Raw genomic sequence first — 288,358 nt, forward strand, 5'->3', positions numbered from 1 at the left:
CCTCGCCGGTCTCAAATGAAAAAAGGCAGATTTAGCAGCGGCTGCTATCTGGGCCTCCATTGACAAGGAAGGCTCCAGTAGCACCCCCAGGCTCTTGACCCTGCGCACTGTTCTCAGTGGCGCACCATCAAAGACCGGTAGGGGAATTTCCCCTCCTAGGCTGCCACGGCTCAGGCACAGGACCTCTGTCTTTGCTGGATTCAACTTCAACCTACTTTGCCTGAGCCTGCCACGACTTGCAGCGCCTGGTCCAGATTTTCTGGGATGTCACCAGGCCAGCCGTCCATCAGCAGATAGAGCTGGGTGTCATCAGCATTCTGGTGGCAACCCAGCCCATACCTCCGGGCAATCTGGGCAAGGGGGCGCATATAGATGTTAAACAACATCGAGGAGAGCACTGCCCCCCGAGGCACCCCGCAATTAAGTGGGTATCTCTGGGACAGCTCTCCCCCAATCACCACCCTTTGTCCCCGACCATCCAGGAAAGCCTTTCCCGGAAGGAAAGCCTTCTCCTGAGCTGCTGTCACTTCCCATCACCCCAGCAGCCTTCACAGACTGGTGAGAACATAAGAGAAGCCATGTTGGATCAGGCCAATGGCCCATCCAATCCAACACTCTGTGTCACGCAGACTTAGTTTTATTTAAAGAAACTAGATGTTTATGTACTACCCCTATGCTGATCCTAGGTTGGAACTTCATACCCTCCTTATATGTTCTGTTTTTGCCACATTGAGCACTATTTCCCTCAGAAAAGACTGAGGAAAAGTAGGAATTGAGCAGTTCCACCCTCTCTTCATTACCTGTTACAATTTCACTTTCTTGCCCTCTCAATTGGCCTACCATGTCCTTGCTCTTTTCTTACTCTGAACATAAAAAAGAACCCTTTTTTGTTGTTTTTGAGCATCTTTGGCCAGCCTAAGCTCATACTGAGCTTTAGCTTTCCTAACTTTTTCTCTACAAGCACTGGTGATTTGTTTATATTCGTCCTTGGTTATAAGGCCCTCATTCCAATTCCTAAAGAAGTCTTTTTTATTTCTCAAGTCTTTAGAGAGCTGTCCATGAAGTTCCCAGGGAAACCGGGGGGTGGGGTTATTATTAACTGTCTTGAGCCCTGTGAACTCGGAAGGGTGGTAGTTAAATTGAAAGAAGGAAGGAAGGAAGGAAGACTCACAAGGCTGACCCCTCAAAAGCCAAAATAGGCCTGGGAAGAACTCCCCCCCCCCCTGCAGCTTTTTACTGAGACAACTAAGCTTGGTGGTAGGGTTGCCAAGTCCAACTCAAAAAACACCTGAGAACTTTGGGGGGTGGAGCTGGGGGACTTTGAGAGTGAAAACAGGAGACTGTTCCATCCTCCCCATAAATAAATAAAAAGCAGCAATGCAGTTCCCCTGAACACAGTCTTCAGTATCTCATTCCCCAGCAGCTGACTGCACTTCTACTAAATGAAAATGAACTGTGTATACTCTTCCACAAAGCTGCCAAAATAAACATAGTTTGCAAGCACACACTTTTATGATTTCACTGGAGTAATTTACTTACCGGAGCTGATGAATGTATAAACATCTGCTGTATTTCAACCAACTTCTTCAGACTAACAGGAAAACAAAAGCAGAGGATGGAGTTTTCCTCCAAACAAACAGAGGGATGGTACTCACTTCTTTTCCTTTTACATCTCACCAGAAAGACTCAGGTAGCTCTGCCTACTCACCCCACCCATTCACATTTCTTCTTGGTCTCCCATCCAAATATAATTTCCACCTGCCCTGCTGTGTCACAATAAGTGGCCCAATCTTAAAAACAGTACTCCTTATTCCCTCTCTCCATTTTCTCTCTCTCTCTCTCTCTGTACTAGAATAAAACGTTGTTCTGCTCTCAAGGAATATGTTGGGGGGTTTTTTTGTCTATGTCTCTCTGGTTGCTTAGATCCCCGGGGAGAGGGGGGCAAAGAGTCCTCAGCCAGGTGAGGGAAGGCTTTCTTAATCTCCTCTGTGAAGCAGTGCCTCAGTCCTCAGCCAATGTAATGCAACAGACCTTGAGTAGCTGTTGATGGGCTAGTGGTTGATGGAGTGCACACCACAACCAATAGGAGAGCTGGAAAGTGCCACTACCATATGGCTTATATATAGGATGATGATCCAAGGAGCTCAGGGTGTCTTGCTTCTCAGGTTGTCCCCTGTCCAGGTAGCTTGCATGGCTAGAATATCTTCATGTTCCTTTAGATCATTTTTGTTGTTGTTGAAAATGGGAGTTTGTAGTAGATAATCGTCTTTGTAGTAGATAATTTCCATCGTAGATAATAGTAGTAGATAATTGTTATTAACTGTCTTGAGCCCTGTGAACTCGGAAGGGTGGTAGTTAAATTGAAGGAAGGAAGGAAGGAAGGAAGGAAGGAAGGAAGGAAGGAAGGAAGGAAGGAAGGAAGGAAGGAAGGAAGGAAGGAAGGGTGGGTTGGAGCCAGCCAATTTTTTCCACTCAATATCACTCAGTCTCCTTCCTATTGCAGTCTCCATCCCATATGTCTTTTGTCTATTCAGGTTCCATGAACAGCAGCATAGCCCTAAAGTGGACTCTCTCCTTCCTCATTCACTAGCTGAAAAGCTGGTTGGATCCACCTTAGTGAACTTCATTAAACTGTATTAAATTTCATTAAACTAAGAATACAATCTAGCCAGTGATAAATACTATTGATTTCAGCTACAGAATTAAACAAAGACCTGTTCTCTTTCTAATGAAATGGCCAGAACCCAGAACAGAGTTTAGGTTTAATTAACCCCGCTGAAATCAGTGATTTTAATTTCACTTCTGCATTGCATGATGGGCTTGGATCTAGAACAGCGCTTTTGTGTACAGAACAATTCCTGAACCTGGAACATGACTTTCTGACACCCCACTGTAGTCTGAAGTGCCCCAAGAATTCTGTTCCTGGAGGTGGGGTCCCTTGGGCTCTTCTTCAGGAGCAGCATTTCAAGGGGCATTTTGAGCTGCAGTGGGTGGGGTGAACTGGAGCACGGGTGGAAATCAATTCCATCTATGGAAGCTCTGTGTTGGACCCAACCCCTGGCCAACTAGGCTTAAAAGACCTTAACTGTGATTAGATTGCTTCCTGTGTAAACCATTTTTGATATATAGGTATCTGTACTTTAAAATCTGTGATAGAAGAAAGTCACTATTTCAGGACTGTTGACTGGTAATATCATCCACATATCAAGGAAACAACAAAGAAATCTATTTTCAGTCAACTTTTTAGATGTATTGACCTTTCAGGTAAAGCTTTGCCATCAGCTCAGTCAATACTTAACTCTGGCCAATAAATCCTGATTGAATCCCAACAAAGTCAAATGCTTCCCATTATATCATGTAATAGAGATATTTTGGTAAACTTAAAAAAAAAATCATAAAGACATTTGTCACAGGTTCCTTGAAAGGATTTTTGTCTAGCTCTCCAAATATAATATTTAGTATCGTCTAAGGTGTCTAAAAAAGCAATAGAGGAAGCTGTTCACATTGCATGGGATTCTGAATCCAACAGTAAAAATAGTGAATAGCCTAGAACAGGGGTGTCAAACGTGCAGCCCAGGGGCCAAATCAGACCCACAGAGGGCTCCTATCAGGCACCCGGGCAACTACCTCTTGTCTGTCAAAAATGTCTCATTGAAGTTATTAGTGTCTTATATTTACTAACCCGATGCCTGAATAAAATATTGTGCCACTAACACTTGTGCCCTGCAAGAGAAGGAGGAGGGGTGGGAACGGAGGTGCCAGGGCCCTAGAGGCCAGCAGAGCCTTTGAAGTGCGCCTCCCAAGCAAAGCAAGGACATCACCAGGGGGGAGAGACCGGCAGTCCCCGGCAACAGATAAGCTGGCGTGTGAAGGAGTTACTTGCAGGGCCAAATGTATTTTATTATGGGAATTAGTTTAAAGCCCAGTCCTTTGAACTGTATGCATAAATGCCAAGATGTGAAGCTGCCTGTTATCAGTTTCAATGCTTCTTAGTAGAGAGTAACATTGCTGTAATCAATAAATGAAACTTAGTTTTGAAACAAAGAAAAGTCTGATTATTTTGAAACTTCAATGAACCCTTTGCTGACATTTTGAAACTGATCCCTATGGGAGCTTATCGGCGCAAGTTACTTTGTAGCGGATGGCTGCAAAAGCACGTGACGACCAAGAGCCCTCCCAACCAACTGAGCTACCGGGGACTCCGGCATGGCACATCCTCGAGCCCCGGAGAGTCAAGAAGGTGAGCAGCCAAGTGCTCTTCATCACCCCGAAATCTTGGAAACCACGCACCTCGACCACCCTGATGGACGAGGCTGCGCTATGACACGCAAACATCCTCCGAACCCCAGGGGAGCCGGGAAACCCAGGCGATCTGGAGGACCCAGAAAGCCGCCCCAACAAGGAAGGGGATGAGCGGGAGTGCCCGGACAACCCAGCGTCAGGGTCGGACTGTGACGATGAGGGCGACTCGAAAGCCTCGCCGAGACGAGACCTGACAGAGGACCTCCGGCAGGAGATGGAGGCCCTGGGCCACGACCTGAGGCACGAGATGAAAGGTAACTTCTCGCTAATAGTGCAAGAGGTGGAAAATAATCCAGGAGAACTTGGAGGAGGCGAAGAGGAATTACAAAGCCCACTTTGACAAAAAGCACAGCCCGGGGTGGGACTTCAAGGAGGGAGAGACTGTGTTCCTATCCACCAAGAACCTCCCGCTGCCCCAGACCTCCCGGAAATTGGCATACCGGTTCTTGGGTCCTTTCAAAATAAAAAGAGTGAGCAACAAAGTGACTGTAGAATTAGAACTGCCCAAACTGATTAGTAAAATACACCCTGTTTTCCATTGCAGCCTTATTCGTCAGGACCCCAGGTGGTTCGAGGTGGCACCCTCGGGGCCCCGAACCGGAACCTATTCTGGTGAAGGGCCAGAAACATCACGAGGTGAAGAAGATCCTAGATGCCAAAATCCAAAGGGGGGTTCTTCACTATCTAGTCCGCTGGCGCTACTTCCCTCCCAGCTGTGACGAGTGGGTAAAGTCCTCGGATCTCAAAGCTCCGCAACTGCTTAAGCAATTTTACCTGCTGCACCCAGACAAACCCCGAGCAAGAGCTTAGGGGGGGCAGTATGTCAGAAATGTCTCATTGAAGTTATTAATGTCTTCTATTTACTAACCCGATGCCTGAATAAAATATTGTGCCACTAACACCTGTGCCCTGCAAGAGAAGGAGGAGGTGTGGGAACGGAGGTGCCAGGGTCCTAGAGGCCAGCACGGCCTTTGAAGTGCAAAAGCGCCAAGCGCGCCTCTCTGGCGCCTTCCGAGCAAAGCAAGGACATCACCAGGGGGGAGAGACCGGCAGCCCCCGGCAACAGATAAGCTGGCGTGTGAAGGAGTTACTTGCAGGGCCAAATGTATTGTATTATTGGAATTAGTTTAAAGCCCAGTCCTTTGAACTGTATGCATAAATGCCGAGATGTGAAGCTGCCCATTATCAGTTTCAATGCTTCTTAGTAGAGAGTAACATTGCTGTAATCAATAAATGAAACGTAGTTTTGAAACAAAGACAAGTCTGATTATTTTGAAACTTCAATGAACCCTTTGCTCCCTTCTCCTTCTCTCTTGCTTCCTTCTGCATCTCAGCATGCTCAGTAACACAGGAGCTACAGAGCAAAACCTTGATTTTCTCCATTGGTTGAGGCTCCTCCCCTTGCTGGTCCCCTCGGGAGGGGGGGGGAAGAGCCAGAGCTTCCTTTGCCCAGTTCCCTGGACCCCTATGGCAGACATGCAAAGAAAGCACCTTTATGACCAACAAGTGCTAGCGTTTTAAGCATGTTTTAAGTTTTTTTAAAAAATCTTTAGTCCTGTCTGTTTGTGTCCTTTACAAAGTTTATATCTCTGCTACCTAACCTGGCACCAACCCTAAATCAGACTTTTCCCTGCAGCCACTGTGGCCGGACCTGCCTGTCCCGCATTGGTCTTGTCAGCCACCAGCGAGCCTGCAGCAGACGTGGACTATTGCACCCTTCTTAAATCTTCGTTCGCGAAGCCAAGCCGAGAGAGAGACCTAACCTTAAATAGGTACACACATGGCCCAGCTCAACACGGCCCAGTTTGTCCCAACAAGGCCTCATCCTTCATAACAAATGAGTTGAACACCCCTGGCCTAGAATAATTTCACGTTAGTTATTAGCACTATTGTCCATTTGTCAAGCATGCAGGAGGTAAGTCACCAAGTGTGGTAGTAAAGTTGTTCACTTACACAGTTTTTAGAAGTGTTATGCTATATATGCTGAAATGTTTAATCAATGCTTGGGCTATTGATAACTCTCTCACAAAAAATTCACACTGAAAAATAACAAAACATTTCATAGGAAATGAGTTTCATGGCCTTCCAGTTCCTCTAGTTTCAAAGAGAGGAAGAGCCATCTGTGGAAGTTCAGGAGAGTTACTTTGTTAATGTTTAGTCTTTTATTCTCTACCATAAGATTTAGCATCTGCGTTACTTTATTTTGTTATCATTTTGTCCGGAATCTATCATAAGACTACTTGAGTAAATGCAGAAGCAGCTTTAATGAAGAAACATATAGCAAACACTTGTAGCATGCCTTGCCAGACTAATATAAAACAAAACAATCAAAATATAGGCTACAAGTTAACCGCCCATCACCCCTCCCACCTAATTCTCCTGCTCAAAAGTCTTTGAATTATTTCTCAGGCTGCAGCGTTACTTTCTCCAAGGTCACATTCCAACTTACAGACACCTTTTGTTGGTACCTATCTTCCATTATTAGGGAGAGGAGATTAGGCCCTGTTTTTAACCCACAAGCTTGGAACAAATCCTTGTACCTGACCGTAGAATCAGGCAGAAGCCCCCTACAAGATGCTCTTTGTTCTAAGTCCTTTCTGCATTCAGGTCTGCCTGGGAATCAAACCCAGTTCTTCAGGTTAGAGTTTGCCCCCCTCAATCACTACACCACGCTGGCTCAAAATAATCAGACAACATATGCGTTATATGTGAAACAGAATTGTATGTCAGCTTTTCTGTATGAACAGCCCCGTGGCGCAGAGTGTTAAAGCTGCAGTACTGCAGTCCTAAGGTCTGCTCATGACCTGAGTTCGATCCCCGGTGGAAGCTGGGTTTTCAAGTAGCCAGCTTGAGGTTGACTCAGCCTTCCATCCTTCCGAGGTGGGTCAAATGAGGACTCAGCTTGCTGGGGGGAAAGTGTAGATGACTGGGGAAGGCAATGGCAAACCACCCCATAAAAAGTCTGCCATGAAAACATTGTGAAATCAACGTCACCCCCAGAGTTGGAAATGACTGGTGCTTGCACAAGGGACCTTTCCTTTCCTGTATAGTCTAAAATGTGTGAGTAGTTTGGAGTGTTGCCATCATCTCCCCCCCCCCCCCCAAAAATGTGGTCTGAAGAATAAAGCAGTCCCATAATCACGACTTTTTTTGTAGCGGGAACTCCTTTGCATATTATGCCACACCCCCTGATGTAGCCAGTCCTCCAAGAGTTTACAGAAGGCCCTGCAATGAGAGCCCTGTAAGATTTTGAAGGATTGGCTACATAAGAGGGATGTGGCCTAATATGCCCATAATTTTAGAAGTCAGGGACCTCTGTAACATTTCATCACCATCAACTTGCCTTGTATGCTAGTTTCTCTCAGGCCCTTAGTGACAAAAGGGCCCCTGCTTAATGTAGAACATCCAGAACGAGGTCATTCCATATAGATGGTTGTGTAGGTTCTTCTTGAACACATTCAGTGAGGGAGGCTCTCCCTGGCCCCAGTGATAGTCTGCTGTCACCATTAGACAGTTGTTTGGAGGTTATATCAAGAAGTTCTTTTACTACCCTGGGATTTAGCAACTGGACCAGAAGGATTCTGTGTGGCGTAGTGGTTAAGCGTGGTGGAATCTAATCTGGATTCCCCATGAAGCCTGCTGGGGGGACCCTGGGCCAGTCACAGTTTTCTCAGAACGCTCATAGCCTCACCTACCTCACAAAGTGTCTGTTGTGGAGAGAGCCAATATGATGTAGTGGTTAAGAGTGGCAGACTCTCCTCCTTCATGTGAAGTGTGATGGGTGACCTTGAGTTGGTCCTGGTTCTCTCAGAACTCTCTCAGCACCACCTGCCCTTAAGACCAACATGGCTACCCCTCTAAATCTGTTTTCAGGTAGATAGTCAGACTGGATACATCTTGAGTGCACGTCCATAGATACTCTGTTAAACGGAGAATTCAGGTTATAGTTAAAGATGTTACTGAGTTCTGTAATAACCTGTTCTGGAATTCCCCCCCACACACACAAACGCAGAGCTTTTAATGTTTGTTTACAAGCATCATTTCCCCACAGTTATGCTTCTCTAGCTCAAAATATGACAGACCACCCACTGACAAAGCAGAAGATTCTACGCACGTGAAGGGAACCTGCCTCCTCTCTTCCCAAAACAGTCCACAGTAATGCTTTTGATTAGATTTTTATTTTAATTTTGCCCTTCATTGGATGTTATGATGTCAGTGTTAATTCTCTTCATTCTGTGTTTAGTGATCCAGTGTTAGATATGAATTAGGGAGACCGCTTTGAGCATATTTGGAAAAGTGAAATGAAAATATAGCAAACCAATAAACTTTCCAGGTATGCTGGAAAATATTGCTTGTAAATTAATAAGAGAAACCTCAAACAATGGTCTACTGGGGACAGAATTGCAAATTCTTTCATTAATTGACCCTTCTTTATTTTTCCAAGTTAAAAAATATTGGGATGAATTAATGTGCAATACTCTGTAATATCAAAAATCTAGAAAGAGATTAATTGTAAAAGTGTGGTTTTATTGCATACATATTTAATGGGTAGTGATTCAGGAAATTACTAAAATGTTCAATGTCAATGGAGTGTAATCAGATTGGAGAGTATGTGCCCAGTGGGGTGCTGCAGGGCTTGGTTTTGGGCCTGGTTCTTTTCAACATTTTTATCAATGATTTGGATGAAGGGGTGGAAGGGCTGCTCATAAAATTTGCTGATGATACCGAGTTGGGAGGAGTAGCAAACACCCAGGAGGATGGAGTTAAAAGTTCAACAAGATCTGAATAATCTGGAGAAGTGGGCAGTTGCAAACAGGATGCAACTCAGCGAAGAAGTGCAAAGTACAAAGTCTTACAGCTGGGCTGCAAAAATGTGAAGCACAAATAACTGGATGGGGGATGCACTTTTGGGAAGTATTGTATGCGAAAGAGATCTTAGGGATTGTAAACTAAATATGAGCAGTCAGTGTGATGCCATGGCAAAAAAGGCAAATTCAATCCTTAGTTGTATCAAAAAAGTTAGAACATCAAAATCACAGGAGATCATAGCTCTGCTGTATACTTCCTTGGTCAGGCCATATCTGGAATACTGTGTGCAGTTCTGGATGTCTCACTTCAAAAAAGATGTGGACGAAATTGAGCAAGTGCAAAAGAGAGCAACGAGGATGATCAAGGGCCTGGAGGAAGAACCCTCTGAGGAAAGGCTGGGAATGTTCAGTCTGGAGAAGAGGAGATTGAGGGGGGACATGGTTGCTCTCTTTAAATACTTGAAAGGCTGTCATTTAGAGGAGGGCTCTTAGAGCTGTTCCACTTGGCAGCTGAGGAGAGAACCCGAAGCAGTGGGCTCAAATTACAAGCAGAAAGGTGCCATCTGGATATCTGGGAGAAAATTTTTACAGTCAGAGTAGTTCAGAGGTGGAACCAGCTGCCTAGGGAGGTGATGAGTTCCCCTTAATTGGCAGTCTTCAAAACGTGGCTGGATGATTATTTGTCCGGGATTCTTTAGGCTGATCCTGCATGGAGCAGGGGGATGGACTAGATGGTTCCTTCCAACTCTATTATTCTGTATGTTGAATACCTTGAAGTTAAAAAAAATTGCCCTAGTTAGCAGTGAAAAACAATGGAAATTCTAAGCTTTGAAGGCATTTATGCTCCCAACCGTTTGATAGAGTTTCATAGATTCCTCAAAAGGTAGCATTGGATATGTCAGAAACTGTGATAGAACATTTAGGGCTGAAATTATTTCTGCGAGTGGTATGGATCTAGACAGGGGTCATTTTGTGGAAAAATAGGTGGTGGAGCTCATCCAGGGATTGTGATGCAGCTGCACATACTATTCAATGGACAAGGAGGTGGAACTCTCAGAAGGAGGAGGTGGAACTCTCAGAAAGGTTCTGGAGCTGCACTCCTGTGAGCTCCCACTGAATCTGAGGCCTGGATCTAGAACAAGGTTACACAACCTTTTGCCCCAAGTACCTCAAAAACACGTGAAGATGTTAATATACCAATTTAAAAAAAAAGTTAAGGCAAATACATGGACAAATATTAAGAAACCAAACCTGAACTGGAGCCATACTGCTAGTGCCTTTAGGGCAAATCTCACTTACTTGGACAGAAAACTTTCTGCCTGTACCAAACAAAATAATCTGGTGTGCAATTTGTTCTGCATGTGTGTTGGGAATTGTCTATCCCTGATATAGAATACATGGTGAAGTATCTTAATACCTGAAGAGATAATTTGGGGGTAGGTATTTGTGGATTGTGAATTTGGGGTAGGTGTTTGTGGGTTTCCTGCATTGTGCAGGGGGTTGGACTAGATGACCCTGGAGGTCCCTTCCAATTTTATGTTTCTATGATAAAGCTGTTTAGGACATCTGAGGTCTCCTTGAAAACCCCTTCAACAGACCTGCAGTAAAACTATTTATAAACAATTACTTGCTAAAAGAAGGGAACTAGAGTTATTAGATAGTGAAAATATTCAAAAAGACTTATTAACCCTGAAACAAGAACATTGGCGTAATTCCCCAAAATTATTAAAGAATTTGGCAAAAAGAGCAAAACAGTTTCATTTAAATAGGCGTATAAATATGATCCAAAACAAATCTGGTAAAATATTAACTAAAACTGAACTTATTTGTCAAATTTTTCATGATTATTACAAAGAATTATATACTACTACTAAACCATCTCAAGCCGCTATGGATAAATATTTTCAGGAACATACAACCATTAGTTATTTCACAAGATCATAGGGACCAATTGGATAGACTATTTACTAAACAAGAAATTTTTGAAACAATTCATGCTCTTAAACTCAACAAAGCTCCAGGACCGAATGGATTTTCAGCAGGTTTCTATAAATCATTTACAACAGAGTTAATTGATCCATTAGTGAAAGCATGTAATTATATTTTGTTAGAAGGCGCCATCCTGGAAACAAGCAATAGTAACAGTAATTCCAAAACCAGAAAAAGATGTAACACTTCCATCGTCTTATAGACCTATTTCATTATTAAACATGGACCTTAAAATCTGTACAGCAACATTAGCAAGAAGATTAGGTAAGATTATTCAGAATTGCATACTTCCTGATCAAGTTGGATTTATCAAGGGATGAGATCTTATAGATAATACACATAAAGTATTTAATCTCATTAATGCGTCTAAACAAAAAAAATCATCAACAGTTTTAATTTCATTAGATAATATAATAATAATAATAATAATTTTTTATTTCTATCCCGCCCTCCCCGCCGGAGCGGGCTCAGGGCGGCTCACAACATAAAATAAACATTACATCGGTTTTACATTATAAAACATGGTTAAAACAGTTATAAATTATTAAAATTAACATAACAATATGGCTGTCAGAACTCAAGAACTTCAAACGGATCCCATACTTAGTTACAAAGCTAGGATTTTATTGAAGAGAACTAGGTGCTGGAAAAGGCAAGATAACAGTAATGGCGAGAGCCAGCATCAGCTTGATTTTATACACGTAAAGCAAACATCTCACAAAGCCACAATTCACATTGTAGGGCGCAGCTGTCTTCTCACCATCACTATCAGTAGAGAGGATGCCTCCCTACTCTGAAGGCCATGCTGTTCGGCTTCAAAGGGTCCCAGTGTGAGAATGTGCAGAGACAAGACATAATTCATTCTACAGCCCCAAATATTTTGGATACCAGTGGGGCAAGGTTAATTACTATTCAGGCACTCTGGGTTAAGCAAAGGTTACAACATGGAGTCAGTTTGGTTCAGTAACAATACAGCTCTAAGCCACAATAAAACTACCATACAGCATTGGTCACACTATAGAGGACCAGCAGCAAAGATACAAGTTCTGACATACTGCCCCCCCTAAGCGCCCCCTCCCGCGGGGCCGGCCTTGGGCTTGTGTGGGTACAGTAGGTGAAACTTTTTCAGCAGTTGCGGAGCCACTACGTTCTGAGACTCGACCCACTCGTCACAGCTCGGGGGGAAGTGTTTCCACCTGATCAAATAATACAGTTTCCCCCGTTTGACTCTGGAGTCCAGGATCTCCTGGACTTCATGGTGACTCTGACTCCTCACTGTCGTCGGAGGGGGCGGTGGGGCCCTGGGATGGAAGGACGTAGCACCAGGGTCTTTCCGAAGCAAGCTGCAATGAAAAACAGGATGGATCTTACTTAGAGATTTGGGTAGTTCGAGTTCCACCGTTACTTTATTTATCACCCTTTTGATTTTGAAAGGTCCGAGGAACTTCAGTGCAAGTTTGCGGCAGGACTGGGGAAGGGGGAGATTTTTTGTCGACAGGAAAACTGTATCCCCCACCTTTAGATCCCACTCTGGAGAGTGTTTTTTGTCAAACTGTTTTTTGTAGGCTTTTTTCGCTTCCTCCAGGTTTTCCTGAATTCCCTTCCAGCCTTCACGAAGTCCCTCCCACCATTGTTGGCATGACGTTGGTTGGGATGGGCTGGCTGGGAGGGCGAGCGTGGGGAATGGCTTGCCCTCGTAGCCGTTGATGATTTGAAAAGGGGAGGTTTTGGTTGAGCTATGGAGGCTATTGTTGTAGCCGTATTCTGCAAAAGGGAGGAGATCCACCCAGTTGGACTGCTGGAAATTAATGAAACAGCGGAGGTATTGTTCTAGAAGGCCATTAACCCTCTCCGTCTGTCCGTCCGACTGGGGGTGGTAGGCAGAACTCAGTCCTTGCTCAATGCCAGCCAGTTTGCAGAACTCCCGCCAGAAGTTGGCAACGAACTGCGTTCCGCGGTCACTAATGACCTTGTCTGGGAATGAGTGTAGGCGTACAATGTGAGTGAAAAAGAGCTGGGCAAGTTTTTTGGCTGTAGGTAACTGTTTGCAAGGAATGAAGTGAGCCTGCTTTGAAAAGGTGTCGACTACGACCAAGATGACTGTTTTGCCTTGTGAAGGCGGGAGCTCGACAATGAAGTCCATGGACACTACCGACCAAGGTCGGGTGGCTGTAGGGAGGGGAACTAGGTGGCCCGGAGGTTTGCCCCCCCTTCGTTTTGCCATGAGGCAAGTGGGACATGACAGTACAAATTCTGAAACATCTTTTTTCATTTTCGGCCACCAAAATTGGCGGGTGAGCAAGTTGAGTGTTTTGACATAGCCAAAGTGGCCGGCTAAGCGACTTGAGTGGCAGCGGTCTAAAACCTCCTTCCTGAGGGGATCGGGCACATAGATTTTTTCATTGTGCAACCAGAGCCCGTTCTCGGCTTTGACCAAGTTGGGGGGGCGGTCAGTTTCCTGTTTGTACTCTGAGAGGAACCGAGAAAGTAATTCTAAGTCTGGAGGGTTGGTTTGTTTACCGGAGCGGGTGGTGACCCCCCCCGCGATGGCTGAGGGGGAAATTAGTGAGTCCACCACCTCCTCCTTGAGACTGTCGTGTTGGGGCATGCGGGAAAGGGCGTCCGCTAAAAAGTTCTTTGAGCCTGGGATGTGTTTCAACACAAAGTCAAACTTAGCAAAGAAGCCTGCCCACCGGATCTGTTTTGCAGTCATTTTGCGACGCCCAGTGAGGGCTTCCAGGTTTTTGTGATCGGTCCAAATTTCGAAGGGGACTCTCGCTCCTTCAAGCCAGGAGCGCCAGGTTTTTAAGGCAAACATGACTGCAAATGCCTCTTTGTCCCAGACCGACCAGTTTCTTTGTTCATTGGAAAATTTCCTGGAAATATAGGCACAGGGTCGGAGCACCCCATTTTCTCCCCTCTGCATTAATATGGCTCCTACAGCGGCGTCGGAGGCGTCGCATTGGACCACGAAGGGCTTTAGTTCGTCAGGGTGAGCCAGCACGGGTTCGGAGGTGAAGAGGCGTTTTAGCTCAGTGAAAGCTTTTTGACAGTCAGGCGTCCACGTTAGGCGTGCGCCGGGTTTTTTAGCCTCGTCACCCTTCCCTTTAGTTTTGAGGAGTTCTGTAAGAGGGAGCATGACCGTGGCGAACCCCTTTATGAAGTCGCGGTAAAAGTTAGCGAACCCGATAAAACTTTGTAACTGCTTGCGGGTTCGAGGGGGTTCCCAGTCTAACACCGCTTGGACCTTTGCGGGGTCCATGGACAATCCCTCCCCCGACACCCGGAAGCCCAAGTAATCCAGTTCGGTCTTGTGGAATTCACATTTCGACAATTTGGCATACAGTTTGTGTTTACAAAGGGTGCTTAACACTTTTCTGACCAAAGGCACATGAGACTTTAGATCTTGTGAATAGATAATGATGTCATCAAGGTACACCACCACCCCCTTGAACAGGAAGTCCCGCAGCACTTCATTAATAAAGTTCATAAAAACACCCGGGGCTCCCTGTAGCCCAAACGGCATGACAAGGTACTCAAATTGTCCCAGTGGGGTGTTGAAGGCTGTCTTCCACTCGTCCCCCTCTTTGATGCGGACGCGGAAGTATGCGTCTCGGAGGTCGAGTTTGGTAAATATTTTCCCCTTTGCTACGGTGTTTAATAAGTCCTTTATCAACAGGATCGGGTAGGCGTTGGACATGGAAATCCCGTTTATCGCACGAAAATCTGTGCAAAGCCTAAGAGACCCGTCCTTTTTCTTTCGGAATAGGACGGGGGCGGCATGGGGAGCTGTGGCGGGTCGAATAAAGCCACGCTTTAGATTTTTGTCCAAAAACTTTCGGAGTTCAGCCTTCTCCGCCCAACCCATGGAGTACAGTTTCGCTTTGGGAAGCTGCTGCCCTGGGATTAGCTCAATGGCACAGTCTGTAGGGCGGTGGGGCGGTAGCTCATCTGCTTCCTTCTCGCTAAATGCCAGTTTTAAGTCTCGGTACTCCTTGGGGATGGAGGCGACTTCCTCGAGTGTGAGGCACGCCCGCATGTTTTGGGGGGGAGCGTGCGGCCCCCACTCGGGGCGCCAGTGGTGATGCTCGCACCTCCAATCCGGGAACCGGACGATCTGTTCCTCCCACCTTATGTCGGGTTGGTGGCGGGCGAGCCAAGCTGAGCCTACTACCACGTCGAAAGAGCAGGAGGGGGCGATTACGAAAGTCTCAATTCCCCAATGCTCCTCGGTCCCTACCGGGACCGCCTGAGTTTCTAAAGTACATGGTTCCCCTCTCATGGGCCCCCCGTCCATTTGCTGGAACTGCATCGGTTGTGGCAGGGGCGAAGTGGCTAATCCCAGCGCCTCAACTAGGCGGGGGGTGATCAAGTCCCTGTTACACCCTGAGTCGATTAGCGCTCGGGCGTGCATGAATCTCTTTAGGTTCGGGTTAAGGAGGGTGACGGCCATGAAAAGTAAACCCCCAGTTGCTCTCACCGTGAGGAGTGCCGGCTGTTGTTGGACCTGCTTTGCGGCACCCATTAAAGCAGGTCGCTGTCGTTTCCCGCCGACTCGGTATCGTCCGACTCCTCGGTCGATTCTTCGACTGCTGCCAGGCTGGTGGTAAAATCCTCGTCAGTCGCCAAGGAAGTGGCGACGGAGCCCCGACTGGGCTCCTTCGATCGGCTGCTCTTCTTCTTCTTCGGACCCGGGGTGGTTGGCCGCACCGTGGGTGGTGTGGAACCCGCTTTCCCAGGGCAGTTAGCAGCAAGATGATTTGGGTCCCCGCATTGGAAGCACTTGCGGGCGGGAGACGGGGTGGAGGTCGTCGGAGCCTTCTTCCCTTCGGATTTAGTTGGGGTGTGTTTGGCCCCCTTCCTCGCTAGTTGCTGTCTCCTCATCCCCACGTGTTGGAGGTTGGTCTCCACCTCCCCGGCCAGTTGGATCCAGCCGACCAACGTGTCGGGCCTTCCCTGACTGTAGCAGCGGTCGAGGATGCTCGGATTCAACCCATTGATGAACGCGGTGTATTTCATGACCTCGTTCCATCCCCTCGCTGCCGCACAGTACCCTAGGAATTCGGTGGCGTACTCGCGGGTGGAGCGGTTGCCCTGTTCGATGCGTTGAAGGGCAGCGACCGCCTTCTCCTCCCGTAAGGGATCTCCATACTGGCGGAGCATCGCGTGCAGGAACCCTGCCACGGTAGCTAATTCGGGCTTTCTCCCCATGAAAAGCCCCACATACCACTTGCGGGCCGCCCCCCTCAGTCGAGATGCGATGTGGTACACTCGGCTGGCCTCGGTAGGGTAGTCGGCGCCCCAGTGGGTGAAAAACGTGTCGCACTGAATAGTAAAGTATTCCACGTCCTCCGGATTCCCATCGAACGTAATCTTCAACTCCCTTCCCCGTCCCTCGGCCCCTCCTGGCGCTCGCGGCACCCCAGCCGGCGGTGCTGGGCCCGGTAGGGCCGGCTGGATCGGAACGGGTAGTGCAGGCGGCGCCGGGGCGGCCGGGGCCCCTGGTGCGGGTGGCGCCGGCGGTGCCGGGGCGGCCGGAGCCGGCGGAGCCGGAGGTGCCGGGGCCGCTGGGGCCGGCGGGGCGACAGGCGGTTGCCCCAGTGGCAACACTCCATACGGTATCCCCAGGACCGCTGTTTGCAAAGTGCGGAGCTGGTCGTGGATAGCGCCCAGGTTCTGCTGCATTTCCTCGGCCATCGTCACGCGGGAACGGTGCACATCGCCGTGGATCTCCCGCACCCAATCGAATAATTCGTTGCGGAGGGTCCGGATCGGGTCTTCCCCCCCTCGGGGCTCCGTGCCCTCCGCCTGGCTCTCGTCGTCGTCTCCTGCCCCTCCTTCGCCCAACATGCTTCGGTACCGCTGCTCCGCGGCGTCGATTGCTGCCGTGGACTTCCGCGGGCTCCAGGTTCGCGGGGCCGGGAAGGCGGCGTCGACCGAGAAGGGCGCTGGAACCTTAATTTTGCGTCGGACCCCCGTCACGTTTGGGTCGAGCGGCGGGTCCTCCGATGGGGTGGTGGGCTCTCCGTCCTCTGGTACTTTAGCCGCCATCGAGCCAAGCCTCCAGTACAGATAAGCCACGAACAATGGGATTACTGTTATAATGTCAGAACTCAAGAACTTCAAACGGATCCCATACTTAGTTACAAAGCTAGGATTTTATTGAAGAGAACTAGGTGCTGGAAAAGGCAAGATAACAGTAATGGCGAGAGCCAGCATCAGCTTGATTTTATACACGTAAAGCAAACATCTCACAAAGCCACAATTCACATTGTAGGGCGCAGCTGTCTTCTCACCATCACTATCAGTAGAGAGGATGCCTCCCTACTCTGAAGGCCATGCTGTTCGGCTTCAAAGGGTCCCAGTGTGAGAATGTGCAGAGACAAGACATAATTCATTCTACAGCCCCAAATATTTTGGATACCAGTGGGGCAAGGTTAATTACTATTCAGGCACTCTGGGTTAAGCAAAGGTTACAACATGGAGTCAGTTTGGTTCAGTAACAATACAGCTCTAAGCCACAATAAAACTACCATACAGCATTGGTCACACTATAGAGGACCAGCAGCAAAGATACAAGTTCTGACAATGGCGTTATAAACATTAAATTTGGTAGACTTCTAAGAATAAGACATTAAAACATTTCCAGCAGCATGCCTAGCTTTATCATTGATTCTGTCACTAGTTGAAGGCCATCTTGAAAAGGTGGGTCTTACAGGCCCTACGAAATTGATCTAAACATCTTAGGGCCCTCACTTCCTCAGGGAGTTGGTTCCATAGTAGTGGAGCGGTGACAGAGAAGGCCCGATCCCGGGTGGCCTTCAGTCTGACCTCCCTTGGCCCAGGGATATTCAACTGTTTTTTCCCAGATGACCTCAGTGCCCTCTGGGGCTCGTATGGGGAGAGACGGTCCCTCAGGTAGGTAGGTCCTCGGCCATATAGGGCTTTAAAGGTAATAACCAGCACTTTGTAGCGAACTCGGTATACCACTGGCAGCCAGTGCAGCCCGCGCAGCCCCGGCTGTATGTGCTCCCATCTTGGGAGCCCCAGCAACAGCCTAGCCGCCGCGTTCTGCACCAGCTGCAGCCGCCGAGTTCGGCACAAGGGCAGCCCCATGTAGAGGGCGTTGCAGTAGTCCAGTCTCGAGGTGACCGTAGCATGGATCACCATTGCTAGGTCACGGCGCTCCAGGAAGGGGGCCAACTGCTTCGCCCGTCGAAGATGAAAGAACGCGGACTTGGCAGCGGCCGCTATCTGTGCCTCCATTGATAATGAAGGCTCCAGAAGAACCCCCAGGCTCCTGACCTTATGTGCCGCTTTAAGCTGCACACCGTCAAGAACCGGCAAGGGGATTTCCCTTCCCAGGGCACCGCGACCCAAGCAAAGGACCTCTGTCTTCGTTGGATTCAACTTCAGCCCGCTTAGTCTGAGCCAACCTGCCACGGCTTGCAATGCTAAGTCCAGGCTTTCTGGGACGGAGCCAGGCCGGCCATCCATTAGTAGATAGAGCTGGGTGTCATCAGCGTATTGATGGCACCCAAGCCCAAACCTCCGGGCAATCTGGGAAAGGGGGCGCATATAGATGTTAAACAACATCGGGGAGAGAACTGCCCCTTGTGGCACCCCGCATACTAGTGGGTGCCTCCGGGACCGTTCCCCAGAGATATAGCTAAATATATAGCTATAATATAGCTAAATATATAGATATAGCTAAAGCATTTGATTCGCTAGAAATAGATTACCTTAAGACACTTTTAACTAAAATGGAATTTGGAAAAAATTATGATTCTCCATCTGCGATAATAAAAATTAATTTGTAACTTTCCAATAATTTAATATTGGAAAGAGGCACTAGACAGGGGTTCCCGTCATCCCCCGTATTATTTGCAATATCTATCGAGCCGTTAGCTTCACAAATTAGAAATTCCAACTTAACTAAAGGCATATTAGTAAGTAAAAGAATATAAACTTATCTTATTTGCAGATGATATGCCATTGCTACTTACATCTCCTATAAAATCAATACAGGCACTTCATTCAGTCCTATAACAATTTGGAGAAATTTCAGAGACCAATGGTAATTTGGTCTCTGAAATTTGGAAATTTCAGGCCTGTGGGTAAATCAATCAAAATAAAAAATAATGCCAGTAAATTTATCTCAAAACCAGCAAGCAGAAATAAAAAGTTTTTCAAATTACCATTGGTCTCTAAATCAAATAACATATTTAGGAATTAAGATTTCAGTGGATATTAATAATTTATTTAATTTAAATTATTTAACTTGGCAGAAGGAGTTAAAACTCCAGTTACAGAAATGGGATAAATCTTTATTTTCTTGGTATGAAAGATATCATTTAATAAAATCATTCATCCTGCCAAAATTTATATTTTTATTCAGAACGTTACCACTCTCAGTTCCTAGAAAATATTTTCAATGTTGGCAAACTACTTTAAATATTTTTGTGGGTCAATAAAAGACATAGAATACGATTTAATGTATTATGTAGAAGAATTATAAAAGGGGGTATGCAATACCCATCTCTGTTTAATTATTATAAGGCTACCAAACTTAAAAAAATAGTTATAATGTTAAGAAGAGAAAACTTACTTGATTGGGTACATATGTATTCAGTCTTGTCAACCCTTTCCATATTCGAGATGTGTTATAGCAAAAAGCTTCTGAAAGACCAGTTCAAATAAGACAGGATCCTTTTTTTAAAATTTATCCTTGATGTCTGGGATAATATGAGACACAAATTACTTCCCAACCCATCAAGATTCACTTCTTTTATTGGACAAACATGGTACCAGCCTTCAAAACTTCAGCAACAATATAAAAAATGGCATCAGTGTGGGGTTGACACCCTTAATGACTTAGTTAAGAACAGAAAATTTATAGACAAAACATCATTAGAAAAAAAGTTATCTTTCCAAATCAATTGGTTATAATATTATCAACTCAAACATCTCCAGGAGTCTATTAAGTTAATAGAAATGGTAAAAAAACCATTAACATTGTTTGAAAAAATGTTACAGCTAGAATCAGGTGTTTCTAAAGGAATACTCTCCAGAATATACCAAGCCATTTTATTTAATACAGAAACTAAAAGTTTACCATACCAACAAAATGGCAAACATTATGTAGTTCTAATCTTACAATTGAGACTTGGGACAAAATCTAGAATAATTATGCTTCAACCACAACTATACTAGAATTTAGGCAGCAGACTCTAAAAATTATAATGTTTTGGTACACCACTCCCCAGCAGTTATCGTATATAACAAAAACGCTTTCACCACAATGTTGGAGGAAATGCAATGAGATTGGCAGATATATTCATTGCTAGATGGAATGCTCAGTAATAAAACAATTTTGGAAAATAATTCTCCAAAAAATAAAAGAAATTACTGGATTTTTATTGGAATTAAAGCCAGAAATATTGTTTTTGAATATATGGCCTCATTATATAGTATCTAGGTCTACTTATGAAAGGATAACTATGTTGCTATATGTAGCAAAATCATGTATTGCTCTCCTTTGGAAAAGTGAACAGCAACCATCTTTAAATTTATGGCATAAAAATTATGGAATCTTTACTTAATTAGCTAAATAATATCTAACATAAAATCAATACAAAATCCCCTTCAAACTAATACTTTTGAAATAGTTTGGTTTCCTATTTTAGAATATTTAATGACTCAAGGTGAGATTCCTAATATAATAGAAAAATATTATTTGTATTAGCTAATTTTGTTTAACACTTTGTATAAGCAACGAGATAAGTAAATTTTTATTTAATGTAGTATAATGGACATATGGCTAATTTATTAACAATTTGGTACGGAATACTACCTACTTTTTATGTATCATTTATTGTTTGATTAAAATAAAAATTGTTATTGAAAAAAGAAAAAGAAAAAAAAAAGAAAACCCTTTCAATACAACTTAAACTTTAGATTTAGAATCCTCATAGATCTAGTTAAAGGGCTTGGAAGCTGTTCCTATGCATACAAAGTGATGTTTACTCACTTCCTAGTGCAGTGATTTCTGTCATATATGCTGAAATTTTGCCTTGAAAACATACCTGTCAAGTTCTAGACAGCTGTCATCAACTCAGCCTCTTTGATTTGCATCAAATGGGCACATATATTTCAAATGCTTTGCCACAGCTTTTTCACACCTTGGATTGCTTATGTCATTAACCGTCATGCATATAAGTATCTTGCCCGACCCTATGAGGTCAGTTCTAACAAGAAAAAGCTCTTTGATACATGTTCACATCAAGACTTTTCTTGTTAGAACTGACCTCATAGGGTAGGGCCAGATTCTTATACACAGGACTTTTTTTGCAGAAAAAGCCTAGCAGGAACTCATTTGCATGGTAGGCTATATACCCCTCACACCAAGCCAACTGGAACTACATTCCTGTGCGTCCCTGTTCAGAAAAAACCATGGAAACAAGGATTTTTATAATTTCCCCCCTCCCCCCTGAGTTGAAGTGTTTGAATTTTTTAATCATCAAAGCATAGTGTTTGATGGCCCTTTGGGACAGACACTGTGCCATGCCATTGCCCTCAAGCCAAGCAGGAATGCAAATGTGACAACTAGCATGAGTAGACCACACCCTTTGAACCCTGGCTAAGCCAGCCGGAGCCCTAGCCAAGCCAGCCGGAACTGTGTTCCTGTGCGTTCTTGCTAAAAAAATAAGCCCTGTTAATGACATAAGCAATCCAAGGCATGAAAAAGCTGTGGCAAAGCATTTGAAATATATGTGCCCAATCTCCCCACACACACAGCGGTTAAGTGTCTTTTAAAAAAAAAATGAGACTCCAAACTTTTCTTCTAAAGTTTTGATAAGCACCTGTTCTCCAAGGTCAAAGAAGAGGGAGGCTGCGGCTCTCTTGTGAATCTACTTTGCACTGTCTTCCATTGTAAGATTACATGTGTTAAACAATGAGCAGAGCAAAGCAAAATCGTAACTAGTCAGCAAGATGCATTATAAAAGGCAAAATCATATTACATATATCCAGAATGAAAGTTCATCATTGGAGATCAGCTGACATAAGATCATTGGCAAGAAACACTTTACTGACAGGTACTTTCAAAAGAGTGCCTCTAACAATAAAATGTTGAGATTTAGATTGGAGTTCCATCTCATGGAGCCCTTCATTAAACAAATAAAATGGATTATTTCCTGGAGTACCCAGAAGTGTGTTGCCAGCCATTGGAGTTTTTGAAGTTGTTGGAAGATTTCTTACACTGCTGATTAAAAACAGAACTTGGTTCTTTTTTTCTTTGTTTGAGAGGATCACTAGAAATCAAAACACTAAAAGCTTGAAAAAATTGCTGTGTTTTCAGATTCAAAAGTGGTGAAAATTGAATAATACATATTCTTGTTCCACCTGGACACAATGTGAAAAAATGTAACTATGTTGCACTTTTTGTTGTTTTGTAAATTCCATTTGTCAGTGAAGGATGGTAGCAAGAGATATGTTTCAGTATATGAAATTAACAAATGATAAAAAAAAAGGTCGTTTTTGCAAATACAGTTGCCCTTAATAGCAACTCAGACCATCAGGAGTTTAGGTGTGGATCTGGATGTCTCCTTATCAATGGAGGTCCAGATCGTGAATGTTGTTAACTTGGCATTTTCCCAGCTATGCCAGGTGAAGCAACTGGTCCCCTTCCTGTCTCGCTCCAGCCCTAGCCACAGTTTTCAAGCAACGGTCTCCTCCAGATTGGACCTCTGTAACTTGCTTTATGCTGGTCTACCCTTGAGACTGACCCAGAAATTCCAACTGGTCTAGTGTTAAACATGGTAAAACTCAAATGGTGATGAATAGTTTTAAGGCCCTCCATAAAGCTGGTCTGCAAAACATCATGGAGGGCCAAGATAACATGGCTCTGTTATTCTCCCCCCCCCCCTCCTCTTTTGCTTTATGGCTTTGTGTAGTAGAGTAGGAAATGAAACTAGTTGGGGATGAGAAGAAATGACACCTTCCCATACATTCCTGCAGGGGAGTATAGGCCATCTGGGAAAGCAAGGACGAGATACTGATAACACAGTGATTAGAATAGTTTCCCCTCCTCTCCAGCCTGTCTTCATGCACTATAACAAGCTACTCTGGGTGGTAACCAAAGATGGCTATGAACCGGGGAAATAGAGGTTTGTTTTCGTTCATGGGGCCGCATGAACTACAAACCTCCACAAGCCTCCTAGTTTAATAATAATAAATGATAATAATAAATTTTATTTATACCCCGCCCTCCCCGCCAAGGCAGGGGAGGGTTTAACAAACCCATTCTTTTTGTGGGGGTTTGTGAACAGGTGGCTTAGATTTCACTCACATCCAGCACACCTTTAAATGGCTTTTGTAAGGCGTGTTGCCACAGCCTTGGCTAGCGCTTTGCTGCTCAGCCTGGTTCAAATCAGACTGCCCAAGAGAGCCCACAAAGGAGCTGACTCTGCAAGGAGAACTCTCCCTGCAGCCTTGGTGGGGGCTCTGCTGGGCAACCTGGTTCAAACTGGGCTTCAGAGTTTTTGGCTCACGCAGGAGCCCAATCAAATAATGATGTATCAAATATTTCCATCAAATTGTTGTCAAGAAGATTTGGAGCTTGGGACTCCTGTGAATATTACTCCTCTGCCAGAACTTGGACCTCTGCACTGTAATTTTGGATGATTTCACCTTTTTGTAATTGGGGTGCGGGTGTGACGTCTATATAGTGATTGATTTCACGTCATATTGCTATAAATATTTATTCTTTTTCTATAGTTTTTCTGTTCTGAGGCTGGTTACTCGCGGAGGTATTTACCTTTTCTCCTGTCCCACCTGGGGATTGGCAACCCCAGTACAACCTACTCCCAGGGTGAAGGCAAACCAGTGTTTGAGGAGGGCAGACTGGTAGCATTTCATTCAAAAATGAACCTTTCTATCTCTGTAGTTGAGCTCTGAAGAAACATTCTCCATGTCTACAGCAGAAACTTGTGCACAGTACCGATTGGCCGGCACACACACCTCCTAATTTCGTCAAGCATTTTTAACGGTGCTATTGTTTAAGAAAGTGAAAGATTAAGAAAAAGTCACAGAAGGCTCCTTAAAATATAGCAAAACAATGAGTAGCCCAGTTAAGGTGGAGTTAAGATGCTCTGGGAATAGGATTGCCAATCCCCAAGTGGGGGCAGGGGATCCTCTGGTTTGGAGACCCTCTCCCCACTTCAGGGTCATCAGAAAGCGGAAGTGGGGAGGAAAATGTCTGCTGGGCACTCCATTATTCCCTATGGAGAACAATACCCATAGGGTATAACGAAGAATTGATCTGCGGTTAGCTGGGGCTCTGGGGAGGGCAGTTTTTTGAAGTAGAAGCACCAAAATTTCACCATAGCATCCGGTGCCTCTTCTCAAAACACCTCCCAAGTTTCAAAAAGATTGGACTAGGGGGTCCAATTCTGTGAGCCCCCAAAGAAAGTGCCCCTAGCCCTTCAAATGTGATGGCCAGAACTCCTTTTGGAGTTCAATTGTGCTTGTTACACCCTCAAAGTCTCCTGGCTCCACCCCCAAAGTCCCCAGATATTTCTTGAATTGGACTTGGCAACCGTATCTGGGAAACCTGAATTCTGTTAGCTTTGTGTGAATATATGTTTTGTAATCTGTTAAATCAGGTGGAAGCCTAATTCACACTGCAATACAGAGCCCATTAACTTTTATATGACATTTGGCCATTAAGTACTTATAGAAGAACAGCTTTGTGGTTGAGCTGTTTTTTTAAGAAAATGTGACAGTTCCTCTTTATTTTCGTATACTTACATTTATAAAAAAAAGTATCTTACTAAAGGTTAAAGCAGAGTTCCTTTATGACTGTCACTCTTTTATATTGTCTCAAACAGAAAATCCTGTCATTTTACAAGAACCAAAAGTATTATAGGTTGTGTATCTGTCATGCCACCACCAAAGTGTCTGCGGGGGCAGAAGACAGGACAGGTTTGATTATGTGAGAGAGCAGGGAGGTGAAGGAATACCAATAATGTCCCTGCTGATTCCTTCCCATAATTCCTTACAGACTCTCACACGCAACAATCTAATTATTGTCGTGTTCATTAGTTCCCAGAGTTTTATTGCTTTTGTTACACTTGTAATTGTCACCAGGAACCAGTTTGTAGAAGGAAGTAAATAATCCCCAGTGTCCAGGATGGTACAGCATTGACTTTTATGGGAGGAAGTAAATATAGTCCCTTATGCTGATAGTCAGATTCACAGTAAACTAGATAAAGCACCGAAACCTGTCTAAGACATTGACAACCCTACAAATTTCCCTTGCTTTAAAAATAGTAGGCTTCAGTGTATGCGTGTGTGTGTGTGGGGGGGGGGGTATTTTATTTTTTAAAAAATAAAATAAGCATTCTGCTAGAGTTGCCAATCCCCAGGTGGGGGCAGGGGATCCCCCGGTTTGGAGGCCCTCCCCCCACTTCAGGGTCGTCAGAAAGCAGGGGGAGGGGAGGGAAATGTCTGCTGGGAACTCTATTATTCCCTATGGAGATTTATTCCCATAGAAAATCATGGAGAATTGATCCATGGGTATCTGGGGCTCTGGGGGAGGGCTGTTTTTTTTAAGGTAGAGGCACCAAATTTTCAGTATAGCATCTAGTGTCTCTCCCCAAAATACCCACCAAGTTTCAAAAAGATTGTACCAGGGGGTCCAATTCTATGGGCCCCAAAAGAAGGTGTCCTTATCCTTCATTATTTCCTATGGAAGGAAGGCATTGAAAAGGTGTGCTGTCCCTTTAAATGTGATGGCCACAACTCCCTTTGAAGTTCAATTATGCTTGTCACATCCTTGATCTTGGCTCCACCCCCAATGTCTCCTGGCTCCACCCCCAAAGTCCCCAGATATTTCGTGAATTGGACTTGGCAACCCTACATTCTGCTGAGGAACTGGTGGGTTAGTTCAATTTGGGCGTGCCATTCAACTGCACACACCTTTGCTTCAGGGCCTTCAATGCCCCCTTAGGGGTGTCTGGGCAAAATTTGGAATGAAAAAAAACAGCTATTTAAAAAAAAACAAATTGCTTGCTTGCATGATTGGGAAGAACATTTTTGGCCCACCTAACACTTTGACAAGTTCCATTTTGTTAATACCGCTTAGATAGATCCAGCTGTGTTGGTCTGAACCAACAGAACAAAGTTGGAGTCCAGTAGCACCTTTAAGACCAATAAAGTTTTAATCACAATGTAAGCTTTTGTATGCTAAAAGCACACGTCATCATGCCTTTGTGATCCAGTCTTTTTCAGTAGGAAAGTAATGTGAACGATTTAGATGATGAATAACTACAAACCAGTGAAGTGGGTTAGGCTGACAGTGTGTGTCCAGATCAAGTTCACCCAGCACATTTCCTTTGTAGACTGTTTTTTTTTAAATTTATTTTAGGCTTTCCATATAAGTAGGCTGATAGTGACTACATAAATTACTGGAGTTTTTTTGTATTCTCTCATAAGAGCTGTAGTTATTTATCTAGGGAAGGCTATAGTTATGTAGACAAAAACATAGCCCTCAATCTGTGTCATGGTGCCTTCACTTGTTCTTGACTAGCACATGAAGCAACTTGTGTACCAAAGCTCACAATGCCCAGCTATTTCATGTTTTCCTCTGGGTCTTTGGCTCAAAGCATTGATCATGAGATTTCCGTAATGAATGTCAATAAAACAAAAGCAGGCTTGCAGCTTATAGACAGAAACCTGAACAGCATACTCAGGATTGCTGTAACACAGACATTGTCTCCAGATTTTGATGCAGTTTTTCAGAGTAAGAGGTGTCAGATATCAGAGGCTGTTAAAGAAACAAAATATTCCAAGAGTGCTAATATTTAAGTGTGTTTCATTTAAAGTTTTTTTAAAAAAAATCTTTGCATTTGTCTGTATCCTTTATAAAATTTATGTTTCAGCTACCTGGCATGACATTTTATGACACACATGGCCTGGCCTGACAAGGTCTCATTTATGTCAGATCCATACCCCATAACAAATGAGTTTGACACTCCTGATCATATGTGATAAAACTATTTCTTTTCGGGGGGGGAGTATCTGGAGGTCCTTCTATTTTGCATGGATTGGATTAATCATTTATCAATATGTTATAATGGTTTCTTGTAACAGGGGCGTTTGTAACCTGTGTGTAACCTCCAGTCTAGCTGACCCTCCTTTGCCTTCGAAATGGAAGAGATGTAAAAATACCTGACGTTTCATCGTGATGTTCCTTGAATGAGCCTTTTAATTCATTTATTTATTGAACAGATTTACTACAGGAGAGACTGAACAATCTGTTGCATATAAATCAGAATTTCAATTATGTATGGTTTATGGGGCTGTTAATTGTTTTTATGGTATCACATTCTTCCGCGTCATGTTCTGTTGACAACAGCGATTGTGCGGGTGGCCTCCTCGTTTCTGACCTTTTGATAAAGCAAAGCATTCCCCCCCTTTTTTTTTAATCTCCTCTAACAGGAGTCATCAGGACAGCCCTGCATAACATGGACAGGGAAGCCAGAGAGCATTACTCGGTTGTCATTCAAGCCAAAGATATGGCTGGACAAGTCGGAGGATTGTCAGGATCGACCACCGTCAATATAACGCTCACCGATGTCAACGACAACCCCCCCAGGTTCCCTCAGAGTATGTAAAGGTTTGATATGATTTAATTTCCAAGCTTTTGCTATTGTAATAAAACTTGGTTGGTTTTTTTTTAGGAGGGAGGAATTGATTAAAAATAAAATGAGCTTTGAATAAGTGCACAAGGTTTGGAAATCCCATAAATCCTGGAGGCGCTTTCTGGTCCTACCATGGAATTTTTACATTCATCCATAGCTTTACATTATTTCTGTTTATTTATTTAGTATGTACATCCTGCCTTCTCCTAAAGTGGCTCTTATTAGTGTCCTTTCCTCCATTTTGTCTTCACAACCACCCTGTGAGGTAGGTAAGCTGAGTGACTACGTGGGTGGCTCAGGGTCATCTAGTGAGTTTGCCTGACAAGTGGGTGACCCAGGTCCTAGTCAAGCACTTTAGCCAGTACACCATACTGGATCTTCTTTTAATTGCTGCTTTTTCTTTTAGTTATCATTTTCAGTAGGACATAAGAGCTGCTTCTGCTTTACCTGTAGACATATTTGAAGGAGTGGTGGGAACATAAGAAGAGCCCTGCTGGATCAGACTAGTGAGGGTCCCTCTGGACTGCCAGCAACTAGGGATAGAGGCTGAGGTCTTCCTGTGATCCTGTCTTCTGGCTGTGGAATTCAGAGGATTAGTTCTTCTGAATGTGGAGGTTATCCTCAGTCACCGTGGCCATTGATTGATTTATCCTCTATCGATCTATCTATTCAAGCCATTCTGTCCTGTGGCCATCGCTTCATCCTCTGGCAGGGAATCCCACATTTTAATCACTCTCTATGTATCCATAGGATCTTGCCTACATGGTAGGGTTGCCAATCCCCAGGTGGGGGCAAGGGATCCCCCGGTTTAGAGGCCCTCCCCCCGCTTCAGGGTCGTCAGAAAGCGGGGGGGGGGGGGGGAGGGGAGGGAAATGTCTGCTGGGAACTCTATTATTCCCTATGGAGATTTATTCCCATAGAAAATCATGGAGAATTGGTATCTGGGGCCCGGGGGGGCTGTTTTTTAGGATAGAGGCACCAAATTTTCAGTATAGTATCTAGTGCCTCTCCCCAAAATACCCCCCAAGTTTCAAAAAGGTTGGACCAGGGGGTCCAATTCTATGAGTCCCAAAAGAGGGTGCCCCTATCCTTCATGATTTCCTATGGAAGGAAGGCATTGAAAAGGTGTGCCATCCCTTTAAATGCGATGGCCAGAACTCCCTTTGGAGTTCAATTATGCTTGTCACAGCCTTGATCTTGGCTCCACCCCAATGTCTCCTGGCTCCACCCCCAAAGTCTCCTGGCTCCACCCCCAAAGTCCCCAGATATTTCTTGAATTGGACTTGGCAACCCTACTACATGGCATGTCTTTTTTTCATTTAAAGTGGGCGTGTTGTTTGTTCGTTTACTTGAGATGCTGGACATTGAGCAAACAGGCTGCTTTTATCACCTCAGATGATGTGATCTGGTATTCTAAAAGGGAAGCTGGCAAAACCTGGGATACTTAAGTCTCTCCCCAAACCTCCCCCTCCCAAGACTCTACCCCCAAATCTCCAGGAATTTCCCAACCTGTAGCAGGCAACCCTAATGGGAACTGATGGCTAGAGGCGATAGATCTGCTGCGATTCCTGGAGATCCGCTGCCACCACTGCTGCTGCTGTAGGAGGGAGAAGTGGGCGGGAGGCTGGGAGAGTGAAGGGGCAGAAAGAGAGATGAAGCGGTGTCATAATCTGTGCTGTGCTGTGAGACAGAGGCCTCGTGGGCCTAGGGCGTCTGTGAGGCACTGGTTTCAGCCAACTGGCACCCAAGTAGGCCCTGAGGGGAACTCTGTTCTTTCCTCCTGGGAGGTCAAGCAGGCAGGACGGCTGCTGTTTAGGAGGAAGCCCCTCCCTCTGAGGAGAGAGCGAGCAGGCCGAGGCCCGGGGCCTCACAGAGGAGGGACAGTTCAGCCTAGTCACGTTAGGGACTTTATGTTTGTTTTCCTTCACCCACGTTACTATATAGTTTTAAAGCCTCTTATCTGTTCACTTGCCCTTAAGTGATTTTCCTGTCTAAAATAAATCTTTTTATTGTTCTTTGTTCGTCTGGTCTACGCGCCTATTTTCTTGGCCAAAGCAAGGGAAATCTGAAGGGCTAGGGAGGGTCGTCTGGCCTTCTCAAGGGCCCCCAGTTCCAGAGCGGTGGCAGCACCAGGTGGCACCCCCATCTGGGTCATGACAGGTGGGGAGGCTGAAAAAGAGTGATGGGGTAAGGAGTAGAAAGAGAGAGGAAGTGACAGACATGGAGGCGAGAGAGTAAGAAGATGAGTAGCAGGAGGGAGAAAGAGTGAGAGACAGAGAAGTAGGAGGAGAAGAGAGGAAACAAATGCGAGAGGAAAAAAGATAGCCATTCCTACAAGTTTATTGCAGGTCCACACTTGTTACCCTAAGTTAGGGTTGCCAAGTTCCCAGCAGTCTCTGGCGGGAGAATTTTTTGTGCGCCATGTAATGACGTCACCCAGAAGTGACATCATCGTACCAATGACGCTGTGTGCTAGCTGCTCTAGGCATTTCCAGGAAAACTCTATGGTTTTCTTGGATGCTCTAGCAATTTGGGAGGGAAAAACTCTATTATAGCATGGAGTTTTCCCTCCCAAATTGCTAGAGCGTCCAGGAAAACCATAGAGTTTTCCCAGCAACACCTAGAGCGGCCAGCGCAAAGTGTCACCTGCGCGATGACATCACTTCCGGGTGACATCATTGCGCCGGCAACATTGGGGGAGATTTCCCTTGGGAACCTCCAGGGCGGGAGAACTCCCACCCGGCCCAGGGGCTTGGCAGCCCTGTCCTAAGTAGTGATCTCCTCAAGGAGTCCATAAATAGAGACCCCAATGAACCTGTGCTTAGAACACGTCTGCCAAGCCCCGGTTGGGGTGGGGGATTTAAAAGGGGTTAAAAGGGGAGGGGGGAATGGCTGCAGCATCAAGTCACTTCCAATTAAAAAACAACAGTTTAATATTAAAAGAAAACCCCAATAACGCTGTGTTTCCCAGAGCAGCCCATATCATTTCTGTTTGCCAGACACAACTTGGCAAAACAAGCTTAGAAGTACATGCTTTGGCAAGTTGGCCTTGAAATATAAAGATGAAGTTTACAGCCATAAATTTGTCCCCAGCTCAGATTACGAATCTGAAAGTATGATCGGATTAGCAGTTTGGCTCATCATAGCCACACCCCGCTGGATTAAATGGGCATGATCACACACGCACATCTGGCCCCCATGCCCCACTCATTCTTACCTCACACTAAAGCAGCTCCCACAGGGATTAAACAGCCACCAGCAAATTCAGGTGGCTTCCCCCAATGAATCACTTCCATGGTGGGTTTCTGACCATGTAATCACCCCAGTGCACCATGGAAATGCATGAGCTGTGTGATCACTCCATTTCTGGTGTATCCCTTCCCCCAACCCTACTCCGACATGCGCTTCGACACACACACCCCTCCATAAAACTGGCCAGGAGCGCTTGTGTGCTTGTCTGCTTCTGTGCACACACAGCAGGAATTTGGGGGGGGGGGGGCAGAACCCAACCCAACCCAGCTGCAAGTCTATGGTTGCTGCACATTAGCAGTGAATGACCAACCACAGGCCCATGGTGCTATGATTAGGGTTGCCAATCCCCAGGTGGGGGCAGGGGATCCCCCGGTTTGGAGACCCTCCCCCCGCTTCAGGGTCGTCAGAAAGCGGGGGGAGGGGAGGGAAATGTCTGCTGGGAACTCTATTATTTCCTATGGAGATTTATTCCCATAGAAAATCATGGAGAATTGATCCGCGGGTATCTGGGGCTCTGGGGTGGCTGTTTTTTGGGGTAGAGGCACCAAATTTTCAGTATAGTATCTAGTGCCTCTCCCCAAAATACCCACCAAGTTTCAAAAAGATTGGACCAGGGGGGCCAATTCTATGAGCCCCCAAAAGAAGGTGCCCCTATCCATTATTTCCTATGGAAGGAAGGAATTGAAAAGGTGTGCCGTCCCTTTAAATGTGATGGCCAGAACTCCCTTTGGAGTTCAGTTATGCGTGTCACAGCCTTGCTATTGGCTCCAGCCCCAAAGTCTCCTGGCTCCACCCCCAAAGTCCCCAGATATTTCTTGAATTGGACTTGGCAACCCTAGCTATGATGTCAGTTTAGCGGCCACCATCTGATCAAAGCAAAGGCAAAATCGAGCAGCTTCTTAAAAACTGAGATCCTGCTGCAGCAACCTGCCCTTCTGATCGCAACCTATGTTAGAGGACACCTTTCCAACACACTTCCCTCCAAGACACTGGCTGTATTGCTGCTGTGGCTGATGTTTAGGTAGGATAGGAAAAGGGCAAGGAAGAAAAACTTCCCAAAGTTTGGAATATCTGAAAGGGAAAAAAATATCTTCTACCACTACTGAATGGTATTGATGCATTTAAATGGACATTCTAACCTAATTTGGATTCTAATGTACTCCATGTCTTTCAAATTGTGAAAACTACATGTCTTGGTTAAGCATTAAAGATGTGGCCACTGTTATGATAACATAAAGTTTTGTTTTGGCCTTTTTAGAATATGGTGAATGATTGACTGGACTTGTTGCCAGTTTGGTGTAGTGGTTAAGTGTGTGAATTCTTATCTGGGAGAACCGGGTTTTATTCCCCACTCTTTCACATGCGCTTGCTGATGTGACCTTGGGTCAGCCACAAACTCTCTCAAAGCTGTTCTGCTCAAGAGCAGTTCTGGGAGAGCTCCCTCAGCCCCACCTACTCCACAGGGCGTGGGGAGGCAAAGGGAAAGGAGATTTGTAAGCCGCTCTGAGACTCCTTTGGCTAACGAAGGGCGGAGTATAAATCCAATCTCCTCTTCTTCATTTAAATGTTTAGTGTTCCATACATTGATTTTTTCTACACGTCCATTAACAAATGAATATCCCACGCAGCCAATCTCTAATGTAATTGACTCTGATTGCTCTTTTAAAATAGCAAATGCACCTTTTATTAAGGGCAAAGCCAGCTACAAGAAGGAGCGATTAGGCTAAGTTTTGTAGAGCGTTCCAAGCATGCAGAGCCCAGACCAATTTTCTCAGCTGGAACCTAGACTGGAGGGGGAGGGAGGGAGTCACATGATTAGATTTTTTGCTAGTTTGTACAACTGGCTGAAGTGACACAAGGATAAAATCTGCCATGAAACTTGCCTCCCTCACAGTGATAATTATTTGTGATCCTGGGAGCGAGAATGTTGACGGCAAAGGCACTGCATCATTTAGGAATAATGCAAGCAGTTGTTTGGTGGAGAAATGCAATGTTAAACTGTACAACATGTCAGAACTGGAAGAACTTCAAGCGAGGCCCAAGACTTTGTTGCAAAAGTATAGGCGTTTATTGAGAACTATAGTGCTGAAGGTACAGGATAACACTGATAACGAAGCTAGCATTGGTTACATTTTATGCGGTTGTAGCAGCAACAATAAAACGATCTTTCACACGGTCAGAGACGCTTGTCTGTTTCTCAGGGTCTGTTATCAGCTAGGGAGGATGGAGCCCTGCTGAGCTGTCCTAAGCGGCTGGCTTCAAAGGCCACCTGCAGATGTTGACCAGAGGCTATCTGCCACCCTCCAGTGATCACAGGCTGCTTGGAATGTATACTATTTTGGTTAGTGGCCTGGCATGAAGCACGCTGGGTTAGTATTTGTTTCCAACATGGAGTCAGTTAGGCTAACAGCATACAGGAAAGTTACAAGTTCTGACACAACAGGAGTTTCCAAAAGGTAGCTTGCTGGCTGCTGGAGAATACCTTGTGCATCTAGTAGAAGACCTGGGAGAAGGCTGCAAAAACATCTGCTCTAGGCTTTTTAAAACTTGTATTTTAATGGATCCTCCCCCCCCCACTGTATGGCTGATGGCTTCTTTGCTGGGGTTGCCAGACCCCTGGGGAGGGGGACCCTAACACCCTCTTGCCGATTAGCTGGCCAGTGGGGGGAACTTACCCTGAAGAGGGAGACTTAGCCAACATATAGCAATGTGTCTCCGTCACTGCCCATGTGACCCAGAAGGGACGCTGTTACATCAGGGCAACATTCTGGTATTTGGGCAAAAACTCTGTAGTAGAAGCCAAACTTGCATAGTGTCAGACCTGGAACTTCAAAGTAAACGGACCATAGTTTGTAGCAGCTTAATCCATTTTATTTGAGAACTAGTTGTCTGTAGCAGGGACGAATTGGAATTGATACATTTCAAAGCGTTACATGCCATTTTAACTTCTAACATCAAAAGTCAACAATAAAGTCATTCTCACACGTTTGGGAGGCAATAGATGGTTCTCACGCTCCCTTATCTCTTTCCCAAGGAAGGGCCCCTGCTGGTTACCTTGAGGCGCATAGCTATCTTCAAAGCCCGTCTGCGTTTGTTAGGGCTATGTGAAGAGTTTCCCATGGGAGTTGTTTATTGTTGCAACATTGTTTGAAATGCAAGCTTCTAAGCAAAAGGGTTAGTAGAGCCATTCAAGATGGAGTTAGTTAGGGCAAGGGAACGTGAACAGTTCAGAGCATTTTAAACTAGTAAGTTACAAGGTCTGACACATATAATTTTTGTCCAAATATCAGAGCGGTGCTCGGCACAGCTGCATGATGATGTCACTTCAGGGTCATGTGGACAGCGATTGAAGCACATTGCTGCATGCTAGCTGTTCCTCCTCCCCCCCCCCCATCTGCCACTGGAAGGATCTGCCAGTCCTATGTCTTCCTAGTCCATGTCCTGTTTCTTGTACAGAAAAAAAATGTTGGTAATGGGGTGGGAGAGTGGTTCAGAATACCTTCATTGCTCAGAAAAGTTCGTGACCCCTGCTATAGAAGCCTTCCAGGATTAGCTGGGGATGTTGTATTTCAGAACAGCTCAGATAGTTAAGATTATTCAACATGGTGGTTTGAAGGAGGAGGCATTGAGATGGGGGAATTCCCTCACTTTGTTTTGTTGCTCATTTTAAGGATTTGAGTCTTTTCTGAAGAAAACCTGGGAGTTTTAGTCAGTATACCTCTGATTTCAGCACCGGTCCTTTCATCTGTTGCTATTGCTGGGTTCCATTGTATCACCCCTTTTAGCCTTTCTCTGAAGGCAGAGCCTTGAGGAACACTCCTTGGGATGGCAGAGAGAGAGCTCTGCTGAGCAAAGTAGTAGGATCCAACATAAACATATGAACATACACATGAACATATGAAGCTGCCTTATACTGAATCAGACCCTCGGTCCATCAAAGTCAGTATTGTCTTCTCAGACTGGCAGCGGCTCTCCAGGGTCTCAAGCTGAGGTTTTTCACACCTATTTGCCTGGACCCTTTTTTGGAGATGCCAGGGATTGAACCTGGGACCTTCTGCTTTCCGAGCAGATGCTCTACCACTGAGCCACCGTCCCTCCCAATGAACATCTGAAGCTGCCTTCTACTGAATCAGACCCTCTGTCCATCAAAGTCAGTATTGTCTTCTCAGACTGGCAGTGGCTCTCCAGGGTCTCAAGCTGAGGTTTTTCACACCTATTTGCCTGGACCCTTTTTTAGTGGAGATGCCAGGGATTGAACCTGGGACCTTCTGTTTCTCGAGCAGATGCTCTACCACTGAGCCACCGTCCCTCCCCAAACATACAGTTTATACAAAATATTTACCTAACAGCGTTCCAGAAAATGTGTATCCGACAGTGTATAACAATACTGTAAAGCAATATGAAAGAATAAACAAACAATACAGGCTCATTAAACACTAGTAACAATATAAAATCAAACAAAATGAGAAGAATGGCAGCTTGTTGTTTAAGATATGTATTTGTACAGAAAAGGTGATAGTTCAGTGGCAGAGCATTTGCTTGGCATGCCAAAAGTCTCCTGGTCAGTCCCTAGCATCTCCTGTTGAACAGGCAGTGGGGGTAGGGGTGGTAGAAAGTGCCATCAAGTCACAGCTGATTTATGGCGACCCCTGGTGGGGTTTTCACAGCAAGAGATGTTTCAGAGGTGGTTTGCCATTGCCTGCCTCAGTACCGTGACCCTGGGATTCCCTTCCAAGTGCTAGCCAGGGCTGGATGCTGCTTAGCTTCCATGATCTGAGATGTGAAAGACCTTTGCCTGAGGCTATGGTTGGTCGCTGCCCATCTGAGTAAGACCATTTTGACTTGGATGGACCAAAGGCCTGATTCAATAGAAGGCAGTTTCATATCCTGCTTCATCTCCTCAAACTCAACGCAGAGCAAAGACCCCCAAACTGCATAACAATCCATCTGCAAGGTAAAACAAAGCAGTTTGCCCTGCGCTAGATGTCCTCTGAAATAAAATTTGCCTTACGTGCTCTCTTGAATGCAGTTGAAGGCAGCCTCTGCATCCACTTTGGTGAGCCATTTGAGAGCACTGAACGTACCACAGAGAAAGCCCTTGAGCTCACTGTTGTCATATGGGCTGTCCTAAGAGACAGCACACCTCAAAATACAGAGCACACACATGTGGGAAGACATTCTGGGAAAACACCAGGTGTAGAGAGAAGGGGAGGGCATTCTCAAGCCAAGGGGGTCATTGTAAAAAAAGACCTTCAGATTCAGGGAGCACAGAAAGTGGTGCTACTTTTGGCTGTGTGTCACATGAAACGGTTAAAAAGCATATCTTTTAATCAATGTGGCATGCATTCATTAATGAGAATATTTGCAAATTCTAGAGGAATGCAGCCAGCATTCCAAAGCCTGATTTACTTTTTTCCCTCAAGTCAACATAATTCTCAGGCATGGGCATGCTTTTAATAAGCATGGTCTTAAGTGATAGCTGTTCAGTTAAATGCTTGGCTGAACTGAAGCTCAAAAGAATAAGTGGTGTACTTTTTATGAAGATGTGCTGTATTCTTTATGCATGGCAAGGAAGTCTATTTCCTGCTTTAAGTGCCCAGCTAACCACAAACTTAACTGTGTAGTCATAACTGGAGCCTCTATAATTATTTTTTTTATGGGAGCAGTTGCTGAATGAATGTTATGTGATCGCAAATGAGAAGACAGGCAGTCTGTGAAATTGCGAAGGAGAGAAACGCCATTAGGGGAGAGTCTCGTTGTCTAAAGATGCAATCTACACTCTGGAAATGCAAAACATGCCGGTAGAACTCATAAGCAGTCCCGGCGCTGGCGCAAGGCTGGTGCCCCAGGCCAGACACCCCCCCCCCACTACCTCTCGCTTCTTTGGTGAGGGTGAGCTTGGTGGCAGCTGCTGCAGGGCTTCTGGCATCAGCGTGCACCCACACACGCGTGCTTTCACTCTGCCCCTCGCATCTTTGCTTGGAAGCACAGATGTGAGGGACAGAGCAACAGTGAGCGGCGCCTGCACATGGAGACTAGAAGCCCCACGGTAGCTGCTGAGCTCGCTGTTTCCCTTGCAGAGGAACCAAGGGTGGGTGGGAGCACCTAAACCACCCCCTCCCCCCAGAGCCATGCTCCAGGCAGCCACCTCATGCTGCCTAATGGACGTCCCGGCTCTGCTCATAAGGTTGGATCCAACCAGCTTTACCACTGTTGAAAAACAAAAGAAAGCACCAGGTCCTGTTAGACCACCAAAAAGTCTATGCGAGTGACCATGAGACCTGCCAGGACAAAAGCAGTAGGGAGGTCAGCATCTGTACTAAGGAGGGAAGTAGACGAGATTGACTGAAAAGGTGGGCTAGATCCAGTGGGGGGTCAGCATCTGTACTAAGGAGGGAAGTAGACGAGATTGACTGAAAAGGTGGACTAGATCCAGTGAGGGGTCAGCATCTGTACTAAGGAGGGAAGTAGACGAGATTGACTGAAAAGGTGGGCTAGATCCAGTGGGGGGTCAGCATCTGTACTAAGGAGCGAAGTAGACGAGATTGACTGAAAAGGTGGGCTAGATCGAGTGGGGGGTCAGCATCTGTACTAAGGAGCGAAGTAGACGAGATTGACTGAAAAGGTGGGCTAGATCCAGTGGGGGGGGGGGGTCAGCATCTGTACTAAGGAGGGAAGTAGACGAGATTGACTGAAAAGGTGGGCTAGATCCAGTGGGGGGTCAGCATCTGTACTAAGGAGGGAAGTAGACGAGATTGACTGAAAAGGTGGGCTAGATCCAGTGGGGGGTCAGCATCTGTACTAAGGAGGGAAGTAGACGAGATTGACTGAAAAGGTGGACTAGATCCAGTGGGGGGTCAGCATCTGTACTAAGGAGGGAAGTAGACGAGATTGACTGAAAAGGTGGACTAGATCCAGTGGGGGGTCAGCATCTGTACTAAGGAGGGAAGTAGACGAGATTGACTGAAAAGGTGGACTAGATCCAGTGGGGGGTCAGCATCTGTACTAAGGAGGGAAGTAGACGAGATTGACTGAAAAGGTGGGCTAGATCCAGCTCATATATCTTCTTTTTTGCCATCAAGTCACAGCTGACTTGTGGCCACCTCGTAGGGTTTTCAAGGCACGAGACATTCAGAGGTGGTTGGATTGCACGTGCCTGCCTCTGCATCACACTCCTGGGATTCCTTGGGGGTCTCTGGCCAGAGCTGACACGGCTTGGCTTCTGAGATCGGACAAGATCCGGCTCTCCAGCTCAGAGCGCTGTATATACTAGGATGGCAAAAAGAGCAGTCATTGGGTCAGAGCGCCCACTCACTGCCTTTCTGTAACCTCAGAAGAGCCTGGACCAGGGGTGGCCAGACTGCAACTCAGGAGCCAAATGTAGCTCTTTCACATGTATTGCTGAGGAGAAACTTAATGCAGTCTTACTCTCAAGCAAATGTGCGTAACACCAAGACCTCAGTCAGCCTCTGAGTGCTGACCCATAGGTGGGTGACTATTCCTGCTGTGTGTGAAGTGGGGAAGGAGGGGGAAATAGGCAGACTTGCAAGCTCTTCTCCACCACCACAGAGGTCCCTGAAGGCCTAGGGAGGGGAAAGACAGCAAAAGAGCCAAGGCAGAAAAGTGAATGTGTAGGGGAAGGAAGCAGTCAGCCATGCTGGACATGCACTTGGGATTCCTGCCCTTTCCTGCGAGATGAATAGAGCGACCCAAACGCAGCCACCACCAAAAAGGTTAATGAGGTCAAGAGTGGTGAGTGAGGGAAGATGCATGGAAGGGTAAGCACCAGTGGTACCCCTTGGCTCGGTGAGCAACTATGGTGGAGGGAGGGTGATGGCTGCCCTCACCTTCCTCTGCATGGTGCAGCCGAAGAGCCAACGGCAGGCCCTGCAGCTGAGTCGAGCAAGCTGTGGTGCTGAGAGCTTGCCTCCCTCCCTTGGCTGGTCAGTGCAGGCCTGGTAGCCGGGGGTGTGGCCAACTGAGCCCAGAGGCTGCTGCATCCCCCCCCCCCCTTCTGCGTTGGGATTTGGAAGCAAGTGGATTAACTAGTCTCCCACAAGGTTCTGAGCAGCTGCAGAAGTGGCAATGAAGTTGTGTCCTTTGGTTCTCCTGTGATAACACCTTGCCTCCTCTCCTGCCCCCGCCCCGCCCCGGTTAGGCTGTCCTACTGGAAAAGGGGACAGAATGAAAGAGGGTGGTGCAGGTAGGCTGCCAATCCCCAGGTCCCAGTGGGGGTTCTCCAGGTTTCCCAAGCTCCTTCCCGCCCCCAGTCAGCTGGGCGACGAGGGGGAGCCCCACCCCCATAGCCACCATGTGACTTTCCACTTCTGGAGGCTTCAGTCTCCGATTGGAAAGGCTTCCTCTTGGGATGGTGTGTCTGTGTTACTTTGAAAAAGCTGGCAGCAACTCGTGAGTAGAGAGGCCAATCCCTCGCTTCAGAGTTGCCAGAAACAGGGTGGGGGGAGGGAAATGTCTGCTGGGCACTTCATTATCAATTCCCATAGGGACATGATGGCGAACCTATGACACGCGTGTCACTGGTGACACGCGAGGCAATTTGGCTGACACACCGGAAACCAAGGAGCGTGGCGAGCTGCGAGTCCTTCGGAGGCTGCTGAGCCCGTCTCGGAGGAGCAGCAGCTGCTAAGGTGAAGGCGAGAAGAGGCAGCAGCAGCGCAGCGGGCCACCGCCGCCGCCTCTTTCCCTGGCTCCAGGCCGGGGGTGGGGGTGGGAGGGAAGGTTGGCCGACGCTGCCAGTGCCTCGCCTTGACCTTGGGGTGGGAGGAGACAGCCTTCTGGCGCAACCCGTCCCCCACCCAAAGCAGAGGCAGCCAAATGCGCCTCCTCCTCCTCGCAACAGGGCTGAGCTTTGCAAACCCCTTTTCCCGCCCTCCCCGGGGCCTGAGGAAATAGGTGGGTACAGCAAGAAAGAAAAAAAGAGCATTGTAAAAAAAGAGGCAGGGGGGGGAAGAAGTGCCCTCCTCGGCAGGTCACGCCTTTGCAATGCCGGGGCTTTGCAAATGCAGGAGCAAGGCAGGCGTGGTTTTTTCCGTTTGTTTGCACGGAGCGGCTGGGGGGGAGGAGGCAGAGATGGCATTGCAGCAGTGTGTGTGGGGTGCAATGCCCGAGGGGGTGTCGCTCTTGGGCCTGTTGTGGGGCTGCCCCCCCTCCTCCTCCTCCACCCAGTCCTGTTTTTTTTTTTTTTTTGCAACCAACATGATCTTTCTCACTTCGCTCTCTCGCTCTTTCTCATGGCCGCCTGCCGGAGGCGGGGTTTCAGATTTAAAGGACAAGCTGCCCTTTTCAGCTTGGAAGAGGAGGAAGGGGGTGGGCGATGGGGGCTGTGTGTGGGTTGCAAAAGAGCAAGGGGAGGGGAGCATTGGGTTGCCCCCCTTGGCTTCCCTTGGCAAGCGCTGGAGGAGAAAAGGCGGGAAGAAAAAAAGATACACCCTTTCCCGCAGGGTTACCAATCCCCAGGTGGGGGCAGGGGATCCCCCTCTCCCCAAAATACCCCCCCAAGTTTCAAAACGATTGGACCAGGGGGTCCAATTTATGAGCCCCAAAAGATGGTGCCCCTATCCTTCATTATTTCCTATGGAAGAAAGGCATTTTAAAAGGTGTGCTGTCCCTTTAAATGTGATGGCCAGAACTCCCTTGGAGTTCAATTATGCTTGTCACACCCTTGTTCCTGGCTCCACCCCAATGTCTCCTGGCTCCACCCCCAAAGTCTCCTGGCTCCGCCCCCAAAGCCCCCAGATATTTCTTGAAGTGACACGCGACCCAAGGAAGACTACACTTTTTCCCGATTTTCGACACACCAAGCTGAAAAGGTTAGCCATCACTGTCATAGAGTATAATGAGGAATTGATCTGGAGGTATCGGGGCCTCTGGGGGGGGGGCTGTTTTTTTGAGGTAGAGGCACCAAATTTTCAGTATAGTGCCTCTCTCCAAAATACCCTCCAAGTTTCAAAACGATTGGACCAGGGGTGCAATTCTATCAGCCCCAAAAGAAAGTGCCCCTATCCTTCATTATTTCCTATGGAAGGAAGGCATTTAAAAAGGTCCCTTTAAATGTGATGGCCAGAACTCCCTTGGAGTTCAATTATGCTTGTCACACCCTTGCTCCTGTCTCCGCCCCCAAAGTCCCCAGATATTTCTTGAATTGGACTTGGCAACCCTAGGTGCAGGTGCCTAGAATGTTATGCTTATTCCAGACAATACCTGTTCTGATGTTCCATTCAAAGAGTGGTGGAAGGATATAGCAAGATCTCTGTGGCAAGGGATAAAAACATGTGCTAAATACAAATATTAGAAGACTCAAAGGAAAGAGGTAGATACATTTGAAGAATTAAATCAACCAGAAAGTCAGAGGCCTTTCTCTTTGCATATTACCCAGTAGTATCCTCCTCATTCTCAAACAATAGGAACCCTTTATGGTAAGTCCAGTCTTTTATTCTTAATCTTGATGCTGGGGGGGCTATTATTAAATAAGAGATGTGGAATGGTATAGTATAGCTGTAGCTAAGCGGGATCAGTACACGGCTGGGAGACCACCAAGGAAGACTTTGCGGAGGCAGGCAGTGACAAATCACCTCTGCTTTATCACTTGCCTTGTGGGGTCACCATAAGTCAGCTATGACGTGACAGCCCTTTCCACACACATGGTTAAGCAGCAACAGGGACCACAGGCAAGAAAAACCAAACCCTTCCCACTCCTTGCCTCGTTGCTTTCGCCCAGCCTGACCCACTTCCAGTATCAGAAGGATGTGTGCGAGCAAAGGCATGGGGGAAGAGGCAAGATTTAGCTCCCTTTCCCCCATACACACTGGTGTTCTTTACGTTCAACCCATGTGGGGATTATTGTACAAATGAATCAGGGGCTCTACTCAGCATACCTGTGAGGGCTCTTTGTTAATTAAACTATGAAAAAAGTGCCTGTCTTTCCCACCCCCCACCCCCCATCAGGCCATTGGAATCATCACTTTTTTGAGGGAAGTAACTCCACCCCAGTGCCTTGGTCCTGATGTGAAGCACCAAACACACACACACACACCACTGTTTTTAAGATAAATAATCCCCCCTCCCGCACCTGAATGTCAGTCATCTGCTGCCATGTCTTAAATACTGAGTGTGCAGGGCAGTGAGTAAAATGAGAGCTACAGATTAGGCAAGGGCAGGCCTGTAACTCTTGTGAGGCCCATATTGCCCAGGCCCCTCTTGGAAAGCCCCCGACCCCACCTCCTACAGCGGCCACCGTGTCATGCTTGCCACTGTCCCAGCCTGCTCTTGGAAGCTCCCAGTTGCCTTTGCAGTCCTGGTGGCAGCAGTGGGGTGTGCCTGCAGGCTGGCCAGGGGAGCCACCAGGCAGGGGCAACTTCAGGTGGACTCTGCTGCTGCTGTGGGCGGTGAGGCAGGCAGGTGGGCGGTTGCGCTGGCACAGTCCCGGGGAGTGGCAGCAGCACCTGGCCTTAGGGTGGGCGATTGCATCACTGGTTAGCTGACAGGGGTGTCCCGAGGCACCACCAGGAGCAAAGCAGCCCAGCACTGTCCACTTGCTGGAGGGGGGAGGGGGGAGAGGAACAAGGCAAGGAGCATGTGCAGAGCCGGGGTAGGCACAGCAGCAGCACAAAACGCCCCCCTCTTCGGCACAGGAGTTCAGAGCTGGCAGCCAAAGCACCATCTGGTTCTCCCGGGGGTGGGGGAAGGAGGGATTACCCGAGGTATTTTTATTTTATTTTCTATTTTTGGAAAGTCATTTTGGGCCCCACAGTCCCCAACGCTTTCCCCAGTGCCCCTCCACTTAAAATTTCCTGGCTATGGGCCTGGGCAAGGGGGCCACGGCTGGGTGGTAGAGCATCTGGTTGGCATGCAGAAGGTCCTAGGTTAAGTGGGTGATGGCCTCAGAGCCTGGAGACACTCAGACACTGCCAGTCTGAGTAGGCAATACTGACCTTGATGGATCAAGGCTGTGAATCAGTTTTGTATCTTCCTTTGGACAGCCTAGCAGAGTTGGGTCAAATAAAATGTGAGAGATCCTTGAGGAAGGTCATTTTCAAATGTCAGAGTGCACCTCCCTGACAAGCTGTGTTCAGTCATCTCCTCTTTATTGTTTACTGTTATTTGTGCAGTGTTTCCTTTTGAAAACAAAATTTTAAGATCATCTTATGATCAATTGGTCTGTGAGCATCAATAAATAATGATGAAGATAATCTTAGAATTGCCTCTCAATTTCTCCAGGCTGCCGAAGTGACCTGGGGAGCGTTCTCTTGGCTGAAGAGTGAAAGTCACTGCAGCCTTCATTGGGGTCTTCCACAGTTGTGGCGAAGCTTTTATTTCCTTTCTACACTGTGCACAAAGGTTCATTTGAGTAATAATCTGATTGTGATGTAAAGCTTTAAGTAGGGAAGCTTCTCACAGTTGCAAGGCGCATAAATGTGGGAGGAGGAAAACCCATTTTAAGCTTTTAAAACTGTTTCGCTTTAGCTCGGGGAAATTTACAGCCCACATTTCCCTGGCTGTTCGGGAGCAGAGAAAGAAAAGAGAGCACAAAAGGGTTATATTTTTCTCCTGGGGCAGTGAGAGATACATGTCTGTTATCGCTCTGACTGTCAAGCTGTGATGTGCTTCGTGGCAATTTAGAGCCTCCATTGCCAGACTTTAATCAATTGGCCCAATGACTATTATGACAGTGGGACTTCTGATTCCCCACCCCCACCCTGTCTGATTGGCACTGGATGTGCCAGGCTCCAACCTGAACTATGGCCATGTATAAATGTCATTCCGAATCTGAAGAATTATTTGGGAGGGATTGGAAACTCCTCAGCCAGCCCATTTATTCTGGTGTCTTGCTGTCTGGTCTCATTTCCTCAGTAGGAAAGAGACTTGCTTGACAGAAGTGTTCTGATGGGCGTTTCTGGGCACAGAAATTTTTGTCTACTTTAAGATCAGTGCCAGATCTGGACTTTGGCTTTGGGAGGGCTTTCTGATTGTATATAAGCACAAGTAAGTGTAAGCTATTTTGCTCTGGGATGCTGTAACCATCGCCTTATTGACTACAAAAAAGCTTTTTTCATAGAATCATAGAGTTGGAAGGGACCTCCGGGGTCATCTAGACAATGCAGGAAACTCACAAACACTTCCCCCCTAAATTCACAGGATCTTCATTGCTGTCAGATGGCCATCTAGCCTCTGTTTAAAAACCTCCAAGGAAGCAGAGCCCACCACCTCCCGAGGAAGCCTGTTCCACTGAGGAATCACTCTAACGGTCAGGAAGTTCTTCCTAATGTTGAGCCGGAAACTCTTTGGATTTAATTTCAACCCATTGGTTCTGGTCCTGCCTTCTGGGGCCACAGAAAACAATTCCACACCATCCTCTATATGACAGCCCTTCAAGTACTTGGAGAGGGTGATCATATCACCTCTCAGCCACCTCCTCCCCAGGCTAAACATCCCCAGCTCCTTCAACCTTTCTTCATAGGACTTGGTCTCCAGAACCCTCACCATCTTCGTTGCCCTCCTTTGGACCTGTTCATCTTGTCTATATCCTTCTTAAATTGTGGTGCCCAAAACTGAACACAATATTCCGGGTGAGGTCTTACCAGAGCAGAGTAAAGCGATACCATCACATCACGTGATCTGGACACTATACTTCTGTTGAAACAGCTCAAAATTGCATTTGCCTTTTTAGCCACTGCATCACACTGTTGACTCATGTTTAGCGTATGATCCACTAAGACCCCTAGATCCTTTTTGCACATACTACTGCTAAGGCAAGTCTCCCCCATCCTATAACAATGCATTGTATTTTTCCTACCTAAATGCAGAACTTTACATTTATCCCTGTTAAAATTTATTTTATTGATTTTAGCCCAGTTATCTTGCCTGTCAAGGTCATCCTGTTTCTGTCTTCATCTGTGTTTGCAACCCCTCCCAATTCAGTATCATCTGCAAATTTAATAAGCATTCCCTCTATTCCTTCATCCAAATCATTGATAAAGATGTTGAACGAAACAGTTCCCAGGACAGATCCTTGAGGCACTCCACTTGTCACTCCTCTCCAAGAGGATGAGGAACCATTCACAAGCCCTCTTTGGGTGCCATCTGTCAACCAGTTACAGATCCACCTAACGATAACAGGATCCAATCCACATTTTACCAACTTGTCAACAAGGATAGCATGTGGAACCTTCTCAGAAGCCTTCCTGAAATCAAGGTAAACAATGTCTACAGCATCCCCCCGATCTAGATGCTCAAAGCAGGGCATGGGGGGAACAAACACAGACAGTCAGCCACCAGCTGCATTTGCCTCGTCTCCACAAGAGGAAGCCCAAATATTATAAGAGGCCCTCAGGACTCCAACATTTGAACACATGGCATACAGATGGCAGTTTCATGTAGGCTAATTCATTTATTTATTGTATTTCTGTTCTGCCCTCCCCTGTGAGTGGTTCACAACAAGGATTCAACAAGGTAAAAATGTTCTAAAAACAGTTAACAATCACTTAATTTAAAACCCCAAGAACCCAAAAGATGGCAAAAACAATTTACAGAGCTCCCCAAGGATACCATATGTATGGCTAGTTGAATGGGCAGGACCACCATTAATCAGATGAAATGAAAGGGATGGGATGAGCTGGACAGCCACCACCTCAACCAAAGGCCTGACAGAGCAGCTCTGTTTTACAGGCCCTGCAGAACTGTAATATGTCCCACAGGGCCCTGATTTCGTTTGGTAGGGTGTTCTACCAGGCTGGGGCCAGGGATGAAAAAGCCCTGGGCTCTGGTTGAGGCTAAGTGGATGTCTTTGGGGCTGGGGACCACCAGAAGATACTGTTCAGAAGAGCATGTGGGGGGAATCAGTCCTGCAGCTATGATGGCCCCAGACTACAAAGGGCTTTGAAAGTTAGGACCATAACCTTGAAACTTATCCAGCACTCAACTGGTAACTAATGCAGCTGGCAAAACACTGGCTGCATGTATGTCCGCACAGACAACCTAGTCAGCAGGCTGTCAAGTCTGTGTAAAACTCTGGTCAAGTCTGTATCTAACTTTGGCTCAGGCAAAGAGCATCCTGGGTAGAAAGCCAAACTGTATTCAGTTGCTGCTAGCTTAAACTCTCCCTACCCCCCTCCTTCCCTTTGTTATGTAGTATTGCTTTGAAATGGGAATATGTGAAAGCTTTATCTGTGCCTTCTCAGGCTTGGCTCAGGGGGAGTCTGGAGCCCGCGACGCTCAAGGCCAAAGCAGGCCTGAGAACGAATTGGTAACATCGATGTGTGAATGTGCCCTGCATAGTCCCCCCTCCCTGAAGAATCCCTTTAAAGTGTACCTATATGATGGCATTCTATTGTATGATCTTTAGTCTTTCAATCTTAGCCTTGTCGAAGACAACAGTATCAATAAACTAGTTATTTTGTTTCAACAACGACTCGTTATTGAATCTGCCGACTTGACACAGGCACACCACTGCATTTTAAAATAATTTCTAGAAATGTATATTTGCCACCACTGTGGTTATAATTTTGTATTGTATGTTCTCTCTTTTCTCAATTTTACTTCGTTGTTGGATTTTAAGGTTTTTTTTTCCTTTTCTTTCTGTGCGTGTTTGCAAGAAAAAAAAATAAAATGGGGAGAAAATTTATGGAAATGGCTATCAGATTGTTTTCTTTAAACCGCTAATGTTAACTCCATTACTACATAATCTAAGCAAAGTTTTTTTTTAACATGGCAAGCAATATGAATCTGATTTCTGTTTTTCAAACATGCATAATTCAGGACAGCCAGAAACCTTTATGTGACTTCTAATTCACTTATGAAGTTTTCAGCCAGAAGCTATTGTAAACACCAGTAGTTTAGATGGCTTTCAGAAAGACGGGAAGGCCCATCAGGTGGCACTTAGCCATGATAATAAAACAGAATCTTAATGATTAAATAATAATAATAAAAGGCATTAAACATTAGCTGTTGAAGACAAAAAAGCAGCTGGGGGGTAGGTGTCTGTAAATCTTGTTGTGGGACTTCCCAGATGTATCTGGCCAGATAGCCAGCGACTAGACTAGATAGCCTGATGTAGAATTCTTGTTTGTTTGTTTGTTTATGTTCAATTTCTGTTCCATCCTCCCCACAAGCAAGCTCAGGGCAGATCACAAGAAGGTTCTAAAACATTAATAAATAGTTAAAACAGTTTAAAACCACATTTTTTTAAAAAGGCACAGGTTGCACTATTGACTTCTGTGCCTAGTTTCCAAGCTGGTGCCACTGAGTCTCTGAGGTTTCTTAAATCTGGGCCATGCAGAGATGGCAAGCTTCTGCAGGGGAGGCTGGGTTTTTATTGGTAATAAGTCCCGCAGGGCCCTGCTCTCAGATGGGAGCATGTTCCGCCAGCATGGAAAACGGAGAGGGGTTACATTCCCTGAATGTTTCCTGCATGGATGCAGGAATGCATCTCTGTCTAACCACTGGGAGGGGGAAAGGGTGGGTGGGTGGTTGACAGGGCAGGGTGGCTAGAGCAGCAGGCAGGGGAGTGGCGGGGGGAGGATAAAGCACTGCCAATCCCCACCATATGAGCCAGACAGACAAGGAGCTGCTGCCCCCGCAGCTTGAGGGGGGGGGACTGACATGACCAGCAGGTACCAACAGCACTTCAGCTGGGCAGGTTGCTAGTAAGCGGCTGCCCTGCCAGCCAAGGGGGACAGAAGAGGTTTGTGTGGCTAGTAGGAGGATGAGGTGGCAGAGGGGTCAGTTTGAAGGGGGAAAGGAGCAGCAGGAAGGCCAAGGGAAAGATGGCAACCAGTATTGGGTTATGGGGAGGAAAAGAAATAGAGTGTGGGAGGGGAAAAGGTAGCACTGGGAGCAGATAAAGCTGACTGAAGGTGGGTGTCAGAAGCCAAAGGACAAAGAAGGGGCTAATGCAGGAATTTTCCTGACAGTTTCTCATGGGCCCCCACTTCTTTGGTAAGTTATACTGAACTCATGACTCATGTTTGACTCTGAAATTCTCCCACAGTAGAAGAATGAGAAACATTTCTTTGATTATATTTTCCAGAACATTATCAGTTGTATGTTCCTGAGTCGGCACAAGTTGGCTCGGCAGTGGGCAAAATCAAGGCCAACGACGCAGACGCTGGGTCGAATGCAGATATGAAATACACAATTATAAATGGGGATGGCTCTGGAGTCTTTGCCATATCAACTGACAAGGAAACACGAGAAGGCATTATCTCCCTGAAGAAGGTAAGCGCAAAAGAGCAAGGAATAAGGAATGCTGAGCCTTCCACACCACTTTACCTCCCAGTGGTTTCTTTTCCCAAACCCTTCCCCCCCCTTCAACTGACTTCTGGTACCAGAAGTGCCTCAACTAGGAGAAAAGCACTCGGAAAAAGAAACTGCTGGGAAGTAAGCCTTGGGTTCTTTGCTCCGCACCTGCAGGGCTTTTTTGTTTTTAAGACAAGACAGCGCTTTTAAGCCCTTCATTCTACATGACTGGAGCAGTTTCATGCGCTATCACACATTTCAGTTTCAATCTTACATTTTTTTTCAAGTGCCGCTAAATTTGGTGAACATTTTTTAATCAGCAGGCACAGAACATGCTTTCAAATCACCACCATAAAGTACCATATTTGAATAATGTACCATAATGACACAGTAGCTGCAGAAACAAGGAATTGCACCGGCACCCTACTTTTCAGGGAACTTTGGGCTTTTCCATGTTCACGTGTGTTCCTGTTGCTCCGGGGCAGGGGTCTGTTCTGCAAAAGTTTTGCTCCCTCTAGTGGTCAATTTGATATTGCATTGCTTTCCATCCAGCATAAAAACCTGTGGGTTAAATCTGCAGGGCAATATGCCAGACATAAAGTGATGTAATATTGAATCAACCACTAGAGGAATCAAAGCATGTGTGGAATAGAATGTGAAATAACCCTGCCAGTTGAAATGATTCTCATACACAGTTTGGGCTCATTTAAAAAAAAAAATCCACTGAACCTCCCCTATGAGAGAAAGAAGAGGTTTTCTGGCATGATTGACTTCTGCCTGGACAGTTAGATAGATGCTACATGCAAAAGTGCTTCACATAGAGAAAGATACCCAAACGGTTCTCTGCTTCAATGAATTAAATACTATCTGAACCTAATATGTCAAAAACGGGTAGAGACCCACTCCCCAAAACGTATATTCTGTTCCCTGTTCTGACTCATACAGAAACTTTAGTTCTTTGTGGGATAAAATTTGAGAGCCCCGCCTTCCTGAAAGCAACAGTTCTATTACTTTTCTCTGTTGCTAAATAATTATAGTTCCTCATGCATTGATGTAAATGTGCTAAATTGCACTGTCCATTTGTACTGTTGCTGATGTTTGGTAGATGTAGCAACAACTTCGGAATCGTTATGTTTCCAAACCATGTGAATCTTCGTGTCAGAAATCTCTCCTGTAGTAAGGAGAACTTGGAGTAATTCTGCACATTGATTGAAGACTGGAACTTCTTATGTATCCAGGGTCAGAACATCAAAAATCTCACTTGGGTCACTAGATCAGCTGAAATAGTGCTATTTTCTTTCTTTTTTTAAGCCTGAGGAGAAAATGGAAGTCTAGTATTGAGGAAAATGTAGCCCACTCTACAAACAGTTGTGCTAATGCTACCAATTGTTCCTGCGCTATAAAGTGGGGAATGAATGATCATTTTCCCACCTTCTTTTATCCTCACAACCAAGCACACACAACTTGTTCTTCTATCACCACACAAAATACCAGGTGAGGTAAATCACTTAAACACTTTAACACAAAAGTGTGGATGGTTGTGTTGGGCTGATATTACTGTTTGGTTAAGCAAAAAATAAGCACTTCAGCAAGGTTTCAACTGGCATCTTGAGTATATAGAACTGACTTGAAAGGGAAGTGTCAAAGTTCTCCAAGAGAAGGGATACAGTGATCATGGGAGATTTCAATTAGCCAGACATCTGTTGGAAGTCCAACTCTGCTAAAAATGAAGAATCAAATAGATTCCTGATTTGTCTTGCTGACAACTTCCTTTTCCAGAAAGTGAAGAAGGAAACAAGGGGATCTGCTATCTTAGATTTGATTCTCACCAACAAGGAAGAATTGATTGAAGAAGTGGAAATAGTGGGCACCCTGGGCAGTAGTGACCATGTGATTTTGGAATTTACAGTCTTAGGGAAGGGAAAAGCTATATGTAGGGGTTATTGTCTTATTGTATGCTGCATGGTCCAGAATTGATCAAGATAGGTGTAAGGTCACACCTACTCTGCACACTTAACTCTTGGCACATAGGCTCTGGCCTTACACCTATCTTGATCAATTCTGGACCATGCGGCATACAATAAGACACTGGATGCAATATGTATGCCTTTGATTAAGACATAAGGCTGCAGAATAAGAGGCCTCAAGAATATCTCTAAGTCTTTGTCACTTCATTAAATTTCCTTGTGGTCCAGCATTGGTCTATTGTTTTATTCTATTCTGTATTATGAGCCAATATGTGTACTTCCCTTTCTGACCTCTGAAGAAGATCGGTCTAGGTCGAAAGGCGTCAGGTCTAGTTGAGCGGGTTCCCATTGTGGTTTTATGGTTGTACATAGGATAGAGGCTTGTGATGGGCCCTTAAATGGTTTTAGCTTTCTACAATAAATACATGTATGTTGGTTTATGATTTATTTTACACTTTGTTTTTAATGTTTGGCCCTTTAATTGCATGTTATTTTCAGTGTCACTTCCACAGACTGGCTAGAAAGTTTCATTTTTAATTAAAGGAATATATAAGTACAATGAACTTGTATCCTTTTTCTAAAAAAAATAACATCAAAAAGATAAAATATACCAATACTGGTTATCCAGATCTGCTGTCCAGACTGGTGAAAATGACTGAAAGGGTGAAAGGACTCTGTTCTGGATAGGCTGATTCAGAATTTGTTATTCAGTTCCTTTCCTTGCCTGTGAATCTTAGGAAACTACCAGTATTGTTCTTTGAGTGATTCCCAACAAAGCAGGCCCCAAATAGCAAGAATGACTTGTTCTTAACATTGAACAAATCATAACTTTCCTTCTTTCTGAAGAACTGAAGCAGGAGACACTTTTTTGTTGGTTGTTTTTTTAACTGTCAACGAATTTCCTTCTCGGGGCCTTTTTCCTGCCGAGCCGATCTGAGGCAGAGGTGAGGGCTCCCAGAGACTGCATTTGCTGAGGACTCTTCCCAATTAACCCAGGCTCTGTGATAAGTTTCTATTGATTTTACATCACTATTAATGCTCTTGAATAGTTCGGGGACATTTGTGGTCATCAGGCAAATTTGTCCAAAGCTTCTGTTCCACTTGACCTGGGTTGCTTCTTAGATACTCCCTCTTCTTCATAAGTACTCCTCCTCTTAGGTACTCTTCTCAGGTGCTCCCTCTTCTTTTCTCTCCATTCCTCAGTTTTGTTCCATATTTAGAGTTCCAGATTCCAGCTTGTGGGATGGGGCTGCCCAGTGATGGGGAAGACAATAGGCCACTATTATTATTCATGTACAGATGGGAAATTGAGGCACAGAGATTTGTCAAAGCCACTTGGTTGTAATTTAGGCTTCCCAGGTGCAAGGACAAAAGTTGGCTACTCAGCACCACTTATTGTTTATTAAAAACATATGTATACGTAAACATGTGTAGATTGCCAGCAAATTTAAGATGGCTATAAACAAATAAAGAGGGATGTGTGTTTTGGATATAGCTGGTTCTAGTATTGACTCAAAATACCTTACTGGTATTTTCTGAAAATATTTGGCGTTTTCTGGGATACTAGGAAATGGGTCCAGAAAAGTCCTGGAAATATTTGGGAGTTACTGAGAATATCAGAAGCCAGTGTTTTAACAACCAGGATTGTTTTTTGTTTTTGTTTTTTTTTTGGGGGGGGGAGGTGGGGGTTCTGATCTCTCTTGTCCCCATCTTTTTTCCTTACCTTGGTTTCATTTTGCTAGGTTGATTTGGCTTAGATTCTCAGCTTTGAAATTCATTCTTTGGGGTTACAACATTGTGTCCTTAGAGTGAGTTGGTTTGTATTGGGTTTGTGTTTTCTTTATTTTGACATTGCCATGGATTCTCAAGTTATACATTGACTCTGAATCTCTAATGTTACATTTGTCAGGATGGGAGCAATGTTGCTACTTGGTTTTGCTTGGACGATGTTCTGGTTTGACATTGCTGTGGATTCTCAGGGTGTACATTTGTTGCACTGGTTTATCACATACCCATGCTTTTGCTGGGATTCCTTGTTTCTGGATTGGTCCTTTGGGCTTGTTGGTTCTATCTGCTTTGAGAGGCTTTTTTGCCAGGGGTTGCTTCAGTGTTTGGTTTAGGGTTGTCAGGTCCAACTCAGGAAATACCTGGGGACTTTGCGAGTGGAACCAGGAGATTTTCCCATTCAATAAATAAATAAAACACAGTTCCCCTGAATACAGTTCAGTTCCCCTGAATCTTCATTTCCTCATCCCCCCTCTCCTTTTGCCTACCCTGGAAGCTGCACTTCTACTAAATGAAAGTGAAATTTGTCATACCCCCACAAGTTCCCTTGTCAGGCTTTGGAAGCATTTCCAAATATGGCTTTATTAAGGCACACACACACTCACAATGCAGCCAAAGGAAACACATTTTGCAAGCCCGCACTTTTGTGATCTCACTGGGGCAATGTTATTAATCACTTTGCTCACAGAGTTGCTGAATGCAACAACCTGCTATATTTTAACCAGCTTCTTCAGACTAGCAAGTGAATTCAAAACAGAGGGGCTGTGCTCTCTGCTTTTTCACACACTCACCGGGAAGAGTCATGTGTCTCCTGCTTGCCCCACTCCATGCAGCTTTCCTCCTGCTGAGATTTAAAGGCACACACATCTTCTAAAAAACAAGCAGTTGCAAGCTGTTTCTAAACTTGCCCAGATTTTAAAGGAACATCATGGCTGTTGGGGCAGGGCTTTCCCCTGCTGACCAGCTGGCTGGTGGCAGGGAGGAGCCTGCAAAACTGGGGGATCCCCCCACTGGGACCAGAGGACTGGCAAGCCTAGTTTGGTTACTCTTTGCCTAGGCAAAGCTTGGCATTCCTACTCATGCAGGAAACAGTGGAGGATGGCTGGGGGCACCTTGTTTAGGGGCCCATATTAAGACAGGCACCGGCAGCTCTGCTGCAATTTTGACACAGTTTGCTTAAGGAACAGACCTTCCTGCCTTCTGTAAAGATTCACCACAGAGAATAATGGGGCCAAAGAAGAAGAGAAGGAAATTGGATTTAGCCCCTTTCCAGTGCCTTGCTGTCTTTGGATTTTTCCAGACGCTGCAGGGTTTTTTTTTTTTTTTTGGTTTTTTTTTTTGGGGGGGGGGGGGTTCTGACATAAGGAATGTTTTTTTTTTTTTCCCCTGACATAAGGAATAGGGAAGGGATTGTTATTAATTGTTATTTATTGTTGATCCGGTTTATTGTTTTATCTTGCTGGTTTTATGATGTAAGTCACCCTGAATCCATTTTAGGGGTAGGGCAGGGTATAAATTGAATAAATAAAATGAATTAAATTTATACCCCGCCCCTCACTTGGAGTCTCAGAGCAAATTACAGTCTCCTTTCCCTTCCCCTCCCCACAACAGACGCCCTGTGAGGTAGGCAGTGCTGAAAGAGCTCTGAGACAACTGCCTTTGAGAGAACAGCTCTGAGAGAACTGGAACTGACCCAAGGTCACATCAGCAGCTTCATGTGGAGGAGGAGTGGGGAATCAAACCTGGTTCTTCAGGTTAGAGCCAGTTTGGTGTAGTGGTTAAGTGTGCGGACTCTTATCTGGGAGAACCGGGTTTGATTCCCCACTCCTCCACTTGCACCTGCTGGCATGGCCTTGGGTCAGCCATAGCTTTGACAGAGGTTGTCCTTGAAAGGGCAGCTGCTGTGAGAGCCCTCTCCAGCCCCACCCACCTCACAGGGTGTCTGTTGTGGGGGAGGAAGGTAAAGGAGATTGTGAGCCGCTCTGAGACTCTTCGGAGTGGAGGGCGGGATATAAATCCAATATCTTCTTCTTCTTCATCTCTTAACCACTACATCAAACGTCAGAATCCTGAAATTGGTATTTGGAACCCTGATAACTGGAATTATTTTTTGACTCCCTGATGTCCAGATCCAAAGATACCATTTTTTTCAAGCTGCACATTTTTCAAAATCCCACACTATAAATCCCATGTTGTAAGACTATCATGATAATACGAAAATCCTTCTACCTTCTGACATCTTCACACTTCCATGACACCAAATTTCAGTTGCATTGTCTGCACAAACTGCTCTTTTCAAGCAAGGCAGTATGTCCTGCTCTCTTCTCTTTGCCCTGAGTCTTGTTCTGTAACTGCCCAAACTGCAGGAGAGATGGGTTTGTTGGTCCCTGCTTCTATTTCCCTATCTCTTTAGGTCTACCTCAACCAGCATATTCAGAATCTTTCACAAGCTGCAGGCAGGCTTCCATCATGGAGAGGGGCAAATATAGCCTAAGGTCGAATTTCTGCTTGTATTCTCCCATCTCTGCCTTTGGTCCAATCAGGGATTCTCACTGGTCTGATCCAACAAGGCTGTTATGTTCTTATGAAGGCCTCAGCCTCTATGCCCTGTTGTTGGCCCTCCAGAGGAAATGATTGGCTAATGTGTGAGACAGGATGCTGGACTAAATGGAGTAATCCTGCAGGATTTATGAAGGCCTTGGCCTCTTTGCCATGTTGTTGGCCATCCGGAGGGACTGATTGGCTTCTGTGTGAGACTGGATGCTCTACTAGGTAGACTATTCATCTGATCCAGCTCTTCTGATGTTCTTATGAACATCTATATGCCCTGTTGTTGGTTGTCCAGAAGAACTGGCTGGCCACTGTGTGAGGCAGGATGCTAGACTAGATGGATAGGTCTTTCCTATCAAGCAGGACTCTTTGTCTAGTCGGCTGACTCAATAACGAGGCCTTGTTGATACAAAGTTTCTAGTTTATTGATATCATTGTTCTCGACTACAAGGAAATTGAAAGACTGAGGATCATACAGTAAAGTGTAATCATATAAGGTATACTTCAAAGGGATTCTTTAGGGAGGGGGTGCTATGCAGGGCACATTCACACATTGATGTTACAAATTCGTTCTCAGGCCTGTTGTGGCCTTGGGCATATCGTCCCCCCCCCCCCGGTGCCCAGCCTGAGAAGGCACCATAATCTCTTTCACATATTCCCATTTCAAAGCAAAACTACATAACAAAGGGAGGGAGGGGGGAAAGGAGAGTTCGAGCTAGCAGCATTGGTATACAGTGTGGCTTTTACCCAGAATGCTCCCCCCCTGAACCAAAGATGACATACAGGCTTGACCAGAGTTGAAGCAGACTTGACACTCTTCTTATATTCTTATGAATAGAACTCTCATGAAGTGGTTCAGAAACACCGTAAATAGATCAAGGATCCTGCTTGATAGGAAAGTGGATAAGCTCTTCTGGCTGGCTGTCTCTAACAGGCACACTCATCTTGATTCCCCTCACTGCCAATCCCATCTCCCTTTGCAAGGGAAAATTAAACATAACCAAGAGGTAGCACAGTAATTTCTAACCATTCCTGAGTGACAGGAATAATTCTTTCCCAGATGCACAAAATGCTTATCGTACTTATAAATACTGGATGTTTTGGGGAGTCCAATTTCACTTACTACATTTCTGGCTGCACATCACTAAAAATAGTTATTTTTGTCTTCCCAGCTGTAGACCTAAGAGATTTGACAGTTCAAGAGTAATTTGCTTTTAAATATATTGAAATGAAGTAGTATTGCTGGTTGAGCCAGTGTTAAATAGAAGCTCCAGGAGTCTTTTCCATTTTTCAGATAAGGGCTTTTTAAACTGTCTCATTTTGTCTCAGAATAAATATGTTCATTTATTGGATCCAGTCCATTGGCAGACACAATAAGAGTAATAATTGAGAACAGACACACAAATACACACACCAGTTACATTGATTAAATCTTCCATATCACACTATAACCCTAAGCATATGAGCCCCAGCATAACCCCATATGAGCCCCAGAGAGCGCTGAGGTCAGCTGGAAAAAACCAGTTGAATATCCCTGGGCCAAGGGAGGCCAGATTGAAGGCCACCCGGGATCGGGCCTTCTCTATTGCTGCTCCACTGCTGTGGAATCAACTCCCGGAGGAGGTACGGGCCCTACGATGCATAGATCAATTCCGTAGGGCCTGTAAGACCCACCTCTTCAAAATAGCCTTCAACTAACGACAAGCCAGGAAGTGCCGTTGAAAATGCTTTTACTTACTGAATTCTATTGAAGATCTAATGTTATAGCACTTTATTGTTAATGTTAATTTTAATAATCTGTAATCTGTTTTAACTATGATTTTATAAGTATAATTGTTGTGTAATATATTTTATGTTGTGAGCCGCCCTGAGCCTGCCTTGGCGGGGAGGGCGGGATAGAAATAAAAAGTTATTATTATTATTATTATTAAGCAACCAAATTTCCAGGAAATCCCTATGCTTAGATTTCAGGTATGAATGCAATTCTAGAACTGAGGGGCATCCACCAAGAACAATGCTATATACCCTTCTAATCTTAATTTGCTGTACAGATAGTAATCAAAGAGTACATAAAGTTGAACACATGAAGTTGCCTTATACTGAATCAGACCCTTGCTCCATCAAGGTCAGTGTTGTCTACTCATACTGGCATGGGCTCTCCAGGGTCTTTCACATCACCTCCTGCCTGGTCCTTTTATAACTGGATCGCCAGGGATTAAACCTGGAGCCTTCTTCATGATGAGCAGATGCTCTCCCAGTGAGCCTTAAATTGTGAAGATGCATATGGTGGCCTTCTTGAACCATCAGGTTCTTTGTAAGACATTAACCATGCCTTGGTCAAAACCAAGAACTCAAGAATATGCATATGTACAGTTTTATTCAAAAGTGACCATTCCACTACAAACTACTATAACCAATAACCTCTACTGTTCCTTAATTTCAGTTTACATTCAGTTGCTTTATCTGTGAGCCAGGGCCTAACGTCTTGGCATTTTCCAGCTCTCCCATTGGCTGTAGTGCTTACCACATCAGCCATTGGTCATTGAACTTCTAGCCCCAGGACATTGGGTTACTGGGGAAACTGCTAGGCAGTAGCTGTTGCTAGGCAACCAGGTTTTCTTCTGTCAGTAAAATACAACCAACCTTGGTTCTCTCACTAAAAGGTGGGGGGAGGCCCTTCCTAGGCCTCTTTTGCCCTTTAAGGGAGAACTCATTGGGGCAGTCATCACTAAGTTTGCCAGTTCCAGGTTGGTGGGAAATTCCTGGAGATTTTGTGGTGGAGTTTGAGGAGGGCGCAGGGTTTGGGAAGGGGAGAGGTCTCAGCTGAATAGAATGCCACAGTGTGTACCCTCCAAAGCAGTTATTTTTTCTGGGGGGAAAGGTCTAGTGTCTGGAGTTCAGTTGTGATACCAGGAGATCTTCAGGCTCCACCTGGAGGTTGGCTACCCTAGGCCTGGCTGCTTGCTTCTGTTCAGCAGCAGCCCCCCCCCCCCCATAACAGCCAGTGTGGCATAGGAGTTAGCTGTTCAAAGCAGGGTCTGCCAGCCCCAGGTTCTTGCTGACTGGGTGATTTCAGACCAGCCAGACTTTCAGCCTAATGTACCTGTTGTGCAGATAAAAAGGAGGGCAAGAAAATGATGTAATCTGCTTTGGTCCCACCCCGCTGTGGAGAAAGGCTGTCCTTTTCCTAGGTAGAGGCTGTAGGGTGGGGAGTGGCAATTGAATGCTGAAGTCAGAGGGGCAGATAAAGAGAAGGAGATAGGGTTGCCAACTCCAGAGTGGAAAATCCCTAGGGATTTGAGGGGTGGAGCCTAGAGAGAGTGGGGTTTGAGGAGGGGTGGGATGAGACAAGTACAATGCCATAGACTCCACCCTCCAGACCAGACATTTTCTCCTGGGGAACCATTGTTACCAATCTCCAGGTGTGAGCTGGAGAACACTCAGAATTATAGCTGCTCTCCAGATGGCAGAGATGACTTCCCTTGGAGTAAATGTCTGCTTTGAAGGTGCACTCTGTCATTATACCCTGGTGAGGTTGCTTCCCTCCTGCTTTGGTCCATACTGTGATTTTGGACCGCTCACAGACTTACAGTCTAACCTACCCCACAGGGTTATTGTGCAGATCAAAAGGGGGAGAGGAGAATGATGTGAGCTGCTTTGGTTCACACTGTGGAGAAAGACTGTACTTTTCCTAGATAAAGGCTGAAGGGAGGGAAGAGAGGATGGAAAGCTAAAGTCAGATCAATTCCCCTACAGATAACAGCCACCTTGGGTGGGTAGGAAGACGCCAAGGTTGGGGGGAGTGAATGCTTTCAGTTGGGTAGGTGGGCAGGAAGTCAGCAAGAATGGGGGGGGGGCACCACTCACAGCCTCTTTATAGAGCCCATTGTATTTTCCATCACAATGGGCCTTATTCATAGTTTTACCATAAATGCAGCCAGTTCATTGATTCTAAGAGTCATATACAGTTTCAAACAAAGGAGGCAGGAAAGTAGTGGGGAGTCTTGCTATAACCCAACTTAGAGGGTTGCTGTGAGAATAAAGGGGGAGGCACATTCATCATCTCGACTCCTTGCAGCCGCGTCCTTCATGGGGTGGGACCTTCATATGGATCACAGGTGTTGGATTATGAGCCCAAGAAGAGCTGCTGTTGTTGCTATTATGTTGAAAAGACAGGGTTTAGAGTGACCGTCATGTAAATCCTACATAACAATCTCCAAGGGACAATTTCTGCGGGTTTATTTTTGGGTTGTTTTTTTTTTTTTAGGGGGGGGGGGGTTAAGACTGTAATATTGAAATATGGCCCCGGGTGCTATCTGCTGGCTTCATTGGGAAAGAAAGATGCTTTTCTATCAGATACAGACAGTTATTCCTGACTATAACATTGAGGCTAAAACACTTTAATGCAATTCACATCAGACTGCTCTCAGTAATGATCTAGAAGGGCCAACTAGTACAAAGCACTACAGGCTGCCTTCCAAATGGGGTGGGGGATTGAGAGCATGCTGCATCATGGTCTCCTGGCTGCTTTGTCTCCCTGTTTTCTCCTGAGCTCAGTTCAAGTCACCAGGGACAACCTACAGGACTCTAAATGGCCTTTACCCAGCATGTCTGAAAAACGTACTCCATTCTTACATGCCATTATGGGTTTTAACCTTGAGCAGGAATTGCCTTAAACGACATCTGTGAATCAAGGACGGAATGCAAGGGTGCCAGACGGGTATTCTTGATGCTTCTCTCAGCTCTGGAATTCCTTTTCCCTAGAGATTTGCCCAAACTTGAGTCCATAGGGGGTGGGAGTCTCCTGAAAGACTCTTTCTCCCTTGACTTTAAGCGGCTTTTGGTGGCCAGGGATAGGATGGGTTAGGTCCACAGCGCTATCAAGAATGGCCTGTGGGAGAGCCTGACACACAGGCTCTGCAGACTGTATAATGAGAACAACACTGCCAGTAGCAAGCCCACCTCATATAAGGTGGAGAAATAATGCAAATAAGGTGGGGAAATAATGCATTTTTAGATCACTAAGCCCAGACGCACAATAGTAATACTAAATTTCTTTTCTTCCCACAGCCACTCAACTATGAAAAAAAGAAATCCTATACTCTTAATATAGAAGGAGCAAATACCCACCTCGATTTCCGCTTCTCACACTTAGGACCTTTTAAAGATGTAACTATGTTGAAGATTAGTGTTGGCGATGTGGATGAGCCACCAGTGTTCACTTTGCCTTCCTATGTCATGGACGTTTATGAGAATGCCAAGATTGGGACCATTGTGGGCACCGTAACAGCACAAGATCCAGACAGTACTAACAACATAGTAAGGTATGGGTGCACTGAGAAATCTTCATTTTACCTCCTCAGATACCTAACAGCCCCTCACCTTATGAGGCCATTTGTTTCAGCTCGCCTTCATGCCATCCCCTCCAAAGTATTACAGGGCAGATTTAATCATATTCCATATTCAGATCATCTCTGCTCTTGCAGTCAGAGTAAAATTGACACTCTGTCTCACAAATTATTGGAATGTTGTCTTTTGTACTGTTTATAGGAACCATTGGATCTCACTGCTTTTAATACACTCCTTGTTTAATAAACTTCATGGGGATAGCGTTTCCTCTCTAATGCTTGACAGAGACCCGAACACAGCCTACTCGGTTGCTAAATTTCTGTCTAGCATACTTTGCTTTAATAAAGAACATATTATTCTTTTAGTCCTTGCTCAAGATTATCTGATCATAGGAGCTAAGGAAAGGAAAGGAAAATCATCACTGGGCTGGAAGAACAAGGGAAGTGGGAGCAAAAAAGGAAAGGACCAGATTTGTGTTCTGTAAATATTTGTGTTTTAAAATATGAGAAAATTTGGTGCGAATGCCAATTATTGCTGTTGAAGCTTTTGTTAGAGTTGGGCTATAAGAGTCAGCTTTTCATTTTCATTCACGTTCACAAGAAGGTACGGTTCAAAAACATAAGGTCAAAAGTCTTTTTTTTAAAAATAATCCATAGAATGAATGGGCCTTTGCCACCCCAGTAAATATTAGCGATAAATGTCAAATAGGAAAAGCATTCACTATTTCATATCACCAATTAAAAGGATAGTAGGTAGTGAGATGTTTGCTTGAACCTCTAGAGACCTTCTACATCAGAGCAGGTGTTTTCGGATTATAGTGGTCTGTCTCAGCATGGTGTGGTCTGTCTCAGCGTGGTGTGGCTTCATATAGTTTGTTATGGAGGAGGGAGAATAAGAATACACCCACCCTGCAGCACACAGCTTTTTAACATTTTTTTTAATTAGGTATTATTACCATCAATACCTATTTCTTAATAATGTCCAGAGAGAGCTAAAATTGTAAAGCTGTTTTCTTGGTGTGTTTTTCTCTTAACATTCTCTGGAACACCATTGACATGGTGAGCAAACAGCTGGAATAAACAGGAGCCATTCAGTCCTGTGGAAGGATACAGCTGTGTATCCCATGTGACCTTTGGAGTGGGGGCTCAAACTTCTCCTTGTCCCAGGAGTGGAACAGGTTTTGCTCCTCTCTGAAATTGTGTTTCCAGTTGTACCCAGTTTCCTTTGCCCATTACTCTCATTTCAGTAGAGGAGCCAAGCATATCTATATGGGGAGGGATGGTAGGTCAGTGGTAGAGCATCTGCTTGGTAAGCAGAAGGTCCCAGGTTCAATCCCTGGCATCTCCAAAAAAGGGTCCAGACAAGTAGGCGTGAAAAACCTCAGCTTGAGACCATGGAGAGCCGCTGCTAATCTGAGTAGACAATACTGACTTCGATGGACCCAGGGTCTGATTCAGTAGAAGGCAGCTTCATATGTTCAAATGATGAGTATCAGTGGAGAGGGTAGGGTCAACATTGGGTGACTCGTGCCCAACAATTTGCGCTGAAGTGTACGATAGATAAAATGTGCCATATCCAAATACGGACACTGACAGTTTAGACCAAAACACTAAGGATAAGGTGGCAGCCAGATGCCACAAAGCACTGAAATAACATCAGTGTTACAAAAGTCTGACTGGTGGAGTTACTTAACATATCAAACATTTAAAATATTAAGCTTCCACCTCTGTGTCTTTGCCTTTGCACACAGGGAAATATAGTCCTTCCCCTGTTTAGATCAAGCCCAGCTTTGTGTCGTTTGTGGAGTAGGAGTTGTTGGTTGTTTTTCAAGTTGAAAATTGTGTTTGTTTATTACTGAGAATGAAGTAGAAAGCGGGAAGGGAAGATCTTTCTTTGAAAATGTGTTGCTGTTTTTAAAAGTGAGAGGTAAACAATCTCTTAGATAGGGTTAGAGAAAACATTTTTAGCAAAAAGACACTAAATCCTATATGGGTGTGTGTTGCAAGAGACTAATCATTTTTATTACGTAATATGTTCCTTTTATTTATTTCCGTATTGATTTATTCATACCGTGCTTTTCACCCCAGTGGGGACCCAAAGCAACCCACATTGTCCTTCTCTCCTCCAACTGGTCCTCAAAACAACCCAGCAAGGTAAGTTAGGCTGAGAACATGGGCCTGCCCCAAGGTCACCCAGCGAACTTCCACGTCAGAGTGGAGAATTCAGACCTTGGCTTTTGTGCTGGAATTCACCAGATTTGTTGTCTAACCAAAGAGAGATAACCGGGTAACAAGTTTAATGATTTATTTGCCAGGAATATGTTTAAAACAAGTTTTAAAAATTATTTGCCAGAAACAACTCTGCAAAGTGGAATCACAAATTACAGGAGTGTTCCCTTCAGTTATACTCTTAGTTACATAGCATTAGGCATGTACAAAAGCTGTAGCCTGATCTGAAATGTAAGACTTCAGAGTACATTTCAACTGCAGGCCCTACACATTCCAATAGGCGTTTGCACAAACTAACATCTTTGGTGCCTGCTACAGTCTCCTGGAATTTCTTAGCTAACTCCCCTACAAGCTTCTCTCAGCACTCATCAGAAGCTCTTGTGGCCTCTACTTTTGCCAGCAGAGGCCCACTTAGAATCATAGAGTTGGAAGGGACCTCCAGGGTCATCTAGTCCAACCCCCTGCACAATGCAGGAAACTCACAAACACCACCCCCTAAACTCACAGGATCGTCATTGCTGTCAGATGGCCATCTAGCCTCTGTTTAAAAACCTCCAAGGAAGGAGAGTCCACTGTCAAGCGCCAATATTTCTCAATAACCAGTCCCCTGGTTTAAATCAAAAGTAAGTTTATTGTTAGAAACTCAGGAGCTGTACCAAGGACACAAGCCTTGGGAGTAATGATCTACAAACAGTTACACAGTTGCTATATAGGATATCATCAAAGGTTACCATATAGATGAATACTTGAGTAACGGGTTCAAAAGTTACTAAACACCTATTTTATTACTAAGGAATTTTAGACTATTGGAAACATCAAACATTCTCACACTACTCTGGGAAGAGATAAGGGTTGTCTGAGTGAACCTGTGGGAGAGGCGACTTGAAGGTAACATCAGTCAGGCTGTAGCATAAACATCCTAGGGCCAGATGGATTTATTACTTGTGCACTGGCCATAAATAAGGGGAGAGAAAAATGGAGAGCTGGTGACCTGCTCTCTGTCTAGAAAAATGCTGTACAGAAATGAGTGCGTTTGACATCCACTACCTCCCGAGGAAGCCTGTTCCATCGAGGAATCGTTCTTCCTAATGTTGAGCTGGAAACTCTTCTGATTTAGTTTCAGCCCATTGGTTCTGGTCCTATCTTCTGGGGCTACAGAAAACAATTCCACACCATCTTCTATATGACAGCCCTTCAAGTACTTGAAGATGGTGATCATTTCACCTCTCAGTCACCTCCTCTCCAGGCTAAACATCCCCAGCTCCTTCAACCTTTCCTCATAGGACATGGTCTCCAGACCCCTCACCATCTTTGTCACCCTTCTCTGGACCCATTCCAGCTTGTCTAGATCCTTCTTAAAATGTGGTGCCCAAAACTGAACACAATGCTCAGGTGAAGCCTTACCAGAGCAGAATAAAGCAATACCATCAAGTCATGTGATCTTGATACTTGCAAAACAATTAAATATGGCTACATTAGGCTGCATTTTTATACTTCACTTTTCAGATCCTAGTCTAACACTAACCACTACATCACATGGGCAGAAACGAACTAGAAGAGACATTTCTTAATTATTTAAAAAAAACTCCAGCAGTCTCACTTTGGGGGAATCTGAAGCAATTGCTGTCAAGCACAATCCACAGCAATCTGTCGCCAGGTTACCCCTAAAGCAGGGCTGGTTGTAATTCTGTTAACTAATCTAAGAATGAAGAACAATGCCAGTGTGGCATAGTGATTAAAGTGCCTAGAAGAAGATATTGGATTTATATTCCGCCCTCCACTCCAAAGAGTCTCAGAGCGGCTCACAATCTCCTTTACGTTCCTCCCCCACAACAGACACCCTGTGAGGTGGGTGGGGCTGGAGAGGGCTCTCACAGCAGCTGCCCTTTCAAGGACAGTCTCAGAATGGCCTACAATCTCCTTTACCCTCCTCCCCCACAACAGACACCCTGTGAGGTGGGTGGGGCTGGAGAGGGCTCTCACAGCAGCTGCCCTTTCAAGGACAACCTCTGCCAGAGCTATGGCTGACCCAAGGCCATTCCAGCAGGTGCAAGTGGAGGAGTGGGGAATCAAACCCAGTTCTCCCAGATAAGAGTCCACGCACTTAACCACTACACCAAACTGGCTACTTGCAGCTGAGCCCTGTTATACAGGGGAGGGTGGGCTATAAATAAAATGAATAAATTGAAAAGTGAAATGAATGATGCAGCAGCAGGCTCTTTAGTCCCAGACCTCTTGAAGGACAGGAGATGTGCCATAAGACTGGAGGAGGGCAAATGTCACCCCAATCTTCAAAAAAGGGAGGAGGGATGACCCAGGAAACAGCAGGCCAATCAGTCTGACCTCTGTCCCGGGAAAGATACTGGAGCAGATTTTAAAGGGATCCATCTGCAAGCAGCTAAAGGACAACTCGGTGACCCAGGGGAGTCAGCATGGATTTGTTCCTGACAGGTCCTGACAGACAAACCTCATTTCCTTCTTTGATCAAGTGACAAGCTTACTGGATCAAGGGAATGCTGTTGATGTTGTTTACCTAGATTTCAGTAAAGCTTTTGACAGGATTCCGCATGATTTTCCGATGAGGAGGATGGTGGACTGGGCTCTAGGATAGTTAGGTAGATAGGGACCTGGTTGGAGAACCACACTCAAAAAGTAGTTGTCAGTGGCATTTCATTGAATGGAGGGAGGGAGGTGTCCAGTGGGGTGCCAAAGGGCTCAGTTTTGGGCCCTGTACTTTTCAATATTTTTATGATGAGGGAGGGGAGGGTTAGGGTTATAGCATCTGGTAGAGATTTAGCATCTGGTAGAGATGCTAAATATACTTTTTCAAAACTGAAAACTTTTTCAAAACTGAAACCAGGCAGGCATGGATGATGTGCTAAAAAAGATGGGCTGTGCATTCAGCATATTTTTAGGAGCTATTATTAAGTATTTTAAAAACTATATCCTGTATCTGCCGCCCAGTGGACTTCCTGATGGCAGCTGGGTTTTGGCTACTGTGTGACACAGAGTGTTGGACTGGATGGGCCACTGGCCTGATCCAACATGGCTTCTTTTGTGTTCTTTGGGAAGTTAAAAATTCTAGCGCACCTTGGTCTTCTGTTTTATTATTGCAGCTATTTGAACCAACTTTTGTTAGTTGGATATATCTCAAGATGGCTTACAATGTGAAAATACTATCAATGATTAAACAATTCTTAGAATTAATTAATGAATAATCTACTATGACGATAGGAGCAGTAATAAAATAGAAAAAGCATGGCAGCAAATAAACTATAAAAACTCTAAGAGTAGTAAAAATGTAAGCTACATAAAAGCTATGACAATATAAAACACTATTAGGCAGTGTAGCAGTATAAAACACATGCCAGAACATTCAGGAGGATGTTATAAAGGGTGGTTAAACAGAACTCAACAAAAAGGCTGTATATGTAAAACAGTCTTAAACTGGTACTCAAAATTCAACCAGCTTATTCCAGACCAGCAGCTATCCTACAAGTCGAGTTGCACAATCCTGGTGCAATTGGGGTGAACTGAGCCCAGATGACACCAGGGAGCCAATGCAGAGAGGAAACCATGAGGCCGGCTGCTCTCAATTTCTTATCCCATTAGGAAGGCAGCTTGTAGTGCTTTGTACTAGTCAGGGCTTCCAGATCATCACTGAAGGCAGCCTTATGTAAAATGCATGACAGAAGTTTAGCTGCCACATTATAAAGGCATGAATAACTGTCTGCATTTCAGAGAAAAGACTGCAGCTTTATTTCCCAGTGACACTAGTACAGAGCACTCAAGGTCACACTTCAGTATTACTTCCCGAGTCGCAAAAACATGCAGTTGCCCTTTGGGGATTGTTACCGCATGGCTGACATGGCCTATCTGTGGGGAACCAATCAGACATCATGCTTCAATGCAAAAATAAGTATACAACATGTTTCTCAAATCCCACCAGTATCTGCTATTTCTTTTTGCAGGAATGTCCTACGAGTTCATAGGTTTTGCATCATCCTTCAGTAGATCTCTCCTAGCAAACCAAACAGTTTGTGACCAGGACTGCATTCAGATACAGAACACAGCTTGATGCTGATCGAATGCAAGCTCATGGAATCGCATTTCATAGCTAATGAGTACCATTAGGATAGCTAGAATATTATATCAAATGAGCTACTTCTTTAGTCGTACTTCTTAGCCTTGAACATATCAAAGCTGCATATGGAATGAGACCACAGGTTTCTTGAACTCAACAAAGTCTCAGGCGGAGTTCTTTCCCAGAATTACTGCCTGGCATCCTTTTGAGTGAAACATCAGGAATACAGAAATCACATATCGCATCACTGAGTTATGGGTCTCTACCCCCAAATGTAGTGCTGCCTTACACTGAGCCGGATCAGTGGTCTTTCTAGCCCACTACAGACCCTTCCCACTGACCTAATTTTCATCTCTCTCTCTCTCGGCTTGGCTTCGCGAACGAAGATTTAAGAAGGGTGCAGTAGTCCACGTCTGCTGCAGGTTCGCTGGTGGCTGACAAGACCAATGCGGGACAGGCAGATCCGGCCACAGTGGCTGCAGGGAAAAGTCTGATTTGGGGTTGGTGCTGTAGCAGTGCGATTCTTCCTCAATCTCCTTTTGTCCTCAAGACCAGCTATGCATGCGTTCTCAAAAGAAGAGACAGCCTGGTGGATGGTGTGCCTCCATGCTTTGCGATCTGAGGCTAGGTCAGACCACTGGTGATGGTTGATGCGACAGGTGCCAAGGGATTTCTTCAAGGAGTCCTTGTACCTCTTCTTTGGTGCCCCTCTATTTCGATGGCCGGTGGAGAGTTCGCCATACAGGGCAATCTTGGGAAGGCGGTGGTTTTCCATCCTAGAAATATGCCCTGCCCAGTGCAGCTGCGTCTTCAACAGCAGTGCATTAAATGCCATCATGTCACTTCCAGCTTATGGTGACCCTATCAATTAATGACCTTCAAAACATCCTATTGTTAATTGCCTTCCTCAGGTCTTGCAGACTGAGGATCTATCCATCTCCTGTTGGGTCTTCCTCTTTTCCTGTTGCCTTCCACTTTTCCGAGCATGACTGTCTTTTCCGGGGACTCTTGTCTTCTCTTGATGGAGGATTCCCTGCTAGGACCTAAACCCAGATTATTTCAGAATTTGACTTGGGGCCGTTTACCTTCCATTTATCCCTTATTACTTTTCTACACCACCATTTCAATTACCCAGACAAATGTTGGAAGTCCAACTCTGCTAAAAATGAAAGTCAAATAGATTCCTGGCTTGTCTTGCTGACAACTTCCTTTTCCAGAAAGTAAAGAAGGAAACAAGGGGATCTGCTGTCTTGGATTTGATTCTCACCAACAAGGAAGAATTGATTGAAGAAGTGGAAATAGTGGGCACCCTGGGCAGTAGTGACCATGTGATTTTGGAATTTACAGTCTTGGGGAAGGGAAAAGCTATACGTAGTCAGACTTATGGGTTGGACTTCAGAAAGGCAAACGTTGAAAAACTTAGAACTATGCTGGGTAAAACCTCATGGTCAGAAATACTTAGGAGGAAGGGGGTTCAGGAGGGGTGGGAGTTTCTTAAAAACGAAATACTGAAAACGCAATAACAGACGATTCCTATGAGAAGAAAAAACAGGAAAAGCCTAAAGAAGCCGAAGTGGCTCCATAAACAGTGAATGTTGTCCTCATCTTCAAGATGGGGAAAAAAGACGATCCAGGTAATTACTGACCCGTTAGCTTGACATCTATACCTGGGAAAGTTTGAGAACATATCATCAAACAGTCAGTCCTGGGACATTTAGAAAGAATGGATGTGATTACTAAGAGCCAGCATGCTTTTCTCAAGAACAAGTCATGTCAGACTAACCTGAACTCTTTTTTTGAGAAAGTGACTACCTTGCTGGATCAGGGGAATGCTGTAGACATCGTTTATCTTGATTTCAGTAAGGCTTTTGATAAAGTTCCACATACTACCTTGCTGACAAGTTGGTAAAATGTGCTTTGGATCTTGTTACTGTTCGGTGGATCTGTCATTGGTTGACAGACCACACCCAAAGAGTGCTTGTGAATGGTTCCTCATCCTCTTGGAGAGGAGTGACAAGTGGAGTGCCTCAGGGATCTGTCTTGGGACCTGTTTTGTTCAACATCTGTATCAATGATTTGGATGCAGGAATACAGGGAATGCTTATTAAATTTGCAGATGATACTAAATTGGGAGGGGTTGCAAACACAGAAGAAGACAGAAACAGGATGACCTTGACATGCTGGAAAACTGGGCTAAAACCAATACAATGAATTTAAACAGGGATAAATGTAAAGTTCTGCATTTAGGTAGGAAAAAATCCAATGTATGGTTATAGGATGGGGGAGACTTGTCTTAGCAGTAGTATGTGAGAAAAGGATCTAGGGGTCTTAGTGGATCATACACTGAACTTGAGTCAACAGTGTGATGCGGTGGCTAAAAAGGCAAATGCAATTTTGGGCTGTATCAGCAAAGTATAGTGTCTAGATCATGTGATGTGATGGTATTGCTTTACTCTGCTCTGGTAAGACCTCACCTGGAGTATTGTGTTCAGTTTTGGGCACCAAATTATAAGAAGGATATAGACAAGCTGGAACGGGTCCAGAGGAGGGCGACAAAGATGGTGAGGGGTCTGGAGACCAAGTCCTATGAGGAAGGTTTGTGTTTATAGTTATATAGTTTTGAAATCAACTTATCATTATCTCCAAGCAGAACATTTTCTAATTCAGTTTGCTCCTTCCTTATTCCTTAATCTTAATATTGTTTTCCACCAAGTTCTTTATTTGTTGCATCTGGAACCAGTCATACTTATTATTCAATTCTTCAGCTGTTTTCAACTCTATCTTGCCACCTTGTATTTTTAATAATTGATTATATGACAACTGTCTTGCTTCACCAGTCTCAGCTGATATTTTAATTACTTCTGCTGGCACTATCCACAATGGCTTCCTGTCATCTCCATATTTTCTATATTTCATCCACATATTTAACAGATTACTTCTTATATAGTGATGAGAGAAAAATCCATCCATCTTTTTCTTCCCATAGTACATATAAGCTTGCCAACCAAATATATTCCCATGGCCTTCCAATGCTAAAAGCTTTCTGTTCAACAATGTCACCCACTCTTTTATCCATACTAGACATACTGCTTCGTGGTATAAGTCTGGTAATTGAAATCCTCCTCTTTCTTTTGCGTCTGTTAAAATTTTCATTTTGATTCTTGGTTTCTTCCCCCCCCCCCCATACAAACTCTGAAATTTTTCTTTGCCATTTATTAAATTGTTTACTGTATTTCACTATTGGAATTGTTTGAAACAAATACATAATTCTTGGTAAAATATTCATTTTTATTGCAGCTATTCTTCCGAGCAATGACAAATTAAGTTTATTCCATTTTACCATATCTTCATTCATTTTATGCCATAGCTTTTCATAATTGTTTTTTATATAAGTCGATATTTCTCATTGTGATCTCCACACCCAGATATTTCACTTTAGAGGTAACTTCACAACCTGTTAGCTTCTGCAATTCTTTTTGTTTACTCGTTTGCATATTTTTGCATAAAAAATTTGACTTCTCTTTATTAACATAAAATCCTGCAGAATACCCTCTCTCTGTATGAAACACAAGAACACACCCTCTCTCTGTGTCAGATCTGGTGGTACCTGGGAGAGCCAGATCTATATTCCCTCACATTTGGGCCGTTAGTAGCCTGCCCAAATTCAGAGCAAAAAGCCTATGCAAAGAAACAGATACATTTTCTCACCCAGCCCCACACTGTTCCAGCAGGTGCTAAGACAGTCTCTGATGAGAGATAACATGTCCTTGAACACAGGCCTCCCTTGCAGGGCCAAATGGATACTTCATGAGTTACAGACAGAAGCGAAAGCGAGCTGGCAAAAGCGACCACAGCATCCTCCCCCCCACATTCCCATCACTGTTACAGACAACCTCCGAAAACTAGGCCCCAGCAGATAGATAACATGGCAAGCGCCTTGACACTGTGACTGATGACCTTAAGTGGTCTTAGAAAAGAGCAAGAGTCATTTGCACCTTAAAGAGTTCCAACATCTGTAACAGGGCAGGCGCTTTCCTGAGTCACTGCTCACTACTTCTTAAGTGGTCTTACTATTTTTTGCAGACCGCATTACGAATCACACTTTGTTGCACGCCTACCTGGTAAAGCTGGTAAAGAGAGGGAATATTTCTGTATGAAACACACCCGCTTCTGGTTCCCTTTCCTGTAGTACATCTGCTTTATTTCCAGGCCTTGCAAAGTGCGCCTCCCAGATTAAAGAAACCTGGCACAATTTTAAAAGCTTTTTTCCCCTTGTGCACTTCAAAGTGTTCATTTTATGAGGAGCTAGTGGAGCATGCAGGAGAGTCTTATTGCTGCCTGTGGTTTTCCACTTTGTCTAATTGTTGTGCAGTGGTACCTAGTAAGAAGTGATATATTGCAGCACTTAAGTTGCCTGCTCCTCTTGGCGATTTAGAAAAGCCATTTTTCTGTCTGGCTATGTTTTATCTGGAAGCTGTGATGGACAAATCCAGTTCACCTAAGTTAGAATCAAACTAATGAATGTCTTCGCACCATGGTCAATTTATGTGTTTTATGTCTTATTCTGAACAGAGCCCCCAGCATGTGGATAAAAAAAATCTTCATGATGGGACCAGATAAGGATTAGAGCAATGTTTATACAGCAGCCCAACAAAATACAACATAAAATAGTAGGTGTTGAGATCTTGTGAAACTTTCCATAACATCTAAGCCGCCATCTTAGATTGCCACACTAGGTAGCAGTATGTGTGAAGAAGATCTTGGCGTATGGGTGGACCGTAAGTTAAATATAAGCGAGCCAGTGTGATACAGCAACAAAAAAGGCAAATGCTCTCTTGGGGGTATCAAACAGAGGCATAACTTCCAGATCTCAAAATGTCATAGTTCCATGATCATGCCACGCCTGGAGCATTGTGTGGAGGCCTCACTTCAAAGAAGATGTGGGCAGAATGGAGCGGGTACAGAGGAGAGCGACAAGGATGATCAGGGTCCTGGAGACCAAGCCCTAGGAGGAAAAGCTGAGGGACTTGGTCTGGAAAAGAGGAGGCTGAGGGGGAACATGATTGCTCTCTATAAGTATTTGAAGGGCTGTCGCTTAGAGGAGGGCAGGGAGCTGTTCCTGTTGGCAGCAGAGGAGAGGACTTGTAATTATGGGTTTACATTATGGGTGGGAAGGTATCGACTGGGTATTAGGAAGACTTTTTTACAGCAAGAGTTGTTCAGCAGTGGAATCAGCTACCAAGGGAGGTGGTGAGCACCCCCTCACTGGCGATCTTTAAGCAGGGGCTGGACAAACACTAGCGAGGGATGCTCTAGGCTGTATGTTCCCTTCCAACTCTATGATTCTATGATTGCCTAAGTCAATTAGACAACATGGTTTGACTTGACAACCTACAGTGGTTGCTAGGATTTTGTCTTATGAGATTTCAATTTTCATCTACTGCACTATGAAAGAATGTCAGTGTAGGAGAGAGATGTAGGCAAGCATAAAGATTGTGGAAAAGAATGGAGATTAATCATAGCCATCAAGGAAGGAAATATAACAAAAGGGTGGGCAGTGGGGACATATATAATTCAATTCCCAACATTCCTTCTGACTCTCTCAGGCATCTGTCATGAGCATTGTACAGATTTAATGTTATGCCATGGTTTGGTGCCATATGAATAAGTACAGGAGAATCTTGGGTTCTTCTGCATTCCTTGACACATTGCCAGCTTATTGCTTTCCTGGTGTTTTTAGTGAATGGTGGTTACAATCGAAGTCTATGTCTGTGATATCCTAAAATACAAGTCTGCAAACCAGAAACAAACTGTGGCTTGCAGTCTTATGCAGAGCAAGCATAAGCTACAGTTTCTGGATTCAGTAAAGGCACACAGTACAGTTTGCTGAACACCTGGAAGTATGTAATTAGCTTGTATCACACAGGAGAAGATGAAGGCCTAAAGATCATCCAAGATGAATTTGTGTGGTCCCATGCCATTCAGTGCTGTGATTCCTGACCAAAGTCACATTCTTCCATGACCAGGAAACAGAACCTAGGGTGGCAGTAGGAAGATGTATCGGGGCAGAACTATGAAGTTAGGAGGAAGCTTGAAACTTATTAACTAGAGTTATCAGGATTAGAGAGCAGGTTTAGCCTATACTTAAGTGGCGCTTCACTGGGTAGCCTCGCCCTCATTGATAGTAGAAGAGTCTAGTAGCAACGTAAAGACTAACAGTATTTGTGGCAGAATATGAGCTTTCATAGTCACTGCTTCCTTCTTCTAATACAGCTAGAATGTGAGTCCATCTGTCCTTATATCTTGGAGAGTGGAGTGATTTTAGATGCTAAATTATAATAGCAGGTGAATGACAATAGCAGGCATTACTGGATTGGGTGTGATATGCAGAGGAGGTGTGAAGAAATCAGCATTGGTAATGAGACAGGAAACCTAGGTCTAGATTCAATCCAGGAGGATGCATCATCTTTAGCTTGATTAGCAACTGCAATTCAGTGGTTTCTCTAATCTTCCTTTACAAGTCCTTTGTAAGAGAATTGCTACCCTTAAGTCAGCAACTGAATGTCCTGGAAGGTTAAAATGTCCTCCCACTGGTTTTGGAATGTTGTGGTTTCTAGTGTCAAGCTTATGTCCATTTAATATTTCATAATGGTGTTTGTATTGTTTTACTGCCTATCATTTGTTGCAGTCATCAAATGGTGATATATATGAATGTTGCAGCCATCAAATGATGGGCACATGTAAGTGTTTGTTCTAATACAGTCATAACATTTGTTTATATTTCCTACCTAGCCGAAACCAGATGCTCTAGAACAGGAAGCAATACTATAAAAATACATCTGGACTGCAAAACAGATCTATAGCAAATCCCTCCCCATAACTGACTTGTTTGAATCCTACCCAATTCAGCCCCTGTGGCTTCCTAGGAGATATTAAGGCCTTAGGGAAGAAGATTCCACATTTCATCATTAGAAGTTCAGTTCTCTAGGCCTTTTCTATAAGTCTGGCTTGAGCTTACCCTCTGTCCATTTCAGTCTGCAATCCTAAACAGATTTACACCCATCTCGGCTTGCTGCCTTCAATGGGCATGGAAGGGTGTAGCTCTGCCTCAGATTGCATTGTAAACATTCAGAGTCTCCAAAAAAGGTTCAGATTTGGATCCTGTGGAGCACATGAAACTATTATGCTTTTTTGGTGAACACCCCCTCCCCCATGTAGTCTTCTATGACCCCTGAAACTGGGCCTCCCGTGGCTTTATGGGTCTCCAGAAACATCATAGTGTCAAAGTTGGCAGCTGCAATGAGAGGGTGGTATTGACATAAAGGGTGTCTTCTTTGAGAAGAAATACCTACCCTGGGTGGAAAGGGAGACTACAAGCCAAACCTCAGTTTTGTAATGGTGTGGAGCACAATCAGCTTAGCCACAGAGTTTAACTAAACAGAATTGGGACACAGTTTGCCTCATCTAGAGAAATGTTTAGGAGGCAGAGATTCCAGTTGATCTTTCTAATGCTGTGCTGAGGCAAGGGAGGGTGCCAATCCATTATTGAGTATTTTTGGAGACTTGGAAGAAATTGATTACCTGTATCTGTTCAGGAAGACTGCCACGCCAGACCTAGTTACTGAAATCATTCCAACTTATCCAAGCTGCCAAAGAAGAGTGAAAGACTAAACTTGTTCCATGAATGAACACCTTTGTGTTTTCTTTGGTGTACAAATAAAGCTTTCAGACAGCAGGCTGTAAGAAATTAGTAATGAGATAGAATCACAGAGTTGGATGGGACCTCCAGGGTCATCTAGTTCAACCTCCTGCACAATGCAGGAAGTTCACAAATACCTCCCCCCACACCCTCTTCCTGACCTTCTCATGTTCTGCCTAGTTTACAGAATCAGCATTTCTATCAGACACCATCTAGCCTCTGCTTAAAAACCTCCAAGGCAGGAGAGCCCACCACCTCCCGAGGAAGCATATTCCACTGAGGAACCACTCCGTCAGAAAGTTCTTTCTGATGTTTAGCTGAACACTCTTCTGATGTCATTTCAATCCGTTGGTTCTGGTCCAACCTTCTGGGGCAACAGAAAACAATTCTGTGCCATCCTCTATATGATAACCCTTCAAGCACTTGAAGATGGTGATCATATCACCTCTCAGTTGTCTCCTTTCCAGGCTAAACATACCCAGCTCCTTCAACCTTTCCTCATAGGACTTTGGCAGGGCCTTTTTTGTAGAAAAAGCCCAGCAGGAACTCATTTCCATTTTAGGCCATACCCCTGACATCACCATGGTTTCACACAAGGCTTTTTTGTGGAAAAAGCCCAACAGGAATTCATTTGCATATTAGGCCACACCCCCTGATGCCAAGCCAGTTGGAACTGCGTTCCTGTGAGTTCCTGCTCAAAAAATGCCCTGGGGCTTGGTCTCCAGACCCCTCAACATCTTTGTTGCTCTCCTCTGGAAATGCAAGTAAGGCAAGATCTTCCCTTACAGAACCCATGCTGAGTCTTCCTCAATGAACACGAGTTATTGAGGAAGACTCAGCATGGGTTCTGTAAGGGAAGATCTTGCCTCACTAACCTGTTACATTTCTTTGAGGGGGTAAACAAACATGTCGACAAAGGGGACCCAATAGATGTTGTTTATTTTGACTTCCAAAAAGTTTTGATAAATTTCCTTATCATAGGCTCCTTAGTAAGCTCGAGAGTCATGGAGTAAAACCTTGCAGCTGTGCGCCCTATGACCTGTAGGTTAGATCCGTGCCCGTCTTGGCTTATAAAGGCTAGCCAAACGTGGCTGCGTGAACCACTACAGGGCATTATCAACAGGTCCCTGACTGAAGGGATCTTTCCCACACCTCTTAAAGAGGCAGTGGTCCGTCCCCTCTTAAAAAAAACATCGGCAGACCCAGCCATATTGGCAAACTATCGGCCGGTGTCAAACCTTCCCTTTTTGGGTAAGGTCATAGAGCGGGCGGTAGCAATTCAGCTGCAGGGATTCCTGGAGGACACTTCCGCACTGGATCCATTCCAGTCCGGCTTTCGGCCAGGTCACAGGAAAGAGACAGTTCTGGTCGCTCTCATAGATGACCTCATGTGACAGCTGGATCAGGGCAGCTCTGCGGTGCTGTTGTTATTAGATCTGTCAGCCGCTTTTGACACGGTTGACCATCAGCTACTGACTAGCCGCCTTGTCGATGTGGGGATTCAGGGATCTGCCTTACAGTGGCTGACCTCCTTTCTCCAAGATCGGGGACAAAGGGTGGTGATAGGGGAGGAAGCATCCCAGAGGCACTCTCTTAGTTGTGGGGTGCCGCAGGGAGCGGTCCTATCCCCGATGCTATTTAATATCTATATGCGCCCCCTTGCCCAGATTGTCAGGAGGGATGGACTGGGTTGCCATCAATATGCAGATGACACCCAGCTCTATCTATTGATGGGTGGCCAGTCTGACTGTACCCTGGAAAATCTAGACCTGGCACTACAAGCCGTGGCTTCTTGGCTCAGACTGAGTCGGCTGAAACTGAACCCGATGAAGACGGAGGTTCTCTACCTGGGTCGAGGCGGTCCGGGGGAGAGATCCAGCTGTCGGCCCTTGACGGGGGTACCGTTAATACCGGTCCCTAAGGCCAAGAGCTTAGGCGTGCTTCTTGAGTCCTCCCTTACAATGGAGGCCCAGGTAGCAGCCATGGTTAGATCTGCCTTTTTTCATCTTCGGCAAGCGCGGCAGCTGGCTCCTTACCTGGAGCGCAACGACTTAGCGACGGTAATCCATGCTACGGTCACCTCAAGAATAGATCACTGTAATGCTCTCTACATGGGGCTACCCTTGACGCTAACCCGGAGACTACAACTAGTGCAGAATGCTGCGGCACGACTGTTAATGGGGCTGCTGCGATGGGAGCACATTCAGCCAGTGCTGAGGGAGCTGCACTGGTTGTCTGTTGTGTTCCGAGTTCGCTTCAAGGTGTTGGTATTAACCTTCAAAGCCCTTTATGGTCAGGGACCTGCCTATCTACGGGACCGCCTTTTCCCATATATCCCCCAGAGAGCACTGCGATCAGGGACAAAAAATCTATTGTCTGCCCCTGGCCCAAAAGAAGCCAGGCGGTGTGTGACGAGATCCAGGACTTTTTCGGTGGCAGCACCAGAACTTTGGAACACCCTCCCAGAAGCCATAAGGGCCCTGCGGGATTTGTCTGCGTTCTGCAGGGCCTGTAAGACCGAATTATTTAAACAGGCTTTTGCGGTTTGAAAAAGGGCTGCCACCGAGCATCTTACAGAATGCTGGCAATCACAGTCGAGAATTCGATACCTCCTATATTGTACTGAAATAGCGCCATAGAATGGTTCTAAAGTTGATATATGTAAATTATGGTTTTATATGTTTTATGGATTGATTGTATTTTATGATGTTGTGAGCCGCCCTGAGTCGGCTTCCGGAGAGGGCGGGATATAAATGGAAAGTAATAAATAAATAAATAAATAAATAGTAAAAGGACAGGTCCTCTTGTGGATCAAAAACTGGCTAATTAATAGGAAGCAGAGAGTGAGTATAAATGGGCAGTCTTCGCAGTGGAGGATGGTAAGCAGTGGAGTGCTGCAGGGCTCAGTACTGGGTCGCATGCTCTTTAACTTGTTCATAAATGATTTGGAGTTGAGAGTAAGCAGTGAAGTGACCAAGTTTGCGGATGACACTAAATTGTTCAGGGTGGAAAGAACCAGAGAGGATTGTGAGGAACTCCAAAGGGATCTGTTGAGGCTGGGTGAGTGGGCGTCAACGTAGCAGATGAGGTTCAGTATGGCCAAGTGTAAAGTAAAGCACATTGGGGCCAAGAATCCCAGCTGCAAATACAAGTTGATGGAGTGTGAACTGGCAGAGACTGACCAAGAGAGAGATCTTGGGGTCATGGTAGATAACTCACTGAAGATGTCAAGACAGTGTGCGATTGCAATAAAAAAGGCCAACGCCATGCTGGGAATTATTAGGAAGGGAATTGAAAACAAATCAGCCAGTATCATAATGCCCCTGTATAAATCGATGGTGCGGTCTCATTTGGAAAACTATGTGCAATTCTGGTCACCGCACCTCAAAAATTATATTATAGCTCTGGAAAAAGTGCAGAAAAGGGCAACTAGAGTGATTACAGGTTTGGAACACTTTCCCTATGAAGAAAGGTTAAAATGCTTGGGGCTCTTTAGCTTGGGGAAACATTGACTGTGAGGTGACATGATACAGGTTTACAAGATTATGCATGGGATGGAGAAGGTAGAGAAAGAAGTACTTTTCTCCCTTTCTCACAATGCAAAAACTCATGGGCATTCAATGAAATTGCTGAGCAGTCGGGTTAAAACGGATAAAAGGAGGTACTTCTTCACCCAAAGGGTGATTAACATGTGGTGGTGGTGGCAGCTACAAGCATAGCCAGCTTCAAGAGAGGGTTAGATAAAAATATGGAGCAGAGATCCATTAGTGGCTATTAGCCACAGTGTGTGTGTGTGTGTGTGTGTGTGTGTATAAATAAATTTTTGGCCACTGTATGATACAGAGTGTTGGACTGGATGGGCCATTGGCATTCTCTTATGTTCTTATGCTCCAGCTTGTCTATATTCTTCTTAAATTATGGTGCCCAAAACTGAACACAATACTCCAGTTGAGGTCTAACCATAGCAGAGTAAAGTGATACCATCACTTCACATGATCTAGATACTATGCTTCTGCTGATTCAGCCCAAAATCTTATTTTCCTTTTTAGCCACTTCATCACACTGCTGACTCATGTTCAATGTATGGTCCACTAAGACCCCAAACTACTGCCAAGACAAGTCTCTCCATCCTATAATGATGCATTTGATTTTCCTTACTTAATGCAGAACTTTACATTTATCCCGGTTAAAATTCATTTTATTTATGTTAACCCAGTCTTCCAGATATTGTAACTCTGCATGCAAGATGATCTGGGAGGGAAAGGTTTAAGAGAATTCTCTCACTGTTTAAAATTGAAGTCCTTGCTGTTTAAAATCGATGGCCTCTGGCAATATTTTCATGGCTCATACGCCATATCTTGCTTAAAGGAGCACTTGGCAGCCGGCCCCACCCTCTCTTCCTGGCAGCTGGCCCCACCCATTCATTCGTTAGTTAGATGCTGAGCTTCTTCAGCCATTGTTTGTCTTCTGTTTCACCTTTTATAGAACCCCTCTTCTTCTTCTTCCTCTTACCAGGGCCTGGAGCTGTAGCAAGTTAACCCTTTTGAAGTTAGTCTGTTCACAGTAACTTGAATTTACTTTCATTAATACATTGTGTAAGATGTGCTATTTTTGAAAGTAAAAATTTGTTTCTCTTGTTATCATATCATCTTTGAGTAGTTCCAGATTAGGCAGCAGTGTTGTCGGTTATGTTATTGCTTCTCCCAATCTGAGAAAATTTATTGTGGACTTTTTAGTGGGTGAGAGCTTGGACAGTGACCATTTCCCATTGATTACCTTACTAAAATTTGAGGCTGTTAGCCATTCGTCTCTGGGTCCTGTCGATATGCCTGCCCCTCCAAGAGTCGGATGGACAGAGACAGGTGGAGAAAGCATTAACCTTTTGCTCCAAACAAATAAATTAATGGAATAAAATCAGCAACTGGCCGAAGCTTCCGACCGTTCTGAGGCCCTTCAAATTTGTAGCAATATAACTTCTGCTATAATTCCTGCCGAGGTCTGGATAGACTATTTCCATCATTTATTGTATCTGATCAGCAAGAACAAATCCCCCCCTGATCTACCTGAATGGCCCCTTGTTAGTCCTAATGAGATTAATAATCTAATCAATCATTTGAAGGCGGGGAAGGCCCCAGGCCCAGATGGACTTCCACCAGAATTATTTACAAACAATTCTGACTGGTGGGCTTCCCCTCTGGCGACTCTCTTCACGGTGATCGATAAAACAGGGACCATGCCTGAATCATGGACAAATTCCATAGTTGTCCCAATTTATGAGAAGGGTGACCCACAAGCACCAGAGAACTATCGCCCAATTAGTCTGCTTGACATAGCAGGCAAGTTATATGCGAGACACCTCTTGGGAAAGCTCACTTCATGGATGAAAGAGCAAAATCTCCCAAGTAGGGAACAGATCGGATTTTGTCCCGGCAAGACTACAATTGGCCACTGTATAATTCTTAACTGTCTGATAGAGAAATACAGTGGTAAAGGGGGAAGAAGGCTGTTTGCGGCCTTCCTTGATTTAAAAGGGGCATTTGACTCTATTCGCAGGGATCTTCTCTGGAACAAATTGGACATCATGGGTCTGAATGCCTACTTTTTCTTATTCGTAAAATGTATTCCCTTAATAGCTGTCAAGTGCGATATAACGACCTAGGTGCATTAACTTCAAAGATCATTTCCAATTCGGGGAGTCAAACAGGGCTGTAGTCTAGCCCCCTATTTGTTTAATTTATTCCTGAATGATCTGGCCCCCTCTCTAAATGCTATTGATGGTCACTCCCCCAAACTTGGGCCATCCGTTATCCCCATATTGCTCTACGCGACGATGCAGTTGTACTGTCACGTTCGTAGAAGGGCCTCAAGTGCCTGTTACTCACTTTTATGTTGTGCTGCGAGACAAATTTCCTGCCTATATGTAAAATCCAAACTTTTAGTATTTTCAAAGTCCTGGAAACCACAAGGGAAATAATATTGAACAGGTGAAATCTTTCAAATAGTTGGGGGTCTTTTCCCAAAATAATCATAACTGGACAATACAACGCAAGCAAGCAGTCATCTCAGCAAGGTGTAGTTCGTTTGCAGTGGTTAGCTTTTTTTACAAGAACGGCAACCAATTTGTCCCAGCTGCCATTCGTGTTTTTAATGCTAAAACAGTTTCTCAGTTGTTATATGGGATCCCCATTTGGGTTTGCGCCCTCAATTTCCAACTTGAGCATTTTTATGCCATATTTTAGGGGTCCCCAACTGTGTCAGCTATGCTGCAATGTACCTAGAGACTGAAACCCATTTGATTGAGACCATGGCATGGCTACCACTATAAAGTTTTGGCTATGCCTACACTTTAGGGCAGACCCTGCTAGTTATATCCATATGATGCTAGCGGATTCCTTCCACTTGATATAGTCAGATCCAGAAGAAAATACATTCCATAAGTGTACCCTTGGACAACCTCTATATGCTAAGTGAAACGCAGGCATTCAGAATCCTGAAACAGAGGATCTTAGATATTGAGAAACAGTCTCTTTGTTTTTCTGGACATAAAACCTGTTCCCCTTTAGCATTTGGTATCTTCCCAGATCATGGGCTGCCTGGCTGCCTACCTTTCCCAGATTACTTCACCCCAGTTATACCACTCTTTTATGTTAGCAAGACTTGATGTTTTACCCTCTGCGGAGGTTTGCCAACATCCCTTATCAGGATAGAGTCTGCCCATGTAATGGAAGGCACCTTGAAACAGTTGCCCATGTCTTACTTTATTGTGATTTTTATGGGGAAGTGCGGGACTGTATAATCAAACCTGTCTAATTTTTGTGGATTACCTGAAACGAAGTCAGTTTTTTTTCTACTATCTGACCAATGTTCCCATATCACAAGCCTAGTTGCAAAGTACCTTTTGGCTGCCATAACAACCAGGGAGCAAAAGACTAGCTCCCCTTCTTGATGTTTGACTGGTTTTTATAGCTGAAACTCCATGTAAATTTACTATGCTGTACTTTTTATTTCTATGCCAATAAAGGTATTTGGACTGGATTGGATCTTTGTAATTTCTTTGAAGAATGTTTTCTCCTTAATTGGGAAATGTAGATGATCAGCTATACTGCAGGGGAAAAGCTTCTGTGCTTTCAAGTCAAATGTTTGGGGCTTTTTACATTTAGCCCAATAGAGACAACATTGGGTATTTTTCCAATTTCATTTTCTTATGGTATATCTATGCTGATGTACTCTTCACATATTACTGTGAGTCTATGTGGAATAATTAGTTTCAAGGCTTTTTTTGAGAAGGAATGCACAGAAACGCATTTACGGCTGGCTTAGCATCAGGGGGTGTGGCCTAATATGCAAATGAGTTCTTGCTGGGGTTTTTCTACGGTCCTGATTAGTTTTATTCCTTAAGGTAAAGCTTTCTAGCCCCACAGATGTGAGAGTCACTGCCATGCACTTGCCTGTATAGGACTCCACAGAAATAACTGGGCAGCATAGTTTAAAAATAAGACATGCCTCAGTCAAGGTTCAAGCTTGTGGGGAGATCAGCAAAGCCTCATTTGTGGTATATGATGAAGATATTTAGCACTAACCTCAGTGTTCAGTCAAGATCCTTAAACCAGCCTGAATGCCACTGGAAGTCCATAATTGTTTCAATTGTTAACGATAACCTTCAGTGAAGTACGATTTTTGACGTTCCTTGCCCATCTTCTCTTCATTATTGCCTTGTTCTGTTTGTCTCTTTCTGTTCTGTTCAAGTTGCTCAGCATTAGGCAGAATGCCAGTAGTAGAAGGAAATTTCAAAAAGCGCCTTGGTTCTTTGAGGCTATTGTGGTACTGTATCCGAGTAATACTAGTTCTTGGGGTTGGGAGGAGAGGACGAGATGTTTTGGCTTTCATAATTCATGTTAAGAGTTCTTATCACACAAGGTGAGGCATCAAGAGAACTAGCAACACACTCGCCTTTCTACCACAACGTCCCGTGTTTAGTCAAAGAACCCAACGTGTAACATCTCATGCTTAATTAGAGCATCTTGCTGTTTAAAATTGATGGCCTCTGGCAATATTTTCATGGATCATAAGGCACATCCACACTCTTGCTTAAAGGAATATGCTTCACAAACAGAATAAATCAATGGCACATTCCTTGGTAATGTAGCTATGCAGTGTAGCCCCACACCCACTCCCTTAGAGAGCCAGTTTGATGCAGTGGTTAAGTGTGCAGACTCTTATCTGGGAGAACCGGATTTGATTCCCCACTCCTCCACTTGCAGCTGCTGGAATGGCCTTGGGCCAGCCATAGCTTTTGTAGGTATTGTCCTTGAAAGGGCAACTGCTGTGAGAGCCCTCTCAGCCCCACCCACCTCACAGGGTATCTATTGTGGGGGGGAAAGATATAGGAGATTGTAAGCTGCTCTGAGTTTCTGATTCAGAGAGAAGGATGGGGATATACATCTGCAGTGTTCTTCTTCTTATCCAGTTTCAGGTTGACTGCAGGAGTGGAGGACAAGATTTTAGATATGTGCTCTTAAAATCACAATCCTAAGGGGGGGCGGAAAGTGTTTTGGGAACAGACAATCCACTACGTTGGCACTAGTAGAATTTGCGCCCGCAAATTCTACTAGTACCAGTAGTGCCATGATGGAGGGGACTTACATGGTTATGGGGCCACCGGAGCACCGCCCCACCTGAGAGCAATGGTGTCTGAGAGCTGCGCCCGAGCATTGGTGGAAGTGTGGCAGAGTGAGCAGCGCAGGAGGAGGTGGAGTTGGGAGTGCGGCCAGGCTTAGGCAGCTCCCTAAGGACATTGGGCCATGACACGCCCCCCCCAAGAGGCATAAAGTTACATCCATGGAAATGGTAGCGTAACCCATAGGCACTAATTGAGACCGAAAACAAAGGTTGCCCCCGCCACCATGGGAGCTCGCCAACCCCTTAGGGAGTGGTGTAATTGCCTCACCAATCCCCCCATGGCCCAGCCTGGGCAAGCCCCCTCCGCAATCACCATTCCCCCCCTCCTAGAAATACTTCCACTCTGGCCTCGCACAACTCAGGTAGGGATAGCCACGTGTGGCGAGGGGCTCTGTCGAGGAGCTCCCTGCCATGCAGGCTTAGAATGAGGGACAGGCATGTTGGTGACGGGGCACTGCACTGCGTGTTTGCTTAGACGGTATCTTTGACTTGTGAGGGGGAGAGCGACATCTCTCCCCTGGAGCTAACTACTCTTGTTTCCAGGTCTCCACAGGTTCCCGGCTCCTGGAGGCTCAGCATGCGAGGACTGTCAGCCATGGCCGGGTAAGTGCAACTGCGCACACCCACTGTCCTCTCCCTTCTCTCACACAAGACCAATTGGTGTGCAAGCATCTCCAGTACTTGAACCAGGCAGTGGGCTCCAGCAGGAAGCATTTGCTGGCCCTGCTCCCCTGTACTGCTGCTGGCTCCCTTCCCTTGATCTGTCCTCTGTCGCATTCCCACAGGGGCACGGGGGGGGGGGGGGGCATGTCTGGCATTTGCCCCAATGCGAGGAGGTGGGTGGGTCAGAGACTGTCCCTTTAAGAGAGCGCCTGGCTGAAACAGAGCCTGCTCCTCCAGCTGCCACCCCTGCAGGTGCTCTTGATCTCTTTCTGTGTTTTGCAGGTGGTAATCCAACGCAGAGGCTTCTGTGTGTGGCACTTCACCCCCCCACTCCCTCAGCTGTTCCTGCCTGCCATTTGGAATGGAGCCCCGCCCCTGGCAAGACTGCCCAACATGCACCAGGGAAACCGCTACACTCTGTTCCAGAAAAATAAAGTCTGAGCTGTGCCCTCCTTTTTTCTTTCCTGCTTGGCATCTGCCGCACGTTCCCTGGGTGCGCCCCCCCCCCGCCACTCTGTCAGTGGCCTCTCCAAGGGAATGCCTGGGAGGGTGTGCACACTTGTTTCTTGGGAGTGGGTGAGGAGAGGACTATGAGCTGCCATGCTGCCCTGGGTGGTTGGACAAGGGAGGTGGGGGTTGCTGCCCCTCAGCCTGGCCAGGCTGACAGCCTACCCGGCCCCACAGGGCTGTTGTGCGCAGGGTGATGAAGTGGATGCATGCCCAGCAGCTCGGACTCTGAGTTCTGCACCGCCCTGGGGAGGGGTTCCATGCACATAGCAAGGGGCATCAGGGCAACACAGGGGATCTCTGGGGGGGGGGTGTCTGTTGGACTTGGAGGTCTGTTCACTCCCAGACACACATAACAGCCTCCGTCTATGGCAGTGAACTCCTGCACTTCATGCTTCCTGCCATTGGCAGAGTCTCTGACAGCGGGAGGGTGTGAGGGGATTGACAGCCTGTCAGGCACAGGCTTCCCACCCTGTCTCCTGGCCACATGCAGTGGGCTGGCCAATCCCATGGTCTGGCACACAGCGAGCCAATGGCATGGGCATCGGTGGAATCACCATGGCGACAGCTTCTCTCTCACTCATCTGCCCGCGCTCCCGCTCCCCACCTGGCATTACGTCTCCCCTTTGGGGACTGCAGCTGTCTATGCTAGTTCTATACTCGAGTGTAGCTACACAGCGGTTCTCAGGATTGGGCTGCCCATGTATTCATGGTATACAGCTTGGCCTACAGCAGGGGTGACCAAACTTCAGCTCAGGAGCTACGTGCAGCTCCTTCACACATATTGTGTGGCTCCTGGAGGTCAAGGAGGATCTTAATGCAAGCTTGCTCTTGAGTAAACATGCTTAGCACCAGGACCTCAGTCAGCCTCTGAGTGCTGACCCATAGATAGGTGACTTTCTGCATGTGTGAAGTGGAGAAGGAGGGGAAAATAGGCTTTCAAGTTCTTCTCCTCTAGCACAGAGGTTGCCTAGAGACCTAGAGCAGGTAAAGAGAGTACAAGAGCTGAGGGAGCCACTGGAAGAAGGGGTGGAATTAAAGAGAGTAGCACAGACTTCTCCTTTAGTTTTGTAGCTCTTGTAGGAACAGTATTTATTAACCTTGGTTTCAAGGCAATGAGAGATGCATAATGATGCAAACAGTGGTCAGTGATTTGTATGGTACATGTGTGTTTCCTTCTCCCACTGATCCCAAAAAATAATTCTCAAACCTTTCCCTATGCTGGTCTTATGGGGACTGTTATTTCCAGCATTTGTATTTTTTTAAAAAAGTCTCCTTCTAGCATGGTCATGTTGTGAAGTGCATACCTACTTTTTATCTTTCTGCGCAAAGTTTTAATAAGAGTTTTAATAAAGATGTCTGTGTAATACTTGTTCATGTCTTGCATCTTTCAAACATCTGAAATTTATTCTGTGTGGCTCTTACATTAAGCAACTTTTGCTGCCCCAGCCTACAGTATTGAACTGGGATGTAGGCTATCTGAGTTTTTGAGTCCCTACTGGAGTCTGGGTTTGAGTCCCAACTTCAGCCAGCCACTCTCTCTTTCACTCAGGAAACTCCAGTGCCCAAAGTAATGTCAAGAAGAGCAGGGCACAAGAACAAGGGAGGCTAGAATATTGAACATCTGCTGCCTCAGCCACAGGCTTGATGGAGCTCACTGTTCAACATAAAGCATGCATAAAGATTTAACTTTTTTGCTTTCCTTTTTAGATATTTGATTGATCACCATACAGAAGAAGATACGTATTTCACCATTGAAGCCAACACTGGAACCCTTAAGACCGCCAAGGTTTTTGACAGGGAAGAAATCTCTTGGTACAATATCACAGTCACCGCTTCTGAAATTGGTAGGCAGTCACAAGATTAAGAGTCCATATGTTCTCACCAGCACCAGCAAAGGAAATGATCTCTTGGGGAGGGATCAACCATTTTATTCATCTGTTTTGATCCAGAGCCATTTCATAAGTACTGATTTTTTAATTATTTTGTTTAAGTTCAAGAAGAGTTTGGAGCATGTCTGTTGCTGGGGTCAGGTGATGTCTAAAAGAACAAGCAGGTGTACAGCTGCTGCCAGAAGAAGCAATTTCTTCCTCCTCCTCTTCCCCAGTATCTCACTGCATTGTGACCCTGGATGTCCTTGGTGGTCTCCCATCCAGATACTAATGTGCCATCCCTGACTTAGCTTCCGTTCTCTCCCAAGATCAGGCTAGCCTTGTCTATCCTGGTCTATCCAGGTGTATTATATTACTACACATGAAAGTAGAAGGTGACTGTTTTCAGCCACCACCATGCATCATATAAACCATTTAGGCCCGATCTTTGGAAAAACCTAGCAGAAATACTTTTGAAGACCAAACAAAAGTTAGCCACATTGGTCCAAGACAAAAGCCATATAATACCTATAGTAAGACCAGCCAAAATGGCACAAAACAGTGCAAGCTTTTGGATTCTCCGGAATTATTCATCAAGTTGGATGCTAAAATTACAAAAAGACTCTCCTTTTATTGTTTTTCTTTTTTAACATCCAGCTGGATAAAGAATTCTGGACAAGTCTCTGCACAGTGGACTTACTTCTACTTGGAAGTAAGTCTCATTGGATCATTGTCACTTTAGTTCCAGAAGGTTTTCTTAGGATCACAGTCTGCGTTATTTTGGATGGTCTTAAAAGAGATTTCATGGCTTGCCTTCCATTCAGCTTTGAAGAGTTATAATTGGGGAGTAGAAGATTCTGGCAGCCACAGTTACCTGTGACATTTTCTCAGGGAAGGAATTGCTAAGGGGAAATGGGTGGCCTATGATGGAGAGTACAAGGAGTTGCAGTGTGTTATTGTGTATACATGCAAGAAAATATCTTTTAAGTAATATGTTCATTTTAAAAGGCATTCTGTTAAGCAAAGCTTCTACCTGAAATGTTGAAGAGCTATGACTGAGTTATGCTTGGCCTCCCTCCCTGACATTTAGTAGTTGGCTCTGCCTGTTGCAACAGCCATTTTGTAGTTGGGTCCACCTGCAGCAGCAGCCATTTTGTAACTGCCCCTGCTGCCTCGTGTCAAAATCCCAAAGGTGCCCACAGGCTCAAACCTGACTTAACAATTTTACACTTTTCACAAAGCTCCTCACATCCTAGAAATCCATAGAACAACCTGGTGAGGTAAGTCTGTATTATTAGCCCTTTATTACAGATGGGGCCCAGAAAGAGTGCCTTGCAAGTTCATGGCTAAGGTGAAATTTGAACCATGAACTTTTTCTCTTCTTCCACCCTTAACCCTCACATTGCAGCAGCTCAGAGAATTTGCCTTTATTACAAGGAAGATGACATTTGAAAACACATTTGCTAAACTAAAGATTAAAATCCATATACTATTTTTGGAGGCTTCTGCTAATAACCTGTGAAATTAAATGTCAAAAGCTTCTTAAAAATTTTATAAGGCCACTTAGCAATCAGATAAGTAAGGTGGGGACATGGGGAATAAATTGTCTGAGATCTACTTTGTCCCATCAGTAATTCAGAATCAGTGTGTGTTTCTCCCTCTCCTCTACATTTTCTCTCTCATAAATATTACCTTCACTCGGTTGGCTGTTCTGTGAAATTGACTGAGAAAGGAGTGAAGCAATGATCACGGGGTGCAATTTATTTAACTTGTAAATAGCAAAATAGGGGCATGTCATTAATTTGAAGGTTCTTCAGTCTATGCGCACTTAGAAACAACAAAATGTATTTTAATCCTGGGATGAAAGTGTTTGTTGTCTGTTCTGTTCAGCGAGGGTAGGAGCCAGTATATGGTGGTAGGAAGCTGGGCTCCAGTGTGAGAAACCAGAAGAGAAGATCAATATGCTGTTTGAGCCTTTTTCACTTGTTATGTTATACTGCGTGTATTGGAAAAATGTGCTACACATGAACCTGCCAATAGGCGTAACTGCCATTGTGTCTGAAAGGGGCAATGGGTGTGTTTTCCACCTCACATTCTAGTATACCAGTACCAAAACTGAAAATGTACACTTTGCCCCTTTAAGACAAAGTGGTTATTCATTTTATTTAAAATGGCAGGAGAATTAATGTATCACATTCTTCTCATAAGCATGGTAAAACCTAATGACTGAAAAGGGGGTTTCTAAACTAGTTTGGAAACACCCTCACCACTTTACAGATAGCAGAAGTGACAAATACAGTCACAACATTTATTTTTGCTTATCAATTAATTTTGGATCCCACTGTGTTGTGTGAACTAAGGATAGCTTACAGAATATTTTGTTCCCAACAGGCTCACAGTCTTTAAAAATGGATTTTGGGGTAAAAACAGGCAAGACTGATATGATGAACTTGCCCTCTTAACTCCTTCACTCACAGAATTCCCCCCCCCCCAATCTTTTTTTCTTGCTGAGTAGCCCCTATATCTATTTCCTTCTTATCAGTTGGTCTTTGGCTGTCCCACTCTGTCACATTATTATATATTTTGAGGTTGGCCCAGCCCAGAGACTTGAAGGAAGAGGCAAAACCACCTTCTTATATTATCTGAACTCTGTCAGATAATGGCACCCAAGAGACTTTTGAAAGTTCAAAATAAAATATTTAACTTGGGGGAAAGGTCAGGTGGAATCACGGGTAGGATATATGAGGTAAAAACTGATGGAACTTTGTAAACACTCTAAATCCAGATAGTATGTTGCCAGCAATTAAGTGGGTTTTTTTTTATTTTCAACAAGGTCTTTGAAACTTTGAGGAGTCTTTTTTTCAGTTTCTGCTGTACTCAGAGAGTGAAATTCTATGTGTGGCTGCTCAGTTTGCACATACACAGTTAGAATCAACTGAAAAATGAAGTTTTTTATTGCAAAGAAAAGGGGAGAAGCCCCTGTGGGTAAATCAACTGCACCAATAAAATGGCAGAGTACAGAACAAGTTTTATACAAAATGTAACAAATTCTATTACTTACAACATATAAGGTGATGGCACATTTTGGTTGGTTTGAAAGTTGCGGTGCAGTTAGAAATTTGGAGCACCTGTGCTAGTTAATAGGTGTTAATCTGTGGCTGTGTGAAGCTGAGGTTTATGTAACTGTCTCTACATGGTGTTCCTGTCTCATGACTCTTCTGGCTCATTAACAGCTCTTGGAATGCTGCACTTCTGTCATGTTTTCTAGTTGCACTGGAATTCAGCACTTGCCCATTTCAGTGCTCCCATCAGGCTACCCTTTTGGTCCAAGGCTACCCTTCTTTGGGAAATAACCTTCTAAAATCTGATTGCAGAGACTTCTGCTTAGCCACTTCAGCCCTTCTGGTGTCTGTGTAATGATCCCTTATGTAACACGCCTGTGAGCCGTGCAATTAATTTTCCTAGAAGCAGTCAGGGATTCATTGCCCTCTTGCAGTTGTGTGCATTTGTCCCAAGAATAGCCAGTGTCGCGTGTTACTTGTGAACCATTAGCCCGCAACCATCCCTGACCGCTTTCAGGATTTAAATATGCGGTGTATTGACTACTACCTAGACTGATTAAAAATGAAACTCCAATATCTCCTTCATGTGGTTCAGTCCAATTAGCCAGATGTGAAAACTTTGTACTATTCTTCCAGGTCTGGGGATAATGTGGGTAGAACATGTATGCCTCCGCTACTACATTTGTCATATTTTCAGCTTTGAGGGAGATGGGAGCGAGGGGGAGATACCTGCTCAGAACCATGTACACCTTCTACAATACCATATTCTATATATTTAACTCACAAGCATAGGTTTTTTAATTTTACTGACACTTCAAGAATGTATAAGCAAATTCCCCAAATCCTTCCATATATACATGCCAGGGTTCACCTCTCTTTTAAGAGTTATCTCCATTTTCACTGGGCAGGAATTAATTCTCTTGACTAGAAGCTCTGTCTCTTTTAGACTTGAATGAGGATCTTCCACTCACTCCTTCAGTCTACTTTCCAGTCTACAATTGATAATCCATGTGCTTCTATTGAGCCAAGTATTGTAACTGATACAGAGTAGCAGTGGAATGCATACTTAAACATGGCACATCAAAGGTTCTATAAACAAAGCTACACTTACTAAACAGTCCTGTATTCACGAGTGAAAATTCACACAGCCCTTTCTTTATCTTCCTGCGGTTATTCTTCCTGGGCCCAGGCTTGGCCTGGGAACATGTCCCTGGAGGCTTTATCTTCAAAGAACAAATTCCTTCATTTGTTAGTAAAACCGAAAGGGGCGCGAAGAAGCGCCGGCTAGTGTTCTACTTTGATGTGCCTTAGCTTAGTTCGGGGTTAGTAACACTTTAAAGCATAGCAGTTATATTCAGATAAACATGGACAGTTACAGAAAGATAAAACATTGCTTGACATACTGCCCCCCTAAGCTCTTGCTCGGGGTTTGTCTGGGTGCAGTAGGTAAAATCTTTTGAGAAGAAGGGGGGCCCTAAGATCGGAGGACTTTACCCATTCGTCACAGCTGATCTCTGCCATCTAGAGAGAAGTTGTAAATCTGAGTGATCTCCAGTGGTTCCCTAGGAGGAAATGGCATTGTACCTGTTTGAGGTCCCACCTCTCTTGAAACCCCACTCTCTCCAGGCCCCACCCCTTAAATATCCAGGATTTTCCTAACCTGGAGTTGGCAACCCTATCTCCTTTCCTTTATCTGCCTCTCTGTTTCAGCTCTGTAGCTATCTTCAATTAAAGACACTCTTCAAGTTGTCTGGATAAGTTCCTTTATTGATAGACAGAAACAGAGACTTCACAAGAAAGTGTCAGAACTCAGAATCTCAGTAGGTATCACAGGTTATATACCTATAAGAGAGCCTGTTTGGTGTAGTGGTTAAGTGCATGGACTCTTATCTGGGAGAACCAGGTTTTATTTATAACATCTTTATAAATAATTTGGATGAAGGAATAGAGGGAATGCTTATTACATTTGCAGAAGACAGAAACAGGATACAGAATGAACTTGACAGGCTGGAAAACTGAGCTAAAACCAATAAAATGAATTTTAACAGGATAAATATAAAGTTCTGCATTTAGGTAGGAAAAATCCAATTCATGGTTATAGGAATTAGCAGTAGTATGTGTGAAAAGGATCTAGGTGTCTTAGTGGATCATACGCTGAACATGAGTCAACAGTGTGATGTGGTAGCTAAAAAGACGAATGCAATTTTGAGCTATATCAACAGAAGCATAGTGTCCAGATCACGTGGAGTGATGGTATCACTTTACTCTGCTCTGGTAAGACCTCACCTGGAGAATTGTGTTCAGTTTTGGGCACCACATTTTAAGAAGGATATAGACAAGCTGGAACGGGTCCAGACGAGGGTGATGAAGATGGTGAGGGGTCTGGAGACCAAGTCCTATGAAGAAAGGTTGAAGGAGCTGGGCATGTTTAGCCTGGAGAGGAGGCAGCTGAGAGGTGATAGGACCGGAACCAATGGGTTTAAATTAAATCAAAAGCGTTTCCAACTCAACATTAGGAATAACTTCCTGGCTATTAGAGCGGTTCCTCAGTGGAACAGGCTTCCTTGGGAGGTGGTGGGCTTTCCTTTCCTTCCTTGGAGGTTTTTAAACAGAGGCTAGATGGCCCTCTGACAGCAATGAAGATCCTGTGAATTTAGGGGGAGGTATTTGTGAGTTTCCTGCATTGTGCAGGGGGTTGGACTAGATGACCCTGGAGGTCATATGATTGTATGATTCTATGTCCTGGACAATGAATTTTTTTATTTTTATCTGAGTGACGTAATACTGGCTCCAAAGTGAACAGTTTCTTAAGGTTTTCAAAGGCTTATTGACATTCGCCAGTCTAATTTAATTTGGGTCCTGGCTTCATCCCCTGAAGCTTCTTCCCCTTAGTTTTCAAAAGGTCTGTCAGGGGCAGCACAGTTTGAACAACGTTTTTTTATGACGGGCTGATAGAAATTGAGAAAGACTGGAGCTGGCAGTGGGTTTGGGGTAGCTCCAATCCCAACACATATTGGGCTTTAGCTGGGTCCATCCCCAGCCCGTGGCAAGTTACTCTGGAGCCAAGGAAGTCTAACTCCTCTTTATAGAACTCACACTTTGACAACTTTAAAGGTAATCCCCTGTGCAAGCACCAGTCATTTCCGACTTTGGGGTGACGTTGCTTTCATAATGGGCGTTTTCGCACTCACCTTAATCAGCAGCGACGCCCCTCTTCACCGCACAGGATCTGCGCGGATTTCGCACTAATTGCCGCGGAGCACCCGGAAGAGCCGGAAAGTCCCAGCGCTTTTGCGGCGCAAACGGAAACTGGTTTTTTGCGGTTTCCGTTTGCGCCGCAAAAGCGCCGGGACTTTCCGGCTCTTCCGGGTGCTCCGCAGCAATTATTGCGAAATCCGCGCAGATCCTGCGCGGTGAAGAGGGGGTCGCTGCTGATTAAGGTGAGTGCGAAAACGCCCTATGTTTTCATGGCAGATTTTTTATGGGGTGCTTTGCCATTGCCTTCCCCGGTTATCTACACTTTACTCTCAGCAAGCTGGGGACTCATTTTACCGACCTCGGAAGGATGAAAGGCTGAGTCAACCATGAACCCAATTTCCACTGGGATCAAACTCAGGTTGTGAGTTGGATGGCAGTACTGCAGCTTGCCACTCTGTGCCAAGGGGCTCTTTTCAACAACTTTGCATACAGTTTATTCTTTCTTTTTCCTAAATAAAACCGAGGTGGTTTGCAGGGAGATGGCTGACTGTATAAAACCTTGGTGTGATTTTTGTCTTCGAACTTTAGTAGCTCAACCTGCTCAGCAAGGTTCATGGAGTACACTTTCCCCCAGGGAAGGGTTTCCCCTGGAATTAATTCAGTTGCACAGTCTGCAGCTCAGTGAGAGGGGGGGGGGGGTAACTCATCTGCCTCTGTACTGACTTAGGTATCTATACTCTTGGGGAATTTCCTCCTCCCAAGTTAAGCAAGCTGTCTCTGGGATAGGAGGAGGGGTAGGGCTACCCCACATTGGGTCCCAATTGTGCTCTCCACACCTCCCATCTTTAAAAGCTAAGTGGCCCAAACTCCACTACACATAAGGGTCATGATTGGTAAGCCAGTGACCCATCCCCCCAATACCACCGGAAACCTGGTCATGGGAGTGACTACCTAAGCCCTTTTTCCCCAGTGATTCCCCGCCCCCACCGGTATTAGCTCAGTCTCAAAGGAGCATGGGTCCCCTCTTATGAGTGGTTTGTCCATTTCTTCAAACCTTATAGCTTCTTGGAGCAGGACTATCTCCAGCATAGCCTTGTGACCAGGACTGGACTAATTAAGTCTCTACTGCATCCCAGGTCTGACAGAGCTCAGACCCGAATGTGAGTCTCTTCTCGGGGGTTCATTAAAGTGACAGGAATGTAAAACAAAGTTCCTTTTGCTCTCACCCGAGGTGGTGCACTGATCCTGTGGATCTGCCAGCCAGCACCCTTCACAACAGGTCTTGCCTGTTTCCTGACAGCTTCTAACCTCATTGGCCAATGACACTCCTGACTCTGGGTCACTCTGAATGTCCGCCAGGGAGGCTTCTTCACTCACCTTCACCGTTGCCTTGTGGAGATTTTGTGGGGTCTTTTGCTTTGGTCTCCAGAAGGGTCTTCTGCACCTTGGGCAATCCGCCACAAAATGGTTATCCACCCTGCACTTTGGGTACAACCCCTTGCTTCATTTGCCACTCTCTTTCTGCTGCGGAAGGATCTTGGTTTGGTTGTGGCTTCTCCCTGCTCCGGTAGTCCAGACCTCTCTTCTCCTGGCCTGCCTGGTGTTGCAGCTTCACCACTTGTTCCTGATTTTCACTCTCACAGCCAATTGGAACAGAGAAGGATCTATGGATCATCTTGGACCTTTGATTTGGCTATGAGGTCTGGATCGAAGCCAGCCCAGAAGAACTTGATTTTCACAGACTCCATCCAGTCTTGCACCTTGACTGCGTAAGCTCAGAATTCTACAGAAAACTCATGCACCAGCTTGCTTCCTTGCCACATACGCTTTAGTATGGTCCACATTCTCTTCTAAGGGGTCTTCAGAATGGGCTTGGACAGACCTCAGGTTCAGCAGGAGCTCACAGGAGCACAGCTCCTGAACCTTTCCGATGGCTCCCTCTCTTCCTCCCCACCTACCTTGTTCATTGAACAGTAGGTGCAGCTGCATAAAAATCCCTGGAATAGGAGAGCAGGCAGCCAGCCAGCCACCAGGGGCTTTGCCACATTTGCAGAAGCCCTCATTAACCTCTGTGCCCGTGCCACCCTTTCTCCACTTCTTACATGATTTGGGTGGCTTGCTGACCTTTTGATTGATCTCTAGCCAGCCCAAGCAGGCCTCGCTCACCCAGGGCTCTCCTTTTTTACATCGGGTTGCTTTTGGCTGGGGGAGACGTGGCATATGCTAATGTGTTATGCTAATCTGCTCCTCCACTTATTTTTCTACAAAACAACCCCTGAGCTTGGAGCACTCACATAAATCGCCCTATGCTCCTCAGTATGAAGCCCTTTATTCATACAGGGTGACATGCCATTTAGCTGTGGCTCCTTTGAGCCTAATGCTCAGATAAATCACCAAGCTGGCCCCATCCAGGAAAGTTGGCCCCCAAACTCAGAAAAATTGACTATTTGCACAATAAAGAACCCCATCTGCTCTGAGTCTCCATCAAATTTTGCCTCCAACATTCATTGACCAACCAGCGTTCCATGTGCCAGAGAGGCAGCAGGCTGCCATGGTGGGGCCAGTCTCACACGTTGGTCTGGTTGCTGTTGCCTATTTCGCAGTGGGGGCTTGGGAGGTGGTGGTGAAGGAGCCTGCTGTTGAGCAACCTGGATAGTTGTGTGCATCATGTCGTGGATGAACATCATGAATTCCAGCATTTCTCCTCGTATCTGTGATATCGCTATCTAGAGGATGTCCTCTCACTCAGTGGAGCCATATGGGGGTTTCACCAGCTCGGCAGCCAATCTCACAACCCCTTCATCACCATAGTCATCCTCCTCATTGAGGCTGTGGGATCTTGGGAACAGGCTGCCTCTGACTTTGCTGTCTATCCCTATCCCAGGCTACAGCTTCTCATCTGGCTGATGTTACTCGAGGCTCCCATAGCCGCTGTGTCTTCTTAAACCAGTGTAATGGGTTGAGGTTCCATTGGAAGTCCTGGGGTCCGGCCCCAACTCCACTCACCGTGGTCACCAGGCTCCCAGAGTTTCTCAGGGACTTGGACTGTGTCCTCTTTCATTTTGGAGTCCCCGGTCTTGTCTTGCTTCACCAGGGCCCATTTAGTGTCCTTGTCTACATCCGATTCTCTGCTTCCCAAGCCATTACTTGCCATGATACAGGTCCTGGGAGTTCAAGAGCTGCAGGGAACAAGGAAATGATTCCTAGCAAAGTGAGGTTCACCAAGTAACACTCAGACTTATGCTACATGAACATAGGTGAAGCTTTATTACCGATATGGTACTAGGACAGAACACTTCTCACTGTAGAACCATTGCTAGGAATAACAATAATTTATACAGTCCCACCCCAAGACCCCCCCTTCTAGCCCCTTCTAACATAAGCATTCCAAAAGCAGTTGTTCCCTAGGATAAACAAGACAGGATATAATTCAGAGAGATCACAAGATGTTATCATGAAGGCCATTTGTCTCTTTCCTCCCAGATGGTCTGTGGGGGAGCAATTCACAATAGAATGTTCTCAGGGCCCCAAGGCAACTCACAAGGGAATGCTTTCATGTTACTTCCCAATCATCCCCAAGGACATTACATGTGTTGTGATGCAGAACAAAGGCATCAGAACAAAGAGAAGGGAAGAGAAATATGGCAGAAGACATACTAGACATGGCATGGATTCTGACAGAATCTTATCCCTGAGAATAGCATTCTACTTCAAAGAAAGGAAAGGATGCTCTGTGTGTCCTGCCTTATCTATGTGACTGAATCTATGGTAACCTCCTGGAGTCTGAGGCAGGAGACAACACAGTCCTTCACTTTTCTGACAACATTCTCCACAGAATTCCATTTTGAACAGCCTGTCACTCAAAGGTTCTCAGTGTAGCATTAAATGACAGTCTGTCACAATGGAGTAAAGGTGACAAAGTCAAATAGAAAAAAAAATAAAATTCTGGAAAACAAACACCACACATTGCCAATCAAAAAGCACAGTGTATAAACAGTTGCCTGTTAAATTATTATTTCCTCCACACAAAAAAACAGTACTATGTAGAGCAGAAGTCACTTTCTAATTGCCCAGGAGATAGGCAATCCAGTGCAGGTTCTGGAGCATTTCCCATTTTGTTAGCCATATTTAACTGTCATTAGTATAGTGGAGGGAAACCACATTCCAATGTGTTTTCCTTCTTTTCAGTGCAATTCTAAGTGGAGTCTACACACTTCCAAGCTTGTTGACTTTGACTGCTTAGGACTGCACTGCAGATGTCTCTTGATCACCACAAGATGGTGCCAAGCAAACTGTATCAATGAATGAAAAGAGATGGTGAAAACTGGTAGGTCTCTTCTGATCCACCCATCATATTTCCATTTGTTGTTAACTACTGTTGGATAATGGAGTCTGGTTTGCACTTTAATTTATAGGAGATGCCACTGGCAAAGGCTTCATTAGTGCTTCGCATGGCTATTTTATGAAGACAGCAAACTGATTTTTATAGTTCTTCCTACTCTTGGGATTGAGTTAATACTTTGAACTAAGTAAATTTCCTTAGTAAACTACAGTTTTATGGTTCACCATTAAGAGCACAACCTCTGAGACCCGGCTATATAAGCACCGTCTTTTTAAGCTGTGTTGTTTCTTCCTCCGAATGCAGCGCACTCTGGGCTACAATTTAGTCCTAAGCATAAACTGGTGCACACTAAGAGACAGCTTTAATTAAGATTTAAAAGCCTCCATGGGGCTTATCTAAGAAGTTGTGTGCTTGTTAAGGCTGAAAGAGGGGGAGGGGCTTTTGCATGTAGCTTTTTTGCCAAAATAAAACTCAGTATCAGCAAACTTAAACATCAACCTATGCAGTCTCTATTTGCCATATGATGCAGTGCAAGGCAGAGTTACACTCTTCTAAGTCTACTGAAGTTGAGAGGCTGAGGAAAGTGTAACCTTGTTTAGGATTGCACTTATGGTACACATACAATAAGAGGTAAGTGTGTGTGAAGAGGAAGAGCTGGTTTTTATACCCTGCTTCTCTCTACCCTAAGGAGTCTCAAAGCAGTTTACAATCATCTTCTCTTCCTCTCTTCGCAGCAGGCACCTTGTGAAGTAGGTGGGGCTGAGAGAGTTCTGCAATAGGTAGGTTGATTGATTGACTGATTGCTGGGGGCGGTGGGATGTTCCAGCCAAAGTTAAGCACTTTTCAATTCTCAGTCAGAGAGAGGTTTAAGGGTTTGCTTATCCCCCCCCCCCAAAAAAAAACAGCTCTTTAGATTTAGCTGAATCTTGGCCTCCATTGTAACAGGGATTAGGGATGGGCACAAACTGGGAAAATGGTGGCTCATTTCATGTTTTCTATGGTTGCCTGAACTGGTTCATGGTTCATTGGTTTGAGAGGTGAAAAACTCACTGGGACTCTTCAGCAGGCTCTCCTCCACCTGCCAAGTTTCAAATGTCGAAGTTATAGCCCCCCCAAAGAGGTGCCCCCAGGAAAACTCAGCTTCAACTAACTCTTCTCTTCATCCTGGAGCCCTGTGATTGGCTCCTGGAGCTGTCAGTCAAGCTGTGGACAGCTGCTATGGGTGTTTCTTGGGCTCACAGATGTCATTGCATAGAATTGACTGAATCAGCACCAGGCTGTCTGGACGAACGAACTGAGAAATGAACCAAACGAAGCACCAAGGTCTGAACCAGTTTGGAATGAACCACAAAATCAGCCCGATCTGTGCACGAATCACGATTCATTGATCTGATTTAGAGAACTATATAGTAACTAATATATAGTTAATTCCTTGATTGTGCCATGCACAGACCAGAAACAGGAAAGCCGATTTGCTGTTGGCCAAGGCACCAGTGCAGCAGTCAGAACCTGGACTGGTGTGTTTTTGTCACCTTTTATTTCTCTAAAGAACATGCCATGTGTTGCACCATCTGTAGCTCTCTGCTTGGAAATAATTTCCAGTCATGATGCAAGTCAGGGATGGCGGCTCTGAAGACTGACAGGTGGCTCAACACAAGCCCATCTGCTGATTGTCCTGGTTGGCTATTTCTCAAGCTGTGGGTTTTTTAAAAAAAGGAGGCACTTCCTTTCAAGTTACAAGCCACATAATGGAATGATGCAGCACAAATGGAAGAGGCTCATAAGGCTTGAGGAGGAAGAGGTTTTCTGTCCATGGGTGCTTTTGCTGACGACAGAGTCCTCCCTGAATTTTCTCAATTCTCTGAGCTGTAGTCGCTGAAGCTAAGTGGGTCTAACCCTGGAAGCTTTCTGGACAGGAAACACTGTGAGAATCAAGTTACAAGCCATCCTGTGATGTCTGGCAAAAGTGCAGGCTAGAAGTAGAACAGATGAATAATGTTTAATAGGAAAGAGATTTGTATGTAGGTACTAGCTGTGTTTTGACTGGCAGTTGCTCCCTTGCAAATTCTGTTAGCTTAACTGTTCCTTTCTCTGTGAATGACAGTAATCACTGTTAATTTTTATCATGCAACTAGCAGTGCTATGTAAAGAAGAACTGGCTGCTGGTTTAGATTACATGCCCAGTTTCATGGCCCAGAGGCTGGGAACATGAAGGGGACTCAGAAGTTTCCTTTGCCACCCTCATCTTTTTTGTCTTGTAAATTGATTCTTCTCCCCTACATGGTTTGAGCAGCAATATAGCATTACATGGACACTCACATTAACTATGAATGCTAACCAGGATTACTGTCACAACAGGCACTGGGAAGCAGCGTTTGGAGTATGCAAATCCTGATAACAGGGTGAGCCTTGATACCGGTAGCTGTTATTAATTAGCAGTTATGCTCATGTTAATGATAAAAGCAAACCATAATAGGGAGGATGAAATCATGCAGGATAGGGTGCAGCAGGAAGCTGCAGCAACCCCTGAACCATGGATTAAAAGCATCAGGGAAAAAATGGACAGGCCATCTTGTAGGTAATTGTGATCTCAGAAATATATAGGGAAAGTGAATTCTTCGCTTCCCAGAGGAAGTGTTGGTGGCATTACATAAGAACATAAGAGAAGCCATGTTGGATTAGGCCAGTGGCCCATCCAGTCCAACACTCTGTGTCACATAAGAATATAAGAGAGGCCATGTGGGATCAGGCCAATGGCCCATCCAGTCCAACACTCTGTGTCACATAAGAATATAAGAGAAACCATGTTGGATCAGGCCAATGGCCCCTCCAGTCCAACACTCTATGTCACATAAGAACATAAGAGAAGCCATGTTGGATTAGGCCAATGGCCCCTCCAGTCCAACACTCCGTGTCACATAAGAACATAAGAGAAGCCCTGTTGGATCAGACCAATGGCCCATCCAGTCCAACACTCTGTGTCACATAAGAATATAAGAGAGGCCATGTGGGAACAGGCCAATGGCTCACCCAGTCCAACACACAGTGTCCAAAGCCCGTGTCGTCCACCAGCAGTGCCAGAACTCCAGAAGCCCTCCCACTGTTGCTCCTCAAGCACTTAGAATACATAACATCACTGCCCTAGACAGAGTGTTCCATCTATACCTTGTGGCTAATAGCCACTGATGGACCTCTGTGCCACATGTTTATTGAATTACATCATATTGTTAAAATGAAAACTGGCAGCTCTTCCTTGAATGTTCATGGTGATAATTTATAAGTTCATCTCCATTTCCCTCCTGATTTTTCTATGCACGACAGTAAACACAGTAGTAAGAATCTGCATGAAAAGATTCAGAATTGTTGCTAAAATGTGGGGGGCGGGGGGGGATTGTCAAGTGAATATAACAACACTAGCTGCTACCTTGCTTTATTATAATAAAATTGAAGGGGTTTTTTTTTCTGTTTGTAGTGTCCCACCAAAACTGCCCTGAATAACTGAAATGTTTATATTGTCAAATATATACAATTCGCCTATACTTTGCCTGCAAACCCGCTGTCATAGAGGGGCTGCTCGGGCAGCCTGACATTGCCTAAACAGCATCAGAGCTTTCCTACCAGCTCAGCCTGGAGGGACTGGAGGGGACAGTGCAGTGTCAGCAGGAGGGAAGTATTTCTTCTGGCTGGTCACACAGATTAAAGCAACCAGAACATGGTGGCAGGAAAAGGGATGCAGGAGAGAGCCATGGGGAAACAGAGCAGCAGCTCTCAGCTCAGGGAAGATGAGGCCAGCAGGGCTCCAGAGAAAAGCCATTGGGCCAAGAGTGGCCTGGGAAGGTGGCCAGCATGGCACGAGCATCATCTCAAGGGCCAATGGGGCCAGGAGGGGGGTGGAGAAGGCTGCTGGGGAGAAATGCCTACACCCTGAAGTACCAGGCCAGACAAGCCAGCAAGAATACCTGGGGTCCCGAGACAATCCTGCAGAGGACAACCCATGAGAACAGCTTGCAAGTCCTTCCAATGGACTGAAAGGCACAGCAGTGTGTGCATTCACACTGCACTAAATAATGCATTCTACAACTGGATTTCTGCTTTTCTTACACAGTAAAAATCCAGTTGCAAAACACATTATTTAGTGTAGTGTGAATGCACCCAGTGTGAAGCAAAACAGAGTGGGACACACAGCAGGGAAGCTTGCTGGTGGCATGAGTATTGGCATCTTGCAGCAAAGACGATCCTCCACAGATCAAAGGTCTGGCACCTGGTCTGAGGCCAATAGCATCCATTACAAAGGAAGAAATGTTTACATAATGCATAATTGACAAAGAGGCTCAACAGCAATGAAAGGATGTTCTCCTTCTGAGACGGAGGACGTCTTGTGGGTGATTTCCATCCTACGTTTATGGAGGCAGGAACAAATTTCCTTACTTCCTGTTCCTGGTGGGAGTCACCCTCAGCTTTGGTTCTTTTCCTGCCTCAGTAGGAAGAGCAGCTAGGCAAAGCTTTGCCTATACCTACACTGTCTTCTCTCTGAGTGAGAGAAAGAGAGGATTTCTTTATAACTTATGTTTACCCTTGTCTATTCTTTTCATTGTCAGCCATTTTCTTCGTGTTTCTACATTACAACTTTCCTCATTCTAATCTTTCTTAGGGCCTGCTGGGGGAGGGCTGTTCCCCCCAGCCCTGTGGCAGACATTTTCTTTTTGCCTCAGGGAGAGTAAAAAAGCACAGCAATGCTAGAGATCAATGGGGCTTGCTGCTCCAAAAGCCCTTTGGGGTTGACTTAGTGGTGCAGAAGGTGGCAACGGTTTTCTATCAGCTGGGGAGCAGGAGGCTCCATACATCAACCAGCATTGTGGAGCCAACAAGACCCTGTAGTGGCTTGTTTTGGACTCCCTGATCAGCCATTAGGCAGCAAAAAACTAAAAGGCACCAAAAGCCAGTGCAGCACCTCAGAAGTCATACTAACTGTCAGAGAAGAGGCGGTACTGTCAGATAAGAGGTGGTCCACTCCAAAAATGGTGACAGGAAAGCAGGCTAAGCCAGCAGCGCGTGCACAGCTCCAGCTAGTCTTATTACAGTGAGAGGTCAGCAACAAGAAATATCCCTACTGGAGGGAACCTCCATGGCTTTGGGTTACCTGGAAGCAGCACCACTGTTGACTCTGGGAGGTAACCAGTGCGGATGCACATCACAGTCTCTTCTGTCCTATTTTTTCTCTTTCTGGAGAATACCATAAGGGAACAGATTTTAAAGATTAACAGGGAGAGTAAAAAGTAGCATATTGGGCCCACTCCTCCTCCTCTTCCCCTCCCCCCACAGGTCTACATTATGTAGGAAGGCTAACTGGCCAACTAAAGCTGCCTGGCAGCAAACAGTGCCACAAAAAAGAAGGGGAGAGAGAAAGCCATCACAGGATACCTTTCTGATAAGCACAATGACAAGGAAGAGGGAGACTTTATATCAGAGGAGGAGGGATTGATAATTGAAGTATCTGAAATGCCTCTGAGTTTCTTGAAGAGTGAAGTCCTTCAGCTGACCAAAACACTGCCCCTTGGATTTCCAGTAGGATTCTGACATACAGGGAGATTGTGAAGACAACCCCAAGAGTTTAAAAAGAAAGAAAAAGGGGAACAGAGTTTTTTCCAACAGAGTCCTCTTCTGAGAAAGTGTATTCTTTCCAGAGTGTTTTGAGAGAGTTGTGAGCAGAGTGAACAAAGTCCTTGACAAACAAACAAACAGTACCTGGCTGTTATTTTTTAAAGAAGCTTTCTCATATTTTACTATCTAATTCCTCCAGTTTCCTTGTGTTGATGTTACATTGATAGTAATACAAACCTGTGGGTTACTTTCAGAGGATGTTCATGATAATGTCAATGACAGTCTGGACAGAATAAGCTGAATTCGCCTTTAGAAGTAAAATTGTTAGTCTTCTGCTGGATGATAACCAGCATTTTATTGGCAGGAGTTAACAGAGTTCTGGAAGCAGTGTCTTTCTTACCAGTTCTTCTGGACACTATGGTATTTTCATCTAGGGCTATTTCATCTGTGGCAGCCACTAGATGCACACCGTGGTTGAGGGTCTGGTTTGCTGACTACCACTCAAAACAATGTTGTCTCAGTATATCCCATCCATGAGGAGAGACCTTTTGGGTAGTCGATAGATAAGATCCTGGTAGAAACAAGAAGGCACTACCTAAGTTGATATGTTAGCCTGACATGAAGTCATTTTCTTCTCCCTCCTTTTTTACGCACAACACACTTTTTCTAGAAGAAGAAGAAGATATTGGATTTATATCCCGCCCTCCACTCCGAAGAGTCTCAGAGCGGCTCACAATCTCCTTTACCTTCCTCCCCCACAACAGACACCCTATGAGGTGGGTGGGGCTGGAGAGGGCTCTCACAGCAGCTGCCCTTTCAAGGACAACCTCTTCCAGAGCTATGGCTGACCCAAGGCCATTCCAGCAGGTGCAAGTGGAGGAGTGGGGAATCAAACCCGGTTCTCCCAGATCAGAGTCCGCACACTTAACCACTACACCAAACTTTCTAGATTTCATCAAGACAACAAACACTCTTCCTGGGGGCCCATCAAGCAGCCATTTCAGATGGATGATTTCAACAACTGGTTCAACAAGTCTACAGGTAGTAATCCACATTGCTCTGACAGAGATTCCAAGAACACCAAGGTATGACAGTATGGGCTTTCCAGTCAGAGTCCATCTGCTCCTTTTTCAACAGCGGTGGGAAAGTTTCCAACCAGACACTTGGGCAAAGAAAATAGCTGCCAATGGCTGCAGACTAGAAATTTTAAATGTTTCCTCCACCACATTTCATCAGGTCTCCATCTCACAAGGGCCCTCAGCAAAGTACCTGAACCTGGGTAGCCAGACAGCATCTACTGGACATCAGCACCATAGAGGTGGTGGCAAATGCGGAACAATCCTCTTGAGTTTATTCCATATTTTTTTCATTGTACTAAAGAGGTCCAGAGATTGGAGAGCCATTCTGGATTTTTAAATTCTTAAATAATGTGTCATGCCAAAACACTTCAGAATGGAGACTCCTTGATGGATTGCAGATCTCCTTCAACCTCAGGAACCTCTTAACTTCCACCAGCTCAGTGGAGGCTTACCTTCAGGTTCCAGTTTTCTCAAGAGTCACAGGAAGTTTGTTCTTTTCTGCATTGAAGAAAAACATTTCTAATTAGGGCACTTCTCTCTCAGGTGTTCATGAAAGTGCTAGTGAATAGCATTATCATCTTGTGAGAAATTGTGTTCATCTCAGTTTCTACAGGTCTCTGTTTTTCCTGGTAAATCTACAGGAGAATTATCTAACACTATCTCATTGTCTAGAACACTTGGAGGTGGGTTGTTGTTGTTTTGTCATTTCAAAAAATAAAATAAAAATAAAACAAAGCATGAAAGATTAAGGACCTGACTTCACAAATCATCAAGATTAAGCTGTTTTCCATAATGCTGCTGGCCAAACTGCAGAGCCTTTTGATATCCACCATCGACAGCATACAATGGGGAAGATTCCATTCCAGACAACTCTAGATGTTTCTTCGTCCCTATCGGGCTATTTCACAGAAATCAGGTATATCACTTTGTGCCAGCCTCAGCAGCTGGGGACCCATGGCATGAGATCAACCAGTTCAAGACTGTTGGTCAGAAAAGGCGTCAAGGCTTCCAACCATTGTCCTGGAGCTGAGGGCAATCAGACTGGGCCACCTGCAGTTCACCACCCAGATTGCAGGCTCTCAACATTCTTGTCTGGACAGACAATACATCCACCAAAGTCTACAGCAACAAGCAGATGGTTCCAAATCTTCTGCTCAAGCATGCAGTCTGTTCCTATGGTCTGAGATTCACATGGCATCCATCAAGGTGGAACCTGTGATAGGGACAATAAACATTCAGATGGTCTGGTTCAGTTGTCAGGTCATCTGACAGGTGAAGTGGTTCCTCAACAAGATTTTCCAACAAATCATCAAGCACTTCAGAGAACCAATGATCAACCTCTCCACCTTTCCAGCAAACACCAACTGGACCACTTCTACTTCAGATTATTCCATTGTAAGGTGGGGGGAGGGGCTTGGATGCTCTTACAGTCCCCAGCAGACAGAACACTGTTTCCTTACTGCCCATCAACCTTCTTCCTAAGATGTTCAATCAGATTTGGGATCTCAAGGCAGCTATTCTAGTAGTGGCTCCTTACTGGTCAAGAAACCCTTGGTTTGTGTCTTTTCAGGAGTTGTCCATTAACTTTTCCAGGTTCACAGGACATGTTACACCAGAGGCTGATTTATCATCCTCAGCCAAGATGACACCATTTGACCTCATGGAAGTGGAATGGGGAAAGTTTCTTCTCATAGGATATTAGTCGCAGGTGACCTATAGCATCCTGATTTTGCAAAAGCAATCTTCTACCAGGATCTACAATACCATCTGGAAGGTCTTAGTTTGCTGATGCTGCAGAAAACTTACCGACCCTATGTTGCCCAAGGTGAAGTCCATCCTTTCATTTCCACAGGATGGCTATTCATCCAGTTTAAAAACAGATACATTGAGAAGACAGTTGGTAGTATTGACATCAGTCTTACCTCAAGTGTAGGGAGTGAGCCTCTCAAAACATTATCCTGCATGGAGCAGGAAGTTGGACTAGGTGATCTGTATGGCCCCTTCCAACTCTATGATTCTGTGGCTTTCTTCGCTCCCACCGAGGTACCTCTGCCTCAACACCACAAACTCAGTTTCTGACCTGGAGGTTTAACACCATTCTATCCACTTTAACTAGTGTCTCCTTCAAAACCATTGCCAAGGTTCCTCTGGTTTATCTCAGAATAAAAAACATATTCCTAGTTGTCATCTCATCAGACAGGAATTGGATGATCTTTCAGTAAAGTCTGTGCTCTTTATTCTTCAGAAAGAAAAGGTGGTTCTGCACACAAATCCAGCCTTCAAACCAAAGGTTAATTCCACATTCCATAGATCACAGAAAATATTCTTACCATCATTCTGTTCACATCTTTCTCATATGAAGGAATGGATATGGCATTCTCTTGATGTTATTGCTATATTAAGAGGACCAAACACTTTCACTGGACAGTCGCACTTTTTATTGATATTTTTCCACCAAAACACAGAAAAAAGTACCAAGTGAGGCCATTAGCAGATCTATCAGACATTGCATAGCAGAAACCTACAGAAGACAAAACTACCTGTTCCAGTTGGTATTGCAGCTCATTATGTGCATAGTGCTGCGATGAACACAGTTTTTGCTAGACAGACCTCAGTTGATGAGTTGTGCAAGGCAGCCATCTGGTCTTCCAATGTCTCATTAGACATTACAAAATCAATATCTAGGAGTTGGCAGAGGTGGTGTTTTGGTCAGGGAATCCTGCTACACATTCTGGAGAATGGAGATGGCAATCACCCTCCCAGTGCCTAGGGACACTGCTTTAAGATGTCCCACAAGATGTCCTCCACCTTACCACTGAGCCACTCGTGGGAAGGGCGGGATATAAATTCTAAATAAATAAATAAATAAATAAAATAGTTACTTACCATGAAGGGTCCTTCTCCTCTGAGGACAGGAGTACATCTTGGGCTTCCCAGGTTGCCATCACCTTCCTCCTGTGTTTTGCAAACTGTAAGTCATATACTATACATACATACACACATACATACATATATACTGTAATACTTAGAGCTTACTGCTGTTACCAAAGAGTTACCAAATTGAAGTTGAGGGTGACTTCCACCAGGAACAGGAAGTGAGGAAATTTGTTCCTGCCTCCCTAAACATTGATGGGAATCACCCACAAGATGTCCTTCTGTCCTCAGAGAAGAAGGACCCTTCACAGTAAGTATTCAGTGGTCGTTCTCAGTAGAAATCCTAAATGAATTGGTGGCAAAGTCTGATCCAGGATGGTTCTTATGTCTGTTTCCTTAGAGGGTGCTAGACCGCAGAGCAGAAGATACGCTGATCAGGTGCAAAGAAAAGGATCAGGGAACAGTAGAAATACCTGAAGTTGGAAAATATCAGATTATTGCTGGCTTCCTTTAGCACTGGCTGCTTGAAATGCCAAAGTGTACTGAAAAATAACTACAGGAAAGGCTGCTGCATTCAGTGAAGTTTTGATCTAATTCTAGCATATCCTGGGGAGGGGAAAGATTCAGAGCAAATGTGTAGCTTTACAAGACACTCACAATCCTCAAATTCAGAGGCAGTGTAAGCAACAGTAAAACAAAGACACACATACACCCTTCAGTTTTGCTGGCTCTTGCTTTAAACCTCTAATATTTCTTCTTCTACCTTCTAAAGGGAAAACACAAGTGTAAAAGTAACAGCTGGCAGCTATGTGAATAAACCTTTCACACTGTACACCAGAGGAACTGAAAACAATTCCAAGGAAACTCATTCAGTGCAATAGCCAGCAAGCTGGCAGGCACTCAGAGGCAGCAGCAATGAATTTTAATCAAAACAGAGATAGTGGAAACATGCAAAACAGCCAGCAATAGTTCACAACTGTTCTGCTGAGACAAAAACAGACCTTTTGGTTGTTCACACACTTCTTAGTCTAAAGGTAAAATTCAGCTGACAGCATCTACCACATTATCAGGGTTTTTTTTGTTTTTAAGTGGCCTAATATTTATGTCATCATTCAAAATTTGGTAATGACAAAAAGAGTTCCCATTTCCCCCAGAAAAGTATACTTTTTAATAATAGATTTTAAAATTCAGTTAGGGAAGGAAATGGAGAGCAACCTGATTTTTGTGTTATTTTGTGTTCATTCTTTTGATACTCTCCAGCCAGCAAATTATCAGATGATTTTAATGAGTGTTATAAGATAATTAATGCAAATGAGCTCAGCCTTTGATTGTTCAAGTGTCATTACAGGGCTGCACCTTGAACAGATAATGTAGAATTCATTTTCACTGGTAATCGTTACAGCTTGTTAATCACCCAGTCTTGATCTGTAGTTGGCCGCAAGTTCTGGATGATTGCCTGTACAGCTACAATGCTGATGTTAGTGTTATCTCCTATGTCCTGGTGGCTAATTTATGTGAGATTTTTGTCTGGTAAATTACTTCAAGGTTAATTTCATTCAAGTGCAGGAATCTCTCCTGGACGTCCCTGATTTTTGCTACTACAATAGAACAGCACAGTACTGGCACCTGCCTTTCAGTTACGAAGGACCAGATAAATCTTCTAAGGTGCCATGCTCCCCGCCCACACTGCCTATGATGCTTGTCTGACCAAAGAAGCAGAATGCAATGACAGAATCTTGTTGAAATAGAATGGACTGTACACTTCAGGCTACAGGTAGGGCTTCTCACTTCTGAACATTTATCTCTGTCCCCCAAAAAATCTCCTTCCAAGGAAACTTCAAGGACATCAGAGAGAAAGTTCATAGCCCAGATTTACTGATCTCATCATTCTGCTTACAGAAAGATTTTTACAGATGGTAAGGGGGCTTTCAAAAGCTTCCTTTGGCATTACATTCTACTGGAGAGTCTTTCTTGCTGGTCTCCCATTCAAGTACCAACCCGGACTAGTTTCTCAGGTCTGACAAGATTGGGTTCATCCCTGAATCCTTATTTGAGGGCCTCATTGCAGCCCTCTGAATAAGACTTTCTGCAGCCTTGGAGTGGGGATGATGATGATGATGATGATGATGATGATGATGATGATGATGATGATGATGATGATGATGATGATTCACTACATATAGCCTCCAAATCACCACCAGCAAGGAAAGACTAGTGCAGCTGAGGTAACCCAACAGATGTGGCAAAATGTTCTGTCCATTTAACAAATAAGTGGAAGTGGGTCAATGAAATTAGTTATTACGGGGACAGTTAGAGGGACCAATTTAAAAGCTGGCAACCCCTAGTAGTGTTGGAAGTGAAGACACTGTCTTCAGCCTCTAGATGTCATGGCAACAGGGTAGAAAGCTAAATAGTCACACTTACCCTATGTGTCTACTTTTCTGCCACTATCCCCTTGAAGTGTAAATTATTTTCTCAGGGAACTCTCAGTTTCTGCTCACCCTCTCTCACACAATGCTAGCCCTTCTCCCTGCACACACCAGGAGGGACAACATGCCGTCCACTCTTAGCACTATGAGACAGATGACCCTCTTGCCATGTGGCCAAGTGCAAAGTAATGCACATTGGGGCCAAGAATTCCAGCTACAAATACAAGTTGATGGATTGTGAACTGGCAGAGACTGACCAAGAGAGAGATCTTGGGGTCATGGTAGATAACTCACTGAAAATGTCAAGACAGTGTGTGATTGCAATAAAAAAGGCCAACGCCGTGCTGGGAATTATTAGGAAGGGAATTGAAAACAAATCAGCCAGTATCATAATGCCCCTGTGTAAATCGATGGTGCGGTCTCATTTGGAGTACTGTGTGCAATTCTGGTCACCGCACCTCAAAAAGGGTATTATCGCTTTGGAAAAGTCCAGAAAAGGGCAACTAGAATGATTAAAGGTTTGGAACACTTTCCCTATGAAGAAAGGTTAGAACACTTGGGGCTCTTTAGCTTGGAGAAACGTCAACTGTGGGGTGACATGATAGAGGTTTACGAGATTATGCATGGGATAGAGAAAGTAGAGAAAGAAGTCCTTTTCTCCCTTTCTCACAATACAAGAACTCGTGGGCATTCAATGAAATTGCTGAGCAGTCAGGTTAAAACAGATAAAAGGAAGTACTTCTTCACCCAAAGGGTGATTAACATGTGGAATTCACTGCCACAGGAGGTGGTGGCGGCCACAAGCATAACCAGCTTCAAGAGGGGATTGGATAAAAATATGGAGCAGTGGCTATTAGTCACAGTGTGTGTGTGTATTGGTCACTGTGTGATACAGAGTGTTGGACTGGATGGGCCTTTGGCCTGATCCAACATGGCTTCTCTTATGGTCTTATGCCATCTGCTTCCATCCTCAGCTGTTGTTGTTGTTGTTGTTCAGTCGCACAGTCAAGTCCAACACTGCGACCCCATGGACAAAGTCACGCCAGGCCCTTCTGTCTTCTGCCATCCTCTGAAGTCTGCTCAAATTTGTGTTAGTTACATCAGTAACACTGTCCAACCATCTCATCTTTTGCCGTCCCCTTCTTCTTTTGCCGTCCGTCTTTCCCAGCATCAGGGTCTTCTCCAGTGAGTGCTCCCTTCTCATTTGGTGGCTAAAGTATTTGACCTTCAGCTTCACCATCTGATCTTCCAGGAAACAGTCAGGGTTGTTCTCCCTTAGGACTGACTAATTTGATCTTCTTGCAGTCCAAGGGACTATCAAGATTCTTCTCCAGCATCACATCTCAAAAGCATCTATTCTTCTGTGCTCAGCCTTCCTTATGGTCTAACTCTCACAGCCATACATCACTACTGGGAATGCCATTACTTTGACTATACGGACTTTTGTTGGCAGGGTGATGTCTCTACTTTTTATTATACTGCCTAGGTTTGCCATAGCTGTCCTCCCAAGGAGCAAACGTCTTTTAATTTCATGGCCACAGTCACCATCTGCAGTGATCGTGGATCCCAGAAATGTGAAGTCTGTCACTACTTCCATGTCTTCCCCTTCTATTTGCCAAGGAGTGATAGGGCCAGATGCCATTATCTTAGTTTTTTTTAATGTTGAGTTTCAAGCCTACTTTTGTGCTCTCCTCTTTCACCCTCAGCAAAAGGTTCTTTAGGTCCCCCTCACTTTCTGCCATTAGAGTGGAGTCATCTGTATATCTGAGGTTGTTGATCTTTTCCCCAGCAATTTTAATTCTGGCTGGTGCTTCCTCCAGGCCAGCATTCCGCATGATGTACTGTGCATATAAATTAAATAAGCAAGGGTGACAATATACATCCTTGTCGAACTCCTTTTCCTATTCTAAACCAATCAGTTGCTTCATACCCCATTCTGACAGTTGCTTCTTGATTTCTCAGGAGACATGTGAGGTGGGCTGGTACTCCCATCTCTTTAAGAACTTGCACAGTTCGTTCTTGCACAGTCTTCCCCTTCTATTTGCCAAGGAGTGATAGTAAGTTGGAATTCTGTCTCTATTCTTTCCTATCAGATAAAGAAAGGAGAAATTTCTCCTTTTAAACTTGTAACATGGCTCTGAAAACTGAGTAACCTGATTGAGTGATGCTCCTGTATTTGTAGCTTTAATTGAGCACTCTGCTAACTAGTGGGAACTGGCCTAACTATACCAGTTAAGCCCAACAAGTAGCATGGGAATCCCACCTCCTCCCTACCTATGGAGTGTCGACATGGAGTGTCTAGTGTGTGATTGTACGGAATGTGGTTATCTCATTTCATGGGCAACAGACTGACCTGGTGCAAGGCAGATGCTCTCACCAGCCAAAAGTAACCTTGATTTAAACAATATAACTCTTGGGAACTCTTTCAAATGTTTGAAGAGCACAAAGGGTGCCAAACCTGAAGCCATCACCTCTGTCTAGAAATATATACTCAGCATTGATTACACGAGCTCTGGCAAGACTACGCCTTGCTGAGTGATTGTCTCTGATCTATTCAATACAGCTTTTTCTGCCTTCACATGAGAATCCTAAGTGATCAATACTGAGCAAACCTCACAATAAGCAACCCTTAATTTCTTATGTAGCATAACGCTGGTATTTTAACACAAAATGTGTCAAGAGTTACCTTGTATTGCCATATATTATTGCCATATATTATTGCATTGCTACTGTCTTTGAATATGCCTGCATTCCTGCTTTGCTCTTTGCACATCTTTCACATCGCTTATCTGAAGAGCTTGTTAGTTAGCTGGGTAGCTGACTGGTTTCCTATGCAACCAAGGTCAAGAGCTGGAGGAGCAAAGATTAGACTAGACACCTGGGCTTCTAACAGGAAGGGAGGGGTCCTGCGTAAATCTTCCCGCATTTGCTTGGCACGCTTGGGAGCTTGAATTGTAACGGTTGGTACGAGGGGTTATAAGGAGAGCTGTGATTGGGTGCTGGAGAAGGGGCTCGTCCCTTTCAGGGTGTGCAGGCATTGGTGTGCCATTTAGTCAGCTTCCTAAGGGGTTTTGAGGGTGTGCTGGGATTGGCAGCAAACTTTGTTTTCCAGATACATGGGTCTGTATGGGATACGCCAGCATTTTCCTTGTCATAACTTTACGCCTCTCATGGGGGGCATTCCCAGGCTGAAAGGTCTTAGGGAGTCAACTAACACTGACCATGCCCCTAGGGCCGCCCCCTCGTATGTGACATAATTCCCTATGTCCCAGTTGCACCGCAGGCTGGGTGTGGCACTGCTCCACTGGCAGCCATGGGGGGCCATATGCTGAGGCACCCCTAGATGGGTGCAACTCCCATTTGCGCTTGCGTGGAGGGAGTTAGAATGGTGCAAATTGCGCTTCCACCGACATGGCAGTTAGTTTGCTTCCAAAGCACTTTCACACACACACCCTTTAGGATTGTGCTGTTAGTCTTCTGCAGGAAAACTTGCAAGTACACTCAATGCTAGAGAAAGATAGAATTGTAAGTGCCACAGGAGAGATAGGAAAATAGACAATACAAATTTTGTAGCATGGAAAAACAAGTGTGTCTTTGGACTGTCAGCATATTTGGATATCTAATTACACTTTTATCTCTGGAAGCACTGAAGTGTATTTTAATCTGCATTATAACATATAACATAGTAATTATGGACCATGTTTGTCCTGTTTATAAAATAAATATATACTTAAAATATATTGTATGTTTTTGTAATATGCATAAGAATTATCATTAATTTTGTCAGCTCCCCACCCCCTCTCACTCCGGATCTTTATATTTCTGTCATATTGGGAGGTTATGTCAAGTAACACTTAGACTTAAACTATGGTTACATAGGTGTCAGAACTGGCAGAATGTCAAACAAGACCCAAAACTTGTTGCAAAGTGTAGGCATTTATTCGAGAACTACAGTGCTGAAGCTTCAAGATAACACTGATGCCTGGGCCTGGCATCTAGTTACATTTTATGCGGTCAAGACAGCAATAATAAAACGATCTTTCACACGGTTTACAGACAAGTGTCTCGTTCTCAGGATTCGTTATCAGAAGGGAGGATGCAGTCCCGCTGAGAGGGCCTGCTCGGCCTGGCTTCAAAGGGCCACCTGCAGATGTTGACCAGGGGTTATCTGTCACCCTCCAGTGATCACAGGGTGTTTGAAATGCAGAGCAGTTTGTGTTAGTTACAGAGGCAAAGCATCATGTGTTAGTATTGGATTACAATATGGAGTCAGTGTGGCTAACATCATATATAAAAGTTACACGTTCTGACAATAGGTAAAGTTTTATTGATATGTTACAAGAGCAGACCCTTTCCTTGTAGAGGCCTTGCCAGAAGTGCAAGTAAGAATCACAGACATCATTAAGTAGTTCAGGAAAGTGTGGGCCTTTTCTCCCCCACAGATATAGCATTTCAAAGGGAACATACCACAGGCCTCAGATTCAGCGGAAGCTCGCGGGACCGCAGTTTCTGAACCTCTCTGAGAGTTCCACCTCCTCCGTCCCACCTTGTCCATTGAATAGTAGGTGGAAGACAGCTGGGTGGAAGTGTAAAGTGAATGACTCAGTGAATGACTCAGATTTTTTTGGACTTTTTGAAATTCTTTGATTGTGTCATCCTTCAGGAAACATGGCCAGAAGACAGTTTTAGACTGATGGATTTTAAAGTTTTTAATCTCCCTGTTTATAGAACTCATCCTAAAGGTCGCAGTAAAGCAGGCCTGGCTGCTTTGGTGAAATCCAACTTACCATTTAAGGTGGTCCTCTTGGATCCTTGCCCGCCATTTGCCCAGGCTTTATTGCTGTCCTCTTCTAATGGAGAGCTGGAGTTTGATGCTGTCTGGGAGAAATTTTCTGATTATATGATGTCTTTGTCTAGGAAATTCCATACTGCTCAGCTCATGATTTTTGGTGATTTTAATACTCGGATAGGCAGTAATAATCAGAAATGGATCTCTCATTTTGGCTTTGAAGCGACTGAATCTCGTCCACTACCATTATGTTTGCCCCATTGTTCTAAAGATACTTTAACCAATAAGGTGGGTCTTAGATTAATTGAATTTTGCATAGCACACAATGCTATAATATTTAATGGTCTCTCCAAATTTCTGGCGGCCACTGATTTTACTTTTTTCCCACACGGGGTTGCAGTGTGATAGATTTTTGTTTGGGTTCACCCAACCTTCTGTCATCTATTGATAACTTTTACATTGATTCGTGCACAAAAAGTGACCACTTGCCCCTAATTCTATCTTTAAGATTGGATCTGGAGGTTAATATGGTATCATCTTCCCAATCTGTGAAGGCCTGCAAAGCTATTTGAATGCCTCCTGTGACTACTGTAATTGTAATTCACTCTCTATCAATTATGGCTCCTGAAAACAAAACGGAAGGCTGCTGTAGTGGTATCAAAATGGAGCTGCTGTTGAAACCCAAGATGGTTGGAGAAGAGAGTTTCTTATGGGAAGGGGGGCTTGTCTCGCAGGGGGGGGGAATAAATTATAAAAACTTATATTGTCTTCTTCAGTCAATACACTTGAACAATCCTGGGTACCTTGTGCTGACTGTAGGTATTTCCTTTGTGTTCTTTCTGTGAAACAGACAACTAATTTGTGATCACAACCTTTCAGTGACAGAAAGGGTCTGACTTTCCCACTGAAGCTTCCATTGACGTCTAAGTGCACAAATGAAAGAATGAGGTTGTTTTGAGAGCATCAAAAATAAATCTCTACAATGTTGTCCCACGCATGTACAGAACTGAAACTAGATCAATACATAATGAATTGTTTTGTGTGTTCCGACACAAAGGACTTCATTGGTGAGCTGAGGCATGATTAAGTTAACAGACAGTTCAGGCATGAAGCTTCACAGGAGGCTGTTTCTTTGAAGGTACACCTACACCAGAACTTTACTGCCTCCTGACATAGAACCTTTTGTATGCAAGGATGACATTGGTGTGTTCTCTCTGCCTATCAGACTCTGCTTTTAGGTTTGTAGAATATCGCGGAAGAGGACAAAACATTTGTGATTTCTATATGTACAAACCCTGCTGCCCTTCCAAAGAGGATGGTTCGCTCTCCACCCCCAGCCACCACTGGCAGATTAAACCCTGTGGAGGCCCCTCGGCAGTCGAAATCTCAGGGGCGGGGCTCATAAATTATTTCCTAATATGTTTTTAATTTTACCAACCAGCAACCAAGCCTTCTTTTTGCAAGAAGTCCTCCACCTCCTCCCCACTTTAGGTGACCCCCCCTCCCCATTATCTCTTCACATTTGAAGGGATTCCAGCTACTGTCTGCTCATCTACCAGATTACTAAGAACCACAAAAGAAGCCGAAAGGTGTTGTGGGTAATGCACTCTGATGCAAGCCCGCAGTATCTGGATTTGCCAAAGGGTAGTACATCCCCCTGAGGCTGCCCCTGTCTTAAAGGAATAACTGTGTTCCAAGTGATTCATAGGAACCCCAGGAGCCATGGGTTTTTCAAGGCAAGAAATGAGCAGAAGAGGATTGTTATCACCCACAAGTTTTCCTTGATACCCTTCCCATCCAAGTACTTCTCATTACCCATAACAGCTCCCCTGAGAGCCAAAAGATAGAGTTATTATGACTGCTAGGAAAGGCTGACTCCCCACTCCACCCCACTCTGGGCACCATATGAGGTGTGGCAGCTGTGCCAGTCTCTGAGCCCCTCTCTAAGTGGGTGAACCAAACAGAGTTAGTGACTAATACCATGCCTGCAAAGTACTTCCAGTAATGAGGCACAGAAATAATGGGCTAATACAACTGCTAGGTAAGGCTGATACATACCCCCAGTCTCCAGTTTTTCCCTCTCCTCCTGCTACAGAGGCCTGGGCACATCTTCCTACCTCTCCATCTGTACAGGTGATAATATTCTTCAGGTGAAGCTGCAAAGAGGTGGGAGAGGGCCCTGGGCAGGACAGAGAGCAGAGACCCTCTCTAAGCTGGGAGGGTAGAGCTCCCAATGGAACAGATGACGGGCAGCAAAGGGGCTGCCACCCTTGGTCTGCTGGGGTTGCAAAGTAAGCCTAGGTCTTGTGGAAGCCCTTCCCTCCATTCCCCACACCCATCAGACCAAAGCAACCAACGAGCACAGAAAATGGTCCTTTCTTACCTGGGTTTTGCAATGCTGCAAGCCAGGAAAGAGGCACTGCAGGCTGCCTCCACTGCCAAGGGACCTCAGCAAGCCTATGAATGGGCAGCCACATTGGGACTTGCTCCTCCAGTCAAAACAAGACCCACATCTGGCCACCGGCTCCCTCCTCCCCCTGCCCAAACTGCACACTGCTGCCCAGACACCACAGCCTGGCACCTGCTCCTTGGGCTTCATCCCCTCCAGCCTGCTCTGCTATGCCCAAGTGGGAACCGGCCCTTGATTCAGCTCCAGGCTGTCAAATTCCGCCCCCCCCCCCTTGGTTCTTTTGAATAGAATATCTTTTGTTCTTTATAAAGTTCCTTTTATTGTAAGACCGAGAATTATAGGTATAGACATCTTGTCCAAGTCAGATCTGGGGCATCCCAGATCATCTTTCAGTAAATAGGGTAACATTCTAAACCATAACCCCCCTTCCTCCCTTGAAATGAAAGATACAAGAGCATTTTTCCCAGGCATCTTTGAGCGGAGGGTAACACAACTCAAGGCTAGCATGATAAGTGAAACACCAGATGGGTAACCATAGTATCAAGCGGATGGGAACTAAGGGAGTAGGGAGAATACATGGGAAGAGGAAAGATAAGAAGAAGAAGAATTGCAGATTTATACCCTGCCCTTCTCTCTGAATCAGAGACTCAGAGTGGCTTACAATCTCCTATATCTTCCCCCTCCACAACAGGCACCCTGTGAGGTGGGTGGGGCTGAGAGGACTCTCACAGCAGCTGCCCTTTCAAGGACAACCTCTGCTAGAGCTCTGGCTGACCCAAGGCCATCCCAGCAGGTGCAAGTGGAGGAGTGGGGAATCAAACCCGGTTCTCCCAGATAAGAGAGCTATGGCTGACCCAAGGCCATCCCAGCAGGTGCAAGTGGAGGAGTGGGGAATCAAACCTGGTTCTCCCAGATAAGAGAGCTATGGTTGACCCAAGGCCATCCCAGCAGGTGCAAGTGGAGGAGTGGGGAATCAAACCTGGTTCTCCCAGATAAGAGAGCTATGGTTGACCCAAGGCCATTCCAGCAGGTGCAAGTGGAGGAGTGGGGAATCAAACCCGGTTCTCCCAGATAAGAGTCCACACACTTAACCACTACACCAAACTAACCAAAACTTTCCGCGTAAGCAACACTTTCAGTATTCAGCCAAGCAATGATTTAACGCTTCATGGCACAGGCTCCCTCCCACAGCCTGAATTGCATGCTGTCACTGCTGCCACCTGCTCAAACAAGGCCACCGCGGCTGGGAAGCTGCTCCCTGAGCCTCAGCCCTTAAAGACGGCTCTGCCACCCTGCTCTCAGCTCCAGGCTGTCTCCCACAGCCCAAACTGATTGCAGCCACTGTCCAGAGACCTCTGCAAGGCAGGAAGCAGGAGCTGAGCAGCTTGAGAGGTGGAGGCCCACCCTAAACAACATTATTTTAAAAAAGAAAAAAGAAAATATTCACTCACTCTCCAGGTGGGACCAGTTCCCGTGTAGAAACAATGCAGCTCAGCCAGAAGGATGCAGCAGAGAAGAGGCACCAATAGCTACAGAGGAAAGACGAGGAGCAGGGTCATGTGGTGCTACTGAGACAGCCTCCATTTTGGGCAGAAGGATGGCACAGGGGAAGCTACTGATTGGAGCCCTGGAAAGAGCTGCTGATCGCACACTCAACTGAGGGGAGGAGCAGGGGTAGGCTGTGTTCTACCCAAGGGCCAATTTGATGTTCCTGGTCTAGTCAGTGCCTCTGCTGCAGGCCTAAGGATGCTTCCCTTCCCTGAGGCAAGGGCCTGGGGCCCCTAAAGGTTTGGGGGCCCATAGGCCAGTGCCTAGTTGGCCTAATTGTTAATCTAGCCACTCATCAAGAAAGAAGATGACACTTAATTCTACATGTTGTACAAGTAAGCCAACTATACAGGTCTATAACAGACTAGAAGTAAGGCCCGTTGTGAAGAAAAATACAATGGACTCTAGAAGGAGGCTCTGGCAAGTGCCCCACCCACCCTTGATGTCTTCCCACCCAACCAAGTGAAGGCATTCACCACCACCACCACCACCACCACCCCCACACACACACCTCAAGAAGAATGGATCTCTGCCATCTGGAGTGCAGCTGTAATTCTAAGTGGTCTCCAGTCATCACCTGGAGATTGGCAAAAGTGGTTCCCCAGGAAGAAATGGCATTGTATCTGTCTGAGGTCCTATCCCTCCTCAAACCTAATCCTCTCCAGGCCCCAACCCTTAAATCTCCACAAATTTTCTAGCCTGGAGTTGGCAGCCCTATCTATTTTCCTTTATCTGTTTTTCTGACTTCAGCTTTCCATCATCTTCCCCCGCCCTGAAGCTTTTATATAGGAAAAGGACAGCCTTTCTCCACAGTGGGGGGTGGGTGGGACCAAGGCAGCTTACATCATTCTTCTCTCCTCCCCCTTTGTTCTGAACAACAACCCTGTGAGGCAGGTTAGGCTGGAATTCTGTGACTGGTGCAAAATCACCCAGTCAGCTTCCACAGCAAGAGCCTGAGTCTGGCAGACCACAACCTGAAGCTCTAACTTGTCTGCTTTCCTCAAAGTCCACCACAAAATCTCCAAGAATTTCCCACCAACCTGGAAAGGGTGCCCCCCCAGTCTTGCTGTCTTCCCACTCACCCAAGTGAAGGCTCCCCCAGCTCAAGGCAATCAGCACAAGCAATATATATTCACTCCCTCCCTCCAGCTCAGGGGGAGCTGATCTCTGCCATTCTGAGTGATCTCCAGCTTTCACCTGGAGATTAGCAACAATTGAGGAAATGGCTAGTTTGGAGGGTGGCCTTGCCTGAGGCCCCACCCTTCCTCACACCCCGTCCTCTCCAGGCTCCACCCTTCAGATCTCCAGGAATTTCCCAAGTTGGAGTTGGCAACCCTATCTCCTCAGCCAACCATCCTGGGATGAGGCTGAGGGGAGGAGGAAGACAGGGAGTGAGGAAAGAGGCAGGAAAGGCAGGAAATAAGCTCCCTGGCTTATTTTAGTGGCCTTCAGAAGCTGCCTGTATTGGCAGGTCGTCTGTGTGGCCCTTGATAGGGTGGAAGAGGTTTGTTGCTGGTGGCAGCCATGACACCTTTCTGAGGCCAGCTGACAGGACGCAGAAGAGTGGGAGATGTGTCTCTCTCTGAGGTAAGACTGCTTTTGGCAGCTTGTTCAACATTGTTGGACCTGAGTAGGCGGGAGCAGGTGAGTCAGCCAGTGGGAGGCAAAAGACTGACTGAGCTGTGATCAGACATTGATTTCTGGAGTGCCTTGTTGTCTTCCCACTCACGTAAGTGAAGGCATTAATTCCCCCCACGCATATACCTCAAGGGGAGATGTCCTGGAGTTGGCAACCCAGCAGCCTCTACATGGGAAAGGGACAGTCTTTCTTCACCGGGGGGAAGGGGCGGGGAGCCAAGCACCTGGAGGTTGGCAACAGTAGTTTCCTGGGAGGAAATGGCTGGTAGCGTCAAGCACTGTGAAGAAAGCCACTGCAAGCCTCCCTTTCACTCCCTCTGAAGTGGCCCCTCCCCGTTGTAAACAAACATTCCTTGTCATTTGAAGGTTAACTGCTGTCAGACGATGGGATCTCAAATTAACCAGACCTTGAATTGTTGCAAAGTTAGGCTTTATTTGATAATCCATAAGCATCGGAACAAAGGAAAATTGAGACTGATACATTGTAGCATTAGGTGGCAGGCTATATTGGGGTACATCAAAGGGAACTATACAAAGCCACAATTCTAAACATTGCTGAGGTGAGGTGCAAAGATTCAGATGGTCTCTCCCTCTTATCTTATTGTTACTGTTAGTCTTCCGGGGAAGGCTAGGCAGCTGTCCCTGGAGGCGCTTTATCTTCAAAGGGGGGAATTTCTGCCTTTGTTAGTATCAAGGGAAAGAAAAGTTCACATCAAGCATTGGCAACATCTGCATTTTCTACTTTGATATGCAAGGTCCTTTCTCATGGTTAGTAACAGCGTTTAAAGATGGCGACAGTTCAGCTAAGCATTTTATTCAGTAAAGTTACATCAGCTGACAACTGCTACTGCTTGTGTGGATTAAAGGGAGGAAGGCAGACAGACAAAATGAAAGACTGAAAGACAGAGATACAGAGAAAGAATGAAAGAAAGAGGGGAGGTAGAAAAAAGAGGGGGAGAAAAGAGTGAAAGAAAAATGAGAAGAAGGAAGATAGAGAGGGCCCTGAGGAGAGAAATAGTGATCAGTAAGCCCCCTGCAGAGACCTGTCTCCCTCAGACGTCAGTGGCCATCTGACAGTGTTCTTGCCTGACAGGGCCAGCGGGGGAGGGCATAGGGCTGGGGTCAGGACAGTGAGCCAATGTGAGACCAGAGGGGTTGATGGACACGTGATGGGCCAGTGGCTCATGGCGTGCAGACTTAGCCAATGAGGAGCCTGGATTCAGCTTCACCAGAGGACTTTTAGGCTTTTATTATAAAGGATAAAAAACGTCAAAAGTTTCAACAAAGGTAAATACAGCAGGGAGCTCCAGAGGAAAAAACAAAGTAAGATATACCCTGGCCCTAATAAAAGGGGAAAGGATAAAATAAAACAGAAATTCCAAAAGCAGAACACAACTTTGACTATCTGTTAATTTCACACCTGCCTGTTTATAACAAGTATTCAAATCTACCCACAAGTTCATGCGCCTTCGCATTTATAGTACACTTTGATATTGAACTTGACCAAAGGGTTTGGTTGGTGATCCAGAAGGCTGGGCCAGAACCAATGGGTTGAAACATACCCAGGCTAAACATACGTATGGGACACTTCTCCGCAACAGGGAATGTTCTAGGACAGCCTTGTTAGTATAAATAAAAGAGGATTATAATGTACAACCTCTGACATAAATCCTCATGAAATTACACCATTTATTGATATAACAATTTATATCCCACTTTTTGATTTGCAGTGTGCTAGCACAAACTGGGACCCGGACTCACCTGTTTGCGGTGCTGTGGGGAGAGGAAAGAGCAGGGGCAGCCATGGCAACTCAATGCTGGGTGGAGAGGGCGGGCCAGGGTCAAGCGTGGGAATCTGGAGCCCTCCTGACCTGATGCTGGCCCAGGGGGGTTAGAGGGTGGGGGCACCCAACAGCAACTTGGAGCACCAGGCTACCCCCGCTCACCATCTTTGGTCATCAGGCAGCTTGGCTCACCCTCCCAGCCCTCCCATCATGGGTGTTTTGGCAGGGGTTTGAATGAAGGTCAGTCTACTTGATTTCTTTTTGTCACAACTTGGTGGTATCAGCATGGGGCTGGATCCATTCTCAGGAAGCTGACCTGAGTGTGGGGAACCCCCACATTTCCCCCCTAAGGGATTTTGGCATGAGGGGCGACTGATATGCCCAACCCGGGGGCATGTCCAGGGATTTCTCTCACACTCAGGTTGCAGGGGAGGCCACCTTTGGGCATCTGCCCTAGTGGGATCCAAAAACCTGCCATCCCAAGGTGACCAGCAGATTATCGACTGGCAGGCGGGTCAGTCGATGAGCTGGATCCTTACCTCATGCTGTGCCAAGGTTTACTACAGCAGTAACCAGTAAAGTTGTGGCCAGTTTTATTCCACTCTTTCTGAAAAATGGCATGTCTCTTATTTCAACTGAAACCATAATTTGACTATTGTTTGTGGTTGTTCGGAGAAACTTGTGTCTGGGGTGCCCACCTCAGCACTGGGGCTGCAAAATAATATCTCCAGTACCTGAGATGTGCATGGAAGAGAATTTGTTTGAAAAATCTGCCCTGGGTGTACTGTCAGAAGACCATTATATGGAGACAGTGAATCTTCACATAATCCAAAGAATGCCCTGTATTTGCCTTGTCCTAGATTCTAATCTGCCAGTACCAACTATGATGTACATAACTTCTTTGTGGAATAAATGTTCTGAACATGAAATAGCTGGTGTCCAATGTCTAATAACAGTCTAATGTTACTTATTTATTTATCGTTTATTGATAATAACGTGGCAATGTTATTGCCTCCCCTTAAATCATGATTGAATCAATGTGATTTTAAACTCCTCCTTTGCCCTTTGCACTGTTTAAATATGTTCTTATCCATCGTACTAAGGCATCAAATTAAAATTGACTCTTATCTCCAAGGAGAAAGCATAGAATCATAGAGTTTGAAGGGACCTCCAGGGTCATCTAATCAAACCCTCTGCACAATGCAGGAACTTCACAAATACGCCCCCCCCCCCCAGTACACCCTACTTGCCCTCCTCATCATCTGCCTAATTCACAGAATCAGCATCAATGTCAGATGGCCATCTAGCCTCTGCTTAAAAACCTCCAAGGAAGGAGAACCCACCACTTCCCAAGGAAGCCTATTCCACTGAGGAACTGCTCTGTCCTAATGTTTAGCCGAAAACTCTTTGGATTCAATTTCAACCCATTGGTTCTGGCCCAACCTTCTGGAGCAACAGAAAATAATTCTGCACCATTCTCTATATAACAGCCCTTCAAGTACTTGAAGATGGTGATCATATCACCTCTCAATCATCCCCCCTCCAGGCTAAACATACCCAGCTCCTTCAGCTTTTCTTCATGGGACTTGGTCTCCAGACCCCCTCACCATCTTTGCTGCCCTCCTCTGGGCACATTCCAGCTTGTCTATATCCTTCTTAAATTGTGATGCCCTAAACTGAACACAGTACTCTAGATGAGGTCTAACTAGAGCAGAATAAAGTAATATCATCACTTCGCAAGAACTGGAAACTATACTTCTGCTGATACAGCCCAAAATCTCATTTGCCTTTTTAGCTACTGCATCATACTGCTGACTCATGTTCAGCGTATGGTCCACTAAGACCCCTTGATCCTTTTCACACATGCTACTGCCAAGACAAGTCTCCCAAATCCTATAACTATTCATTTGATTTTTCCAAACTCAATGCAGAACTTTACATCTGTAGACTCAGAACTCTTCTTCCACCGCTATCCCAGAATACCATATCTTGGGCCTTTCATTTAACAGGCTTTGACTTTGGCTTCATTTTTCATCACGCTAGCAGTGCTCAGCAAACCACATCTTTAGAAGGTTGTCATCCCTGCAGTGGTTCTGACGTAATATGTGAAACCTTCCAACAAGCCAATTTGAAATAGCGCACCAGTCTGCTCTTCAAGGTCTGGGCCAGCAAAGGCAAAACTGTAATGTTGTTAAGTGTCTTGAAACTACTGAATTGTTTCATGCTTTTGTGTTTTACAGACAGTCCCGGACTACTGAGCCATGTCCCTGTTGGAATTAAAATCCTCGACGTCAATGACAACCCTCCAGAACTTGCTGGAAACTATGATGTGGTTGTATGTGAGACTGCAAAGCCTGGGCAGGTGATGCATTATGCTTGAAAGCGGTTGTTTCAAAGAGCAGATTTTCAAAAAGTGTTCCATAAATGTCTGGTTTCGGGAAACCCCACTCTCTGTGGGACAAAAACACCTGGTGCCGCTAGAACTCTCCTTGGGAAAACTTTTAACACAGGGATATTCACCTTAAAAAAAGAGGTGTTTTTCAGATCCAGGTACCAGGGAGCTGGAAAATATCAGTGTTCTTGGGTATACAGGTCCCAAATATCAGTTTGGTATTCAGATCCAAGTTGGGGACAGGGGGAGGATTCCAATATTATTCAGCTCCATTATTCCCAAAGGAGGATCTTTCCAGAGGGCTGAGGGCAGCTGTTTTGGAGGGGGAAACACCAAAGTTGCCGCAGAGCTGCTGGTGCCTGTCCAGAGTTCAAATGAACTGTGTCAAGAAGTCCCGTTCTGTGGGCCTCTGTGCAAGGTACCCCTAGCCATTCTCCGTTGCTTTCTTGGTAGGGGTGGGGATTCCATGTTTTCTTCAGGGCAAAGAATACCCAAAGACACAAAAGCAAGCAAAGCAAACCCTGGCTAAAAATCTCTCAAAGCAGGCAGAACCAGCAAGCCAAAAGAACCAATACAGAATCAGAGAATCCCAGCAGAAGAGGACAGTGTGACAAGCCTAACTCAACACATGTGTAAACTAAAAATGTCAAACCACAGAATCTTCCCAGCAAAACAGAGTAGGAATGTGGCTGCAAGCCTGGCAAATGTAAAATTGGAGGATCCAACCTAGGGTACAATCCAGGAATACAAGGCAATGTCAAAACAGAGAATCTGCCAGAAATCTGGCTCACACTAAATCACCCAAAGAACACATTGCAAGAATCATAGAACAAATTTCAAAGCGCAGAATCTAAGCCGAATCAACCCGGCAAGCTGAAATCCCTGGAAAGAAGATACTGACAGACAGACACTGCAAAATTCCTAGGAGTCTTAAAAAATTGACTCCCAGTTTCTTGGAACTCATTTCCCAGTATCCCAGAAAATCTCAGGTAGCATCTAGACACCTGAATACTGATAAGGTAACTTTCAGATTTATATTCGGACTGCACTATATCTATTAGCACAATGAAATACAGCCCTTTCCCCTTAGAAGCTGCAGTATCTTTTTAAGAGATTGATTTTTTAAAAATAAAGGTCAACATGTTCTTCCCAAAGATTTTTATGACATTTATTCATAAGCATCCAAGAAAAAAAAAAATTCATGCAGTTTTCGCCACAAATTCATAACAACACCAAATGCTTATCTATCCATTAAAATTATTATTATTATTTTAAAAACTTAATGAATCTGGGCGATGTACAACATAAAAATTAAATACGTATCTTAATATCAATAAAATCAGTTACATTAAAAAGAAATGATAAACCCCGATGGCTTCTTATTTAAAGAGCTATTATTCAATTTCCAGTCATTACATCAAGGGTGGGGGGAGCCCCCCAAGAGGGGGTGGCAGAAGAAGGTGCCAGCAGGGCAACTATAGCTGTCCTTATGCGAAGGCTTGGTGGAACAGCTCTGCCTTACAGGCCCTGTGGAACTGTAGAAGATAAATCCAGAAAAAAGTTGATTAAGCTCTCTGAAATAGCAGCATCTCACATACCTGAGGAAGAGGCAGGCAGAGAAGAGCCCCAGTGCAAACAAACTGGGGGGTAATATTTGAGAGAGCCCGTGTCTTTGTAGATTCCAGACAGAAGGTCATCAGTCTATGCCACCAAAGGCAGTCCGTTAGCTATATGGCCTCCAGGCTGTAAATCGGCAGCATCTTGAACAGAACCCTGAAGCAAAGCCACTAGTCATGCAGCTGTGTTAACCCCCATGCAATATGGCCATCCTCATCCCTGAGACCAAGCAAGCAGCCGTATCTCGGAGCAGCTGCAGCTTCTCTTTTCTTTTCCAGGGCAGCTCCATAAAGAATCTGGCCTCCAGGCTGTAAATCGGCAGCATCTTGAACAGAACCCTGAAGCAAAGCCACTAGTCATGCAGCTGTGTTAACCCCCATGCAATATGGCCATCCTCATCCCTGAGACCAAGCAAGCAGCCGTATCTCGGAGCAGCTGCAGCTTCTCTTTTCTTTTCCAGGGCAGCTCCATAAAGAATCTGTTATAGCTGAAAGTTTAGCTGAAAGGCTAGAGCAGGAAGAGGAGGGTAGCCAGCATGTCCAAGTGAGACTTCGCACGCGGATCTCGTAGGTTACAGCTCTCTGTGCTCTGAAGGCTTTCTGCTATCGAGTTTGCCTTCCTCCTTTTCCGCTTCCTCCTCTGGAGAATGGTTGGAAAGCCTTACTCAAGCTGAGTGGTCATGGGTGGTCCGTGCCTGGCTGCTAGATCCCTGGAGCCCCGTTCCATGCCCTTGGGTTCCATGGCAGAAGATGGGCAGGACACATAAATCAGAAAGAAAATTCCTTGTTGGCGAAGATGCTTGCTAGTTATGGTTATTTATGTGTTTGATTTGAATGGGAATTTGTTATGAAGATTTTCAGATTTAATTACTGAGTGCCTATTGGTTGATAGCAACATAAACTTTCTATAAAATAGGCAAATGCTTTCAAGATTCTACAGTAGATGACCTTTTAAGGAGTAGCTAGATTTTGCAGAAACGGTTTTTCTCCGGTTTCTGTTCCTTTTTCTTCCTCAACTCTTCCATTTCCCCCTTCCTGTGAGTTCTTTATTTACCCAATTCTGCTTGCACTTCCCCACATTATTCTTTCTAGTGATTTGTATTTCCCTTTGACAGCTCTGAGCCAAGACAGAGTCATGTTCTCAATCGGCTCTCTGCTTTTGGGCAGAAGGAAGAGCCCTGGTGGAGTTACTTGTGATGTTGCAACAGTCCAGAGAGTGCTCATGGCAAATATTCAATCACAAATGTACCAGTTTAAGAGAAGCAAGTTTTACTTCTAGGTCCAGTGTAGCAGTCTGTATTGCAGAGGTTTTATTTTTCCAGACCCTGATTTCCCAATGCTATAAGGATGCCTAAAAACAGTTCAGCTTCATATTTATATGGGACAAAATAAACGACTATGTCTTTGCTTATCCTGCATTTCAGTCCTGCCTTAAGACAGAAGATATAACACAAAAGCTGGTGTGACTGTCGTTCTGATTTAATAGTTTCGCTTGGCAGAGGACTGATAGGATGATGAATAATATGCCAGTTTGGGGCCATATAGCTAAAAGTGTCAGCTCCTGAATAGTCCTCAATAACCAGGCCTCTTACTGAGATTCAGAAAAGGTTTTTTTGATAGACACATTACAGCAGGTATGACTCTGTGTGTCAGATCTGGCTATTACCCTCTTAAGCCAGATCTAGAAGGCCGCCAAAATCCGGAGCAAAAAGCCTGCGCAGCAGCCATCACACACATCGGGCCTGGGCAGGGCCTGACCGGGGTCACAAATGGTCTCCCATCCCACAGCAGAGGCCTTTGGCCTTGGTTGTGGCACTGCTCCAGGACGTGCCATGGGACTTTAGGGATGGTCCCTGAATCCAGTAGAGGTTTTTCAGTGAGTCCAGGTTTGCCGGTCCCAGCATCCAGGTTTGCCCTGCTGTCGGGTTCCTTTGCTGTGCTCAAGGCACGGAGGTAATCCAAAACAGGAGTGCCCCCTTCTGGATATCTGACGCTATGTCAGCTCCTGAATGGTCCTCAATAGCTAGGCCTCTTGCTGAGATTCAGAAAAGGTTTTATTGATAGACACATTACAGCAGGTACGACTCTGGCTGTTACCCTCTAAGCCAGATCTAAATACCCTCTCCTGGGCCATTAGAAGCCCACCAAAATCCAGAGCAAAAAGCCCATGCAAAGCAAAGGTAACAGTTTCTCACCCAGCCTCCCCATTGCATGCCACCAGGTGCAAGACAGTCTCTGCCAGGAGATGTTGTGTCCTTGAATCCCAGACACGAGCCTCTCTACCAGGGTGGGGTGAATACTTCATTGTGTTACAGACAAAAGAGAAAGCAAGTAGACAAAAGCAACCCCCCACATCCTTCCCCAATATTCCCATCAGAGTTACAGAGAACAAAGGCCCAAGGCCTCAGCAAATATGGGAAGACCTCGTGACAAAAAGAAGATTGTGTTTATTGTATTCTTCCCAGTAGCATTTGTGCCAAAATATATCTTTATCAAATCTTCCAAACGTATACGGACTTTGCCAGTATGCAGTAACTTATAGTGTTGGGCCTTTGTTTAACTCATCTCACATCTTGGTCTAAATATATCATGCTACAAAAATCAGGCAAAGTGGCAGAGTTAGAAAATTTTAACAGCACAAAATGGACTGAGTACCAGAGGCCACACAAAGGGGGGAAAAGAAAGCAATTATCCTTAACTGTGTAAAAAAGCAATTGTTAATATATACAGTTCAAACAATACAGTGCATACAGTCCCTGTATACAGTGCATGCTGCAGTAAAGTTTAACAGTTGAAGTATAACAATTCAGTGCAGGTCCAGTGAAGTATAACGACTGATGGTCTGCCAGTTAATCGAGACACCATTTTGATATCTTCTTCAGAACAGTTTCTGCTGCGACCGTCTTGTTGGAGTCTGGTGTATACAGTTGTGAGTTGTGGGGAAATCTGTATGTGTAATACAGTGTCTCTGACTCACTACAGCGGAGAAAATAACGCTGTTTGTATCAGCCAGTAATAGAAGAAGGGGGTTATTGAAATCATTAATCTGTAACAAATAAAATAGAAATCAATTAATTGAGACAAAAGGAAAGAGAATAAAGGAAGGATGCAGCAAAAAGAAGTTAAAGGCCTCACACTTAATTAAAACCGATAGTTGCCAAGTAGAAGGTTGTGAAATGGAACTACGTTTACAAGATTCAGCTGAGTTCTGGCAAAATGTGAGTCCAGTTCAAACTTTATCACAACTATTTCATTGTCCTTTCAGATTATTCAGACTATCAGTGCCACCGACAAAGATGACTTTACCAACGGACAAAGGTTCCGGTTTTCTCTGGACAACAGTCTTTCTTTAAATCCCAACTTTACGCTGAAGGACAATGAAGGTAAATGGGAACGAGGCCCTTTGTTTGTCTTGGATGCCTTGTTGAATGGAACGACTTCCTTTCCTTTAATCTTTGTTTCTCAGTGGCTGAAACCCTTCATCTATCAGGGCAGAGGTGGTTTAGGGCAAGGACACCACACTTGCACCCTGCAAGTCGCAAACCTTGTAGTATTCATTCCCATTCTGTATTTTACTATGTTTTTGTACTCTCTCTGAGGCTTCTTTGTGTTCAGCATACTGTGCAAAAGCGACATTACGGAAATTTACATCAGCTCCTTGCTTGAGTAATGCTGCAACATCATTCTGCTTGCAACTATTACTTCTGTTTGCTTTTTAAAAGGCTAATGAAGGACAGCATTATGAACAAATGGGATGTTATTCCTACATCTTGTATGCTGTTGTAGAATATTGCATTGCAAACCATGGCCTTAACTCTCTCTTTTTTTAAGTATAAAAATTAGTTCTGTAAAATGGCACTTCTACAATACTTCAAAATCATTTAAGTCAATAAGCAAAATATAATCTTTTTTCCTGACAATCTGTTATCAGGATGACTTGAGTTTTGAGCTTTTAATGCGGAGTTAAACGTTTTTAACCACAATGATTTCAGTGGCTGTAGACTGATGCAAGTCTCCTTAGGATTTTACTTTAAGTGAAGCTGCAGTTGTGGTTTACCCTCTTTTTTCTCCAAGGTTCAGATATTTTGTTTGCCTGTCCCTCTATCCCCCCCACCCCCACCCTGCCTGGTCTTCAGCCTGCTACTTTCAGTGAGACATGTTAGTGCCCAGGAGTGTTACCCTAAGTGGGGTTACTTAGAATCTGACTCAGATGTATTCAATGGGACTGACACCCACAAAAGTGTCCATAGGGTGGCAGTGTGCTATGCTATTTAAAAAGGAATCGGAAAAATCACTACTTCAAAAAATGATGCCACACTTTCCCCCCAGATGACCAACAGTCCAAAGGCACCAGTTTTGAGGCCCTGGGGGGGGGGGGGGAGGGCCCCATGGGGAATAAGGAACCAGATGCATAACTGGAGGCCACCCCTTTTACTGGAAAACAGTCCCTGGAGCATTGGTGCAGCCTGGGGCCATCAGGCAGTCTGGAAGCTGGAGCACAAATGCAGAGGGGTCCAAGTAGCAGCCCATTAGTAACAGGGAGGCAGACCAGAATGAAGACTCTGGCCTAAATGTCTGCTTGGAGACTCTGTCCCCTGTACAGCTTCTGCACATCTGTTCTGAACACAGACAGCGGCTTATAGTAGCTTTGTCGGCTGGCTGTCCTTGTGTTCTTATACAGCATGTTGTATAAGTGAGAGAACTTACTCAAAATGAGTTCACTTGGGGATCATTTTTGTGTTGAAGTTCTCAGCATTCCTGGCTTGTACGTTGAGTGTCCTCACTGGTCTAGCAAGCCATATTAAAAGCATCCCACAATTTCCAGAGTAGAAAACAGGCAAACGCTGGAAAAAGATGGCACAGTATCTTGGATGTGGGCAGGCCCATAGCACCCTATGGGGCCCAGAGGGCCCAGCCTCCTTGTGGATTTTACAGACCCCCTCCCCAAGCCTTGGCTCCCCCCTCCCCCTCGGGACCTCTCACCCGAATCGCCTCAGCAGGTAGCGACCCCGCAAGCTCTCCCCTGAAACATTCTGAGTAGAGTTGGGTGGGCAGGCAGCCGGGCAGATTCCAAAAGTTAGGTGGGTAGGTGGGCATCCAACCCCACGCCCTACTCCCAGCAGCCTTGAGTCCAGCCATGAAAAGCTGGGGGCTCCATGTACTGCCTTGTTTTCCACCTCCATGAGCTTGAACGGTCAGTTCTTGGGTGGGTGGGACGAGAGGCCCCTAAATTGCCCAGGCTGCAAGGGCAGCTGGAGTCCTTTTGAGGTGCAAGGGAGGGAGGAGGGCAGCCAGGACATGTCTCTCCCAGCCAGCATGTACAAGCCCTGTGCGTTCCCTGCTGCTCCCGATTGGGGAAGGGGACAGGAAAGCAGGGGAGTGGGGAGGGAGCGCAGAGATACAAATCAGACTTCTTTTGAACTTCAGAACTGGAAGCTGATCACTGCAGGCTGAGCTCCAGGAAAGGTAGAAGGGGAATCGGAGCTGACATGCTATTTAAATCACACTGGAGGGGGGAGGGGTGGCCCCCACCCTCTCCACCTTCTTGCTCTCACCCCCATGGCCCCCCTCCTACGGCCCCCCTGTGGCCCCCTTCCCCTGTGACTCTTAGCTATGGGGCTGGATGTGGACTGGAACAATCTGTATTCAAATCCCTCCTCAGCCTTGAAAAATAATCTTGGACCAGATAACATTTTCCCCACCTAACCTATCTCTCACATAAGACTTTTCTGGTCTTACCCCTTGGTTTTACCCCTGATCTCTCTTCACTTTTCTGTTGCTTCAAAAATTTGTTTCTACATGTATTCACATGCTCATCTCCCTCTCCTATCAGATTTCATTTTTCCTTCTACATTCAGTGGTCATCCACTATATGTCTGCCATTTTCAGAAGTAGATTTTCAGAGTCAAAGTTCCCTTTCCTCCTCAAGCTCATACCAAAATAGCATGTATGTACTTCCCCCCCTCGACGCCCCGGCCATTTGACTCCACACTTCACCCTCCTTCTAAACCTTCCTTTCTCACACGTTTATTAAGCAATTGACACTAAGTTTAACTCTGATGTTCACTGACGCCATTCTTTCATGCATAATTACTTTCCCACTCTGCAGGTGCCTGCATGCTCATTCTCAAGTTACTTGGGACAGGGGATTTGGAATGAGTAGTGGGCTATGGAGGGGTGGTGGGAGGAAGGAAAAGGCTTGTTGATGGTGTGCTGGGAGGAGAGGAGGAGTGGGAGAGTGCAAAATAGGAGGGCTGCAACCAACTGACAGCTTCCCCCCTTTCTCCCAAACAGCAAGCCTCTCTCTGCACCTTTTCCCACTCTGCACACACCGGCATGGTCACTTACCTTGGGGGAGGGGTTGGAATGAGTGGTGAAATATGGAGGGGATGGGGAAAAGATGCATTGGTGGTGTGCTAGGGGGGGAGGGGAAGAGTGAGAGAGCATAAATGGGGGGTGCTGCAACTGACTGACAGCTCCAGCAACATGTGCATCAAATAATTGAATATATAGAATGCATAATCCACAGAGAATTAAAAATCCAATATACAACTTGTATAAGAATGAAAGTAATAGAACCAAATTAATCACATCCCAATGCAAGTTCTGTGATAATCAGGGGCAAAGACTTGATTCAGAAAATGTAATAGTTTTTGAGAGGGGAAAAAGTCCTGAAGAAAAACTTGGGAGCAAAAATGACAGACTAGTCTTTTGTGAACAAAGGGTGGACTTAGATTTGCCAGATCTTGCTTCAGGAGCATTATAAAAGCAAACCTAAATATACAGCTGTATAATGTTGATCTTTAATTAATCACAACACCTTAGATGGCAGAGAAGAGATGAAACGCTTAACACAAACAAAGCTCAGCAAGAAATTAAAATTTGCCTTGGGGGGGGGGCACATTCTCCCCTATCCTCTTCTGCTAGCCTGTTCTGCAGCACGTATTGTTAAGAACCATCAGATTATGAATAATACGCCACGGAATGCTCTCCAAAGTGCTCTGGCGATCACATGCGATACCTCTCCAGTTCTATCTCTGGTGCACCCCCCGTGCTTGCCTTTGATGTGTTTTGTGGTAGCCTTGCCCTGGATAGGCCAGGCCAGCCCAATCTCGGAAGCTCAGCGGGGCCAACCCTGGCAAGTGTTTGGATGGGAGACTTCCTTGGAATACCTGGGTCAGGAGGCAGAGGCAGGCTGTCCAGCCACTTCCTGGAATGTGTCCTCCAGGCCCCAGTAGGAGTCGACAGAGATGACCACGACGTCCAGGCCCAGGGACACACATGCACATGCACGCACACACATGCGCAAAGATACCCAAATAAATAAGATATGTTTCATAGTATAGAACAAAGTTTGAGTCCGGTGGCACCTTTAAGACCATCAGAATTTAATTCTGGGTATAAGCTTTTGTGTGTGTGTGTGTGTGCACACTTCTTCAGAAACATTGAATAGGCTTCCTTGAGCCTGATATATAGATGGTGGGGTTAGTTGCTGGGAAGGGCTAGCTAGAGCCAAGATGCAGAAGTAACCAAGCAATAAATATAGCTAAGAATATAGCTAAGCAATATAGCATACCATTAAAATGAGTGTTAAGAAACAATGGTCTTGGGTGTGAGCAGATTCCTCCTCCTCGCCATGTAATTTAGCCTTTAAAAATAGCTTCATGAGAGGATGGAGAATGAATTGTGGCTGTGGTACCAGAGAGGGTGCGGGGACAGGATAGCTTCCCCTGGCATTTTCCCACAGGTTGCTTTAAGCTGAGTAGGAAAGAAGTGACAACTATGTTCCGCCTTTCTCAGCACCATGGCCTCGGTTTAGATTGGCCCGCCCCTCCACAACTGCTTCCATCTATTTCATTTTTTTTATTCTGCCCTTCCGCCAAGTGCTTAAAAATACATGGTCATTCTCTCCCCTGTCCTGAGAAGTGATGATCATCTGATGTCTCCTAGTGGAAATTCTAACCCCTGTACCGCATCAGCTCTTACACTGAGTGCTCCAGCCAAAGACCCCCAGCATCGTTTGCACTTCTAGGAACCTGAATTTAAGGTGAATAAACATAACCATTTGTCTCCTGCTGTAAGGTGAGATCCAAGAGGAAAGATAGGAGACATTCACTTGTCATTTAGACTACCATAAGAACTACCAGAACATATTTTGATGATTTTTTTTACAAAGCCTAGTTCTAGCTGGCACATTCAAGACAAAAAATTGCATGTGTTTAACTTTACTGACCCAGAGAATGCAAGAAGAGAGATGCTACAGAGAGAGGAGGTGAATTAGGCTTAGAGAAACTTGTGAATTTCTGACCCCTGTTTTTTCTCTATCATCAAAATCCACATTTTGATTTCAGTTCACTCTTGAGTGAATTTTGTTTCTTCACACCAGATTTTCCCATGAAATGTACTCATTTTTCAACCTTATTTTGTGTAGCAGTATACGTTTCATGTATAAATGGTCACATAAATTGTGTATAGGGAACCAATCAACATGTAAGACACAGTACAAACCCGCTTTAAAAAACTGAAAAGTACAACATGGATTTGAACTGTCTGAGTTCTAGCCCCCCCCCCCCAAGCAGGTGCCCCAGGAAAGCTCAGCTTCAGCTCTCACAACAACTAACTCTTCTCTCTTCATGCTGCAAAGTGAAAGCAGCTGAGTCGGGGTGGGATCACCCTGGGAATTTGGCATGGCAGTATCCCAGCTTTGAAAAAGCTGGTTCTCTTTGCTGAGAGCTGCAGCAATCATGCAGGCCCTGCCCTGCTGCTGGGAGAGGCACAGGCTGCACACGCGCAAGAGGAGCCTTCAGGCTGCTCCCGTGCATGTGGGGGGCTCACATCAGGCACCCTGGCCATTCAGACAGCTGGGAAATGTGTCCTGCCTACATTTTAGAAATCTAATCCGGTCTCAGCCCATCCTAAAATGAGGTCAATATGGGTGAGGCTCGGGGGCAGATGTGTGCATGCAATCTCACACAGTAAATCTGGATGGGAGGTGTGGCTTGGTCAGGTCAGATCTCTCATGTGATCCCACCAAGGGTGTCTGCTCCCCTAGAGCACAATAGGGCTGTTTTCGCACTGACTTTAATCAGCAGCGACGCCCCTCTTCACCGCACAGGGTCGGCGCGGATTTCGCACTAATTGCCGCGGAGCACCCGGAAGAACCAGAAAGTCCCGCGGCTTTTGCGGCGCAAATGGAAACTGGTTTTTGGCGGTTTCCGTTTACGCCGCAAAAGCCGCGGGACTTTCCGGCTCTTCCGGGTGCTCCACGGCAATTAGTGCAAAATCCGCGCCGATCCTGCGCGGTGAAGAGGGGCGTCGCTGCTGATTAAGGTCAGTGCGAAAACAACCTAGGAGTCCCATGATTGGCTCCAAGAGCTGCCAGTCAAGCTTGGACACCTGCTACAGATGTTTCTAGGGCTCCCAGAAGTCCACCTCCAGCATTGCCTAGGAATTGACTGAATCGGCACCAGGCTGTCTAGAAAAACGAACTGCAAAAATGAACCACCAAAGAAAAAAAGCATCTTGTTTTTCAGTTCGGGAATGACGCAACCAAAATGACCCATTAGCTGGCCTGGTTCATGCTTGATCCTTAATAATAATATCCACAAATTGATATTCACATCCCAACTATAGAGCATAGCATGTGTCATAGCGCTGACAGCTGCACCCAACAGCAGTCCTACCTTGAGAAGCATGCTTTGTCCATCATTACTGATGAACATGCTGCATCCTTATTACGGAATGTACACCAATTCTGTCCAACTGTATGGCTACCCCAGTAAGGGGTGTTCAAGGCAAATAAGAAGCAGGTAATTGGCCATGGACTTCCTCTGCAGAGTCTTCCTTGGTGGTCTCCCTTCCAAGTATCAACCCTGATTAGCTTCTGAGATCTGACGAGATTGGGACATACCATACCATTCCACATCCCCAAATCCTTCTTTGGCAACTTCCCTGTACCAGACCTGGGAATGTCAGCAGCTAGACTGATTAGAGGGAACACATCTGATCTCACCAGTGCAGCTCAACCAGTTCTCAGTTTATGTCCAAGCCTAAATTAAAGTGTGGGTTCTTACCTTTGAGGCACTAAATGATTTGGCTATGGTACCTTATGTGAGCCTCGCCAATACTTATGATCATCATCATCACCATGTTTTTTCTTCCACTGAGGTGCCACAAAAGTCTTCTCTTTTGTGGCACACCTTTTTGTGGAATGCCTTCATTGTAACTATCTATCTAGCACTGAATGTGATGAGGCTCCCCCCCCCTTTTTACTCAGGCTTGTTTTCTGTGGGGAAATGTCTGTAGGTTGGTTTATTCAACTGCTTTTACTGCAGATTTGCACAGTTTCTTCTGTTTATCTTTGTTGCCTTCAGCATTTTGCCTTAATTGTCATCATGCAAGCTTGAGAAAAGATTCAGTCCTTGTCACAGTTTTTTAGCATTCATACTGCTACTTACAATGTCAGTTTTTTACTGGGTTTTATTGTTTTATTGTTTGTTCGCTGGGTTTTATTGTTTTTTTACTGGGTTTTATTGTTTATTGTTTGTTCACTGCCTCAGAAACTTCTTGAGAGGTGGCATATTCTTGTTTGTTGTAGGTACACATATGGAACATATGAAACAAATTCTTATAAAATATTAGGATTAAAAGTATCAGTTCATGAGATCTTTTTAAACCATACTTTTTTCAATTGAGTATAGCAAGCAACTGAGTAAAGCATAAGCTAGATATTCTACTGTATATTATTGTTGCAGCCAGGCTGTAACAAAATAGTGTGTTGCTATCAGTGGATAAATGTTCAAGAAATGTACAGAATACTGTAATATCTTCAGTTGTTGACCCTCATAGCTGGATCCACACTGTCATCGGTACTTTCTGTACACTGTAATGGTGTACTTTCTGGATTTTCCTGTCCAGACAAGAAAATCTAGAAGGTGAACTAGTAACATAGTATAAGTGAATCCAGTCTACATATAAAAGCCAGTACTCAACAGTGTCAGCAAAGGGTTCATTGAAGTTCCAAAATGATCAGACTTGTCTTTGTTTAAAACTAAGTTTCATTTATTGATTACAACAATGTTACTCTCTCTACTGGTAGGCATTGAAAGTGATAAAGAATAGCTTGAAACATTGGCATATATGGATACACATCAAAGGAGGGCCCTTTAAATCATTTCTCATAATAAAACCACAGTCAATTCTACAAGTGATACCTTCACACGCCTGTTATCTCTTCCTGGAGATGGCTGCGCTCTCCCCCCTGGTGATGTCCTTGCTCCGTTTAGGAGGCGCCAGAGAGGCTAGCTTAGCCCTTTGCACTTCAAAGGTTTCACTGGCCTTTGGAGTTCTGGCAACCTTGGTTCCCACCCCTCCTTCTTTTCTTGCAATGCACAGGGTTAGTAAAGTAGGGTTCAATCAATGACCGGGGTTAATAAGCAGGGGATACATATGATCATACAGTATAGTTGCTTCAATGAATCACAAGCTGACAAACAGGCCACCACATTCAAATGTGACCAACAGACAGAACTCTGGAATGGGACTGCACAGATGGAGAGAGGCTGGATTTTCAGTGGTCATCAGAGGCAGACAGCAAATTTGGCTGCTGGTGCAGTGGTGTCCTTTTGTTTGCTCCCCGGATAAGTGAATGATGAACATATACTTCTATGGGGGAGGAAGTAAAGTACTGTGTTTGGTGGAGCAGACAGCTTCACCCTGTCTGACCAGAACGCACTGCTGCTGGGAGATTTTTGAGTCCATTCCACTGTCTCCTCCCTCCCACAAACTTGAGAAGCAGCATTGCAGACTTCACATCAACGCACACAGCTTCTCTGTGTTTTGTAAGGAACCATGGTAAAGCACTCAGGCTTTAATTATTGGTAATTTAATATAACTTTAACTAATTTTAATTTAATGAGTGCCCCCACAGCACTCCACTTTGAAAAAATCCTGGTTGGGGAACTAGTGCTCTCAGCAGCATGAGCTGGGCAGCAGGTGGGGAATGAGGAATCAGCCTGAGGGTGAAGGAACTCTCGGTTCTTGTTATTCCACTCTTTCTCATACGTCCTTTCTTTCATTCATTCATCCTTTCCTCATCTGGTAAATGCAAGTGACTCTGGGGACACAAAACCTTATGTCACTGCCTCATGAGAAAGTGGGTGATACTTGGCAGCTGCCTTCTCTTTGTGTGGATGGAGCCATGGCTGTGCCATAATAACATAGGTGCCACTCTGTAAAGCTGGGTGTCAAAACTGAGTTGGGAGTTCATCCATCTGTCCACTTTTTCCCTTTCTGCTTCCCCTCTGCTGCTCTGAAAACTACCTCCACCATCAGCCTCTTCTCAGTCAGCAGGATGTTCTGTGCCATTGCCTCTGATGTCACAGTGGCCAGTTCCTGTTCTCTATGGGGACAGGCGAGTATTTAAGCATCTTGTCAGATCTGTAGGCTCTGAAAACTGCCCCCAGCACCAGCCTCTTTCCAGTCATCCATGTGTCCTGTGACATTGCCTCTGATGTCACAGTGGTCAATTTCAAAAAGAGATCGGTATATAAGCATCTGCATAAACATGTAGGCTCTGAAATTTCCCCCTCTATTCCCAGTCAGCAATGTATTCTGTGATATTGCCTCTGATGTCACAATGGGCAGTTTCTGGTCCCTATGGGGACAGACCAGTATATTGTAAAGGTTGCCAAGTAATGTTCAAACTACTTTCTCATATGAAAACATAGGTAAAGCTTATTGAGTCATTACAGGATCATTCCTTCTACCTTTGAGGACATTGCCAGAGTGCCAGAAGGCCATTGCAGAGTTTCATAAGTACACTTTCCCACGCATCGCCCTCCCCCCCCCTTTTCCTGTTCTCAAATGATGCCTCTTTACTGGCATGCTCATTAGTTAAAAGTTAAAAATTGAATTAGTCTAAATAATTGGGCTCGGTATGACTTTGCAAAAGCAATGGAGATTGCATAGAACTCCTTCTTTGCAGCCTTCATTGCCATCTCATAGGTCTTCATAAATGACATATAGGATGTTCTTGTAGCTTTGTCACAAACTTCTCACTACACTCTCTCTAGTTGTCATAGCTCCCATTTCATCTGCCTGAGCTCCAAGGAATACTATGGAGCTAAAAGGGGCAAAAGTCACACCACTTAATCTTAGAGTCAACTATCAAGATGGTCCAATCATGGTGTTATTGTCCATTGTAATCCCTGATGCAAAGATAAGATCCAGTGTGTGTCCCACTTGATGTGTGGAAGCTGAAACAAATTGGGAGAGCCCCAGTGCCACCATGGATGACACTAGGTCCTTAGCCTGAGAGAAGGTCACAGTAGTCTGGGATACTCTAATGCCCAGGCAGATACAGCCTCCATCAGGTCAGGCAGGAAATTGGCTGGTTCATTAGGCAGATAGTATACCAGCCAAATGACCAAGGTCTCCTCAGCATTCCACACAAGGCCCACACATTCAATGCAAGCAATCTTTGTCTCAGGACAAAGAAAAAAGGAAGGAGAAAGAAAGGACAAAGGAAGGAGAAAACCTCCTGAATAAATAATGCCACACACACACCGTCCATCAGTCTGAGGCTGGTGAAGGACTGAGAAATGTGGGGCAACTGTTTCACCATCCCTCACCCAGGTCCTGATCACACAAGCCAGGTCTACTGCCTGTTCTACCAGGTAGTCCTGGAGAACAGAGATCTTATTGTTGATAGACCTGGCATTGCACAAAACTAGTGTTGGAGAAGAGTATGTTTTGGGATGGGATGAAGGTTGGAAGCATGACCATATCTCTGTCTACAAACCACCTTCTCCCACTGCCATACTTCATACACCCCATCAGCACTGGGATCCTGACCCCAACATGGCCTGCCCCATGGTATCCTATTGGCCCAATCTGGGCCAACTGAGTCTCTTGAGGCAGACACAATGGCATATCAACAGTAACCAAATTAAACACTGCCCAGCAATTTCTGAAAAACCTCCCTTCACCTCCTTAGTCCTAAATACTCACGTTAGCAAATAAAAATACTATTAATTTCTAATACCAATTAAAATGTCATTTCAGTTAATTAACTAAACAGGTAGCTGTCTACTGCCTGATTCTTTTAACTGGTGATGCCACATTAAAAACCTTGGATCTTCTGTATGCAAAGCAGATGCTCTACCATAGCCCTTCCATTTTTTTTATTGCTGCTCAGCTTTTGAAAATGAGACGGTCTCTTTTGGCATCTCCAAAACAGAGTTGGGAGCAAATCAAATGGGACGAAGATGATTAAATTATAATCTTTAATGACCATTCTGTCTTGCCTTTTGCACCTCTAGATAACACAGCCAGTATTGTGACCCGAAGAAGGCGATTTAGTCGGACGATCCAGGATGCATATTACCTCCCTGTTGTGATCTCTGATGGGGGGATCCCTTCTCTCAGCAGCAGTGCCACCCTAGTGATCCGCGTGTGTGCATGTGAAAGAGACGGGCGTGTGCGAACCTGCAGTGCTGAAGCATTCCTTTCCTCTGCAGGACTAAGTACGGGAGCCTTAATTGCCATCCTGCTGTGTGTCGTCATTCTGCTGGGTAAGCCTGTCTGAGAATTAAATACCGGTGTCTTTTCCGTATCTTTCAGATGATTGCAGCCACACTATGGTGTTTAATGCCATTCTGAACTGCTTGTGATAGGAGGTAACTAGAAATACAAAGTGTTGACTTTGAGAGGGGGTTTGCTGAAATTAATAGGTTTTGCTAAACTAGATGGGCCTCTAAAGCAGGGCACAGAACAGCTGGCATCTGGTGGAATTAATTTAACCATGGCCACTGCGTAATTAGTGTTGTCTATCTACTCAGGTAATTTGGTAAGATTTCAGGAAGCCATGTTTGTGAGTTGTGTGTCCAGCACTCTGGGGGAAAGTGATAAAACTAGGAGATGAGGCTAATGTTTTTGAAATAAATTCCACCGCCAAAAGTGCAGCTGTATGAAAGCCGTTTGCTGATTATCTCTGTGGGATAAGCTGATAACAGTGCAAAGCCTCGTTGAGAGGGGCATTAGATAAATGTCCTTGGAAATGCATTTTCTCCCACCCAGGGTAATGTGAATAGTTAAAATTCTCATTTGGTCAAGAGTCAACATTTTTCATAAGAACATAAGAACATAAGAGAAGCCATGTTAGATCAGGCCAATGGCCCATCCAGTCCAACATTCTGTGTCACACAGCGGCCAAATATATATATAAATATATATACACACACACACACACACACACTGTGGCTAATAGCCACTGATGGACCTCTGCTCCATATTTTTATCTAACCCCTTCTTGAAGGTGGCTATGCTTGTGGACGCCACCACCTCCTGTGGCAGTGAATTCCACATGTTAATCACCCTTTGGGTGAAGAAGTACTTCCTTTTATCCGTTTTAACCTGTCTGCTCAGCAATTTCATCGAATGCCCACGAGTTCTTGTATTGTGAGAAAGGGAGGAAAAGTACTTTCAAGTCTGCATACATACATAATGCATACATGCATACATACATATGCACACAGCTTGATAATAAAGTCCTACACACAGGGACTGACCCAGATCTGATTTTTCTTAGAATTAAACTCAGAGCAGTAGGGTCCTGTGAATGGAAGGAGTTTGTGGATGGAATCTCTCCCATCTTCCTTGGCAGCTGCCTCCTGTTTCCACTGAAAAGCTGCTCCTGAGGTCTGGGAAACCCTCGCGAACTGAGTGGGCCGAAATAACATGGGGGCTCCAGAAAGAAATCCCCCCTTCTGTTTCTCAATTTGTGAAACACCTTGCTCAAGAAGGGGAGGGGGGCTGAGGGGTGATTTTTGCATCACCCCCTTTGCTGTCTTCCATTGTGCTCCCAAGGTTCCTTCACAATATATGTGACCACAGAAAGGGTTAAGCATTATAATGCAAAGCAGTGGAATTCTGCTACTTGTCAGATAATAAGCAATGCATCCATTCTTTCTATTCTGGAACCATATTCACTTGCCAGTGTCTGGAAAGGACTGTTGTAGGATCTTCCGTGCTTAGGATCCATGTAGGCCTTTCTGTGGCCACATATATTCAGGTGGGGGCACTGCAGATACCATGGCTAAGGCTGGCTGGTGATTTGGGAGCTGAGATGAACTGGCAGCCTTTCAGGTCACACGTCACTCTCTTAGCCATGTGCTTTACTGGGGCTAAGACCTTTTCTAGAAGCGGAAAATATCACTTTGGCTTGAATGGTGTGGTATATACTAGTATGGCTCAAAAGCACAATATTTTGTGTCAGTTCTGTTGGTTGTAATAAAAGGTATTCTCTTCAAATTCCGGAAAATATTATTTACTTAAGTTATGTAAGATAATAGGGGAACTGTTCTTAGAGTTCCTTCAAAAAGAGATCTGTATTGAAGATTTGGTAATGCATGAGTTTCCTTCAGTCAGTTAAATGATAAATAGTGGATGTTTAAAAGTCAGATGTGTTATGTACTGAAACACTTTTAACCAGGCAGCACACCTAACTGATTTCTTATCCCGAATTTTCCCCTCAGCAATAGTGGTCCTTTTCATTACACTAAGACGCAGCAAAAAGGAGCCTCTGATAATCTCAGAAGAGGATGTCCGGGAAAATGTTGTCACCTACGATGACGAAGGTGGGGGCGAGGAGGACACCGAAGCTTTTGACATCACTGCTCTTCGGAACCCGTCAGCAGCTGAAGAACTGAAGTATCGGAGGGATGTTCGGCCTGAAGTGAAGCCCACACCCAAACATCCCACTTCATCAAGCCTTGATAGCATAGATGTTCAGGAAATTATTCGACAAAGACTGGCTGAAGCAGACTTAGACCCTAGCGTACCACCATATGATTCTCTACAGACATACGCATATGAGGGTCAAAGGTCAGAAGTGGGATCTGTCAGTTCTTTGGATTCAGCTACCACACATTCTGACCAGGATTATAATTACCTTGGTGACTGGGGACCAGAGTTTAAGAAGCTAGCTGAAATTTATGGAGAAATAGAATCTGAAAGAACAACTTAATTAATTCTTCCCCAACCAAGGAACATTTTAGTTTCCCCAAGCAATTTGGAGGCATAATGACAACAGAGATTTTAAAAAAGAGAGGAGATATATATATATATGAATACAGTACTTGGAACAAACAGAGCAGATGTGCACATTTACTGTAGAAACAAGTGCCCTTTTCGCATTTGAAACTGGGTTCTTCAATTGGAAGAAAGTCAAATTTGGGGGGAAATATACCCCAGAAAGAAGATTGTCCCTTTGTGTATATTTTTAATTGCTCAATAAAGTCTGTGGTGCAGTATCAGTAAAGATACCTTAAGTAAACCAAACAATGGCCAATATTATTGCAGTATCCCCTAAACAAACCAGAGCTACAGTGAGTTTCTAGGGATGCCTGCTCACAAGAAGGACTCGGGATGATTGGAATGGTTGTGGCACTGTGTGTCTTGCTCTGTTTATAGGCTTAAGGTAACCATCAGGAGGATAATTTACTTCGGTTTCACTAAACCTCAGAAATCCAATTTTCTTTTCCAGGAATGTGCATTGGAATTATTTTATAAATGCCATATTGGTGTCTGCCCTTACTAACATGCAGCTGAATTGTACTTAAACACTTGACTCTCTTGTGGAATGTAACATTTCACTAGGCCAAACCTAAATCTTTCCATCCACGAAGGAGGTAATGAAGCACGAGTTACTTGGTAGTTTATTGGAGCAGGCTTATGATCACCCCCCACCTTGAATTTGTATTGATTGGCACTGAGACTGCTGCTTCTGTTTTACAGTAACCATATTGGGTACAGTTTTTTAACAAAAAAAGGGGATTGTTTTGTTCTGCTCTGCAGCAAAGTAGAAGATGAATGAAGTTGGTTTAAAAAGTCCTTGTTCTGTTATGCATTCAGCTATGCAAAAGCTTGGATTGACTGGTCTTCCTTGGGACTGGTGAATGTAGATAAGATGGAGCCGGTGACAGACCACTCTGAATCCCAAAATAAAACAGTCACATGATAAGGTTTGATCCAGCCAATTTTTTTCACCCCATCTCTCAATTCCCTTCCTTACCACAGCCTCCATCCCCACTGGCTTTGGTCCATGCAGGTCCCAGGATCCCCAGCATAGCCTTTGCAGTGGTTGACGGGGACCCTCTTCTCCCGTTGTCATGAATAGAACTGGTTGAATCCAACCCGTCTCGCAGGTTAACACGAGAGAACAAAAGTGATGCAGAACAGATTGGACAACTATAGTGTAATATCCTGTTAATTCAGCTGAAGGTAAATAATGTCAATCTCTGTATATGACGTTAAGAAGGTTTTGGATCATTCGGCACCACAGTCCAACATTCAACACTAGTGCAAGACACCAACACCACAAAGGAGAGCTAGAAAAGAGCTCCATTTTACGAAACCTTTCTGCTAAACATTCTAGAACGCCTGTTGTTAGTTTGGCAACACCCAGCATATTTCGGGGGAGGGGGGTGTTTTATGTATAATTATTTTAATTAATAGATGAATGTATGAAAAAGAGATGTACTGTTTAGTTTGTCATCTGCATATTGTGTGGCGCTTCTGTTGCATTTCAGGCCAGCATCACATTGATGAGGTAATTTTGATCCTTCGAAACATGTTGGGTGATTCCATAACAACAGTAATAAATTTTGAGAAAGAAATACAGCTCTGTAGATCTTTTTCGGGGCATCACTAGCGTAGCTTTCTCTGCATCTGGGCTTTTGGAACACCTGAATGAGAATTATAGTAACTTCGATGAACTTGGTGCTAAAAGGCTGAAACATAAAAGCAGTGATTCAGACCTGTGAGATCATGGCAATGCAAGCCTGGGAAAGTTATTTTAAAGTTTGCTGCAGAAAATCCTCAGATCCTATTTGGGGTATCAAAATTGGGACCAAGGATCCTTTCTGGATAAGTTACATCGTTGTAGATATTGATCTGAAAAATAAGAGCAATGTTTTTTATTTATGTATTTATTTAATTCATTTGTCTCCTGCCTTTCTCCCCCATGAGGCCCCAGAGCAGCTTACATCATTCTCCTCCATTATATCCTCACAACAACTGTGTGAAGAAGCTGAGGCTGGGAGGGTGAAAGGCCCAAGATCACCCAGAGAGGTTCCATAGGATTTATTTACTTATTTACTAGAAAGAAGGCCCATTGTGCAGGGAGATACCGTGGGCTCTAGGAAGAGGCTCTGGGTGAGTGCCCCCCCCCCTGCACCCTTGCTGTCACCCAAGTCAAGGCATTCACTCCCCCACCCTTGGTGTCTTCCCACTCAGCCTACAACATCCTTTCCACCATCCTACAACCACCATCCACCTCCCCAGCCACCTCTTCCTCTCAACTACCCCCACAGTCTTGGCACACTGCTACTTCCCCACCCATGACATTCACTCACACCCCCCCACCCTTGCTGACTTCACACTCACTTTGCAGCTGAAACAGATGCTGGCTCCCCACCACCCGCATGTGTGTGTGCATGTCCCCATGCCTGTGGTAGCTCAAAGCCTTGAAACAGGCCCAGAATGGAGATAAGGTAGAATAATTATGGGGAGGTGGGGGGCATGATGATGGTCGAACAGACACTGAAGCTCAGAACTCCTTTTATTTGCAGTGTATTGCTGCTGCCTTTTTCTGTCTTATTCAACCTTGCAGCAGTTTGAGCTTTTGGCTTGATCTGAGTTTTTTGGCCTGGCCTGGTATGGTATATCATATGCACCTCAAGGCATTCGTTCTCTGTAGGGGAATTGATTAGACCAACTTTCTATCTCTTCCCCCCTCCCTGCAGCCTCCATCTAGGAAAAGGACAGTCTTTCTCTACGGTGGGGACCAAAGCAGGAGGGAGGTGATCTTAGCAGGGTCCTCCCTGCAAAGCAGCCATTTTCTCCAGGGGAAGTGATCTCTGCTGTCTCTGCCATCTGGAGAGCAGTTGTTAATTCTGAGTGACCTCCAGCCTTCACCTAGTTCTCCAAAAGGAAATGGCTCATTGGGAGGGTGGAGTCTATGGCACCTGTATGAGGTGCCATCCCTCTTCAAACCCCACCGTCTCCAGACTCACCCCTCCAATCCCCAAGAATTTCCCAAACTGGAGTTGGCAACCTTATCTGCTTCCCAGCCTACCTTTATCTGCCCCTCTGACTTCAGCTTTCCATCTCCTTCCCCCTCCCTGCAACCTCTACCTAGGAAAATGACAGTCTTTCTCCGCAGTGAGGACCAAAGCAGCTTACATCATTCTCCTCTCTGCCTTTTGATCTGCACAACAACCCTGTCAGGTAGGTGAGGCTGAAAGTCTGTGACTGGTCAGAAATCACCCAGTCAGCTTCCACAGCAAGAACCTAGGTCTGACAGACCCTGCTCTGAAGTGCTATCTCTTAGCACTTTGGAGCCAGTTTGGTGTAGTGGTTAAGTGTACGGACTCTTATTTGGGAGATCCAGGTTTGATTCCGCACTCCTCCACTTACAGCTGCTGGAATGGCCTTGGATTAGCCATAGCTCTTGCAGGAGTTGTCCTTGAAAGGGCAGCTGCTGTGAGAGTCCTCTCAGCCCCACCCACCTCACAGGGTGTCTGTTGTGGAGGGAGAAGATATAGGAGATTATAAACTGCTCTGAGTCTCTGATTCAGAAAGAAGGGTGGGGTATAAAATCTGCAGTCTTCTTCTATGCCACACTGACGGTCATAGGGGGGCTGCTGCTGAACAAGTGGAGCTTGAAAAATATTCTGGTATCACAACTGAATTCTAGACAACAGATCTCCCCCTGGAGAAAATAACTGCCTGGAAGGTGGACTCTATGGCATTATATTCAGCTGAGGTCTCTCCCATCCCCAAACTCTGATTTTTGTAGACTCTACCACAAAATCTCCAGGAATTTTCAACTAACCTGGACTGGCAACCCAAGTCAGGACTGGACCCAAAGAAGGCCTGGAAAGGACCTGCTCTACCCTGCATTTTACTTAACAGAACCAAGCTTTGTTGCCTAGCAACAACCACTGTCTAGCAGTTTCCCCAGTGGCCCTGTCCTTGTCTGTCCTAGGGCAAGGTTGAGAGAAAGGGGGAGTGACAGGAAAGAAGCAGCCATCGTGGTCTCTGAGGAAACACTCCTGGTGGAGCCAGACCTTGCTGCCTAGTCACATTAACACCTTTGTTCCCTGTCTCTTCGCTGTCTCCCCACTTCCGAATGCCACAGAAAGTGGGTAGGTGACAGCAGGCAGCAGAGAGGAGCAGACTCAGCTAATGGAACACAATGGAACTTGAGTGGCGTTGATGGGCCAATGGCTGATGCGGTGAGTCACGACCAGTACATCTGGAATTTTATATTATTAGGGGATTTTATAAAGCTTCTAGCCCATCCTCCTCCACAAGCAAGCTCAGGGTGGGTTACATCATTAATACAATAAAACCAGTAAAGATAATAATAAACATTTAACAGTTTAAAAATCACTATCTGAATTTATACTAACACATCACTGTCAACGCCACCAAAAATTCATCTGCTCCTGGAGTGCCCTTTATGTGTGCAGGTAGCTATAACTAAAGTTGAGGGGGCTGAGCATTAAGTTCTGCAGGCCCCAGGTCTCACTTGGGAGGCTGTTCCACCAGGCTGATGCAAGTTTTGAGAAGGGCTTGGTTCTGGTTGAAGCTAAATGGACTTCCTTCAGGCCGGGAATCACCAGCAGATGTTGATCAGTAGAGCATAAAGCTCTCTGTTGGATGTACTGGGAGAGATGGTTCTAAAGGTATGTTGATTCCAGACCCAAGTCTCCCAGATGCTAGTCCGACACTCTTTGACTACTATACTGTGTTGGCCCTTCTTTGTGATCCATGAGTGCCAACCTTTCTGGATAATATATGTAAAGCTGCTATAATATCAGGTCTTGCTAAGTATAGAACTTTGCCTGTGGCAACTCTGTACTTTTTGTTCTCTGGCTGCAGTTCATTGAGTACCTTTTCTTTATAGAAACTTGATTTCATTGGTGTGAGCACTAGATTAACACCTTCTAGGCTCAGGCTATGAAATAATGTCAGCATCCTCTGCTTTTGACTAAAAAGATAAAAGTCTTAAGACCAACAAGAGTTCCAGAGTGTGAGCTTCCAAGAGTCAAAGCTCCCTTCATCAGATAGCTGTTGAGAAAGACACAAAGAACACAAAAGCAGTGCTGAGCTAGATGGGCTAATAGTCTTGATGTGTTTACATGGTCTCTTCAGAAAGCCACCTTTATAATGTCCATCCTTCTTTTCATATTCCATTGTCAGGATTATGGCTTCTTTGTAAGAAGTCAGTTTTATGAATAATGAAACAGCCACAAAAATTATACTATAGTGTTCCCTCTAAGATGAGTTAGTGTGAGCTCACAGGTTTTTTAGCTTCCTGCTCACACATTTTTGTTTTAGATCAGGAAATCTAAGTCGGCAGTGTGCATATGCTGTATGAATTTAAATGCTCTTGTCAATGGTTCTTTATTTTTCACCTTGCTAGGAAACATCTTCCAATTCATAAAAGCTATTTTTTTTTGCTAAACATTACAGAATCTAAAATATATATATATGGCTGCATATCTTTTCTTCTGGTTCAAATGGTTCCCAGTCGCTCCCTTCTCTGAGATCTCAGACTAGTTATAATGTGTGATGTTTCTTCACAGTTCTTTTTTTAAAAGGTGTATTGCATAGCAATGTAAAAATTATTATTTTGGAAGGACAACATGGGGATTATACTTTTTTTCCAAAAATAAATTTAAATATGAAAAAACTAATTCTGGAGAATGAATGGGGTCTCCAATGTACTGTTGTGATGGATTGCTTCAAGAAGGACAGCGGAGAACAGAATAATCAGTGAGGTCCTGCTACACTAAATCATTCATTTGATATCCCTTTAAATCATTTTTGCATTGTGTATGTGGTAAGAACCTTTAAGATAAATGGAGTTTGTCCTTGCAAAGTGAACTAACTAACAGGAAAGTGTGGTCTTCATAGTCCTATGAACATAAAGGATGTCAATTCAGGGCAAACTCATAGGTAGGATGAAGTGCGGGCTCTTCATCTCCCCTGTGCTTCAGACAACGTAGGATGATTCCTAAACACCTATACCTCTGGCTAGCCCACTGGGTTTTATACAATGAGTAAAAACAGCTACAACTTATATGTGCCTATATACTAGGTTCATATGTCAACAATACAAAAGTCTTTATAAAATGGCTGACATATCTTTATAAAGTGACTGACATATGTCGATAACATTGCTGTAACACAGGGGTCTCCAACCAGGTGCCAGTGAACACCATGGTGCCTGCCAAGACCATTTCTGGTACCTGCCAAGTGTTCTTAGGAAGTGGGTGGGGCCAGGTAGAGCCAGTTAAGGCTTCTGATTGACTGTGGGAGAAGAGAATCATAGAATCATAGAGTTAAAAGGGACCTCCAGGTTCATCTAGTCCAACCCCCTGCACCATGCAGGAAACCCACAAATACCTACCCCAAATTCACAGGATCATCATTGCTGTCAGATGGCCATCAAACCTCTGTTTAAAAACCTCCAAGGAAGGAGAGCCCACCACCTCCCGAGGAAGCCTGTTCCACTGAAGAATTGCTCTAACGGTCAGGAAGTTCTTCCTAATGCTGAGCCAGAAACTCTTTTGATTTAATTTCAACACATTGGTTCTGGTCCTATCTTCTGGGGCCACAGAGAACAATTCCACACCATCCTCTATATGACAGCCCTTCAAGGACTTGAAGATGGTGATCCTATCACCCCTCAGCCACCTCCTCTCCAGGCTAAACATCCCCAGCTCCTTCAGCCTTTCCTCATAGACTTGGTCTCCAGAGCCCTCACCATCTTTGTCACCCTCCTCTGGACCCATTCTAGCTTGTCTATATCCTTCTTAAAATGTGGTGCCCAAAACTGAACACAATACTCCAGATGAGGTCTTACCAGAGCAGAGTAAAGCGATACCATCCCATCACATGATCTGGACACTAAACTTCTGTTGATACAGCCGAAAATTGTGTTTGCCTTTTTAGCCACCGCATCACACTGTCGACTCATGTTCAGCATATGGTCCACTAGGACCCATAAATCCTTTTCGCACATACCATGGGAGATTTGATTATCTGTGCAGGCATTTTAAATGTTGCTTTGGCATCAGCTGCCTCTACAGCACAAGGTTCTACACGGGGTCACTGATGTTAAACCGTGGCAATCATTTTGTGGCTGGCTCCACCTCCTGCAGCAACCAGTATGCCGTGTGTGGCGGGGTACCCAGAGACAAACTGCCTGGCAGCAGGCCGTTGAGCCCAGCAGCAGTCCCAGCCTGGGTGGAGCAAGGTGGGACCAAAGGCAGAAAGAGTCAGGAGCCTCAGCAACAGGGCAGTCTTTGCAGTCTGGCCCAGGAAAGTGCAAAGGGTGTGGAGGCAGTGAGCAAGCCTGAGTGGGAAAACCATGGCTCTCTGGGCGCAGGTGTTTCGAGACAAAGCAGGATATAGAGGAGAAGAGGGTGCAGCTTAACTCATGATGCCAGGCGTCAAGCTGGAGCTCTGAAAAGGGAGGAAGGGGAAATGGGAGCAGACTGGCAAGAGAAGAAGAGGAAGTAGCAGCCAGATAGCAGCATCATGACTCTTCTGTGGAATGCAGTGAAAATCTTCTCGTGCCTGAGAAGGTGCTCTTATGGATCCATTTTTTCTGTTAGATCAAAAACTGAACACTGGAATGAACTGGCCAAATTCCATAACTGAAAGAACAATCCTATCCTGAGCACAATATTTAATTTGCCTCTAAACTACAAAGTAGTGAAGCTCAGAGTATTTAGTGTGAGGTTGCTTTAGAAGACTTTCACACATGCTGAGCAATGCACTTCCAGTGCTCTTTAGTGATTGTTTTTCCATTTCACGTAGAAAAATTCAGCTGCAGTGCACAGAAAGTGGATTGAAATTGCATTATTCAGTGTGTGCAAAAGCTCCATTAAAGAATTTTATGGGCTGCAACTAAAAGGTAATCAAGAGTCAACTAGAACTGATCAGCAACTAGCTTTATTGGGAAGGCCCTTTGAAGTGAGGTAAGGACTCTGAGCCACCAAAGGGATTGCTGCCATACTTCTGCCAGTGATATTCATCTGCAACCATTTTTGTTTCTATCATTAGCAATTGGAATCCAAATACTACCAACTAGAAACCTGGATTTTGCCCAGAGATTTCCAGTTGCTGAGTCAAACACAAATGAACAAATGCTGCTGTATTGGAACAGGAATGGCCAAACTGTGGCCCAGAAGCCACATGTGGCTCCTTCACACGTATTGTGTGACTCTCAAAGCCCCACATCAGCCACTTTGGAGAAGGCATTTCTTTCTTTAAATCATTTCTCCTAGCCAAGTCAGCCAGCAGCTTGGAGAATGCATTTAAAGTTAAATTTTATTTCTTTCCATCTGTCCTTCCCTCCCTCCTCTCCATCTATTTTCTTTCCTTCCTTCCTTCCTTCCTTCCTTCCTTCCTTCCTTCCTTCCTTCCTTCCTTCCTTCCTTCCTTCCTTCCTTCCTTCCTTCCTTCCTTCCTTCCTTCCTTCCTTCCTTCCTTCCTTCCCTCCCTCCCTCCCTCCCTCCCTCCCGTCTTGTGGCTCTCAAACGTGACATTCATGTTTTCTGGCTCTCAAACATGTGACATTTATTCTATGTGGCTTGTACGTAAAGCAATTTTAGCCATCCCTGTATTAGAGTCTCTGAGTTCCAGAATTTCTAAAAGCCCACAAAACATATTCTAAAACACCAGCTTTATGCAACAGAATTGAATTATTTATTTTCGAAATAGGCACAGAATTCCAGTTTGAAAGAAAACGTGTCACTTAAATCTGTTGGATTTAGATCTGGACTAAATTGTCTGTTAAGAGGTGGGATATAATTCCTGCCAACTCCATCCTGCTGCAGAGCCCCAGTTTGCCCATTATGGGGGTTCCCAGCCCTCCAGAATCAACATTTCGGTAAATCATTGGGCTACAGCAGGAGGGGAGATGTGAGAAAGTCCTGTGCCATTAACAGGAACATTTCATTTGGATTCAACCCATTAAAATCTACCTATGGGTGTATTTTAAGCATTTATGAGCTGCTCTTGTGGAGCAAGTTCAAAGTGGCTTCTAATATTACAGCAACAATCATATAAAACAAGTTTAATAGTGAAGTACTTAAAACATGATAAATTGCATCTAACATTGTGCAGAAAGGCTGACAGAAGGGAAAAACCAAATTAAGAAACTAATGTGTCTGGTAACGCCAATGGGTCTGATCCATCCAGCTTTTCCACTTAATCCTGCCCAATTTCCCTCCTTCCCCCATGATTTTTGCTCATGCTTGTCCCATGATCCCCAGTGTAGCATTAGGCATGGCTCCTTTTTCAACAATTGAAAGGCTGGCTGGATCCAACCCAGTATATCCTACACAATGATGAATTATGACTATCGCGGATATGAAGGACTCAAATTAAGAAAGACACTTAGTTGAAAATGTATATCTTCATAAATGGAACACTGTGTCTGGGGCAGTGATGTTCTGTATACTTGGTGCTTGGATGGGGCAACAGTATGAGGGCTTCTGGAGTTCTGGCCCTGCTGTGGACCTCCTGATGACATCTGGGATTTGGCCGCTGTGTGACACGCTGTTGGACTGGATGGGCCATTGACCTGGTCCAACATGGCTTCTCTTATGTACCTTTTTGTTCATGATTCCCACCTGTTGAAAAATTGCCTATTGGATATGCCTTATAGTTTTGAGTTGCTGTGATGCATTATAGTTTTGAGTTGCTTTATCATTTTCTGTGCTATAATAACTCAACAAACTTGTAGCATGTGCTGCATGGAAACCTTCCATGCAGTGATATGAGGACAGCAACACCTAATACAGTTGGGAGTGACTGATGCAGATAGTGGGTTAAAACAACTATTAACATCTTAATCCAAATTATGAAGAATATGATACAAAAAAGAATTAGTCATGAAGTTTCTCAACCAAAATATTATTCTGTTCAAGTTGATTCAACACAAGATGATTCATCCATCCATCAGTTTAGCGTTATTATTCGGTATTGCTTAAAGGTGTTATCTGTGAGTGACTGCTTTCAGTTGTGCCATGTATAATGGTACAGGACAGGGACTTTTTGATCTATTGACTGAAACATTACATCATCTTAAAACTGATCCCCGAAGATCTGATAGTACAGATGGCGCTGCAAGCTGCCATGGTCAGTATAATGGTTTACAAAGTAATATTTTAATTGTTCTTATTTCTTATCAGTGGCATAATACCAAGTATATTCTGCATGAAAGAGAAAAACTCTGTTTCAATTTTATTCTGATGGATTTCGCACTAGGTTTGTTCCAGGTAGAGAGTCCTTTTGCTCCCGGGGCTTCTCCATTTTTGCACAAGTTGCCCTGGAGTGGCGAGTTGGCCCACCATTTTTCCTCAGCAAGCAGAAACCGCTTGTCAGAGGATCTCGCTTAGTGCGGAAAAGCTGCGGGTCAACTTACAGCGCCGGGCCGACTTGTGCGAAAATGGAGAGAAGCCCTGGGACCAAAAGGGCTCGCTACCTGGAACAAGCCTAGTGTGAAATTGGTCTGTTTCCTAGAAGCTCTTGTGCTTCCTGATTAGGGTTTCTAACAAGAAGAGAGTTCAAGTTGCTCTGCAGAACAAAATGATTGGGTAAATACTGCTCATAACAGAAAAATCATGGTGAACATTAGTGGAATTGTTTTCAAATTCCATATATAATAACTAAAATGGTTTTTTTTTATTTCTGTGCAATTAAAGGTCTCAATCCCTTTATGCTGCAATGCCAAGTTTTTTAAAGGTGGTATCTGTAGAGATGTGTTCTGAATATGTTAACAAGAGCTTATGAGGAAAAGAACAAGGATTCTAACAGTCCTGGGGCCATTTGTGTGCATGAGAGGAGGTGTCTTGCGATGTGAAGCCAGCATATTGGATGTCTCCATCACTCGGTGCCCATTGTGGTGGGAAGGCCCCATGCCATTTTAATCCAGCAACTCTTATCAGTGTGTGTTTGTGGCTGCAGTGTTTGCTGGCCATGTGTTTGCCTTGCTTGTAATCCTTATTTTCTCTTCAGCCATATGGTGGGAAAGGAGTGTGGGGGCCACCTCCTCTACCCTGAGACAATCTTCTTGGTGGTGTTGGAAGCCCCTTGCTCTCTGTTTCTTAAGGGTTTTACAGCACCTGACTTCTCTCCAACGTCTTCCCTCTTTTGCTCACTAGAGCAATCTCCATTATCCTGGCTTTAAATAGTGAGCAGTGGTCTTGAAATGAACTCTGTTCCTTTGCTCAGCCCTTGGGGCCCTGGGGCTCTGTGTCTCCATAACCCTGACAAGGAGGTGGTGCTAGCTTGTACAGTGACTCTGGAGAGGCTGTTCCTTCTGCTTCCCATTGCATGGGCTGCGGAAACACCCAGATGTTCTCTGCTGTCTGAAGTACCTTCCAGATGTCATTGAGACTGTAATATAGTGAGTTCAACACATGGAAGAGACAAGGGAATAGTGATCACAGCTCCTTTGAACATTTGAACATATGAAGCTGCCTTATACTGAATCAGACACTTGGTCCATCAAAGTCAGTATTGTCTTCTCAGACTGGCAGCGGCTCTCCAGGGTCTCAAGCTGAGGTTTTTCACACCTATTTGCCTGGACCCTTTTTTGGAGATGCCAGGGATTGAACCTGGGACCTTCTGCTTCCCAAGCAGATGCTGTACCACTGAGCCACCGTCCCTCCCCTATGAAGAAAGGTTGAAGGAGCTGGGGATGTTTAGCCTGGAGCTGGCAGAAGAGCAGTTGCTGCTTCCTGTTGGAGGAGCTGGCGATGCAGGAGTGTCAGCCGGGGTCACGGATGTGCTCAGTGGTCATCAGCTTGGCCCAGAGGACAGGAACTGGGGCCTCTGGTTCAGCTTGCTCAGTCGGAGGGGGTGTCAGAGTGGCTGGCTGGTCAAAAGGACAGTAATCACCAACCTCACCCTCCAGGATTGCCCAGGGCCTTAATTGGTCAATATGTCACCTAATTGTGGGCCCGCCTTCCTTTATTACCTTCTACATGACTGACCCCAAGACCCGGGCAACCCTGACTGGGATCCAATTTGGGTTACCCTCAAAGTTCTTTGCTAAGACAGGGTCCCCTGTATCAAACCTGTGGGGCACCTGGAGCGCCTCGGGCATCTCCTGTAGGTCCAGGGCTCGGTGTGGGTGCATCCTGTCGAGGAGTGCATCCTGTGGACAACCACCAGCCCATTAAGAGCTCTGCTGGGCTGCAGCCGGTGGCGGTGCATGGGACTGTGTGCTAGGCTAATAGGAACTCAGCTAGGCAGGACTCCCAATCTCCTTGAATGATGCGGCGGAGGGATTCTTTAGTCATCCGCACCATCCTCTCTGCTTGGCCGTTAGTGGCCGTGTGGAAATGGGCTGACCTAATGTGCCTGATTAAGTTGCGGGTAAAAAAGTCCCTAAACTCACCTGATGTGAATGCAGTCCCATTGTTGGAGATGAGGGTGTCCAGTAGGCCATGTGATGCAAAGGCCGGGCGGAGAGCGCTGATGGCAGCCCGGGAAGAGGTTGACAGCACAGGGGCTACCTCCAGCCATTTTGAGTAGGAGTCCACTATAAGGAAGAAAGTTTATCCATGGAAAGGCCCCACAAAGTCCAGATGCAAACAGGACTCCCACTGCTGCACTGGGGTAGTGCAGGTCGGGACTCCTGGCAGGGTTGGCATTGGGTGACCTAAGATTCGATCGCATCATCGATCCTGGGCCACCATACATAGCTGTGGGCGGGTGCCTTCATGCGTACGATCCTCGGGTGGGTTTCGTGTAACACGGTGAGCACTCACTGATGCAGTGTCGGGGGCACCACCACCCTACCTCCCCACAACAAAAACCCTTTATGTGCCAAGAGCTCGTCCCGGCGGGAAGCATAAGCTGTAAAATCCAGGCCCGTTCGACTGGGTGCATAGCCCTCCACACCCAGTCCAGAACACAGGAGAGGATCTTGTCCTTGTTGCAAAGGTGGGCTATGTCTTTAGCATGCACCGGATGGTCTGGTAAAGAGTCGAAAAGCAGGTTCTGGTGCACCAGAGCCGGATCCAGGTCCCCCGATGGTAGTGGCAGGCGGCTCAGGGCCTCCATATGGTCCACTACCTTCCCCAGGTGGTACTGGAAGGCATATTAATACCCCACAAGGAAGATGGACCACTGCAAGACATGGGGAAGAGCATCTGGGGCATTTGGTAGTCTGGGGTGAGAAGGCCGGCAAGGAACTTTTAAATCATGGAACTTTTTTACCCTGCCACTATCGCCAGACCCTGTCTATTTGCGCATAATTGCGCTCTGGTTTCTGCAAAGTCCAGCCATCAGGATCTCTCAGCCATCCAGTAGCACATGTGCAAGGACTGTGCCCACCCCATGGGGGGGGGGGCGTCGCAGGCCAAGATGATGGGCAGCCACTCATCGAAATGGTCCAGCAAGCTATTCAGTCTTAAGAGATCCTTCTCTGTCTGGAAGGCAGCGGCTTGCCGGCAGCCCCAAACCCACCTATACCTCTTGTCCAGTGGCCTATGGAGCAGCTCAGCCACTGCAACCTTGTGGGGAAGAAAGGCATGATAAAATTTCAGGAGGCCAAGAAAAGCCTGCAGTTCTGCCTTGTTGGTGGGGGCTGGGGTGTCGCAGGGCTAGGTGCATTCCTGGGCTAGGTGCATTCCGCTAGCATCCACTGTGTACCCCAAAAAGTCTATATTTGGGACCCCCAGAAGACACTTTTCCTGCTTTACCTTCAGCCCGGCCTCATGCAAGCATTGGAGCACAGCATGGAGGCGGAAGGCCAATTCTTTCTTGGTGGCAGCAGTGATCAGCACATCATCAAAAAATGGCTAGACCCCGGGGATGCCTTTTAAGAAGAGTCCATTAGATTCTGAGAAATCCCCAGGGCTACAGTGACTCCGAATTGCAGACGCTTGAATCTGAAAACGCCCCTGTGCATGACAATAGTCTGTGCTTCCACGGTGGCAGCATCCACTGGAAGCTGTTGGTATGCCTGGGTCTAATCCAATTTTCTGAAAATGTTTGCTCCCACCAGGGAGACCAAAATGTGGTTGACTACTGGGATCGGATAGGTGTGATCCTGCAGTGCCTTATTGATGGTACATTTGTAGTCTGCACAGATGCAGTCGCTCCCGTTGGGCTTTACGGGGGTCATGTGCGTTGGCCACTGGCTCCAGAACCCCTTGCACCACCAGGCGATCTAGCTCCTCATCTATTTTTGGTTTTAGGGCAAAGGGGATGCACCTGGCCTTAAGCCTTACTGGCTGCACAGCTGGGTTATGCTGGAGGGATATGGGGGGCCCAGTGTATGTTCCCAGAGACCCATCAAAGACTGACAGGAACTCCGGGCAGACTCGTTGGACATCCATTTTCAAGGGGGCCTGATAGATGCCGGTCATGCGGATTCCTAGCGGCTCAAGCCATGACCAGCCCAACAAACTTGCCAGGTTTCCTGCCACAACCAGCAAGGGCAAGATTCCCACATAAGACCCATATTTTACCCAGACGAAGGTGACCCCATGAACCGCCACCTCCTGCTTTTGAAAGTTCGTACAATTATCGGAGATGGATGTAGGCTGGGTCCCCCCTTGGGGCATAACTGCTTAAGGGTCTTGGCCGAAATTACCCTAAATGTGGCCCCAGAGTCTATCTCCATCCTACATCAAGCATCCTCTATTTAAGCTTTAAGCTTATCAGGGGAGGGCATACCTGGCTGGTGGACGCAGTGAGGGAGTGCAGCTCATCCACGCAGGTCTTGGGGGTGCAGGTCTTGAGGGTCGCTGGCTTTGATGCCCGTGGATGCAGGCATCGTTGGACTGCTCAATGTAGCTTGAGAGCGTCGTCCCCATCAGAGTCTTCCAATGCTGCAGTAGGGGGAAGTTGGTGAGCGCTGGCATTGGGGCAGTGGCCTTTTTTTTTTTTTTTGCTTGCCTCTTCAGCTGCCGTGGCTGTCTGGAGGGCCTTCTCCAGTGTGGGGTTGGCCTTCGCTGCAATCTTCTGGAGGGCTTTCATGTCACGGAGGCTGTGGGTGAATTTTGTGAGCAGAGCATCCACTAGCTGGGCGCTGTATTCTGCTTTCATGCCCACCTCATGCAGGAAAGCGAGGTAGTCCACCATGGTCTCGTTCTGCTGTCGGGTGAGGCTGCAGAGTGAAATGGCCAGTCAGTACCTTGATTATCTGGTCAAAAGAGGATGTTTCAAGCATAGCGGGCATGACCAGACTCTCCACTAGCCTCAAGGTGGTGATGCCGCAGGTATTCAGCCTTCTTCATCACTTGGTCCTCCTCCCCGTCGTTGATTCTCAGAGCCACGAGGTGGTACTTGAGTTGGGTGACCCATGATTCCCAGACCTCAGGATGAGAGGTGTTGAATTTGGGGAGGTACCATTGCGGTCCAGGAGCGGCAGCCATTATCGGTCCGGATGGCAGAGTCGGTTGCGCGGCAGCACTGGAGCTCTGTGCACTGGACAATGCCTGTTGGTTCTGGGCTTAGTTTAGGTACACAACAGAGACACTCCAGGTTATTAATAGCTCCATGCAGGGGTGGAATTCTAGCAGGAGCTCCTTTGCATATTAGGCCACACACCCCTGATGTAACCAATCCTCCAAGAGCTTACAAGGCTCTTGGGGGATTGGCTACGTTAGGGGTGCGTGGCCTAATGTGCGAAGGAGCTTCTGCTAGAATTCCACCCTGGCTCCAGGCATGCTTGACCTCCTCCTTCAACATGCAGCAGCCCACAGGTTGATGCTGGAGTGTGTGTTCTCCGGGGAACTCAGACAATCACACTGATGCAATCATGACAATATAGAGGGATCAATATTTTGAATGAATGTGCTTCTGACCAGTTTGTAGCATTCGTTGTTGCCAGTAGCCACTGGCAAAGTTTTTGAGTCCAGTGGTGCCTTAAAGAGCAACAAAGTTTAATTCTAGTGATAAGTGTTGGTATCCATGCACACTCCAATGGTATCCGGTGAAGTGAGCATGCACATGGAAGTTTATACTCAAAATCAAACTTTGTCATTCTTAGAGGTACCACTGGACTCAAACTTTATTTCATTGCTTCAGACCAACATGACTGCTCACCTGAATCTATCCATGGAAGGCTGTAGCCACTGTTTGAACATGTCTAAGACACACCGGCTTGGTGGGTTTGGTGAAAAGGATGATTTTCTCATGCTTCTGATTCAGTTCATGAGACTTCCAAAGCTGCATCCCCAGAAAGTCATATTGAGGAACACAGGAAGAGTAATTTCCAGGACAGAGGACCTGCTTACAAATGCCTATTTTCAAATAATCTAAAAGGATGTTTGCAGAACTCCAAGTAATTTCAGGTTAATCATAGACATGTTCACCTATGACTAGTTTTCTGTGGCCCCAGAAGGTAGGAGCAGAGCCAATGGGTTGAAATTAAATCAAAAGAGTTTCCAGCTCAACATTAGGAAGAACTTCCTGACAGTTAGAGCAGTTCCTCAGTGGAACAGGCTTCCTCAGGCCTGGTGGGCTCTCCTTCCTTGGAGATTTTTAAATGGAGGCTAGGTGGCCATCTGACAGCAATGAAGATCCTGTGAATTTAGGGGGAGGTGTTTGTGAGTTTCCTGCATTGTGCAGGGGGTTGGACTAGATGGCCCTGGAGGTCCCTTCCAATTCTATGATTCTATGCCTAATCGGGACACTACAAAGAAAGAAAAACAGTAAAGATGTATATGGATTCCCCCCCCCACCCCATAGCAAGCTGTGTAGCAGCTAACAGCCGTGCGGTGTCTCAGAAGTATCGCCATTGGCCATAAAATGTTTGGTGTAGTGGTTAAGTGTGTGGACTCTTATCTGGGAGAACCGGGTTTGATTCCCCACTCCTCCACTTGTACCTGCTGGAATGGCCTTGGGTCAGCCATAGCTCTGGCAGAGGTTGTCTTTGAAAGGGCAGCTGCTGTGAAAGCCCTCTCAGCCCCACCCACCTCACAGGGTGTCTGTTGTGGGGGGAGAAGATAAAGGAGATTGTGAGCCGCTCTGAGTCTCTGATTCAGAGAGAAGGGCGGGGTATAAATCTGCAATTCTTCTTCTTCTTCTAAAATGGTGCATCATACCTGAATCTTTGTTGATATAGCTGGAAGGAAATAATATTTGGCCTCTTCCACAGTTTCAAGGATACCTACATATTGTTAGTTGAACTCATGGATAGAAAATACATGTGAAAGTGATGCGCCTTCAATTTTAATCTAGGAAAAAACTGGGCACTGAGCATCAAAATGTCAGGAAACATTGTTCTGCCCACGAATGCGTTACAGAGAGGGCCTTCAGATTCAGCCGTGTTGTTTTGTTTTTAAATGCAGATATCTACCATAGGCTAGTTGAGAGATTTGACTCCACTGATACTGCTGTGCAATGTCTTTGATGTTCTCCAAATGTGCTTTTGTGTTCTTAGGAGCCTGCATGCTTGCAATGCTTACTGTGATTCAAAATATCCATCGCAGCGCTGTGTTGTTTTGCATGACAAGCAGCAGAAACCCGAACCTCCAGGGCTGCAGAACAGAGAAAAAGCTTCAGAGACCAGAACAAAAAGAATTGCCATTTGCCTTCCTTGCCTTCCTGCCTTGCTGGCCCCCATTATTTTAGCATTTTGCTCTTATTTCTATTCTCCCTAGTGCAGACAATGCCTGTCTTTGGTGCTTTGTGTGCTAAAATGATTAAAGTAAGTGAGAAAAGTCTTACATTGTGTACAATGAAATGCAAGGTTGTTGTATCATGCTGTTAGCTTAAGCAAAGGTTATGTGCAAAAAATATATTGTTTAATAATTTCAAGCTGTGCTTGGACCAGAGATGATTTCCTAAGGATGCACAAAATGTTTGCGAACTATTTCAGTGTAGCACAGTTGCCTTTTCTCCCCCTTCTCACACAATTGCCGGAATTACCATTAATTATGCATTCCAGCAATAGGGAAACCATTTTACAATGGATTTTGTGAAATGAGCATAGATGCACACCGGATAAGATGTGGTGTTACTCAGTCCTCCTGTATTCGATTGGACTCAAGCACACTATTGATGGTCAGGGTTGTGTTTAATTACTACTATAGCTTGATCATAAAATCAAAGACTTATATGAAATTGTATTTACGCTGTTGATGTTGAAATACTGTAAAATGAACGGGAGAACTAGAAAAGAAAATAGGAGAAAAGTGCTTGTGATGAATACCTACAAAAACGATAGGATCTGAAAATCCTATAACTCCCAACTGCTTGCCTAAATGTTGCCAAATTCCCTAGGACCTGGCTGTGTCTATTTAGTTCCTAGATTTCCTAAAAATCTCCTGGATGATACTGACTTCCAAGTTAATCACATATAAATCTGCATTTGTCCAGGTTTACTCAGAAGTAAGCTCCATCTAGCTCAGTGGGACTCGCTCACAAGTAAAGAAATATAGGATTTGCAGCCTTAGAATGAAAGCCTTCGGTAAAAGCAATGTGGAACAAAATAACACTGGAATATTTTCTCTGAAATTTGAAATATGGATATTCTTAATTTGAAATCTAAATGTTTCATGGTGTTCAAAAGTGGGAGGGGGGGGGAGGTACCGATCACCAAAAAGTTCAAAGTGCTACTTGAATTGAAGGAATCAGTAGTTCATCATCAGTGTTTTGTACAGTCCCACATGGGGCTTGCTCATAATCAGGCCTTACAGCTAAGGGCCTCCAAGGGACACTGCATGCTAGAACATCCAGGGACCATGTTCTCCAGCTCAGCAGTGTCCATACCCTCAGTTGTTCTTATGCTTCCAAAGGAGAGGTTGGTCAATTGAGACTCCCCTAGCTTTAACATGGTAAGGAATTGTGTTGCATTCTGCAGATCACATCTGAGCTCTTGTGGGAAATGTGTTTGAATACACTGCACTGCTTAGCTACTGTGCTTAGGGTTTTCTCCAAATCCGTGGTCCCAGTTACAGCTTACACTAGCAGGGATGCAGTATTTATCCTTAACTAGATGACTAACTGATGGAGGCATATTCCAGTGAGCAATTGTTAAAGCACTGTTCCTTGGTTTGGAACTATACCAGGGGTTAGGCCTACTAGTCAATTAGGAGAAATTTAGAATTATAGAATCATAGAGTTGGAAGGGACCTCCAGGGTCATCTAGTCCAATCCCCTACACAATGCAGGAGACTCACAGATATCTCCCCCCTAAATTCACAGGATCTTCATTGCTGTCAGATAACCATCTAACCTCTGTTTAAAAACCTCCAAGAAGAGCCCACCACTTCCCAAGGAAACCTGTTCCGCTGAGGAACCGTTCTAACTGTCAGGAAGTTCTTCCTAATGTTGAGCCGGAAACTCTTTTGATTTAATTTCAACCCATTAGTTCTGGCCCTACCTTCTGGGGCCACAGAAAACAATTCCACACCATCCTCTATATGACGGCCCTTCAAGTACTTGAAAATGGTGATCATATCACCTCTCAGCCACCTCCTCTCCAAGCTAAACATGCCCAGCTCCATCAACCTTTCTTCATAGGATGGACTTCAGGGATCGGAAAATGGTGAGCTGAGCTGCTTTCCTTAATGGGGACAGGCTGGCACTTCTGTTTGGGGTAGTAAAAGGAAAATTAATGCCTACTGCCTACTTTTCTCAGCTAGCAAATTGTCCAAGATATGCACAGATACTTTGAGGAGACTTACCTTGGCTGAAAGGGAGTCCCGGGGGGGGGGGGCTCCTTTGAGGGATCTTCGGAGAAAGGTTGCATATTCATCATCTGCAGAAGTTTCCAGAGTCATTTATTTGACATAAGCTCGACAGGATCCGAAGCTTCTTTTACAACTTTATACATCTAATTTACAAAAGACTGGTGTTGATCTGGATAAACTACAAAAAAAAGGTACTGGTTGCTATCTTTTCACTCCGGGACTAACTAAAGCTAAACAAAACAAAAAAAGTGGGAGTTGGAAGTAATGGAAGCCTGAAATGAGGAGAAGAAAAGGGGTTAAATTTGAACTTTGTAAATTTAAAGGACAGTGCTAAAAGGAGAAAGGAATTTATTGTTTAGTCTATCTGCGGTTGAGGAGGTAGCCCCATCGTCATAGATCTGCAGCACTCATAGTCAACACAGGAAGTACGTCAGATATCGTGAGATTTCTCTACCAGCGAAACGAGATTTGGTGGCAGGAAAAGCAGAAAGTGCCATAGAAAGAAGAAGGAAGTTAGAGAAGTAAACAGCCTACTCTATGATTATAATATCAGAGAGAAACATCGGTGGTCATTGCTGGGAGGACAAAGTTTTAACAATGTTTTTAAAGTGACTGGGATAATAAAAATTGGTGGAGTCAACTGAGTTGGCAATTATAAAATAAGGACTATTGGATAGTGGTGAAGAAGATTTGAATTGGTTAAAGGGAAAAGATTTTTTTTTAAGTGAAGCAAAAGTCGCGACAGCCATTTTGGAAAAATAAAAACTTTAAACATTAATATCTGAGCCTGGGAGGCTCAGAGGATGGCAAAATTGGGTTCATTGGAAAGGGCAAGCTTCACTCTATTAAACCTGATGGTCCAGATTTAATTTGGTGAGATAAATATTTTTGATCTTTTTTACATGTCAGATCCGAAGTAAACTCGTGCTATGTCTGCTTCAATGGAGAAAATACAAGCCCAATTAGATGCAATGGAAGCCAGGATAATGAAGAGGGTGAAAGAAATAACTGCCTCTAAAAAATAAATTAGAAAAGATATTGAGGACTCAAAAAAAGAATTAAAAAAAGAAATAGAGAATCTCAGAAATGAGACTGTAGTAATAACAAATAAAGTACAAGAGGTGGAAGAAAGAGTGAAAACACATGATTCCACCTTGTTAAAATTACAAGAAAAGGTGATAATACATGACTACAAGTTGATGGAGACATAGATTTGTCTGAGAGGTGTACCAGAAGATTAGGAATCTGATCTGAAAGAATACATAATAAAAATAATTGCAGAATTTTTGGAGGTAGATCCTGAAGGGAATAGAAATATGTATGACTATATGTATAGAGTGAATTCATTCTATGCAAAAAAGAACAATCTGCCAAGAGATGTGGTCATAAAATTTATGACAAAAGAAATGGTGGGAAGAATAATAAACAAAAATTTTGAAAAGACATTGACAGTGGGAGGTAGTAGAATAAGAATTATGAAAGAGTTGCCAAGACAAGTGTTAACTGACAGGAATATATATAAAAAACTGACAGAAAAATTACGCGACAATGGAATGAGATACAGATGGATAATGGATAATACCTGAAGATTTGAGCTTTGAACTTCAAGGGGAAAGGATTACAATTACAAACACACATAAATTGCGTAAATTCAATGGAGAAAATAAAGAATTTGCTCCATGATGGATTACAAATTGATATCTTGGAATGTAAATGGACTAAATTCACCACAAAAAAGAAGGGCAACATTTCATTGGTTAAAAAAACAAAATTGTAACATAGTTGTTTTACAAGAAGTGTACATTAGACAAAAGGATTATAAATTTTTATGGAATCAGCAACTGGGACTAGAATTTTATACATTGGTTGAACAGAAGAAGAGAGGAGTAATATTAAAAATATTAATAATTAAAATATTATTAAATTATTATATTATATTATTAAAATATTAATATTAAATATTAAAAAAGAATTAGATCCAAAGTTGTTTTTTAAAGATAAAGATGGAAGGTATATAGCAGTGGAAATTACATTGAATGCTAAAAAAACTTTATTGTTGGGACTTTATGCTCCAAATGGTGCAAAGGACATTTTCTTTAAAAATATTACACAACATCTTGATGAAGTGACCTATGGGCAAATTTTGTTGATGGAGGACTTTAATGGAACAATTCAGAACACAATAGATAGATCCGGGAAGAAAAAAATTGACAAAGAAGGGAAATTGCTAAAGTTTTTTTTGAGCTAGTTAAACAAGAGAATTTGGAGGATATATGGAGGAAGTTCAATCCTGAAGTATGGGACTATACCTTTTTTTCAGCCAGACATAATTCTTTTTCTAGAATTGACATGTTGTGGGGTACAAAAAAGATAGAGATTTTACCCAAAGTAGGAGCTGACCATAACCCAATAATGTGGATTAAAAAATTGTCTAAAAAGTTGAGAAGATGGAGATTAAATGAAGATTTACTACAAAATAAAAAAAAAATAGTGACATCCTTGGAAAAGGAAACTAAAGCTTACTTCCAAGTCAATGATACAGAAGATATATAATTTCAGATGGTATGGGATGCCCACAAGGCAGTAATGAGAGGAATATTAATAACATTGAATAATAAGAGAGCAAAAGATAAACAGATGTTGGACATTCAAAATGAAATTAAGAAAAAAGAAGGTGAATTAAGAAAAAGGCCAGGAAAAAAAGAAAATTATAAGGGAGATTACAATATTATGAACACAAATGAGTCATTTGTTAAATAAGGAAATGGAATGGAATTTGAAAACATTAAAACAGAAATCTTTTGAGGGAGCATACAAACCTGGAAAATACTTGGCCTGGCAATTGAAGAAAAAGAGAGAAAGTAAAATTATTAATAAAATTGTGCCTGATGGAAAGGAGATGGTAGATCAAGAAGGAATAAAGAGAGAATTTTTTAAGTATTATGCTAAATTATCTAAGGGTGTTAAAGTAAAGAAAGAAAGGATTGAAGTGTATTTGCAAAAGATCAAAATAGCACCCTTAACTGAATATATGGGGAAAAAATTGAATGATCCAATTGAAAAAATAGAAATTGAAGTAGCGATTAATGTAATGAAAATTGGAAAAACACCTGGACCAGATGGATATATGGCAAAAAAATTTTAAAAGCTTAAAGAATTAGTACCAAAACTTCAAATACTGATGAATGCAATAAAATTAAATGGGAAAATACCAAATACATGGAAAGAAGCTGTTATTTCTTTAATTCCAAAGGAAGAATGAGATGTCACGAACATAAAGAATTATAGACCAATTTCATTATTAAATAATGATTATAAGATATACACAAGAATCTTCGCAGAACGGCTTAAACAATATTTAATAAATTTTATAAAGGAAATTCAAGCAGGTTTTCTCCTTAAAAGGCAAATAAGAGACAATATTAGAACTGTTGTAAATATTGTAGAATATTATGAAAGACATCCAGAGAAGGAAGTTGCATTATTTTTTGTGGATGCAGAGAAAGTTTTTGACAATTTGAACTGGGACTTTATATTTGCAGTAATGGAAAAAATAAAGTTGGGAGAAAACTTTATAAGAATGATAAAGGCAATATATACTGAACATTGTGCAAGGCTATGTATAAATGCAGATCTTACAGATGAAATGATGATCAGCAAAGGTACAAGACAAGGTTGTCTGCTTTCACCATTTTTGTTTATGACTCTTGAAATCTTATTGACGCAAATACAAGATGATGAAGAAATAGAAGGAAATTAAAGGATTTACCTATAAATATAGAGCATTTGCAGATGATATAATGTTTATAAATGAAAATCCTACCAAGTTACACCTTTGTTGTTAGCTAAAATACAAGATTTTGAAGAATTGGTGGGACTTTATGTTAATAAAGAAAAATCAAAACTTTTATGTAAAAATATGCAAGTAAATAAACAAAAGGAATTGCAGAGGTTAACGGGATGTGAAGTTACTTCTAAAGTAAAATATTTGGGTGTGGAAATAACAATGAAGAACATAGATCTGTTTAAAAATAATTATGAAAAGTTACGGCGTAAAATGGATGAAGATATGATAAAGTGGATCAAGCTTAATTTGTCATTGCTTGGTAGAATAGCTGCAATTAAGATGAACATTTTGCCGAGAATAATGTATTTATTCCAAACCATTCTGATTGTGAAAGACAGTAAACAATTTAATAAATGGCAAAGAAAGATTTCAGAATTTTTGGGGGCTGGAAAGAAACAAAGGATTAAAATGAAAGTTTTAATAGATTCTAAAGAAAGAGGAGGATTCCAATTACCAGATTTAAGATTATATCATGAAGCAGTTTGTTTAGTGTGGATAAAAGATTGGGTGACATTATTGAATAAAAAACTTTTAACGTTGGAAGGTCATGGCAATAAATTCGGCTGGCATGCTTATATGTACTATGGGAAGAAAAAGATGGATGGTTTTTTCTCTCACCATTACATAAGAAATAATCTGCTAAATATTTGGATGAAGTATAAGAAATATGGCGATGAGAGAAAACCACTATGGATAGTGCCAGCAGAAGTAATAAAAATAACAGCTGAGTCAAGAGAGGGAAAATGGATGTCATAAAATCAACTATTAAAAATACAAAGTGGTAAAATACAGTTGAAAACTGCTGAGGAGCTGAATTATAAATGTGATTGGTTTCAAATGCAACAAATAAAGAGTTTGGTGGAAAGTGATTTTAAAACTGAAGGAATAAGACAAGAACAAACAGAAATGGAAAAAGTTCTGCTTGGAGATAATGAAAAATTAATCTTGAAAATCTATAAATTACTTTGAAAATGGTCTACAGAAGATGAAGTAGTGAAATCGCAAATGATTAAGTGGGCAATTAATGTAAATAAAGAAATACAGATGGACACATGGGAATATTTATGGAAGAACTCTGGGAAACTCTCAACATGTCAGAATATCAAAGAAAATTGTTTTAAGATGATGTACAGATGGTATATGACTCCTAAAAAGTTGGCAAAGATGAACAATAAGATGCTAGATAGATGTTGGAAATGTAAAAAACATGAAAGTTCTTTCTACCATATGTGGTTATAGATAGATAGATAGATAGATAGATAGATAGATAGATAGATAGATAGATAGATAGATAGATAGATAGATAGATAGATAGATAGATAGATAGATAGATAGATAGATAATTTTATTTATATCCCGCCCTCCCCGCCGGAGCAGGCTCAGGGCGGCTAACAACATCATTCAATTTCCCTTATACAAAAGACAAGGTTACATTAACATTAAACATTAAAAAATTCTGATAAGTTTAAAATCACTTAATTAAATTGATAAAAGTGCTAATGCTAATTGTGCTTTTATAATGGCGGTAATCATTAGCAATTTCTTTCTTCGTCAGCGAAAGCCAGTCGGAAGAGGAAGGTCTTGCAGGCCCTGCGGAATTGTTCAAGGTCCCGCAGGGCCCGCATTTCCTCTGGAAGTTGGTTCCATAGGTTCGGGGCTGCAGAGGAGAAGGCCCGGTTACGGGTGCATTGCAGCTTCACCTCTTTCGGTCCGGGGGTGGTCAACAAGTTTTTTCCAACTGACCTCAGTGCTCTCTGGGGTTCGTATGGGGAGAGACGGTCCCTAAGGTAGACAGGTCCTCGACCATATAGGGCTTTAAAGGTAATGACCAGCACTTTGTAACGAATCCGGTATGTAACTGGCAGCCAGTGCAGCTTGCGCAGCCCAGGCTGTATGTGCTCCCATTTAGGGAGCCCCAACAACAGTCTGGCCGCTGCGTTCTGCACCAGCTGCAGCTTCCGGGTTCGGTACAGAGGCAGCCCCATGTAGAGGGCATTACAGTAATCCAGTCTCGAGGTGACCGTTGCGTGAAGTACCGTTGCCAGGTCTTGGCGCTCTAGGAAGGGAGCCAACTGCCTTGCCCGCCTCAGGTGAAAAAAGGCTGACTTGGAAGTGGCTGCAATCTGGGCCTCCATTGATAAAGAAGGCTCCAGTAAAACTCCCAGACTCCTAACCCGGTGCGTCGCTTTCAGCGGCGCCCCGTCGAAGACCGGGAGAGGTATTTCCCCTTCCCGGGCGCCCCGACCCAGACAAAGGACTTCTGTCTTCGCTGGATTCAATTTCAGCCCGCTCCCCCTCAACCACATTGCCATATCCTGCAAGGCCCGGTCTAAATTTTCAGGGACGCAGCCAGGCCAGCCGTCCATCAGCAGATAGAGTTGGGTGTCATCTGCATATTGGTGGCACCCAAGTCCATATCTCCTGGCAATCTGGGCAAGAGGGCGCATATAGATATTGAATAATATTGGTGAGAGAACTGCCCCTTGAGGCACTCCACAATCCAGTGTGCGCCTCCGGGACCGCTCGCCACCAATTGCCACCCTTTGTCCCCGATCCTCGAGGAAGGAGGAGAGCCATTGTAAGGCAGACCCCCTCACCCCTATATCGGCGAGGCGGCGGGTCAGTAGCCGATGGTCGACCGTGTCGAACGCGGCCGACAGATCTAACAGCATCAGCACCGCCACACCGCCCCGATCCAGATGCCATTGGAGATCATCTACCAGGGCTACCAGTACTGTCTCCGTCCCATGACCCGGGCGAAAGCCGGACTGGCAAGGGTCTAGGATGGAAGCGTCATCCAGAAAACTCTGCAACTGCGACGCCACTGCCCTCTCTATCATTTTACCTAAAAACGGTAAATTAGAGACCGGTCGGTAGTTTGCCAATTCGGCCGGGTCTGCTGTACTTTTTTTTCAAGAGGGGTCGGACCAAAGCCTCTTTCAGGGATGGTGGAAAGCGCCCCTCCGAGAGGGATCTATTTATGATGTCCCGTAGAGGACATTCAAGCTCCCTCAGGCAGGATTTAATTAGCCAGGAGGGGCATGGGTCCAAATCACAAGTTGTGGGGCGCGCAGAGGAGAGAATTCCGTCAACTTCCTCCAGGCTGAGCGGGTCGAAATGATCCAGAGTTAAATCAGAAGACAGGCAAGGGGCCTCGGGCTCATGTGCTGTATCTAAGGTGATGGGCAGGTCCTGGCGGAGCGACGTGATTTTGTCTGCAAAAAATTTCGCAAAAGCCTCACAGCCTATTTCTAATTCTCTGACGTTTGGTCTCCCCTGGGGCAGTGTAGTTAAATGTCCAATTATTTTAAACAATTGTGCCGGGCGCGAATTTGCAGACGCAATCTTGGCCGCGAAGTACTTCTTCTTCGCGGTCTTGACTGCCATCTCATACGACCTCATAAACGTTCTGTAGGATGTTCTCGCCGCTTCGCCACGAGTGCGCCGCCACTGCCTCTCTAGTCGTCGGAGTCCTTGTTTCAACCAGCGTAGCTCCAGGGTATACCAGGGAGCCAGCCTTGAACGAGGGCGCAGAGGACGTCGGGGTGCGATCTCGTTGATTGCCCCAGATAGCCGGTCTTGCCAGGCATCAACCAGGGCATCAAGGGAATCGCAAGGGGGCCAAGGATCCCGAAGAGCTGTTTGGAACCGTTCCGGGTCCATCAGGCTCCGCGGGCGAGCCAAAATAGGCTCTCCGCCCTTACAGGGTTGTGGTAGCGTCTCCATACGAGCCTTGAGGGCTAAGTGATCCGACCATGGTATCGCCTCCGTCGCGATTTCGTTCACTTTAATCCCGGCCGCAAAGATCAGATCTAATGTGTGCCCAGCCTGATGTGTGGGAGTCGTAACAAATTGGGAGAGTCCCAGTGTCGCCATGGAAGACACTAGGTCCATCGCCTGAGTGGACGCCGCGTCATCGGCGTGGACATTGAAGTCACCCAGGACCAGAAGCCCTGGGTACTCCAACGCCCAGCCAGACACCGCCTCCATCAGGGATGGTAAGGCGCTGGCCGGTGCGTTAGGCGGACGGTACACCAGTCAGATCGCCAACCTCTCCCCGACATCCAACACAAGGCCGACACATTCAACACCATCGATCTTTGGGGCCGGGAGGGCCCGGAAGGAGTAAGCCTCCCACATGAATACCGCCACCCCGCCACCCCGCCCGCTAATCCGCGACTGGTGGAAGACCGAGTAACCCGGGGGAGTCATCTGGGAGAGTGCCGTTGTCTCTCCCTCTTGAACCCAGGTCTCGGTCACGCAAGCCAGGTCTGCATCCTGCCGAAGCAGGAAGTCCTTGATGGTCTCGGTCTTATTATTTATAGACCTGGCGTTGCATAGCACCGGTGTCGGACGCGGGCAAATTCTCTTGGTCCCCCTACTTGTCACCGTTGGGATGGGAAGTAGACTAGAAGGGGGCCGAGCACTATTTTGTCTCTGTCTTCTTCTCTCATATCTCCGTCCATTCCCACCGTCATATCTTCCCCTCCCCAGGAGCACTGAAATCCCCTGACCGGTCATCCCAAGCCTATTCTTTGATGGTTATTGTTAAGTTCAACTGACTTTCCCTATGAAGAAAGGTTGAAACGCTTGGGACTCTTTAGCTTGGAGAAACGTCGACTGCGGGGTGACATGATAGAGGTTTACAAGATAATGCATGGAATGGAGAAAGTAGAGAAAGAAGTACTTTTCTCCCTTTCTCACAATACAAGAACTCGTGGGCATTCGATGAAATTGCTGAGCAGACAGGTTAAGACGGATAAAAGGAAGTACTTCTTCACCCAAAGGGTGATTAACATGTGGAATTCACTGCCACAGGAGGTGGTGGCGGCCACAAGTATAGCCACCTTCAAGAGGGGTTTAGATAAAAATATGGAGCACAGGTCCATCAGTGGCTATTAGCCACAGTGTATGTGTGTATATAACATTTTTGGCCACTGTGTGACACAGAGTGTTGGACTTGATGGGCCGTTGGCCTGATCCAACATGGCTTCTCTTATGTTCTTATGTTCTTATGTTAATTTACATAAACAGCACAGATCCCCAGCCCACCCCCGTCCTTGGTTCCTAATTATCCAGATCACTAAAATCTTTCCTAATTGATTAGTAAATAAATAATTCTTACTTAGCACAATACTAAAACCTAATTCCTAAAATTTAAAGTGCTAACATGAATAAATAATCAGTTAAATTAATTAATCCAATATGCATTTAAATACATAAAATACACAGTAATAATCCAATTGGTGGACTTGTGAAAGAGCGAAAAAGTATTGGCAGATGATTCAACAAGAGATTTCTAAGATCTTGGGATACTAATTTAACATAGTGAAACATGGAGTGAAATGGACAAGTTAACAAGAACCTTAAGAGACTATGATTTAGAAGTATTTAAGATGCAGTGGGAAAAGTTCAGAAGATACGTAGAAAAAGAGTGGAAAATAAAAGGACATTGGACAATTTTTGATAATGACTAAGTACAAGAGGGAGGAGGATATTAACTTTGGTTCTTATTAATTAAGGGTACCTTTAATATTAAGATTTTTAAGTATATAACACCGGCGGGGGTCAAGTAACGGGGGGGATGAGTGGGTAGAAAGTAATATATGGGATAGATAAAAAAAGTAGTTATTAATGATGTAAGAAATTGAAATTTATTACCATATGTTACTAATAAAATTGTTTGAAACAAAAAAACCTTTCTTCATAGGAGTTGGTCTCCAGACCCCTCACCATCTCCATCGCTCTCCTCTGGAGCCGTTCCCGCTTGTCTATATCCTTCTTAAAATGTGGTGCCCAAAACTCCAGGTGAGGTCTTACCAGAGCAGAGTAAAGTGATACTATCACTTCGCTTGATCTGGACACTATACTTCTGTTGATACAGCCCAAAATTGCATTTGCCTTTTTAGCCACCGCATCACACTGTTGACTCATGTTCAGCATATGGTCCACTTAGACCCCTAGATCCTTTTCACACATACTACTGCTAAGACAAGTCTCCCGCATTCTGTAACCATGCATTGGATTTTTCCTACCTAAATGCAGAACTTTACATTTATCCCTGTTAGAATTCATTTTATTGGCTTTAGCCCGGTTTTCCAGCCTGTCAAGGTTATCCTGTATCCTGTTTCTGTCTTCTATTGTATTTGTGACCCCTCCCAATTTAGTATCATCTGCAAACTTAATAAACATTCGCTCTATTCCTTCATCCAAAACATTTATAAAGGTCCCAGGTCCCAGGACAGATCCTTGAGGCACTCCACTTGTCACTCCTCTCCATCTAGATTGGTGACATCACAAAGAGCCCAATTCATAGGGTTGATATTGGATTCTGCCAGGGGGGATCCCTGGCTGTTCAGCCCTCTCAACAAATGGGGAGGTTGAGCAGGGAGGGAGGAGAAGGAGATGGAGGAAAACCCTTCAGCTATCCAAAGCAGGTCTCCCCACAATCCTCCAAGAGGCTTCAAGTGATTTTAGGACTGCATGGAAACTCTGCATTCCTGTAACTCATTCCCTGTACATCAAAATCAGCCTGCCTGTGAGCCCATTCTGTCTCCCTGCCACCTCTTCCTTAGGAAATGGCTGGAGATTTTCCTTCCTTTTCCTTCCCTTGGAGGCTTTGGGGGGGGGGTAGACACAGCTGGGCCTTTTCTGATGCTTTCTAGCAAGGAAGTGCTCCCTTGGGGCACTCTGGGAATTATAAGAAGTAGCAACATTATAGTTTACCACATAAAGTAAACAAGTCTACTGAGAAGTAAGTCCAATGTTATTCAATGAGACTTATTCACTGGGAAATGACCTTGGGATTGTAGTCTTCTTCTCATTTTGCCAGTGCTAATAACTGCTGTAGATTCTCTTAATTAGTTTTGGGGGTTAAGAAAATATTCTTGCCTCAAACTAAAATTTATCATTCCAACCACCTTTGAAAAGGTTAGTTTGCAGTTTTACCATAGGGTGTCCAGTGATTCCTAGAGCTACCCATTGTCACATTCAGGTTGGACCTGACTACAACTTGGAACTGATGTACCAGCACAGGGGCCAACCACTGGAACTTTGACAAAGTGCCAAAGATTTACCGTGAGGTTCGTTTCTTACTTTGTCATAGTGTCTATCTCAAAATATATTAAAAGCATCTTATATATATTAAAGGGCACCTTCTGAGGATGAGGACAGCCAAACCCAGCAGATGATTATGGCCCAGTGTTGGCCCTAGAGCAGGCAAAAGGGGCCACTACAGCTCCTTATAGGCCGTCTGGGGATACGAGGGGTTCAGGATGTGCAGATAAGCTATCTTTCCAAAAGGAGATGCTGGCATGCCTTTCTACCTTGCAGGATGAGGCTGGATAAGGTACCAGCAGAACAGGAAGCAAGACGCACCGATGGAGCTTCAGACCAACTAACACCAACCAATGAGATGGGTGCCCTGGGGGCACCAGAGGAGCTGGAACAGCCTGTGGCTGCACTGTCGATTGCAGTGGCTGTGGTCGCTGTGGAGGGGGAAGGTAAGTCTCCTGCACCACATCAGGGCATGGCCTGGCCTTGGGGCCCTGGGGTCAGGTTGCTGCTGGTGGGCCTCTCGGGTCTACATAGCTGGCACTGGCCACAGCACCAGGATATTTAGGGTCTGGGAGTCTTTCTAGTCCCCCATCATCTATGGGTTCTATCCCAGCTATTTCAAGCAATACTGCTGAGTCACAGGGCTTGGTGGGTGGTTGGGAGCCCTGGCCTATGCTTACTGCTACTGGACCTCAGGGGTTGGATCAAGGAGCCACAGTTGCACAGACATCCACTGATGTTTTACCATGAAGATGGCAGCACATAGATTATCAGTTTCCAACCTAGTCGCCTGCCCAGTTTGGGTCATGGGGATTCCCATCGCATCCGTTGATACCATATGGTGCCGTTCGTTTTCAGGCACTCCCATTTGGTGATTTAGCTATCCCTTTAGGGGATCACCTCACGGAAACTATTAGGGACAAGATCTGTGGATGTCTTTGGCCTCCTTTATCGGGAGTTAGAGAAGAAGTCCAGAGACAAGCTTGATAAAAAAGACAAGGAGAATCTGAAGTGCAGGAAGGCGGACAGGACCTGGGCTAACTGGTTGCCATGTTTTCTTCTCTATGCTGGAGTCATTGCTGTACACAACCTTTGCGTGCAGCTCCCCTGTTCCAGTATTGTGACATTATTTACTGAGCTTATGACGACTTCAGTGGGGTGGGGGGGGCAGACTGCAGTACGATGAGGAGTTCCACATGTGGGCAGCGGTTAACCCCAGTCTCCCTTGGGACCAAATCAATCAGCAGCTGTGGTTACAGCTGATGTCTCCCATGAAATCAAACAGTGGTGATCTAGTGGTTAAGCTTACTAATGCTCCCAGCACCCACACCTCCCCAGGGCAGTCAGTTCAGCCCTGGCTGCTTGCTGGGAGTACACCTCCCAGGAGATATGTGCCAGGAAGACATGCAAGTATAAGCATGAATGCCCATTCTGCGGGGGCGGGGGGGGGGGCTTGCAACAGGGCCAAGCTGAAAGGTGGTGGCAAGTAGTTCGTGGGAGGGGGAGCATCTCAGCAGTCTGGAAGAGGAGCCTAGTCCCATCAGGCTGAGAGTACTTAGGGAGCTGTTGCAGTAGAAGAAGAAGATATTGGATTTATATCCCGCCCTTGTCAAGTCTGCAGATTCAATGATGAGTCGATGTAGGTACAAAGAAAGTATTTTATTGATACTGGATACTTGTGGCCTAAGCCAAGGCTTGAAAAGACTGAAGGACCTACAGTAGATACATTGCATATAAGGTATACTTCAAAGGGATTCCTATGGGTAGGGAATTGTGCAGGGAACATTCACACATAGATGTTACAAATACATTCTCATGTTGATTAGAGGCCATCTGGTCTTGATGCTTTCAGGCTCCCTTCTCTCCCCCGAGCCTGAGCTGAGAAGGTTCAGATAAGACTTTTCACACATCACCATTTCAAAGCAGGAATATTCTCTAAAAGGGAGGGGGGAACAGGAAAGGGTTTGCTAGCAGCATTTGGTTAAACTTTGGTTCTACCCAGCATGCTCTTTGTTTGAGCCAAAGTTAAAGCCAGACTTGACAGCCCTCCACTCCAAAGAGTCTCAGAGCAGCTCACAATCTCCTTTACCTTCCTCCCCCACAACAGACACCCTGTGAAGGAGATGAAGATATTGGATTTATATCCTGCCCTCCACTCCAAAGAGTCTCAGAGCGGCTCACAATCTCCTTTACCTCCCCCCCCTCACAACAGGCACCCTGTGAGGTGGGTGGGGCTTGAGAGGGCTCTCACAGCAGCTGCACTTTCAAGGACAACCTCTGCCAGAGCTATGGCTGACCCAAGGCCATGCTAGCAGGAGCAAATGGAGAAGTGGGGAATCAAACCCGGTTCTCCCAGATAAGAGTCCGCACACTTAACCACTACACCAAACTGGCTAGGATTACCCTAGTCAGGCTGATAAAGTCTACCTTTTGGAGAGCTTCACTTGTGGATTTTGGATCCCCTTCCATGGCCCTAGAGTGCTGTTTACACTCATTCATTCAACACTGTGAGGGAGCACTGTATGGTTATTTTTTTTATTTATTTATAATTTCTATCCCGCCCTTCCCAACAAGTGGCTCAGGGCGGCTCACAGCACAAGTACCACATAAATACAATTCAAGCATAAAAAGTTAAAATAATTAATACATTTAAAATTTTTAAAACATTTAAAGCATTTAAACCATTAAATATTTAAGACATTAGGGACAGTAACCTCTATTATAACTACACCTGATTTCTTGTTTATTGTACCAGCTAGTCATAGGCCAGCCGGAAGAGGGTTGTCTTACAGGCCCTGCGGAACTGGGCAAGGTCCCGCAGGGCCCTCACCTCTTCCAGCAGCTGGTTCCACCAGGAGGGGGCCATGACAGAAAAGGCCCGGTCCCTGGTGGATTTTAAGCGGGCTTCTTTTGGCCCGGGGATAGCTAGGAGATTTCGAGTTCCCGATCTCAGTACTCTCTGGGGAACATGTGGGGAGAGACGGTCCTTCAGGGAGGCAGGTCCTAGGCCATATAGGGCTTTAAAGGTAATAACCAGCACCTTGTACCGGACTCGGTAAGCTATTGGCAGCCAGTGCAGATCCCGGAGCCCTGGCCGGATATGCTCCCATCTTGGGAGTCCTAACAGCAGCCGGGCCGCAGCATTCTGCACTAGCTGTAGCTTTCGGGTTCGGCACAAAGGCAGCCCCATGTAGAGAGCATTGCAGTAGTCCAACCTCGAGGTGACCGTGGCGTGGATCACTGTTGCTAGATCATCGCGCTCCAGGAAGGGGGCCAACTGCCTTGCCCGCCTAAGGTGAAAAAAGGCGGACTTGGCGGTGGCTGCTATCTGAGCCTCCATCGTTAAGGAGGGCTCCCATAGTACCCCCAGGCTTTTGACCCTGTTCGCCGCTATCAGCGGCGCACCCTCAAAAGCTGGTAGGGGGATTTCCCTCCCCGGACCCCGACGATTCAAGCAAAGGACCTCTGTCTTCGCCGGATTTAGCCTCAGCCCGCTCAGTCTGAGCCATCCAGCCACTTCCTGTAGTGCCCGGTCTAGATTTTCTGGGGCTGAGACTGGTCGGCCGTCCATGAGTAGATAGAGCTGGGTGTCGTCAGTGTACTGGTGACAACCCAGCCCATACCTTCAGGCAATCTGGGCAAGGGGACGCATATAGATGTTAAATAACATCGGGGAGAGAACCGCCCCCTGAGGCACTCCACAATCAAGCGTGCGCCTCTGGGATAGCTCACCCCCTTTGTCCCCGACCGTCGAGGAAGAAGGAAAGCCACTGTAAAGCTAACCCCTGAATCCCCGCGTCGGCAAGGCGGTAGGTCAGTAACTGATGGTCAACCGTGTCGAACGCAGCTGACAGGTCCAACAACATCAGCACTGCCGAGCCGCCCCGATCCAGATGCCATTGAAGATCATCCACCAGGGCGACCAACACCGTCTCAGTCCCATGACCCGGGCGGAAGCCGGACTGGAGTGGGTCGAGAAGTGGTTAGAGAAGGAGCTTCAAGTTTCCCTCCCACCCCACATTTACTAGCTGAAAGAGTGGTGGGGACTTTAGCTCCTCTTTTCTCTGGCTCCACATACCAGCATTTCAAATAGATATGTCCTGTGATTCGACAGATAGGTCATTTGGTCTGTAGGATTCTATGGCTGCAGATTTAAGCCACTACCCACCAGAATTGTCTTACTGATCCATGTTGAAGAATTCCTGTAGAAGGATGGAATTCATGGGAATCTCTGTGACCCCTAAACCAGATCTTGTAGATGAGTATCAGCATGGCAAGTAATCATTGTTAAAAAGGGGGGGGGGGGATGGGGAGGAACACTGTTTGGAGAGGTTGGAGCTCAGTGGTACATTGGCAAGCAGAAGGTCCCAGGTTCAGTCCCCGTCATCTCTATTTAAAAGGAACCTGGAGAGCTGCTACCAGTCTGAGTAGACAATACTGACTTTAATGGGCTGATTCAGTAGAAGGCATTTTCTTGTGAAATAGTAAAGAGTCCAATAGTACTTTTAAGGCTAACAAATTTTATTGTAGCATATGCTTTCAAGAAACACAGCTCTCTTCATCATGTGCTATTTACTATTTTGCAGCAACAGACAAACATGGCTAATTATGATCATGTGAAATAATAATTGTTCTTTCATAACTGTTCTTTCGTGTACTTTTTTTTTCTTTTAGAGGTCTGCTGATAGCTTAGAAGGATGTGTTGGAAAACTTATTGTTGGGTGTATGTTTGCCTTAACCACAGCATCCATCATTTTTCTTCATGATGTCACGCATGTATTGGGAACTGGCTGTCTGGAATTCAGAAACACCTCCATCTCTCTCTCGGTTTGACTTCGCGAACGAAGATTTAAGAAAGGTGCAGTAGTCCATACAGTAGGATTTAATAGCCATGGAAACTTTATCCAAAATTCTAAACCATGAGTCAGCTTGTTCTTGCAAGATCTCTAAGCTTGCTCACTGTATTGTGAGAATGGGAACAAGCGCATTTCAAGGCTGAACCATTCTTACTGTTTCATAGTCTGCACAAATATCTAAAAATGGAAGCATTCGATTATTGGAAATTGGGTGAGCAATACCTCTGCCATCTAATGTTGCTGTTCCATATTGCTACATTTCTTTTAATAAACATGAGGGACAAAAAATAAACCTTTTTTGTACATATATTTTTCAAATAAAAAGCTTGTTTGCCTGTAGCCATGTTCATGTATTATGGTGAATGCATTTGTGTAAAAAAAAAAAAAGCCAATACATGTTCACTTTACTGATGAAACTGAGAACAAGTAGCTGGATAAAATGAGTGGTTTCAATCACAAGTTCAGCTGTACGTGCTCTGAATATAACAGGATTACTCACTCTTCAATCAACTGTATACTGTACATAGATTGAATGTGTTCATTGTACATTGCATTTCCTGTATTGCATATAGGAAAATTATCATCTCAGGTAGACCTATTATCTGGATTGAAAAAAAAGCAGAAATTAAAATATCTGTATATTGAAAGGTAAGGCCTGAAAACTATCTTTGTTAGAAAGCTCAGTATGAATTCAATTATGTACAGTATATCAGGGATGGCCAGCAGTAGCTCTCCAGATGTTTTTTTGCCTACAACTCCCATCAGCCCCAGCCATTGGCCATGCTGGCTGGGGCTGATGGGAGTTGTAGGCAAAAACATCTGGAGACCTACCGCTGGCAACCCCTGCAATGTATCAATTCTAAGTAAAAGTATTACTACCTTGGTAAGGGCTAGTGGATCCCCCCCAATCCATTTTTGTTCCAGAACATCTCTTTGTGCTGCTGTCCATTATAGAATTAATTCCTAAGGATCCCTTTGGGATTTGACCATGCACAAATCTGTAACAGTTTCCAGGCTCTTCCATTTATTTGCTTCTCTGTACTTCCAATGTGATAAAAGGTTGTGAAAGTGCCCTTGATGTGATCGTGCATACACATGTATCAAGATTCCTTTTGTGTGCTGTTTTACTGATGTACATACATGCTCCTGTGCAATGGCATAATAGCCCACATGAGACTTTTTTTAAATTTTGGAATAATCTTTATTTAAGCTTATACTTCACATACACTACCAAGCCAATATACATCAATACATTGAAACCATTTACAAAATGACAAGTACAAAAGTTAATAACAAAAATGCAGAAAAACCATATCTAATACAAATACAGAATGACATGTATTAGAAAAGTAACAAGTCACGGTATACCTTATTAGGAACCATATTATGCTGAATTAAGTAAGATATTACTGGAAACTGCTGTAGATTTATATTGACAATTTTGGAACTTTGGCATGAGAACTTGTACTTTTGCAGTGTAGAAAACATTCCCACACCTTATTTTGCCAGGATAATAAAGACGGTGAGCTTTTATCCCCCCCCCCCCCCCATTTTATAGCAATAACAATCCTAGCAATGGCTAACAGAGTCGTAATCAACAATTTTAGACTTTTGTTTTCAAAGCCCACTGGTAGCATAGGATTTCTGGCCTAGCAGGAACCTTGACTCCTGTTATCATAAAAATATGCTGCAAAATCAACTACCAAAATGAGTATATGCGAGGACAATACAACCAATAGTGCATATAGTCCCCAAAATGACCACATCCCTTCCAACATTTTGCAGTCACACCAGCCTGAATATGGTGTAATCTACAAGGAGGAAGATACCATTTATGCGACACCTTAAAAGAGATAAAACGAAGGTTAAATACATTAAATTTAAGACTATATGAGTTATAGATTGAGTGCCAAGCTTCCTTTTGGAGCTTCTGCCAAAATAATTGAATTTGTAAAGGTTTTTACGATGTAACTGAAACCGGAATTTTATAAATATTTTATAAATATTTGAGATAAGACCTTTTACATCTCCCTGATATTTATTCAGGAGCTGTTCAAAAAGAGTAACCTTAATAATCTCATGGAAGTTATTTGTAAAAAACATATTTTTAAGTAGCAAGTACCTAAACCATGGGACCTTTACACCCAGGTTTTTCTCTAAGTCCTCTTTACTGATAAAAGTACCTTTATTAACTAGGTCATTAATTCTATATATATAGAGAGAATATATATATATATCCTTTCCTATCCAGTCTTTAAAAGCATTACATTCTTGCCCAGGGATAAACCAATATTGATTTTAGAAAGTAGTCAAGTGCGAACATACAGGTAGTAGAAGTTTCCTATATTTGTCCCAAATTTGTAATGAGTTGTCTAAAAAAAAAGTGTTTTTAATGTTTACAGGTCTATAATTTTTAGGACTCCAGAATAACTCCTACAATGAAAGATGCTCCACATATGACTCCTCCACAGCTTGCCATGTCAGATACACTTTACCAGAAATGACTCTGACTCTGCCAGCTAAATTCAAAGCAGCATAATATTCCAAATCAGGCATACCGAGACCACCAGCTGACATTGGTCAACGCAGCGTATCATATTTAATTCTGGCTTTTTTACCAGCCCAGAAGAGACCATTTATAGATCTCTGCCACATCCGTATTTAAGATTGCGGTAGGGAAGCCAGTGGCAAACCATCCCATAAAAAGGCTGCCGTGAAAACATTGTGAAAGCAACATCACCCCAGAGTCAGAAACGACTGGTGCTTGCACCTTTACCCTTTTTTTATATGAACAGGAAGGGCTCTAGATAAAAACAGAAACTTTGGCAATAAATAACTCTTAATAAGGCTAATTTTATCCGCCCATGAGTATTTCATAGACATCCATTGTTTTATCTTAATGTTAGTTCCCAAATGCAGTTTTCCAAAGTTACAGGATAATAAATCTTTCAGGTTTGGAGGGATATACATCCCCCAAACATCTCAGTTGAGGATTATTCCAGGACAATTGTGTAGAATTTATAACTGGAAGTTTCCTCATTTCCTACATGCAATGGGATAATGTTGGATTTGTTAACATTAATCTTAAAACCAGAAATTGAGAAAATTGTGTCAAAAATTTCTTCTAAACTCAGCAAAGACATTACAGTGTTGGATTAAAAAAAATTACCAAATCATCAGCATACATGCCCATTATATATGCTTTATCATTAATATTTATCCCCATTATTGCCGGGTGTGATTTAATGCATTGAGCTAGTGGCTCAACAGCTAGTGCAAATAACAAAGGAGACAATCTAGTACCATGATTTAGAAAAAACTTCTCACTGAGGTAGTTATTAACTTGAACCCTAGCCGATATATAAGCCATAGTGTTCTGAAATCTAGGACCAAAATTCTTACCTGCACAAAGACTGTTAATAGGACCATTAATTGTGCTTGCACTGAAATTGTGCATGCTCTTGAACACTACTCAAGTTTGGAATTTAAAAAAATAGCATAATAGGGGATTTCTAATACCTCAGCTTCACTTTAGAAAGCAAGAGAAAGTAATGTAGAATTGCAAAATCCAGAAAGAAAATTTAAATGATGACAATTTTGGAAATATCAGTAGGAAACAGTTTTCTGGTTTGCTGTATGGGAAGGAAAACTGCTACAACACGGTGACAGCAATTGCAGTTATCCTGTTTGTCAGGTGGATTGGCCTCCCTGGGATGACTGAGCCCATCTTGTTTGGGATGAGAAGAGGAGAAGAGTTCAAGACTGTATGATTGGCTCCAGCACCATTTAGTGGCAGTGTCCATGAAAGGAGACAGTACTGTGCAAGTTCATACAGGTTTTATGTATAGATTTCAGTCAGCTTGGAGTTATTTGATATTATATTTTTCCCCAGCAGTATTTGCATGTGACTCAAGTCTTTCTGCCCTGAACTGGATAGCCCAATCTCATCAGATTTTGGAAGCTAAGCATAGTCCACACTGGCTAATATTTGTATGGGAGACCTCCAAGGAATACCCTGGTTGTAACATGGAGGCAGGCAATGACAAACCATCTCTAAATGTCTCTTGCCTTGAAAACCCCACCAGGGGTCACTATAAGAACATAAGAGAAGCCATGTTGGATCAGGCCAATGGCCCATCCAGTCCAACACTGTGTCACCCAGTGGCCAAAAAAACCAAGTGCCATCAGGAGGTCCACCAGTGGGGCCAAGACACTAGAAGTCCTCCAGAAATCAGTTGTGACTTGACAGCGCTTTCCACCACCACAAAGACCCTCACATGTACACAACATGTTGCTTAGATGCACTAAGTGCTTTTCATTTACCATTGCCCACACACTGATGGTAGAATTGGGCACTGTGTTATTTGGCATTGAAATTTGTCTACCATCTGGAAAGTGGAAACCACTTAACTGACTGTTCTCTTTGGCTCCTTCCTTCCCCCCTCCCCACCCCCCAGATCTCTTTTCTAACACAGAACTTGTTCTTTCTGCACACAGTTATAATTCATCGACCGGCAGATGGGAACATGGGTCAGAGATAACAGGAAACAGGAAATGGTTTACAGTATTAGACTCTGCTGTAGGAAATTCAAGAAGGAAGTTTACATTTGGAATTATGCTGCATGCCAACACCGCAAAGGTTGATAACCTGAAAAGAATCTAAGCAGCTTAGATTGGGCCCAGGTTTGAAGCCAAGAGGCCAGCCTATACGTGACATAGAATCATAAGAGTTGGAAGGGGCAATACAGACCATCTAGTCCAACCCCCCTACTCCATGCAGGATCAGCCTAAAGCATCTCCAACAAATAATCATCCAGCCGCGTTTTGAAGACTGCCAATGAAGGGGAGCTCACCACCTTCCTTGGCAGTTTGTTCCACTTCTGAACTACTCTGACAATAATGATTTTTAAAAATCCTAATATCCAACCAATCTACTTGCAATTTGAGCCCAATTGCTTTGGGTCCTAGCCAATTTTAACAGGGATAAATGAAAAGTTCTGCATTTAGGTAGGAAAAATCCAATGCATTGTTATAGGATGAGGGAGACTTGTCTTAGCAGTAGTATGTGCGAAAAGGATCTAGGGGTCTTAGTGGATCATACGCTGAACATGAGTCAACAGTGTGCTGCGGTGGCTAAAAAGGCAAATGCAATTTTGGGCTGTATCAACAGAGGTATAGTGTCCAGATCATGTGATGTGATTGTATCACTTTACTCTGCTCTGGTAAGACCTCACCTGTAGTATTGTGTTCAGTTTTGGGCAGCACAATTTAAGAAGGATATAGACAAGCTGGAATGGGTCCAGAGGAGGGCGACGAAGATGGTGAGGGGTCTGGAGACCAAGTCCTATGAGGAAAGGTTGAAGGAGTTGGGGATGTTTAGCCTGGAGAGGAGGCGGCTGACAGGTGATATGATCACCATCTTCAAGTCCTTTTTTTTCAGAAAAATAAGTTGTTTTATTATATTATACATACAACATATAACATAGCCAAACATACATACTCAGAGAATTCAACATACCCACCACCATTTACAAAGGAACGTATAGATAACTTTCTAACACTTATATCTTATTCTATCTATTCAAATCTTAAATGTTCCACCCATTCATACACCGATTTCCAAGTATCATTACATTCTGTAATATTACCATCTCTCAACCTCGTGGTTCTCTCTCGGCTTGGCTTCGCGAACGAAGATTTAAGAAGGGTGCAATTGTCCACGTTTGCTGCAGGCTCGCTGGTGGCTGACAAGACCAATATGGGACAGGCAGGTCCGGCCACAGCGGCTGCAGGGAAAAGTCTGATTTAGGGTTGGTGCTGTAGCAGTGCGATTCTTCCTCAATCTCCTTTTGTCCTCAAGACCAGCTATGTGTGCGTTCTCAAAGGAAGAGACAGCCTGGTGGATGGTGTGCCTCCATGCTTTGCGATCTGAGGCTAGGTCAGACCACTGGTGATGGTTGATGTGACAGGTGCTAAGGGATTTCTTCAAGGAGACAGGTGCTAAGGGATTTCTTCAAGGAACCTCGTGGTTAAGAGATCCATTTCTACAGTTTCCATTAATTTAACTATAAACTCATTCCTATTTGGAATATTATACGTCTTCCAATATCTGGCGTACAGAATTCTGGCAATAGTTAGTATATGGAGCAGAATCCATCTTCAAGTACTTGAAGGGCTGTCATATAGAGGATGGTATGGAATTGTTTTCTGTGGCCCCGGAAGGTAGGACCAGAACCAATGGGTTGAAATTAAATCAAAAGAGTTTCCGCCTCAACATTAGGAAGAACTTCCTGACTGTTAGAGCGATTTCTCAGTGGAACAGGCTTCCTCAGGAGGTGGTGGGCTCTCCTTCCTTGGAGGTTTTTAAACATAGGCTAGATAGCCATCTGACAGCAATGAAGATCCTGTGAATTTTGGGGGAGGTGTTTGTGAGTTTCCTGCATTGTGCAGGGAGTGGACTAGATGACCCTAGAGGTCTCTTCCAACTCTATGATTCTATGATTCTAATAGATCTCTCAATTATTTCAGGTCTACTTAAAGGCAACTAGATAGAGCTCCAAAGTGGATTAGAGCAATGGGGTTAACCTCATTTGTAGTCATTTCCCTAATTAAATTTATTCTTTCTGCTCTGAAGCTGCTATAGAATTCAGCAACAGGGAAAACTGAAAGAAGGGTAGGAGGGCAGGATTCAGTTTATTTGACAGAGAAAACCCAAATAATTTCAATGCCAGTTTTCTCAGGAGCATTTTACACTGCTCTAGAAGTTCTACCAGGAGAAAATCCTGAGGTCCCTGCAGGCAAGAAATTTCTATGGAATTTATCAGCAACAGGACAGTGCTTTGATGGACAGAGCAGGATCTCTTGGGGGATTTTTGTACACCCTAGCCTCTTGTCTGCTTTTGAACTGAATACAAAGACCTTCTGAACAGAAGTTCAGAACAGAACATCATAAACATGCTGTCTCCTACCTGCAACATTCCAAACATCTGTGTATGAATTCCTCATGGGAATTGTCACAAGAATTGTCCCTGACTGGAGAGTGATGGAGAAATATTGCATTACAGGAATTGTTAGGTGAAGCCACAAAGAGAAACTAAGCTATTGGCAAGAGAAGCAAAACGTGTGGCTCCAGGGTAGTTCCATAAAACTTAACAGGATAATATTTAATGTACATTCTTTGAGTCTGAGCATTATATTCTTAATAGTGCCACCCTAATACCTTTCTAAGCAGGGTGGATCTACATTTTTGGGGACCCTGAAGCTTAAACTTCACTACCAGCAACAATAGAGCAACATCCGACAAGATCCAAGGGGCCTTGCTGCCATTTGCAAGGACATCAAGGCCCAAATGGCAGAGAACAGGGTGGGAAGAGCCCTTGAAAATGGGCCAGACAGTGAGCCCCTTCCCACCAGCAACAAGGCCTGGGTAACCACTATTACCTTCTTCAGTGGGGTTATTCATGGCAGATCACCAAAAATCTTTTAAAAATTTAATCTCTACATCTCAGATTGTAATTAAAATTGCTGTACTGGATCATCTCACATGTCAAAGTCACGTGTGTGAATAAAAATTTCCTAGGCTATGCCTTATGGATTCTGAGTTACGCAGGGGATGGTGATGAAATTTGTTCCTTGTAAAAGAAAACTTTGAGAAGCTTTGGAAAATCCATTTCTGCTTCACAGTTTGTGAAAGGCATTGTCAAGTACAGCTTAAGCACAGTAGTAATATTAGGGAACACTTCAATCAGGTGTTGCTCACTAATAATAATAATAATAATAATAATAAGATATTGGATTTATATCCCGCCCTCCATTCCGAAGAGTCTCCGAGAGGCTCACAATCTCCTTTACCTTCCTCCCCCACAACAGACACCCTGTGAGGTGGGTGGGGCTGGAGAGGGCTCTCACAGCAGCTGCCCTTTCAAGGACAACCTCTGCCAGAGCTATGACTGACCCAAGGCCATGCTAGCAGGTGCAAGTGGAGGAGTGGGGAATCAAACCCGGTTCTCCCAGATAAGAGTCCGCACACTTAACCACTACACCAAACTGGCTCTCCTGAAAGACTGAAAAACTTCTGCACAATTGCATTTGAGATGGTGTGTTTTCTTCTTTCCTAAGGAGTAAATATTCTTTGAACAGATAACACTTGTTTACTTACTTGTGGTCAATATCACCTTTGATATTATAAGTTTAGTATTGCCCTCATCAATTTCAGAATTGTTCACCTCTTGCCGAACTGGATTGCCAAGCAGTCATAGAGTTGATTTAGAAATTCTATCCTAAATTTGTCAGCTCCTTTCAAAGAAGCCCTACCATTTGTTTCATCTAAAAATGTATTTGTAACAATGTGTTTGGAAGCATCAGAATAATTTGAGATGATATCTTCACACCAGGGCTTTTTTTGTAGAAGGAACTCCTTTGCAAATTAGGCTACACCCCCTGATGTAACTAATCCTCCAAGAGCTTACAGTAGGCCCTGTAAGAAGAGCCCTGTAAGCTCATGGATGATTGGCTACATCAGGGGGGGTGTAGCCTAATATGCAAATCAGCTCCTGCTACAAAAAAATCCCGGTTTCAGACAAATCTTTTGCTTCTGATTCATAGTGTGCAATTGGGTTGGGTGAATTTTCTGAGTTGTTTGACAAACAAACTAAAGATAATAGCAGGAGATAACCTTCAAATACATCAAAACTAGGGCTTTGGAATTTCTTGCTTGTTTTGCTGAAATGTTCAAGAACTTCTTCCTAAAAAACCCCCTATTAAAATAGCATATTCCAACCTTACCATTCTTTGCATCTTGCTTACATTTTGGCTTCTCTTCTGAGTCTTCAAAAATATGTTTGAGAGTTTGTAAAATACCTCTATACCCATTTTTAATTGCCCAGACTGCTTCACATTCTGCAGACCATCTAGTTACACTTAAGTTCTTTAGGGGAGAATCGAGATTTTCCTGTGTTTAAAGTTCCCCACCTTCGTGGAGATCCAGAAAAGAAAAGATATAGCTCCAGCAAAATAGTCAACAACTTCAGGCACAGAATACGCCAACTCCAGAATACTCCAACTATGCTTAGTGAATGGGCTGCACATGGTACATAGTCTGCGCACCTGGTAATGTTTTTAAAGCTTGCTTGCAGCCCTTTCTCCAAGCCCTACAGGTTAGATGCATTATCGTAGGACTAACCACAGACACTTTCAAGTGAAAACTTATGTTTACCCAGGGCTTCTTGTATTTTGCTGAACAAGATAGTGGATGAATGGCTTTCTATTAACCTCTCACAGGGTTTTCCATTATAGCAGTATCGAACCACAATTACCAGTTGGTTAACAGTGTCAGGTGTGCCTGCCATGATCCATGCTGTTTGTTCCATACTGCCATGATCTATACCAGGGTTGTCGAATTCATTCGTTAGGAGGGCCGGATCTCACACAAATGGGACTTGGTGGGGCCAGGCCATGCGTGTCATAAATGTAACATGAGGTAGCAGAGATACAAACTTTATAAAGGACACAGACACAATTGAAGGTATTATGTTTTAACAAACATACTTAAAACTCTTGCAATATTTTGTTTGAGGTGGAGGAATTTGGCAATGCAATTTTTAAAATAAAACATCAAGAAAAGCACAGTCCTATCCTCTCTTTTCATTCGGTCTCCCCTTATAAAGCGTTAAACATGCTTTCTCTGAATACTGAAAGCAGAGAGATCTTCCAACCTCTGGTCCTTATGGTTTCATACGACTTTGCATTATTTCCAGTGTATTTAGGTTCTACATTGATTTTTGTACTCTATTTTTTACTTGTATTGCACACTACAACTTGTGTTCTGTATAACATTATTTCAAATAAACTTTTAAAATGTAAAAAGAACAAGCACAAGCATCACAGCAGAAACTAAAAATATAAAATGTTCTGAGCCTGAGAAAACATGAAAGATGGGGGAGTAGTGGGATTTGGCAATGCAATTTTTAAAATAAAACATCAAGAAAGGGCACAAGGATCACAGCAGAAACTAAAAATATAAAATGCTCTGAGACTGGGGAAACAATGAAATGGCATTGCAAGCTTCTCCCTCCGCCTCAGGGTCTACTTAGACTGACAATGGCTCTCCAGTGTAATATTCCCCTTTGGCTATGGGCCCCCAAGTTAGAATACTCACTAGGCACTAGTTCTCAGGTCCACTGAGCAGAGACAGGCTGGCTCAAAGCATCAGCCTTTTATTTGCAAGGGCACAACTCCAGGAAGCATGAGCTTCAGCTGGGCTATAGGAATACTGAAACAACAAGGAAAACGTGGAATGGAAGGAAGTTGCAAGGAAAACGTGGAATGGATTTTTCATTAAGGTCTCTGGGCCCTATCTATCTGAGCACAGAGACCTTAATTGAAAATCCACTCCACATTTTCTTTGCAGCTTTGTTTCAGCTGCTGCCAGACAAGACAAAAAGAGCAGGGAACTTCAGCAGCCTTGGAGCTTCAAAGGGAAAGGACAGGAAGGGGAGAAAATAGCCCAGTGGTCCTGGGCAGGCTGGTTCTGGACGGCAGGTGGAACATTTGACACCCCTGATCTATACTGTTTGTTAAATCAATGTCTGTTGGGGAGGGAGGGAATTGGGGACTTCTGTACTTTCACTCTGGCTGTTAACTCTATGTATCTCACTCTTGTTATCTTGTTACTAAGGCAACCAGCATCTGGCCTTCCAATGATACCCTTCTAACTATAGTGACCTTGGACTGAACTGATGAGAGCAGTGGGAATATGTTTGAATGTCTTGGAGGTGGAAGGAATGCACACCAGAATTTACTCATGCAACTGCCCTATATCTACCCCCATTGTAACTGTCAATACTCTTTCCTGGCAACACTGGCAAATTAGCTCTAGCATTCCACAACTAATAAACTTTATCTATGGTTTCATCAGAGTTTTATGGATACCTGTCTGATCCTGACATTTTGCCAGGAATCTTCTTTTCCCCTCGTTCCCAGTCATGTTGGTCAACTTAACCCTGTATCATGTCTGGTAATGGGAAAAAGGGAACCTATGGACCTAACAAGAATGAGGTGTCAATGTTAGTAAAGGACTTGACTACGGAGAGAGAGGTGCCATCCCAGGGAGCCTTTGGTGTGGGGCTAGTGGAACCCCTGAGCCCAGAACAGCAATTGAGACAGGCCCGAGCAGAGTGGTTTAAGGAGTAACCCTGGGTGCTGAGAGCAGCTGGAACCCGTGACAAGGTAACCCTCCAAGAGAATGCTAAACTCAAAAGTTCACAAGACAGCATGTCTCCTGGGAAGTCCAGCCCACAAACAACTGAGATGCCTCTCAAAGAGTTTGTCCAATGACTATGGGCTGAAGTACTGGACTTGGGAATGGAAACGATGACCCTTGTAACCACGGTTCACAACATAGTGGACTTTATGGAGATGAAGGGTTGGGGAGGAACCACTCCTCAGAGAGATGAGAGACCCCAGGAACTTTATTGCTGGATATGCAGAGGGTTCAGAGAGAGAAGAGACCAAGTAGAAGTATTTTGCCACTGAATTAGAAGATATGGCAGCCCACGTGGGACAGGCTATTCAAGATGAGTTGGAAGGAACATAGCAGGAGCTTTGCCAAAATATGCTTCTCTTGGCAGATCATGTGCAAGAACTAATACAAGAAACCTTAATGGGGAACCCAGTCGGAAGAATAATCCCCGACTATTGATCACCCCTCCCAGAATGCCTACCTAGGCTACTCACCAAACCAGTCCCAGCTGACCAGACCCTTCAAACAATCTTATTTATTTATTTTATTTTATTTATTTATTACTTTACATTTATATCCCGCCCTCTCCGCAAGCGGACTCAGGGCGGCTTATGGGGCTACTGTGACCATCAGTGGGTCTGTGGAGTCTGAAGGACCAGACTTCCCCCCATAGGTAGGGTTACAGCTGTGCTCTTGGGGCCTTTAGGCATTTAGGTAGGAAAAATCCAATACATGGCTATAGGATGGGAGACTCTTGTCTTAGCAGTAGTATGTGCAAAAAGAGTCTTAGTGGACCATACGCTGAACATGAGTCAACAGTGTGATGTGGTGGTTAAAAAGGAAAATGCAATTTTGGGCTGAATCAACAGAAGTATAGTGTCCAGATCATGTGAAGTGATGGCATCGCTTTACACTGCTCTGGTAAGACCTCACTTGGAGTATTGTGTTCAGTTTTGGGCACCACATTTTAAGAAAGATATAGACAAGCTGTAATGGGTGCAGAGGAAGGCAACAAAGATGGTGAGGGGTCTGGAGACCAAGTCCTATGAAGAAAGGTTGAAGGAACTGGGCATGTTTAGCCTGGAGAGGAGACAGTTGAGAGGTGATATGGTCACCATCTTTAAGTACTTGAAGGGCTGTCATATAGAGGATGGTGTGGAATTTTTTTCTGTGGCCCCAGAAGATAGGACCAGAACAAATGGGTTGAAATTAAATCAAAAGAGTTTCTGGCTCAACATGAGGAAGAACTTCCTGATTGTTAGAGTGGTTCCTCAGTGGAACAGGCTTCCTCAGGAGGTGGTGGGCTCTCCTTCCTTGGAGGTTTTTAAACAGAGGCTGGATGGCCATCTGAGAGAAATGAAGATCATGTGAATTTAGGGGGAGGTATTTGAGTTTTCTGCATGTGCAAGGGGTTGGCCTAGATGACCCTGGAGGTCCCTTCCAACTCTATGATTCTATGATTCTAAGTAGCTACTGCTAGCCATGGTGACTGAGGAGAAACTTCATGTTGAAAGGCAGTCATCCCCTGAACCATAGAGCCAGGAGACAACCTTAGGGGAAGGTATTATTACAACATGCTCTTCCTGAATGATCTAACGAAATTCTTCAACATAGGATGGTAGAAATTGAAGATTGAAGTCTGTGTTGAGAATGAAAGATATCTAAAGCACTCTTCCTGGAAGCAGTTTTCCTGTCTTATTTGGGCAGGCAGCTGTAACTGGGCTGTATAAAATGCTCAGCTTCTCTATGGCACATTTCCTCCCCCACCCTTCATTTCCATTAAGTCCACTATGTTGTGAACTGTGTGATGTAGTGCAGGGGTTCTCAGCTTATTTTTGCTCATTGACCTCTTCTAAGCTTCCTTTACTTCTGTAGCCTCCCTCATAGTTGCTGTTAGCTGGAAAAAGGTACCTAACTATCTGCCCTGTTTATTAATCTGAAGCCACATATAAATGCCCAGCCACCAGTGGTGGATTGAATCTAAAGATTCTCTTCTCTTTTCAGAAGTGGAATACTCTGTGAGTGGAAAGGCACTTTTGGATCCAATCCTATCTTTTGGGTCCAGCTCAGTATTTCTCCAGGCTACTCAATCTCATCAGATCTCAGAAGCTGTGCAGGGTTGATCCTAGTTAGTACTTGGATGGGAGACCACCAAGGAAGTCCAGGCTTCCTAAACAGAGGCAGGCAATAGAAAATCATGCATGTTCACCTGCCAAAATTGTGACATCACTTTTGTGATGTGATGTCCTGTGATGTCACTTCCTATGGTCCACCCCTTATGATGATGTCACATCTGGCATCAACCCCCCATCCCTTCCAGTGCTGTCACTTTCAGGCCACTTCCTTGACCCACCTCTTTATCCAAAGTCACCTTGTGGCTCTCAAGTATCTGACATTTAATCTATATGGCTCTTACATGAGGCAAGTTTGGCCACCCGTGACATAATCCAAAGCAGGTCCATGGGAAAGTAAATCCCTTTTTATTCAATGGGACATCACTCCCAGAAGATTGTTCTTACAATTGCAGTTAGTATGGTATTCCTCTAGCCATCATGACATTCTGCCCTTATGTGAGTTTCTGGAAGATATCCTGATGCACTTGTGGCCATCCCTAGGATAACCTCAACTTATTGCTTCTGAAGAATGACAGAAGATGGGGCTGGGAAAGGGAGCCTTAATAAAAATCATTCTTTAAAAGACAGTCAAATGGGCAGTTCTGGATGATTAAATCCAGCCTGCTAGCTGTCTCAATGCAACTTTTAGCTTTGTGCTGGAATGACACAATGAATCATCTTCACTATAGCATTTGTTCACCATGTCCAAGGATAGCTGATGAACAGAAAGGGAAAAACAAAACAAAACAAAGAAAGGTACAAAGAAAGGAACCAGCTTTCTGTATCATTAAATACAGCCTTCTGCTGAGGAAGTAGAGTGGCAGACAATTTGTAGAGAGATGAGGAATACAACAGGACTCCGTTATAATTGGGAACGTTCATTTCAAGACAATGATGGAACTTAGAATATTCCCATATCTATAACTCAGTATACATGATCCAAACATAGAAGTTTCTTCTAGAGATATTTGTCCTCCTTTTTTGATTTTCATTAGATTTGGCTTGAACTGACTCATTTATTTTGTTACTTGGGTTAGTCCCCTGTGCTGGTGGGGGAGTTATATTGAGCAGAGTGTGATGAGAATAAGTAAAATGGGAAGCAGAACTTTGAGCCCGCTTTGGTGGGGCAGGGCGGGATATAAATTAAATAAAATGAAATGGAAATGAAATGAAATGAAATGAAATGAAATGAAATGAAATGAAATGAACTTGTTGTTCAATGGAGTTTTGCATAAGAAAAAAAAATGAGCTCTGCCTGTTTCCCACATGACCATTTTGACCTATGGGAATAACTTCCATAAGCCACTGCTCTGTGAACCAGGCTATAATGCATAGTGCCTTGAAGATGATGCCTTGAAGATGACACCCCAATCTAAGGGCTGGTTGCACTAACGATTGAACTGAGCCAGAATATGAGAGCAGTCGTGCTGAATCACACTTATGGGCAGGGATGCCAGTCTTCAGGTGGTGACTAGAGATCTCCTGGGATTACAACTGGACTTCAGGATTTCAGGTGGTGGCTAGAGATCTCCTGGGATTACAACTGGACAGAATGGCCACTTTGGAAGGTGGACTCTCTGGCATTTATATTCCATTGAAGTCCTTCTGCTCTCTAAACCTCACCTCCCTCAGGCTCCACCCTCCCCAAACCTCCAGACATTTCCCAACCCAGAGCTGGCAACCCTACCTCTGGTCCAACATCCTGTTTTCACACCACAACCAAGGAGATGTCCTGGAAGCCCCACACACAGGTCAAGGTCTCCCTCTGTTGTCACTGAGCACTAAAGCCTACTCAATCAAATATTAAAGCTATGACTACCTTAAGCAGATAAACTACAAGCACAGAAAAATCCAGACACAGGACAATATTTGTATCTTTTTTTATATATGAATATATTTATTGTTTTAGTCATTTACATTGAGCTTATCCTTTTTCTCATACAGAGTATACATCTGAATCTCTATCTCCCTTTACAAGGTATTCTTGCTCGGTCCTTTTAGTTTAAATGTTCTTATATCAGTCCATATTGAGGTCTTCTTGCTTCCAAGTAGTACCGTCGTTCTTTAGTCTTCTCCTTCTAGGCCTTATTAAGTCCATTTTCTCTTTCACCTTCATATTCTTGTCACTTCCGAGCTTTTCCTACCCTGACGATAGGGATGAGAATGTTTTAGTACATAGGATTTGATTTCCTAACACATTCATCAATCTATTTTTCTTCCCTAATCCCTCCCTCCCTCCCTTGCGTGCTCAACTTTCTAGCCAGGGGCACAAATTAAGAAGCTTCCACCGAATGTCCCGCCGTTGACCTTCTAGTGACCACTTTAAATATGGATACCATTTCTCCTTTATCCTTTTTGTTTTTGACCCCCATTGTTCATCCCGATTAAGCATGGCTATAATGTCCGACTGAACATATTCAAATAAATAATTATGCCAGTTTTGCTCCGTCCATTTGGTTTATCCTTCCAGCCAAAGGCTATTACAGCCTTGCCAGCTAGCACCATTGCTTTGAATAGATCCAGCCCTTCTTTATTGATTCCGTATTTATTTAGTATGCTCCCGAACATTAAATCTAGATCTATCGTTGGTCTTATAGCAAAAAAGTTATGGATATGCTCTATTACCTTTTCCCAAAAGGGTTTAACTTCTGAGCATTCCCACCACATGTGGGAATACCATCCTTTTTTCTTTCCACAGTGCCAACAGTTAGAATTCAAACCCTGGAACATATTGGCTAATGCTGCTGGTGTTCTGTACCATTTTGTGAGGAACTTTAACTCCAGTTCTCTAAATTTATGCGTTTTGAGCTGATGTATACCTTTCTTGAGACTGTCAAATACATTATCTGCTAAGTTAGTTTCAGAGCTCCATTTTTTTTTAACTAAATTTTTTATCTCCTCCTTATCCGTCGTCATTTTCCTATATATCCTTCCTACTGTCCCTTTCTTTGTTTTTATCATCCCTTTTAACAACTCCTCCATTGGTTCTCCTTCAGTCACCAATCTGTCTTCTATTGTCTTCCTAATTCTGTTATATAATCCTGTTATTTTCAGCCAATATTTCCTACCTATTTCATCGTATAGCGTTTGCAATGGTTTGAGTGTCTGCCCAACTAACATATCTTGTAGCTTGTTATACCCTTTTTTACTGAGTAATCTCCACCATCCTTTATCGTCATTCTTTTCATCCAAGGCCTCTAATGGGGTTTGTTTAGATGTTCCCTTTAACCATTTTAATTGCCATTTTCTCCAAATCATTAGTGCTGTTTTCCTCGGTCCTGTTTCTAATATGTTAACTTTGATCTTGCGTCCAGTGAAAACCCCTAAATTCCCTATTCCATTATTTGCCTCATTCTCTACTCTTACCCACTTCCTCTCCCTTTCCTCTCCTATTTCCATTAATGCTTTTAATTGAAATGACTCATAATAACTCCTCAGATCTGGGGCCCCCAACCCATGTTTGTATTATGCGCATATATGAAATGCCTTGAAACTCTACTTTTTTTGCTACCGAATATCCATTCTTTTATTTTCGCGTTCCAACTATCGAGTTTTTGTTTTTTAATTTCTAAAGGTATCGTTTGGAATAAGTACAGTAGTTTCGAAGTCCAAAACATTTTCGCTATATTAATCTTGGTTGTTATGTTTAACGTCTTCTTGCCCCATCTCTTCATATCTTTTACTATCGTACTCCATATTCTGTTATAATTCTTTTCCACCAACTTTTTAACATTTTTGACTAAGTCTATTCCTAAATATCTGATTTTCTTGACCCCTAGTCCTATCCCCGTTCGTTCATGAATCTCTTTCCTTTCCTCTTTTTTTACATTAATGTACATTATTTCTGATTTTGCCATATTAATTTTTAGTCCTGAGTTTGATTCAAAGTCCTCTAATATAATCTGTATCTCCTTTACTGCTTCTTTTGGATTAACTATGACTATAATCAGATCGTCTGCAAACAAGTTCAACTTAATTTCTTCCTTGCCTAAATGACATCCTTCAATTCTCCCTGAATTTCTGAGACGTTGGGCTAACTGTTCCATTGCCATTATGAAGAAAAAGGGGGAGATCGGGCATCCCTGCCTAACTCCCCTCTGGATTGCAAATTGTGCCGTGTGTTCTCCATTAAGTCTAACTACAGCTGTACCTTCTCTATATATCTCCTTAAATACCCTTATTGTTGATTGACTTATCCCATATTTATCCATAACTGTCCACAAAAAATTATGTGACAATGTATCAAAGGCTTTATAAACATCTAACTTCAATAACGCCAATTTCCCGGACTTGTTATGGCTCAAAACATTTATTATGTTTCGGATTGGATGTGCAATGTTCCTACCTTCTACAAAACCATATTGATCTTCTTTTATAACTTTTTGTATAATATTTTTAAGCCTATTGGCCATTACTTTGGCAAAAATTTTATAATCCTGATTCAATAGGCTAATTGGTCTGTATGATCCTACTTCTTGAGGATCCTTTTGGGGTTTTAAAATCACTGTGATTTCTGCCTTTCTCCATGTGTCTGGAGCTATGCCCCCTTTAAGTATATTATTAAATACTTCTTGCAATTCTGGTACTAATATTTCTCTCATTTCCTTATAAAATTCTGCTGAGAATCCATCCAGTCCAGGAGATTTTCCTACCTTTAAACTATCTATCACTCTTTCAATCTCTTGTCTTGTTATATTGTCCTCTAATCCTCTCTGCTCTGTATCTGTCAACCTTACTCCTATCTCTTCTTCAAAATCTTTCACTCCTTTTTCTCCATATAGATCTTTATAAAAAGTCTCAAATGCTGCTTTTATTTCCTCTGAATTCTGTGTTAGCTTTTTATCCACTCTGATACTTCTCACACTTTGCCTTTGTTTCTTATTTTTTAGAAAATTTGCTAGTCTCTTAGCTGAGTTAAGAGTATTTCTCTGGTATTCATTTTTTACCATGACCTGTTTCCTCCATAATGCCATAGAGTCTAGATCATCTAGTTTTTTCTGTAAATCCCTAATTAACTTGTGTCTAATGGGGCAAAACTTCTGAGCTTGGTCTTTTTGCAGTTTACCTAATTCTTGAAGCCTGCCTTCTCTGTCTGCATACCATTTTTTCTTTATCTCCTTTTCTTTCATAATACATTGTCCTCTGATCACCGCCTTAGCTGCGTCCCATAAGATATTTGTTCCCACTGTACCTCTATTCTCTTGAAAGAATAGCTTCGTTTGTTCCATAATATGTTTTTTATCCTTATCCTTAACCATAACCATATTATTGTATCTCCATATTCTTTTAGTTTGCTTATGTGTTGTTTTAAATTCTACACTTATCGGGGCATGATCCGATATCCATATTGGGTGGGTAATAACTTTTTTAATTTCCCAATTGCATGTTCTATTAATTAATACATAATCTAAACATGAAGTCGTTTTATACCTCCCTGAGAAGTATGTGGGTTCAGGTACCAATTTAAGAGCTTTATATACTTCAATAAAGTTCCATTGTCTCCAATTTATTATTTTATCCTTATTAACATCCTTATTAAAGTCCCCCGCTAATATCACCTCCCCTTCAATAAATTTACTAGCTTTTTTTAGAACTTTTAATAAAAAGGTTTTCTGTCCTGTATTTGGAGCATATATATTTATCAATGATGTTAACCTATTTTCAATCAAACACTTAACCATGACAAATCTCCCTTCAGCATCTCTTATCACCTCTATTGTTCTTATATCATACCTTTTATGAGTTAGGATTGCTACCCCCTTGCTTTATTTGATCTCCGTGCCTCTGCCAAAATTTCCCAATTTGGGTCACTAATCAAGGGTCTTTTATCTCTTTTAGATTTATGAGTTTCCTGGAGCCAAACTATGTCTATATTTTGTTGTTTAAGGAATCTAGAGAGCTTGTATCTCTTTAAGTCTGATCCCAAGCCATTGACATTCAGTGTCAGCATCCTTAATGTTTTATCCATATTTAGATCGAAAACTACCATTCTTTTGTACCCCTGGCTGAATACCTAGTTTACTTTTGTACCCCTTCCCATTCCCAAATACCTCTTCCCTCCCCTTCCCCATCTCTCCCCCCCCTTTGTGAAGAGCCATAGACTGAGGATGATGACTCATCCCTTCTCTACACCTTGAGCAAGCGCACTCCCCCCCCTCCCGGGTTATGTTACTACTTGTTTAACCATTTTGTTTTTATTTGGATACTTCCCTTAATATGTCTCAGTCTCGAGACAGTCTTATCCTTTTCTCCGATCGGGTGGATGCTCCTTCTTCTGGGTCCTGCTCCTGTGACTGGGGTTGGTGAGGTTCCTCCATAGGCATTGGTTCACTGCTCCTCTCATCTGCTCCCAATGTCTTTAATAGCTCCCGTGCCTCTTCAGGGTGCTGTGCACAAAGTCTTCTTCCCTCCTGGTAGATAACTAAAGACGCTGGATATGCCCAGCTAAATTTAATGCCGCTTTGATTAAGTTTCTGTGCATAGGGTTTCATTTGAGACCTTTGGTGTAATGTTTCTTTACAAAAGTCTTCTTTCACATAAACTTTTCTGCCTTTAAAAGTTAAGTCTTTGGCTTTTTTAAGTGTTTTGAGGACTCTTTGCTGCAGTTTCTCTCTTGCTAGTTTCATTATAACTGGGCGGGGCGCCCCGCCCTGCCTTCTTGTTTGAAGTCTGTGAGCACGTTCTACTTCTTCTAGTTGTATCTCCATGCCCTGGTCTAATAACAAATCCACCAGTGTTTGCTCTAAATCGCAAGACTTAACTTCTTCTGAAATGCCAAAGAAGATAACATTCTTCCTCCTGCTTCGGTCTGAAAGTTCTGTGGATTGTTTTTTCAAAAGGTCAATTTCCCCTTTATTTTGCAGTGAAAGAGCCTTTGCTTCTGTCGCAACGCCAGCGACTGTCTTAAGTTCTGTGCCTAAGCTCTGCATCTGTGTTGTTAAGTCAGCCAACGTTGCATGTACTTTAGCTTGAGATTCAAGCATTAAAGTCTGGAACTGTGCTAATTGCTCTGAGAGGCTTTTCACAGTGACCGCCATGTTATCTCAGCTTCCTCAACCTCCCCTCCTTTTCTTTGATATTATTGCTTATTTAAGCTTGCTTATCTTTAAGCCACTTATCTTTTCACTCTGCTCCTCCTTATGTTAGACGTCTCGCAGCCAGTTTTGATGACTCCCGCTTTTAATTACGTTCTTTTACAGCTTGTATCTTTGTTTTCTTAGGGAGAGTGGGGACGAGGCATCCGAGTCTTAGCGCGTGCGCATTGCTCTCGACAATATTTGTATCTTACATCTAAAACGCAAGAACAATAATTACCATTCTGCTCACACGGTTCCATAATACACAGAGTATGTTAAATAACACAATTCAAGGGGGCAGAAACCAGAAAATAATTATTCTGAAATATGTGGGATAGTTATTGCAACAATAATGATTCTTGCTATAATTTTCCTGTGAGTGAAATGTTTTATGATCAGTGTTTCAGAGTGTCCTGTCACAATTGTTGTATTGTAAATATTGCAAATATCGGCCATTGTTATTAAATGGTTTTATGAATTGTGTGTTTTATGTTATTGCACTCAGTCATCGATCGTTTCAGTGAACTGCCTTGCATGTAGGAAAGGGCAGAATACAAGTTCCTCAATAAATATTAAAAGGGCCAATAAATCTTGAACATGTATCAGAGCTTTCCCACTGGTGCAAGGTCTCCCTTCCTTGGAGATCAAGTTCTGCAGCTTTCCCAGCATTTCAGGCTACCGGGGGGGGGGGGGGGGCACATAAATCCCTTTATTCTGACAGACTTTTTTGTACCCACCGAAATGTTGTGCTGGTTGCACAGCTGGGGGAGACAGGCAGGCTTGGCCAGAGCGTTTTCTGAACACTTTTATTGGACCTAGTTGCCTAGTCAAATAAGCAGCCTGCTTTTTCACCGGATGCAGCTTTGTCTCTTCCGCTGGTAACTGGCTGCAGTAAAAGAGGCTGTTGGATTCAGGCAGACATCTCCCCATGGAGCTGTGGCTGTCCCCAAATGGCTTCTCAGCACTATTGATTGCTCAGTAAACATTAAATACCAAGCTGTTCCTTTCAGTGTCTTCAAACAAGGCTTCTTTAATTAAACTGGAAATGCATTAAGTGTGGATAAAGAATTAGATAGCTAATTACAGTCAACATGTATCTAAACATTTCAATGGGAAACAATGCTTCCAGCTCTGCCCTTAATTCATCCCTGGTAATCAGCTGGTCCCCCCCCCCCCCGCATAGAACCAGGTATATCAAGCCTGTACTCCAGGAACAGACGGTTACACTGTCTCTTATTTTGAATTAAAAACAGGGAGAGCGACAGTCAAGCATCCTTTGTCTTCATTGTTCTGTCATGTGTTAAACATGCATTTGTAAAGCCTTCAAGATTCAATGTTGATGTCCTTAATTCAATGTACAGTTTCTGTTTTGAGAGCTAATGACTGAGATGTACTGGATCTTCATGGGTATCATACAGACTGCAACAAGGATATCTGAGAATGCACATTTCTGAAGGAAAGGAGTGTAAAGGGAAATGCTGTGGTCAAGGAAGGACAAGAAAGGAAAGGGGAAAGCTTGGGGAGCAGGAAGGAGAGCCAGGCAGTGCAGATGCTTCGAAAACACCTAAGCAGCCCTGGAGACTAAGGCCTGAATCTGTCCCTGGGTACAAGAATGGCCTGGGAGAACCAAGGAACTCCCTGGATGAGTGGAGCTGTTTGAATCTGGCAGGATAATCCCTCCTTTTCAGGACAAAGACTGTGCTGCATTCCCTGGAATTTCCAAGTTATGGTCAATATCACAAGAATGTTTGTTTGTTTGTCTGCTTGTTTACTTCATTAGCAGCCAAGCTGGATCCCCCCCCCCCCCACATGACAATCAATAATGCAGTAGATTGAGGATTACATGACTGGAAAACAATGCAAAATACGTTAGAAAGGATGGCTGTGATTACTGAGAGGCAGCATAGGTTTCTCAAGAACAAGATGTGTTAGATTAACACACACCCCCTCTCCTCTTGAGAAAATAACTACCTTGCTGGATCAGGGGAATGCTGTAGACCTAGTTTAACTTGATTTCAGTAAGGCTTTTGATAAGGTTCTGCATACTGTCCTTGTTGACAAGTTGGTAAAATGTGGTTTGGAGGGTCTTAGTGGATCATACGCTGAACATGAGTCAACAGTGTGATGAAGTGGCTAAAAAGGCAAATGAAATTTTAGGCTGTATCAACAGAAGTATAGTGTCCAGATCACGTGATGTGATGGTATCGCTTTGCTCTGATAAGACCTCACCTGGAGTATTATGTTCAGTTTTGGGCACCACATTTTAAGAAGGATCTAGACAAACTGAAACGGGTCCAGACAAGGGCAACGAAAATGGTGAGGGGTCTGGAGACCAAGTCCTATGAACATATGAAGCTGCCTTATACTGAATCAGACCCTTGGTCCATCAAAGTCAGTATTGTCTTCTCAGACTGGCAGCGGCTCTCCAGGGTCTCAAGCTGAGGTTTTCCACACCTATTTGCCTGGACCCTTTTTTGGAGATGCCAGGGATTGAACCTGGGACCTTCTGCTTCCCAAGCAGATGCTCTACCACTGAGCCACCGTCCCTCCCCTATGAAGAAAGGTTGAAGGAGCTGGGGATGTTTAGCCTGGAGAGGAGGCAGCTGAGAGGTGATATGATCACCATCTTCAAGTACTTGAAGTGCTGTCATATAGAGGATGGTGTGGAATTGTTTTCTGTGGCCCCAGAAGGTAGGACCAGAACCAATGGGTTGAAATTAAATCAGAAGAGTTTCCGGCTCAACATGAGGAAGAACTTCCTGACAAGTTAGAGTGGTTCCTCATTGGAACAGGCTTCCTCGGGAGGTGGAGGGGTCTCCTTCCTTGGAGGTTTTTAAACAGAGGCTGGATGGTTATCTGACAGCAATGAAGATCCTGTGAATTTAGGGAGAGGTATTTGTGAGTTTCCTGCATCGTGCAGGGGGTTGGACTAGATGATCCTAGAGGTCCCTTCCAACTCTATAATTCTATGATTCCTGTTTGTTTTAAGAGGCTAGCACAATTTGGCAAGATGTGTGTCAATTGTATTGTTTTTCAATTTCATTGCCTTCCCCCTTCTCTTTTTTTTAACTCTGAAGCCATATGCAGGCAATATCTATGCAATCGTCAATAAAATGAACTATTATCCACTTGAGGTTCAGCAATCTCTCTTAAGTGCTCAGGCAGTACCGCCATTGACCAAACTGAACCTTGTCTAAATGGAACTATAAAGGCTTTGTGCAAAAATATAAAACTATCTGCTTTAGACCAATTGATGATGATGTCTTTTCCTGACAAAGATCTATGAGAATTCTTCTGTTGTATTTATCTTTGGTCATTTGACACCAGTTCTTTAGTGGGAAACATGAAACACAAAGGGAGAATGGATATTTAAACTCTGTGGGTGTTGAAAATGAGCTAAATTTCCTTATTCTTGTTCTCACTTATCTACTTAAAACGGAGACAGCGTCTTATCTCATTATTCCAAGACACTTATGACTATGTATTTTGGTGCACTCTCTGGCCTCTGAAAGACACAGGAAGCCTTCAGATCCTCTTGTTAGCTTGATTAGGCAGAAACCCTTTGTCTGCTATAGATTTCTGGATTGAGAGTTAATCTCTGGGTCACACAAGGATTTTTCAGTGTTTGTGGCTGGCAATTAGCCAGCTTTTACCGAATGACTGAATGTTGTGAATACTAAGAACAGTCTGACATGTTCTATTTCATAGATTTGACTGTGAATTCAGATGGGTCGCCATGTTGACCTGACGCAGCAGAACAAAGTTTGAGTCCAGTCAGGCACCTTTAAGTCCAACAAAGTTTTATTCAAGGTGTGAGCTTTTGTGTGCGCGCACACTTCCTTAGATGTATCTGCACATGAAAGTTCATAACTTGAATAAAACTTTGTTGTCTTAAAGGTGAATGACTCAAGGTTTGATTGTGGTCAGAGAAATTCCCATTTGGACAGTTTCTGCAAAAGTGGAGAAGCATTAGAATTTAAGGTAGTTTGATATGTGAGTCAAACTCAGATAAGTTTCATGGGGATTTGTTATTTATCATTAAAGAGAAGGGAAAAAGTCCTGATGTTAACTTTTGACTGCAAAGCCCCAAGTTGGAACATTTCATTTATACTTGCCATAGAAGTATGGACTCAGGTGACACTGAGGTGAATTTGGTGATCATTCTTTGAGGGATTTTGAGAGAAAGAAGTTTCATTAACATGAGCTAACTTTCTCAGTGTGTTTCTCTGACATCTGTTGGTGTGTGCTGAGGGCGTTGCTTGATTTTCAGCAGCACAGAAGCGTCCTGTTGGGTCTGCAGAGAAAATGCAGTACACATTATCAACTTGGACTTCTAGAGCGTTTTTGACAAAGGCTCCTGAAAAATTATACAGTGGTCTGTTCAGTTCCCCAGTCTAATCCCACAGAAATCAGTAGGCTGAGGCTGGAATAACTCTGCAGAGAATTTCTTTATTAAGTTTGAGAAGAAGAACAGGAAACAGAGGGCAGGAATAAACCATAAACTCACACAATGGCAGACAGTAAGAAGTGTCCTTCAGAACCTGTCTTGAGATTGGTACAATTTAATATGCTCATACAAGATACAGCCTCAGGGATATGCAATGAAGTGGATGACCAAGATGATATTCAAGTTGGTGACAACACACATGGGCTTGAAGAACTCCAAGAAGATCTGTGGATGGCACCATGGAAGACCAATTCCATAGGTATTAGCGAAGAAAGTGAAAACAACATTTCTAACACAGTGAAGTCCATGGTGTTGTTGCATTTAAGATACAGTATACTGTTCTGGATGACCCATCACAAAAAAAAAAGCATATTGTAGAAAAGGAAAAATGGACAGAAGGGGGAAAACGAAATGATAAGGAGTTGAAGAAGGGCTGTAGCATTTGAAGCTTCTTATTATAGAAAAAAGACAACTTTTAGATAGATGGTGGTAGAAAGTGTCATCAGGTTGCAGCTGACTTATGGTGACCTCAAAGAGTTTTCAAGGCAAGAAATTTTCAGAAGTTGCCTGCCTTCGTGTAGTGTCCCTGGCCTTCCTTAGTGGTCTCTCATCTAAATACTGACCAGGGCTGACCCTGCTTAGCAGCTAAATCTGCCAACATAGGACTAGCCTGGGCCATCCAAGTATTTATTATTTATCCAGTCCTCCCTGTGAGCAGCCTTAGGGCAGGTTACAACGCAGGAAATTATAACATAAAAAATGTTAAAATTGTAAAAGAAAAAAAAATCAATTAAAAACAAAGTAAACAATAAAAAGATGACAGTTCCAGTGGTTTCAAAATATTATAGTATAGCCTAATCCAGGGTTTCCCAAACTTTTCTTTCCCATAGCCCAGTTATTTTTACACTTCTCCTTCATGGCCCACTAAAATTTGGGGTGGAGCCTGGAGACAGGAATTATGACATTTCCTGTGGGGTCAAGGACCAAGTGATGTCACTTCCGGGGCACACTGAACCAAAACTCCACCTTTTCCTGTGATGTCACTTCCAGGGCACTCCCCCAAACCTGCCTCTTCTTCGGAAGTAAATTCATTTTCAGAAAAATCTCTCTGAAACTCATGCTGAGCCAAAATGGGGGTGGAAAGTGAGCGGTCCTCTCTTTTCACCCCAACATGCACCTGTTTGTGTATTCTTCTCCAGCTTGCAAGCACTCCTAATGCATGTGTTCAATTGCCTGCACCACCTACACATCCCTTCCTCAAGAGCACTGGCCAGTGTATGCAATTGGGAGTGCTGTTGTCCCTAAGGTAGGCAGGTCCTAGGCCATATAGTACTTTAAAGGTAATAACCAGCACCTTGTAACGAATCCGGTATACTATTGGCAGTCAGTGCAGTTCTCGCAGTCCCAGCTGAATGTGCTCCCACCTGGGAAACCCCAATAACAACCAGGCAGCCGCGTTCTGCACTAGCTGCAACTTCCGGGTTTTGCACAAAGGCAGCCCCATGTAGAGGGCATTACAGTAGTCCAGCCTCGAGGTGACCATTGCATGGATCACTGTTGCCAGGTCACCATGCTCCAGGAAGGGGACCAACTGCCTTGCTCGCCTAAGATGGAGAAACGCAGATTTAACAGTGGCTGCTATCTGGGCTTCCATTGTCAAGGCAGGCTCCAGTAGCACCCCCAAGCTCTTGACCTTGTGCGCCATTGCCAATGGTGCACAATCAACTGCCGGTAGGGAAATTTCCCTTCCCAGACTGCCACAACTCAAGCAAAGGACCTCTGTCTTCGCTGGATTGAGCTTCAATCTACTCAGCCTAAGCCAACCAGCCACGGCTTGTAGCGTCAGGTCTGAATTTTCTGGGACACAGTCAGGCCGGCCATCCATCAGTAGATAGAGCTGGGTGTCATCGGCGTACTGGTGACAACCCAACCCATACCTCTGGGCAATCTGGGCAAGGGGGCGCATGTAGATGTTGAAGAACATCAGAGAGAGCACTGCCCCCTGAGGCACCCCGCAGTCAAGTGCATGCCTCCGGGACAGTTCACCCCCAATCTCCACCCTTTGTCCCCGACCATCAAGGAAGAAGGAAAGCCATTGCAAGGCCAATCCCTGAATCCCTGTGTCAGCAAGACGGTGGGTCAGCAACCGATGGCTAACCATATCGAACACTGCCGATAGGTCCAACAACATCAGTACCACCGAGCCAGCTCGATCCAGATGCTGCTGGCAGTCATCCACCAGGGCAACCAGCACTGTCTCTGTCCCATGACCTGGGCAGAAGCTGGACTAGTGAGGGTCTAGGACAGAAGCGTCATCCAGAAAGCTCTGTAACTGTAGCGCTACTTCCCTCTCAATAATTTTACCCAAAAAGGGTAAATTTGAGACCGGCCGGTAATGTGTCAATTCGGCCGGGTCTAATGTCAATTTTTTTCAGGAGACGGTGGACCACAGCCTCTTTAAGAGGTGTTGGAAAATGCCCTTCCACAAGGGATCTATTTACAATATCCCGTATAGGATATCTGAGCTCCCTCTGGCAAGCTTTTATTAGCCAGGAGGGGCAAGGGTCCAGATCACAAGTTGTTGGGCTTACAGTAGAGAGGATCCTGTCGACTTCCTCTAGGCTGAGTGTATTGAAGCAGTCCAGAACAGAACCAGAAGACAGGCACGGGGCCTCGAGTTCACATACTGTCTCCAATGTGGCGGGGAGGTCGTGTCGGAGCAACGAGATCTTAACTGCAAAAAAGTTTGCAAAAGCCTCACAGCCGATCTCCAATTCCCTAGAATTTGGCCTGCCTTGTGGCAGTGTTGTAAGGGTCTGAATTGTGTTAAACAATTGTGCCGGGCAAGAAATTGCAGACACAATCTTGGCCGCAAAGTAAGTTTTCTTTGTGGCTTTGACTGCCATCTCATAGAACCTCATAAACTCTCTATAAGATGTTCTAGTCACTTCATCTTGAGTATGCCGCCATTTCCTCTCTAGCCGTCTGAGTCCTCGTTTCATCTGCCGCAACTCCAGGTTGTACCATGGTGCTAGCTTAGAGTGAGGGTGCAGAGGACGCTGAGGTACGATCTCATCAATGGCTCTGGAGAGTCTGTCATGCCAGGACTCAGTCAGATAATCCAGGGAATTGCTAGGGGGCCAGGAATCCTGTAGAGCCATTTGGAACTGTTCTGGGTTCATCTGGTCTGCGGGCGAGCTAAAATGTGCTCACTGCCTAAACAGGCTTAGCGTGGGACATCCACATGAGCCTTGAGGGCATAGTGGTTTGACCATGGCACTGCTTCAGCAGTAATACCATCCACTAAAACTCCCACTGCAAAGATCAAATCTAGCATGTGCCCCGCCTGGTGAGTGGGCATTGTAACAAGTTGGGAGAGTCCCAGTGTCGCCATGGATGACACTAGGTCCATCACCTGACTGGAGGTCATGTCATTGGCATGGACATTGAAGTCAACCAGGATCAACAGCCTTGGTTACTCCAATGCCCAGCCTGTTACGGCCTCCATCAGGGATGGTAAGGCACCGACTAGTGCGTTAGGCGGATGGTACACCAGCCAGATCACCAACCCCTCCCCAACGTCCCACGTCAGACCGGCACATTTGATACCATTAATCTCTGGGGCTGGGAGAGCCTGGAAGGAGTAAGCCTCTCGTATGAATAGAGCCAATGGTAAGTGTGCAGACTCTAATCTGGGAGAACCAGGTTTGATTCCCCACTCTTCCACATGCAGCTACTTCTCTCAGAGCTGTTCTCTCAAAAGCAATTCTCAAAAGAGCTTTCTCAGTTCCACCTCCTTGTCTGTTGTGGAGATGGAAAGGGAAGGAGATTGTAAGCTGCTCTGATACTCTGAGTGAAGGTCAGGGTATAAATCCTATATCCTCCTCTTCAAATTGGTTAACCCTTGTTTACTGCAAGCATGCTAATCAAGAATTGGCAGGTGCAACCCCCTTGACTGGGGCATGGCCATGGTGATGATGGTGGGTATGATGTGTGGGTTCATAGAAGCAGTGCTTGCAAGAATATGAAGGGGGGCCAGGCCACACCCAGCTGCAGCTCTTGTCAAAGAGATATTCTCCAAGGCAGTGCTTGTCAAAGAGATATTCTCCAAGTCCCCCCTGGGATGCTCCCAGCCACCAGAGGCTGGGGATAAAGTCACCCAGGTGTCAGAACTTGTACCTGTCATGTATGCTGAGCTTGATAATGTTAGCCTAACTGACTCCATATTGTAACTGTATACTAATCCCATGCCCTTGTAGCTAGGCTACTAACTAAATGCTTTGCATTTCAAACAAACTGTAACCACTGATAGCCTCTGGAAAACATCTGCAGGTGTCCTTTGAAGCTGGCCTGCTAGAACATCACAGCAGGACTCCTTCCTCCCTTCGGAGATAAGGGACCCTGGGAACAGACAACTGTCTCCCAGAGTGTGAGAAATGGTTTTATTGTTTCTGTAACAACTGCATAAAAATGTATCAATCACTGAGCTCGTTATCAGAATCAACTTGTGCCTTCCCTGAACACAGTTCTCAATAAACGTCCTATACTTTTTGCAACAAAGTAATGGGCCTCGTTTGAAGATCTTCAAGTTCTGACACCAGGACCTTGATAGCTTTGACTTTTTTTTTTACTTCATACCTTTCACTGGCATATTCAGACATAACATGAAATAAGGACAGACAGGTTGTATAGTCTAAGATTAAGAAAAATAAGATAATAACATTTAAAGTGAAACATGCCCTGCATAGATTTTAATGGACTTCTCCAGAAATTTACTAACAGCCCTTGTGGTTTCTATTTCATTATCTTTTGGTAGAGAGGAAGAACTGCATATCAAAGAGATAAGGATGTTTGAAGTTGCTAGGGCACTTCTCACACTCGTGAGACATAACAATACTTCATGAGAAGCTAACCCCCCCTCCCCCCCATTGCCAGATGGCTCTGGCTATTAGGTAGTAGGTAGTAAATGCCACAATTCAGCTTCTAAGGGAAAGATATATGCAGGAGCTTGACATACTGCCCGCCCCCACTCAAGTGGGCCCTCTGGTTTTTTTGGGAAATTGTTCGTAAAATATTCTACCCCAGCCAACAACACGCATTCTTTTGATAAGATGTGAAGGCCACTTCTTATCTCACCAGCTGGAGCTTCGGGGAAAGACGGTGAATTGAGAGGGGGGATGGCTAAGGTGTCTGTCTTTGAATGGCCACCAGAAATTATGCGCCTGAAGCACTGTGTAATTAATGGTCTGTTGTGATCTATAAAGGTGTGAACTGACCAATGCCACTCAGTTCAATAAAGTTTGCTGTGAAGATGTATATCATTCAAAGATGAAGCCTAATTTGATTTACATCAAAGAGGAGGAATTGATGAGTGCTGCACAGAACTTGACACAAAGAGGGAAAGTCACAGACTGCTTTTGCACTAACCTGTCAAGTCTGCTTTAACTTTGGTCAGTCCTGCACTCAATCTTTGGTTCAGGAGAGAAGCATCCTGGGTAAAGCCATATTGTATTCCAATGTATTCCAATGCTGCAAGCTTGAACTCTCCTCACCCCCCTCCTTTCCTTTGTTATGTAGTTTTGTTTTGAAATGGGAATATGTGAAAGAGTTTATCGGGCCTTCTCAGGCTGGGCATTGGGGGAGGTTGGAGCCAAGAGACGCTCAAGGCCAAACCAGGCCTGAGAAAGAAATTGTAACATCAATGTGTGAATGTGCCCTGCATAGTACCCCTCCCTCAAGAATCCCTTTGAAGTGCACCTTATATGATTGCATTCTACTGTATGATCTTTAGTCTTTCAATCTCACTGTAGTCGAGAGCCATGATATCAATAAACTAGCTACTTTGTTATCAACAAGGACTCGTTATTGAATCTGCCGACTTGACATAACCTTGCTCCATGGCAGGCTTCCCTTTTTCTCCAGAGCAAGCTGGTGGTTTTGTACAAGCTGCTCCTCACCATCTTTTCAGTGTGGCAACCCCCAATTTGACGCTCAGCAATGTAAACCTTTTTTTTTTTCAAGTCCAGTTATAGGCAAGAGGCAAGTCTAAGAGAAGTGGCACAGCGATAGAGGACCCAGAAAACCCTGTGCAGAACAGGGATAACTGCCTTTGTTTCTGTTTGACCTGCTGAGCAATATTTTCTAATGTTCAATAAGGCAGACCTGGGAAATTCACCTGTATGATCTGAAATCCATCTGTTCTCTCCCTGAGGGTGCCAATAACAGGTTCACTGTCGGTGAAGTGACCCTTCATTTACAAAGCCCAGAAAAGCACCATACCACTTCTAGATATTATTTTTGTGACCTTCCAGATGCTTGATCAGTCCTCTGATCTTGCTGTTTCAAGTAATCAGTGAAATAGAAACTTAGTTCCCTGATGGGTTCCCACAGCTGACTTCTACACAGGAAAGACTCAGCCCCCAGACTGGACAGGTGAGTTTTATGGCTTTCTTTCAGAAACAATTTGATTCACAAAACTTCATGACAGCTAGGAATGCCACGGGTTTATCAGCAAACCTGTTTCGGCAATCAAACTTACCTTGGTCAACACTAATAATCAGACTGTGAGCCAATCAGAGATCTGTTACACTCAACAACTGCTTACTGGTCAGAAGCTGACTCCCAGCCAATCAGAGGATGAGCTGGGAGTCTGGGTCTGAGCCATTCCCCTCAGCAAAATCACTACACAGTGGAGCTGCAAAAGGGAGAGGATAAAGAGTTCCTTTCTCTCCTTTCCAATGCAGTCCAAGCCAATATTTTGCAGTGGGGATAGGTTTGCCTGCCTGCCCCAGGACTAAATGCCACAATGTCACAGCAGGCTGCATAACAGGAAGTGACATTAGTGCATTCTGGGACAGCTCTATGGATAAAAACCACTGGATTTTGAGTGAATCCCAAGACACAATAATGTCACTTCAAGTCACACACAATTTCCCCAGCAAATCAGAAGTCAGCTCCCAGCTGATGCTGGAGTCTGCTTCTGATGGCTGCACACCTATCCTCTTCTGCCCATCAATTAATTGGCTGCCAGACTGACAGTCCCTAATGACTGCAGCTGCTTCTCAGAGTCCAAAATGCTTGCTATTTTTTTTTAACGGAACAAAAGCAAAATTTGAATTGTCTGCCCAGCAGCATACTTCATTAAACTCAGCCTATAGGAGTTCCCTCTCTCTCTCTCTCTCGCTCTCTCATCAGCATTATAATTACTTTCATGAAGGGGATGAGCACAATAAGCTTTCCGTGTGCATTTCCATGTGCTCTGCTGTTCATTTGTACATAAACAGAAGTTGTCCTGGGGAGTAAAACTCTTTGATAATATTTTCTGGGCTGAGTCATCACAGAGAAACATATGTGAATTGCTCTCAGGTTGAGAAACGTAGCATTTTGACTGAAAAGAAGCTGAGCTCGTCACAAAAGCTCCCACTGAAATGGAAACATAATGAAGGAAATATGCAAATATTCACATTCTTCAAGAAGATAGCGCTCAAATAGATTTGTTTTTGTCTGTCTTTAATCTGTTGGCTTTCTTGATAGCAGGCCCCCAAGCTTTTTTTCCCAAGGACAGCAAACGAGGAGCATTTATAACCATTACAGAATCCATGCTTTTCTTTTCTTCACAAAGGAGACCTGAAGCAGCCTGTGACGTTCTCTGCTCTTTCACTTCATGCTCACAACAAGCACCCTGTGAGGAAGATTGGGCAGAGTGGGAGCGGTGGCGTAAAGCCACCCAGCTTTTATTGTTCAAAGCTGGTTCTCCCAAATCCTGATCTGTCCTTTTGACCACTACACAATGTTAGCTGTCTTTTGAATCGTATGTGATAAGTGACATCAGACTAGACATTCCTGTATTCATAATGAACCAATGTGGTGTCATGGTTGAGAACAGCCTGGTAGAGATTGGTAGGAAGGCATATCGTCAAAAAGTCAAAAACGAGAGTTAAAAAGGTACGTGTGGAGAATTTCCTCTAGTCAAAGAGATCATTACTCTGAAAAATAATTTTAATTTCTATTTATCATATTTAGAATTTTTATTCCTCTTCTAGTCTGCACCTTCTGCCCTTTCTTTCTCTTCTTGAGACATCTCTGACAGCAGGCAAGTTAATGGAAGGCCACTTTGGCTAAAAAGTACCCTGAGTTTACCTCAGGTTTCATCCTTTCTTGAGTCTCTGGAATTGTTTTGGCCCAGAACACCAATGTTGTCAAATCAGCCTTCTACCACCTCCAGCTGGTTCGGCATTGTAGGACTTGGCTACAATGGTCACTTCTAGCTTAGACTACTGTGACTCACATTATGTGGGGCTGCCCTTGAATCTGATCTGAAAACTCCAGCTAGTGCAAAACATGGTTGTGCACCTATTGACTGTGATGTCTGTGCTGTTTGGCGTTCAGGCAATGGTACGCCAATTGCAATAGCTACCAAATGAATATTAGAGCTAGTTAAACTGGTGCTAACCTTTAAAGCTTTGTGCAGCCAGGGACCAGCATATCTGTGGGACCACCTCTCCCCTTATGAGCCCAGTAGAGCTTTATGTTCAGCAGACCAACATCTACCGGCAGTCCTCGGCCAAAAAGACACCTGCCTGGCTTCGACTTTGTCAAGAGGTGCTCTTGCCATGATCCAGTCGGTGACCTGTAAACTTCATAATATGAACCATAGCTCATTGGACAACTATCTTGCCCTGTAGTAACCTCTCTTTCCTTTCGTTATGCCTGCTATCTATAGCACTCTGCCTTGTAACCATCATGTACCCACGATTGTTCTATGCTGGACACTTCAAGGTCGGGGAGTCTAGTTCACAGAGATTTGCTTGCACTTGCATCCAAGGGTGTCAAGTAGACGGATTCAATGATGAGTCAAAATTGATACTAAGACTATATTTATTGATACACCGTTACTTTGGCTCAAGCCTGTGGCTTGAGAGGAACGAGGCCAATACATTGATACGAGAGTTTTAAGGTACACTTCAAAGAGATTCCTATGGGGGGGGGGGCAAAGGAACATTCACACATAACTCCAAAGATACTTTCCCAGGGCAGTTATCAAGCTGGTTGTCCTTGTATTCTTATGCGAATCTTCCTCCCTCGGGAGGCCCTGTGGGAAGGCACAGATTACTTTGTTCTCAACAGTTACCAGCCATAAAGGAAAAGGGGGCGACTAAAGGGTAATAAACTAGCAGCATTTGGTTCATCATGATTTTACCCAGGCCTGGTTTTGACAGGCCAGAACCCAACAGTCTTTGGCCAGAATCAGTCGATCAGTTGACAGGGGGCATCTGGGAAGGAACCTTGGGGGAGGGAATGTTTTTCATGCCTAATGCTTGAATGTTCTAACAGTTACCCCTTAAGGGGGCACTTGCCCACCGGAGCCAGTTTTAGCTACACTCGTCTAGCCTGTCACATCAATCTCTCAATAAACTGATCTCTTGCATCCACTCGAGTCATTTAATGGGGAAGAACTTACAGGAGTTGACACTTCTTAGCCTTGACCTCAGACTGGTGGAATATGTTCCCAATTGAGATCAGGGCCCTGTGGGACTTATTATAGTTCTGCAGGGCCTGTAAAATGGAACTGTTCTGCCAGGCTTTCAGCTAACCAGCAGGCAACCAGTTATTCTGGTCCCTTCTGCCAAAACTGCTCTCATACTCAGTGGTGTAGAGGGCAATGTTTCCATCAATAGTAACCAAACTATTATTATGTCTCTGCCCATGTGCCCTTCAATGTAAGCAGCTTAATGGATTATTACTGGCTTGCCTTCTGGATTCCATTAATTATGGTTTCATTGCTTATATTTCTGTTGTGACCTGCCCTGAGCCCATTTGCAGGGGAGGGCGGGATAGAAATCAAATAAATTAAATTAAATTAATATTGTCAAAACAGCTGCATTCTGGCAAATCGATATTTTCTGGGATTTAATTGTTTGACACCTAATTCATACCTCTGGATATGAACTTTCTCCAGACTAAGGAGTCTCCCTTCAACTTAAGTGACTTTTCCACAGGTGGTGGACACAGACTAGAGGTCGACATAGGGCAGAGGCCCAAAACACACTATTCATACCTCAACTAAAAGTTCAATATTATGATATATGCTTTGCAAGCCTTCTGTTCTACCCATTGCCACTTGACACAGCAGGGAAGGGGGGGGGGGAACTGTCACACCAGACATGATGTCATGCTGGTGTGCTTACTTAACCAGAAATGATGTCATGCTGGTGGGATGACATCATTTCCGATTTTATGCCAGAAGCGATATCCTGTCCTGTCTCTGCCCAGTCCTTTTGCCAGCTGGCAGGCAAACCTAACATAAGAAAACGTGAGAGAAGCCATGTTGGATCAAACCTGTGGCCCCTCCAGTCCAACACTCTGTGTCACACAGTGGCCAAACCCAAAGTGTCATCAGGAGGTCCACCAGCAGGGCCAGAACTCCAGAAGTCCTCCCTGTCAGTTCTGGGACTATCCTCAATTAAAGAAGGCTTCCGTTGTAGTCAGAAAGCTGGCTTTATTGATAGATGGAAACAGTAATGATACACGTCCGTGTCAGAACTGGATCACCTTTGGGGTGGCCAGTACTTATACCTTATATTGGGCCATTATGCAGCCAGCCAAAACCATAGTGCAAAAAGCTCGTGCAAAGTGGTACAAACTGGTTCCCACCAACACCTTTCATTCCCCAAACATAATGCTGTGTGAGTTGTCTCTGGGATGAGATAAAGCAGCCTTGAGACAGTGGATTCACTCTCCTCCACAGGGTAGAAAGGGATACTTGTGCTTGTTACAATGAATAGACCAAAGCCAGAATGAATCAGGCACCATCCACCCTCTCTCATTCTTCAGACATCCAACATATAGATGGCAAGGTCCCTTGACACTCCCACTGTTGCCACCCAAGCACCAAGAATACCAAGCAAGCATTAATCAAGAAAATATAGTTTTGCTTATTTATACCAGCCTTATCAAAATGCTCTTAGTCCACAATTTTCCATTAATATTCTGGCTCTAGCATCCCAAGCTGAGCATTTGTGTTTCCCCACAGCTATCAAAGAACCAGACATATGCTTCCTTCAACCAGCCAAAGCCTCAAGGGAAGGATTTTCCTTGCTGCCTCTACAAATTTTAAATGCAGACAAATGGTTAGGGAAGTAAACTGTTTCTGTGAAAGCTTCAGTGAAAAATGCTGTTTCTTGCAGGATGCCTAATGGTTCTAGCAGAGCTGTAGGAACCTTGACTAACAAAACAAAAGAGTTATGTCTGACATAACTGGAACCAAATACTTTCAGGAGTTTATAGATTTAATTTAATATCTTCTGTTTTGAATTGGATGACATTAGTGCTTGGACAAGAGTGTTACTTTGCCGACTGGCTCTATGAATGTGTATTCAGAATGTAACTAATCAAAACACAGTTTGTTCATTGTTCTCAAAAAACTAATTCGTACCCACCCATTTTTTTGCTCCAACTTTTATTTTCAAACCAGCAAAGAGAAAATCTGGATGTTATGCTGTGAGGTTTTTATGTATTCATATATTCGAAAGTTATGCCTTTCTTTTTACCATATTTGGGACTCCAAAGAACTTATGACATTGTTCTTCCATTTGAGGTTGACAACAACAGCCCTTTGAGGTAGGTTAGGTTAAGAGGGAGGGAGTGGCTCAAGCTTCCATGGCAGAGTGGGTTTTGAGCCAGAGTCTCCCAGATCCTTGTCAAACCCTCTAACTACAATACCATAATGACTCCCACCAAGAACATTCTGTCCGCAGTTTCCACTTTCCTGTGTCAACCTTGTTTTCATTTCTGAGGTGAAGAAGTCAGGAGAGAGACCGATATGGCTCCGTATAAATGCAGTTTAGATTAGGTAACCTCTCTGTTTCTGTTTCATTGGTATTTTGAAGGGCAGGCAGTGACAACAGCGAGCCAGTGATCCAATCCTGTATGAGGCAGATCCAAGTGAGCAGCTGTGTTGGCCTGAAGCAATACAATAAAGTTTTTTGTCCAGTGGCACCTTTAAGACTAACAAAGTTTAATTCAAAATGTAAACTTTTGTGAGCTAAAAGCACACTTCATCATTTCACATTTTCAAATGTTCATCATTTCATTTTCGCCTACTGAAGAGCAGTCCAGAACCTGACCAGTGGCACCAGCAGCATGTGGCCCTGCCACCAATCTGAGTTGGTGGCCAGCCCCATTATGACGTCCAATGCATCCTGGATTCCAGAATTAATCATGGGATTGTATACTATCTGGTTAAATGGGCCCACTTTTTGGAGGGACACAATGAATGCGTGAAGCCCATGGACATGAATGCCCCCAAGTTGATCTGGGAGTTCCATAATGTCAGAGGAAGGAAGGAAGGAAGGAAGGAAGGAAGGAAGGAAGGAAGGAAGGAAGGAAGGAAGGAAGGAAGGAAGGAAGGAAGGAAGGAAGGAAGGGAGGGAGGGAGGGAGGGAGGGAGGAAGGAAGGAAGGAAGGAAGGAAGGAAGGAAGGAAGGAAGGGAGGGAGGGAGGGAGGGAGGGAGGGAGGAAGGAAGGAAGGAAGGAAGGAAGGAAGGAAGGAAGGAAGGAAGGAAGGAAGGAAGGAAGGAAGGAAGGAAGGAAGGAATTTATATATAATGAGATAGCCATTAAATCCATAGGAAGATAAAACTGAAGAAACAAAAACTGCCAAAACAGGATAGTAAACACTGCATGGATTAAAAGTATAGGATGGTTGAGGCAAAGTGGAAGGGAAATCAGCAAAAATGGCCTTCCTACCTTTGCCAGTGAACCCTGGCCTGAGTAGCCCAGGTTAGCCTGATCTCATCAGATCTCAGACGTTAAGCAGTGTCAGTTCTAGATAGTACTTGGATAGGAGACCTCCAAGGAATCCCAGGGTCATGGCACAGAGGCAGGCAATGGCAAACCACCTCAGAAGTCTCTTCCTTGAAAATCCCAAGGGGGTTGCCATAAGTCAACTGCTAATTGATGGCACTTTCCACCACCACCCCTTGCCATTGATTGAAAACGATGGTATCCGGTAAACCTCAGGGTTCATATATTCACCATATATGGAACAATCAGAAGCAATTACAATCACCACCTACATTTGGTGGTTCTTTATGAACCTCACTGATTTTACCTTGCTTGAGAGACTATCAGTTCCTTGCATCTGGTGGCATTCCTAGTCTTCTAGGAATCTGGCCTAAAGCAGGGGTTCTTAACCTTTTTTGGTCATAAGCCCCTTTGAGAATCTGATGAAAGCTATAGAGCCCCTCATTCACTAGAAAAATACAAATAAACACATTTTTCATACACCATACAAATAAACACACTCCACCCCAAAACTATCATTTGTTCATGAATTGATCTAAATTGTTCCTTTATTCTCTTTTTAGTTTATTTTCGTTATGCATCAGCTTGTTTAATTTTTTTTCTCCTTCTACTATTTCCTTCCATTTTCTTAGTTCCTGTCCATACAAATTAGCTTTGGGGGCTGATGTAGCATATAGCATTCAAGTACTTCCAACTTACCCTCCGGTACTGTCAACTTTTGTTCATCTGATCTCTAGACTGTGGCAGATGACACTCTTTTTTTGAAAGCCCCTTTGGTTTCACAGTAGTTTGCTGTTATAGCATGGAGTGAAAAGTGAGAGAGGTGCTATTTGACAAACCCATAGGATAACTAGAACTTGTTATAGATCCCAGTAGGCAGCCGTGTTGGTCTGAAACAATAGAACAAAGCAGTAGACAAGTGCACCTTTAAGACCAACCTTCTAAAGCAAAATTCAAAGTATCCAACCAATTTGTGAAGTATGAAAGAGCACAAATATTGGATATCTATTCCAGTATTATGTCTACTCTTTTCACATCACACATGCTGTCTCTGTTATGGAACAAAGGTAGTTTCTATATGTTTAAATTATTTTAATATGGTTTTGGGCTCCAATTTGAAAGTGGGGTATATTCATATGTTTCTAGAATCTGAGTACTTATAGTAACAGAGAATCACCCAAAGTCATAATTTTAATATAAAATATTTATTATTTCTGCAAAATAGAATAAAATAAAACTTGGGAAGGGATGAAGTAAGGATCCTTGGGGGAAAAGATCACAAAAGAACCCAAAATGTACATCTATATCTATATATTACATGATATGGAGTTGGTTTTATGGTAGATTCTTTTTTATTAATTTACACACCACTTTTGTTATTTTTAAATAGAAAGGGGATCTGTAATAATTGCCCTAGGAGAAATTCAGTGGAATCACATAATTGTTCAGTTAAGTGAGGTAGAAATTTAATCAATGCAGTAATGAAGCATCCTTTTATCAACCAATCTCCATTTTATTTCTTCCCCACTGTTCTTCCACATGGAGTTCACATTCTTAGTACACTGCAGGAAATAATGGGTAACTTCATAGGATTCCTGCCCCTCCCAAATTACACTGAGTAAATGGCATTGCTTCTTATCTAGTTAAAATATCTTAATTAACAGATGTAGTGAAAATTGCTACATTTTATTTAGCCATAAAAACCTGTTTTAGCACTGAACCGGCTTTAAATTATGTGATTTCCAGTACTTATTGTTCAGAATTGCTTATTAAAATGTCCAAATGAAGAATGCAGACCTGTTCTAATTAATTCTATTTTTAAAATATTTTTTTTAAAAAATGCTTCCTTTTAAATGAGAATAAATACATTTTGTTGTCATTTTTTCTTTTTAAATTTCTTAGATGCACAATATGATAATTTTGTGCTCCCAGAGTAATTTCCTTTTGAGCTCTGACAGAACTCTAGGTTTTCCACATCCCTGTGAGGAAAGAATTTATCATTGTTGTGTTCTGAAAGATGGAAAGCTAATAATGGAAAGATTAAAGCTTCCATTTTCTAAGTGCTGCTACTTTTAGATTTGGTATTCAGAACTTGTTTGAGCAACTAAATCTCCTGTGAGTCTGTTCAGCCTCAGATATTACTTTTTGCTGAGGCTTCAGAGAAGTAAGTGAGAGCAAAACACGGTTTTAGGGCTATCCTCCTGACCTCCCCCCCCCCCAATGCTGACAGTAGAGATTTAAGTACATGCAATATTGACATAATGACTATGTTGGGGGTGAATCCAGTAGCTCAGCTCAGCAAAGTCTGAAGCCTTTCTCCAGCCTAATGAGTATGGTTGTCAGGCCTCCTGCTATTTTTATGCTATTTTATTATGTTTTTTGTAGTCCACCTTTCTCACTTGGACTTTTTAAATTTATTTACTTTAGATTTTTATCCCACCCTCTCCGCAAGCAGACTTCAGGCAGATTACACAGAGTGACTCAATACAACTAACAGATGGAATATTCAATAAACAATGCAATTGTTGTAGGGTTAGGGTTGTAGAATTAATTAAAAATCTAAAAACAGAACAGAAGCAAAACCTAGGTATTAACATGACACGTTAAGCAGGCGTTTAAATGGCTCCAAACCATTTAAACCAAATAGCTGAGCAGCTGGGAGCAGAAAGCAGGGGTTAAATGGCTTGAAGTCATTTAAACCCTTGCTTTCTGCTCTTCACAAACTGCCATGAATTGTATCAAAATTCATGGAAGTTCATAGCAGCTCTTCAGTTTGCAAACATCACTTCATAAACCAGTCAAAATTGATGACGAACTTTAGTTCATGAGCCAATTCATGCCCATCCCTATAAACAACAGGACACACACACACCCCTTGATTAAGCACATTGACTTAATCTGCATTGTGCAGGGGTTGGACTAGATGACCCTGGGGGTCCTTTCCAACTCTATGATTCTAATCTGGAGAGTGTGGGGTGAATCTGACCCTGAATGCTGGTGATCATTTTCCAAATGGTGACTTACCACCAGCTGCTTTTAGCTCCTAGATATATTGACATCTGTATTATTCTACCAAGGGTAAGGAGAACATGGCCCTTATTTCATTATAAATTGGGGGAATGATAGAAATGAACAGTGAATAGTAAAAATTCTCCACAAGAAAACATAAACTGCTAGCTTTCCAGTTGGTAACATGCACACTTCTCCATGCTGAATATTCAAACATATTCAAACAAGCTGAGGACTTCATATCTGTGGTGGTACGAAGTGCCACCAAGTCAAAGCTGATTTATTGCAACCTGTGGACTTTTCAAGGCACGAGACATTCAGCTGTGGTTTGCCCTTGCCTGCCTCTGCATAGCAGCCTTGGGCTTCCTTGGGGGTCTCCCATCCAAGGACTAACTGAGACTGACCCTGCTTAGCTCCTGGCTAGCCTGGATAATCCAGCTCAGGGCTCTTAACTGTAGCTGGTGACAAAATGTGGTTTTCAGTTTAAACACAAATGTTTAAAGTAAAAGAGAAGAAAAATTCAGTGGAGGGGATGAGCTTAGAAAGTTTGGAACTCTGGATGCCAGGCCACTGCCTGGGATCCCCAGGAGGATTTGGGGAGTGGGAGGTGCACTGGAATTATGCCAGTGTGCAACATCACTTCTGGTGAAAAACCAGAAGGGGCATCATGACATTGGTCGGCGAAGCTGTTGGATTTTCCAGGACTCAATGGTTAAAACATCATTTTTGTCAGATACTAGAGCATCACCTATGACTAGGGCAGCCAGTGAATGTGAGGGATCCCCCACCCTGGCATCTCCCCAAAAGGGTCCAGGCAAATAGGCATGAAAAACCTCAGCTTGAGACCCTGGAGAGCAGGGGAGGGCCGGTGGCTCAGTGGTAGAGCATCTGCTTGGGAAGCAGAAGGCCCCAGGTTCAATCCCTGGCATCTCCAAAAAAGGGTCCAGGCAAACAGGCGTGAAAAACCTCAGCTTGAGACCCTGGAGAGCAGGGGAGGGACGGTGGCTCAGTGGTAGAGCATCTGCTTCGGAAGCAGAAGGTCCCAGGTTCGATCCCTGGCATCTCCAAAAAAGGGTCCAGGCAAATAGGCATGAAAAACCTCAGCATGAGACCCTGGAGAGCCGCTGCCAGTCTGAGAAGACAATACTGACTTTGATGAACCAAGGGTCTGATTCAGTATAAGGCAGCTTCATATGTTCACCATCTGGTCCCATTGCACACTGCCAATTAGAGCTACCTTTGTCATTTCCTGTAAGGTTTTTTCTGTAAGTATACAAAGTCACATTTTTTTAAAGAAGTCTTCACAACATTATGCTCCCCCTGCAAACCTTTCACAACCTATGAAGTCAGAAGTGTATTGATGCCATCACACATACCCTCTTTCCCCCCCACTTCTCTCCCCCCTCCACAGCCTTTTAGGATTCCTTCAGGGAACACAAAGGATTACCATGTACCCCTTTTTAGAGCTGCAGGGGGGGATTGGATGCTACTTGACTTGAATAAGGAGCCAGCCAAGAAAGTGTATGTATCTTGGATAAAAATATGTCTGAAATAAAGAGGTTGCAGTATTTAAAAAGGGATTTCTTAGAATATGGAAACCTTAGAGACATCAGTTACAAGGCTATAGTATTTTTCTTCTGCTAATTTTCTTTGCTTGGTTTACTTCTTTATGTTGAAATTTAAATAACTGATAAATCCTTTAACTGACACAATCCCTACAGCTAGTGCTTGGTGATCCCAGTTCAATATAGTACACTACCAATATACTTGAGGTAAATCTGAAGAAGTGAGCAGTGACTCATGAAAGTTGACATCCTGACAAATTTTGTTAAGTCTTTAAGATGCTACTGGACTCTTGTTCTTTTCTTCTTGAGGGTTCTTTGAGGTAATGTAAAAGAAGCCTCAAGTGGTTGGCAGTTCCCCTGGATAGATTGTCTTTCTCATAGCCCTTCTTCTTTCTAAAAGTTAGACTTCTTGCTAAACGCAAGAAAATGCATGAGGCCAGAAGGAGGATTCAATAATGGCAGTTTGCCTTTCAGTATCTGTTCCTGTTGTTCTGGGGAATGTGTACCAGCAATAGCCATCTTTCAAGTAAAGAATTCCTCAGTCAGGAAAGGAAAGACAAACACACTCCCCATTCTCTCAGTGAGAGATACACACAAAACAATTAAGCTGAGGGAAAGCTTGATATATGGGGATAACACTGTGCCCCCAACACTGAATGGTGATTGACAGACACTTCAGTGTGTCTGCGGAGAATTATAGTGATCCAGGAAATGAAATATATTTGCCTGTGATGAATGAAATGCAAACATTGGCGCAAGGAAATTTCTAGGAGCTAAAGAATGAAAATGAGGGTATTTCTCTCTCCCCCTCCATGTACCTACTAATGGTTCAGCGACATTGTTTGATTTGCCTAGAGACCAGCAGGAAGAAAGCTTGTTGTGGCTTAAGGAGACAAGAAGGAGATGAATGATATGTATAAACACTTAGTCAGGGAATCAGGCTGCCCTTGAAACACTGTGATAACGCAGAGCCAGGAGACCTCATCCATGTGACTAGAGCCCTGCACTGTATGTGGAGGCTGGGTAACAAGATGTGCCTTCACGAGGCATTCACACAAAAGGTGTCTCCTGTAATGAAAGCTGTTAATTCCACTTGTGCAGATACCCCCATATGAAAGATTTTTACAGCAGATGAAGAGATGTGCATGTGGCAGCCAACATGCTAGTCTTAAACAAAATGAACTTTACAACTATATTGGGGATGTGATCACAGAGCTGTGAGTTCATTTAAATAAACTATTAATCATTTATGTTGCCAGCTGAGCACTGGCGATGGATGGGTGTTATGGGGGTGGGAGAATTCACATTGATGTTGTGGAATTGCTGCAGTGTCAAATTTCTGACCCTGTAACTCAGAGCCAGAGGGTGGAACATCTCCTGCTACAACCTCCCTACTCACATGAAAATCAATGTAAGGCTTCATGTAGATTTTTTTTAATATATAATTTTTATTGTTTACTAATTAGAATGTACAATGTTCCATTGTCTCATTGTTCCATTATAAATTTTTCTCCCCCGTCCCTCCCCCCACAGTCTAAACTTCTTCTTTCAGCCAGGGGCATAGGGCTTGAAGCTTCCACTGAACAACCGTTTTCTCACACAGCTCACCTCACAATCACAATCCTGTTCCCTCCGCAGCGTCTGGTCGGATTTCACACCATCTGCGCCAAAGTTACAGGAAGTGCCGCAGCTTTTGCGTAGCAAACGTAAACCACTAAAACCCAGTTTACGTTTGCTACGCAAAAGCCGCGGCACTTCCTCTAACTCCGGCGCAGATGGTGGGAAATCCGACAGATGCTGCGGAGGGAACAGGATTGTGACTGCGAGGTAAGCTGTGTGCAAAAACGGTCAACGTCTTCCTTCTGTTCCTCTTTTACCCAGCTCTGGTAAAGCGACCACTTTTCCTTAATCCTCGATGTTCTATCTTCCCATGGTAGATCCTGGTTTGTAATATCCATTATATCTGACTGAACAAATTCAAACAAATAATTATGCCAGGCTCTTTCTGTCCATTTTTTTTTTATCTTTCCACCCTGCTGCTATTACTGCTTCACCAGCTAGTATCATTGCTTTTAATAGATCTTGGTTCTTTTTCCCTATTATTGCATTGCCTAGAGTGCTCATCAACATCAATGCAAAATCTATATTTAGCTTTACTTGAAAGAGCTTGTTTATTATTCTTACTATATTTTCCCATACTATTTTAACCTTATGACATTCCCACCACATGTGGGTGTACCGTCCTTTCACTTTTTTACAATGCCAACAGTTTGGGCTTAATCCTAGAAAAATGTTGGCTAAGGTGACTGGGGTTCTGTACCATTTGGTATAAAATTTTAGTTCCATTTCCCTAAACTTATGTATTCTTATTCCCTTAATTCCTTCCATTATTTTTTTATTTTTTGTTCTGTTATTTGAGTTTCTGTACTCCATTTTCTTTGAAGGTGCGCTATTATTCCTTCTTCATCTGAGGTCATTTTTTTATAAATTACACCTACCAATCCTCTTTTGGTTTTTTCCCGTTAATTTATAAATCTCTTCTATTGGTTCTTCTATATTTATGTCCCTATTTTCAATTATCTTTTTTAATTTTTGTGAATAAGCCTGCAGCTTTTAACCAGTATTTTGCACCTACTGCCTCCTCTAGAGCTTGAAATGGTTTTAAGATATTTGCAGATAACAAGTCCTGTACTCTACTATATCCTTTTTGTTTAAGTAGTTTCCCCCATCTATAGTCTATGCCTTCCTCTTCCAAAGTTTCCAAAGGCGACCATCTAGATATTCGTTTTAACCATTTTGGCTGCCACTTTCTCCAGATCATTAATGTATTTTTCCTTGGTCCTGTATCCAATTTAAGATCTCTAATCCATTTATTTGTAAAAATACCAAATTTCCCTACCCCTTTGTTAGCTTCATTTTCAAACCTAACCCATTTCTGATTCCCTTCTCTTTCTATTTCTAATAACGCTTTAAGTTGAAAAGCTTCTGTACTCCATAGTTTATTATGTCCGGTACTCCCCATCCTAGTTTAGAGTTATGATTATATACTAACTTTTTTGCAATTCTAAATTTCTTAGTACCAAAAATCCATTCTCGTATTTTTGTGTTCCAGTTACTCATTTTTTGTTTGACAATTTCTAATGGTATTGTTTGGAATAAATTGTTTTGGTATCCAAAACACTGTAACACTTCTTACTTTAGCAGTTATACTCACGGTTTTCCTCCTCCATCCCTTCATATCTCTTGTTATCTTTTCCCATACCTTTTTATAGTTTTTTTCCACTATCTTATTAATATTTGTATAAATTTCTATTCCCAAATTTATTTATCTATTTAAATTTCTTGACTCCCATTCCTATTTTAGTTAACCTATTGATTTTCTTCCTTTCCTTCAAATTCACATTATAATGCATTATTTCTGATTTCCCCATATTAATTCTTAATCCTGATATCGCTTCAAAGTCATCTAATATGACTTTCGTTTCCTTAATTCCCTCTTTGGGATTTGCCATAATCATAATTATATCATCTGCAAATAAGTTAATTTTCATCTCCTCCTTGCCCATCCTGCATCCTTCTATCCTGCCTGAATTCCTAATTCTTTCAGCCAATTGTTCCATCGCCATTATAAATAAGGCTGATTAAAGTGGACAGCCTTGCCTTACTCCCCTTAAAATTGGAAATTGTTCCGTATGTTCGTTATTCACTCTTACAACTGCTGTACCCTCTCTGTAAATTTCCTGAATTGTATTTATAAATGGCTGGCCTATTCCATATTTCGACATTATGGACCACAAAAATTCACGGGACAGTGCGTCAGATGCTTTATATACATCTTATTTAAGTAATCCTAGTTTCTTAGCCTGGCTATGGCATATTACATTTAATATATTTCTTACGGGGTGTGCTATACTTCTACCTTTCACAAACCCATACTGATCTTCTTTTATTATATGAGGTATTACATTTTGCAATCTATTTGCTAAGGCTTCATGTAGATAAGCCAATAGATCACAGAAAAATATTCAGGGATGGGCATTAACCGCATTTTTGCAGTTTGGTTCGTGGTTTATGACTGAACCACAAGCTGAACCATGAACTGGAAATTGATTCCTGAATCATAGAATCATAGAGTTAGAAGGGACCTCCAGGGTTATCTAGTCCAACCCCTCAAACTGGTTCACATGGGTTTGTGAGCCATTTAAAGTTTAAACCCCCGCTTTCTGTTCCCCATGGCTTTTCATGTAAGCAGGGGTTTCCAAACAGCTGAGAGATGGGGGTTGCTGCTCAGCTCTTTGGTTTAAATGGCTCTGAGCTACTTAAACCCTTTTTTTCTGTTCTCTACCAGAAGCTCCAACCTTAACCCTAACCCTGTTTTCTGTTCTCTGCTGAAAGTGGGGGGAGGAGTAGAAAGAGGTTTAAATGGCTCTGAGCCACTTCACTCCCTGCTTTGTGCTGCCATTGCTTTTTGGCATGGAGCAGAAAGCAGAGGTTTAAATGGTTCAGGCCTATTTAAACCCCTGCTTTCTTCTCTCCACTAAAAACTGGGTTTGGGTAGCAAAAAGTGGAGGCTTAAATTGCTCAGGTTTAAATGCTAACTCCACCCCTTCAGGCCTTTTTTGCAGAAAAAGCCCAACAGGAACTCATTTGCCTATTAGGCCATACACCCTGACTCTGAGTCAGCCAGAACTGCATTCCTGCTAAAAAAAAAGCCCTGTTTATATCCCACATTTCTCCTCAAGGGGGACTACAAGATGTTTACAACCAGGGCAGGACTATGCAGATGAGAGTGATGCTCTGTATCCTTAGTGCTTGGTGCTTGCGGGGCAGCAACAGTGGGAGGGCTTCTAGTGTCCTGGCTCCCTGATGGGCCTCCTGATGGTATCTGGTGTTTTGTTTTTGCCACTGTGTGAATTGTAAACAGTGGTTTCTGCCATGTAGGGTCTGTTCTAGGGTGCCATCTAGGGTGTGATCACACTACACTAAATAATGTGTTTTGCAACTGGATTTCTACTGTGTAAGAATAGCAAAAATCCAGTTGCAGAATGCATTATTTAGTGTAGTGTGAATGCACCCTTAATGTATTACACCATCTCTTCATATCTTCTTGAATTTTCCCCCAAACCTTTTCATAATTGTCATGAAGAAATGTTTCTTTGTCCCCAGACATATTAATTTCCAAGAATTTATTTGAGTTCTTCACCATCTCACAACCTGTGGCATTTTCATCATACCTTTTATTGGCATATGCAGACATTACATGAAATAAGGACAGACAAGATATACAGTCTAAGATTAAGAACAATAAGCTAATGCCCTGCATAGATTTTAATGGACTTCTCAAGAAATTTACTAACAGCCCTTGTGATTTCTATTTCATTATCTTTCAGTAGGTGGCGGTAATCAATTCCATTCACTAGGTTACAGGGAAGGAGAGAAAGATTTCCATACAATTCTCTTCGTGGATTAGAATATAACTAACAGTCCAGCAATATATGTTGGATGGAATCTGGCCCGTTCACCCCACAAGGACAGACTCTCTCACTATATGGGATTTGGAGGAAAGGAAAGGTCCCCTGTGCAAGCACCAGTCATTTCCAACTCTGGGGTGACGTTGCTTTCACAACATTTTCACGGCAGACTTTTTATGAGGTGGTTTGCCATTGCCTTCCCCAGTCATCTACACTTTCCCCCCAGCAAGTTGGGTACTCATTTTACCGACCTCGGAAGGATGGAAGGCTGAGTCAACCTCGAGCCGGCTACCTGAAAACCCAGTTACCTCTGGGGATCGAACTCAGGTCGTGAGCAGAGGGCTTGGACTGCAGTACTGCAGCTTTAACGCTCTGGACCACGGGGCTCTTTTAGGGATTTGGAGGCATCTGCCATAAAAAAAAAAAAAAAATTAAGGGAAGGCATTCATCCTTGCTGACATAAATGCTCTCCGTTGCTGGGGGCTTTCTAGATCACATAAATAGTTGGCCATTTTTCCAATGAGTTGAGCAAGACCAAGCGCCACCAGTGAGCATGTCTAATATTGAACAGGACATAACTTAGTAAATTCTGAATCAAGGAGCCTTTGTTTAATCACTCTAAAATTATAGGATTCATCAGATAGAAAGAGGTCTTCAATTGCAATTCCTATGTGCTTGAGTTTATCTATAATCCCTTCCAACCACACACTTGTTTTGTTAAAAAATTGAGAATCATTTCGGTTTTCCTCTTGCTAATTTTAAATCCTGAAAAAGAACTGAAATGAAAGCTTATACCGTGAAAAAAACTTCATTGGTTTTAAAGGTTCACCTGAACTTTAAAAAAAGAGAGTAATGTTATATGTTATAATTCCATGCCTTCAGGCTTGAAATGATTATTTTCACTAGCAGTCTGCATGCAGACTAAGAATTGGCTCTCATTTGGTCAGAACCTCCCCCCTCCTCAGGTTTCTGCTATCTAGGGTGCGTTCACACTACGCTAAATAATGTGTTTTGCAACTGGATTTTTACTGTGTAAGAATAGCAAAAATTCAGTTGCAAAACGCATTATTTAGTGTAGTGTGAACTATTGTATTTTCTGCTATTATACATGATGTCTGTAGTATATGATGTTTGCTGGTGTATCTATGTCCTGGAGCATCTCTTTTGTTCTGTTTACCTTCACTCCCCCTGATGCCCCCTCCATTCTGCTTTCCCCTCCTCCATCTTGCCTGGCTGTTTGGGAATCCTCTCATGTCCTTGATGGGGCAGTAATGCCAACATGAATCACATTCCGCTGTGAATTGTGGGAGCTGGAGCCACTCAACCTTCAGCTGCCTAGGCCCCAGCATCCTTGATGACACCTGGTCTCTTTAAAATGTATTTTGTTTTGGTTAAAAGCTAAAGTAGTGTTTTATTGCTTTGACTAAGAAGATGGGATAGAGGGGAGGGGGAAAGAAAGTTGAGGTACTTTAGCATACTTTGTCCTACCTCAGGCATTTCTGGAAAAGATGGATGGAAATGGATCACCTGTAGGAAATCACAATAAATCTTCATCTAACATAGAGAAGTCTATATGAGTGTTACTCGCAAATCTTATGCATGTCTTGTAGGGGAAAGTATGGTTGTTGATTGGATTTATAAAATGTATAGAATTGCTATTCTGGTGGCAGAAATAGGGCAAAGTGATCTATGAAATGCATATTGCTGACTTCTGCATTAGGGCCATGTAGAAAAGAGTATGGTTTAACTTCTACTCTGTTTTGCTATCTAACACTGACTCCCGCACACTGCTTTTAACAAATGCTACTAGCCAAGAGGGAAACCAAGTTTTGCTTAGCAAGACTGAGTAGAAATTGAAGGGTTAAACCGCATCTCCTTTCTCCACATGGCCCTGTTGCAAACTGAAGCTGTACAGGCCTACCATATGCATTTTACAAACTCTGAGTGATCCACAACATGTTTGGTTTTGCTCTCAGAATCTGATTGGAGGTGTCTGAGACCAAAAAGAGGAGTGTTCAAGTTACTTTCTGGAAGATTCCCTCTATAGGCATATATCCAGGATGGCACCATACATCTAAGAAGAAAGATTCATTCACGTGAGATACTAAATAATAATAATAATATTCCACCCATTCCCCCATGGGGCCCCAGAGTGGAGTACATCATACTAAAAATGAAATCACAATAAAATCACAGTAACATTACAATAAAAACCAGTTACAGTATTTAGTAAAAGTACAAAAGTATAATCATCTTCCAGCTACAACAGCAGAAATGGAGATTGTAAAAAGGATCGGTGTGTGTGGGGGGGGAGCATTTATGTTACTTTCTCAAATGTCCTTTGAATGAAGGGCCCCCATATTCAATGCTACAGGAGACTTTCTAGGAACTAACTGGACCCCTCCTTATTAAAATGGTGCCTGGAGAAATAAAGTAATTGTGGTAAATAAAGTAATTGTAGCAAGATGTCACACTTGACAGATGCCACTGGAATTCTTGCAGGAGTTTCTGTACATCCCTGAGGGGAGGGATGTCTGGAAATCAGTCTATCAGCATCCTAAAGAAATTACTGATGTTGTCAAAACTGACAGTGTCAGGTGAAGTACAAAACATGTACATGTTACATGCACAGTAGAAGTGAAATTTATCCTGACCTTGCTGTATTCAGACATCCTACACTGAATATTAATAGCTTGAACAATACTCTAATTGCTCTTGTTTAAAAATGCCCTATAAATATTAGATCAACCATTGAGATTGTTCGTCCTTATATGTTTTAAAGCAATGATTTATGCTGGGGCTTTTGCTGGTTTAAGTAGGATAATTTACTTTAATCCTGACCATTTTTAACATCCCTTTAAGGAATAATTTTTTAAAGCTTGAATATATATTAAATTCTTGACTGGAATTTATGTGTTTTAATATTTTAAAATGTGTTTCCTTTTTATGTCTCCCTGAGCATGCATGAATAATCTCTTCTTCTCATAAAATCCAATGGCCAAACAATAGATTTTGTTCAAAAGTTTGTTCTGAAGATACAGACTGTCTGCTCTGGCACAACACTTTCTGCATTGCTATTCAGAGGGAAATTGCCCAGGGGTCCACCAGGACTTTCCTGAGAATTTGGGTTACCTCATAATAGCTGTAACAGGAACTAATTATTTTATGAGAAGCGGTTCTTTGGCAGTATTGATCTCCATCAAATTTGTCAGAAGATATTTAAACTTTAATTAAGAGGATGATCTTTTGTCAGGCAGAGGAACTTCCAAGATGTAAATTAGGCTGTATTATCGTTTCAATTCAGTTTACATTATTCAGTGTGAGGAATAGCTGTGGGAGGGAAAAAGTTGTTCTTCAAATATTCCTTTTTCCAGGAGTCCTGCGGGGATGACAGCATCTACTGAGACTTTCAATCAATGTCATCAGGTCTAGAGTATGGCATTTTGGGACTGACAAACCTTGAAAGCTTTTTAAAGAACCTGTAGAAAGGCCACTGCCCTATCGTATAATATGAGTGTGATTGATACCTTGTCTAAATGGAGAGTTGTTTGTGGATAGTCTCTCAATTTCTGGATCTACACATGAATGTAGGCTGACTGCTCTAGATGCCTTGTTAGAGCTACTCTGAAAGTGTCCTAGGGTCCAATGACCAATAAGCAATATGGCTCCTGTTATGTATTGAGAGCTTCGAGCAAACACCTATTGTTTTAGAAGCTCCCTGCAACTACATTCGGATTGGCCAACCTTGTGGAACCAGCCAGTCAGGTAACATGGGGTTGAATGAAGCCAATGCTAATGAAGGCTCCATGGGCCTGTTTTCCTATTGTCGTGTTTGTATTCTGGGTGGGGGTTTGTGTATATAGTCATGGCTTGCCACCTGTGTTGTAAGCCAGTGCTCAATAAAGGAGCTATGCTGAAATCACTCTGGCATCTTGGACCCTTAACAGATCCTTTTTGTTAAGGACAGTTTGAAGAAATATTCCTATGTCTGGAATGTTCTTTCCAAAGGATTTCAGTATAGTGGTAGCCAGGGGTCATTTTGTAGAAAAATAGGTGCAGGGGCTCAGTAGCATATCTCATTTGCATATGCCCTGGGATCCAAATGCAGTGGGGAGAGAACTCCCCACTGCATGCAGACCCTGGCTGGAGGTTCAGGAGCTGTGCTCCGGTGAGCTCCTGCTGAATTCAGGCCTTGCGGTAACACATCCTATTGATGAGTAATGTAATTGAAGTGCCGTGTGTTTCCCTACAACTTGGACTATACATTAATGTTCTAATAATATCCTAGGTGGAGTTCATTGATTTGGACTCCACTTCCAGATTTTGTTATGAGAAGCTGCATCTCTCATTCAATAGGAATTCCAGTGCCTTCATTCACTGGGCCTTGTGGAGAGGTTTTGGCCATTGGTTGCCAGCTAGCACACTCATGTCACACTGACGCCACTGCCACAACAGCATACATCCACCACCACTGCTGAGATATTCAGATAGGAATGCCTATACCTAATTTAACTAAACTGAGTCATGTTTTCAAAACAGGAAAAAAATGAAACTGGGGGAGGGGAAATCACATATTTCTAAGGTGTTTTCAGAAATGTTCCACTTTTAAGATCTCCAATATCACAGCATTAGGCAAGCTGAACTGTAATTTTACTTGAGAAGGTGTCCTATCCAATAATAAACTTTACCTCTCAGTTTTTAAAAATGTACCGTAATGGACAGTTATAGTGGCTTCTGATCCTCTGAACCATTAGGGTTAAGAGTGTTTAGAAGAAATTTATGAAATAAAAAGAAGTCATAAGCAATGTTTCCTCTAAGCTGCAGAGTCTCGTGAGCAAAAATTCTACTTTGTGAGCTACCGGCATTAAAGTTGTGAGCTACTGCATAAATTATTGTGTTTGGGGGTCATCCTTCCTGACCTAAGACAAAAATCTGTGGGTCAGAGGCTAAAAATCTGTAAGATAGCTCACACTAACTTAGTTTAGAGGGAACACTGGTCATAAGGCTATCTTCATTTTCCCTTTTCAGTTTCACAGCTGTCTGGCAACTTGACATGGTCCAGAACTGGTTTCTGTTTGTTTTTTCTTCCCATGAGACAATGCACTCACAGTCAGCAGGGATGAACAAACAGGAGCTGATTTATATTCAGAACTTTAAACAACAATGGAATGCTGCAGGCATATTGGTAAAACATTTCTCAGCACTTGAACTTTTGATCTTTAGCTCTCTTAATTCTTCTAATCCTTTCAGCTACAAACTACTTTTCTTACAGCCAGCTTCTGACTAATGCTCTTTAAATCAGAGTGAATCCCATTGTCCTCACACAGTTCTCTCACTGCTCTCTCTAACTGTCCTGATTGACCACTGACCTTCCTCCAATATTCTGCCAGTTCTTATTGGCTGCCCTCCGAGTAAGGTGGGACTAGACCTTTCCATCCCTGTTGTCTTCTCTGCAATTTCTGCAGTCTGCAGTGATCCTGCCGGGTCCTAAAAATATTATATATAAGGTTCCCGAACTGCTACAATTCTAGTGAATGTTAGAAATAAGCAGATTTAACAATATGTCCTCTCTGTTGTGTAAAGATAAGTTTTGTTTCCATAGTGAAGGTTAATGCAAGATGTCACCTCATAAAAGTAGTTGTACATTTTTTCCTTCACATGCTATTGAAAACATTTCTTACCTTTCAATTACTTCAAAAGTAGGACAACATCCTTTGTAATTCTAAGGTTTCATAGTTTCTGCTTTGTCAAATATCATATAAGTTTTCATTATGTTGCATTCCACATTCCTTCTGCTAAGCTGTTAAATCAAACAAGATGAGAGAGTCGGATCAATGCTTTGAAACCACTGAAATATCATCTTGGTGGTATATATGATGATTTGATGGAGGTCTTCAATGAACAAGCCTAAAAAGTGCCTCTGGAATTGAAGCTAAAGGCCTTGCTGATGCAACCTGTAAGTTCAAGTTGGTAGTGTAACATGGCACAACATCCTTTTTGAAATCAACTTTACGAATAAGCTACTACAAGATGAAGAAGTTGATTTAAATAGAGCTACAAACCAATTGCAAAAGACCAAGAATTAACTTGTGAGCTGTAGGTCTGATGGGAGTTTTCAACAGGTTTTGGTTGATGCTACTGAGATTGTAAGAGAGCTAGAAATACTACCAACCTTTGAGACAGAACAAGTTAGAAAAAGGAGAAAGAAAATTTGATTATGAAGCCCAAGAAGAGACTTTGCAAGATCTGCAGCGGAAATTTAAGGTGGATTTCTATTACGCTGTCTTAGACAGGGCCATGCAATCTGTTGACGAGAGATTCCAACAGCTACAATGGTATCATTCCCTATTTGGTTTCATCTATGATATATTAGCTTCATATGTGATAGATCTATAGTATCAACAAAAAGAAAATCACCTGATGATGTAATGGAGGCTTGTAGAAATCCGGATAAAACTTTAATGCACAATGAAACACAGATATTGAAGTTGAAAATCTGTGCTGTGAACTTGTGGCAATAAGATCAACAATGCTGCAAGATGTCTGAGATGTCTGGCCACCATATCAATTGAACACTCTGAAGCGTCAGCACTTGACCTGAAGGAACTGGTGACAAAATTTCCAAAGGAAAAAGCAAACAAAGTGAGATTTTTATGTGCCTGAATTGTAAATATCCAAGAGACGTAAACTGTAACGTTACAATCCCACAGGATTAAGTGATTTGTGATTTGAGTGCTAGAACCGTTTTCTGTTGAGGAAAAAAAAATGGATTGTTGCATTACTTGTTCTCACAATTATATTTAAAAATAGCAATTTCAGGTTGGTTTCTTTGGTGTTGTGTATGTGTGTGTGTGCACCTGGAAGTCAAGGTGATAATTCATCTGTTTTCAAAAACTGGTTACCAGCTTGGGGGTGTGTGTGTGCCAGAAGCTAGCCTTGGCTATGGTGCCAGATAGTCCAGGGCTAGCCCTGCCTGGCTCTGGAAAGAGACATGGACTTTAAGGCTGAGCCCATGAAGGGGGAGGATGAGTGCCTATACAAAGGAGAAACTCTCTGTGTGCCAGAGCTGCTGCAGGGAGAAATCTGACACCACTGTCCTGATAATAAGCTGGCAGGACATTTTGGGTTTGTGAAAACTTTACACTTGGTCTATGTTGTGTCTTGCATTTCAGCCCCTGAATTTCCAACACAATGCGACTACATGCGCTGAGGTGACCAGCGGAAACCGTGGGTCACGTGATGTAAGGGACAAATGCAATCCGCCTATGAGGATCTGTGGTGGGAAGTTTAACTGGTCAGGATTGAACCTGACCAGGAAGGGGGTTGTTCCGGGGACTCGGACCCGCCATGTTGTCTTTTGTGATGTACCAACCAATAAAGCATGTTGACTGCTACTCATGTCCGAACCCAGAACATTACAGTCCAGAACCAATTTTGGTGGCCCAGTGTTTGCAGGGATACATCTCATCTTGCCCGGTTAGCTTAATGGGAAAGAAAAGGAACCCCCAAAACTGCATCTCCTGTTAGAAACACCTTCGCCGTCATGGGTGGTGATTTCTATGGACTTTATCACCAGTCTTCCCATGAGCAAAGGGAAGATGGAGATCCCAGCCCATTTTCCAAACAAGCTCACAGTCAAAAAGCTAGCTAGATTGTTCATGCAGCATGTTGTGAGACTACATTCCTTCCCTGATAAGGTGATTTCAGATAGTGGGTCCCAGTTTTTTGTAAATCTTGGAAGCAGTTCCTTAAACTGACTGGTACCGAGCAGGGGCTCAGCTCAGCTTATCTCCCCCAAATGGATGGACAGCCAGAGAGGACCAATCAGATAATGGAACAATTCTTTAAGGTGTTACATCAACTTTCAGCTGGACAACTGGGTGGATTTGCTGCCATTTGCAGAATATTGTTATAATAGCATCCACAGTTCAGTGGGAGCCTCCCCTTTCCAAATAGTGCAGGGGTTCATGGAGAAGCTATTCCCAGGATTGCAAGAAGGGACAACCAGTATGGCAGGAGCCTTCACAGACTGATGGTCCTGGTTAGCTGCACAATGGGACCAAATTAAAGAGGTCTTGGATAAGGCTAAAGATTACTACAAAAAGCATGCAGACAAAAAGAGGACTCCAGCTTGCGACCTCAAGGTGGGAGATTTTGTGTACATCTCTACAAAGAACCTAAAGGGGCTCCAGCCCACAAAGAAAATGGGGTGGAAATATCTAGGCTTGTTCATGGTAGTGCATCTGATAAATGAAGTGACTGTGGGAAATGATTTGCCAAAGAACTTAAGACATATCCATCCCATTTTTCATTTCAGTTTGTTAAAGTGAGACCGCAGACTGGACTCTTGTCATCCACAACCAGTGCCCCCCCCCACAGCTTTGATGGTTGGTGGTCAACCACATCAGGAAGTGGATAGTATCTTGGATTCTAAAACTGAAAGAAGGACTTTATACTATCTGATCAAATGGACTCATTTATCGGAAGGTCATAATGAATGGGTCAATGCACATGATGTGAAAGCCCCCAAATTAATTCGAGACTTCCACAAACAATTCCTGGGAAAACCAGGAGGAATGTAATTTGGGCAGGCAGAATGCCAGAAGTGTGTCCTGTCATGGTTTGTTTCTCTCTGACATGTTTTGATGTATCTCAGCTGCCTGATTGCGATGCCTGGGGCAAGTGGGGGAGGGGGGAAAGAATTATGCTCTTTCTTTGTACTTCAGGAGCTTTATGGTTTTATTTTTTTATGGTTTTATGTATTTTATGGTTATGTCTGCAATTCATAGCTTATCTAGTTGCCATAGTAATGAGGACCTGGCACCTGAAATGATGGTTCCTCCCTTGGCCCAGGCTATGTGAACAGCCTTGAAAGGTGCAAATGCGATGGACTGTGTTGTCTCCAGTTGATAAACAATGTGGTGTGAAAAGATAAGGGGGGGAGAGTGCCACATTTGCCTGTGTAGTTTGACTACACAGAGAGCCAGTTTGGTGTAGTGGTTAATTATGCAGACTCTTATCTGGGAGAACCAGTTTTCCCCACTCCTCCACTTGCAGCTGCTGGAATGGCCTTGGGTCAGCCATAACTATCACAGGAGTTGACCTTGAAATGGCAGCTGCTGTGAGGGCCCTCCCAGCCCCACCCACCTCACAGGGTGCCTGTTATGGTGGAGGAAGATAAAGAAGATTGTGAGCCGCTCTGAGACTCTGATTAAGAGAGAAGGGCAAGGTATAAATCTGCAGTCTTCAGTCTTCTTATATTATTGCTGCTTGTACTCACTGTCTTCATTCCTGGCAACCCTCTGACTAGAGAGCTGACTCCTGTATTGAAACCATTAAACTCTACCTATGTCTTCATAAGAGAGAGTCTACCTGGTTGACCCTCACAGATACAGATTTCAAACAGCACCCTGTTTTTATGGTATACATTTTTACTAGCTGGGGGAAAACCTAGTCTTACAGCTGAGTAAATACATTTTGTAATATCAATGAATAAAGCAGTGATTATTGATCTATGGTCTGAGAAATATTATGAATTCTCAAAAGCCTATCAATGACCAGTGTTATGGCAGAAAGATTTCCTTGAATACTAGCATGCCCTTGTCTTCCTTGTCCTCAAATGTGCAGCTGCAGAGGAGTCCTGGATCTGTTCCTTGGGCTCAATTCACTTAGGAAAGCCCAATCAGACTGGCTTGCACCTTTCAAGAATGAGCATCTGTGCCTTGACAGCATGCCCAGAAACCTCCACAATGGTCAGTACTTTTTTAACACAAAGTCTATAGGAAGGCAGAAAGTCTGAAAGCCACCCATGTTAACTTGTGTGGGATGTAACTTTCTTGATGTCCGATAATAATAAAGTTAAATAGATTTCATTTAAGGGCATTTGAAAATATTTTTTTAACCACATTGTTATGTTTTGTGTCATGGTGTTTGCTTGACTCCCTAAGACTATTCTGTTTAACGTGCACTCTGCATTGCAGATGAATTTTTTTTTTACACCACTGGGATCAGTTCCAGAGTTCTTTGGGTTTTGTTTTTCCAGCCTCAGAGGTTTGATTTCTGAAATAACTTTTTTTTTTTGCAAAATGAAACAAAATCTAATTATAAAACAGATTATACAATTAACTAAACAGTAGCAGCTGAGCATCACAAATGGTTCTGTACAAAAACCCATAAGAAATGCCACTTAATTTTGTTCCCCTCCAGGCAAATTGAAGTGTACCGAATAGCTTCTGGTGTACCAATGCTGCTATTGTCCTCTTATTTACATTTCAGTGAATGTCTCCTCTATTGTGTGCTCAAAATAAAGTCATGATGACGTTGAAGCAACATGAAAAGCTTTCAAATGTAGAAATGCCATCAATAACATCTGTGTCTGTCAGGTATGTGAAATTCATTTTATTTATAATTTAATTATCATGTTTGAGTTTTAGTTACATTTACGGTGGATTCAGGCAATCATCCCCACCCCCCACCCCTTAATCAAGCAATGATTTGGCTATTTGTATTCATTTGCATGAGAAGACAAGACTCACTGGAAAAGACAACAATGCTAGGAAAAACTGAAGTCAGCAAGCAAAAAGGAAGAACCTACAAGAAATGGATTGAGTCAATGAAGGAAGCTGTGGTCCTCAGTTTACAAGCCCTGAGTAAGGCTGGTAATAGGATGTTTTGGAAGTCATAACTTCATAGGTTGCCATAAGTTGGAAGCAACTTTTCAGCAGGTGACACACACATTTTTTGTGTCCTACTTTTCTTCATGGGAGGAGAAGTACAGCTGGTTGCCAGGAGATCCTCTGTCTAGGTAAGAGTCTTAACTAGGCATGCACAACTTGCGATCCCCCAAGCTAAACACATTTTATAAGCCATGAATTCCACAAGAGCTTAGGAAACATTTAAGAACATAAGAGAAGCCATGTTGGATCAAGCAATTGTCATGCACTGGGGTGCAGGCGAGTGGGAAGTCCGAGTTCAGTCAGAGCCAGAGGAGCATTGGGGGATCCAGTAGCCAAGTCTGAGAGCAGGATCATACATGCCAGGAGTCAGGAAACGGGGAAGTCAGAGAAGGAACAGAGCCAAGGAACGGGAGCTGGAGCTGTCGCAAGTCATCGAATGGACTTGTTGCTTCCACAAAGCATGCAGCTCAAATCAGGAGCTTAGCCCACTGCTGCTATTTCCAATTAGCAGGCAGCAGGGCCAGCCTGGCGTCTGCTAAAATGCTGGGCTGAGTGAACATCTCGCTCACATTCTGGCCTCTTTCCATCAGGTCGCTAAGTCCTGACGGAGCCTTTCCCGTATGCGAGCAAGTCGAGGTGGTGAACTGCGGTGTCTGCCTGTTTTTGTCCCTCGTCAGCTGTAGAGCCAGGTGCCGAGAACGCTGCAGGCAGCGGCAGTGAATCAGTCAAGTCATGAGAGGGGCCAGCTGTTGGCTCCACTGGGTCTGTTAACCTTGTCAGCTCTGCCTAGCAAGGCCCCTCATCAGAGCCCATGACACCAATGGCCTATCCAGTTCAACACCGTCACACAGTGGCCAAAAACCAAAAGCCATCAGGAGGTCCACTAGTGGGGCCAGGACACTAGAAGCCCTCCCCAGGGCTTTTTTTGTAGCAGGAACTCTTTTTCACTTTTTTTTTGTAGCAGGAACTCTTTTTCATATTATGTAGCCAATCCTCCAAGAGTTTAAAAAAGATAAAGATAAAGGTAAAGGTAGTCCCCTGTGCAAGCACCATTTGTTTCCCTCTGAGGTGACGTCGCATCATGACATTTCATGGCAGATGTTTTACAGGGTGGTTTGCCATTGCCTTTCCCCATTGCCTTCACCCCCAGCAAACTGGGCACTCATTTTACTGACCTTAGAAGGATAGAAGGCTGAGTCAACCTGGAACCCGCTACCTAAATCCAGCTTCCACCGGGATCGAACTCAGGTCATGGAGAGAGCTTGGACTACAGTACTGCAGCTTACCATTCTGCACCACGAGGCTTCTTTCCAAGGGTTTACAGGGCTCTTATTACAGGGCCTACTGTAAGCTCTTGGAGGACTGGCTACATCAGAGGGTGTGGCCTAATATGCAAAGGAGTTCCTACTACAAAAAAATCCCTGGTCCTCCCACTGTTGCCCCCTCAAGCACGAAGAATACTGAGCATCACTGCCCTAGACAGAGAGTTCTATCTATACCCTGTGGCTAATAGCCTCTTGAAGCCATCTATACATTTTAATCACCCTTTGGGTGAAGCAATACTTCCTTTTATCCAACTGCTCAGTGATTTCATTGAGTGTCCACAAGTTCTTTTATTGTGAGAAAAGGAGAACAGTACTTCTTTCTCTACCTTCCCTATCCCAAGCATAATCTTGTAAACCTCTATCATGTCACCTCTCAGTCATAGTTTCTCCAAGCTAAAGAGCCCCAAGCGTTTCAACCTTTCTTCATAGGGAAAGTGTTCCAACCCTTAAGCATTCTAGTTGCCCTTTTCTGGACTTTTTCCGATGCTATATCTTTTTTCAGGTATGGTGACCAGAATTGTACACAGTACTACAAATGAGGCTGCACCATCGATTTATACAGGGGCATTATGATACCGACTGATTTGTTTTCAATTCCCTTCCTAATACTCCCAGCATATCATTGGTCTTTTTTTATTGCAGTCGAACACTGTCTCAACATTTTCAGTGAGTTATCTACCATGACTCCAAGATCTCTCTCTTGGCCAGTCTCTGCCAGTTCAGACCCCATCAACTTGCATTTATAGTTAGGATTTTCGGCCCAATGTGCATTACTTTGCATTTGGCCACACTGAACCTCATTTGCTACATTGACAACAGACCCCTTTGGAGTGCCTCACAATTCTCCTTGGTTCTCACCACCCTGAACAATTCAGTGTCATCCACAAACTTAGCCACTTCACTGCTTACTCCCAACTCCAATCATTAATAAACAAGTTAAAAAGCATCGGACCCAGGACTGAGCCCTGCAGTACCCCACTGCTTACCAACTTCCACTGCAAAAATTGCCCGTTTATACTCATTCTCTCTTTCCTATTAATTAGCCAGTTTTTGATCCACAAAAGGACTTGTCCTTTTACCCCATGACTCTCAAGTTTACTAAGGAGCCTTTGATGAGGAACTTTATCAAAAGCTTTCTGGAAGTCAAGGTAAACAACATCTATTGGGTTTCCCTTGTCCACATGCTTGTTCACCCCCTCAAAGAACTCTAACAGGTTAGTGAGACAAGATCTTCTCATACAGAACCCATGCTGAGTATTCCTCAATAGCTTTGTTCATCAATGTGCCTATCAATTCTCTCTTTAATAACAATTTCCACCAACTTTCCTGGTATTGTCATCAGACTGACTGCCCTGTAATTTCCTGGATCTCCTTGGGAACCCTTTTTAAAGATGGGGGTGACATTAGCTACCTTCCAATCCTCAGGAATGGAGGCAGATTTTAGGGAAAGATTATATATTTTTGTCAGAGATCCACAAGTTCACATTTGAGTTCTTTCAGAACTCTTGGATGTATGCCACCCGGGCCTGGTGATTTATCAGTTTTTAAATTGTCTATCAGTCCTCTCCTACCACCTCAATCTGACTCAGGTCTTTCAACACCCCTCCCAAAATCAGCAGTTTTGGAGTGGGCAAGCACCTCATCTTCCACCGTGAAAACAGAGGCATAAAAATGCATTCAGCTTCTCAGCCATTTCCCTATCCTCCTTCAGTCATCCTTTTACCCCTTGGTCATCCAAGGGCCTCACTGCCTCCCTGGCTGGTTTCCTACTTCTAATGTATTTGAATAATTTTTTATTGTTGGTCTTTATGTTTTTTTTTGCAATATGCTCCTCATAGTCCCTTTTTGCCTGCCTGATTACAGACTTGCATTTTATTTGCCACAGCCTGTGTTCCCTTTTATTAACCTCACTTGAACTAGCTTTCCAACACTTAAGGGAATTCTTCTTACTTTTTACAGCTCTTGAACAAATCATAGGATCATCTAGTCAAGCCCCTTGCACAATGCAGGAACTTCACAAATACCTCCCTTTAAGTTCACAGGATCAGCAATGCTGTCAAATGTCCATCTGAATGATCTGTGGGTCATAATGAAAAGTGGATTCAACTGAACGCTTGAAATAAATAGTTGTGAACAATGCTAAATGCCAAATCATCAACTGCTACCCTTCTATCCTTCTAATTTTCTAGCAAGCAAGCTGATGCAGTTTCCTAGCTACCTTTCCAAGGATCCTGGAAGGCTGAAGAGACAGTGGGCATCTCTACCCTCTGATTCCTGAGAAGCAGGAGGACAGGAACACTTTCCTGGTGTTTACAGCTATTCACAGTTAAATGTTCCTCATGACATCACCAGAGGCTATATTGTTGCAGTCTCAGCATTGTCACAGTTTTTCATAAAACACTACCGAGTCTAAAATCAATTTTGTTCAAAGATGAAGGCTGTAACTGGCTCAATTCAGGGCCAAATATGTACCGAACTAGTAAACATTTTTTTTTACATTCCAATAATATGCTTCTGATTAAAAAGAAGATCTAAGAGAAGCTGTTGTCAATAATATGCAGATTATACAACATATGGCAGAGAAGAAGATCCTTCAACAAGGCATACTTGTAAAGTACATTGTTACCAGAAATGCTGGGGGTCTGCTCTTGTTATGGGGGCATTAACAGAGGCGACCAAGGTAGAGCTTTTTAGGAGCAGGATTCCCACAAAGTATATACCAATAATAACTCCAGAGAGAGAGAGAGAGATCAATTTTGAAATAACCAAACCAACTGTAATTAAGAAAAGAATTTTATAAAAATAGAATAATATGATAAAAATGTCACCCACGCCCACACATTGAATTAAACACACACACACACACACAAGAACACCAGAAAAATAGTCATTAGCAGAGTAGATAAGAGATAAGATTTGCTGGAGAGGGGGGGATTGTAATTGTTACCTGTCCGGAGAGAAGTGCACGGAGAACAGCAGTACCACCAGTGCTTTACTGCCAAACAAAATATGGTGGTGTGAGTTTGAAGGTGCCAAGACAGGACATAGTGAGCATGTCCAGAGTGCCTTCTTTAATAAGCAAAAATGTATCCTGAGGAATAGGTGCTCAGGATGTTTTTTGCAACAATGCAAGATTGGATTATGAAGTTGTGAGACAATGAGAGCAGGAACACATTGATGGGTTTTGCTGAGACAAGCAAAGGGTCTCAGGAAGCCAAGATGCTTGGTGCAACTAATGGGTGTTGATAGCCCATTGCTGAAAAGGTGGGACAAGAAGAATTGAAAGTGGGTAGGATATCTGAGTGGAGGCAGGAAAGTAATTAATTCCTGAGAAGCAGCAAGAGAATCGGGAGTTGGAGACAGAGAGGGTGTTGACAGAAAAATATTGATATAGAAACATCCGAAGGTGCTATTGACAGAAGACAAAGGTTTGCAGACTGAAATAGAAATGCATAAGACAAGGACTTTCCCCCCACCCCAAGTCGGTACTTTCCATGGAGAGCCCCATGGCGCAGAGTAGTAAGCTGCAGTACTGCAGTCCAAGCTCTACTCACGACCTGAGTTCGATCCTGGTGAAAGCTGGCTCAAGGATGACTGAGCCTTCCAAGCTCCCAAGGTTGGTCAAATGAGTCCCCATCTTGCTGGGGAGAAAGTGTAGATGACTGGGGAAGGCAATGGCAAGATATGCAAAAAAAAGTCATGATGTGACATCAGCCCATGAGTTGGTAGCAACTTGGTGCACCGTCAGAGACAAAGAGATATCTTTGCTTGCTTAGTGCTGGTACGTGCTGCACCTCAGTGTCACAGCATATTTGGGAGCTGGAGCAGCTTGAGCAAAGTGCTGTCAGCCTTCATCTCATGTGCCAAGCCTGGCTCAGGACTTCTAGAGTGTCACAAGTGCCAAGTGAGCGCTGCTTGCGCTGCTGTGCCTCCTGGCTATGCCCTCCACAAAGCACGTGTATGACCAGGGCATATGGTGGGACAAGAACATGGGCAAGGCTGAAGAGACAGCGGGCATCTCTACCCTCTGATCCCTGGGAAGCAGGAGGACAGGAACACTTTCCTGGTGTTTACAGCTATTCACAGTTAAATGTTCCTCATGACATCACCCGAGGCTGTATTGTTGCAGTCTCAGCATTGGTGTGAGACTATGCAAATGATGAATTCTGTTATCTCCTAGGAAACGTTTGAAATTTAAAGCTCCTCAACAAAGCGTAAACTGAAAAATAAGGAAGAAAGTTCATGTTGCCAAAAAGCCAATTCCCAGAAAACTCCACACGACTTTGGATTCTAATGGATTGTACATAGACTGGCATTCATGCCAGATCAGCTTTTAGGGCATTTGACCCTCTTGGACTATCATGGTGTTGAGACAAGCCAGGCACAAGGCACCCCTCACTGGGACTATTATGCTGTGGACTGCTTTGCCTACAGAAACTGTAAAGACTTCAGACCATGCTTCATTCTGTAGCTGCTCAGCCCCCAGCCTGCAGGTGCCTCCAGCCCTGTCTTCGCAGAAGACAAGACCAGCAGTAGACCTAGGGGAAGCCATGTTCCTGGAGATTTCAAAATGACACACTATTTTCCTGTAGCAGCCATGAAGAGTCTGTGTCATCACCACATACTGCATTCCAGAGTCCTTGCATCAGCTTTAATCATGCAAATGTTGGCTGCCCAACCAGAGACAAAGGAACTGATGTGAGATGATCATAATGATTACCGGTGGACAAAAGAGTCTTCTGGCCACCAATCCAAACAGCACTTCTGCCAATAGGACCTTGTTTGACTAATTTCATCATCTTACAGTTATCATCAGTCAGATCCTGATACCTACCTCCATTCTTCCTGATCCCTTTTATTTCTCCCCCCCCCCACCACCAATTCCCTAAAAGATGTCACCACAACAACCCATCATACCCTAAATTGTCCATTCTGGTTGTCTTTATTTGGTGTATGTTTTTACTCAGAGACACGTTAATAACTCTCTGGGTAATATTGTTAGATTTCCTGGGAACCAATGACTGGTCAGGTAATCCCTTCACTGGATCCTGCCCCAGGTCACAAAACTGTCTATTGAAGGCAGAGCCTCCTGCCATTCAGGTGTGAGTTTTTCCTGATTGCTGCCTTCCTGAGGGAGTCACCCTCACTCCTGATCAGTTTGGATCCTTTCTCTGCATGGTGCTGGTTGTCTCACCGCCCCCCCCCCCAACAGTTGCTGAATCTCTGCTTCTCACCTGGATGGTAACTTATTACCCACCAATGATACTCCTGCTAATGCAAACATCTCTATCTTTTCTAGCTGTTTTCCTAGTTCTGAACTGTGTTTGCTGAATGTATGATTTCCCTGTATATTCTTGAGTTTCCTTGAATAAAAATAATTTCCTATAAATATGAAATTTCATCATATACTTACAGGCTCCTGGGAAATACCAACTCTGATATACATAGGTTATCAGCCCCGCACTATTTTTGCCATCTTGCCTACTTAACTAAAATCCCCCAAATTCACTCAGAAAGGCATTTGGCTAACATTTGATCTACGGAAATTCATATAGATATTTGTACTATGCCTTTCTACCCAATGAGGACACAAAGCAGTTTACATCTGTGGGGTAGCCCTATGACAGAATGGAGGTTCAAAACCAAGTGTCCCAGAGCATAGTCCAACATTCTAACCACCCTACCATGTTGACTCTCAAATTCCTGCAGATTTTGAGGTGAAGCCTAGGGGAGGGGGAGGGAGGGGAGGGGTATCAGCTAGGATGTGGTGCCATAGAGTCTTTCTCTGAGGTTTCCATTTTCTCCTGAGGAAGTGATACCTGTAGTCTAGAGATCCGTTGTAATTTCAGGAGAACTCCAGGCCCCACCTGGAGGCTGGCAAGCCTATATGATATTCCTAATTTCTTTGTTTGATCTATTCAGCTCATAACATTAAGCTGACATTTCCCTGAGAACTTTATTTCTGGCTTTGAATGATAGATGGTATTTTGAGCATACTCAGAACACCTTCTGTAGGCACATGAGCAGATTTTAACTGATCCCTGCTTCTTCTAGATTAATTCCTTGTTGATTTTTGTGAACCATGTGAACAGATTACCCAACTAAGCAATCTTCCATTCAGTTAATATTTTCCTTTTGGGACAACCAATTTTTGATTGTTCATTGTAAACATCATATGTTTCTGATCTCTTATCCAGATCTAAAACCTAAATTATTACAGAGATATTTTTTGAACAAATTATAGTTGATTTCAAGCAACTCTCCATTGTTTCTTGTGCCATAGGGTAGATGAAACGAAACTACACTGCCCAAGAAGAGACAGGAAATTCTGTAAATTGACAAGATGGCTCTGAATGCTCACACAAACAAAGCTTATAAATACAAAGCAAGGTCTGAATTGAGCTGAGGTAAATTGTCCATCACCAAAAGCTGTGGAACCATTCCCGATAAAAAGACATCCTCAGACTTGCTGTGAAAAAGTATCAGGGAGTCAACAGAGTTCTCTAGAACATGTTCGTTGGGTTTAATTAAATACAGGAACTAGATCAACTGCAGTTTCAACTTGCATGTCTCCCCTTTTGACAGCAGACTACAAACACCTACAGAGCGCAGGGGGTCTCCTGTTTAATGCACCAGTCAGCTGGTTGCCTTTTCATGACAGAGGTCTCATTATCATTTTAGACAACCATCCACTCAACAAAGGGGGGGAAAACAAGACTGCTGACAGCTGCTCTACCTCTGAAGTCTAGGAATTCACATCTGGGGAATTTTGAAAGGGCTTTGGCTTTGCTGAGATGGAACCCCCACTGGTAAGTGTATACGAGGGGAAAGAGGTGTGTGATCGTTCATGTGACAGCAAAGGTGAACCCCCCAAAGTCACCCTGACAAAAGAGTTAGAGGGGGTTAAAACAGAAAAGAGAGAAAGAGCTTGTGATTCAAATGGGCTTGGGCAGAGTTTAATTGAAGGAGTGGTCTTGAGGATTCCTTTCTTATCTCAGACTAGCAAAATGCCCATCGTAACAGAGAGAAGCCTGGCATATTGCAGGTATCCTTTGTTCTAATCACATAGTGTGATTAGATTTGTGATGTTCTCCTGAGAAGAATACCCCCAAATCATGCTTTGTACAGCATGTTTGCTTTGTCCCAGAGAATACGGAGCCTATGTACTGCATGAAAAGTAGCTGGGACCTGACTCCTGAGAATTCTGAAGGTGCCCTCCAGACAGTCAACAGAAGAAAGTTTGAAGGCAGTTGCCTTGACATTATGCTGTGTGAGAAAAGAAACACTGCTGTCCAGTGGCATTTTTTTTTTAAAAAAAAATTCAAGTCACAGCTGACTTAGAGCAACCCCATACAGTTTTCAAAGCAAGAGATGTTTCAAAGGTAGTTTGCCATTCCTTACCTCCTCATCATACTCTTCGTGGTCTTTCCATCCAAATAGTAGCCAGGGCTGACCCTGTTTAGCTTTTGAGATCTGACACGATAGGGCTAGCCTGGACAATCCAAGTCAGGGCCTCACTCCCTTCTGCTTCACTTAGCTAATTTCCCTCTACCAACTGAGAACCAGGAGATGGTTTAAAAAAAAAATCATTGTGCATTTCTGTTGGCTATTTCTTTGAACACTATATATTATCCGTCTCCTATAATAAAGATTCCCTACATTATGAAAACTTTCTTCCCTAAAGAAGAGCTGTGTAATTCCAGATTGCCAAATATAGCTCACCTGTGCTGTGTTTGTGACGTTCCCTTTTGCTTTCAAGTCAGGAGACAGGTGTGTTCATTTATTCATTTATCAGCAAGGAGGTGCTGGGATGGGAGCAACTGGTTTGAGAACAAGGGAGCTCATGCAGACTACAATTCCAGCTAACAGAGGTAGTTAAGCAGGGACTCCACCCCATGAAACAAAACCAACACACAAATATCAGAAGGGGGAACAGGTTACTCCATTATTGTCATGATTATAATAAATATTCCATGGCCGCCAGCAGACAGCTGGCTCAGGGTGGCATCAAGCCGACTCAGAAGTGAGGTGGCCAGAAAAGGAGCACCTGGGAGCATCCCAACAGCCCGTGGAGGAGGGACAGGCTACGGGCACCCCAGGGAGCACTTGGAGTGCTCACGCACGCTGTCTGCAGCTCCCCAGGCACTCTCCGGGCCCCAGCAAAAAGACACCGTTTTGAAAGTGGTGTTTTTGAGCTAGCTCCCAGTAAATTGGGAATGGCTCAGGGGCAGGATGGGGGTGGCAGGTAGATGTGCATGTGTAGACACACTTTTTAGATCCACTTGCCTGCCATCCGTGGGGCGGCTTTAACCACTAGTCTGTAAGTACCCCATTTGTTTATTTTTTTCCACTGCTTTGGAGTATGGACTCTATGGCATTATACACTGCTGAGGTCCTTCCCCTGCCCTCCCCAGGCTCTGCCCTCAAAATCTCCACCTCTTTCCCAACCCAGAGTTGGCAACCCTTCATACTTCTGAAGTGAGGTATGGGGGAATTCAGAAACAAACAACTTCCAGTTAGAAAACTTGTGCCATTGTAAGCTGAACCAAAACCACCCTCTGAAGTTCAGGCCTCACTCAAAATGAGCTTTTCCAGCACCAGTTTTCCTACCTGCTGGTCCTCCATTTCCCATAATACATCCTTGTATAGAAGGGAACACCAGCGGTCAAGAAGGCTGGAGGCCTTCTCAAATGATGAGAAGAGCCAGCATGGCATAGTGGCTAAGAGCAGTGGACTCTAACCTGGAGAACTGGGCTTGAGTCCCTGCTCCTCCTCCTCCACGTGAAGCCTTCTGGGTGAGTTTGGACCAGTCACAGTTTTCTCAGAATTCGTTCAGCCCCTTTTACCTCCCAAGGTGCCTGTTGTGGGGAGAGAATGAGAAGGTGATTGTAAGTCGCTTTGAGACTCCTTAGGGTACAGAAAAGTGAGGTATAAAAACCTCTTCTTAAAAAAAAAAGATTGGAAAGATTGAGTAAACCGCATAGTATGCTTGGGTGGGCCAGCTCATCTATATACCCCAAACTGATCTCAGGGAGGGATATATGGTGACCTATCCTTTATAACCATAGTTTAGCAGCTTTGCATCACTCTGACAGAAGATTGAAAGTTTATATTCAGGGTGAAGAACTCTTTAATTCATAGTGGTTCAGCAGGACGCCTCTTGAAGATTAATGGTCATAGATATCAAACCTATATTATCTGGAAGCCAACATTCTTCATATATAAAGGTGAAATGAGCAGTTCCTCCTTAAGAAGTCAATGATATAGTGTTATCATCATGTGTGGATTGTATTTTTATAGGGGAAAGACTTGCTTCTATGCTTTCAGCTATAAAGCAACATTGTGTGTGATTAGGTTATTGTGAGTAGATCTTGCTTATAGACTTGGTCTAAGTTGGTTGACTAGGGGAAGTCAGAGCACATGACCAAAAGAATGACAAAGTTACTTAACAACTGTGGATGTTTTCTCAATGAGCACCGATTGTTAGACGTTCCCTTGATAGCTCTGTTGATGCATCAGTCCAAGCTTGGAGTAAGTGCAGACCCAACACCAGAGTTTCTGGCACCCTACACCCCTGGTCCAACTGCCGTGGTGGCAGGGCAGCGTGGCAGGGAAGGGCAGGCTCCAAGTGCCTCCGAGCACACGCACCACCCCTCATGTGCACGTGGAGCCTGCCCTCCCTTGCCACAGCAAGGGAAGGCAGGCTCCAAGGAACACACGCACACACCACCACGCTACTCTTGCCTTCCCAGGTTTGTGTTTAGCACAGCAAGGGAAGGCAGGCTTCGAGGAGTGCATGTACCACTTAGTGCTCCTTCTCCTCTGCCATCCATTCATGGGCCACAGCACTCCTGGTAGGCGGCAACAAGGGCGGGCATGGTGGGGAAGGTGCACCGGGGCAGCAGGGCATGCACCACCTGTTCCTGTGGCCAGGTGGCAACCTAGGTGGCTGCCTACCTGGCCTACTGGGGCAAGCTGGCCCTAAGTAAGTGACTCCCCAGCTGCAAGAAGGCCAGCTGTGTCTTTGTGGCTGCAGTCAATGCAATCTGGCCCCACCTCTAATTAATCCAGGCTTGTTTGTAATGGAGGTTTTTGAGCAGACATTTCGTCATAACTTGCTTTAGCGTGCATTCACTCCATGGCTGATCAATAAGACTGCTGCTGTGTGGCAACACTGACTGGCAGCTTTCCCCCCATCAGTTGTCTCCTGAGCATGCACATAAGGGATTATGGGAAGCAGCACTTCAAACTACTGGCAGGATGGCATTTGGTGACCAATGGGATTGCAAAGAAGGCTGCTGGGATATGTAGCGCAGTGTGGAGGAATGTGCCTTTGAGGTTTTCTAAAGAAAAACACAGACTGTTTTCGCACACAGCTTACCCCATGGTCACGTTCCTCTTTTCTCCGCAGCATCCGTCAGATTTTCCACTATCTGCGCCGGAGTTGAAGGAAGTGCCGCAGCTTTTGCATAGCAAATGGAAACTGCTAAAACCCAGTTTACGTTTGCTATGCAAAAGCCACGGCACTTCCTGTAACTCCACCGCAGATAGTGGGGAATCTGACGGACACTGCGGAGAGAACAGGAACGTGACCGCATGGTAAGCTGTATGCAAAAACGATAACCATCTTGAGAACTTTCCATGAGAAACAGAGACACTCAGGGAAGAAGGGAGGGAAGGAAAGAGGGGACTGTAAACTGTAAATAATAAACACAAAAATGGTGACTGATGACCTGGGGCAATTATGTGCCTATGCACATCCCTACCTCATCAAAAAGAGGGGCTGGATGGGGAGGTTCACACTTCTCAACTGGCTTCAGTTTGCAACAGGGGAGTTCCGACATACAGAAATGTAGGGTGAAAGCATTGACATCATAAGGACTGGTCTTTTCCTGGTAACTTTGTTTTGAAGGTGGGCCAGAACAGTGTGCCACTGACTGGAGAATGAGAGGCAGATGATGCTGTCTGATTGTGCACTTTAAATCCAAAATGGAACAGCAATGATGTTGGATCAAAGTGTTCATCTGATTGCAGCCTGTGTGAGGAAACAGTGATTTAGATGCTGGCAGAGATGGGGAGAGAAACAGACAGACATCTGTGAGTTGTTTGAAACACCTTGGGATAGAGAATATTTCTCTGGGGTAGCTGATCTGTAGGAGCATCTATTTCCACTTGTGCTTTACTGGTATATTTGTAAATACAACAGATGTTACCAATTACCATAAATCTCATTGGTCCTGGAACCAACCCTGGAAAGTGCACTCCTTGCAATTCCTTGCTGCTCCAAGAAACAGCAATATTTTTTTTATCATTTTCTATCATTTTTTTCTTCCAAATTTTAAGTTTATTTTAACAAGCAAAAAACAATACATAAATATGTATTAAAATTGCCTCATGCAGAATTTTTAAAAAGAATAACCGTAACATAATAACGTAACCACAATTATAATTATAATAAAATCCAGTCATCAATCTAAAGTACAACAAAATTCAAATAATTAGGAGGTATAACATCATCAGCAAAGGCATTTGTATTCACAAATTCAAGAAAGAGGAAGCATTTTCCTAATAGATTGTTTTTATAACACTAAGACTCCATTGGTAAAATCTGTGTAGACAACTTGGCTTGGATCAGTATATCTCTGACTTTTAAAACCCATTCTTCCAGGGAAGGAATCTTCCATTTTTGAGCTAGTAGTAGTTTCCCTGCTACCAATAACAGGGAGATAAGTTCCCTTTTTAATTGAGTAATCAAATTGTACTTGAGGTTTGAGTGTCTGAGCAGATGCAGTTATAGAGGGAAACTTTGTTTCCTTGATGAATACTCTGTACTTTGCCCTCATGGGGCCTTCTTTGCATGTTGCATTTTGAGTATCTGACCTTCTTTCCATCTGTTCAGCGTGTGCACTTCATCACCCTACAATGAACTCAGGATAGAGGAGTGCTCAGTCATTTTGTGATGTTAAAGAGCTGATCATCAACTAAAACTGAGAATCTTTAAGTGTTTTGTTAGCCAAGTTTTTGCATACAGCTTTGGACAGTGCCAACACAAACCTTCACAAGGTAATTTTGTCCTGCTCAGAAAGCATAAACTGTCCAACTTTGCAACAACAACAAAATTCTCCTCACAACACCTGGGCGACAACAGATGCCCTTTCCCAAATTGAACTCCTACAGGAGGAGGTTGAGTTCTTAGAACATCTGTTCTGAGGGAAATTGGCCAGTTGCTGCATCTTGTAGGCAACCTTAGCTGTGCTTATGTGGACTGATGTCAGGTGGAGGGAATAATATTGGAGATAAACGAGGCAGGGGGATTATCAACATGGGACATCTCTCTGTCTTCTCCAATGCTAGCATTTTGTAATATACTCTAACTGCACACAGTGTTTTCACATGCCTTGCCCTGTACCAGTGGCGCAAGTGTGGGAAGGCATGCTCCACAGGCTGTCCTCTGGGCCAATGCAGGAAAGTGAGATTGCGTGTGATGTGTTTGATTCAGGCCCTGCCAATCAAAGCCTTGCATGCCAGCTGACTTTATATTGCATTTGCCCTTTGGGGCACCCAAACCACAGGCCCTGCCCAGCCCCACAGCATGTATGAAAGAAGTGTACTGTATGGATCAAAGATTGCAGTTGTGATTGCATTCACTTCATGACCTCAGACAATGGTTGTGGTTGAAATCCCCATGAAACCAGTGTGGCTGCTTGTGGTGACAGGGCCACTGGCCTGACCTGAAGGAATCCCACATACCATTAATGCCTGGGCCAACCCCACTGGCAACGATTCATTCATCATGCAGCAAAGTCCCCTGACTTAGCCTTGTGTGAAGTGCATTTATGGATGACCCATTGGATCGCTTTGTGCATTGCCGACGTGGGCACAGATGCCTAATGTCAGAACTTGGATGAACTTCAAGCGAGTCCAATACTTGTTGCAAGTTAGGATCTTTATTGAAGAACAACAGTACTATAGAAACGAAATAACAGTAATGGCGAGTCTGGGCAGTTGGTTACATTTTATGCCCACAGCAAAGCATAATAAAGCAATAAGTCACACGGGATCAAGCGAGTGTCTCCTCTTCTCAGCCTTCGTTATCAGTAAAGGAGGATGCCCCCCTATTGCGAAGGCCAAACGGCCCGGCTTCAAAGAGCACCTGTGGATATTGAGCAGAGACTCTCTGCCGCCTGTCTTACCCCCTAAATATTTTGCATAGCAAAGGGCCCTGGGTCAATGACCGCTGTCAGGCACTCTAAATTACAATATGGAGTCAGTTCAGTCAAGCAGAGCACATAAAGTTACAAGTTCTGACATACTGCCCCCCCTAAGCTCTTCGGCTTGGGCTTGTGTGGGTACAGTAGGTGAAACTTTCTGAGCAGTTGCGGTGCGGATACATCACTAGCTTTCACCCACTCATCACAGCTAGGAGGAAAGTATTTCCATCTTATTAGGTAGTACAGTGTCCCCCTTTGGACTTTAGAGTCCAGGACTTCTAGCACCTCATGGTGACTCTGACCCTTCACTATAGTCGGAGGCGGCTCCGGGGGACGAGGATGGAATTGCGTAGCTCCAGGATCCTTGCGAAGAAGGCTGCAATGAAAAACAGGGTGGATCTTACTCAAGGATTTGGGCAGCTCTAATTCCACAGTTACTTTGTTGATCACCTTTTTTATTTTGAAGGGCCCTAAGTATTTCAGTGCGAGTTTGCGACACCCTTGGGGTAGGGGCAAGTTCTTGGTGGACAAGAATACAGTTTCCCCTTCTTTCAAATCCCACTGAGGGGCGTGTTTTTTGTCAAAGTGTTTTTTGTACTCCTTTTTCGCCTCCTCCAGGTTTTCCTGTATCACTTTCCAACCGGCTTTTATCCCCTCCCACCATTACTGGCACGAGGTGGGTTCGGTAGGTCCGGCGGGGAGGGGAAGGTTTGGGAAGGGCTTCCCCTCGTAACCATTCACTATCTGGAAGGGGGAGGTTTTGGTAGAGCTGTGGAAGCTGTTGTTGTAGCCGTATTCGGCGAATGGCAAGAGGTCTACCCAATTAGTCTGTTGGTAGTTAATGTAGCACCTTAAATACTGTTCCAGAAGCCCGTTCACTCTCTCAGTCTGTCCGTCTGTCTGTGGGTGGTAAGCGGAGCTAAGACCCTGTTCGATGCCAGCTAGCTTGCAAAACTCCCGCCAGAAGTTGGCAACGAACTGCGGCCCGCGGTCACTAATGACCTTCTCAGGGAATGAGTGTAGGCGTACCACGTGATTAAAGAAAAGCTGGGCTAGTTTCTTGGCCGTGGGCAATTTTTTGCAAGGGACGAAGTGGGCCTGTTTTGAGAAGGTGTCCACTACCACCAGTATCACCGTTTTCCCTTGGGATGGGGGGAGTTCTACTATGAAGTCCATGGAGACCACGGCCCAGGGGCGGCTCGCGGTTGGGAGGGGGACTAAGTGGCCTGGTGGCTTCCCCCCCCTACGCTTGGACATGATGCATGTAGGGCAGGCTAGCACAAATTCTGAGACGTCTCGTTTTAACTTTGGCCACCAGAATTGTCGAGTAATTAGGTGGAGGGTTTTTACATACCCGAAGTGCCCGGCCAAGCGGCTGGAGTGGCTTTGCTCTAGGACTTCTTTCCTCATGGATTTGGGCACGTAAATTTTCCCTTTGTGGAGCCATAGTCCACCCTCCCCTTGCTCCAACCCCTCGGGACGCTCCGTTCCTTCCAAATCCGCCTCTGAGGCTAGCCGTTCAGTGGGGAAGGGAGCGGGCGCGTCGGTCTTTTTCCCGGAGCGGGTGGTGACCCCCCCTGCAACGGCTGAAGGGGGAACGAGAGAATCAATTACTTCCTCTCGCTGACTGTCATGTTGGGGCATGCGGGATAGAGCGTCGGCCAAAAAGTTTTTGGTTCCCGGGATGTGCTTCAGCACAAAGTCGAATTTGGCGAAGAACCCCGCCCACCGGATTTGTTTGGCAGTCAGTTTACGGCGGCCCGTGAGGGCTTCTAAGTTTTTGTGGTCGGTCCAGATCTCAAACGGGACTCGGGCCCCCTCCAACCAAGACCTCCAAGTTTTCAGGGCGAACATTACTGCGAAAGCCTCTTTGTCCCACACCGACCAGTTTCTTTGCTCATTAGAGAATTCATGAGAAATGTAAGCGCAGGGACGCAGTTCCCCCTCTTCGTTCCTCTGCATCAATATGGCTCCTACGGCGACGTCGGAGGCGTCGCATTGGACCACGAATGGTTTTAATTCATTGGGGTGAGCCAATATCGGTTCAGAGGTAAAGAGCTGCTTAAGTTCTTGGAAAGCTCTGTGGCATTCTGGCGTCCAGACCAAGCGCGCCCCGGGTTTTTTTGCTGCCTCCCCCTTCCCTTTTGTTTTCAACAGTTCGGTGAGGGGGAGCATCACCCGGGCGAACCCCTTAATGAATCCGCGGTAAAAATTCGCGAACCCGAGAAAAGATTGTAGCTGCCGTCGGGTTCGGGGTGGTTCCCAATCTAGCACTGCTTGGATTTTGGCGGGGTCCATCGCCAATCCCTCCCCCGACACTCGGAACCCCAGGTAGTCTAGTTCCGTCTTGTGGAACTCACACTTAGACAGTTTAGCATACAGTTTGTTTTTACACAGCGTGGCTAGCACTTTTCTCACTAGTGGCACATGAGATTCAAGGTCTTTTGAATAAATAATGATGTCATCAAGGTACACCACCACCCCCTTGAACAGAAACTCTCTTAACACTTCATTGATAAAATTCATAAAGACCCCTGGCGCGCCCTGGAGTCTGAACGGCATTACTAGATATTCAAACTGTCCCATGGGGGTGTTGAATGCCGTCTTCCACTCGTCTCCCTCCTTAATCCTTACGCGGAAGTACGCGTCTCGGAGGTCGAGCTTAGTGAAGATTTTCACCTCGGCCACCGTGTTCAACAAGTCCCTTATCAGCGGGATCGGGTAAGCATTGGACATAGAAATCCCGTTTATCCCGCGAAAATCTGTGCAAAGCCTAAGCCCCCCATCCTTCTTCTTATGAAATAGTACAGGGGCTGCGTGGGGGGCCGTGGCTGGTCGAATGAACCCCCGTTTCAAGTTTTTGTCAATGAATTTTCTCAGTTCTGCTTTTTCCGCCCATCCCATCGAGTAAAGCTTGGCTTTGGGTAGTGTCTGCCCAGGGATTAGTTCGATGGCACAGTCCGTGGGGCGATGCGGGGGGAGTTCGTCCGCTTCCCGCTCACTAAACGCTTTTTTCAAGTCCCTGTATTCCCTGGGGATCTATCCCACCTCCTCAAGCGTGAGGCAGAGTCTCTCATTCTGGGGAGGCGCTTTCGGGCCCCACTCGGGCCTCCAGTGGTGGTGCTCACACCGCCAGTCCGGGAACCTCGCGATTTGTTCAGCCCATCAGATGTCCGGCTGGTGTTTAGCTAACCATCCTGACCCCACCACCACGTCAAAAGAGCATGAGGGGGCTATGACGAAAGTCTCTATGCCCCAGTGCTCCTCAGTCCCCACAGGGGTTGCCTGGGTCTCTAGAGTGCACGGTTCCCCCCACATGGCCGACCTGTCCATCTGTTCGAATTGAATGGGGTGAGGTAGGGGGGACGTGGCTAACCCAAGGGCTTCCACCAACCGTGGCGTGATAATGTCTCTTGTGCACCCAGAGTCAATCAGGGCTCGGGCGTGCATAAATCTCTTTAAGTTGGGGTTCAAAAGGGTGACCGCCATGAACAAAAGCCCCCCAGAAACTCTCACCGTTAGTAGTGCCGGCGTTTTGTCGACCTGCCTCGCGGCACTGATTAAAGCAGGTCGCTGTCGTTTCCCGCCGACTCTTGGTCCCAGGACTCCTCACTGGATTCTTCCACGGTGGTAACTTCCTCGTCAATCGCCAAGGAAGTGGCGACGGTGCCCCGACTGGGCTCCTTCGTGCGTCCGCCTTTCTTCTTCGGTGCGGTGGGCACTGGCTTGGAGGGCGTCGGAGTTGGCGACGGTTTAACCGGGCAGTTGGCAGCCAGGTGATTCGGGTCCCCGCATCTAAAACACTTCCGCGGGGTGGTTGAGGGGGTGGACGTGGTGGGCCCGCGCTTGCCTTCACCCTTGCCCGGGGAAGGGTTCGACTTGACACCCTTTTTTCCCTGTTGTTGGCGTCGCATCCCCACGTGCTGGAGGTCGGTCTCGACTTCCCCGGCTAGTTGAATCCACCCCACCAGGGTGTCTGGTCTCCCTTGATGGTAACATCGATCCAAGATGTTGGTGTTCAGGCCATTTTTGAACGCAGTGTACTTCATCACTTCGTTCCAACCTCGGGCCGCGGCGCAGTGGCCCATGAATTCGGTGGCATACTCGCGCGTGGAGCGGTTGCCCTGCTCTATTCTTTGGAGGGCCGCCACGGCTTTCTCCTCGTGCAGCGGGTCTCCGTACTGGCGGAGCATCGCCTGTAGAAAATCTGCGACGGTGGCCAGCTCGGGCTTTCGACCAGTGTAGAGCCCTACGTACCATTTCTGAGCCGGTCCCTTCAATCTGGAGGCGATGTGGGCCACCCGGCTGGCCTCGGTGGGGTAGCCCGCTCCCCAGTGCGTAAAAAATGTGTTGCACTGGATGGTGAAGTATTCCACCGCGTCTCCGTCCCCATCGAAGGTGATTTTCAGCTCTCGGTGCCCCCCCCGTCTCCCCCGACTGGGGCGACCGGGGCAGGGATCACTGGGACGACCGGCCCACCCACCGGCGGGGCCGGAGGTCCAGCCGGGGGGGCAGCCGGCGGCCCTGCCGGCGGCCCCGCCGGAGGACCAGCCGGAGGCCCGACCGGCGGCCCAGCCGGTGGACCCGGCGGGGCCCCCGCCGGAGGACCAGCCGGCGGTCCGGCCGGGGGACCGGCCGGGGCCCCCGCCGGCGGGCCGACCGGTGCCCCTCCAGGAGGGATTTGTCCGGCCGCCACGATTCCTTGGAGCGTGCGGATCTGGTCGCGGATCGCTCCCATGTTCTGCTGCATCTCTTCGGCCATCAGGGCTCGGGATGCATGGACCTCATCGTGGATCTCTCTCACCCAATCGTACAGCTCGTTGCGCAGTGTTCGGATTGGGTCCCCTCCGCCCTGGGTGCCGAGCCCCTCGTCTCTGGGCTCGTCCTCGTCCCCCTCTTCCGCGCCCGTTGCGAGGATGCGGTAGCGCTGTTCCGCTGCCTCCATGGCTGCCGTGGACTTCCTCGGGCTGTAAGTCCGTTGAGGAAAAGCATCCACGGAGAACGGCGCGGGGACTTTAATCTTCCTCCTCGCCCCCGTTACTTTTGGGTCGAGGGGTGCTTCGTCGGGTGGGAGGTTGGGCTCTCCGTTGTCTGGAGCCAGTGCCGCCATCGGCCAGGTCGCCAGCACAGATAAGTCCAAATAAAAGGATTACTGTTATAATGTCAGAACTTGGATGAACTTCAAGCGAGTCCAATACTTGTTGCAAGTTAGGATCTTTATTGAAGAACAACAGTACTATAGAAACGAAATAACAGTAATGGCGAGTCTGGGCAGTTGGTTACATTTTATGCCCACAGCAAAGCATAATAAAGCAATAAGTCACACGGGATCAAGCGAGTGTCTCCTCTTCTCAGCCTTCGTTATCAGTAAAGGAGGATGCCCCCCTATTGCGAAGGCCAAACGGCCCGGCTTCAAAGAGCACCTGTGGATATTGAGCAGAGACTCTCTGCCGCCTGTCTTACCCCCTAAATATTTTGCATAGCAAAGGGCCCTGGGTCAATGACCGCTGTCAAGCACTCTAAATTACAATATGGAGTCAGTTCAGTCAAGCAGAGCACATAAAGTTACAAGTTCTGACACCTCCCCTCCTCTTTCTCCCCCCCTGCTGTCATGCTCTCAATGTCAGATGATGGGATCTCAAATTAACCAGACCTTGAATTGTTGCAAAGTTAGGCTTTATTTGATAATCCATAAGCATCAGCACGAAGGAAAATTGAGACCGATACATTGTAGCAGTAGGAAGCAGGCTATAAGGGAATACATCAAAGGGTACTATACAAAGCCACTATTCTAAACATTGCTGAGTTGAGGTGCAAAGATTCACATGGTCTCCTTTTCTTATCTTATTGTTATGGTTAGTCTTTCGGGGATGGCCAGGCGGCTGTCCCTGGAGGTGCTTTATCTTCAAAGGGGAATTTCTGCCTTTGTTAGTATCAAGGGAAAGAAATATTCTCACCAAGCACTAGCAACAATCTACAACTCTCTGCTTTGATATGCAAGGCCTTTCTCATGGTTAGTAACAGCGTTTCAAGATGGCGACAGTTCAGCTAAGTCTTTTATTTCAGAGAAGTTACATCGGCTGACACTCAGGGCACAGGCAGGCAGGGGTCCAAAGCCAGTCCAAGGTCAAAGTCCAGGAAGTCAAGCAGGAGCCAAGTCACCAATGCAGAATCACAAACCGGAATCAGAAGTCAGTGCCCAAAAGTCAGGGTGTCAAGGAAATCAAGCAGCTCAGGGATCAGGAAGGAGCATGGATGCAAGCCAGAAAATTGACTTGTTGCTTCCACAAGGTTACCAGGTCCTGGGTGGGAGTTATATGGGAGCCTCAATCAGCCTGCTCCCTGGTGGCAGCGACTCTGCTAGAACTCAGGGCTTATTATTCTCAGGATTTATTATTATACCACAAGGTTTGCAGAATAATAAAAACATTAAAAACACATCCCCCCCAAACAAAACTGCCTCCTCCAGGCAGTGAGGATGGTGATGGGATATCAGGAATTTTTTTTTTGGGGGGGGGCAGGAAGGAGGTAGCAATTTAGCATTGTAGAGCTTGCTTCCAGTGAAACCTGCTAAGAAGATCGGGCTGACAGAAAGCTATCTTGCCACCACCCCACCACAGGTCCCGTGGGCAGGTCCCGTGGGAAGAGAAAGCCAGCAGTTTAGGAACTGGTGGATATCCAAGGCTTCAGTGGCCAGTGGCACAGGGGGGCAGATAGCAAGGCCAGTTTAAAGAATGGAAAGGGTGTGGTGCAGACTGCAGGGAGGACACATGAAGCAGCCCATGAATCAGACCCAAAGCTACCCAATCCAGCAGAAAGGCAGCAACCTTCAACCATACACTATGCCTGTCCTGGCATCCGGAGGGAGGGCCTTGGAAGGGGGCACCTTTTCTGGGGAAGTGCAGCATGGCCACTTGCTCCATAGATAGGTTTTGCTTGCCACTGAAAGGTCCTCGGCCACCATGTCCATGGCCATGCCACCACTGCCCCATCAGCACAGAAGCCCCTTCCAGCAGCTCTCACTTTCAAGAGGAGAGCAACTAGACAGGAAATGTTCTCCTCCTAGCCCAGCTTCCTTTGTAAGGGAAGCCGGGCTCAGAGGAGAGCTCATGCTGTCCCTCTGCTCTCTGCTTTCTGGGTCTGTGAGTGACCTGGAAAGGCAAGAGCAGAGGGCAGGGGAAGGGAGCATCCAGTGGTATGCCCTTAAATTAGGGGGCACCCTAGGCCACTGTCTACCTCACCTACTCCCACGCACCAGCCATGGATGAGGTGGAAGTAGTGGGCAGTCTTGGGGAAGGGAAAAGCTGTAAGTAGTCAGACATGTAGGTTGGACTTCAGGAAAGCAAATTTTGACAAAGTTATGCTGGGTGGAATCCCATGGCCTTTGTCAATCATCTTCCAACTTCTTGGAGGACAGGAGATGAAGAAGAAGATATTGAAGATATTGGATTTATATCCCGCCCTCCACTGCGAAGAGTCTCAGAGCGGTTCACAATCTCCTTTATCTCCCTCCCCCACAACAGACACCCTGTGAGGTGGGTGGGGCTGGAGAGGGCTCTCACAGCAGCTGCCCTTTCAAGGACAACCTCTGCCAGAGCTATGGCTGACCCAAGGCCATGCTAGCAGATGCAAGTGGAGGAGTGGGGAATCAAACCCGGTTCTCCCAGATAAGAGTCCGCACACTTAACCACTACACCAAACTGGCTCTCCATGAATCGAGGGAGGTGTTCAGTGGGGTGCCACAGGGCTCAGTTCTGGGACCGGTACTTTTCAATATTTTATCAGTGATCTGAATGAGGGGGTGAAGGGGCTACTCATTAAATTTGCAGATGACACCAAAGAGCATTGGGAAGAGCAGCAAATACACCGGAAGATTGTTTGAATTCAGCAAGATCTGAACATGCTGGAAAAGTGGGTGGCAGGGAACAAGATGCAATTTAACAAGGATAAGTGCCAAATTCTACATCTTGGTAACAAAAATGAGAAACACACATACTGGATGGGGGATACACTTCTTGGCAGCAGTGTGTGTAAGCAAGATCATGAAGTATGGGTGGTCCATAAGTTAAATATGAGCAGCCAGTGTGATGAAGAGACATAAAAAACAAATGCCATCTTGTGGTATATCAACAGAAGCATAACTTCCAGATGGCAAGAAGTCATTGTTCCGCTATACACTGCATTGGTCAGGGCTACGGTTGCCAAGTCCAATTCAAGAAATATCTGGGGACTTTGGGGGTGGAGCCAGGAGACTTCGGGAGTGGAGCCAGCAGACATTAGGGGTGGAGCCAAGATCAAGGCTTGACAAGCATAATTGAACTCCAAAGGGAGTTCTGGCCATCACATTTAAAGGGACGGCACACCTTTTCAATTCCTTCCTTCCATAGGAAATAATGAAGGATAGGGGCACCTTCTTTTGGGTCTCATAGAATTGAACCCCCTGGTCCAAACTTTTTGAAACTTGAGGGGTATTTTGGGGAGAGGCACTAGATGCTATATTGAAAATTTGGTGCCTCTACCCCAAAAAACAGCCCCCCCCAGAGCCCCAGATACCCGTGGATCAATTCTCTATGATTTTCTATGGGAATAAATCTCCATAGGGAATAACAGAGTTCCCAGCAGACATTTCCCTTCCCTCCCCCCGCTTTCTGATGACCCTGAAGCGGAGGGAGGGCCTCCAAACCGGAGGATCCCCTGCCCCCACCTGGGGATTGGCAACCCTAGTCAGGGCACACCTGGAGTATTGTGTGCAGTTCTGAAGGCTTAATTTTAAGAAGGATGTGGATAGAATGGAGCAGGTGCAGAGGAGAGCCATGAGGATGATCAGGGGCCTGGAGACCAAGCCCTATGAGCAGGGGTCATTTTGTCGAACAATAGGTGGTGGCAGGGCTCTTTTTCTAGCAGGAGCTCCTCTGCATATTAGGCCATGCCCCCCTGATGTAGCCAATCCTCCAAGAGCTTAGAGGGCTCTTAGTACAGGACCTACTGTAAGCTCCAGGAGGATTGGCTACATCAGAGGGGCATGCAGAGGAGCTCCTGCTAGAAAAAGAGCCCTGGGTGGTGGAGCTCATCCAGGGATTGTGATGCAGCTGCACCTACTATGCAATGGACAAGGAAGTGGAACTCTCAGAAGGAGGAGGTGGAACTCTCAAAAAGGTTCAGGAGCTGTGCTCCTGTGAGCTCCTACTGAATTTGAGGCCTGCCTATGAGGAAAGGCTCACTGGCAATCTTTAAGCAGAGGCTGGACAAACACTGGCCAGGGATGCTCTAGGCTGATCCTGCATTGAGGGGGGGGGGAGGGTTAGATGCCTGCTTCGGCATCTAATCTAATTATTATTATTACTACTATTACATGGCCCCTTCCAACTCTATGATTCTATTATTCTTATGTGGGGAAGAATACTATGTATGCACAGAAGCAGAGTCGGTGGAAAAGCTAACAGTCCTAAGAAAGCTTAAAAGGTTGCAGTGCCTTTGAACGTTAAGGTGTTCTGAAACTGTTACACCATGTAAAGCTGAAGTCTTATAGCATCTAAGAAAACAGAGCCGCAAAAATCCCTGTATTCATAATTAAAGAGAGAGAATTATGTCAACTAGCAACAGTTTTATATATCAGCTGGACTGGAAAATAAAAACTGTCACACAGAGAACAATTGCTAACTGATATTTATATATTTGGTTGGAAACTGGCTGAAACAGGGAAAATATGTTGCTTCCTTGGCATAAATCTGATACTCTGAGAACCATCAAAATAGGGGGAATCGATGGGAATAACTAGATCAGGGCATGGGAATGAAGACAAAAGTGCAATGCTTAGTAATCAGAATGAACTATTTAGCTAAGATGAAACAGAGCAAGCTGTTCCTATTTTCTAACAATGATAAAGTATTCCACTGCTGTCCCCGGAGGACGTTGAACCAGTTCATCCAACTGCTGATGGAAATGTATACCCTATGGACCTTAGACCCTATAAGGCCAAAGTGATTTTCTAGCTTGCCCCCCCCCCCCATACATTCTTTCTCCCCTTTGAACAGTTTGTGTTATTTATACCTCACACAAAGTGGATAGAGAATACTAGCTATACTTTATTGGGGAAATAAATCACAACTGAAAAGCAGTGGCTGCATGGAATAATCAGCTAGCTTTATTGCAATAGTGTAGCTTTATATTGTTAACTTCCACCATGTAACGATAGATCAGGTGAAATACACCAAAAGGACCACCTTAGTAGCAGCAGATAAGATGGGGTAACACCTCCTCCCAATATATGTTAATAGTAAGAGCGCACTTGGCTTCCATTCCACATGACAAAATAAATATAATTTTGCCTGTCAAGATTTCTTCCCCCTTTGGATCCACAGGGATTTTCTCTATTACCTCTGTTTTGACTTCAGTCAGATGGTAGGTTCATCTTGTCTTCATAAGCCTGTAAACTAAAAAGTGATTGCACCATTCTCTGCTCCATGATCCAGTAAACCTTGGGATCTGCTGGGGACCTCATGCCAAGACAGCAGGAGGTTAATGGGCTGTTGCAGCTCTCTTCCTCCTGCTGCATTACTTTTTTCCCCTTTAAAATAAGTGTATGATTGAAAGCATTTACAAAGCAGTTAAAATCACTGAAAGAACATAAAGTACATGTGGAATATAACTATAGTATATCTGTGCATGGTAGTAACCAGTTGATCTAAACAAACTGATATGCTATACAAATACAATTTCCTGTGAAGAACCGTCGTGTAGCAAGTAAAATGGTGTGATTTTAATTCTTGTCAGTGTTCATCACCTACAGATGAATGAGGCATACAGCCTTGTACCATTCCAAGCCTAGAAAAAAGATTAAGAGGACTCCTGCATTACTTTGAACCTCATTTGCCACACTGGCAGCCACTCATCCATCCTCAACAGATCCCTTTGGAGTACCTCACAGTCCTCCCTGGTTTTCACCACCCTGAACAACTTAGTGTCATCTGCAGGCTTAACCACTTCGCTGCTTAGTCCCAACTCCGAATCATTAATGAACAAGTTAAAAAGCACTGGACCCAGTACTGAGCCCTGAGGTACTCCACCGCTCACCACTATGAAAACTGCCCATTTATACACACTCTGTTGCCTGTTAATAAACCAGTTTTTTATCCACAAGAGGACTTGTCCTCTTATCTCATCATTGCTGAGTTTGCTTGGAAGTCACTGATGAGGAATTTTAGCAAAGGCTTTCTAGAAGTTTCCCCACCTGAATCTGGAAACTGCCACTAAGCAAACTAGGCTATTGCCTAGGGTGCTGGCCTTCGGAGGGTGCTGAATCGGTGTGACTTGGTGACTTTGTCAGTGTGTGGGGGGGGGGACCAGAAGTTAGCCTTGCCTAGGGTGCCAGACAGTCTAGGGCTGCTCCTGCTGGCCACCTTACCCCCCACCCCTGGCCAGTGGCCATGGAGGGGCCTGACAACCATGCGGATTGCATTCTAAAGAGCAGTGAGCCATCAAAGTCATCATGCAACCCTCTGGTCCCCCCTCAAAGCACCTAAGGCTGCATTCACACTTTGACCTGTACTCTACTGCTCTACTCAGTAAAGTCTGAACTCTTCTTCCAGCCTAGGGGTCCTGCTTCACCTGAAATGGGTCTTCTGCCAAAGGAAAAGCCATTTAAGTTAAAGGAAGGTTCCTTAGGCTACCTCTCCTGAATGGAGAAGTTGCTGTTGGATGTTGGACAATTAGAATTGCCTTGCAGATCTTTCTAAATAAGAACATAAGAGAAGCCATGTTGGATCAGGCCAATGGCTCATCTAGGCCAACACTCTGTGTCACACAGTGGCCAAAAAAAAATATTATATATGTATATGTATGTATGTATGCACACACACACACTGTGGCTAATAGTCACTGATGGACTTCTGCTCCATATCTTCATCTAACCCCCTCTTGAAGCCGTCTATGCTTGTAGCCGCCACCACCTCCTGTGGCAGTGAATTCCACATGTTAATCACCCTTTGGGTGAAGAAGTACTTCCTTTTATTTTTTTTAACCTGACTGCTCAGCAATTTCATCGAACGCTCACGAGTTCTTGTATTGTGAGAAAGGGAGAAAAGTCCTTCTTTCTCTTCTTTCTCCATCCCATGCATAATCTTGTAAACCTCTATCATGTCACCCCGCAGTCGACGATTCTCCAAGCTAAAGAGCCCCAAGCGTTTTAACCTTTCTTCATAGGGAAAGTGTTCCAACCCTTTAATCATTCTAGTTGCCCTTTTCTGGACTTTTTCCAATGCTATAATATCCTTTTTGAGGTGCGGTGACCAGAATTGCACACAGTAAATGTAACCAGTGAAGACCCCCTCCACACCCACTCTGGTAGGCCAATTCACTGGATTGGATTTTTCCATGGAAAAAGCCTAAGAAAGACAAGGAGAAAGTGTAGCAGGCATATCAGCAGATGTGGTTTGATAAGAAGAGAATTCTAGAAGAGCTCTTAAGGTAATAACCAGCACTCTGAATTGGGTCTGGAAACAGCCAGTGCAATTAATGTAGCCCTGGAGTTCTGTGCAGCTGATTCAAGACAGAAGTCTTACTGCTGCATTTTGTACCAACTGAAGCTTCTGAGACATGTTCAAAGGCAACCCCACATTATATAGCTCTCAATAAAGATTTTTACACACTGGGTAAGAATGCCAGTAAGAACGAGAGTATTTGGCATTCTTACCCAGTGTACAAAAAGCTTTATTGGAAGCTTGAAAAAGCTTTATGCGAAACAGGGGCACTAGTACAGACCTGTAGCCTTTGGATTGCTTGCTGCACCTTTTACGAATATGGATTGATTGAACACTTATCAATTTCATCAGAACTTTCCTGAAGAAGTCTGGCATTAATTTGCTGAAGAATAATGGGACTGGTGTTCTGATGCTAGAGTTCCTTGGACTTTATAAAACTGAACTATCACATTGATGTTATTTAAGTATATTATATATTTGTATTAATCTGTTATTCATTTTGTAATTTTTTGATGTTGGGGTTCACGGGAGCATTCCTTTCTATTTCTCTGCCTGTTTTGCTGTGATTCTCTTGTTTGGTTACTCAATAACTTCTAAAATGGTCAGACCACTTTTTTTTTTTAAAGGCACTCTTTAATTTATTATAATCTCACCTCTGCTGCCAGAATTTTTGTAATCTTTCATATATTTAGAGATTCTCAATAAAAGGCAGGCAAAAGAGAAAGACGTGGAAAGGAGATTAATGAACTCAGAAGATGCCAGAGGCCAGAAGGTAACCCAGTTTCCACATGGCTGAGCAATTAACATACTGACTCAGGTCTTTATGGCGTGGAATTTAAAGTGCTCTTAAAAGGTTAGAAGTATGCATTTGATGTCAGTACTCTATATTATAATTTACCGTTAATGAGGTCTTGTTAGAGAGTTGAAAAGAAAAAAGAATGTGAACTAAATCCAAGATTTCATACTATTGGGATTGATCAAAAAGCAATAGAAACATAGATCACACCAAGCATTTATATAATTTCATTTCCTACTTGCCATCTCAGAAACTTTGGTTGGAGCTTTTATGTAGACTTCTAGGATTCCAGAGGCAAATGCTAACATGGGGCTTGTTAGTAGGAGTCAAGTGCGCCTTTAAGACCAAGGAGGTTTTATTCAGAACGCAAGCTTCCATGTGCTCCAAGCACACTTCATCAGAAGAGGAATCCAGTACAATGAGCAGAGCTGCATATAGCTGGTAGGCAGTGGTTTAGAATGCAAAATGGTACAAATTTAAGATCCAATGACAGAATAGTAAAATTAACAAATTGAGCAAACCTTTGATCTGGATAGCATGAGCGTGAGAAAGTAATAAAACAGTAATATGTCAAAATGTGAGAATTTCTGTTAATCACTCTATTGTATAAGTCTGGGCCAAGGCCAATACCATTTTGCATTCTTGTACCTGATTCCTCGTCTGATGAAGTGTGCTTGGAGCACACAAAAGCTGACGTTCTGAATAAAACTTTGTTGGTCTTAAAGGTACACTTGACTCTTACTTTGTTCTACTGCTTCAGACCAACACGGCTGCCTGCTTGGATCTCTCAACTGGGGATTATTATGAAGGAGACTGAAAACAAATCAGCCAATATCATAACATCCCGATATAAATCTATGGTGTGGCCTCATTTGGAATACTGTGCACAGTTCTGGGCACTGCACTTAAAAAAAAAAGATATTGCAGCATTCAGGGGTGGGATTCTAGCAGGAGCTCCTTTGCATATTAGGCCACACATGCCTGATATAGCTAGGGTTGCCAAGTCCAATTTAAGAAATATCTGGGGACTTTGGGGGTGGAGCCAGGAGACTTTGGGGGTGGAGCCAGGAGACATTGGGGTGGAGTCAAGAGCAAGGGTGTGAGAAGCATAATTGAACTTCAAGGGAGTTCTGGCCATCACATTTAAAGGGACAGCACATCTTTTTAAATGCCTTCCTTCCATAGGAAATAATGAAGGATAGGGGCACCTTCTTTTGGGGCTCATAGAATTGGACCCCCGGTCCAATCTTTTTGAAACTTTGGAGGTATTTTGGCGAGTGGCACTAGATGCTATACTGAAAATTTGGTGCCTCTATCTCAAAAAACAGCCCCCCCAGAGCCCCCGATACCCGCGGCTCAATTCCCCATCATTCCCTATGGGAATCGTTCATGGAGGTGCATGATGGCTGTGGGGGTGGGGCTTCCCCTGCAGGCCAGCTGGCTGGGGGAGGGGGGAAGCCTGTAAAACCGGGGGATCCCCCTCTGGGACCTGGGGATTGGGAAGCCTAGATATAGCCAATCCTCCAAGTGGGAAATCCTGGAGATTTAGGGGCACAGTCTGCAAGGGCAGGGTTTAGGGAGGGCAATGCCAAAGAGCCCGCCTCCCAAAGCAGCAGTCATCTTTCCCCAGGGGAACTGATCCCTGGTGTCTGGAGATGAGTTGTAATTCCGGAAGCTCTCCAGGCCCCACCTGGAGATTGGCAATTCTATCTCCAAATTCCTTTAAATAATAATAATAATAATAATAATAATAATAATAATAATCTTACAAGTATCTTGTATTTATTTTGCCATAGCTTCCTCAAATGTTCCCAGTCTGGCCTAGGCTTCTGCTTTCTAAAGGAGGCCTTCTTGGCATTTTATGAAATTGTTCACTCATTAACCATACCAGCCCTTTTCTTTTATTTATTTATTATTATTTATTTTTTATTTAATGGACATATATCCCGCCCTTCTCACCGAAGTGTCTCAGGGCGGCTTACAACATAATAGTTCATATAATTCAATTTAAAACGTTTACAAATACAATTAAAACCATAATTAATAAAACAAGATAAAATAAAACCAGCGATCTATAAGAGCATTTTTGTTCCATCCCGGGATGTTCTCAGTATCAGTTAGGTGTTATAGGCCTGCCGGAAGAGGGCTGTCTTACAGGCCCTGCGGAACTGCCCTAGGTCCCGCAGGGCCCGCACCTCCTCCGGCAGCTGGTTCCACCAATAAGGTGCCGCTGTTGAGAAGGCCTGATCCCTGGTGGATTTTAGACGGGCCTCCTTTGGCCCGGGGACTACCAGCAGATTTTGTGAGCCGGAGCGTAGTACTCTCTGGGGAACGTGTGGGGAGAGACGGTCCCTAAGGTAGGCAGGTCCTAGGCCATATAGGGCTTTAAAGGTAATGACCAGCACCTTGTACTGGACTCGGAATATTACTGGCAGCCAGTGCAGATCCCGGAGCCCCGGCCGAATGTGCTCCCATCTTTGGAGCCCTAGTAGCAGCCGGGCAGCAGCGTTCTGCACTAACTGCAGTTTCCGGGTCCGGCACAAGGGTAGCCCCATGTAGAGGGCATTACAGTAGTCCAACCTCGAGGTGACCGTAGCATGGATCACTGTTGCTAGGTCGTCGCGCTCCAGGAAGGGGGCCAACTGCCTCGCCCGCCTAAGGTGAAAAAAAGCGGACTTGGCAGTGGCTGCTATCTGAGCCTCCATCGTCAGAGAAGGCTCCAATAGCACCCCCAGGCTCTTGACCCTGCCCGACGCTGTCAGCGGCGCGCCGTCAAAAACGTCAAAAATTACCCTTTCTAATCAATTGTATACAGTTTAGCTGCACTTCTGTTGTGATGTTAAATAATCTCCAAGCATCCTTGCAATCCAGTGCGCACAAGGAGATTGATTTGATTGTTCCCATGGCCATTATTTCCTGCAGAGGATACAATGAAGGGTTGGAAATTGCTGCAGAAAGCATCATTATCAGCCAATTCACATGTCTTTTGGAAAGTTTACATGTCACATGGATCCTTCCATGTGGGAACAACATTTTCATCAGTTGCTTGTGTTTTTTTTTTTACCCCCACCATTGTTAATTCAAAACTACCAGATATACTCAGTTACTACTAGAGAAATATCAAATTTAGCTGAGCTTTTAAGACCAATTCATTGTGGTGGGCTAGGATTCTTGCTCCCATTTTCTCTAGAATAAATACTTCAGGAATTATGCCTAACTAGGAATAAGAGCTGTTGTGAGGAAAAATACAATGGGCTCTAGAAAGAGGCTCTGGGCAAGTGCCCTCCCACCCACCTAAGTCAAGGCATTCACTCCCCACATCCTTGGTGTTATAATGCCTACTAGAATTATGACAGCCACAGCTGCTCCCTGGTATTTTTGTGGCCTTTGGAGGCTGCATGTGCTGGGATGCCATGCATGTGGGACATTCATGGGGCAGCAGAGGTCTGTTGCCAGTGGCTACTGCAATGCCTTTCGTGAAGCCACAGTACAGCAGCAGCCTTTTCTGTGGCCAGTTGACAGAGAGGACACAGAGATGTGTCTGTCACTGAGGTAAGACTGTTTTGGCAGTTTGTTCAACCTTCCTGGGCCTGCAGTAGGTGCAGGCAGGGGAGACAGCCAATGGGAGGTCAGAGATACTGACTGAGGCATGATGGGCCAGTGGTTTATGGAATGCTTGGAGAGCCAATGGGAGAGCTCCATTTGGCTACCACCTTAGGGGAATTATTAAATACTATGAGTAAGGCCCGTTGTGAAGAAAAATACAATGGGCTTTAGAAGGAGGCTTTGGGTGAGTGCCTGCCACCCTCGCAGACTAAATCTTAATTGCTGGCAGAGAAGAGGCACCACCCTTGGGGCTGTGGGCAGGTCCTTAAAGTGACAGAATCGCTGGCAGTTTGTCCCCTTTTTGCACCTGTACAATTGGGGCACACTCTTTAAATAACCCTATAACAGTTATATTGCTTGCTTTTTGCTCTTGCACAGACTAGGTATATATTCTTGATTAGCTAGCTTCATGAGTAGACACTGAAGGCATGCAAAAGGTATAAGTAGTAGGTCTCAATGTAAAAAACACCACGTGGATTTCGACCTTGTAACTACATAATTTTTATTTTATTTTTTTTACAAATGATGACAGGTGGTGGAAATGTGCAAGAATCTTGAGGCCCCTGGAATGTTTCACTAATCGTCTTTATTTGATTCAGCCTACAGTTTTTGGCCATTGTCAAGGATATAATTTAGTTGTTATTTTCTTAAAGGAGGGCAGTATGAACTCCAGGTGCTCCTTATTATTAGGTGCTCCTTATTATTAGGCCTGGCTAACAGGACTCAGCAGGCTAAGTGAGTGCAACAAATGGGAAGAGGAAGAAGAAGGCTTAGAGGAGGAGGAGTCTATCACCTGAAGGAGTCTCAAAGTGGCTTACAATTGCCTTCCCTTCCTCTCCACAGAGCAGACACCTGTGAAGTAGGTGGTCCTGAGAGAGCTCTGAAAAAACTCTGGCTGACCCATGGTGGAGAGTGGGAAATCAAACCCAGTTCTCCAGGTTAGAGTCCACCTCACTTAATCACTACACTACAATAGCTCTCATCATAGGCCAAACCAGAATGAAGGCTCTTCTGCATTCTCATTTTCCTCACTTGTGTGTCCTTATTGCTCTGTTGTTTTTCTTTTTCTGCATGTCAATACAATAGTTTTTGCAATACAAAGCCCCATGGCGCAGAGTGGTAAAGCTGCAGTACTGCAGTCTGAACTCTCTGCTCATGACCTGAGTTCGATCCCAGCGGAAGCTGGGTTCAGGTAGTCAGCTCGAGGTTGACTCAGCCTTCTATCTTTCTGAGGTTGGTCAAATGAGTACCCAGCTTGCTGGGGGGGGGGGGGGGAAGCGTTGATGACTGGGGAAGGCAATGGCAAACCACCCCGTAAAAAGTCTGCTGCAAAAACATTGTGATAGCAATGTCACCCCAGAGTCGGAAATGACTGGTGCTTGCACAGGGGACTACCTTTTTTTTAATACAGTGATGTAATATTGAATCATCCACTAGAGGGTGCAAAACACATATAGAAAAGGAATAAAAACTACACAGCAAGAGGGACACAAAAGTGAAAAAAATGAGAATGCAGAAAAACCCTTTGTTGCAGGATAAAGCCCTGGACTAGAATTTTTGCTCTCACAAACTGAAAAGTAAAATATCACCTACATAGTTGTATAGTCTTTGGTTGCTTTAATTAAAAATAACTCGTGTAATTGAAAATATCTTGCTTCTGTGAGCTTATTGACTACCCAGATCGCTGAAATAATCCCCTGCCTCTGGCAAAATATAACAGCAGCAGATGAACAGTGGTGCAAGAAAGCGGTCTGTAATCACGGAAATGGACACACATGAATTGGTCTGGAAAGACCTGCACAATTGACTGAACTATTGATTATGACTGGCTAGCAGGATGTGAACCAAAACAGCAGGAGACTGAGCATGCCTGCTAATTGGCTAGTCTGTGAATTTGTCTATAAGGGAAAAAATCAGTATGAGTGGTGGAGTTTTTTGTGCAAAATAGAATAATTCAACAGAGATCTGTCAGTGTCTTCATATATCACCATCTACCGATACACTGTAAAGTTGACAATGTAACTATATTTTATAAGGGAATCCACAGTTGAAATGGCACAATAAAAAATAGTTATGTCTATGTTTGTATCCTTTAAGCACATGTAACATACAAATCGTATACAAATCACTAGGAAACAGTTGCAGAATAAATCAGAAAGTCAGGGAAAAACTTGAATCCCAACAATGACAAGATTGTCCTAAGAGCTCAGAGTTCAGAAAAAAGGTTCTGTAAGGTAGCCTAACAGGATAAAACAGGACAAATCTAAAGAAATATGGTGGAATACCAACAGTCTCTCCACAACACTGGTGTTCTTCCAAAATACGTATGCATCAGAGGAGTGAAAAATGCAGGATGAACTGAAACGAAGTGCCAGCTCTGGATTAAATCAGGTGTGGAAGGCAGCCTGACTCCATGAGGGCCAGTAAGCAGTGGCTTCTGTAGGCCTGGCTGGAAGTAAATATGACCAGGCCAGAAGTGACCCACTGGTGGGAGGGTGGGAACAAGGCTGCTGAACAAGGATTTGGTGAATGCTTTAATGTGAAATTAGTCCAATAACTGAATATATGAATACATGGTGAATAAAAAAGGTAAAGGTAGTCCCCTGTGCAAGCACCAGTCGTTTCTGACTTTGGGGTGACGTTGCTTTCACAACGTTTTCACGGCAGACTTTTTATGGGGTGCTTTGCCATTGCCTTCCCCAGTCACCTACACTTTCCCCCCAGCAAGCTGGGTACTCATTTTACCGACCTCAGAAGGATGGAAGGTTGAGTCAACCTCGAGCCAGCTACCTGAACCAGTTTCCGCTGGGATAGAACTCAGGTCATGAGCAGAGGGCTCTGACTGCAGTACTGCAGCTTTACCACTCTGAGCCACGGGGCTCTTACATGGTGAATATATGTGGCTAAATATATAAAGACATGTGTGATGAACTCGAACAAAAAGTTGATATTGCAAAATGGCAGAATCGTTTGAAAAGGGCAGAGAGACTGTGATTGACAGCTCTTTTCCTAGCTCTCACATTGGTTGGCACAAGCCCCCGGAATTCTAAAGAGGGAGTTGGGTTTTGACAGTTGTGGTGTTTGGGAATATATATATATATATATATATATATATATATATATATATATATATTCCTGGGGGCAACACTTGGGAGGTGTCACTGTGAAGGTCTCTAGGAGAGTGCCAAAGAGTGCAAGTGGGGTGCAGAAACACATTCAGGGAAAAGAAACACACACTGTACAGTTACATATGCCAGTGATAGAGGAAGAAGGGATCTCAGTCTGGAGGCATAAGTAACAGCTGTATATGGACAGGGATATCTGGAAGACAGAAACCTGTGATGGCCTTCGGAGTATTAGAGGAATCACAGTCTGGCCAGAGAAAGGGGCTGGTGTGGACACAACCTGGTCCAAATAAAAGTGGGTTTCTGTTTAAATACCTCAGTCAACTACCCGGACATCTGTTGGCAGTCCAACTCTGCTAAAAATGAAAGGTCAAATAAATTCCTGACTTGTCTTGGTGACTGCTTCCTTTCCCAGAAAGTGGAGAAGGAAACAAGGGGATCTGCTATCTTGGGCTTGATTCTCACCAACAAGGAAGAACTGGTTGATGAGGTGGAAACAGTGGACACCCTGTGTCGCAGACTGGGTGCAAGTGAGAGAGCAAAGTCCAAGTGCAGTCTGAGGTCAAGCCAAAGATTTCAAACTGAAGCCAAGTCAGGGGGTAGAAAGCAAGGTTGTCTGGAGCTGGGAGTCAGAAAGCCAAAGAGAGCACAAGAGCCAGGGTGGAGACAGGTTGCTTCCACAGAGAACCCAGCCCTAAGCAGGGGGCTAAATGGGGCTCCAGTGATGCTCAAACTAGCAAGTGGAGCAGCTCCTGGTAAAACTCAGGACTCAGTGACCACCTTCCTCATAGGCATATGTCCCTTCCACTGAGTCTGTAAGTCTTGGCAGAGTCGTTCTCTCAACCGCGCTACCCACATGGTTGATTTGGGCAGGTCCCTGCTTGTAGCTGTGTCTCCTCCTCCTCCTCTTCTGCCAGGTCAGGTGTGGGGTCTGATGGCTCAAGCTGCCAACCTCAGAAGCGCTAGAGGGGCCAGTTACAGGCTCAGCCGGCAATTTGAGTGGGGGTCCTGCCTGGTCATCATCGCACATGATACCCTGGGCAGTGGTGACCATGTGACTTTTGGAATTTACAGTCTTGGGGAAGCGGAAAGCTGTACATAGTCAGATGTATAGGTCAGAAAGGCAAACTTCGACAAATGTAGAACTATGCTGCGTAAAATCCCATGGTCAGAAAGACTTAAGAAGAGAGTTCAAGAGGGGTGGGAGTTTCTTAAAAAGAAAATATTGAAAGCACAATCACAGATGATTCTATGAGAAGGAAAAATGGGAGGAGCCAGAAGAAGAAAAGAAGAAGAATACCACAGATTTATACCCCACCCTTCTCTCTGAATCAGAGTCTCAAAGCGGCTTACAATATCCTTTATCTTCTTCCCCTACAACAGACCCCCTTTAAGGTGGGTAGGGCTGAGAGAGCTCTCCCAGAAGCTGCCCTTTCAAGGACAACTCCTGCGAGAGCTATGGTTGACCCAAGGCCATTCCAGCAGCTGCAAGTGGAGGAGTGGGAAATCAAACCCAGTTCTCCCAGATAAGAGTCCGTGCACTTAACCACTATACCAAACTGGCTCTCTGAGGTGGCTCCATAAACAGCTCTCTAAAGATCTGAGAAATAAAAAAGACTCATTTAGGAAATAGAAGGAGAACCTTATAACCAAGGATGAATATAAATAAATTACCAGTGCTTATAGAGAAAGAGCTAGGAAAGCTACAGGTCAGTATGAGCCTAAGCTAGCAAAAGATGCTAAAAACAACAAAAATGACCAGGGACCTGTCTACCTCCAGGACTGCCTTTCCCCATATGAGCCCTAAGGAGCATTACAATCAAGTTCACAAAATCTTGTTGTGATCCCCAGGCCGAAAGACCCTCAACTGTCTACCTCCAGAGCTAGAATCTTTTTGGTAGCAGCCTCTGCCCTGTGGAACGCTCTCCCCAAAAACATCAGGGCCCTGTGGGACTTGCCACAGTTCCACAGGGTCTGTAAAACAGAACTGTTCAAATTTGCTTTTAATACCTAACGGGGAAGCGACCACTACACTACCATCCCACAGCCCTGATATCTGAACCCATCCCAGTATAAATATAGAGCGCCAAATAATATTTAACATCACTAATACATGTAGCGCTAAATACAAATCAATACTTCTGATTGGATTTGGATTTTAGGGACTGCAACTGTAAGTGTAACTGTAAGTGTTTTAATTTATTTTTGTAATGATTTTATTGTATTTCTATTTTTAACTTTATGTATTTTAACTGTTGTTAGCCGTCCTGAGCCCGTTAGGGGAAGATGGGATATAAATATAATAAATAAAAAAATAAAAGATAAAAAAGGTTCTTATGTTCAAAGTAAGAAAAAGAGCAAGGACATGGGTCAGGAAAGTGAAATTGTAACAGGTGATAAACTCCTGCTCAGTTCCTACTTTTCCTCAGTCCTCTTCTGAGGGAAACGGTGCTCAACATGGCAAAAACAGAATGTATAATGAGGGTAGGGAGTTGCAGCCTAGGATCAGCACGGGGGTAGTACATAAACACCTCGTTTCTTTAAATGAAACGAAGTCCTCAGGGCCAGATGAACTGCATCCAATGCTACTAAAAGAGATTGCGGATGTAATTTCCGAGCCTCTGGCCATTACTTTTGAGAATTCTTGGAGAACAGGTGAGGTGCTGGAAGATTGGAGGTGGGCTAATGTTGTCCCCATCTTCAAGAAAGGGGAAAGGGAGAGCCAGTTTGGTGTAGTGGTTAAGTATGTGGACTCTTATCTGGAAGAACCGGGTTTGATTCCCCACTCCTCCACTTGCACCTGCTGGCATGGCCTTGGGTCAGCCGTAGCTCTGGCAGAGGTTGTCCTTGAAAGGGCAGCTGCTGTGAATGAATATATAGAACAAACTAAGTTACAACAACTAACAAACCAGCAACGGGATTCCCTGGAAGATTCAATAACAATACAAGAGATTATAGAAGCAATAAAGATACAGAAAAACAACAAAACTCCTGGTTTGGACGGTCTTCTAATCGAATTTTATAGGTGCTTTGAAGAAATTCTCTTGTTACCTTATAAAAGAGTATTGGAGGGGATATATAGAACAAATGAGATTCCGGAATCATGGAAGGAAGCTTTAATTTCGTTATTACATAAGGAAGGAACTGACCCAGTCGAAATTAAAAACTACAGACCGATTTCTCTGCTAAATGCAGATTATAAAATCTTTGCATCGATAATAGCGAAAAGGCTGAAAAGAATTTTACCAGATATAATACATGAAGATCAGTCAGGTTTTATACCCGGGAGAGTTATGAGGCAAAATTTAAGAGTGATTATGAATATTCTGGAATACTACAAGGAGCACCCTGAGAAACAGTTCGCAGCAATAACATTAGATGCTGAAAAAGCGTTTGATAATGTTAATTGGACTTTTATGCTGAAAACGCTGAACTTGATTGGTTGTGGAGAAAATCTGGTGAAACTGATTAAATCAATTTATACAAACCAAAAGGCAAGAATTAATGTCAATGGGTCTGTATCAGATCCAATAATGATTGGACAAGGAACAAGACAAGGCTGCCCGTTATCCCCCATTCTTTTTGTATTGACACTAGAACCCTTATTACAGAGGATGAGAGAAAATGTGGAGATTAGAGGTGTCAAAATTAGGAAGGAAGTTTATAAAATACAAGCTTTTGCAGATGATATATTAGTTACCCTGGAAGACCCTAATAGCTCAATGGAAGAACTGAAGGAAACTTTAAAGCAATATGGTGAGGTGGCGGGTTTTAAGGTTAATTATCAAAAAACAAAATTTTTGTCCAAAAATATGACGAAAGAACAGATCTTAGAATTGGAAGCTAAATCAGGATTTCATTGTGAAAGGAAAGTCAAATATCTAGGTATATATTTAACATCGGAACTAAAAACTCTTGTAAGAGACAATTATGAAAATTTTTTAAAAGAGGTCAAAACGGTGGAGTGACCTACAAATTTCCCTTACGGGGAGAATAGCATCAGTCAAAATGAACATACTTCCAAGAATACTATTTTTGTTCCAAATGTTACCAATAATGTTACCAAAATCCTTCTTGTGTATAGACAATTTTATTAGTAACATATGGTAGCAGAACTATATCTACAACTTATAAAAGCTTAAAGTAAAAGAAAGATCTTTCTACCCCATATCTTACTTTCCCCCACCCCTCCCTCCGTTACTTGACCTCTGCCAGTGTTTCTTAAAAAAAAAACCAAGTATTAAAGGTACCCTTAACTATTAAGAAAAAACAAAAAACCCCAAAAGTTATATTCTTATTTTAAAAATCTTAATCATCAAAGATTGTCCAATGACCTTTTATTTTCCACTCTTTTTCTACGTATCTTCTGAATTTCTTCCACTCCAACTTAAAAAGTTCCAAATCATAGTCTCTTAGTTTTCTTGTTAATTTGTCCAATATCTTCAATATCTTTAAAGGGAGGATCCAGGTAACTACTGACCCTTCAGCTTGATGTCTATACTTGGAAAAGTTTTAGAACAAATCATCAAACAGTCAGTCCTGGAACATTTGGAAAGGATGTCTGTGACCACTAAGAGCCAGCTTAGGTTTCTATAATATAGTGGGTTCCATACATTGAAGAGGCAAGGTGGTAGTGAATCATAAGCTCCTTATTGATTTCAGCATAGTAGAGCCTACGTATAAGACTGAGGAAAAGGGTCAATGGGGCCCGCCTTATATACATGTCAGGGTTCCCGCGCTAGCATTCTTTTGGTCCATTCAAACCAGCAAGGGGCTTGAAATTGGATCAGAGCAGCAGGGATTTGGATCCTGCTGCCTATTGTTCTCAAGTCCCCAAGCTCAGGCCATCTGGCTCCAATGAGCCCTGCTGGAACACCAAATTCATTTCACACTAGAGTCCGCATGCATAACAGTTTCTCAAAAACAAATCATGTCAGACTAACCTGATCTCTTTTTTTGATCTCTATTTTTTGCCTTGCTGGATCAGGGGAATGCTGTAGAAACAGTTTATCTTGATTACAGTAAGGCTTTTGATAAGGTTCCACATACTGTCCTTGTTGACAGGTTCATAAAATGTGGTTTAGTTTCTGTTACCGTTAGGTGGATCTGTAACTGGCTGACAGATCGCACCCAAAGAGTGCTTGTGAATGGAGAGAAGTGACAAGTAGAGTGCCTCGAGGATCTGTCCTGGGGCCTGTTTTGTTCAACATCTTTGTAAATGATTTGGATGAAGGAATAGAGGGAATGCTTATTAAATTTGCAGATGATACTAAATTGGGAGGGGTTGCAAATACAGTAGAAGACAGAAACAGGATGATCTTGACAGACTGGAAAAGTGGGCTAAAACCAATAACATGAATTTTAACAGGGATAAATGTAAAGTTCTGCATTTAGGTAGGAAAAATCCTATGCGTGGTTATAGGATGGGGGAGACTTGTCCTGGCAGTAGTTTTTTCTGGGGGGTGCTCTCCTGCAGTCTGACATGAGAGAATACTTTGAGCATTAATGAGGATTCCTTCTTTGAATAATATGTTAGTCCAGCTCTTTAAGGACTTACCTGATTTGTTGGTAGGGCTCAGCGTCAGTTGCAACAAATATTTTATTTTTTTTAACATGGCTCTTTCTTTAATAAATTGCTGTCAAACCTTTACTCAGAGATTGAAGTGTGGATTGAAGTGATACTTGAAACAGACTTCTCACCTGGGACTGAACCTAAGAACAGAAGAGGTAAAGTTCCCGAAGGAAAGCCCCTCTGCAGCTGAAGGAGACTGGGTTTTGCCAATCCACAGTGCTGGCCCTAGGCTGTCTGGCACCCTCCCACTGAGTCACATGGGGGGTGCCCAAATCAGTGCCCCCAGAAGGCTGTGTCAGAACTTGTAACTATGATCTCTTAGCTTAGCCAAACTGTTTCCATGTTGTAACTCAGGATATTGACAGCGGTCATTGACCCAAGCCGCTTTGCTATGCTAAATATTTAGGGCGGTAAGACACGCAGCAGAAAGTCTCTGCTTAACATCCACAGGTGCCCTTTGAAGCCGGGCCGTTTGGCCTTCACAATAGGGGGGCATCCCTCTTAGCTGATAACGAAGGCTGGGAAAGAGACAACCGCTTGGGACCGTGTGAATCACTGTGAGTTATTGTTTTATTATGCTTTGCTGTGGGCATAAAATGTAACCAACTGCCCAGAATCGCCATTACTGTTATTTCGTTTCTATAGTACTGAAGTTCTTCCAATAAAGATTCCTAACTTGCTACAAGTATTGGACTCTCTTGAAGTTCATCCAAGTTCTGACATTATAACAGTAATCCTTTCGTTTGGGCTTATCGGGACTGGCAACCTGGCCCCATGGCGGCACTGGAACCAGACAACGGAGAGCCCACTATTCCACCAGACGAAGAACCCCTCGACCCGAAGGTAACTGGCGCGAGGAGGAAAATTAAGGTCCCCGCGCCGTTCACCGTCGACGCCTTCCCCTCCCGAACCTGGAGCCCGAGGAAATCGACGGCCGCTATGGAGGCCGCGGAGCAGCACTACCGACTCATCGCCACGGGCGGAGGAGAAGGGGACGAGGATGAGCCCAGAGACGAGGGGCTCGGGACTTACGGTGGAGGGGACCCGATCCGAACGCTGCGCAACGAGCTGTTCGATTGGGTGAGAGAGATCCACGACGAGGTTCACGCATCCCGGGTCCTGATGGCAGAAGAGATGCAACAAAACCTGGGAGCGGTCCGCGATCAAATCCGCACGCTCCAAGGGATCGTGGCCGCGGGGCAAGCCCCAGGGGGAGGACCGGTGGGCCCACCAGCAGGCGCACCGGCAGGACCCCCGGCTGGGGCTCCGGCGGGGCCGCCGGCTGGGGCTCCAACAGAACCGCCGGTCGGCCCCCCGGCGGGTCCCCCGGTTGGACCACCAGCCACACCGCTCGGCGGACCGATGGCCCCAGTAGCTCCGGTGGCTCCCGCTCCAGTCGCCCCGGCCGGAGGGGACGGAGGAGGCCACCGGGAGTTGAAAATCGCCTTCGATGGGGACGGAGACGCAGTGGAATACTTCACGATCCAATGCAACGTGTTTTTCACGCACTGGGGAGCGGGGTACCCCACGGAAGCGAGCCGCGTGGCCCACATCGCCTCCAGACTAAGAGGACCGGCCCAAAAATGGTACGTGGGGCTTTACACGGGGCGGAAACCAGAACTCGCCACCGTGGCCGATTTTCTACAAGCCATGCTTCGGCAATATGGAGACCCCCTGCGGGAAGAGAAAGCTGTCGCGGCCCTGCAAAGAATCGAGCAAGGCAACCGCACCACCCGGGAGTACGCCACCGAGTTCATGGGCTACTGTGCGGCAGCCAGGGGGTGGAATGAAGTCATGAAATACACCGCGTTCAAGAACGGCCTGAACGCGAACATCCTAGATCGGTGCTACCACCAGGGAAGACCAGATACCCTGGTGGGATGGATCCAACTGGCTGGGGAGGTAGAGACCGACCTCCAGCACGTTGGGATGCGACGCCAGCAGCAGAGCAAAAAGGCCGTGAAGCCGAGTCCCTCACCGAGCAAGACAGAAGGGAAGCGTGGCCCTACGACTTCCACCCCCTCGGCAGCGGCACGAAAATGCTACCGGTGTGGAGACCCGAACCACCTGGCCGCCAACTGCCCAGGGAAACCAACTCCGACGACCAACTCCGCCGCCATCCAAATCGACGCCCACCGCGCCGAAGAAGAAGGGCGGGCGAGCGAAGGAGCCCAGTCGGGGCACCGTCACCACCTCCTTGGCGATTGACGAGGATATTACCACCATAGAAGAATCCAGCGAGGAGTCCTGGGACCAAGAGTCGGCGGGAAACGACAGCGACCTGCTTTAATCAGTGCCGCGAAGCAGGTCGACAAAACGCCGGCACTACTGACGGTGAGAGTTACCGGGGGGCTATTGTTCATGGCAGTCACCCTTTTGAACCCCAACTTAAAAAGATTCATGCACGCCCGGGCCTTAATTGACTCTGGGTGCACTCGGGACATCATTACCCCCCGCTTAGTAGAAGCGCTGGGACTAGCCACGGCCCCCCTCCCGCACCCCATCCAATTTGAGCAAATGGACGGGACGCCAATGCGGGGGGAACCTTGCACCCTGGAGACCCAGGCCATCCCCGTGGGGACTGAAGAACACTGGGGGGTGGAGGCGTTTGTCATAGCCCCTTCCTGCTCTTTCGACGTGGTGGTGGGATCAGGATGGCTAGCAAGACACCAACTGGACATTCGATGGGCAGAGCAAATAGTGCGGTTCCCGGACTGGCGGTGCGAGCACCACCACTGGAAACCGGAGTGGGGCCCGAAAGCACCCCCGCAGAACGAAAGACTCTGTCTCACCCTCGAGGAGATAGGATCGATTCCCAAAGAGTACAGGGACTTAAGGAAAGCCTTTAGCGAGAGGGAGGCGGACGAACTCCCCCCTCATTGCCCCACGGACTGTGCCATTGAACTCATTCCGGGGCAAGCGCTACCGAAAGCAAAACTGTACTCTATGGGTTGGGCAGAGAAAGAGGAGCTGAGGAAATTCATTGACAAAAATCTGAAATGGGGTTTCATCCGGCCAGCTACCGCCCCCCATGCCGCCCCAATATTGTTTCGCAAGAAGAAGGATGGGGGGCTTAGACTTTGCACAGATTTTCGCGGGATAAACGGGATTTCGATGTCTAATGCTTATCCGATCCCGTTGATAAGAGACCTGCTAAACACTGTGGCCAAGGGCAAGATCTTCACTAAGCTCGATCTCAGAGACGCGTATTTCCGCGTACGGATTAAAGAAGGAGACGAGTGGAAGACCGCGTTCAACACGCCTATGGGACAGTTTGAGTACCTAGTCATGCCATTTGGGCTACAAGGTGCACCAGGGGTTTTTATGAACTTTATAAATGAAGTGTTGAGAGAATTTCTGTTCAAGGGGGTGGTGGTGTACCTTGATGACATCATTATCTATTCGAAAGATCTTGAATCCCATGTGCCTCTTGTGAGAAAAGTACTGCCGACTCTTTGTAAGAACAAACTGTATGCTAAACTGTCTAAATGTGAGTTCCACAAGACGGAACTAGACTATCTGGGATTCCGAGTGTCAGGGGAAGGGCTGGCAATGGACCCCGCCAAAATCCAAGCTGTTCTAGATTGGGAACCGCCCCGAACCCGACGGCAGTTACAATCTTTCATCGGGTTCGCAAATTTCTACCGCGGGTTCATTAAGGGGTTCGCCCGGGTGCTGCTCCCCCTCACGGAGCTCCTAAAAACGAAGGGGAAGGGGGAGGCGGCGAAAAAACCCGGGGCGCGCCTAACTTGGACCCCCGAGTGCCACCGGGCGTTCCAAGAACTCAAACAACTCTTCACCTCTGAACCAATATTGGCCCACCCGAATGAATTGAAACCCTTCGTGGTGCAATGCGATGCCTCCGACGTCGCCATGGGAGCCATATTGATGCAGAGGAACGAAGAGGGGGAACTGCGTCCCTGCGCCTACATCTCACACAAATTCTCAAACGAGCAAAGGAACTGGTCAGTGTGGGACAAAGAGGCTTTTGCTGTAATGTTCGCCTTGAAAACCTGGAGATCCTGGCTAGAGGGAGCACGAGTCCCCTTTGAGATTTGGACCGATCACAAAAACTTGGAGGCTCTCACAGGTCGCCGCAAACTGACCGCGAAACAAATTCGGTGGGCGGGTTTCTTTGCCAAGTTTGACTTTGTGCTGAAGCACATCCCCGGCACAAAAAACTTTTTAGCCGATGCACTGTCACGCATGCCCCAGCACGAAAGTCAGAGGGAAGAAGTGATCGACTCCCTCATCCCACCGTCAGCCATTGCGGGAGGGGTCACTACCCGTTCAGGGAAAACAACCGGGGCCCCAGAAACACCACAGCAGGAGCGCTTCGCCTCAGAAGCAGACTTAGAAGGCGCAGACCGCCCAGATGGGCTAGAGCAAGGGGAGGGGGGACTTTGGCTCCACAAAGGGAAAATCTATGTGCCTAAATCCATGAGGAAGGAAGTGCTAGAAAAATGCCATTCCAATCGCCTGGCAGGCCACTTTGGGTATGTGAAAACGCTCCACCTTATCACACGACAATTTTGGTGGCCAAAGCTAAAGAGGGATGTTTCTGAATTCGTGCTAGCCTGCCCTACGTGCATCATGTCCAAACGTAGAGGGGGTAAACCCCCCGGACACCTCGTCCCTCTCCCCACGGCTAGCCGACCCTGGGCTGTGGTGTCCATGGACTTTATAGTGGAATTACCCCCCTCGCAAGGGAAAACGGTGATATTGGTAGTGGTGGATACTTTTTCAAAGCAAGCCCACTTCATCCCTTGCAAGAAATTGCCCACCGCTAAAAAACTGGCCCAACTTTTCTTCAATCACGTGGTCCGCCTACACTCATTTCCCGAAAAGGTCATTAGTGACCGCGGGCCACAGTTCGTTGCCAACTTCTGGCGGGAGTTTTGCAAGTTAGCTGGCATCGAACAAGGACTTAGCTCAGCCTACCACCCACAAACGGACGGACAGACGGAGAGAGTGAACGGGCTTCTCGAGCAATATTTAAGGTGTTACATCAATTACCAACAAACAAACTGGGTGGAGCTACTGCCCTTCGCAGAATATGGGTACAATAACAGCCTCCATAGTTCCACCAAAACCTCCCCTTTCCAAATAGTCAACGGCTACGAGGGGAAGCCTTTTCCAAACCTTCCCCTTCCGGCAGGGCCTAAAGAACCTACGTCCTGCCTCCAGTGGTGGGAGGGGATAAGGGGAGGGTGGAAAGTGATTCAAGAAAACCTGGAAGAGGCGAAGAGGGAATACAAACGGTACTTTGACAAAAAGCATGCCCCTCAATGGGACATGAAGGAGGGAGACACAGTGTTCCTGTCTACAAAAAATTTGCCCCTCCCACAGGGATGCCGGAAGCTCGCACTTAAGTATCTGGGGCCATTCAAAATAAAGAAGGTTATCAACAAAGTAACTGTCGAGCTAGAGTTGCCAAAATCCCTCAGTAAGATCCACCCTGTTTTTCATTGCAGCCTTCTTCGCAAGGATCCTGGAACTACGCCATTCCATCCCCGCCCCCCGGAACCGCCGCCGACATTAGTGAAGGGTCAGAGTCACCATGAAGTGTTAGAAATTCTAGACTCAAAGATCCGGAGGGGGGCGTTGTACTACCTTATTAGGTGGAAGTATTTTCCCCCTAGCTGTGATGAATGGGTCAAAGCCACTGATGTATCTGCTCCGCAACTGCTGAAAAAATTTCACCTACTGTACCCACACAAGCCCAAAGCGACGAGCTTAGGGGGGGCAGTATGTCAGAACTTGTAACTATGATCTCTTAGCTTAGCCAAACTGTTTCCATGTTGTAACTCAGGATATTGACAGCGGTCATTGACCCAAGCCGCTTTGCTATGCTAAATATTTAGGGCGGTAAGACAGGCGGCAGAAAGTCTCTGCTTAACATCCACAGGTGCCCTTTGAAGCCGGGCCGTTTGGCCTTCACAATAGGGGGGCATCCCTCTTAGCTGATAACGAAGGCTGGGAAAGAGACAACCGCTTGGGACCGTGTGAATCACTGTGAGTTATTGTTTTATTATGCTTTGCTGTGGGCATAAAATGTAACCAACTGCCCAGAATCGCCATTACTGTTATTTCGTTTCTATAGTACTGAAGTTCTTCCAATAAAGATTCCTAACTTGCTACAAGTATTGGACTCTCTTGAAGTTCATCCAAGTTCTGACAGGCTGGAGCCTTAGGCAATCTCTTAGTTTGCCTCGTGGCAGAGCTGGACCTGGCCCCAAGTTCCTACAGCTATAGATCAAGATAGGTAGCTGTGTTAGTCTGTCTGGAGCTGTAGAAAAGAGCAAGCATCCCATAGCATCTTAAAGACTATCAAAATTTGTGGCAGGGTATGAACTTTCAATACCCTGCCAAAAATCTTGATAGTCTTTAAGATGCTACTGGACTTATTCATAATTCATATAATTGATTGTTTAATTCCTCACCAATTCCTTGCAATGCTGTGCATATCAGTGGTATCTTTTAGGGGAAAATGTTTGTTTGATCACTGATGAAGACAGGTTTTGTGAAATAGTTCTCTTATTGACAATGTAAATATTTTAAGATTATTTTAAAACTATTTTGTAATACTTACTGTACATTTATCAAAGGATATCTATGCATTTAATTTAATATTTATTGAAGGGAGGGACGGTGGCTCAGTGGTAGAGCATCTGCTTGGGAAGCAGAAGGTCTCAGGTTCAATCCCTGGCATCTCCAAAAAAGGGTCCAGGCAAATAGGTGTGAAAAACCTCAGCTTGAGACCCTGGAGAGCCGCTGCCAGTCTGAGAAGACAATACTGACTTTGATGGACCAAGGGTCTGATTCAGTATAAGGCTGCTTCATATGTTCATATGAATGTGCTTCTTTTCATTATCAAATCAAACTTCACTTTCAATGAAAATCCTTTCCCTCTGTCAAGTCTGCAGTTTCAATGATGAGTCAATGTAGGTACAAAGAAACTATTTTATTGATACTGATACTTGTGGCCTAAGCCAAGGCTTGAAAAGACTGAAACTATACAGTAGATGCATTGCATATAAGGGATACTTCAAAGGGATTCCTACAGGGGGAGGGGGATTGCGCAGGGAACATTCACACATAGATGTTACAAATACATTCTCATGTTGATTAGAGGCCCAAATGACCTTGATGATTTGAGGCTTCTTCCTCCCTTCTTTGAGTCTGAGCTGAGAAGGCGCAGATAAAACTTTTCACACATTTCCATTTCAAAGCTGGAATACTCTCTACTGGAAGGGAGGGGGTTAGGAGGAAGTTTGCTAGCAGCATTTGGTTACACTTTGGTTTTACCCAGAATGCTCAATGGTTGAGCCAGAGTTATAGACATACTTCATACTGCGCCCCCCCTAAGCTGCCTCCACCGCCCTGTTGGAGCATTTTTGATGAAAACTCTTGACCACGTCCAGAGCTGATATATCTGTTTCAGCCACCCACTCATTTTCACTAGCAGGGAAGTGTTTCCACTTGATCAGATAGTACAGGATCCCTCTTTTGACTTTAGAGTCCAGGATTTCTTGGACTTCGTGGTGGCTCTGATTCCCAATCAAGACAGGCTGAGGGGCTGGTATTCAAGGATGCCAGACTGAAGCCCTGGGGTCTTGGCGTAAGAGGCTGCAATGAAATACAGGGTGTATTTTACTAAACATCTTTGGCAGCTCCAACTCCACCGTCACCTGATTGATGACCCTCTTGATTTTGAAAGGCCCTAGAAACTTATAAGCTAGCTTCTTTGAGGGTTGGCTAAGTGGTAGGTTCTTGGTGGACACAAATACTGAATCCCCCACTTTAAAATCCCAAGCTGGAGCATGGGACTTGTCATATTGCCTCTTATAAGTTTCCTTGGCTACTTCCAAATTTTCCTGGATGGCTTTCCAGCTTCCACTCGGCCCCTGCCACCATTGTTCAAATGAGGTGGGGTCTGTGGAGGGCTCCCCTCCTGGTAGCAGTGGCATTGGCTTCCCCTCGTACCCATTTACAGTCGAGAAGGGGGAGGCCTTGGTGGAGCTATGCATGCTGTTGTTGTACCCCTATTCAGCGAACAGGAGCAAGTCCACCCAATCGGACTGGCGATGGTTGATGAAACAACGTAAATATTGTTCTAGAACCCCGTTTATGCGTTCCGTCTGTCCGTCCGTCTGGGGGTGGTAGGCAGAGCTCAACCCTTGTTCTATTCCAGCCAATTTACAGAACTCCCGCCAAAAGGTGGCAACGAACTGCAGCCCGCGGTCACTAATGACCTTGTCGGGGAATGAGTGGAGCCTAACCACGTGATTAAAGAAGAGGAGAGCTAACTTCTTAGCCATGGGTAATTGGGCACAGGGAATGAAGTGTGCTTGTTTGGAGAAAATATCTACCACCACCAGTATCACTGTTTTCCCATGAGAGGGCAGTAGCTCCACAATGAAATCCATGGACACTACTGACCAAGGGCGCTTGGCCGTCTCTAGGGGTTTGAGGAGCCCCAGAGTTTTACCACCCCTTCTTTTAGCCATGATGCATATGGGGCAGGAGGCTACGTACTCCGACACGTCCTTCTTTAGGAACGGCCACCAGAATTGTCTACTGATTAGGTGGAGTGTTTTGATGTAGCCAAAATGTCCTGACAGTTTGTTAGAGTGACAGAACTGTAGTACTTCTGCCCTTAGGCTTTTTGAGACGTAGAGCTTCTCTCCTTTGTACCACAGCCCGTCCCCCCTCTTTTGAATGTCGCCTGGCCAGTCGTCCCCCTCTCTTTCAGTCTCCGTGGCCAGTTTCTCCATCCCTAGTCCCTCCAAGTTCCTTTTCTTTTACGACTGCATGGTTACCATCGCGGCCACCTGAGAGGGGGGAACTAAGGAGTCTATCACTTCCTCCCTCTGGCTCTCATTTTGCTGGAGGCGTGACAGAGCATCTGCTAAGAAGTTCTTCGCCCCCGGGACGTGCCTCAAAGTAAAGTCAAACTTGGAGAAAAATCCCGCCCACCTGATTTGCTTCTCTCTTAGCTTCCTCTTCCCCGTGAGAGCTTCGAGGTTTTTGTGGTCGGTCCAAATCTCAAAAGGCATCTTGGCCCCCTCTAACCAAAACCTCCAAGTTTTTAGGGCGAAAGTTACTGCAAAAGCCTCCTTGTCCCATACCGACCAGTTTCTTTGTTCGCCCGAGAACTTTCTGAATATATAGGCACAAGGCTTCAGCCGCCCCTCCCCATCCCTCTGCATGAGTATGGCTCCGACAGCCACATCGGATGCGACACATTGCACAATGAAGAGCCACTGCTCATCGGGGTGGCTCAGGACCAGCTCGCTGGTGAATAGGCGTTTCAGTTTGTCGAAGGCCACTTGGCACTTCGGACTCCAATTGAGACGAGCTCCCGGCCATTTGGCTTCCAGCCCCTTCCCCTTGGTCTTTAGCAACTCAGTTAGGGGGAGAGCAATCTGGGCGAAGCCCTCTATGAAGGTCCTATAAAAAGGAAGGATTGGAGTTGTCTACGTGTCCTCGGGGGAGCCCATTCCAGCAATGCCTGCACTTTAGCCGGGTCCATTGCCAACCCCTTTTCTGACACGCGGAACCCTAAATAGTCCAGTTTGGTCTTATGAAATTCACATTTAGACAACTTAGCGTACAGCTGGTGCTCTAGCAGGGTGCTGAGCACCTCCCTCACCAATTTTACATGAGACTGTTCGTCTTGTGAATAAATAATGTTGTCATCCAGGTACACCACCACCCCCTTAAACAAAAACTTTTGGAGCACATCATTTATAAAGTTCATGAATACCCCCGGGGCCCCCTGCAGTCCGAAGGGCATAACCAGATATTCAAACTGTCACATGGGTGTATTGAACACTGTCTTCCACTCATCTCCCTCTTTGATGCGCACTAGGAAGTACGCGTCTCTCAAGTCCAGTTTCGTAAAAATCTTGCCTTCCAAGACCATACTCAACAAGTCTCGAATGAGGGGGGATGGGGTAGGCGTTAGTTGTGGAAATCGCATTAATCCCACGAAAATCCGTGCAAAGTCTAAGCGAGCCGTCCTTCTTCTTCCTAAACAAGACCGGGGTGACGTGGTGGGCCATTGCCGGTCTGATGAATCCTCTCTCCAAATTTTGGTCTAAGAATTTGCGGAGTTCCTTCTTCTCCGCCCACCCCATGGGGTACAGTTTGGCTCAGGGCAGGGTTTCCCCTGGGATCAGCTCTGTGGCGCAGTCTGTGCCCCAATGGGGTGGTAGTTGGTTTGCTCCTTGCTCACTAAACACCCCCATCAAGTCCCAATACGCTTTCGGGACAGCATGGGTCTCCTCCACCGACATGCATGCCCTTTCCTTAGCCACCAGAGCTCGCGGCCCCCAGGCCGAATTTCAGAGGTGGTTTTTGCATAGGGGGTCTATGAACCTAATAGTCTGGGCCCCCCACCTTATGCATGGTTCGTGCTTCTCTAACCACCCCACCCCCAGTACTACGGGGTAGGAGCACGAGGGGGCGATGACGAAGGATTCCTGATCCCAGTGCTCCTCAATCCCCATCGGCAAAAACTGGGTCTCCAGCCTGCATGGCTCCCCTCGCATCACCGACCCATCCATCTGCTCAAACTGCATTGGGCAGGGTAACGATGAGCTCTCAAGCCCCAGCGCTTCTACTACGTTGGGGGTGATTAGTTCCCGATTGCACCCTGAGTCTATTAGGGCCCAACCTGCATGAAACTTTTCAGTTTAGTGTTCAGCAGTTTCACTACTACAAAATACAAATGTCCCGTTACTCTCACCCTCACTGGTGCCGGCTCCTCCTCGACCTGCTGGTTGGCACCCTTCAGAGCAGGTCGGTCTCATTTCCCGCCGGCTCGGATGCCCAAGTCAAGTCACTGAGCTCCACCAACAGCAGTACGTCCTCCTCCGGCTCCTCAACCACGGCCAGGCTGCTCTTTGCCACTTCCTTAGGGCGGCTGGACGGTTTCTTGGGAGTTGGGGTGCTGGTCTTCGGCCCTCCCTGTGAGACCTTAGGGGGTGCTGGGCAGGTAGAGGCGAGGTGGTTCAGATTGCCACAATGGAAGCACTTGCGGGGTCCCGCAGGAGCTCCCCCCCTGCGGCTTTCTTGGGCTCGGTTTTGGGAAGGGGAGCCTTCTGCAACCCCTTCCCGGACTGGTGCTGGCGCTGCATCGCCACTCGCTTCATGTTGGTCTCAACCTCCCCTGCCAACTGTATCCATCCCACCAGTGTGGTGGGTCTGGCCTGGGTAAGGGCGCGATCCAGGACGCTGGCGTTCAAGCCCCGGGTGAAGTGTTCGATCTTCATTAGTTCGCTCCACCCCCGTACTTTGGCGGCGTTGGTTCGGAACTCAGCGGCGTATTCCCATATGGTCCGAGAACCCTGCTGCATGTCCCTCAGGGCCGCCAGCACGCGCGTCTCCTGCGGGGGGTCCTCGTACTGGGCCAGTAGAGCCTGTAGGAAAGTTTGTACATAGTCCAGTTCCGGGCTCATGGCCTCGTACAGGCTTACGTACCATCTCTTCGTGGCCCCCTTCAGCTTCGACCCCAAGTAGTCCACTTGGCTGAATTCGTCGGGGAAGGTGTTCCCCCAGTAGTACATGTAGCTATTCACCTGGATGGCAAAGTACTCCACCTCTTCCGGATCCCCGTCAAAGGTGACTTCCAACTCCCGGCCTTGACCTCCGTCCCTGGGGGCGGCCGGTGGCACCTGCCTGGGCACCGGCTCCACCACTTGTGGTGCCGCCGGCACTTGTGGTGGAACCGTGGGGGGTCAGGCCAGTGGAGGCTGCAGGGGTCTCCGGGGTCCTGCTAAGCCCAGGGCTCAAGAAATCTGGGCGGACATCGCCTACATCTCGTCCTTCAGACCCTTGATCGCCCCATCCACTTCTTTTTGGACCAGGGTCCGAAACATGCGGGCGTCTTACTCATGCATGTCCTTCAGCAGCGGCTCCTCTCCTCCCTTCTCCTCGCATTCGTGCTCTTTTGCCTCTTGGATTTCGAAGGTGGCTTCGGCCTCGCCCGTCTCCCTGGTGCCCGGGTTGTCAGGCTCCATCTCGGTCATCCGCACCCTCCTCATGTGGCGGGTCATGATCGCGTCCCGGCGAGCGGGGGCCTCATCCATGGTGGTGGTTGAGGTCCGTGGCTGGTACTGCCAGGGTGTGATTACGAGCTGGAACTGTGGAGGGGAAACCGCGGCTCTCCTGGCGTCTAAGACGTGCCAAGGTGCCGCCGGCTCTTCCTCCAGGTTGAGAAGTTCCCTGTCTCCTGGGAATCTTTTCGGCCATCAGGTTACAAAGTTGCCAGGACGGTTGAGCTTCAAAATGAGTCTTTTCAAAATGTCAAGTCTGCAGATTCAATGATGAGTCGATGTAGGTACAAAGAAACTATTTTATTGATACTGATACTTGCGGCCTAAGCCAAGGCTTGAAAAGACTGAAACTATACAGTAGATGCATTGCATATAAGGGATACTTCAAAGGGATTCCTACGGGGGGGGAGGGGGATTGTGCAGGGAACATTCACACATAGATGTTACAAATACATTCTCATGTTGATTAGAGGCCCAAATGACCTTGATGATTCGAGGCTCCTTCCTCCCTTCTTTGAGCCTGAGCTGAGAAGGTACAGATAAGACTTTTCACACATTTCCATTTCAAAGCAGGAATACTCCCTACTGGAAGGGAGGGGGTTAGGAGGAAGTTTGCTAGCAGCATTTGGTTACACTTTGGTTTTACCCAGAATGCTCAATGGTTGAGCCAGAGTTATAGACAGACTTGACACCCTCCCCTCTCCCCCACCCCCAATTTGCTCGGCTATTGGTGGCCCAGATTGCTCTGGCAATGATGGCATCCACCTGTATCTTCCTGCCATGTGCACACATTTCTGCCTGCACCTCGAGTGCTCTTTCTGGCAT

At 44.7% G+C, this 288,358-nt stretch overlaps 1 protein-coding gene and 1 non-coding gene across 3 annotated transcripts; both read left to right on the forward strand.

Moving 5' to 3' along the window:
* Nucleotides 1–27,592: 27,592 nt before the first annotated feature.
* On the forward strand, nucleotides 27,593–142,470 carry LOC132575497 (cadherin-18-like). Of its 2 annotated transcripts, XM_060244306.1 has the most exons (8): nucleotides 27,593–27,767; nucleotides 48,099–48,286; nucleotides 59,680–59,933; nucleotides 85,529–85,665; nucleotides 122,684–122,805; nucleotides 127,717–127,834; nucleotides 138,773–139,024; nucleotides 140,987–142,470. In XM_060244306.1, the coding sequence occupies exons 1-8, from the start codon at nucleotides 27,626–27,628 to the stop codon at nucleotides 141,475–141,477; spliced, it is 1,704 nt and encodes a 567-aa protein (XP_060100289.1). In that variant the 5' UTR covers nucleotides 27,593–27,625; the 3' UTR covers nucleotides 141,478–142,470. The 2 variants fall into 2 exon arrangements, with proteins under 2 accessions (XP_060100289.1, XP_060100288.1); XM_060244305.1 differs by lacking the exon at nucleotides 48,099–48,286 and having other exon boundaries at nucleotides 27,596–27,767.
* A 76,175-nt stretch (nucleotides 142,471–218,645) lies between these two features.
* TRNAP-CGG (transfer RNA proline (anticodon CGG)) lies at nucleotides 218,646–218,712 on the forward strand. Its single transcript has one exon. It is a non-coding gene; the product is annotated as a tRNA-Pro (tRNA).
* Nucleotides 218,713–288,358: the final 69,646 nt, after the last annotated feature.

Source organism: Heteronotia binoei, chromosome 7 (assembly GCF_032191835.1).
Source record: "Heteronotia binoei isolate CCM8104 ecotype False Entrance Well chromosome 7, APGP_CSIRO_Hbin_v1, whole genome shotgun sequence".
Classification (NCBI taxonomy): Eukaryota; Metazoa; Chordata; class Lepidosauria; order Squamata; family Gekkonidae; genus Heteronotia; species Heteronotia binoei.

Coding starts and splice junctions, on each gene's coding strand:
- LOC132575497 (XM_060244306.1), top strand. CDS start 27,626: ATGGACAGGGAAGCCAGAGAGCATTACTCGGTTGTCATTCAAGCCAAA. Junction 59,934..85,528: donor AGTACTAACAACATAGTAAG/GTATGGGTGCAC, acceptor TTTCCTTTTTAG/ATATTTGATTGATCACCATA. Junction 139,025..140,986: donor GTGTGTCGTCATTCTGCTGG/GTAAGCCTGTCT, acceptor TTTTCCCCTCAG/CAATAGTGGTCCTTTTCATT.